Source organism: Plecotus auritus (genome assembly GCF_963455305.1).
Source record: "Plecotus auritus genome assembly, chromosome: 10".
Taxonomy (NCBI): Eukaryota; Metazoa; Chordata; class Mammalia; order Chiroptera; family Vespertilionidae; genus Plecotus; species Plecotus auritus.
Window position 1 is genome coordinate 11,382,830 of NC_137785.1, and position 274,573 is coordinate 11,657,402.

A 274,573-nucleotide genomic window follows, 5' to 3' on the forward strand; every position below is an offset into this window, starting at 1 on the left:
CTGATGGTGCTTGGTATGTAGATGCCCAGGGCCCTGTGACAATAGCCCCCAGGGCCCTGCTATGCTTCTCCTTGAAAATCATCACCCTGGGGTCCCTCATGTCCTACTTAGGATGCCCCAGAACAGCCCTGGCACCGAGTGGTCCGTGTAGTTTGATTCCCGATCAAGACACAGGCGTGCCTGGGTTGCAGGCTCCATCCTGCGTGCACGAGCCAGCCAATCAATACTTCTCCTCACCTGAGAACATTTTTTCCATCGATATTTAGAGAGAGTGGAAGGGTGGGGGAGAAGGAGGGAGAGAGAAACATCAATGTGAGGGATTCATTGATTGGTTGCCTCCCACATGCGCCCCCACTGGGGCCGGGAATCGAACCTGAGACACTCTAGCCACTGAGCTACATAAGCCAGAGTTCTCTTTCCCTCTTAATACCCCAGAACTCCCCTAAATGCCCCATGAGCCCTAATATAATGTTCCTGTCATCCCACGGTGAGACCCTGTGGCCTGTTAAGATGGTCTCAGGCCCTGGCTGCTAGCTCAGTTGGTTACAACGTTATCCCGATGGGCCAAGGTTGTGGGCTCGATCCCTGATCAGGACACATGCAAGTATCAACCAATGAATGCATAAATAAGTGGAACAATAAACGGATATTTCTCTCTCTCAAATCAATTAAAAAAGAAAAAAAAAATGGCCTGGTCTGTGTTCCTCAGTGGTTAGAGCATTGGCCCTGGTCTGTGTGATTCCCGGTCGAGGGCATGTACCTGGGTTGCAGGTTCGATCCCTGGCCCCGGCTGGAGTGTGTGCAGGAGGCAACCAATCGATGTGTCTCTCTCATATGGATGTTTGTCTCTTCCCCCCACCCCCTCTCTCTTTCTGCCTCTCTCTCTCTCTCCTCCTCCTCCTCCTCCCTTCCTCCCTTCCACTCTCTCTAAAACTCAGTATCCTCACGTGAGGATCAACAACAACAGCAAAAGGTGGTCTCAGGTCCCTTGGGCTGTGCCAGCACCTGCTACACGGCCTGGTCCCCCTGCGCCCCCACAGCTCTGCTGTCATAAGCTGCTTGAACTTCGCTGTCCCTGAGTCCTGCAGGGCCGTCACCAGAGGACCCCTGGGCGTCTGTCTATCTCTCTTTATTTTCCGCCCTGCCCTGGGTCGTTGGTAATCTCAGGCCCCACCCCAGGCTCCTTGGGTCCCTGATAGTATAGTATCCTGAGGCCCAGCAACAACGTCCTTAAAGGCTCCACTAATGTCCCCAGCGGAGTCGTCCCTCCATCCCTGGGGCCCTCCCAAATGAGTCCTGAGCCCTCAGAGAAGGAGCCACTGGGGCCTTCAGCCCCAGGCCCTCTCCCCGCCACCTTCAGTTTCTGTTGTAAAGCTGAGCCACGCCCCCTGCACCCACCCCTGGCTTCTCTCTATTATTGTCCCTCACCAGGTTTTGCCCTATCCGGAACCTCCCTACGAATGATGGATAGACACAGAGTGTCAGGTAGCTAAGCAGACAGACAGATAATACACAGATGCCCGGCTGGTGTGGCTCAGTGGTTGAACATCGACCTATGAACCAGGAGGGAGGTCACAGTTCGATTCCGGGTCAGGGCACATGCTCGGGTTGCGGGCTTGATCCCCAGTGTGGGGTGTGCAGGAGGTAGCCGATCAATGATTCTCTCTCATCATTGATGTTTCTATCTCTCTCGCCCTCTTCCTTCCTCTGTTATCATGTCCCAGTGGGCCAATCAAAAGTATATATTTAAAAAAATAAATACACAGATGGACAAGGAGTCAGATGGATGGATGGATGGATAGATAGATGGAAAATAAAGAGAGATAGACATACACACAAAACAGACAGTTACACAGATGGAGAAATAGACAGAGATAGCAAAATCGATAGAAAAATAGAAGCAATTAGACAGAACCCCCAGGACCTGCTATGGCCCCCCTAGCCAGCAGAAAACCATCACTTTCCCAGGATCCTACTCACCCCCCGCCCCCTCATCTAGCTAGATTGCTTTCCCTCATTCTGAGGTCCCCACCGTAGGGGACCTGAGACCCCAATAAAAAGGGCTCTGAGGTCCTTCTCCGTGGCTCTGTGCGCCCCCTTCAGGTGCTCTGGGTCCTTCTCTAATGGTTAAAACACCCCCTAGGACTCTGCTCTATTGCCTAGGACCCTGAACCAATCCCAGGACAGCCCTGGGGACAAGTCCTTGGGTCCCCCCCCCAAATACACACCCAGGGCCCTATGCACTGTCCCGGGCCTTCCCAGTGGCCCCCGGTCCTGCTATAACCCTCAACTGTCTTCAGGTCCTGCTTTACCCGTCTCTGGGTGTCCTAGGGCCTGCTGCCATGTCCCATCAGCCATCACTTCGACACCTCCCAGACCCTACTCTAACACCGTGTCCTCTGAAAATCCTTTGGTTCCTGATAAAATGTCCTCAGGACCCTGAGCACTCAGAAGACCCCCTGGGTCCTACCTAAATGGACGCATCCTTCCCTCATGTAGCCTTGCGGGTCACCAAATGGCCCTCTAAACTCTCTAAGCACTGCCTGGAACCTAGTAGACTGCTTCTTAGACCTACCATGAAGTCTTTTATTTAAAAAAAAAAAAAATACAGATTTGAGAGAGAAAGAGAGAAACATCGATTTGTTGTTCCACTCGTTCATTGGTTGCTTCTTATGTGTGCCCGGATCGGGGATCAAACCCGAAACCTTGGTGCATCAGGACGATGCTCTAACCAACTGAGCTACCCAGCCAGAACCCTACCATGAAGTCCTTTGGGTCCTGCTAAAACAGTCCAGGGGCCTGCTAGTGTGTCCCCACAACCATAAAAGTGCCCTATGGCTGCCACCCAGCGCCACAAAGTGGCTTAAAACAATACAGTTGGGTTGTCTCTCAGTTCTGGAGACCAGAAGTCCAACATGGCCCCCCGGGGCTAGTTCCTTCTGGCAGCTCCAGGGGAGAATCCTTTCCTTTGCCTTTCCCCGCTGCGTGAGGCCACCTGCATCCCTTGGCTAGTGGCACCATCCTCCATCTTCAGCACCAGCATCTTCTCTCCGCTCTGACCCCTGCATCCTTCCTTATGTCTCTCTCTGACTCTGATCCTTCCACTTCCTCTTATAAGGACCCTTGTGATGACATGGGTCTCACCTGGATGATCCAGAATTATTTTCCCAATTCAAGATCCTGAACTTAATCCCATCTGCCAAGTTCACTTTTATATATATATTGATTTCAGAGAGAAGAAGGGAGAGGGAGAGATTGAAACATCAATGATGAGAATCACTGATTGGCTGCCTCCTGCACAACCCCCACTGGGGATCGAGCCCGCAACCCAGAATCGAACCTGAGGCCCTTCAGTTCACAGACTGACGCTCTATCCATTGAGCCAAACCAGCTAGGGCTGCCAAGTCCCTTTTTTTTTTTTTTTTTTTTTTTTTAAATATTTTTATTGATTTCTTTTACAGAGAGGAAGGGAGAGGGACAGAGAGTTAGAAACATCGATGAGAGAGAAACATTGATCAGCTGCCTCCTGCACACCTCCTACTGGGGATGTGCCCGCAACCCAGGTACATGCCCTTGACCGGAATCGAACCCGGGACCCTTGAGTCCGCAGGCCGACGCTCTATCCACTGAGCCAAACTGGTCAGGGCTGCCAAGTCCCTTTTATCATATAAGCTCTAATGTGCATAGGTTTTGGGGGATTGGGGCAGAGACATCCATGGGGGACCCTTACCCAGCCTACCACAGGCACCAAGGACACCCTCCTTTGCCCCCGTGAGACTGTGCCCTTTCTGACCTCCTCTCCCTGCAGGTAGAAACATTCCCCCATAGCTTCCCTCCTTCCTGCTATAAAAGAGCCCTCAGGGTCCTGGTCCCTGAATGCCCACTGGGAGGCCCTTCCAGGTGCCTGGGCTCCTCTGTGTTCAGGGCCATTTACAGCATCCGCTGGCCGTGTCCTCCGGCATCCCCAGGGTCCTGCTCTAAGGATGTCTGTGCCCACCAGATCCCCTGGGGTCCTGTTATCATGTCCCAAGGGGCCAATCAAAAGCAATAGAAAGCCCATGGCAGGACCAGTTCCTAATCTGCCGGGCCCCAGGCCAAACGAAAATGTGGGGCCCCTTGTTCCGATCTCAAGACCGTTCAAGCAGAGTATTCAACCAAACTGAACAGCTGCTCAGCCGCCGTGGCCCCTGGGGTCTGTATAACATCCATTGAGCCAAACCGGCTGCAGCCGTGGGCAAACTACGGCCCGCGGGCCGGATCTGGCTATTCTATCCGGTTCTCTTGCTCTCCCCTCTGCTCCTTTACTTTGAATTTATATTAGTTCACACAAACACTCCATCCATGCTTTTGTTCCGGCCCTCCGGTCCAGTTTAAGAATCCATTGTGGCCCTCGAGTCAAAAAGTTTGCCCACCCCTGGGCTAGGGCAAGCCTGTAAAACGGGGATAACTGTGCCTAGCTCAGGAGAGGGGCTTCAGCAAGGCAAAGGCTTGGCACAGGGCACACTGCTCCCCTAATGCCCTCCCACACCCCAGCACAGTATGCATTTGTAGAATGAATGAAGGCAATTATGAGTGGCCCTGGCTGGTCTGATATGCCCCTAAAATTCTTCTAGAATGGCGTTGGTGTCCTGCTAGAACGTTCCAGCAGGAACTATTCCCCCTTCCCCTGAAACAATCTGTAGGTCTGTTATAACAAGTGATAAAGCTGGACCCACTATGATGTTAGTCCCCAGTTTCCCCATGGCGGGCTCAGGGCAGCACTAAAATACACACCACACACACACACACACAGAAGCCACTCCATTTGATTGCCTCACAGCCCTTGGGACCAGTTCAATGAACGCAGGTGCCTGCTCCACAAATAAAACCCACGGGCCATAAGGTAACCGGGTACTGCAACCAGCAGGTCCTGTTACAGGAACGGAGGTCCCAACACGATCCACACAGCTGGGTCCTGCTCTCATAACGTGGCCAGTGTGGGCGGGGCAGGGTTCTCCCGTGGCCTTGACAATAGCTGCAGGGCCACCATCCATCAGCACACACCCGATCTGCCCCGTTTTCACGTCATGGGCCTGACACCTGTTGTCCTCGTAAACCCATGGCCCTGCTATGAAACTGCCTAGAGCTAATTTCCCTGTTACGGGGCCTCCTATTAGAGGTATGCAACAGAACATTCCAGAAGTATGCGAAAATAAACTCAAGAACCCGTGACAGGCCCAGGATTCCACACCCTGTAATACCTCTGGGGCCACCTGCCCAAGACTCTTGTCCTGGGACCTGCCCAAAGGAACAAAGGGACCAGGGCCGGCTATACCGAGTACCCCCGGCCCCCCCTTCTCTAACAGACTCAGGGCTGGGGCATAGTTACTTCCCTAATATCACTTACCGAACTAGTTCCACCCCATTAACACACGTGACCACAGTTCACCCTCCCAATGGGGGCAGGGTGGCAAGAAACCATTGTACAGATCAGGCAACTGAGGCTCTGTGGTTGGGCGGGTCACCTGCCCAAGGTCACATAGCTGATGAGCAGCAGGGCTAGAATTCAGAGCAGAGCCTGTGGTCTTAATGTTTGTTTGGAGGTTTCTGCCCCAGTTCACTGCTTCCTGTTATTCTCTGTGTCTTGTCAAACCCACCCTATGAGAAGGTAAGGGTTCAAGTTCAAAATTCACTCATTCACGCACCTAAGCGTGTAAGGAGCAGTCACACCTTACTCCACGCCCTGGGGATGCAGGCATCCCTGCCTGCCCTCTTGGAGCTTGGATTCCAGTGCTCAGCAGATAAACAGGCAACATAGTACAGAGCTTGTACAATAAATCCACGAATAGATCAGAAATAGGACTTACCTGTCCACCAAAACAAAGCAGGGGAGGGTGAATGGGAGGGTCGGAGGTTTGGCCAAGTGGGGAGAGGTTAGTAAGCTTTAGAGACTACCGAGTGGGGGCGGGAGCCAGGTGGAACCTGGGGTAGTGCTCCGGGTACAGGACACAGCCAGGGCAAAGGATCAGAGGAGGGGCAGGTCTGGCGGGGACAGGCAGGCAGAGGGAGGGGAGGGCAGAAGCACCCAAGTTGTGATCCAAGGTAGGAACTGCATCTTCAGCCGCCCCACTCTTCACGCAAGAGAACTGTCGGGGCCCAGAGCTCTCTTCTCGGTCTTTGTGACCCACAGGCCCACCAGAGGTGTCCCCCAGTGCATACCAGGCATCAGCCCCACCCGTGACTGATGAGGTAGCCTGACATGATGGGGTGCCAGGAGACGCCCCAACGACTGCTGGGAGGAAACGGGAGCCGGGCTGTTGTTGTAAACATGGAGGCCCCACCCTGAACGGAAGCACCTGCAGGGGGAGGGGGCTCCCGGGCTGCCTCAGCCCCTCAGGGTCCCAGGCCCCTCCCTCAGGGTCCCCAGCCCTCCAGCAGGGGTGGGGCGGGCTTGCAGGCTGAAGTGCGGGCGGTACTCCCCTTGTGACCTGTCCCTGCCCCTTCCTGTCCTCTTTGATGTGGCCCCACTTCCTCTGGCAGGAATCCCCGCCCTCGCCGGGTAAAAGCCTGAGCTGCAGCTGATCCCGAGGCGGCTTCCCTGGACCAGCAGGCTCCTCTCCTCAAGGCCCTGTCTCCCAACCCTGTACCATGGTGTGCCAGTCCCTGGTACAGGCATGGGGGGCAGGGACCTGGGGACCCCAGCAGCACCCGGCCCGGAGGGACGAAGCCAATCTCCAGCCATCCCTTCTACTCCAGGCCTCCACGCCTGCTTGGGTGAGGGTCTCCCCCTCCTTGTCCTTTCTTCTCTTAACTGTCCCATTTCTGAAATCGGAGCCTGTCCCCACCCGTGGTCTGGCCCTGTTGTGTCCAGCTGAACCCTCTGTCCTATCTCATCTTGGGGTGTCCCTCTCCCTTTTCCCTTTTTTTTTGCTTCTAACAGCCAACTGCTCCCACCTCCCGTTCTCTGGCCGTCAGCAATCTTTCCGAGTTTGCATGACTGCCCATTTCTCCCCATCTGGTTCTCTCTTCACCCAAGGCCGCTGCCTGGTCCGTGCTCCCAGCCCCACCTCCAGGGGCTTCCTAACCAGTCTGAGCAGCCTGTGGCCCTGCACTGCTGAGTGCCCTCCAGCCTGGCCTTGGTATCCAACTTGCCCTCAAGACCAATGTCCTTACTTGGATTTTCAGGCAAAGGAAGTTTCCAGAATCTGAGACCTAGAGCTCAGGCACTGGGACACCAAGCAAAGAACCTGCCCCTCAGAGGAGCTTGCTTATCTGCAAAGGGGCATGGTGCCCACTTGGGGAGAGGGACTCACAGGGGGGACCCCTGCCTCACTCCCCCACTCAGCTGTCGGAAGAGAAAGGCCAGGTTGAGGTCAAGGCCCAGAGTGCGGCTGCTTCTTCATCCCTCTCTCTCCCCAAGGCCAGAAAGGGCCCAAGAACCCAGGAGCCTCCGCCCTCCCTCACTTCCTCCCCAGGGACAGGGGGGGGGGGGGGCGGGTAGGGGAAAGAGTGGGGTGAGGGGTGAGAGCAGTTCAATGACAGGTAGAAGGTGACAAGGACCAAAGGAGACGGGGAAGTGCAGCATCTTTAATACAGGCCGCCTGTACTCAGAGACAGGACAGGAGGCGGGATGTGGTCCCCATTCCCACCCTCACGCCCCAGAGGGTAAAAAAGAACCCCATCCTTCTCATCAACCTGCTCAATCCCCAGGGACATACCTCCCTCTGGTGAGGCCACAGACACCCGGAGCCTGGCTGTGACTGAGAAAATAACTTTATTTGGTTGGGGTGGGGGCAGGTAGCCAGCTCAGAACTTCTGGAACTGCTTCTTGGTGCCGGCGGCCTTGGTGACCTTGAGCACGTTGAAGCGCACAGTCTTGCTCAGGGGCCGGCACTCACCCACGGTGACAATGTCGCCGATCTGGACATCTCTGTGGAGGGGGGCAGCATGTATGTTACATGGGGGACAGGGGGCGGGGCTGCCCCTCGAGAGCCTCCTTCATGGTCACCAGGCCGAGGCCAAAGCCAAGCTCGTTTCCAGCTCCAGCCACCCCCTTGTCATTACTGACTGAGCACAAGCTCTGTGCGAGGCACCAGGCTCAACACTGCACAGAAGATGCTCCAAACACACCTCCGCTTTAGAGACCTGGGGGCTCACTTGCAGCAGCCTCCCCCTCCCCCGGCCCTCAGTGTACTGCCTCCACAGGCACCTAGGGTGTCCCATGTCACTCAGACCTGAGTGCAGCCCCCCCCCCCCCCCCCCCCCCGTGCCGGGCAGGGTGGCTGGCCTGGGTGGCTGCCCACAGTGCTCACCTGAAGCAGGGGGACAGGTGCACCGACATGTTCTTGTGGCGCTTCTCGAAGCGGTTGTACTTCCGGATGTAGTGGAGGTAGTCTCGGCGGATGACAATGGTCCTCTGCATCTTCATCTTGGTCACCACGCCTGGGGGAGGGGAGGTTGTGGGTCAGGCTTCTTGGGAAAGGGAGCCTCGGGCAGCCCAGGGCATGCTGGGAGCTGCTGAGCAGCGTTAAGAAACCTTGGTTCTGGCATCAGTTCTGCCAATTGGCTTTCTCAGCAGTGCCTGTCACAGGCATCTGAAGACCATCGTGAAAACAGACATCACCTGCCAGGGCCCCTCCTCCCTCAGACCCAGAAATCTGGACCCAAGCCCCCCGACTGCCGCACTCACCGGACAAGATGCGCCCGCGGATGGAGACATTACCGGTAAAGGGGCATTTCTTGTCAATGTAGGTGCCCTCAATGGCCTGGAGGGATAAGGAAAAGAAGTAAGGCTTGGGGCAGGGGGGGGAGGGAGGCGGGGTCTGTCTATAATACTCTTAACAATAAAGATTTTTTTTAAAAAAGTGAAGCTTGAGTAGGTAGTTCCTGGAATGAACAGCGGGGTGTGGCCTCAGAGACAAACTACAATTCCCAGCAGCCCTCGGGGAGACACGCGGATGTGGGCAGGGCAGCTGGGCCCGGCACACGTGCGGAGACGGGTCCCCTTCCTTCTTCCCAGGGTCCGTACCTCCTTGGGCGTCTTGAATCCCAGGCCGATGTTCTTATAGTATCGAGGTAGCTTCTCTTTGCCGGTTTCTCCAAGCAGGACCCTCTTCTTGTTTTGAAAGATGGTGGGCTGCTTTTGGTAGGCTCGCTCCGTCTGCAGGGACGAGGGAGCTGGTGAGCCCGGAGCGGGCCGCAGCCGGGCTGGAGACCTTCCCGGAACCCCCAGACCCCACCCTACAAGGTCTCCCGCCCCAGAATTGCCTCCGGGAACACTCTGACCCCAGATGTCCCTCTAATGCAGATCGAAATCTAACCCGGGGTTACTTCAGCATTTACGCTCTCAAGCACTTCCCACCGCCTGCAGAATTCACTCCTTAGAACCCGGAGACAGAATCGCACCTCGGACACCTTTCAGCAAGAGTTATTGTCCAAGACACAAAGACATCCACCCAGGATCCACTTCTTATCTAATGTACACGACTTCCAAGTGCGGAGCCCCCGGGACTGAGGAGGCGCTAATTCAGATAACGCAGACACGCGCCCTCTACCCGAATTAACCGCCGGGAAATCGAGGGCGCCCGGAATTAACTCCCCAACTGGGGCGCGGGGTCCCGCTCTCCCGGACACGCCCCTGAGGCCCGGGAAGGCCCCGCCACCGCGGCGTCGGCCGCGAGCTCGCACCTGAATGTCCGCCATCTTCGCGGCCGCTTGAAAAAAAGAAAGCCACTGCGGCGTCCGGGTTTCCTTATCGACTGCGCAGGGGCTGGAGAGGAAGTGACGAATAGGGGACCCGGTAGCACGATTTGGGGCGGTGCTTTGGGCGCATCTCTGATTGACCGACGACTCTAAGCAAGCAGGTGATTGGGAGACTGCACCGACGCCGCCATGATGGCGGAGGGCAGAGAGGCGGGTGGGCACTGTCTCGCGATAGTTCAGCCATCAATTGTCTGGACGCGCTAGTTCACATTAGGAAGGCGTGGCCAGCCTTGAGCCTTCCTATGTTATCGCGAGAGTTACAGGGAGGCGGCCAGGTTTCTGCGCGCCGTAAGATCACGTGGGCACTGGGGACCGCGTGGCTGTGCCGTACAGGGCTCGAGCGGGATAAGGCGGCTGCCATCTTTCTGTGGGGAGGGAGATCGTGAAGTATTAGGACCTGGCGCCGCGGCGCCGCCAACTTTGTGAGGGGCGGGGCTGCTCCTGTGCTTTTCCAGTGAAAGTTGTTTTCGTGTTTCATCCCCAGACCCTTCTACGGGTTTTCTGTGTGTAACGGCACGGTTCACTAGAACTTTCTGCGATAATGGAAATGTCTGCGCTTTCCAACACCATAGCCACTGAGGACCTGAACTTTTAACTTTACTTAATTTCATTAGATTTAAAAGTACACGGTGCCAACCTCCACCACGTTGGGCAGTACAGGATATATGAAATATTAATGCTATAAACTTACAATGTCATTTGAAAGTTTAGTTATTTAAATTTATTTTACACGTGATAGCTTTGTGAATTTTCAATGATACATTTTTATTTGTGGTGGTTGTCCTTTCGGGGATAGCGTTAACGGGGACTTTCTGTTCTAGAACTCCTGTATTATCTTTATAAATTTTCTTTGTGGGAAAAAGTAGTTCCTGGGATTTTTGAACGACTTGGGAAGTACTTAGGATACTAGTTGTTTTAAAAGGCAGGACCCACAATGCGTGTTAACCTGTGTGAACGTCTCTTAGAAAAAAGCTAAAAGAAAGCGCGTGCCCAGCGGTTTCCGTCTCCAGGTGGTGCGATTAGGTGTGATTTCCTCTCTGGTTTTTAAAATGCTCAGTATTTTGCAAATTGTTCAGCGTGGTTGGGGAGATCTTGCTGATAAGGGAAAAGCAAAGACGAGAAACACCGCTTCACTCTGGAAGGGCGGGGCCCCGTGGAGGTGTCGGGTCCTCGGCTCTTCAGCGCTTTGAGCACAACCCGCGGGGGAAACGGCCTTCGGTCCCTTCGAACGCTCCTCTCCCGCTGCTGTCGCTCCCTGCCTTCCTTTCCCGCTGACTTTCAACTCTTTCCTTCCTCCCTGCAGTACATTGATCCTCCCCCCCCTTTTCATTTGTATTTCATTTACCTATTTTATGGCTGGGTTGATTTTTTTCACCTGCGTTATAAGCAGCCTTGGTGTCCAATAATAAACTTCAGCCAACGCTGTCAGATTTCACCGACACTGTTTCCCAGCATTTTCATAACAAAAATGCGGCTACTACTAGATCTGGAGCCATCCCCACCGAGCCCAGAAATGCCTATTAAAACAAGACCCTCCTGCCCTAGCGTGGATAGAGCGCTGGCCTGTGGACTGAAGGGTCCCGGGTTCGATTCCGGTCAAGGGCACATGGCAGGGTTGTGGGCTCGATCCCTGGTGGAGGGCATGCAGGAGGCGTTGATGTTTCTCTCTCTCCCTCTCCCTCTCTGAAATCATTATTTAAAAAAACACAAAAAACAAGACCCCCCTTGCCGAAACCGGTTTGGCTCAGTGGATAGAGCGTTGGCCTGTGGACTGAAAGGTCCCGGGTTCGATTCCGGTCAAGGGCATGTACCTTGGTTGCGGGCACATCCCCAGTGGGGGGTGTGCAGGAGGCAGCTGATCGATGTTTCTCTCTCATCGATGTTTCTAACTCTCTATCCCTCTCCCTTCCTCTCTGTAAAATATCAATAAAATATATTAAAAAACAAAAACAAAAACAAAAAACAAGACCCTCCCTTATGGCACTCCGGTGGACTGGACAGGTATGCCCACATGCTTTGGTGGTGGGCAGCTGGGCAAGACGAACTGGAGCTTTGATTCCTTGCATTTGTGCTACATGAAGGATTGTCTGTCCACCCAGAGATTTTATTTTCATTCTCTAATGTTGAATGTTTAAGTATCTTCTCGGGTGCTTATTGGCCATTTGTATATGTATTTTCTTTGATGAAATGTCTATTCAAATCTTTGCCTAATTTTCATTTGGTTTGTCTCATTACTGCATTTTAAGAGGTTTTTAAATAGACATACTTGGCATGTATGTCCTTCAAAGATTTGCAAGTGTTTTCTGTCTGTGGCTTGTCATCATCTTATCGGTGTCTTCTGAAGTGGAAAGTGTTTTAAACGGATCGTGATTTCGGTGTGATTATGCTGCTTTAACACGAAGTTTTGTCAGATTTTAGAATGAAGCTTCATGTCTTCAGTTGCTTTTGGAGGCAGATCCCAGGAACCAAGGAGGGTGGCGTCACTACCCATGTTAGATCGGAAAAGCTAAGCCGTCCGTTATCTTGGACATTTTGGAAAGATGATGCAGGATAGAATGGCAGGTGTGCAAGTTGTGATTTGCCTGTGAACTATCCTCAGCTAGCTCCCTTTGTGCTGAGGTCAGGCATTTGAATGAACTGAATTAGGAAATTATTTCTAAATATCACACACTAATCCCAGGGGCTGCATGAATTCAGCTTCTTTTCCAGGACAGATTTTCCTTTGTCAAACCCAAGGACTTTGTGTGGAATTCTGGGTTTGGCACTGGATCAGGTGACTCCTAAACCTCATCAGTGAAAGGGGGACAGGCCTGATGGAGGTGATCTGAGGGCTCCCACCCGTTTATCTACGCTTTCAGGGACTCACCCAGGCAGAGCCAACATGCCCACTCCCACCTGAAACATCCCACTTTAATATCTAATTGCCACACGCAGTTTCTTGCCCATTTCTCCCCCCAAAACAAGTGTGGCCGATGACTGGAACCAAGCAGCCCTTGTCCCACAAAGGGGGTGGCTTTAAAACGGGGGCAATTCCACACCTTGCAGCTTAAGAGTGTGGACAGCTTTGTCAATTGGGGCACCATAGGCAACAATGGTTTGAATGAATTTGGGAGGCAAATCTCCAGAAAGGCTAATTCTCCCATGCATAACAGGTTATGAAATTATGCATTTATCTGTGGACAGCCCCCAAGGGCCTGGCCTCCGTTGCAGACACACACGGCAAAGACGCCAAATTTCTTTGAAAATAATTTATTCATTTTCTGATCACAAGGTACAGGAACGTGCAAGTGCGATGCCTGAGACTGTGGCTGCCGTCCTGTCTGTGCATCTGTAAATCCCTCTGTACAATACCAGGTCCATCCTGCCCCCAAGCATTTGCTACATCCTAACAGCTACAGTCTAGTATCACGTGGGAAGTTTAGAGTTTTCCAGCTTATACGCTGGAAGGGAACTAGCTGTTCCAGCTGCTCATTTCCTAAAACTCTGAGTAGGTCACAGGCAAGGTATGCCCAACTGACAGGGCCATGTAAAACTTTTAAAAGGCCTTTCTTTAAATAGCAGTGACTAAGGCCCCTTCTGTGTCCCCAGCCTTCTAAGGCCCAAGGTAAGGTGCCTGTGGCCCCGGAACAGCCCCTGGGGTTCCCCACATCCTAGGGCGGCGATGGAGGAAGGGCAGGCCAGGCCAAGCATGAGGAATAACAGTCAATTTTATTGGGCTCAGACCAGGAGTCCATGGGTCTTGAGGACCTCTGTGAATTTGTCAATTTTCTTCTCCACGTTCTTTTCAGCCTGTTTCCGTAGCCTCTGTGGGGTTAGAACAGGCTGTGGTCAGTGGCTGCTGCCTGTGGACCACCCCTTCCCAGGGGGGACTCAGGTCCCACTGCCCAGGCGTGTGGTGCCCCTGGCACTCACCATGAGCTGCTTTTTCTTGCGGTAATGGATCTTGGCCTTCTCCTTTCTCTTCTCCTCCAGAGTGGCTGTGACGGCCTGGTACTTCCAGCCAACCTCATGAGCCAGGCGCCCAAGGTAGGCAAACTGGGGTGGGGGAAATGAAGTTGTGAATAAATGGGAGCCTGGATTGGGGCTGAAGACCTCTCAAAGGATCCAAGTTTAAATCAGAAAACACACCCAACCCCTGTGTAAGGGGCTCCCTGCTCCTCCTGGCATCAGCTAAGCCATTGGCATTTTCGGCAGTGCCCAGTGGCATCCGCAGACCATCGTGAGAAAAAACCATCATCTGCCAGTCTCGGGACCCCAAGTTCAGCCCCCATGTCAGTCTGCTCCACGTAACCTGGAACTCACCTTCCGGGTAGGCTTCAGACGCACAACCTTGAGGGCGGCGGGAACCACCATTCGCTTTTTCTGTTAGAGAAGGAGAGGGGCTTAGGGACCTGGAGTGAGGGACAGACAGGGAAGAAGGCTGGCTGGGGCAGGCGTCTCAGCCAGTGCTGTTCTCATGAGGCTCAAACAATGTAGGTAATCGTGGATCATCACGGACACCGCCAGACACGTGGATGCTGGGACGGGCTTGGTCTCGCTTACCTTGTCATAGGGCGGTGGGATCCCGTCAAACACCTTGAGGCGGTCCAAGGCGGCCTGGCCTCGCTTGGTCTTGTGGGGCAGCATGCCTGTGGGCAGAGGGACAGCAACCCTGCTCAGAGGGGCTCACAAAGACCCCATCACCAGGCAGGCAGACCGGTGGCCTCAGATGGTAGTGCATGTGGAGTCATCTCATGGTTGGGAAACTCGAACTTGAGTGGGAGAGGTCCTCATCACGGGCCACCCACCCCGTCCCCACCTGCGGTCCTCAGGCCCAGCTCACCTCGCACCGTCCGCCAAAAGATGCGGCTGGGGGCTCGGAAGTGGTAAGGGCCGCGGGATGGGTTGGTGTTCATCCGTTTGCGGAGGAAGGCCAGGTACTTCACTGAGGAGAGGGGAGAGCATGAGGCTGTGTAATCCCCAGGGAAACACCAGCTTCTTCCCACACCCACTTCCAAGGGCCTATTCTGGGACTGAAGCTAGCACCTCCAACCACTGGTGGGGGGGGTCGCTTAACCCGCTCTAGTCCCTCTCCCCTGCCATAACTTACACTTGTTTCTGTAGAAATTTCCAGAAATGTTGATGCCCTCACAGCGCACAACCACCACCTTGCGGCCTAGAGAGAAGGAAAGTGAGGCACTCATGGGGCGGGGGGGTCCATGCCAAGAAGCCACCCCCTGCCCAGTTCCTGCCAAGGAACAAGAAAGGACGATCCTCCCAGGTTAGGACCACACCACCAGGGCAAGACACAGAGCTACATTCCTGCTTTAATGAATTTGCCCAGCAGAAAGAAATAACCAGAGCCCCCAACCCCAGGGGAGGGAGCGGCTGGCAGGTCTCAGAGCGGTGCATGGGGTTGATCTCATGGTCGTGAGACTCAAACGAAAGATGGTGATTGCTGCTCATCACGGACCGCCGGTCTGGGCTCGTGTCTGGGAGGGCTGTGGACACAGGGCAGACTTACCCAGCAGCACCTGCTTGGCCACGATGGCCGCCAGGCGGCCCAGGAGATGGCCTCGGCCATCTAGCACCAGGACCTGTTGAAGATAGATGAGGGCTTAGTCACCCAGAACTTTCCGATTCCCCACCCCAAGCATCCATTGTTAATTGCTTCTGTTACACCTTATCCCCCAGGGTGCCTCCTATCCAGGCACCAGACCTAGGAACTAGGACCCAAGGCTCACTTTACAGACGAGGCCAAAATAGCAAATGGTTGACTCGTGATTTCAATGAGCGGGATAAGAACTCCTCTCACATCTCGGCTGCTTGAAGGGCAGGAATTTTTATGCCCAGATTACAGCTTCTTCATCAAGGGTAAAAGTCCCCACTCTATCGAGTGCTGGTTATATACGTGCTGATTGTTGGAAGGCAGAAAGGTACAGAATCTAAAGCCAGACTTCCTGACAATGTGACTTTGGGCAAAGATCTGCAGCTCTCCATGCTTCCACTTCCTCACCTGGAAGATGAGGATAACAATATCTGCCTCAGAAACATTGTGATCTCAATTACAGAAAATACAATGCACACTGGGCCAGGCACACAGCAAATGCGGGGACGCACTCAGGGGGGACTCCACTGAAGGCCAAGTGCTTAAGGACAAAGGACGTCGCAGGGCTGTGGAGCATTTAATCACCGTTTTCTGCTTTAATAACAGCAGCACTTCAAAGCACCCATCAAACCCAAAAGCAAAGGGGAAAAAACACACAATTTGTTCCTGAAAGCCCCGTAAGCAAGAGCTCTTTTGGCCCACTGTTAAAGATTTCGTGCCAAAACACCCCGAGATGCAGGGGAAGCCTGACTGGCTCTCCCACAGGAGAGTAGAGCAAGGCCGTTTGGGTGGAATGAAAGGACCCTCCATTTTGGACAATCCTTGGCTTCTCAGCCGCCTCCCACGTGCTTCCCGGTCGCTACAAACACACGGGTCCAATTCACCCAAGTACCAGCCCAGATCAAGGTAAACAAAACGGTTTTAAAAATAGCTCTTCCTGGGCTGAAAGTCTCCACCGTCGCCCCTCGGAGAGGAACCATGCCGCCTTTACCCAGCCCTGGGCACAAAGACAGTCCCAGTATCTGCTATTTCCCCTTTCAGGACCTCCTCAACCCTTTTGCTCTTCGTTTTGCTCAGTTATCGAGCTAAAGTTTCACTACACACGTACGAAGGGAAAGAGGACCCGACCCCGTTCCAGCCTGGACCCCACCCGGCCCCTCGCCGCCCCGGCTCGCGCGGAGCCCGCACCTGCCCCTCCGCCATCTTCGGCAGCCGCCTGGGAAAGGAGGAAGCCTTGGCGCAGGGTTTCTTATCCCTTGCAACAGGGGCGGAGGAAATGACGCCACACGGGCTACGCGAGCAGCTTTCTGTCTTCTCATTGGCCACTGTCGTGCGCGTGCGTGTTGAGGTCCCATTAGAAGGCGGGTCGTCTTCTGATCGCCCAATCCGGGGATGGTTCCCAAAGGACCTCGGCGGCCATGATTGTGCGGGGCGAGAGATCACGTGGGAGGGGAGGTGGATCTGCTCGGGCGGGCTGTCCAGCCTCGGCAGCCATGTTTTTGAGGGACTGTTAATCTCCCTCGCTCAAACTGCCCGACGCAGTGGGGAAGCGCTGTTACCCCCTCAAGCCACAGTAGGCTGTAGGGCATGTGGTGGCCCGCCGGCTGCGTCAGGTGCCTCCTACGGGTTCCCACTGCTACTCCCATCAGAGCGCATTGCACCCTGTACTGAGGCTGCCTGTGTCCCACGTCTCCCCCACTGACCAGGAGCCCCTGAGGGCTGGGCTGGCTCTGACTCGGGGTGCGGGGGGGGAGGCCGGCAGCATAGCCTTGCATTGTCCCTGGGCCCCAGGAAGCCTCAGAAAACAGGCATTGGATGAACAATCGCATTATCTGAAAGCCCAAGACTCCAACCCAAATCGACCCACCAACAGACAGGCCTGAGCAGAGCTGGTAGAAAAGGAGGATTTATGTACAAGTTCCTGGGGACGAGGGCTTTGCACAGAGGGAGGCAGGCGGGGCGGGGGCCGGCGCTGGGAGCTAGCGTGGCCTCCGTCCCGCGGACACAGTGGCGGGGGCAGTGCCGCCGAGGCAGGGCCCAGTCTCTGGCTGACTTCCTCCGAGCGCCGGCTCTGTGTCCTCGGGCGGGTGACTCCTCGCTCTGGGCCTCAGTGTCCTCTGTAAAATGGGAGGGTAGACGTGTCTGCCTCTGGGCCGTGAGGATCCGTGGGGAGCAGAGGGCAGCGGCACGCTCGGCGCCCGCACAGCCTTCAGAGCTGCCGACTCCAGCCCGCAGCGCCCCGAGTTAGGGCCTCGCTGCCCGAGACCTCCGCGCCGCTGACTGCTCCGCGCCTGCGCCTCCGGCACCGCGCGTCCCCAATGGGGTCCGCGCACCTGAGTTTTACATTTTACCTAATGTGATCTTAACAGTGTGGTTCATGGGAGCGTGAAAACACGTGGACAGGGACAAACCAGACAGAAAACTTCTCAAAACTGTAAGGAAGAACTGTTCTGAAACAAATGCTGAAATGAAAACCATTAAACTTAGAAACTGATCCTCGATCCACTTGTTGGGAAACTATGTTTCCAACAGCGTGAGCAAGTGGATCTCCTTTGCCGCGGCACCTTTCGTGAAACCTAAGGCTGGATGAAGGGTTTCCGTGGGAACACGGGGTCTGCACTGAGATGGGCTGTGAAGGGCGCATACACACTGGAAGACTTGGTATGAAAAAAGGATGTAAAACATCCCATTAGTCACTTTTTAAAATATTGATTACATGTGGAAAGAACATTTTGGACACACAGGGTGGAATAAAATAAAGTAACCCGTTTCTTCTTCCTTTTTTTTTTTTTTTAATATGCCTTTTGGAAAATTTTAAACCCTGTGTGGCTTGTGATCTGTTTCTATTGGGCTCTGCATGTGTCACTCTTTACCTCTGGACAGCTCTAGGGTAGGGCTATTCTTAGTGTTTATTGTACAGATAAGGAAACTGAGGCAAAGGACTGAAAGGCACAGAAGCCAGAGTCAAATCTTGACTCTGCCACTCATGAGCTGTGTGACTTCTGGCCAGTGATGTACCTCTCTGTGCCTTCGTTTCAGCCTCTGTGAAACGGGGGTAATGCAGCAGCTTCTCAATTAAGGGAGTGAATTTGTGGAAAACCTCGGCACAAGGCCCATGTCACGGAGGCACTATATGTGCATGTGATTACAGGGACTTGGTTCTAGTTAGATCCCTCTGGGCCTGTCTGGAAGCCACGGGAGCCTCCCTCTTTCCTCGCTCCTGACCCGCCGACCTCTTGCCCCACACCCGTTCCCAGGTTCTTTCCTCCATCACACGCTTCCAGAGCTCGCTGCTGCCCTGGGCAGGAAGTCTCAGCTTCCTTGCCAGGCATGTGAGGCCTGGATTTTCCTGTGGCATTTTTCAAACCCCACCCACACCTGCCCAAAGTCCCTGGGACACCCCGAGCTTTTCACACCTGCAGGGCTTTGCCAAGGTGGCCCCCTCCCTACGCTCCAGGCAGCCACTCTCCAGGTAGACTCCTGCATCCCAATTTCTCCCACAGGTCCCGCCGAGCTCACTGTCTTTCCCTAATCTCCCACTTTCCCCAGGCTCTCGCTGCCCACCCAGTCACTGGGCCAGACCCTGGTCGCCTGTGCCACCCCCAAGCCTGGCAGTCTCCAGCCTGCTCCCTGACTCTGCCCCGGCCTTTTCTCCATCCCCCTGGTCCCAGCCTGGCTCAGCCCTTGTCCTCTCTCGCTGGACCCTCCCCAGCCTCCTCCTTGGCCTCCAGTCTCTCTCTTCCAGTCTGTTCCCTTATGGCCTTCCTGCATCCAACCTGACCCACCTCCACTGCTCCCGCCCTCCACACACACAAAGGCCAGGGTCCTCAGTTTGGTGAAGACTCACCCAGATGAGCCAGTGCTCCTGGGGACTGGAGGCGGGGCCACCTTGGCCCCCACAGAGTCAACCACAGCAGGGCAACTGGACCTCCAGACACCCCTCGGCCCTCCCCAGCCCCTCTGCCCACCCTGCTGGCTTACCTGCTCCCCAGGGCAAGGCCTCCTCCGCCTCCTCCTTCGCCAGCCCAGGCACCAGGCAGCGGCCAGCAACGCAAGGGCCGCAGGCAGCAGCAGCAGGAACAGCAAAGAAGCCTGTGGGGCTGGCGGGGCTGTGGCCGCCAAGGCCAGGGGACTCACTGAGGGCAGCAGAGTGGAGGAGTCTGAGGGGACAGAGGAGCCTGAGTGACCAAGGAGAAGGGCCAGGCCCGGAAAGGCCTTCCCGGTGCTGCTGTGTGACCTTGGGTGAGCTACTGGCCTCTCTGTGCCTGCCTCCTGATCTATAAAACGGATCATCATTATTCCTATGTCCTAAGGCTGTCACAAAAATTGAATGAGTGCACGAGAAAGGCTTGGGACAGCGTCTGGCACACAGGAAGGCCGCATGTTCTGGAACTGAGCAAATGCTTCTGGTGCTTCTGTGGGGATTTGCTTCTTCCCCCTCTTGCCCCGATCGTCCAGGAGCTGCATGTGGCTGCAAGGACTCTTATCTGTCTTATTTATTCCTAGAACCTACTACCTAGTGCTCACTAAATAACATTAGAAAAATATAATTTACAGCCCTGGCCGGTTTTGCTCAGTGGGTAGAGCATCGACCTGTGGACTGAAGGGTCCCGGGTTCGATTCCGGTCAAGGGCATGTACCTTGGTTGCAGGCTCCTCCCCAGCCCGGGCCCTAGTCGGGGCTTGTGCAGGAGGCAACCAGTCGATGTGTCTCTCTCACATGGGATGTTCTTTCTATCTTTCCCTCTCTCTTCCACTCTCTCTAAAAAATCAATGGAAATATATCTTCAGGTGAGGATTAAAAAATATATATATATATAATTTTTTTTAAAAAAAAATATATATTTTATTGATATTTTACAGAGAGGAAGGGAGAGGGATAGAGAGCTAGAAACATCGATGAGAGAGAAACATCGATCAGCTGCCTCCTGCACACCCCCCACCGGGGATGTGCCCGCAACCAAGGCACATGCCCTCGACCGGAATCGAACCCAGGACCCTTCAGTCCGCAGGCCGACGCTCTATCCACTGAGCCAAACCGGTTTCGGCAATATATATATATATATATATATATATATATATATATATATATATATAATTTACAGCCCGGCTGGTATGGCTCAGTGGTTGAGCATTGACCCATGCACCAAGAGGTCACCAGTTCGATTCCAGTCAGGGTGCATGCCCGGGTTGCAGGCTGATCCCCAGTAGGGGGTGTGCAGGAGGCAGCCCATCGATGTTGACGTTTCTCTCTCTTGATGTTTCTATCGCTCTCTTTCTTCCTCTCTCTCTAAAATCAATAAAAACATTTTAAAAAATGTTGTAAGCCATAGGTTGCATTCTATTAAGTAACAGTTTTTCCTTATAAAAAAAAATGAATTTGCACCCTAGCAGGTTTGACTCAGTGGAAAAAGCATTGGCTTGTGGACTGAAGGCTCATGGGTTGGATACCAGTCAAGGGCACGTACCTCAGTTGCAGGCTCAATCCCTGGCCCTGGTCAGGGCGCGAGTGGGGAGGCAACTGATTGATGTGTCTCTCTCACACACCGATGTTTCTATCTCTGTCTCTCCCCCTCCCTTCCACTCTTTAAAAATAAATGGAAAAGTATCCTCGGGTGAAAATGAACAACAACAAAAAGAATTTCCCTGGTCAGGGCACATGCCTGGACTGTGGGCTTGATCCCCAGTAGAGGGCGTGGGGGAGGCAGCCGATCTGTTTCTCTCCTTCCCCCTCCCTTCCACTCTCTCTAAAATCAATGGAAATATATCCTCGGGTGAGGACTACCAAAAACAAAGGGGGGAAAAAAAGAACCTGGTTGAGCAATTGAATAGTGATAAATGTAAATACAAATGACAAACAAAGCTCAATATGAGTGAGAAAGACTGGAAATTCAGGGAAGAATTGAGAAAAATCAACCTAGAGTGAGAATTTTAAAAAATATCCCTCTCAAAAAGAAAATAAAGAAACAAACAAAATATTCCTCTCAGAACTTGACAGATCTAGTAGACAAAGTTTACAAGGACGGAAAGACTGAATAAAACCATGATAAGGTTGACAGAATATAAATATCCTGAACAAGAGTGAATTTACCTTTTTTTAACTTAAAAATATTTTAAAAATTGATTTGAGGGAAAGAGAGAGAGAGAGAGAGAGAGAGAGAGAGAGAGAAACATCACTGTGGGAGAGAAACATTGATCGGCTGCTTCCTGCACACCCATTATGGGGGATCCAGCACCACAACCCGGGCATGTGCCCTGACCCCTGACCTGAAATCAAATCTATGACCTCTCAGTGCATGAGACAACGCCCAGCCTACTGAGTCACAGGGGCCAGGGCTTTGTTGTTGTTAATCCTCACCAGAGGGTATTTTTCCATTGATTTTTAGAGAGAGTGGAAGGGAGGAGGAGAGACGGAGAGAGAAACATCAATGTTAGGGAGACACATTGCTTGGTTGCCTCCTGAAGCCAAGGTACATGCCCTTGTCTGGAGTTGAACCCGGGACCCTTCAGTCTTCGGGCTGTCGCTCCATAGCTCCACCCACTGAGCCAAACCAGCCAGGGCCACGGCTTTTTTTTTTCCCCCTTAACTTTAAAAAAATGGCTATTAGAAAGTATACACTTAAACAAGCAGCTCTCCACACACTGTATTTCTATGGCATGGGGCTGCCTTAGAGAAACAGGCAGGGATTGCCGTCCCTTCTCAGAGATGGGTAAACTGAGGCCCCGAGAGGGGAATGAACTTCGGGGAACATGCCCAAGGTCATGCAGCCCATGGGAGCAGCTGGGGTGTGAGAGGCGGTGCAGAGGGAGGCAGGGCTCTGAGGGCGGGGGCGGAGGGGCTGGGAGGGCTGGGAGCCTTTACCCGGCTGACACTGCAGCTCCAGGCACCCAGAGAAATTCCAGCGGGTGATCCAGGGCTTCAAGGCCACCAGCTGCTCGGAGGTGTCCTGCAGGAGGTGGGAGATGTTGGTCTGGACGAAGCGAAGACAGCTAGGGAGGGGCTGGGGGCAGGGGAGGGAGACGTCACCACCGAATCACCCCCTGCAACTCCTCAGGCCCAGCGCCTTCCCTGCCCAGCAACACCCAGCAGCCCCAGCAACCTGGCCCAGCAACTGGGCCCAGCGAGGCCTGGGTCTCAGAGGGAGAGTTTGGGCCTCTGCTCTCCCTGGTTGCTAGGGGAAAGCATCCTTAGCAACGCCCAGCAACAGGGCCCAGGGAGGTCTAGTCCAGAGGGCATTTAGGTCCCCTCCTTCTCCTGGTTGCTAGGGGAGAGAACCCCTTAGCAACGTCCTGCAGCAGGGCCTGAGAAAGAAACCCAGCACGTGCACTGGGCCCAGCTCCCTCGCCATCCTCGGGGCTCAGAGGAGCGCAATTCCCACCACCGGACTCCACTCCCTTGAGTTGCTCCGGACAAAAGAAATCTCCAGTCAGGCCGAGCTGAGCTGCGTTTCCCATTCCCTAGGAAGGCAGCTCGCTCCCTCACTTGTACCCCAAGTTCAGGGCTGACCTGGAGGGCACATAAGGTGACAAAGTGGATCTCGGTGTTGACAGCCTCCAGCAGCTTTTTCATCTGGGACCCCGCCACAGTCTTGAGCTGTCCCATCCAGCGCTGGGCCAGCACCAGGCGCCAGAAGGCCCCGCAGAGCTTGTCCTGTGGAGACAGCCAAGCTCTGGGGCCCCGTGGGCAGAGGGGCAGCGGGGGAGGGAGGTGTCTGAGGGAGGAGGGGCTGGGCGCCTGGACTCCCGGGTCTGAGGGATGGCAAACCAGCCCTGTCCCCTGATGGTGCATCGAGTCGCTCTCCCACCTCCATCCCGGCCCCTCCCATCTGTGACTCACGTCCTGCAGATTGGAGGCGACTGTGACTGGGTAATCTTGAAGCAGGTAGTCAGACTGCGGGAGAAAATGGGTTCAGCTGGGCCAAAGACAGGAGGAGACAGAACTATGGAGAGGACCCTGGGAGAGGGGGACAGGGAGCCGCAAAGACCGAGGCCCAGCCAGGGGGACTCAGACTCAGCGACAGCAGCAGAGGCTGGCAAGGGCGCTCACCAGCTTGTGGATGGTGTCCGCGAAGGTGGAGGAGATGGGGCTGTGGCGGAAGGAGCAGTCTGGGGTCCCACAGAGGCCGGGGCTCAGCAGCAGCAGCAGCAGCAGGGAGGTCTGTGGGGAGGGGGCCCTGTTGGCTCCGCACCCCTCCCCTGGCTCTTCCCCTTCCTCCTTTCCCAGCTCAGTCCATTCGGTTCCGCCCCTCCTCAATCTGCCTCAGGTCTGCCCACCTCTGACCCTCTGTCCCTGGTTTTCTTTCTGCTTCTGTCCGATACCGTCCAGTGTTTAGTGTCCTTTGCCCCCACTTGGCCCAGTGATAGGTCTCTCTCGCTCTGCCCAGAATCCTCTTCTCTGTCCACCCCTCTGCCCTTATCTGCTCATCTCCCCCACTTCTCCTTTCTTCTGGGTTCCCTCGGCCACATTTTTACCCACCTCCCTCCGTTTCTTCCCTCCACCCCTGTCCATCGCCCTCCACCCCATCCATCTCCTTCCACCCCTGCCCATCTCCTTCCACCCCTGCCCATCACCCTCCACCCCTGTCCATCGCCCTCCACCCCTGTTCATCTCCCTCCACCCCTGCCCATCGCCCTCCACCCCTGCCCATCTCCTTCCACCCCTGCCCATCTTTCTCCACCCGTCCAACTCCCTCCCCCCCTGCCCATCTCCCTCCAGCTGTCCATCTCCCTCCAGCCCTGTCCATCTCCCTCCAGCCCTGTCCATCTCCCTCCACCCCTGTCCATCTCCCTCCAGCTGTCCATCTCCCTCCACCCCTGTCCATCTCCCTCCACCCCTGTCCATCGCCCTCCACCCCTGCCCATCTCCTTCCACCCCTGCCCATCTTTCTCCACCCGTCCAACTCCCTCCCCCCCTGCCCATCTCCCTCCAGCTGTCCATCTCCCTCCAGCCCTGTCCATCTCCCTCCACCCCTGTCCATCTCCCTCCACCCCTGTCCATCTCCCTTCACCCCTGTCCATCTCCCTCCACCCCTGTCCATCTCCCTCCAGCTGTCCATCTCCCTCCAGCCCTGTCCATCTCCCTCCACCCCTGTCCATCTCCCTCCAGCCCTGTCCATCTCCCTCCACCCCTGTCCATCTCCCTCCAGCCGTCCATCTCCCTCCACCCGTCTATCAACCTCCACCCCTGCCCATCTCCCTCCACCCCTATCAACCTCCACCCCTGCCCATCTCCCTCCACCCCTGTTCATTTCCCTCCACCCCTATCCATCTCCCTCCACTTCTCTGCATCTCCTCACCTATCTGCCCATTGTGACACTGACCTGTCCCCCACCTTGCCCAGGTATACGCACAGTTGGGCTCCAGGCTGGTGCCAACACTATCATCTCCGCCGGAGGCCCCTCATGCCTGTGGCCAGATCTTGGAAAGCACAGAAGAGCAGGTTTGGGGCTGACACACCCCAGCTCTTTCCTCACCCGCCCCTTCACCTCCCTGCCCTTTGATGTGGCCAAGTTTCCGCCTCCTTCTCCCACGGGTTTCCTGCATGTGCCCCAGTTACGGTGAAAACTCCGCATCTCCCCTTCTAAGAACCCTGTCAGTCGATCCTCAGAACCCTCCCCAGGCAGGGGCCCAGGAACCCGACCCCCACTCCTCCTCCCTCAGCCCCAGCAGGGCACCCCGCCCCGCCCCTCGGGAACCCAGAGCCCATTTCTCCTAGCACCAGTCATGCCCCAGCTGCATGTGGAAGGGGCCAGGCCGGGTGACAGCCAGAGATCGAAAGTGAAAGAAAATTTTGGAGGGGGACAGTGAGTTGGGGTGGATCTGTCTGAGGCCAGGGGCGCCACCTGGTGGCAGCCCCGGAGGGCGCCTGGCCCGGGAAGGCTGAGGTGGGTCAATTCTCACAGGTAGGGAAGAGTGAATGAGGAGCTGGGGCTGGAACCCGGTCCAAGCAGAAGCAATGCACACAGGACGAGGAGGTCACTCTGAGCTCTTCATTTTCTCCTTGGACTCTGCTCCCCCGCCCTCCCCCCCCCATGCTGAGGCTCAAAGCCTTGGCATGGACTTGTGATCTTGGCCTTTCACTGCCCACAGACCAGTCCCAGCAAATTTGTTGGCTGTCAAAATGTATCCGGGCCCTAGCTGGTTTGGCTCAGTGGAAAGAGCATTGACCTGCAGACTGAAGGGTCCCAGGTTCGAGTCCGGTCAAGGGCATGTACCTTGGCTGCAGGCACATCCCCAGTAGGGGGTGTGCAGGAGGCAGCTAATCGATGTTTCTCTCTCATGGACGTTTCTAACTCTCTCTCTCTCTCCCTTCCTCTCTGTAAAATATCAATAAAATATATTTTAAAAAAATGTATCCGGAGTCCCTGCAATCACTTCTCAGCACCCCAGCTGCCATCACCCGGGTCTGCTACCATCTCCCCCTGAATACCAGGGTGGCCTTCTCTCCTGGCCTTGGCCCTCACCGCACCTGCCCTGTCCTCTCTCCCCGTCCCGCCCTCTGTTCCCCATATGTACCAGAGTTGCTTCCTGCCACTCACATGAAGAGACCAGGTCCTCACTGTGGCCCACAAGACCTGCAAGATCGCCCTAACTGGTTTGGCTCCGTGGATAGAGCGTCGGCCTGCGGACTGAAAGGTCCCAGGTTCGATTCCGGTCAAGGGCATGTACCTTGGTTGCGGGCACATCCCCAGTGGGGGGTGTGTAGGAGGCAGCTGATCGATGTTTCTCTCTCATTGATGTTTCTAACTCTCTATCCCTCTCCCTTCCTCTCTGTAAAAAGTCAATAAAGTATATTAAAAAAAAAAAAAAAAAAAAGACCTGCAAGATCTAGCGGGATTGCCTCTCTGCCCACCCCTGCCCCAGGGCCTCTGCACTGGCAGATCCCTCAGCCTGAACACCCTCCCCCCAGACACCCACATGGCTCAGACCCCACACAGGCAGAGCCCTGCCCACCACATTCCCCACATGGTAACCCTGCTTTGCTCTTCCGGTCACTTATCACGGGGCACACCCTGCACTCCTCCTCTTTGCCAGGGGTCCCCATTGGGACGTCGCTCCAGGACCGCGGTGGGTAGGTCTGTTTGAACCGGAGCAGCTGCCCAATCGACATGTTAAATAAATGAACAAGAACCAATGGTCCTGTTAGGGGCAGAAATAGAACAGTGGGGACTAGCTATAGTTATAAGAAAAATCATGCTCTGTTAACTGTAATTGTTCTGTTCTGGTTAAAGAAAGCATCTTCTGACCTGGCTGGGAGTTGTAACACCCTCCCCTCCCCCACATACACCTGGTAGTTAACCTCGGAATGCGGTCCATTCTCCTCAGCCAAGAACTGCCCATCTTCATGGAAAGATTGACAACTGTGGTGCCGAAACAATGGAGTCCTGGATGGTAACCACTTGGAGGCACTCACCCTTTATAACCGCGCCCCCCCCCCCCCCCCCACATCGCCCGTAACCTGCAGCCATTATACCTTGCTTACTTCCCCATACCTGTAATTCCTACTTCCCCATGCGATCTTTATCCTTCTACCCAATATAAGCAGCTGGCTTAGGGGCGGTGGGGTGTATAGAGCAGATTTTCATGGATGACCTGCTAATCTCCACATGATTCAACCCTGTCTCTGCTTAATTGGCTCAAGTAGTGACGGGCAGCCCAGACCCACTCATTGTCCAGTTTCAGATCCTGGCCCTGGCCTGGTAGTTGGAGAGCATCGTCTCAATGTAACAAGGTTGCAGGTTCGATCCCCAGTCAGGGCATATACCAGAATCAACCAATGAATGCATAGGTAAGTGGAACAACAAATTGATGTTTCTCTCCTTCCCTCCCTGTCTCTCTAAAATAAAATAAAATAAAATAAATAAAGCCCTAGCTAGTTTGGCTCAGTGGATAGAGCATTGGCCTGCGGACTGAAGGGTCCAGGGTTTGATTCCGGTCAAGGGCACATGCTCGGGTTGCCGGCTCGGTCCCCAGTGTGGGGTGTGCAGGAAGCAGCTGATCAATGATTCTCTCTCATCACTGATGTTTCTACCTTCTCCTCTCTTTCCCTCTCTGACATCAATAAAAATATATTTTAAAAATAATAAAATAAAATAAAAAGGAAAGGCATCTGGTCTTTCTGTTTCCTGGGAGACATATAAGTCCTCAGGCATTTCCCTGATAAAGTGATAAGGGTCTTTGTTATTCATGAGCCCCACCCCCCCACCCATGCTAATAAGATGACTTATCAAAGACCAGTCACATGATGAGAAGGTTGGGGCTTTGAGACCAAATATCAGCCTAACTTGCCAACCTCCCACCTCCAACCTGGGAAGGGATGCAGATGTGGGGGAGAGGAGGGTGCCAGACACTGAGAACCACCTCTGCCCCTGTCCTGACGTGGCTTCGTCCTCTTCTGTCTCCTGCATGGACACTTGTCCTTAGATTCAGGGCCCACCTCGATAGCCCAGAATGATCTTATCTCAAGATGCTCAACTGCATTATATCTGCGAAGACTGTTTTTCCAAATAAGATCACATTCATAGGTTCCAGGGATGAGGATGTGGACATATCTTTTTGGGGATCACTATTCAACCCACGACAGTTCCCCCAAAGCTATTGCCCACCTGTGGGCCTTTGCACCTGCTGTTCCCTTGGCCTAGGATGCTCTCGGCCACATTCCTTTTTGAATTAAAAAAAGTTTTGCCCTGGCTGCTCACTGGATAGAGCGTCGGCCTGCGGACTGCAGGGTCCCGGGTTCGATTCCGGTCAAGGGCACATGCCCGGGTTGCGGGCTCCATCCCCAGTAGGGGGTGTGCAGGAGGCAGATGATCAATGATTCTCGTCATTGATGTTTCTATCTCTCTCCCTCTCTAAAATCAATAAAAAGATATATATTAAAACAATTTTTAATTAATTAATTTAAAAAATATTTTTATTGATTTCAGAAAGGGAGAGATAGAAACATCAAAGATGAAAGAGAATCATTGATTGACTAACTGCTTCCTGCTCGCCCCACACTGGGGATTGAGCCCGCAACCCGGGCATATGCCCTGACTGGGAAATGAACCTTGACCTCCTGGTTCATTAAGTGGACGCTCAACCACCGAGCCATGCTGGCCAGGCTTAATTTATTGATTTGAGAGAGAGAGAGAGAGAGAGAGAGAGAGAGAGAGAGAGAGAGGAGAAATTTCAAGGCAATCAGTAGGCATCAGGGAAGTGCAAGTCCAACCACAACCAGTCACCTCGCACCTGTCAGAATGGCCACTATCAAGAACAAGAGGTGGGTGTTGGCGAGGATGCGGAGAAAGGGAACCTCGTGCACTGCTGGTGGGAACGTAAGTTGGTGCAGCCACTATGGAAAACAATATGGCGGTTCCTCAAAAAATTAAAACTAGAACCACCACATGACCCATTGATTCCACTTTGGGGCACATGTCCAAAGGAAAGGAAATTACTATCTTAGGGATACCTGTACGCCCACGTTCATTGGCAGCATTAGTCACAACCTAAGTGTCCGTGGACAAATGAATGGATAAAGATGTAAAATATAAGCTTTCCATCGTGGCAGTATCGCAGCCAGAAGTTTATCTGAGGTGCGATGATTGCTAATTGAACAAAAAAAGATGTGAAATATATGTATAAAAATAAATAATGGAATACTAGCCCGGTAGGTGTGGTTCAGTGGTTGAGCGTTGACCTATGAACCAGGAGGTCAAGGCTCAATTCCTGGTCAGGGCACATGCCCAGGTTGTGGTCTCAATCACCAGTGGGGTGCATGCAGGAGGCAGCCGATCAATTATTCTCTCTCATCATTGATGTTTCTATCTCTCTCACTCTCCCTTCCTCTGTGAAATCAATAAAAAAATATATATATTTTAAAAAATGGAATACTATTCAGCCATGAAAAGAGAAGACTGCCATTTGCAATGACACGGATGAACCTGGAGGACACTAGGCTAGGTGAATGAACCGGAGAAAGACAAATATTGTTTGATCTCATATGCAGAATCTAAAAGTCAAACTCACAAAACCGAAGGGTAGAAAGATGGTTGCCAGGGGATGCAGGTGTGGGGGCAATGGGAGATGTTGGTCAAAGAATATATACTTCCGTTTCGAAGACGAGTAAGCTTTGGGATGTAACGCACAGCGTGGTGGCTACAGTTAATGATATTCTGAATTGCTGAAACACACTTGAACAGCTCACACACAAAGGTAGGTGTGCTAATAACCTGACTGTGGCAACCACTCCATAATCTATGTATAATAAATCATTTTGCATACCTTAAAAAAGCATGTTGTACAACTGAAATATATACTATTTTATCTGTCCATCATACCTCAATAAAGCTGGGAAAAAACACCTCAATGAATACGGCACTTCCTTGGGAAGTTCCTGGCCACCTTCTGCCCCCCTCTCCCCTCCCTCCCTCCCTCCCTCCCTCCCTCCCTCCCTCTCTCTCTCTCTCTTACACACACACACTTAAGCTGTGTAGGGTGCCTTCTCTGGGCCCCCAGAGTGTCCTGAGCTTCATACGTCATTATTATTAGTTTAGGAAGGGAGAGGGAGTGATAGACACACCAATGATGAGAATCATTGATTGGCTGCCTCCTGCACGCCCCACACTGGGGATCGAACTGGCAACATGAGCATGTGCCCTGGCCAGGAATCAAAATGTGACTTCCTGGTTCATAGGTCGACGCTCAACCACTGAGCAACACCAGCCATGCTTCATCTGTTATTAAAGTACATGACACCTTAGCTTATATCTGTGTGTCTTTCAACCAGAGCTGAGCCTGCCTCTCCTCTGCTTACAGACCCTCTATGGTTCAGCCCCCAGTCTGATATGATTGGCCCAGAAGTGAACACCTGACCCAGGCTGGCCAACCAGACTTTTTTTCCTCCTGGGGATGTGGTGCTGAGTATTGCTGGTGGTCTGGTGGTCTATATTGACCAGCTGCACCTGGCTTTGGCTGATTAAAGCATCAGAACTAACAGGAAGGACACTGAGGCAGCCCATGGAATCTGGGAGGGAGCTGTCAAGCCACAGATGGGAACTAGAGCCTTCCAGGGACTTTCCTCCAACGCTCGCATTCCTGTGTCTCTCCTGCCCAAACAGCCAGATCCTGGGACGGGTCATCTCCTTGGCGCAGCCCTAGCGACACACTGACAGGTGTCCTTTCTCATCTGCTCCAAGGCCAAGATCAACCCTTAACGAACAGCTGGCACTCATTACGCACATCCTGTGTGCTCGTCACAGACTCAACCCAACAGATTCTAACTACTGGCCCTTTTCACAGATAAGGAACCAGGCTTCCTAAAGCCGCATGGCTACCAAGATCTGAACGAAGCAGACGGGCAGATACAAGTCCTGAGAGATCAGGTGGCTCACAAAAGCACCTGCATTCAGGTTCCCAGGACCTGGGGCATCGGGTGTGTGTCTTGTCCTGTCTTCCCTAAGATGTCCTGTCGCCTTCCAGGAAATTCCCTCTCACCCTAAGCTAGTGTGAGTGGGTCCTTTGCATCAAAAAGAATTCCAAAACAGTGGTATGCTCAAGCTGCTCATGGGCGCTGGTAAAATTCAGGAGTCCTGTCAGCCGGTTGTTCAATCACCTGGAGGTTGGTGGGAGCATTTACACCAAGGAAATGGGCACAAGTTCTCACCGGGGCTCTTCATTCCCCATCTACTCTGCTTGATGGAGAAGACCAGGAGGAACAAGAGGCCCCGCGCTCCTGTCCTGGGCTTCTCAGAGCCCTTTATCTGTTTCACAAACACTATGTTGTACCGGAGCCAGATCACTAGGCTGCTGAGTCACAGAACTAAAGTAACCCCAATAGATCCAAAGTTACTGCTCGCTCTCTCCCTCAGAAGCACAGCCACGGTTGGTCAGAATTTATTTGAGGGCCTGGACATCAAAGTGGCAAGTTCCAGTTATCTGGAGCCTGTTGGTGGTCCAGCTCTTCTTCACCCCAGACGGAGTGGGCTGCACTCAGGTGTCAGTCGCCCATGGGCAGCCACAGGGCCTTGGTCCGTGCTGCCCGAAGCTCTAGCTCTGGGCCTGCTCCTTCGGCCTCCTGATCCCAGGCCTGGGGGCAGCCCCTCTTCACCCACACGGGCTTCAGGTTTCCTGCTGAGGCCCATTCCACGAACTGGGAGCCCTGGCACGGAGACAGGGGGATCAGCGTTTCCTCCGGCTTGTTTGATAAGCAGCTGCTTCCTTGGCAACATGGATACTACTGAGGAGGGGCATGCAGGCTTGACCTACGCACTGTTGCTATAAGCTCAGCTCCTGGCAAGCAAACCTTGCAGATGCTGGGGAAACGGGGTTAAGCTTTGTGGCTAGGCAACTTCCTCCCCGTCAGCAGCCCATGTTCAAATGCAGCCTGAGGTTTTTATTGACAAGGTTTAAAGAGCGTGGACTATGGCTTCTAACTCTGTTGCTAGGGTATGGTCTTTAGAAATGGGCTGTCCAGCAAGATTAGGTCTTTGGACGGGGCAAGATCTCAGGCCCTTGTTGCTAAGCACATCCTTTTCCTTAGCAACCAGGGCTCTAAAGGGGAAGGCCCTCAGAACCTGGTTGCCAAGGTGTTTCTCCCCCTTAGCAACCGAAGTTTTAAGGGGGCAGAGCCATGTTCCCAGAAGATGTAAAACAAAGGGTACCTGAGCAGATCCGAAGTACCACAGGGCCTGGACGTCCTGGTGCAAGGCCAGGCAGCGGGTCAGGTGGTCCCGATCGCCTGTCACCACGTTCACCAGGCCGGCTGGCAACAAGGTGGCCATATCCTAGAGGATGGAGAGAGTGGCCACCTGGGGTTGGGAGGGAAGGCTCTGAGACCCTGAAGGCAGTGGGGGCAGGGAGTGAGCATCTGGGGGAATGGCATGGGGCTCCCAGAAGCAATGGGCCAGGGCACGACTGGTGAAGGCTTGTGGTCTGAAGAACATGGTCCCTGGATCTAGCGGAGTGAAGGCTTGGATTCCTGGACAGGGGTTACCATGGTTACCAAGGGGTGAGGGTGGGAACCCAACTCCTGCAGGCCTTGGGGTGCCTTTCATCTGACTGGAGCCCCAGGGGCTGCTAGGAGCAGCAGCAGGCAGGCAACTGTACCTGGCAGACCTCCAAGGCGGGGATGGGACAGGTCTCGCTGGGCACCAAAACCACGGTGTTGCCATGGGCCAAGGCAGGGGCCAGCAGGGACACAAAGGCAAGCAGGGGCCACTTGTCCGGGCACACAATAGCCAGGACCCCCAGCGGCTCCCGAAGTCGGAGCACAGGGCCTCTCAGCTCAGCTACCTGCAGAGACAGGTGGGAGGTCAAAGGCGGGGCAGGGGTACATGACTATCTCCCACGCCACCTCCATCACCTGCCCCTTTCTTTCCTTTTCACATCCCCATCTTTGCTTCTTCATAACCACTCCAATAATAATAGAACCAAGTGACGGTTCAGAGCCAGATGGCCTGGGTTCAAGTCCCAGCTCCACCACTCATCAGCTGTGTGACCACAAGCGAGTTACTGTACCTCGCTGGGCCTTAGTTTCCCATCTTTCAAATGAGGATGATAACAGAACGACCTCAGAGATCTGATGTTACAATGAAATGGACTAATGTGTGTAGAGGGATCAGAACTTGGCCCATGGGTTTGTCTGTGTGTTTGTACATTAAAAAAAAACACCCTTCATAATTGATATTCACTAACCTGCACACATTTTAAAAGATACAATTTGATTTTGTTTTTAATCCACACCTGAAGATATGTTTTTATTGATTTTTATTTTTTTAAAAATATATTTTATTGATATTTTACAGAGAAGAAGGGAGAGGGATAGAGAGCTAGAAACATCGATGAGAGAGAAACATCGATCAGCTGCCTCCTGCACACCTCCCACTGGGTATGTGCCCGCAACCAATGTACGTGCCCTTGACCGGAATCGAACCCGGGACCCTTCAGTCCGCAGGCCAACGCTCTATCCACTGAGCCAAACCAGTTTGGGCTGTTTTTATTGATTTTTAGAGAGAAGAAGGGAGAGAGAAAGAGAGAAATATCAATCAGTTACTTCCCATGAGTGCCCTGACCGGGGATTGAACCCACAACCTTCTTGGTATAGGGGACAATGCTTAAATCAACTGAGTCACCTGGCCAGGGTTTTGATAAGTTTCAACAGGAGAGAGAAACACCCATGAAACCATCACCACAATCACGATCATGGGCTTCGCCCTGGCTGGGCGGCTAAGTTGGTTGTCCCCTACACCAAGAGGTTGCGGGTTTAATCCCCGCTTCGGGGCACATACCTAGGTTGCTGGTTCAATCCCTGGTCAGCGTGTAGGAGACAGCTGACTGATGTTTCTCTGTGTCTCTAAAATCAATAAACATATCTTCAGGTGAAGATTAGAAAAAAAGATCATGAACGTCACCCCCCCGCCAAATTTCCTTGTGTTTCTTCCCTCCAATCCCTACTCTCTGTCCTCAGACAACCACTGACCTGCTTACTCACTATAGATGAATTTGTATTTTCTAGAATTTTCTAGATAATCACAGTCTACACTCTTGTTTTTGTTTGTTAATCCTCACCCAAGGATATTTTTTCCATTGATTTTTAGAGAGCATGGAAGTTGGGGAGGGGGAGAGAAACATCGATGTAAGAGACACATTATTGGTTGCCTTCTACACACACCTTGACTGGACCAGGGGGTCAAACTTGCAACCCAAGTACATGCCCTTGACTGAGAATCGAACCCTCGACCCTTTGGTGTGTAGGCTGATGCTCTAACCACTTAGAAACACTGGCCAGCGCTCTGTACTTTTTTTTAAATATATACTTTGATTGATTTCAGAGAGAAAAGGAGACAGAAAGATCAATGATGAGAATCATTGATCAGCTGACTCCTGCACGCCCCACACTGGGGATCAAGCCCACAATCTGGCATGTGCCCTGACCTGAACAGAACCTTGATCTCCTGGTTCACAGGTCAATGCTCAACCACTGAGCCATACCGGCCAGGGCTCTTTTTCAATCCGACTTCTTCACTCAGCATAGTCAGTTGGAGGTTCATTCACGCTGTGGCATGTTCATTTCCTCTGATTGCCAAGTAGGAGTCCATTGAAAGGATGTATCATATTTTGTTTTTCACTTTCTCTAAACACCTAGAAATTAGCCCTCACTGGTTTCTCAGTGGTTAGAGCATCTTCCTTATAGGCCAAGGTTTTGGGTTCAATCTCCAGTCAGGGCACGTACAACCAATGAATGCATCAATAAGTGCAACAACAAAGTGATAGTCTCTCTCTCTAAAAAAACCAAAAAAAACACAAAAATTTGCCCTGACGGGTTTGGCTCAGTGGATAGAGCGTTGGCGTGCGGACTCAAGGGTCCCAGGTTCGATTCTGGTCAGGGGCATGTACCTTGGTTGCGGGCACATCCCCAGTAGGGGGCGTGCAGGAGGCAGCTGATCGATGTTTCTCTCTCATCGATGTTTCTAACTCTCTATCCCTCTCCCTTCCTCTCTGTAAAAAATCAATAAAATATATTTAAAACAAACAAAACAAAAAACAAAAATTTGCCCAGGCCTGTGTGTCTCAGTTGGTTGGGTGTCACCCCATCCGTGCACCGAAAGGTTGCTGGTTCGATTCCTGGTCAGGGCATATTTCTGGGTTGCCGGCTCCATCCCTGGGAGGGGGCGTGCAGGAGGCAACCAATCAATGTTTCGAACTCACATCAATGTTTCACTTCTCCCTCTCCCTCTAAAATATTTTTTAAAAACCTCGAAATTAAATTTATTGAGGTAAATACCTAGGAATCATGGCTGGATTATAGGTAAGAGAAAGAGATAGAGAAACACTGATTGGCTGCCTCCCAGACGTGGCCCAGCCGGGGACTGAACCTGCACCCTGACTGGAAATCAAACTGGAAATCTATCCCTCTCTAGTTTATGGGAGGACTCGCCAACCAACCGAGCCACGCTGGCCAGGGCTAAAATTTTCGCCAGTTTCACAGGAATGTAGTTATGCCCCACTGTGGCTCTGATTTGCATTTTTAAATTGATTTGAGAGAGAGAGAAAGGGAGAGAAAGGGAGAGAGACATCAATTCGCTGTTCTACTTACTGATGCATTCACTGTTGCTTCTTATCTGTGCCCTGATGGCGATAGAACCCGAAACCTTGGTGCATTGGGATGATGCTCTAACTACCCGAGCTACCGGTCAGGGCTTCAGGTAGCATTGCACCATGATTGATCTTCTTTTTTTTTAAAATATATGATTTTAAATATATTTTATTGATTTTTTACAGAGAGGAAGGGAGAGGGATAGAGAGTTAGAAACATCGATGAGAGAGAAACATCGATCAGCTGCCTCCTGCACGCCCCCTACTGGGGATGTGCCCGCAACCAAGGTACATGCCCTTGACCGGAATCGAACCTGGGACCCTTCAGTCCACAGGACGACGCTCTATCCACTGAGCCAAACCGGGTAAGGCAGTATCTCTTTGAAGTAACTGGTAACATCCTCAGCTTTTACAATTCGTTTTATTGTTTTTTGTTTGTTTTAAAGAAATTGTTTTTTCGGGGTCAGATTGCATGTGGGAGGTGACTGATCTATGTTTCTCTCTCACACTGATGTTTCTCTCTCTCCCTCTTCTTTCCTCGCTCTAAAAATTATGTTTTTATTGATTTTTCACAGAGAGTGGAAAGGAGAGGGATAGAGAGAACTATCGATGAGAGAAGCATCATTGATCAGCTGCCTCCTGCATGCCACCTATTGGGGACTGAGCCTGCAACCTGGGCATGTGCCCTGACTGGGAATCGAACCAGTCACCTCTTGGTTCACGGGTCGGTGCTCAACCACTGAGCTACACCGGCTGGGCTCAATAAAAGCATGTTTTTTTAAATGGCTAAATCTTTTTTTTTTTTTTAATATTTTATTGATTTTTTACAGAGAGGAAGAGAGGAAGGGAGAGGGATAGAGAGTTAGAAACATCGATGAGAGAGAAACATCGATCAGCTGCCTCCTGCACGCCCCCCACTGGGGATGTGCCCGCAACCAAGGTACATGCCCTTGACCGGAATCGAACCCGGGACCCTTCAGTCCACAGGACGACGCTCTATCCACTGAGCCAAACCGGTTTTGGCAAAATGGCTAAATCTTTTTTAAACATATATATATATATATATATATATATATATATATATATATTTTACTTCAGAGAGGAAGGGAGATGGAGAGAGAGAGAGAAACATCAATGATGAGCGAGAATCATCAATCAGCTGTCTCCTGCACATCCCCCACTGGAGACTGAGCCCACAACCTGGGCATGTGCCCTGACTAGGAATCAAACTGTGACCTCCTGGTTCATAGATCCATGTTCAGCCGCTGAGCCATGCTGGCCAGGTAAAATGGCTAAGTTTTTCAATAAAAGTTGATATCTAAAGTGTTGGCGAGGATGTAGAGAAACTGAAACACATACTGCTGGTGGGATAGCGAAATGGTAAACTTTGAAAACCTGTTTGGCAGTTTCTTGTGAAATTAAGTATGCACTTATCACGCCATCTAGCAATCTGATTTCTAGGTATTTACCCAAGAGCCATAAAAACATGTTGACATGAAGGCATGTATGCAAACTACTTACTCAACAGCTAAAGTCTAGAAATGCCCAGCTTTCTAGCCGCTGGTAAATGCAGGAACAAATATGGTATGCACGTAAGACACTACTTCTCAGCAACGAAAAGGAAAGTATTGACAGACGCAATAAGGATGATGCATCTTAAAAGCAATGAGAGAAACCAGACATAAAACACTACACCAAGCATGTCAAACTCGCGGCCCGCAACGAATATTTTTGCGGTCCAGCCAATGTAACGGTACTTAAGAAACGTTTTCATAAAAATTTCAAAACTTAATTTTTACAATATCCTGTTATACATAATTATTAATAACGAACCACAACGTTCGCTGACTGATTACTATAATCGTGTTGCATTCATTTCCCTTACGCGCCTTACACACAGGTGCACCATTTCTCTCCACTAATACCAGCAGCGAATATTTTAGCAGCCGATGGCCATGTCATTAGCTTTGTACGGACTTGTTTGGTGTGCGCAACAGAAAATATTTCGCTTTTGGAGAACAAGAAAAATAGGTTTATTTGCGTGACACTTAGTAATTTGTGCAGTTCTTCAAGGTCTGGTAAGTTAATGTTCAAGAAAAAATATTAATTGTTAATAAAATGTTCTATTATTTTATGTTAACGATGACCCATTTATTTCAGCCCTTTGTATTCAGCATGTCTATCGAAATAAACCTACGTTTCTATGAAAAGCGGAGCTTTTGTTTTTTTGTGGCCACATACACTTATACCTTGTTTATTTGGCCCGTGTTAGCCTTAGAGTTTGACAAGCTTGTGCTACACAGTATGACTGCATTGTGCTCTGCTGGAAGGAAACTTGAAGGACAGAGAGTTTAGTGGTTGCCAAGCACTTGGAGTGGGGGGAAGGGGAAGAGGAGGGAGAAGCCCTTTGGGGTGATGAAAATCTGTCCTGATCGTGAGGATGCAACTGTATATATTTGTCAAACTTCATCCAGAGGCAGGCCTGAGAAGGTACAGTTTACTATATGCATTCTATTCCTCAACTAAAGCCAAACTTTAAAAACCGTCAAAGACTGCAGAGCACAGACGGACCTGAGAGCATTATGCTGAGTGAAATAAGCCAGTCAGAGAAAGACAAATACCACATGACTTCACTCTAATGGAATCTAATGAACAAAATGAACACGCAAACTAGAGGCAGACTCATGGCTAGACAGCTGTCATGAGGCATACTCATGGCTAGAGCACAGGCTGACAGCTGTCCGGGTGGGGGAGCTGGGTGACAAGAAGGAGGGATTGAGAGAGAAAAAAAAAAGAAAGAACTCATGGACATGGAAAACAGCGTGGTGAATGCTGGGGGAGGGGCCGTGTACAGATGATGTGTAGTGGAACTGGGCATCTGAAACCTGTATCATTTTGTTAACCAATGCCACCCCAATAAATTCATTAAAAGTTCAAAAATAGCCCTAACCGGTTTGGCTCAGTGGATAGAGCATCGGCCTGCGGACTGAAAGGTCCCAGGTTCGATTCCGGTCAAGGGCATGTACCTTGGTTGCAGGCACATCCCCAGTGGGGGGTGTGCAGGAGGCAGCTGATTGATGTTTCTCTCCCATTGATGTTTCTAACTCTCCAGCCCTCTCCCTTCCTCTCTGTAAAAAATCAATAAAATATATTTTACAAAAAAAAAAAAAAAAAAAAAAAGCTCAAAAATAAAAATAAAAACTACCAAATAAAAAAGAAAATCATGGTTACAACCCACTAATTGATTTTATGGGTTACTAACAATTGGAAACACTAATCTGAGGGAGGCCCTATGCCCATTATATAGATGAGAAAATTGAGGTACAGAGGCCAAGTTACTTGCTGGTGATCACAACTTGGGCCCCAGGTGCAGCTCACTCCAGAGCCTTTGGTTCTGACCCCACTCCCCACTGCCCGCCCTGTCTGCCCTCCCACAGAGCCCGCTCACCTGCAGGCTGTGGCTCTGGGCCTGGGCGCGGGCCCCCCATGCCCGAAGCCGCCTCACGCTCAGCTCCACCTCTGCCTTGGCGGCCTTGAGCTCCACTCCGTGCCTCTCCAGCCTCAAGGCCAAGGTGGGCTCCCGGCGCTCCAGGGCGGCTGCCAGTGCCCACAGCAGGGCTGCCCGGGCCCCCGGGGACTGGCCCACCCACCTGTGGGCAGACAGTGAACATCGGGGCTGGCCCTGGCTCTTCCCAGGTGCCCCTCCTCTGTCCACAGCCCTTACCCTGGGGGTCCAGGCCCCATAGCTCAGCCGCCCCAGGAAGAGAGGGGCCAACCACACCCCTACTCCGTCAGCCGTGGGAGCTGCCTCCACAGGCCACCAGCCCTCGAGGTCCAGACCCCACAGCCCCTCAGCCCTTGGGGGTCCCTACTGCCCTCTCTGAGTGCTCACAAGGCCTGGGTGCTCCTGTGACCCCACTTACCCAGGGGCAGCCTGGTGAGCAGCCTCAACAGCGACTCGGATATCCTTGGCTCCGCCCTCGGCCACATAGCCATGGAGATTGCCCTGAGAGTCCCTGATGGGCCTGGAGCTGCGAGCCCCAGGCGCCTGGAAACGGCCCCCAACGAAGAGCCCATAGGGGGGTGCCGGGCTGCAGTAGGGTGAGGTGTGAGGGTGGATCTTGGGGGCCAAGGTGTGCTCAGAGCCCATGCGCCAGCCCCCTGGATGGACCACTCCAGCTCCCATGAGCTTCTGGGTAACCCCCAATTCTTGGCCCCACAAGACTCTGGGAGACCCCAGACCTTTGTTTAGCAGGACTGAGGCTCTCCTCAGGCCTGGACGGTGGGTGTGAGGCCATAAGACCTAGAATGCAGATCTCAGTGGGACATGGGACCCCTCCAGGGCTCTAACCCCCTTCAGTCCAAGGGGTGCCTGCCCCTCCTCACCCACAGGATTCTGGGAATTGTGGGCCCTGGAACAGCTCACCTGGGACCTGTTTCAGGCCCAGCCGGGAGGGGTGAGGGGACAGCAAGGCCAAAGGTGTCATAGTTCAGATTCTCAGAAAGGTAGGGCAGCCGGGCAGGGGTCCCCGTGGGTCGCAGGTACTCATACAGACCCTGTGAGAGGGACAGTGTTAGGAGGGTGCAGGGCGGGCACAAGGCTGAGAGAGGGTGCCGATGGTGGCGGGCGGAAGGGGACACTCACATCTAAGCCCCCATGCCAGGAAGACCCACTCTCCTTGCAGCCGCCCGTGGGCACCGCAGGGTCTCTGAGGCCGTGGGCGTTGATCCAGACTGTGCCCACCCGGAGCCTGTGGGGAGACGGGGCATCAGAGAGAAAAGCAGGGAGTTGCGGGGTGGAGAGTCAGAGTCGGAAGCATGAAGACTGAAGTGCAGGCCTTCCCCACAGGCCGCTGTCTGTGCCCCGGTGGGTGCCACTGACCCGTAGCCCAGCTCCAGGGCCTGCCCCAGCCTCTCACTCCACACACTGGCACTGCCTCCTCGGGGCGTCCCGTTGGCCACGGCCAGTGCCTCCTTGGCTGTGCGGAATGGGGAGGCCACGACCAGAGGCCATGGTACCTGGAAGGTGACAGTGAGTTCAAGCAGCCTGCCAACCCTTCCCTCCTATACCCACCCCCGCTAGGGGACCAGCATCCAGGAGTCAGCAGCCCCAGACCCAGGCCAAGGGGTCACCCAGGGCCTCTGCTGTGGCCCATGTCTGGGTGCAGATGGGTGGATGGAGGAGGATCTCTTGGACACGAAGGGGCTCACCTCTGCCTGGGCACACGGGGAGGAAGGGGGCAGGTCAGAGACCAAGGTTGGGGGGAAGAACGGGCTGTCTAGGGGCACATCGCCAGCCTGGAACACCTGGGAGGAAGAAACAGATCTACTAGAAGTCCATTCCCAGGTGCCTCCTCCCCAGGAACTCAGAAGCCCAGGCCCCCAGCACCTCCTCCCTCAGACCCAGGTGCCTCCTCCCCCGGCACCCTGCAGCCTGCACCCTGGCTCACCTGTGCACCCTGGCTCTGGGCCTCTCGCACATACCGCTGGGCCAGGTCACGTGCAGCAGCCCCTCGGGCCCCCATGTCCACGGACCCGTCTAACCCTCGGCCTCCCCGGAGCCGCGCCATCCGCACCTGGAGCCGCCTCATCGCCTCATCCCACACAGACTCCTGGATGAGGAGCCTGAGGCCCCCCTATTAGGAAAAGGCATGTCAGGGGCTATGTGTGGGGACAGGCTCCCACAGAGGGCTGAGACTTGGGACACGCATGCAGAGATCAAAGGAGGGTCCGGGGAAGTGACCAAGGACCCTGGAGACTCTCCGAGGGCCCAGACCCCAGGCAGAAGGTGGAGTTCCAGAAAGCTGGTCATTCAGAGTAAAGACAGAGGTTGGGAAACCAGGGGCAGGAACACCCAGAACAGTGAGGGGTCCTAGGGAGCAAGAGACAGGCCGGGCCCCAAAAGACCAGGGGAGCCGGGCAGGGAGACCCGGAAATGGGAGGTGATGAGTCCCGCACACCATGGTGTAAAGAGAGCTCTGGGACACCAAGGGCTGAAAACTGAACAGAGACACGGAGCCCCAAGGTCTGGAGACAGACGTGCACAGCCCTGAGGACATCAGGGGACACCGGCGCGAGGGTCTCACCGGGCTGCGGTCCGACCAGGCTGCATCCACGACGCCCTCCACGGCTGAGTCCACATCGGCTGCCTCCGTCAGCAGCAGCAGCGATTCAGTCCCCAGTGCCAGGCCCAGCTCGGGGCCCATGCCCGCCAGGGTCCGCCGAAGGACGCGTCCTTCCTAAGGGAACCCCACACCCCACGGGGTTCAGAGTGGGGAATACTTTCTGGACCCCAGCCCTGCCCTGTCGCCCTCTTAGCCCTGAAGATACCTCGATGGCTCCGCAGAAGACCACCTTCTGGACCCCGGGCTGGGAGGCCAGGACAGGCGCCAGGGAGGCAGGGCCAATGATCACGTTGAGGATTCCTGGGAATTGGCCCAGTTCCCCTGCCAGCTGGGCCAGGAGGAGGGGCGTTGGGGAGGCCGGGGGCACGAGGACCACCACAGTGCAGCCTGGGGAAGGCGGGCAACTCAAGGACTCAAGAGTCCAGGCCCCAGCCCCTCCTCCCTCAGACCTAGGGGTCCAGGCCCCAGCCCCTCCTCCCTCAGACCCAGGGGTCCAGGCCCCAGACCCTCCTCCCTCAAACCCAGGGGTCCAGGCCCCAGCCCCTCCTCCCTCAGACCCAGGAGTCCAGGCCCCAGCCCCTCCTCCTTCAGACCCAGGAGTCCAGGCCCCAGCCCCTCCTCCTTTAGACCCAGGGGTCCAGGCCCCAGCCCCTCCTCCCTCAGACCCAGGGGTCCAGGCCCCAGACCCTCCTCCCTCAGACCCAGGGGTCCAGGCCCCAGCCCCTCCTCCCTCAGACCCAGGGGTCCAGGCCCCAGCCCCTCCTCCCTCAGACCCAGGGGTCCAGGCCCCCAGCCCCTCCTCCCTCAGACCCAGGGGTCCAGGCCCCCGGCCCCTCCTCCCTCAGACCCAGGGGTCCAGGCCCCCGGCCCCTCCTCCCTCAGACCCAGGGGTCCAGGCCCCAGCCCCTCTTCCCTCAGACCCAGGAGTCCAGGCCCCCAACCCCTTCTCCCTCAGACCCAGGGGTCCAGGCCCCAGCCCCTCCTCCCTCAGACCCAGGGGTCCATGCCCCAGCCCCTCCTCCATCAGACCCAGGGGTCCAGGCCCCAACCCCTCCTCCCTCAGACCCAGGGGTCCAGGCCCCCAGCCCATCATTTACCCACAGCCAGGGCAGGGCAAATCCTCCACATCATCTCAAGGAAGGAAAATGTGGGTGGCAAGATGAGACCAATTACTCCTGCAAGAACAAATGAGGTGACTGGGACAGGCACTGGTGGGCCCTGATGGAAGAGGGGGCTGGAGGCCGGGACTCATGCTTCTCACCCATGGGCTCCCAGCCTGCCAGCGCCTCCTCCTGGATGTGTGCCTGAACTGCATGGTACTGGAGCAGCTGCTGGGCCAGCGGGACATCCCTGTCTCGAACCTCTCGAACAGCCCTCCCGGTAACCAGGGATTCCAGGGTCCACAGCAGCCGCTGGTGCTTCTGGATCATCTTGGCCAGCCTGTGGAGAAAGCAAGGGGGCCGGTCATTTCCCAGTACCCCTGAGCCTTAAAGGATCTTGAAACACACCCCATTTACCTGGACTACAATATTCCCCATGAACCCCTGGGACATCCCCATTTACCAGGGGTAGAGAACTCTAGAGATTTATGGGAAATGTAGTCCAGGAAACAAATCCTGAGGCTGCTGTGCAAAGATTTTGGCCACCTGTAACCCTGGAGTTGTTGGGGCTTACCTCTAACCTCATACATTTTGGGAAATGGAATCTTTGTCTCTAGCTGCCCCAGGAGGGTGCTGGGAAATGGACTTTGGGGCTCCACCAGTCCCAATGAGCTGCTGAGAAATGGAGTCCCAATGAGCTCCAAAGATATTCTTTCGAGGGAAATAGAGGTTTTGTTATTACTAGTCCCAGTAGATGGGACTAAAGGCCAAAAGGCATGCTGGGAACATGAACCTTAGTGGCCAATGAATCCAGTGGGATGTTGGGAACTAGAGTCTTTGTTCTCAGTCCTTCCCCACCTCCCTGGGTCCACACCTCAACTGCATCACCTGGTCAGGTACTTGGCCCGAGAGGCTCCGGGGAGTCCGCTCCAGTTCTCCAACGCAGCCCTGGCTGCCTCTGCGGCTGCCGCCACATCCTCAGCCTGTGCCTGGAGGCAACTGGCCAAGTTCTCTCCTGGGGAGACAGATGGGGGGAACCCAGATTGAAGAGGGGGGAAACTGTGTCAGAACCACGGAGGCTAAGATTTCTGGGGCCTGGGAGCGGGCAGTAAAGCTGGTCCCCAGCCCTGCTGAGGGTCTCAGGTTTGTCATCTGACAAATGGGGATAAATCCATTGGTCCTTGCTCCGATGGCCTCAGCAGGCAAGGAAGGGATTTTATTTTCTTTTTATTTTTTTTTAGCAGTAATCGCGCCTCAGATAAACCTCATTGGCTATGATACTGCCATTGCGCAAAGCTAAGGAAGGGATTTTAGTAGATGGTGACTTCCAAGTGTCCACAGGGACTTGGGCTCATCCTATATAATAAAAGCCTAATATGCAAATTGACTGAACGGCAGAATGGCCGGTGGAATGACCTGTTGCTATGATGCGCACTGACCACCAGGGGGCAGACGCTCAATGCAGAAGCTGCTGCCAGTCCACAGTCCCCAGGCCCCAGGCCAGCCAAGGCAGGTGCCAGCAGGGGCCCCCTGATCGCCCCGCTAATCGCCCCACAGATCAGCCCTCATCACTGGCCAGGGCTAGGGACCCTACCCATGCACGAATTTCGTGCACCGGGCCTCTAGTATTAGAATAATCAGTATCAGGAGGAGCCAAAACTCTCAGCCTCCTCCCCCATCAGCTGCTCCCTGCCCTCAGGGCCCTGAGCAAAGACATTAGGGTGTCTTTGGTGGATATGGCTAGGGGCACGGATGCCTCTCCCTCCCCTAATGAATAGGGGACACCTACCTGTGATGGGATCCTGGCAAGGCACTGATTTCCTGTTTTCTGGCTTTAACCACTTTCCAGTTACACAGTGACCCAAGCACCGATCCTGGGTGTCCAGCCAGGCCTGGGGAAGGGGGAGAGTTTGGAAAGGGGTCTGGGAGGCAGCTGATGGAGCTGGATCCCTACCCAGTGTCCTCTGGGAGGGGGGCACCTGCCCCTCTTTGCCCCACCAGCTAATTCTTTTCCTGTGTAAGTAGGAAATAGACATAAACATAACAGACACTTAACACACTCAACATTTTAACCATTTTAAAGTGTACAATTCAGGGGCATCTAGTAAATTCACAATATGGTGCAACTATTACCACTTTCTAACTCCAGAACATTTCATCGCCCCCGAAAGACAGCTCCACAGCCATTAAGCAGTCGCTCTTCCTTCCCCTGTGCCCAGCCCCTGGTAACTACTAATCTACCTTTGTCTCAGTGCTCTTCTGGGCAGTTCATGGAATCCTACACTAAACGGCGTTTTGCGGCTGGCTTCTTTCACTTGGCATGGTTTTCTTCTCTTTTCTTTTTTTAATGTTATGATTGGCATGACGTTTTCAAGGCCCATCCATGCCATATCCTGTATTAGCACCTCATTTCTTTTTACGGCTGTGTGGTCCTCATTATCTGGGTGGACATTTTGTTTAGCAGTCATCAGTGGAGGGCACGGGGGTCGTTTCCGCTCTCTGGCTATTGTGAATTGTGCTGGTAGAGACGTGCGTGTGCAGGTTTTTGTTTGTGCACCTGTGACCCTTGCCAGGGCCCTGGAAGCGATGCCCATGGGACCGTGTGGCTTCTAAGCCAGGTGGTTCCTGTGTTCCCTCCATCTCAGCTGTCAGCACTTGGGGAGTGAGTGTGGGACCCCCCACCCCGAAGATAGACTGGATGCTGCCCTGCCAGGCGTGGTTTATTTGGCCGTGGCACGTCTAACTGAGCCCAAGGCATAGCATATGGGCTTTGCAGAGGGGCAGCCCAGTGTGGGGTCCCTGGAGCGAGGGGCCACGGCCAGGGTTTGAATCCTGGCTCTGGTACTTACTCATTGTGCAGCCATGGCCGCCACTAAGCAAGCCATCTGGAAGGTGGCGGTAATGACAGCCCCCCACCTCACAAAGCTGAGTGAGGATGAATCATCCTTGTCAGATATTCAAAGCAGCACTACTTATAACTTCCTATTAATTTTATTGCAGCTCCACGTTTCTCTCTGTCCCTGGTCCCGTCTTCCCCAAATCCTTGCTAAATCCATGACACGCTTCCTACTTTTGCCATCTACACTCTTCTCTTAGCACCCCCAATGCCTCAGCCTCCTGACTTTTCTCTTCCCCTGCCAACTGGCCCTTCTCATTTTTCTTTGAAGTCAAATGGTCAACAGGAAGTTCCTAATTCAAATCCCTCCAGAGGCTGGGGGTGGGGGGGGGCAGGGTGGGGAGAAAGACACTTTTGACACAGTTGAGGGTACCTGAACACGAGCTGGGCATCCGATGATATTAAAGAATGACTGTTAATGTTGGGTGTGCCAATGGCAGGGTGGTTATGTTACAGGAGTCCTTACGTGTTAGAAACGAGGAATCAACTATTTATGGGAAAATAATATGACATCTGGGATTTAATTTTTTGTTGTTCATCTTCACTGGAAGTTATTTTTTTCCATTGATTCTTAGAGAGAGTGGAAGGAGCGAGGGGGGAGGATATAGGGGGGAGAGAGAGAGAAAGAGGAAGAGAGAGACATCCAGGCGAGAGAGACACATTGATTGTTGCCTCCTGCATGGGCTCAGGCGGGGGACGGGGACTGAACCTGAAACCCAGGTACATGCCCTTGACCGGGAATTGAACCTGAGACCCTCCTGGTGTGTGGGCTGACTCTCTAACCATAGAACCACACCGGCCAGGCCATGGGATTGCAATCACTCCGGAAAAAGAGAACACAGAGGGAGACAACAATTGGACCAAATGCTCATCATTGTTGAAGCTCACTGAGGGGTACATGGGAGTTCACAATATTAAGTACTCTGGAATTTTGCAACATTCCCCCCAAAAAACAAAACAAAACAAAATCCTATAAGAATGTCCATAGGGTCCTGGCAGGCCTCTTTAGTGTGAGAAGAGGGCCTGGGGGAGACTGGGAACTCACCACTTGTCTCATAAGACAAACTGTCGCTAATGGATCCAGATGGTTTTTGTCAGGGACCGTGAGCCAAAGGTTGCCAAACTGGGGGATTTTATTTTCAAGAGAAGCTGGAATCCCGGATGTTTACATGGAATTAGTTGTCAATTAATTCACATTTTTACAAATAAAGTTAGGCCAAAGCAAACATGTTTATTGGCTGAGCCTGGCCAACAGACCACACGGTTGAGACCCTTGGCTTGGGGAAAGGTGGGGGGCATCACAGGCGCTGGAATCTGAGGGCTCAGGTTCAAATCTCAGCTTCCCCTTTTTTCTTGTATTTAATTCAAATTCTTTATTGTTGAAAGTTCAGCTTCCCCTTTTAAGCCGTGTTGACCGTGGGCAAATGACTTCTCCAAGCCTCTGTGTGCTATCACTAACATAATGACAATAACCCCTCCCACGGTGGTCCTGGGAGAGCCAATGCAATTATGCTGAGCACCAATAAACAGAAGCTTTTAGCACATTGCCATTTCACAACATTCCACTTCTAACCTCCGTGTGGGGATTCTCTGTACACTGTCCCAGTTCCTTTTATCTGAGCCTACACTACATATCTAAGTCATCTTGTCACTCCCAGGTTCCATTATCTTTTTTTATATATACATTTGTGTGTGTGTTTTTTAAATATATTTTTATTGATTTCAGAGAGGAAGGAAGAGGGAGAGAGATAGAATCATCCATGATGAGAGAGAATCATGGATCCACTGCCTCCTGCAAGTCCCCCACTAGGGATTGAGCCCACAACCCGGGCATGTGCCCTTGACCGGAATGAAACCTGGGACCTTTCAGTTCGCAGGCCCATGCTCTATCCACTGAGTCAAGCCAGCTAGGGCTCAGTTATCTTTTGACATTGATGCCTCCCAGGTCCCTGTCTCCAGACCTGAGGCTCAAAGTGGTATTTTAAAAATATATACATATTTTTATTGATTTCAGAGAGGAGGGAGAGAGAGAAACATCAATGATGAGAGAGAATCACTGATCAGCTGCCTCCTGCACGCCCCCTACTGGGTATCAAGCCCGCAACCCGGGCATGTGCCCTGACTGGGAAACACTCAATCGTCACACCGGCTCAAAGTGGTATTTGACTCCTGCACACGTTCAACTCAGCTCAGCATCTTTCCTCAGAAGCTTGCTCCTCCAGGGTTCACCATGGGGTGGGGGACAGTCCACCTAGTCACAGGGCCAGACCCCAAGTGTTGCCCTTGCCTCTCAATTCCCGGAAGCCTGTTCCTCCTGCATCGCTGCCTCCTCCCCTCCTCTCCACCTCCACAGCCTGCGCAGGCTCTGCTCGCACCCTGGACCTGGGCTACTCTTCCAGCCTCCTCCTCTCTCCCTGGAGAAGCCCAAACTTCTCACGCGTGGGTGCTAGGGGACCCCTCGGGATGACCTGGCTCCATGGAGGAATTCTGAGGGGCCTGGGCAATTAACGGAAAATAAGAAGCACCTTACTTATCTGCAGGGACCTCCAAAACGTTGTGGGAGACTCTGAGGGATCACAGGAGTCCTAGGGAACTTCTGAACAGCGAGGGTCATGGAGCACCACCAGGATTTTAAGAGCCCCTGAGGACTCATGGTGGGCCCATGCGACATTCTGAGATGAGGGATCATGGGGGCCCACGAGGGCATGCTGAAGGGCTGTAGGTAATTAGGAGTTCTGATGTTTTCTGGGGTTCCGAGAGTTCCCGAGATCACAGAAGCCACACAAGTACAGAAAAGCCTGAGGAATCACGGGGACTCCACGGAGGGTCCGAGTGATTAAGGGAGCCCCATGGGAACTCTGGGGGTGCCCTGGAGGACCATGGGAGGCACAGGATCTTCTGAGGAATCCTGGGAAGTGTACGGGGGTTCAGAGGTTCCTTGGAAGATCATGGGAGCCCCACAGGAGGTTCTGATGTGGCTCCTAAGAACCACTGGCACCTCTCCGGGTGGGGCGGGTCTGAGGAACCGGGGAAACACCGCCGCGAGCTCGGGCCGTGGGGCACGAGAACCCGCTAAAGGGCTGAGAGGCACAACCGCAAAAGCTCCAGGGAACCTCTTCCAGAGGCGGCGGGAATCTCGGGAGCAAAGAAGGGCGGAGTCGCGGAGCTGCCGCGGTGGATCACGGGAGTCAGCGCGCAGAACCCGCCCGGGGGAGGGGGGGAGAAGAGGGAGGGACAGCGCCGGCCCGCAAGCACTCACCAGCGCGCATGCGTGGCTCTCCGGCGCGGGTCCGTACTCCAGCGTGGCGAATATCTCCCGGGCGCGGGACTCTGCGCGCGTGGCGGCCATCACCCGTCCAGACCGCTTTCCACCAACTGCCGGGCGCTCTACCCAAGGGAACCTCGAGGTCCGAAGGGCGGGACCGCCCCCTCCAGAGCAAAGGGCGGGCCGCAGGAGATAGAGCGTGACCCAACCTTAGGACCCGGTGACCCCGCCCACGTAGTTTGGAGCATGCGCAGTCCTCAAAGTGGGGCGGACGGAAAAGGAGAAATTGTGTGTGCCCTGCAAATAGGAGAGTTCCAGATTTAGAAGGGTGGCCGTATTGGTGTGTCTTTCCACCACCCTGTTCACAAAAGTGCATCTTTCAGTCCGAAATACATTTCCTAGAGAATCGAATCTGGCTCTGGGGCGAAGCGATAGTTCAGAGATCAGAGGGAATCCTAGGATGGACACTGAAATTAGGGTTTGACTGTCCCATAACCTGGCCTGAGGTGGTTGTCGGGAAGGAGGGGGATGTGTGCCTTTAATCGACAGCGGAAGTGTGGCATTAAGGGAATCGGCCTCAGAATCTAGTTTTGATTGGTTGAGGTGAGAGGCGTGGCCTCGTACTTAGACTATGATTGGTCAGTAGCGCGGTTGCCGGTTGAGGTAAGAGCATTGAGGGAGTCGGAAGTGTGGCGTACTCAAATTTCTGTTACACAGAGACCGGAAGAGTGGCTGTTGTTTAAACATTTGGCGTGTTGGACCTAGAGAGCACCTAGAGATATTGTCCCCCAACAGATTTGACGACGGTATCTGATCTGAGTGGAATTGTAGCCTCCGGCCAGATTCCTCGATTTTCATATACAACGGTGGGTGTCGGAGTCTGTTGAGGGCCTGGGAAGCAGGCCCCAGAGTTCAGATCCCAGCAAAGGCTCCCCCACGTCGCGGTTGCTGGGGACGCCTAGGTCTTTTCCCCAGGGCCATGGCGGACTTGAAGCTGCTGGTGCCGGAGCTGAACGAGGCGGAGGAAATGGGCGCTGAGACGGCACGTTTCCAGGAGCTGCTGCTGCAGGTGCGCACTGACTAGGACTCCAGTGTCCCTGGTTATTTGGGGGATTCTTTTTTTTTCCCCTGAGATGGGAGTGCAGTTCCCAGAATGCACTAGAGAGGCAACAGGGCTTATGGGAATTGTAGTTGGTTAACTCCCAAGTTTGCTAGGCTATGGAATAAATGGGAGTAAGACTGGACTTGTGCTTTGGGTTCCTCAAAGGAGGAAAGGGACATAATATGTCTTATTCCCTGCGTGGCTCATATCCTTATGGATTTGAGCAACAAATGCGGGTCTGAGTCATTTTCCTTCACCCAGGCCTCCAAGGAGCTCCAGCAGGCCCAGACAAGCAGACCAGAATCAACACAGATCCAACCCCAACCAGGTGAGGAAGGCAGAAACCCAAAGAGAGTGAGAGATTCCCAGGGAGAAAGTGGAGAGACACTGGGGTCAAAGGACACAGAGGAGGGAGGAAAGGGACATAATAAGAGGGTTTAGAAGCCTTGGTGGGGAAGTGAACAGAGACCCAGAGGGAGATCCTAAGAGAGGAGGGGGTGGATGGGAGTGACTAGGGGGACAGAGACTCCAAGATGGAAAGAGAGTCAGAGGTCCCAGGCATGGGGAGGGGGACAGAACCAGAAAGGGGAGGACTGAGACTCAAGGAAGGGGTCAGATTGAAAGAAGGACAGACTGGGGAGAGGACTGATGGAAATAAGGACCCACATAGAGACATGGTCAGGACCAACCCATTCCCACCAGGCTTCTGCGTAAAGACCAACTCATCGGAAGGGAAGGTTTTCATCAACATCTGTCACTCTCCCTCCATCCCTCCCCCGGCTGACATGACCGAGGATCAGCTGCTTCAAATGCTGGAGGAGGACCAAGCCGGGTTTCGCATCCCCATGAGTCTGGGAGAGCCTCATGCCGAACTCGATGCAAGTCAGTACCCTTGGGAGTACCCAGGATCCTGGCCTCATGTCCTTCCTTCCCCAGGACCCCAGAATCCAGGGCCCAGGACTCTCCTCCTGCAGGACCTAGAAACCCCCTGATCTGATCCCTTCTCCTGAGGCATACCCCTAGCCTCTTGGGCCTGCTGCAGCGGCTGCATGGGGCAGTCCTGGTTCTGCCCACCTGGCCAAGCTGGCACTTCTCTTTGCCTCCCTCCAGGGCGAGGGCAGGCGGGCAGGTGCTTTATTAGCCAATCTTCTGGATCTAGATTCTAGGCCTAGGCCAGCTCTCACCCTCATCCATGGCTCCCTCTCTCCTGTCTCCCGTGCTCTTTGCCTCCCCAACGGGCGGTGTCCTGGGGCTCTGGGAACCCCCAGAGGGGAGAAGTTTTCTCCTCCACCCTCTCCCCTGTCTCTGTCTCTCTGCCTGTCTCACCTCTGTCTCTGTGGCATTTCTGTCTCTATGTCCTTGCTTTTTCAATTCACATATGTCCCCTGAAGCCTCCTGGGGCCACGTTTTGGGTGGTGCCCCAGGGAATAGGGACTTATCAAACCCAGAACTTGGGGTTTCAATATTGTGTGATTCTTGCTGTGCCAGAGGGGGCGCTTGGCCACATTGAAGTGTCAGGGTCAGGGAGGGCTTCCTGGAGGAGGAAATGTTCAATTTAAGATGAGAAGGAACCGGAGTTCATCAGGTCAAGACAGAGAAGGTTCGGGGCAGAGGGTTCAGACAGGGGTCCTGAGGCCACCAGAAAGAATGATTGAACTGGATTGATCAGTAATTGAGAGGGATGAAAGGAATTCACAGGGAGGAGGTCGCTATAAAAGTGAGTTTTTTTTCTCTCCAGGTGGGAGGGGGCAGACACACAGGGCCCCCAGTGCCAGGCTGAAGTGCTCAGACCTCCTGTGTGCTAGGGAGCGTGGAGGGCTGTGAGCAGGGGGAGGCAGGTGGGGCTCTGGGACACAGTGGGGAAGGAGCAGAGGGACAGAGACTGGAGGTGGTATGAGTTCAGTGTGTGAGCCCTCCCTTCCTAATCGTCTCTGGGTCTCATTCTTTGGCTGCTATCCTTTAGTGCTTTCTCCTTGCCTGTCTGAGCGGCGGGGCTGCCCGGAGGGCTGGGGGCCTCACCCCTTTCTCTCTCCGCAGAAGGCCAGGGTTGTACCGCCTACGACGTGGCTGTCAACAGCGACTTCTACCGGAGGATGCAGGTTAGGGGCATGGCTGCGGGTGAGGCCTGGGCAGGGGCCGCTCCCTTTACCCTCGAGCCCTCCCGCAGCCCTGCTCCCCCCTCTGTCCTAGAACAGTGATTTCCTGCGAGAGCTGGTGATCACCATCGCCAGGGAGGGCCTGGAGGACAAATACAGCCTGCAGCTGAATCCAGGTAAGGGGGCCTGGGAGCGTGGGGGCAGCCCTTGGGAGAGGCGGGGAGAGTGTGGTTAATGTCTTAGCCTCTAGGCTGCAATCCTGGGGAAAGGGCGAGGCTCCCCAAGGTGTGCGGGGTGTGTGGGGTGTGGTTGTTGTTAGTGCTTGTGGAGCGGGACCTGGCCCGTAGTCTAGGTAAGGGGCGGGGTCTCGATAGCGTGGGAGCCGCGGAGTCAGGAGCATCTCCTAGGATCAGATTTTATTGGCTAATACTCCGGGAAGGGCGGGGACAAGGTGGGCGCGCTTCCTAAAGCCAAGCCTGGGAGTGTGGTCAGGTCCCTTGGCACCTCCACCCTTCTCCCCTCCCGGAAGCTCTCACATTGCTAGACGCCCCCCTGGCGCTTCATGGAGCGAAGGGAACCCTTACCATGTGACCTTGACCCTGCCCCCCCCCCTCCCCGCAGAGTGGCGCCTGTTGAGGAACCGGCCTTTTATGGGCTCCATCTCCCAGCAAAATATCCGCTCCCGCCAGCGTCCTCCGATCCAGGAGCTGGGGAATGTGTTTACCGCTGACTCCTTGAGACCGGAGGGAAGGTGGGCTTTCCATGGCTCCCTCTCTCCTGTCTCCCGTGCTCTTTGCCATCCCTCCCTCCCCAGCGGGCGGTGTCCTGGGGCTCTGGGAACCCCCAGAGAGGAGAAGCTGAACTCCGCCTGCAAAGGCCACCCCGGGGCCGCAGGGCTGGTGATGGCGAGAAAGGAAGGGAGCTACATGCCAGGCAGGGGCAGCAGCCCCGTGGGGACCTCGGGGCTCTCCTCAGTTCTGGCTCTTGTTCCTCCTCAGCCCTGAGAAGCCTCACCTGAACCTCTGGCTGGAAGCCCCTGACCTCCTTTTGGCGGAAATTGACCTCCCCAAACTGGTGGGTGTACCGTCGACCTGAGCTGGAGAATGAGGGTGGGGTGTTGGAGGGAACGTGACCTGGGCTTGCTGCCAGCCCGTTGGTGCTGCCCTCTGAGTTTAGGGCCCTCAGGCCCGCTTCTGGTGCTGTCCCAAGGATACCCAGGGCATTGTAAGTGATCCAACGTGGAGAACTGAAATTACCGAACCCCACCTTTTCCCTGGAAGGTTAGACCCCGTAAATATGGTCTCCCAGCCCGTGAGCGTGCTCTCTCTGGCCCATGTTTTCATCATCCTGTGTCCTGCTGCCGGAAGGGAAGGGTGGGCTGATTTCAGTCTGTCCCCAGGATGGAGCTCTAGGGCTGTCGCTGGAGATCGGGGAGAACCGCCTGGTGATGGGGGGCCCCCAGCGGCTGTACCACCTGGATGCCTACATCCCCCTGCGGATCAACTCTGAGGAGAGCAAGGCGGCTTTCCATCAGAAGAGAAGGGTACCTGGTGGGGGAGATGGTGGTGTGGGGAAGCGGAGGCATGGGGGCCTGGACTCCTGGGTCCTGAACCCTTTCCCTTTCCTCTCCTCAGCAGTTGATGGTGGCGATGCCCCTTCTGTCTGCGCCTTCTTGACCTGGCATCGCCCTGGGCTTCCAGGTGGGGAGAAGGTGATCGCTTCTCTAAAACCGAAATAAAAGAGTTTGCCTTTACTCTGTGTCTGGCTGGGAAAACATGGGGAGCGGGCTGGGAAGGGACATTGGGTTGTAGCCCTGGCGTCCCAAAGGGGTCACTGCTGCAGCTCAGGCCTCGTCCTGTCCCTGAATCCTCTCCCTCACTCCTGGCCTCCAGTTTCTCCCCTCAGTCTCCCATGGGGTCCCAGAGCTGACTCTGCCCCTCTCCTGTTCACAACCCCTCCCAGGCTCCCCATCGCCCCTGGGAGATGGTCCAAGCCCCCCAGCCTGGCACTCCGAGCTCTGTGTGGCCTGATGGGAGGATGTGCTTACTGATTTCAGAGAGCGGGGAAGGGACGGAGAGAGAGAGAGAAACATCGACGTGAGAGAACATGCATGGGTTGCCTTCCATACGTGCCCCGACCGGGAATGGAAACTGCAACCTAGGTATGTGCCCTGACCGGGAGTCAAACCTCACCCTTTGGTGTACAGGACAGTGCTCCAGCCACCTGAGCCACACCAGCCAGGGCACGGTCTGGCCATCAGGCCTCATTTGGACCTCTTCCTCCCTCTCACTGCCTAGTCACCCCGAAGAGTGTCTTGACCACACCATTTTTTGAAACTTTTTCTTAGTTTTTTTTTTTAATATATTTTATTGATATTTTACAGAGAGGGATAGAGAGTTAGAAACATCCATGAGAGAGAAACATCCATCAGCTGCCTCCTGCACACCTCCCACTGGGGATGTGCCTGCAACCAAGGCACATGCCCTTGACCGGAATTGAACCCGGGACCCTTCAGTCCGCAGGCCGACGCTCTATCCACTGAGCGAAACCGGTTTCAGCAACTTTTTCTTAGTTTTACTGTCCCTTCTACTTAGTACCTCCTCTCTAGTACACCTGGGAAGTTTCTAATTGTCTCCCCCTCACAGGGGCTGTTCCCAGAGCCCTTTGGTGATCTGATCCATCCCATCATCCATACCCTCTCCTACCCCTGTCCTGACAAGCTGTCCATTCCTGGAATTGTACTTCAAGTCAGTCACACCAAACTTTCTCCCTTCCCCACTCTGCAAGTGCTGATTCCCCTGCGGTGGCTACATTCCCTCCTGCCATCCTTATCCGCCTCCCCACCCAGTCATCCCTTTCTGAGCTTTCCCTGGAAAGCTTTTCAACCTTCAAGTTTTCTCCAATCTACCCTGGCAGGGTTAGAATCCCCCCCCCCCCCGCCCCCGGGAGTCCCCAATACCCAGTGCTACTCTTATAGCTGTGTCTCCTGTGGTGTGACAATGCCTAACACCTAGTCGGAACGCAAATATTTGTTGAATTAATTATGGCAACACCTTCTCCTTTTTCCATAGTCCTAGGTGCATAAGTAAATGGAGGAACCTCAGTGGTAAATTGGAAGAGCCGTCAAGAGTCCAGTGTGAGCCGAAACCGGTTTGGCTCAGTGGATAGAGCGTCAGCCTGCTGACTGAAGGGTCGCGGGTTCGATTCTGGTCAAGGGCATGTACCTTGGTTGCGGGCACATCCCCAGTGGGAGGTGTGCAGGAGGCAGCTGATTGATGTTTCTAGCTCTCTATCCCTCTCCCTTCCTCTCTGTAAAAAAATCAATAAAATATATTTAAAAAAAAAAAAAAAAAAGAGTCCAGTGTGACTGGAACGGAGTTGAATTGGGTGGGTAGAGGGAGACTTGGTGAGAAGGGGAAAAGGTGGGATGAGCATCTGAAGGAGCTAATGTAGGCGCTGTGTCCACTAGATGGCGCAACGCATCCTCAGAACTACAACTCCCGGCGACCCTCGAAGTAAGCGGCCCTTCGAAGCAAGCAGAGGTCCAGTGGCCGCTGGGACTTGTAGTTCTCATAGGGACTCTTCGTGGGACTGAAGAACACATTCTTAAGTCTTAAGAAGTGTGGGGCTGGGTCCCTTCTGCCGTCCTCTGTCTCCATGGTGATAATTCCGGCGAATGCACGGGATTTGGCAGCGGCTGGGCCCTCTTCCCACTCCCTCCTCCTCACCATCTGCTCCACCTTCGCACCTGGCCCGGAGCCCCGGCCACCGCCTCCGCGCCCGGGCCGAGGATTCTGCTGCCACAGGGTGGCGCGTGTGGACGGCTCCGCGGGCTACTCCTCCCTGGCCCAGGAGTCCAGCCCTCAGCCCCCTCCTCCCAGGGGACCCCGGGGGTTTTCAAACACAGGCAAAACTGTGAGACCCAGACACCCATGGAGAGGCCGCGGCGGGCCACTGGGTCCGTGGCGCCGTCCGCCACGCCGGCTGTTCTCCCACCCCCTGGCGGGCCTGTGCCACATCATGAAAATTTAATCCCGAATGCATTTGCGGCCCGAGGCAGAGAGGCGGTGGTGAAAGAAGCACCCTCCTGGGGCCTGGATCTGAGATGGACTCAGCGTCGGGGAGAGGGGCTGGTTTGGAGAAGGGGCCGGGCACACAGACGAAAAGTCAGGGTTCAACCCTAAGGGGCGGGGCTGGAATTCAGGGGTGGAGTAAGAATTTAGGGGGCGGGGCAGATCCCAGAGGGAAGGGCCTGAACTCAGGGGGTGGAGACAGAACTGAGAGAGTGGACAGATTCCAAAGTGTAGACTAAATTATTTGGGTCGAAACTGGCGACTGCTGGAGGGGGGCAGTGTAACAGTCGGGGATGAAACTCAGAGGGAAGGAAATTGGAGGTCAAGGACCTGGGAGCGAGGTGCGTGCAAAGGAAAAACAACAGAAGGGGAATGGAAAAAGAGGAATGATGGAAACAAGTGGATGGAAGTCAAAGGGGAAGAAACTGGATGGGGAAGAATAGAGGGGACAAGGGGTGAATGAAAATGGGGGTTGGAATTCAGGGGAGAGAATTCCCTGAATAAGAAGAGAACCTTTTGAATGAGGGTGTTGGAACTGGGGGTGATGATACAGGATGGGGATGGAATTCGGGGAGCGAGATGTGCAACTGGAGGGTGCAGAAACTAGGAGGGATAAGACTGAGGATGAAACGCGGAAGGACACTCAGCAAGATGGAACTGAAGGGGAGGACAATGCGGGGATGAGATGAAAGGAACTGAAGTGGGGCGGGGGACACATCTCAGGGAAGAGATAGAAGAAGCCAGGGCCGGGCATGGAATGAGGGAGAGTAACTCTGAGAAGCGACAGAACTGGGGCGATGCAACTCGAGTGAATTCAAACCCAGGGGTGTGGTCTAGAAGTGGAAGGGCGGGGCCGGGCCGGATTATAATGCCAAGGGCAGGGTCTAGCGGGGTGGGCGGGGCCTCCCTCGCCCCGCCCCCGATGCTGAGTTCAGTGACGGCCCCTCGGCAGCCGCACTCGCAGCCTCCTTCCCCCCCGAGCGGAGCTGCGGGGCCGGCCGGGCCGGGGCGGACCCCGGGAACCCGGACGCGGCCGCCCGGGCCCGCGGGCGGGGGGATCGGTGGGGAGTACCGGCCGCAGGGGCAGCCACCATGCAGTTCCACAAGGAGGAGTTTCGGAAGCTAGCGGGTCGCGCCCTCGGGCGGCTGCACCGGTGAGCTGGGCGGGGGTCCTGGGCGGGGAAGAGGGCAAGGGCCGAAGAGGACGCTCATTCCCACCCGGGCGCAGACCCATAGATGGACGGGCGATACGGGAATGAGGGGGGGGGCCCACCCAATCTGTCCAGTTTTCTCCCTCTGCCTCCGACGGCGCCGCTGTCCCAGGTTCTGTCTTGCTCATCATCTGGTTTATTTTTTTTGGCCCCACCCCACTCCAGTCTGGTCCCTCTTTTCTCTGGGACTGTGTGTTCCCCTCTCTCTGGGCTTCTGAACCCCTGTCCCACGTCTGGGGCTCTGTTCACCCCTCTTCTCTCCGCGTCCTTTCTCTGGACCTCTGGGCCCCTCTCTCTGGTCTCTCGTCCCCTTTATCTCTGAGTCTCTGTCCTCTCTCTGATTCTGGCTCTCACTAGACCTCTATCAACTCCCCTCTCGGGGTCTCTGCCCCCTCTCTGGGTCTCGGTCTCTCTTCTTTTGGGTCTCTGTCCTCTCCCTGGGTGTTCATCCGGCTGCCCTGGGTCTCTCCATCACTCCGTCTTTCTCCGTTTCTGTCACTCAGAGCGTTTAATCTGAAGTTAAAGCGGATTGGGGCCCATGGGTTCTCGTCCTTGGAGAGAGTTAAGCTGGGAGGGAGAAGCCAGGGTGTCCTGGGCCTCTGGGGGGAAGGTAGCTGCAGGCCCCACATGAGACCTCCCCAAGGATGTAGGCTGGAGCCAAGGGGGACTCCTACCGGCCAGGGAGATGACCCCAGTGACCTGGGTGTCCCCAGGGCAGGCCGAACACCTCCCTCCAGTCTCTCACCCCCAACCCCAGCCTTGGCTCCAAGTCAGGGAAATTACTCATCTGCGGTGAGACCTAAAAATACCTGGTCCCGGGCGGGAGGGGTGAGCCGGAGCCTCTCCGCTGCCCTTCCCTCGGGCCGGGCCGTGCCCACAGCCTGACCCCGACTTCAGCTGGCCCTTCGTCCATCTCACTAGACCCTGCAAGTCCTTCTCTAAGTTTAACACTAGTCCTGCTTGCTGTAGATCACCCCCTGGCTCCAAGGCCCCTCGCCCTCTAGCAACAGGGGAGATGGGAATGAGGCTGGACAGAAGGGAGGAGGCAGGGGGATGGCGTGCAGTGGGGAGGCGGTGGGAAGCTGACATAACCCCACCCCTGCTTTTCCCCATCTCCCAGCCCCTCCCCACCCTTTTTCTCGCCTCCTTTCACGAGTTTCTCAAAATACATCCGTGAGAAGTCAGGAGACAGAGGGAGAGACGTGCTGATGGAGGCTGGGCTGGGGGTGCTGCAGGGGAGAGCTGTGTCCCTCAGGCCCCCTCCCTCCGTCTCTGCTTCTCAGCCTCTCGCCTCTCATCTGGGTCTGGGTTCCTCTCGCTCGGTCCCTGCCTTACTCTCACCCCCGAGCTGCCTCCCAGGCCCCCGGAGACCCCCAAGCCCAGCGCTCCCGCCAGGACAGTCACCGAGGAGCCTGGGCGGAGATGAGCATGTGAATCCTGGGGTTCACTGCGGTGGTTGGAGACAAGGGAGATGCTCTGTGTTGGACAGAACCCCCGTTCAGTCCTCTAGACGAAGCTGGGGAAACTGAGGCTCAGCTGGAGAAGAGGGAGACATTGGTGGCTGAGCCATCATTCAACCCAGGCCAGCCCCTCCCCACCTGGGCTGGAGGCTGTGGGTTTTCCTGGAGATGCATGAGGTTCCAGCTCCAGCTGGTGGGGATGCTCCCCCAGACCAGGAAACAGACGTAAACTAGGCGACTAGGGACAAGGCGGGGGGGTGGGGGCGGGGGTGGGGGGAGATGCAGGCGAGACCAGGAGCCGAAGGGCCTCCTCTGTGTGCCAGGCCCTGGGCTGGTGATGCGGGGCCAGGACGTGAGCAGGCCCCATCGCTCTTCCTGTGGGTGACCTTGGACGTGCTGCTTTCACTCTCTGCGCCTCAGTTTCCTTAGCTGTACGTTGGGAAGGGGAGAGAGAAGCAAAGGGGAAAGGGGGACAGAGGTCTGGGGGAGTGGGCGGAGGGCCGAGAGGAGCAGACAGGCCCAGAGGCGGGACCGCCTTTATGTTGGTTTTAGCTGCAATCACTTCTTGAGTTTCAGGGTCAAATAGCATCTGATACCAACCCGGGTCAAAGTCTTCTCTCATTGGCTGACAGGTCCTGACGGAGTGGGCAGCCCCTACCACCCTGTACGAGTCATTCCGGGGGTTCCCGTCCCCCTCTCTCCAGCTCTCTCAAGGGTCTCATTCCTCACCCCCTGGCTTTGGTCCACTCCCCGACTCTTCCCCTCCCCATCCGTTTCTTACCGTTCCTCCCCCCTTCTCCTTAAGTTCTAGGATGGGGAGGGTGGCTGTGTTCTCGAATCTCTCCCACCGCCTCCCCCCAGGCCGTCTGGCTGTTCTTTCCTCCCCCGTCCCAGTCTCCCTCGCCTCCATCTGTTCCGGCCCCTTCCTGGGATCCAGCCGGATCCTCTGGCTGCTTCCCCGCCTCGGCGAGGAGCCGCACCTCACCGATCACAGCCCCAGCCCGTCTCCTCAGCATCAGAGTCTCTTTATTGTTCAACACTCGGGTTCTCTGTATCTATGTCATCTCTCCTGGGTTCCTGTCCCCTGCCTCTGGTCTCTGTCCCCTCCCTTCTGGGTCACTGTTCTGTCCCCCCTTCTCCTGCGGTGGGTCCCCCTATCTTATTCTCTCCCTGTCTCTCTGGGTCTCTGACCCCTTCTCTCTGGGTCTCTCGCTTCCTTCTGTGTCTCTGACCTTCTTTCTTAGCCTCCGCCCCCTCCCAAGCCACCCTCCCTTTGGGTCTGTCCACACCTCTGGACACCTCTTCCCACAGCCTCTCTGTGGATTTGAGGGGGCTCTCCAAGTATCCTATCTGTCTTCGTCATCACAGACCAATCCCTGATCCAGAACGGGCGGGGGCGACGGGCTCGCTGGGGACGGAGCCAAGTCCCCCACCAGGGCCATCTGTCCCTTGCCAGGACACCACCCACCACCCCCCTCCCCATCCCCTAGGCTGACAGCCTGAACTCAAGGCTCCCCAGGGGATGCCCGGCTGGACTGCTGGATTCCAGGGTCCTGGAAGTCTCCCCACCCCCCAGGCCCTAGGAATGGGCTGCTGGTGGCTGAACGGAGTCAGCTGGCTGTCAGCCCCACACCTGGGGTCTGGGGGCAGGAGGGCAGGCATAGAGGCAGGGGGAGGGGGTCGGCATATAAGCAGACGTGGCTGCGAAGCATCTGTTCTGCTGACACCTTTGCTGAAGCATCTCCTTAGCGCCTTTTGCTTCCTCAAATAGACTCGTATCTGGGGGAGGGGGCTAAAGAGACTCTGGGCCTTGGGGTGGGGGGCGGGGCACAGGCTGTTGGATCGCAAAGGGTAGTGAGGGTGTAAAACTGCTGAGTTGAGAGATGGCAGGGCTGGGAGAGAAGGGACCTGAGTCTGGGGGAGGAGGGGCTGGGGGCGTGGAATTTCTGGTTTGAGGGGACCGTCGGGGGGCGCTCCAGGATCCTGGGTCCTGGGGAGAGAAGCTGGGGTCCTGGGAAGGAAGGCGGGAACACGGGCTCAGTTAGCATCCTGGGTCTTTTTCAAGCAGGAGGTTTGGCCCTGAACTCCTGTGTCGCCGTGAGGAGGGGGCTGGGGCCCTGGGCCGAGTCTGACTCTTGCCGCCCCGCAGGCTTCTGGAGAAGCGGCAGGAAGGCGCGGAGACGCTGGAGCTGAGTGCCGACGGCCGCCCGGTCACGACGCAGACGCGGGACCCGCCGGTGGTGGACTGCACCTGCTTCGGCCTCCCCCGCCGCTACATTATCGCCATCATGAGCGGCCTGGGCTTCTGCATCAGCTTTGGCATCCGCTGCAACCTGGGCGTGGCCATCGTCTCCATGGTCAACAACAGTACGACCCATCGCAACGGCCACCTGGTGGTGCAGGTAGCGCAGGGCAGGAGCCGCGGTACCGCCTGCGCCTCTGATGACGTCATGTTCATCCAGCGCAACCCAGGCCACGCCCCCTTAAAAAACCATAGCCCGAATAGCCCCGCCCATCTGTGCTGCCCCCTTACTCTGACTTGTTTCCGGGATCTCCTTTCCTAAGCCCCGCCCTGATCTACATGAGGCTCCGCCCTTATTGAGTTCAGGTCCCTAATACCAAAATGTGGACTCTGCCCCAGCTTTAGGTTCCCTATATATTGCCCCTTCTTCATTTTGGGCCTCCTAGCAACTTTTGCTCCACCTGCATCCCACACCTGTTCCAGGGTCACATCATTCCAGTCCATAACAAGCTCCCCACTGAATTTAAAAAAAAATGTATTTTTATTGATTTCAGAGAGGGAGAGAGAGATAGAAACATCAATGATGAGAATCATCAATTGGCTGCCTCCTGCACGCCCCCTACTGGGGATCGAGCCCACAACCCAGGCATGTGCTCTGACCAGGAATCAAACCGTGACCTCCTGGTTCATGGGTTAACGCTCAATCACTGAGCCATATCATTTGGGCATGCCCACTGAGTTTTAACCCTGACTTTTTTGAAGCTCTACCCCTGCTAAATCCCGCTTCGTCTGCTCTGGCCATTACCTAAATCCCGCCTCACATCAGACTTTCTCCCTATGTTTTAAAAAAATATGTTGTTATTGATTTTTAGATAGAGAGGAAGGAAGAGAGAGAGAGAGATAGAAACATTGCAACCTGGGCATGTGCCCTGACAGGGAATCGAACCTGGGACCTCTTGGGTCCATGGGACGATGCTCAATCCACTGAGCCACACCCACTGGGCTTTCTCCCTATTTTAACTTCAGGGTAGGCCATGCCTCTGTCTCAGAAAACAAAGTTCTGATTATGGCTGTGGTTTACCCCGCCTCTAGCTCCCTTCCAATCGGGCCCACCCCTTTGGCTACTTCGTGTCCTTGACTAGAACTCGTCCAGGTTACTCGGCAAACAGTTCCTAAGTTGGTTAGAAGTAGAGAAAGCATCGCCACCCCGGATATGGGTCCCTAGACATTCAGAGAAGGGGCACTGAGGCAGAGCAACAGGCAGACTGAGGCGTCTAGGCAGCAACAGGCCCGGTTGCTAAGATAGCACAGGCCCTAACAATGTGGAGAAGCCTAATTCGGTGTGGACTGAGGGATGGCTTGAGCTCTGATGGGCGGGGTGAGAGAGGGATCCTTGTTGCGGATTGGCCAAGGGACCAAGTCTGTGGGTGCTGATTGGTGGAAGGGGGGCAAACTCCGGCGACTGGTTTGATGTGCTTTTTGGCCCACAGAAAGCTCAGTTCAACTGGGATCCAGAGACTGTTGGCCTCATACACGGCTCCTTTTTCTGGGGCTACATTGTTACCCAGATTCCCGGGGGATTTATCTGCCAAAAATTCGCAGCCAACAGGTACGGGTCAGGGTGGGGTTTCTCAAGTTGGGCGGAACTACAGTTGCGTGGGTGGAGTTAGAGAGTGTGACCTGGCATTTGGGGGCTGACTTTGGACAATGGGAGGAGCCTGGGGGCGGGGTCTTAGAGAAAGGCGGGGCTTGTGGTTGTGAAACGTGGGAGTCAGAGAGAAGGTGGGGCCTGGGGTTGTGGGGAACCGGGTTCTGCTGTGGGCAGAGAGAGCAGAATCCTATGCATGGGGGGATAGCTGAACCTTTTGTTCGGACCACGGACTCTTCCCATCAGGGTTTTCGGCTTTGCTATTGTTGCTACATCCACTCTAAACATGCTGATCCCCTCGGCTGCCCGCGTCCACTATGGCTGTGTCATCTTCGTGCGGATCCTGCAGGGGTTGGTGGAGGTAAAGTCCCGCTCTATGTGACCCGCCCCCTCTGACCCCACCTCTTCTCCTTTAAAAAGAAATTTTATATATATATTGATTTCAGAGAGGAAGGGAGAGGGAGAGAGAGATAGAAACATCAATGATGAGAGAATCATTGATCGGCTGCCTCTTGCACGCCCCCTACTGGGGATCGAACACGAAACCCGGGCATGTGCCTATGGCCGGAATCGAAACCGGGACCCTTCAGTCCCCAGGCTGAGCAAAACCAGCTAGGGCCAACCTCTTCTCCTTGACTTTGGCTTTCTTCTCCCCAGGGGGTCACTTACCCCGCGTGCCACGGGATCTGGAGCAAATGGGCCCCTCCCTTAGAGCGGAGTCGCCTGGCGACCACAGCCTTTTGCGGTGAGAGGAAGGTGCTGGGATTTAGATTTGTGGATCTGAAAGAGGAGGGGGTTGGGCACCGGCCCGATATCTGTGGAAGGAGGGGCTGTGGCTTTTACTCTTGTGTCCTGGAAAGACGGGGCTGGGGCTGGGGTCCGAACCCCTGGATCCGGGGGGTAGCTAGGTCTGCGCTCTCTCTCCCGCACACCTCCCCCGCCCCCACCAGGTTCCTACGCCGGGGCGGTGGTGGCCATGCCTCTCGCCGGGGTCCTGGTGCAGTACTCAGGCTGGAGCTCTGTGTTCTACGTCTACGGTGAGGGGCCCGGGCGCCGGGGTTCGGGGGGTGCTGGCCAGAGCGAGGCCGGTCGTCACCTCGCTTCCATCCCCCTCCTGACACCTTCCAGGCAGCTTCGGGATCTTCTGGTACCTGTTCTGGCTGCTCGTCTCTTATGAGTCCCCGGCGCTGCACCCCAGCATTTCAGAAGAGGAGCGCAAGTACATCGAAGAAGCCATCGGCGAGAGCGCCAAACTCATGAACCCCCTCATGGTCCGAGCCAAGCCTGCGGGGTGGGGGCGCGGTGGGGCGGGGAGAGAGACCCAGGCAGGGGGGCAGAAGAAAGAGGGCTTAGAACCCGCACAATGTGTAGGTCGTGGTGCGTTCCGGGACTCAGGAGACCTGATGGGAATGCCCAGTGGGCGGGGCTAGAACCTAGGAGGCGGGGTTAACGCCAGATTAGCAGGTGCTGAGGGCGGGGCTAGGTCGCCAGCTGGGCGGGACCACTGGTGGGCGTGGTTAAACCAGCAGAGGCGGGATTAGAATGTGGGGTTTTGCTTAGATACTGTGGTGGGTGAGGCTAGATTTAGGAATGGAAAGATTCCTGGGCCCACACTTATGGGTCCCTGAGGGCCATCGAGTCCGGACACATGCGAACCTGAGAGGCCACTGTAAACCAGGAGCCTGCATTCCTGAAGTGTCGCTAGAGGCTAGGATGCAGGGCCCCGCAGGGACATGGGCTGGCGCCCCTGGGCACCTGGAGGTTTCAATGAAGTGGGGAAACCTGGGTCTCTGTAGTGAGGCTCCTGAAGGGACACGGAGAGCCCCCGGTTCCTGTCTCAGCGGCCCCTCCTCTCGCCCCACACAGAAGTTTAAAGCACCCTGGCGGCGCTTCTTCACGTCCATGCCCGTCTACGCCATCATCGTGGCCAACTTCTGCCGCAGCTGGACGTTCTACCTGCTCCTCATCTCCCAGCCCGCCTATTTCGAAGAAGTGTTCGGCTTCGAGATCAGCAAGGTTGGACCCAGGGGGAGGGAGGGCAGGGGCGCGGCGGGATTGAGAGAGAAGGAGTGGAGCGTTGGTCCCAGGGGTTGGAATGAGGGACAAGAAGGAGCCGGTGGGCAGGAACCGGGTGGAGACGCCCGACGACGACCCTCAGCGCCGGCCCTGTTCTCCCACCGGCGCAGGTGGGCCTGGTGTCGGCGTTGCCCCACCTGGTCATGACCATCATCGTGCCCATCGGTGGCCAGATCGCTGACTTCCTGAGGACCCGCCGTATCATGTCCACCACCAACGTGCGCAAACTGATGAACTGTGGGGGTGAGTGGGGCCCGGTCTACACCGGTCTGGGACCGCCTGGGCCAGGCAGAGCGCAGTGGGGCCATCCGGGGGCGGGACCGCGAAGGGATAGGTGGGGTCAGAGGGCTGTCCAGGGGTGTGTCCAAAAGGCGGAGTCAAGATGAGGCCGGTACAGAATCTCGGCTGGCCTTCTCGGGCCTTGGGGGACAGCGTGGATGACTATGCAGGTGGAGCTGAGGCGAGACCTAGTTGGGCTGGAAGAGCGGGGTCTACACGGGACAGAGCGGAGTGTATGGAAAGTAGGTGATGAAGAGGGGCTGTGAATGGGGGGCCTGGAGAGATGGGGTCGAGGCGGCTACTGCCCTAGGGGTGGACAGAGAGGGAAGGTGTGAAGGTGCAGGGGTGAGGCTGGGACCCTGCATCTTTGGGGCGCGGCCTAGTCAGGGGGTGGGGCCACGGAGGGCCCAGCGGAGGCGCTGGAGCTTGTGCCCTCCGGTGGTCGGTGGTCGGGGCCAGGCTTGGAGCAGACAGAGGAGGGTGGGCGGGATTCGGTGTGGAGTGATGGCGCGGGCCAGCCGGCACTCAGAGGAGGGGCCCTCCGCAGGCTTCGGCATGGAAGCCACGCTGCTGCTGGTGGTCGGCTACTCGCACTCCAAGGGCGTGGCCATCTCCTTCCTGGTCCTCGCCGTGGGCTTCAGCGGCTTCGCCATCTCTGGTGAGAACCGCGGATCGGCAGCTTGGGGGAACCGGGACAGCGCTGTGGGGAGCTTTCTGGCTCAGGAAGGGGACCTCCCAGCCGCGCAAAAGGTGGACTAGGAGGAGCAGCGGGGAGGGGGGAAGGGACGGCTCAGAAGGAGTCACTGGAGGGGGACTCAGGTGCGCCGCCTCCTGCCTCATCTTGTCAGGGTTCAATGTGAACCACCTGGACATCGCCCCGCGCTATGCCAGCATCCTCATGGGCATCTCCAACGGCGTGGGCACCCTGTCGGGCATGGTGTGCCCCATCATCGTGGGCGCCATGACCAAGCACAAGGTGGGTGCATTCGCCCTGACCCATTGGCCCTCCACCTCTGTGCTCCCTGCCTCCCTGATGCGGGGAGCCTCCCTGGGCTCCACCCCTGCCCCCTGTAGGTGTCTTTCAGCCTCTCTCTGGGTCTGTCTCCCTTTCTCTGGGCCTCCCCTATCCCTCTAAAGCTCTCTGTCTCTCTCTTAAATGTATTTTTATTTATTAAAATATATTTTTATTGATTTCAGAGAGGAAGGGAGAGGGAGAGAGAGATAAAATCATCAATGATGAGAGAGAATCATTGATCAGCTGCCTTCTGCACGTCCCCCAACTGGGGATCAAGCCCACAACCCAGGCATGTGCCCTTGGCTAGAATCGTACCTGGGACCCTTCAGTCCGCAGGCTGACGCTCTATCCATTGAGCCAAACCTGATAGGGTTAAAACTCTCTCTTCACTTCCTGTTTCTCTGGCCTCCAACAGACTCGGGAGGAGTGGCAGTACGTGTTCCTAATCGCCTCGCTGGTGCACTATGGAGGGGTCATCTTCTATGGGGTCTTCGCTTCAGGAGAGAAGCAGCCGTGGGCGGAGCCCGAGGAGATGAGCGAGGAGAAGTGTGGCTTTGTTGGCCACGACCAGCTGGCCGGCAGTGATGAAAGCGAAATGGAGGATGAGGCTGAGCCCCCTGGGGCACCCCCTGCTCCCCCTCCCTCCTATGGGGCCATACACAGCACAGTTCAGCCCCCAAGACCCCCACCCCCTCTCCGGGACTACTGATCATGTGCCTCCCACTGGATGGCAGTTTCCAGAACCTCCATTCCACACATCTCTGGCCTGAGTGACAGTGTCAAGGAACCCAGTCCTCGCTGTCCTGCCTCAGGCCTAGGAAGCACTCCCCCTTGCTCCCAGTGCTGTCGAATCCTCTTCCTCCCCCAATTGCCTCTCAGGGTAGTGAAGCTGTGGATGGCAGTTTCAAGGATACCCAGATTCCCCTAAGGGTTCCCTTCTCCACTTGTTTTGCCTCAGTGGTTTCAAATCTCTCCTTTCAGGGTTTTATTTCAATGGACAGTTCAGTCTCGCACTCTCTCTTGTGGTTTTGAGGCAACTTCTCCCCTTCCTTTAACCCCAGGGGCCCTGAGTTACTCAGCCCCCCTCTTCTCTCAGAAAAATTCAAGGTCTTCCTAGAGGTTTCACATCTCTCCTAAATCTATTTTGCATTTTTTCAGGTTGGTTTAGCCAATCACCCACCCCCGCTATTTTAGAGGTTGATTCTCACCAGCGTTTCTGAGGGAAAATGGTGGTTTCAAGACCCCCTCCAACCTCCTCACCCCTCCCTCCACCAGCAGATTCTGCTGAAACACCAAATCCCCCAAGACCTTCTCCCTAGCTTAGCCCAATGTCTAGGGAAACAACCCAAACGGCAGGCTTATCAGTATGCCTCACGCCACCCCTATGCACTTTTTCTGACACAGTCTTCAGGGTTAAATAGTGGCTGCTCAAGTTCATCAATGGTTTGAAGCCACCACCATTGAACTTCCCCACGGTGGTTTCAACATGTCCCTCTTCCCTCCAGTTCCTTGCACTTTATTCTCCTGGGTGGTTTCAAACTACCCTCATTTTCTCAGTGGCCATTTGTCATGTCCCTCAGGGGCTACATGACTCAAAATCTGGGATGCTACCCTTTCAGACACCTTTCTTTTGGCTTAGAATTTGGGGAACATATATAAGAGAAGTCACAGAATCCCAGGGAAGGGAAGGGGGCTGGGGCGAGAGGTGTTTTTCCCGGGGCAGGGTGTGTCTGTGTGTGTCTGTCTCTGTGACTGTAAACCCTGCCCTGCCCCACTCCCAATAAAGTGCTTTGGTGTACACACCCATTCCTCGTCATTGGGTCGGTGGCCTTGGGAGTCCAGGAGTCCCAGCCCCCAGCCCTCTCCTCCTGCAGACCCGGTGTTCTAGGGCCCTCCTCCCCCAGGAATCAGGCCAGAGCAGGTGGCTACCAGGGAGGGAACACGTGCTTTATTGGGCCTCAGCGAAGGCATCTCTGCGGTGGGCTCTATCTGAGGGTACCACTCTGTAGCAAAGCATGCCGGGAGGGTAGGATCTCTGAGGATGGCGCACTTCTGGAGGGACCGAGAGGGGCTCACACGAAGTTGTTGGGGAGCGTGGCGGGGGAGAGCGGCTCCAGGCGCTGGGAGCGGTCCCCGCGGGGCGGCGGGGGCAGCTTGGGCGGCAGCGGAGGAGTGGGCGGCGGCTGCTTGGTGGAGATGTGTGAAGGGATCCAAGCATCTGGCGCGTAAAAGTAGAGATCATACGGCTCCTTGGGAGTGTCCAAATGCAGGACTGTGGGAGCAAAGGGGCGAGGTCACCCCAGGGCTGACCAGGAGCCTGCCCCCTCCGCTGGGCCGCTGGCCAAAGAGGAGGCGGGAGAGAGGATGCTGACCGTCCTTAGGAGCTGGGTTTTCAAATCAAAGGGCGAGGGGAGGGCCCTTGTGTAGACGAGGGGGCGTGGTGTCCGCGCAGTGGGGGCGGGGCTTGAAGTGAAGAGGGCGGGGCTTACAGGGCTGCTGGTGGGGAGGGGGCGGGGTTTGTAGGGACCTGTAGGTGCGATCCTGCAGCGGGTCCCAGCTGGTCTGGGGGAAGCACTGGGCTTGTGTGTGTGAAATTTCAGAGAACTGGGGGGCAGGACCTGACCATGGAGGGGTCAGGGCTTATGCTGACCTTGGATAGGGGACCTGTACTTCTTGGCGGGGCGCCCTAAAGTGCCAGGTGAAACCAGGGAAAGGAAACCGGCTGGCATTCAGGGCGGGCGCTGTAGGGGTCGCTCACCCGACTCATCTCCGTCGTTTGGAAGCCGGTGGTGTGCGAAGGGCCGGTGCCGAGCCGCCCGGCGGTAGAGACACCACAGCAGCAGGAAAATGCCGATCAGCAGCCCCGTCCCGGCGAAGAAGAGGCACAGGGCCCCTCCTGCCCCGCCCCGGGGGCGTCCCACCAGGGTCACACCTGAAGGAAGGAGCTCGGCAATAAGTAACCTAAACTCCCAGCCCCTCCTCCCTCAGACCCAGGAGTCCGGGTCCCAGCCCCTCCTCCCACAGACCCAGGAGTCCAGGCCCCCAGCCCCTCCTCCCTCAGACCCAGGAGTCCGGGTCGCAGCCCCTCCTCCCTCAGACCCAGGAGTCCAGGCCCCCAGGCCCTCCTCCCTCGGACCCAGGGGTCCAGGCCCCCAGCTCCTCCTCCCTCGGACCCAGGGGTCCAGGCCCCCAGCCCCTCCTCCCTCAGACCCAGGGGTCCAGGCCCCAGCCCTCCTCCCTCAGACCCAGGGGTCCAGGCCCCCAGCCCCTCCTCCCTCAGACCCAGGGGTCCGGCCCCCAGCTCCTCCTCCCTCAGACCTAGGAGCCCAGGCCCCAGCCCCTCCTCCCTCAGGCCCAGTTGTCCGGGTCCCAGCCCCTCACCGGTCTCCTTCACTCGTTCCACCAGGATGATAGTGTTGACTCTCTCACCTCGGCTGCGCCGTTGGGGGGCCCTCAGAGTGGCAGGGGCCGGCTGATTGGGGGGGCCTGGAGAAGCAGGGGGGTCCGCGATCCGGGAAGAGGAAAGAGTGGTATCTGGCCCTTTAGGGCTAGAGTTCTGGGAGGCCTGGGGCTCAACCGTCCCAGGAAACTCTGAGGTGGGCAGTTTAAGGGAGTTGGGCTGGATGGCCGCAGGAGTTTCTGGCTCGGGGTTCAGGGGCAGCCCATGCAGGGCAGTTGCTTGGTCCCTGGAGGGTGCGGGCGTGTCTGGGTGAAGAAGGGTGGAGGTTTCAGGGTCAGAGTCCCTGGTGATCTCTGTGGCATCTTGGTAGTGGGCTGTGGGGAGTTTTGATGGGGGAATGTCAGTGGGGCCGGGGTGGTGGGTTACATGGGATTCTGGGTAGGGGGTATCAGTAGGGTTGGGGTGAAGGGTCTGAAGGAATTCAGTGTTTGGGGTCTCAGCGGTGTTGGGTTCATGGATTTTTGGAGTTTCGGGGTGAAGGGTTTTGGTGGGGTCAGGATGAGGGGCCTCTGCCTGTGAGATTTCAGTGGAGTTAAGCTTGGGAATCCCTGGGAATTCCTGGTGTGGAGTTTGGGGAGGGTCAGGATTCAGGGTCCCAGGAAATTCTGGGTGTGAAGTTTTGGAGGAATTAGGTTTGGGGGCCTCAGGGGATTTGGGGTGTGGAATTTCAGGCAGGTCAGGCGTGGGGGTTTCAGAAGGTTCTGGATGTGTCATTTGGGAGGGGTTAATTTTGGGGGTCTCCGGGGCTTCTGATATTGAGGTGTTGAGTGAGTTAGGTTTGGAGGCCTCAGGAGACTCTGGGTGTGGGGGTTCTTGGAGGTCAGTGAAGTTATGGGGAGAGGACTCAGGGGAACCCCAATGAGGCGCCTTGGAGGGCTCCGGAGACGCTATCCCCGGGGATTCTGGGTGAGGCTGGTGGAGAGTGGCATTTTCCGAAGCAGGGAGAAAGGGTTCCGAGGGGAGGCCCATGCTTGGGAAGTCGGAGCCCGCAGTTGGTGAGGCCGAAGGCGCAGCCGTGGAACCCCGTCCGGCGAGGAGGAAGACGAGGAAGAGCATGGGGCTGAAGGCTGCCATGGCTCTGGAAGACGCCTGTCGCTGCCGGGGAGCGGGAAGGACGGGGCTCAGTCAGGAAGTTGCCCCGGAGTCCCTGCCCGCGCCCGGAGGCCACGCCCACCCATGGAGACCACGCCCACTTCCGGAGACCACGCCCGCTGGTCCCCATGCGGACCACTGGCCCTGCCCAGCGGGTCCCAGGGAAAGCAGAACCTTACTGCACGTCCCTGAAGGCTGGGGCGTTGGCCGCCGTAGCTAAGGGACACGGGCGCGGGGCTTCTTGGGAGTCGTAGTTAATTTCCTTATCTGTTTCCCCAAGGGGGTCCCAGAAAAATTGGGGGGAAATGATGCCTCTCCAAGTCCCCAGACCTCCTCAACTTCGACTTCGGAGGATGCAGATCTCTGAATGGACCGGGGATACCTTCCTCTCCGAGGGCCCCCGGGGCACCTGGACTCCACAGTTGTTTACATCAGGAGGCTTAGAAGGAAGGACTGGGGCTGGGGGCTGAACCCCTGGATCTGAGGGAGGAGGGAGACTCTTGGGTCCTGGGCAAGAAGGCTGCTGGGGGTTCAGACTCCCAATTCCCAGAGGGTGGAGGGCCCTGTGGATCTAAATTCCTGCTTCTTTAGAGAGAAGCCTGAAGATTCAGATGCTGAGGATTTTGAGGGAGCCAGGCTTGGGGGGGCTGGGTTATCGGGGAGAAGGACATGGGAGTCTTGAACTCCTGGATCCTGAGTGAGAAGGAGGTTAGGAACTCTGAGTCTCGGGTCTTCCAGAGATAGGGGTGTGGGGGTTTGAACTCCTCAGCCTGCAGGAGGAGAGAGTTGTGGGGGACTCAGGTCTCTGTTTACTGAGGATGGAGCTTAGATTTCAGGGTCTCAGGGGCTGGTCTGTGGTCAGGTGGAGGTAGGCTTGGAGGACACCTGGATGGGACAGGGTCACTTGGGGCCCTGGGCCTCCTACCTGTTCAGGGGGGTCCAAGATAACAGCAGGTGAGCAGAGCTGGGCGCAGAGACCAGTGAATGCTGCAGAATGGCTCTGGGTGGGGCAGCAGGAGGTAGGGTCCCAGGGCGCAGGTGATGCACCTGACCCCCTCCCTGGGGATCCTGGGAGCCTAGCGACAAGCTTGGGATCTTAAAGGGACAGAGCTAAAGTACATGGTTTCCAGTCCTGACCGGTTTGTTCAGTGGCTAGCATGTCGGCCTGCAGACCGAAGGGCTGTGGGTTAGATTCCTGGTCAAGGGCACGTACCTCGCTGCAGGTTCCCCAGCCCCAGGTCGGGGCACATGCAGGCAGCAACCAATAGATATGTCTTTCACATCTATGTTCCTCTCTCCCCCCTCCCTCCTTCCACTCTCTCTAGAAATCAATGGGAAAAAAGCACATTGTCTCTGGAGTGGGGAAGGGAGTTAGGGACTGGATGATCTGACCTAACTGAGTGGAAGTCCCTGGTGCCATCGTATGCCAAGAGCCAGGACCCAGGCCCCTCAGCCCCTTCTCCTCAGAGCCAGGAATAGACATCCCCAGGCCCCTCCTCCACCGGAATCCAGGAACTAAACCCAGGAGCCTGAGCCCAGGCCCTGTCCTCCTCCTTTCTGGGGAACTACGAGTCCAGCTTCCCACATCTTGCCAGATTGCTACTGCCTTTGGGAATTCCCAACCTTTACCCTCCTTCCCACTGTGTAGAGTGCACCCTCTTTTTTTTTTTTTTTAATATATTTTATTGATTTTTTACAGAGAGGAAGGGAGAGGGATAGAGAGTTAGAAACATCGATGAGAAAGAAACATCGATCAGCTGCCTCTTGCACACCTCCTACTGGGGATGTGCCCGCAATCAAGGTACATGCCCTCGACCGGAATCGAACCTGGGACCCTTCAGTCCTCAGGCCGAGGCTCTATCCACTGAGCCAAACCGGTTAGGGCAGAGTGCACCCTCTTAATGGAGTGGGTGTGGATTTGGGTTTATCTTCGTAACACCCCACACTCCTCCCCCTCCCGCTCCCCCGGAAGGGGGGCACATCCATGGCGCAGCTCTCGGCCCTGTCCCTTTCCCCACTCCCTGAGCTCTGTAAGACTGTCCTGTCATTTCACCTGCCTTCACACGCCACCACACAACCCCTTGCCTTCCCTTGCCTTTCCCCTTCCCTGTCTCACACTCTGATTCTCTCCCTGCCGGGGTTTATCTCCGGGCATTTCTGTCCTGCTGGCTGTCCTTCCATTTCCTCTGTCTTTCCCAGAGCCTTTCCCTCCTCTCTAGCTGGCCCTCTTTGTCAATTTCCTTTTTTCTCTTCCTTCCTTTCCCTTTCTTTCTTCCTCTTTTTTTTCTTCTTCTGTCACAGTCTCTGTCCTCCCTTCTCACAGTTACTTCACCTTTGTGTCTGCTTCTCCCCATCAGTTCCTCCGTGCGGCTTTTCCAGTCTCTCTCTCTCTCTCTCTCCTCTGGCTTCTGCTCTGATGGTCCCTCTGCCCGTCTCTATTTTTATCCCTCTGACACACCCCCTTGCGTCCACCTCTCTGTCTGTCCGTCTCTCCCCCTCCCGCTTCTGCTCAGGACCCAGCTCTTGGTCCCAATTAGTTGATCGCCGCCAAGGCAGCGGCGGGCCCCCCACCCCCGGCTCCTCATTACAGCCGGCGGCTCCTAATGAGCCTGAGGGGAGGCTGACCCCACGCCCCCGGCCCCTGGTCTGCGTCACTGCCCGCTGCGGGGGCTGTGGGAGGGATATAAGGGGGCTGCCTGCCTCGCTGCCCAAGTCCACTGCGCGGTAGGGGCCCTGGGATCTGGCTGCTGCGGGTGGGTAAACTCTGGGGCTCCGGGCCAGGCCACGGGCCTCACGGAGCCCTTCCCTGTCTCTCCACAGGTGATGGAGACTCGCCAGGTGCCCAGGAGCTCCCGGGCGCGGCTCCTGCTGCTGCTCCTGCTGCTTGTGCCCTGGGGCGTCCGCCCTGCCTCGGGCGTCGCCCTGCCCCCCGCGGGGGTCTTCAGGTACGTGCAACGCCCAGAATTCCTAGGGAGGGGGTGAGGGAAGAGAGCCACAGAGAAAGGAAACAGGCTCAGAGTGGGCGGCAGAGACCAAGAAAGAGGACAGAGACTAGGGGTGAGGAGAGATGCGGGTGGACAGGGAAGCAGCAAGAGATACAAAAGGATTCATGCTGGGAGAGGCCTTGAGAGACTTAAAAGGAGTCAAAGCAGAACCGGGTTCGTTCTTGGGATGTGCCCGGCCCTGCGCTGAGGCAGGCCAGGGCATCAGACTTGTCTCTGTACTCTGGGAGCTCCGAAGCTGGAGAACAGAGACAGAGACCCACACAGAGCAAAAGAGGCAGAGGACAGAGACCGAGCCACTCCACGGACGGTGCAGTAACAGGGCTTCGAGTTAGACCTCGAGGAGGACGGGGGTGGCGGGCGGAGGGCCTGGACACGCGGTAACCGCGTCTCTCCGCCTCCCCGCAGCCTCCGCACCTCCGGCGGAACCTTGGCGGCCCGGGCCAGCCCCCCGTCGCGGCGGAGCCTGGCCCTGGCAGACGACGCGGCCTTCCGGGAGCGCGCGCGGATGCTGGCCGCCCTGGAGCGCCGCCGCTGGCTGAACTCCTACATGCACAAGCTGCTGGTGCTGGACGCGCGCTGAGCGCCCGCGCGGGCATGCTAATAAAGACCCTGCTGTGCGTCAGGCTCCGCCTCCTTCCTGCGTGTGTGTGTGTGTGTGTGTGTGTGTGTGTGTGTGTGTGTGTGTGTGTGTGTGTGTGTAAGATAGTGGAGGGTTGTGAGGGGGGTGGGTGGGAGCGGGCCCAGCACGGGTTACACTGGCATTTCATCCCTCAGTCCCTTTTCCCGCCCTAAAAAAAGTCCCCTCCATTCATGTATAACCCCACCTCTCCATCTCTGCTCTACCCCTGCCCCGCCCGGTAATTTGCACCTCTTTCCGAGCCTCTGTTCCTCCCACCCCTGAGGCCCTGTTCTCTCTGGGTTTCTGTCCCCATCCCTCTGGTTCTCTCCCAGGTCACTGCCCCCTTCTCTGGGTCTCTGTCGCTCTCTAGGTATCTGTCCTCCCTTCTCCGAGTCTCCGTACTTCTCTTTCACCCTGGGAATCTATCTCCTCTCTCTTCTTGCTGCCCCTAAAACTCGTCCTTCCATTCTTCATCACTTTTTTCTCTCTGCCTGACTCCTTCGTGTCTTCCTACTTTTCTTCCTTTGGGTCTCCGTCTCACTTTCTTCCAGCTCTCACTAGTTTCTACATTTCCCCGTTCCCGACTTCTTTGGGCACAGTGGGACGATCAGGGACTCTGATGGGAGTTGCACCTGCCGTGGAAGACCAGGCTCCCCCAAACGTAGCTGTGTGGTATTGGAAAGGGCTTAACCTCTGCGTATCCTTTTCCTCATCTGAGGATTAATCAGATACACTATGAGAGGACTTCAGAACTGCGCCCCGCACGAAGCGAACGTTTTTATTAGAAAAGGGATTCCCCCTCTCTCGAAGCAGCCTCCAGCAGCTTCTTCAGGGTTTTCTGTGTCCTTCAGGGGAGACCATCAGAGCGACAGGTTGGGGCGGGAAAAGAGGAGAGAGCGTACCAGTAATCAGGCTCCCGGAGTCATGGGCGGGGGCGGGGAGACACCGGGCTGCCAGGGCGAGAAAGCAGCCGATCAGAATCTGCCTTTCTGGAGTCTCGGCCAGCCTTCAGCCCTGCCCCTCAAGGTGACTGACCACCTCCCACTTCTCAGACGCCGTGGGCTCTGAACTGCGTGCCCTGGGCGCAGCTCGCGCGGACCGCACTGGGATTGGTCTCGCGAAAAGGGTGAAGCTGGGTGTGGCCGCCAACGGGAAGGGGGCGAGGCGGACTCTTGGTGATTGGCAAGCTCTCCCATAATCTGCACCGCGCCGTAATTGCCCTTTGGGCCATGAGGTGTGTCTGTTCCTACGTAGTTGAAATACTGAATAACTGTAATCTTCAAAATCATCCAGAGTTGGCCCAATTTTACAAACAGGACTCTGAAAGCCAGGACTAATTTCCCAAGTTGCCAGCGCTAACAAAGCACAGGATAGCTGGAACCCAAACCTGTGCAACTTCAGAAACCTTTCCACTCTGTTGATGGAGAAATGGAGTTACAATCTTACAAGCAGTGACCCTATGCCGGGCCCTCTTCTGGACACTGAGTGGTCTCATTCTGCGAGCTGGAGGGCTGGGTCCTGGCCTGTACCCTTCCCATACTCTACTTCCTCCCTAATCACTACAGCGGGTAACACCCAGACCTTCATTTCCAGACTGAGAGCTCAGGGCTCCAGCACCTCTTGGAACCCTGACACCCAACCCCTCCTCTACGAGCTCCTTCTCATAGGTTCCCCATCTTGGGAATGGCTACATAGTCTATTAGCCACTGGGTGAGGTACTGTCCTTGTCCTTCCCTCTTCCTCTGCCTTCACAGCCTGTCAGTTCCACCCACACACCAGGTCCAGCTTAGACCTCGTCCTCTCCCACCTGGGCCCCAGCCCCAGCCTTCTCCCCACCTCCTGCCTCAGCCTCACTTCATTACTCATCCCCTATGCAGGCTCGGTCTCTGTCCCACTCCGAGTTGATTTTGTCCCTTCTCTGCTCGCAGCCTTTCTTGGGCACTCAGGAGTAAAGTTCATGCTGGTGTCCAAAACCCTGCATGGGCTCTTGCCCACCTCTCTATCTTAATTTCACCCCTCTGTAGCCTCCAATTCTTCCTGGCTCCAAATCATTTTGTCATTAAAATTTTTTAAAATATATTTTTATTGATTTCAAAGAGGGTGAGGGAGAGAAAAACATGAGTACTGAGAGAGCATCATTGATTGGCTGCCTCCTGCACGCCCCACTGGGGATCGAGCCCTCAACCCCGGCATGTGCCCAGACCAGGAATGGAACTGTGAACTCCTGGTTCATAGGCTGACAACTCAACCACTGAGCCACGCTGGCCGCACTCTCTTAGTTTTAATCCCAGCAGCACGGTGCTGCCTATGGCTCTCCACACAGAGGATCTTTCCCACCCCCTGGTCTTCACACATTTACTTCCTCTGCCTGCAGCCTCCTCCTCAGCCCCTGCTCATTGTAACCAACATTACCCACCTTTCAAGACTAAACAGATGTCCTGGATCTGGGAAGAAACCTCTAGCCTCCAGGCTGAGTTGGGTGCCTTTTCCCACCCTTGCTCAAAACTCTCCCATGGAAGCCTCTGTGGTGCTGAAACTGGTCTATATCTTGACCTGGGTTGGGTTTTAGTTTCAAATGTTTACATATGCAGAAATTCATCCAGCTGATACTTAAGATTTGTCCATTTATCTGTATGTAAGTTACACCTCAATTAAGACATAAATAACCAAAAACAAGCAAAACCTCCCAAACCTCCCATCATCCTTGGGAAAAATGAACGCTCCTCAGCCTGACACTGGAGGGCCTGTTTCTCTACAGCTTTATCTTTTAAGGTCTAGCTGTGGCAACTATGTGTTTGTGGAGTAAACAAATGGTGCACTGGTCCACTTCCTGCTGGCCCTTTGCACTGGTGGACAGACATCTGTGGTGTGTGCCTGGCCCACATCTCCTCCCTCTTTCTGCCAGGAGAGGCGCTTGGTCTCCTTGCAGCTAGGGGTGAAGATGTCGAACAGTCTGACCAACAAGATATAAACACAGGTCTGCTGCTGGCTCTGGGAAGGCTACTGCTTTTCTTTATAAAAAAGAAGGGCCACATCGCCTTCTCTCCGCAGAGATGATGTATGAAGCCACAATGTCCGCCATCCCCTGAGCATGAGGGAAGGGCCAGGAGGGTCACAGGCTCAGTGCACTAACAGCTGTGGGCCTCGTGCTGTTCTCCAGGCTGTTTTGTGAGGAAACTAAACCCCTAGCACTTACTCCATTATTGGGCGTGTTTCGCTATTATCAAGAAATGTAGTAAAAAACATCACAAAACCAAGAGACTTCACATAAGACCCCATTCCGGGGCGTGGATCCTGGAGTACTGAACTGCATCTGGGGTCTTGATAACAGTGGCACAACAATAGGAACAACAGTAAAAAGAGTCCGAGGAATTCACTGAACTAGGCATTGCTCTGAGGGGTGGGGAGCATGGCTCACACTGGGGGGGGGCCAAGGTAGCAGAGCTGGAGGTGGGGCCAGGTGGGGGGCGGGTGCTGGCCCAGCAGCAGGATGGAGAGCAGCAGCAGCAGCAGGAGACCCAGGACAGGTGCAGGAATCAGCGGATGCCGCGTGACCCTGGTGGGGTGGCATGACAGGGCTTAGGGCAGGGCCCAGGGGAGCCTATGCGCCCCGATGACTGACCACCATCTTCCTTTTGGTGATACCTTGGGGCTCACCTGAGCTGCTGGGGGTGGGGGTGCAGGGGGCACAGGCAGAAGTGGCTCCAGACTGGCCTCCTAACCGGAACCAGCTTCCTCTCCACAGGCACCAGTGCGTGCTGTAGGTCTGGCTGGGAGGGGCTGCTGGAGAGAGAGAAGGGCAGGGCAATCACACTGCACGTTGTCCCCAATTTCCCTCCCAGTCCCTGTGGGTCCTAGTACCTCTCAGGAGGGCTTCTTGGAATGTCTCCAGGGTGAGGGTCTCCCAGAAGGATGGAGAGGTCAGCCTGGAAGGACAAAGGAGATGACAAACTTGGGACAGGGGTCCTGGGGAGAAGTGACCTCACGGAAGGGGGTGGAACACAGTGAATGAACGGCTTCAGTGCGAGCTTCCCCAAAACACACTGCCGGGCTGGGGTCCAAGCTCTGCCAGCTTCTGGCCGTGTGTCCTTTGGCACATCACCCCACCTCTCCACGCCCCACTTTCCCCACCTGCTGGACAGGGATGATGACAGTGCCCACCTCACAGGCCTAAAGTGGAGACTGACTGAGTGAATTCAGGTTAAAAAAAAGTGGGCGTGGGGCTCAGAACAGTGCCTGGCACATAGTGAATGCTCGATAACTGTGTGAGCTACTCAAGCTGATTATTTCCACTTCCACTGGATTCTGAAGTATCCAATGGCAATAAAAAGACAGTAATAAATAACAAATAACAGAACACCAGTGCCAGCTACCACCTTCACCACTGCCACCTACTGTGTGCCTGCTCTGTGTCAGGCCTGGAGCCAGGCTCTTTCTGACATGATCCTTAACCCTCACCCCACTGAGAGCCGGGTGAGGATCCTCACCACGCCAGCTCGAGGAAACGGAGGTGGGACCAGGCTCCACAGAGGGTGTGGCAGGAGGGAGGTGGGCTTTGCATTCAGGCTGCTCAGAGAGACCATGTGGGATGGTTGGACCCTGCAGGGTCCAGGTGCCTGGAACAGAGCCTGGCACACACTTGGGTTCTCACACCCTCAGCCGAGGACTGCAGGCTCCTCACTCAGGTCACATTTCCTTCCCTCCCTTTCCTTGTCTGAGAATGGGGATTGTCACCTGCTGCTTTGAAAAGCCAAGGTGTGTGTGGTGCTGGGCAGGGGGGTGCTGAGGCCGGCTGCGGAGGGCCCGGCCCTTTCCTGTGTGTGGGCGCATGTGCGTGTGCATTTTCGCAATCCGGGGGTGTAGCCATGTCTGTGAGGCCGGTGGTGTGGCGGCTGCAGCCTTCTGTGTGCGTGGGAGGGGGGGTCCCCTGGGAACATTCTGGCCGCCCACTAGCCTGTAGGCCACCACCCACAGCACCATCCGCTCTCATTAGCTACAGCGAGGGCCTTGTTATCTCTTGGCCAAATGATTTTTCTGTCTGCTCAGGGGAAGTGAGGGTGCAGGCGGGAGCTGGGGAGGAGCTGTGATGACATCAGTCCCCTCCAAGGGCCCGGAGTGGATGGGGACTGGGGAGAGGTGCTGGGGACTGCCTACCGTGATGTGGATCTCTGCTTCCTCCTCTTCCTCTCTTCTGGGCAACCTGGGGCAACAACAATGTCACTGCAAGCTTCTTCCCTCTGCCTGGCTCCCATTTGCCCGTGAGGGGCTCAGGGGAACCTTTAAAGTTGGGGCCTGAAGGGGGATGGACCTGGATCTGTGACCTCAAAAAGGGTGTGAGGGTCTCTTCATCTCACCGGCTTTCTCAGGGGCTACTTTTCTAGGTGATGCCCCAGCGAGGAGCCGAGGCTTCCAGCTCTCACTCCCCAAAGCACCAGAGGCTCAGACCAGGGCCTTGAGGAGACCCTGCCCCGACTTCCTACCTGCTGGGTCGCACCATTTTCACTGAGCCTCAGTCTTACTGGTTCTTTTTTCATGACTTGAACTCCAGAATCCAACCATGTAAGGCCCACTCCCATTCTAGACCATTTCTCTCAGGGGGTATGAGCCCCAGCCTCGGCCCCACCAAGGATCGCAGATGCCTGAGTCCCTGCAATGCCTCTTTAGAGACTCGGGTCTCAAGCTGCTCAGCCTGGATATCCCTTGGAGACCCAGATGTCCACATTCCTAGCCATCACCTTCACTGGGAACAAGGGATTTGGCCCTCCAGTTTCAGGAAACCCTCAGGATACAGCTGTTTCCTCAACCAGCACACCAAAAGGCATCCAGCCCCTCAAGGTTCAGGCCCTTAACCATAGCCACTTCCAGGGCCACCGGATTTCACTACCTCCCTCACTCCCATCTTCCCGATCTGTGCATCACACTACCCCTGCCCCCCAATTAAGATGTCCAGCCCCTGCCCCTGCCCCTGCTTATCCCCTCCCCTTCTCCCTTCCATGTCCTGGTGACTGAGGGGAGGTCACATCTCTGGAGCCCCCATCCCTCCCAACCTCAGCTTTCCCAGACAGTCCAATTAGAGCCCATGGCAGGCAGCCTCATTAGTTGCTACAGCTAGGAGCTGAAAGAGGGGTGGGGGAGAGGGTGGCACCACAGGAAACCACAGGCCCCAAGGACAGGGCCCCAAGGAGGGTTCCTGCAGACATCTAGTGCTTTCTCTCTCCTCAAAGGCCTGCACACAAGCCTCACAACAATCACAGGTCCACAGCATCATGCCAACTGCACCGACCATCCTCTATCATAAAAGGACTGAGCTGGGGATTTGAACCCCAGGTGTCTGACTCCAGAGCCCTCATGATTTCCTGACTGCCTGAGTGCTCCCCAGGGGCCCAATCTGGGTCTCATTTATCCCAGGTTCCCTTTAGGCCTTGAAGAGGTGTGTTCAGTGAGAGTGACCTGGTGACTGAGCTGTCCCATCTTCCTGACAATTATCTTCTTTTATTAAGAGTCTCCTATACGAATACCACTCTTGCAAGACCCCATTCAGGCATCGCCTCCCCAGGAAGTCCTCCCTCTCTCCCAGGTGGGGTCAGGTGCTAGATGTCCTCTCGGGACTCTGTGGGTCAGGAGGACCGGGAGTCACTGAGGGCAGGGCTGGATCTGACTCATGCTGGTGCACAGGCCCAGGGTCGCCTCAGCATGTGTGAGTGAGTGAATGAATGAATGAGTAGGTGATGAGGCTCTAGCAGGGCTTTTAAAGTTCTTACATTCCCTCTGCCTGAGAATCAGGTGTCACCTGGAGGCAGAGGATGGGTTTGGGAGGAGCAGGCTTCTTACCACATTGACCGCTCCTTCCTTCCTTCATGCTGGTACGCTGGCTCTCCCTGGAAGTTCATCTGTGGGGGAAGAAAAAAGGTTAGATCTCCGGCTACAACACCTCAAGAATTCACCATCTTCTTAAAAAACCTGCCTTCCTCTTGGGCCCCCTCCTTGGGACAGCTCTATCCCCGTCACCGACGCCGGCCCGGAGCAGAAACCAGAAACTGGAGCATTGTTCTAGACCACATCAAGCCCCTTTCTTCTTCTTCAGGACCCAGGAGTCCAGGTCCCCCAAACTTCTCACCTGGGCTCAAAAGGGGCTCAGTGGTCCCCTTTCAAACCCCATTATCCTCCCAGGGTCCCAGTCTTGGATCATTTGTTCTCGCTCAGGACCAAGGTCCCTCTCTGTTTTCTCCAGAGACATCTCAATCAACTTGACACTGTTTTCTTTTTTTAAAAAAATATTTTATTGATTTTTTACAGAGAGGAAGGGAGAGGGATGAGTTAGAAACATCGATGAGAGAGAAACATCGATCAGCTGCCTCCTGCACACCTCCTACTGGGGATGTGCCCGCAACCAAGGTACATGCCCTTGACCGGAATTGAACCTGGGACCCTTGAGTCCGCAGGCCGACGCTCTATCCACCGAGCCAAAGCAGTCAGGGCTGACACTGTTTTCTAAATGCATCCCTGAGCCAGGCCGGTGTGACTCAGTTTGATTCCCAGTCAGAGCACATGCCTGGGTTGCAGGCTGAATCCCCAGTAGGGGGCCTGCAGGAGGCAGCCAATCAATCATTCTTTCTCATCATTGATGTTCCTATCTCTCTCTCTCTCTCTCTGAAATCAATAAAAATATATTAAAAAAATTATTTTAGCCCTACCTGGTTTGGCCCAGTGGATAGAGCATTGGCCTGCGGACTGAAGGGTCCCAGGTTCAATTCCAGTTGAGGGCACATACCTGGGTTGTGGGCTCGATCCCTACCCAGTAGGGAGCGTGCAAGAGGCGGCCGATCAATGATTCTCTCATCATTGATGTTTCTATCTCTCTCTCCCTCTTCTTTCCTCTCTGATATATTTTTATTGATTTCAGAGAGGAAGAGGGAGAGAGAGATAGAAACATCAATGATGAGAGAGAATCACTGATCGGCCGCCTCCTGCACGCCCCCTACTGGGGATTGAGCCTGCAACCCGAGCATGTGCCCTTGACCAGAATTGAACCTTAGACCTTCCAGTCCACAGTCCAACGCTCTATCCACTGAGCCAAACCAGCTAGGGCAATAAAAATATTTTAAAATAATTATTTAAAAAAATGCATCCCTGAGCTCTAGCTTTATGTACCCACTGCCCCTGGGCAGCCCGCCCCTCCCAAGTCCCTCACCTCAGAACATCACAAGGTAAGTTCAGCACCTCCCCTCCCATTACCTTGAACTCCAGCCTATCCATCTTCTGTGCCCCAATTCTCTCTGTCCATCCCTTTTTCTCCATCCAAAGGCCCTGGTGGGGTTCAGGCTTCATCCTACCCCCTGGAGCATTGCCTCAGCCTCCTCCCTGGCCTCACACCTCAGTCCCCATGTGGCTGGCCCCAGAGCAATCTTTCTACAACCAGAGCCACCCTGCCCTGCTCCTCTCTGCTCACAGGCCTCCTGTAGCTTGATGGAGAAAAGTACAATCTTGTAGCTTGATTGCCAGGGAATTCCTTTCATGATCCGGTCCAGCCTCATCTCTCACTAGTCACCCACCCACCCTCTACTCCCCAAGCATATTATGTGGTTTAATGCTTCCACATACACTGCTCCCACTGCCTGGAGGGCCGTTCTTTCCTTATACCACTTAACTTCTCTTTTTTCCTTCAAAATAAACTCAAATGTCAGTTTCCCTGTGGTCTCTTCCAATCTCCCACCTGACACAGGTACCCCCTTCTCTGGGTGCCCACAGGGCTCACCCACCACCTCCAACACCCATCATCCTGCATTGGGATGGCCCATTTGTGTGATCTCGCCACCAGGCCTTGAGTGCTAAGGGACCTAGGTCTTGAGTGACTCGGCTCTGTCCCCCCAGGACCAAGTGCAGGCAGCACCCTGAGATCTGGGTCAGTCCTCCCCTGGATGGGGTGTCTGAGAGCTCATGGCAGAAGCTCATTTCCTGGGAGAGATTCAGCTCTGCCCTCCCCAAGATGTGTGACAGTGGGCATGTGGTCTCTCTGTGAGCCTCAGTTTCCCATGAGTAGAAGAATGAGGAATGAGGAAGCCTACCGCACAGAGCATCTGGGAGAGGTAAATAAGAAATCAAAAGAGAGCATCATGTTAAAGAGAAACACAGAAGCTTCTCTCAACCCAGGAAAAAAGTGAGCAGAGAAGTGAGTTTCTCTTTAAGGATGGTGAGCAGCTTTGAAATGGTATAGATTTCAAGACAATACAGAGTTGTATACAGAGCTGTTAGCAATATTTTCTTTAAAAAATTTCTTCTGGCCTGGCCAGTGTGGCTCAGTTGGTTGAATACCATCCTATCCCATGCACCAAGAGAGAGCTCCCGGTCAGAACACATTGCCTGGGTTTCAGGCTTCATCCCCAGGAGGGGGCATACATGAGGTGGCTGATCAGTGTTTCTATCTCTCTAAAATATCAATAAAAACATATTTTAAAAAAATTTCTGCTCTAGCTGGTTTGGCTCAGTGGATAGAACATGTGGACTAAAGGGTCCCGGGTTCGATTCCGTTCAAGGGCACGTACCTTGGTTGTAGGCTCCTCCTTGGCCCAGGCCCTGTGCAGGAGGCAGCCAATTGATGTGTTTCTCTCACATCAATGTTTCTCTCTGTCTTTGCCTCTCTCTTCCACTCTCCCTAAAAAATCAATGGAAAAATATCCTCGGGTGAGGATTAACCAAAAAAAAAAAAATTTTTTTTTTCTGGTTGCCCTGGCCAGGTAGCTCAGTTGCTTAGAGTGTTGTCCTGATACACCAAGGTTCAATCCCTGGTCAGAGCATATATAAGAAGCAGCAACCGAACAATATAAACTGATGAACAAAAACAGACCCGGAGACAGGGAAGCATCGCTGAGACTGTCAAACCTCAGAGGGAAGGTAGGGGAGGGTGGGGGTAAGGGGGAAAGATCAACCAAAGGACTTGTATGCATGCATATAAGCCTAACCAGTGGTCACAGACAACAGGGGTTGGGGGCATGCGTGGGGAGGGGTTTGGGATGGGAATGGGGGGATGAGGACAAATATGTGATACCTTAATCAATAAAGAAATTAATAAAAAAAAAAGCAGCAACCAAGGAATGCATAAGTGGAACAACAAATCCATGTTTCTCTCTCTAAAACAAACAAACAAACAAATTCCTTCTGGCACTAATAGATTAAAATCTCACTTCTTAGTGTGGACATTAAAGACGAGTTGTGTCGCCCTAGCCAGTTTGGCTCAGTGGCTAGAGCACTGGCCTGCGGATTGAATGGTCCCAGGTTCGATTCTGGTTAGGGACATGTGTCGCAGTTGCAGGCCCTGGGTGGGGTGTGTGCAGGAGTCAGCCGGTCGATGTATCTCTCTTACATCGATGTTGCTCTCTCCCTGTTCCTTCCCCTCCCTTCTACTCTCTCTAAAAATCAATGGAAAAATATCCTTGGGTGAGGATTAAAAAAAAAAAAAAAAGGATGAGTTGCCTCAGTTATTTAAAATTATGTAATATTATTGTTCAGGTTATTACAAAATTCATAAAATGATCGCTACTTTTTTTATTTGTTAATCCTCACCTGAGGATATTTTTTCCATTGATTTTGAGAGAGAGAGGAAGGTAGGGAGGGGGAGGGACAGAGAAAGAGAGAGAGAAAGAAACATCCATGTGAGGGAGACACATCCTGTAGGCACCCCTAATGGGGCTGGGAATAAAGCCCGAAGGTATGCGCCCTTGATGGGGAATTGAACTCAGGACCCTCTGGTCTGTGGGGCAACGCTCTAACCACTGAACAACACCAGCCCGGGCAACAATGGCTATTGCTGAGTTCAAGATTTCATAGTGGGTTTGCTAAGGTCAATGCTTAATGTATCTTTACAGTGTCAGGAAGAACCGTTCACTTCCCACTGTAGTACCGTTCTATTTATTTTTTTTTAGGATTTAGTAACTTAATTAAAAATTTTTTTCAATTACAGTTTACTTTCAATTACAGTTTACTTTCAATATTATTTTGTATTAGTTTCAGGTGTACAGCAAAGTGGTTAGACCAGCAAACTACGGCCCGCAGGCCGGATCCGGCTGTTCTATCCGGTTCTCTTGCTCTCCCCTCCACTCCTTTACTTTGAATTTATATTAGTTCACACAAACACTCCATCCATGCTTTTGTTCCGGCCCTCCGGTCCAGTTTAAGAACCCATTGTGGCCCTCGAGTCAAAAAGTTTGCCCACCCCTGGGTTAGACACTCATATACTTTACAGAGTGTCCCCCCTATATTTCCAATACCCACCTGGCCCCACAGTTATTACAATATTATTGACTGTATTCCTTATGCTGTACTTTATATCCCCTTGACTGTTTTGTAAATGTATGTAGTACCATTTTTTTAATTTTTAAAAATTTTAAAGTTTTTGTTTTAATCCTTACTTGAGGATATGTTTTTTATTGATTTGAGAGAGAGGAAGGGAGAGGGAGGGAGGCAGAGGAGAGAGAGAGAGAGGAAACACTGATGTGAGAAACACTGATTGGTTGCCGCTCATATGCACGTGCAACCTGGGTATGTGCCCTGACCGGGAATTGAACCCAAGACCCTTCAGTGTATTGGATGACGTTCCTAACAACTGGGCCACACCGGCCAGGGTGTAGTACCATTTTAAATAAGGTGATTTCTGACAGTGTTTCCTAAACAACAACAATCACAATCACAAAGGAATTTGTGTTTGCTTTCTTCATTTTAGCCTGCACACTAGCAGGCCAGTCCCTAGGGGGCAGGAATGGTGTCCTGTCTGGCTTGGGTTCCGTGTCCCTCAGTGAACAACTGCCTATTGAGCGGGAACAGAACAGGTACATGGGGTCCCAGGCCCTCTTCCCAGTTCTGGACTCCACTGGTCTCATGGCCCCTCCTGTGCTCACCTGTCCCTCAGCTGGGGCTTTAGGCAGAAACTCAGCTTCCTCATCGCTCTCACTGGTGCCCTCCTTCCACTGCCACACGCCGCACAGAGGGCTGGAGAGACGGGTGGCTGCCTCTTCTTGTTTCTGGGAAAGTTGTTTCTGAGGTCAGGGAGGGCCAGGTAAAGGCACAATGCAGGTCAGAGATGGGGATGGAGATGGGCTGAGGTGTGGGGTGGGAGGTGGAAGGAGCTGATATGAGGCTGGGCTGGGGAGGGTGGAAGTAGGACCCAGGAAGAGTTTGGTGCCAGGATGAAGAATTGGATAAGGAGAGATTAGGACAGATGGTCCTGAGGAGAAACAGGTTAAGGTGAGTCAGGGCTGGGTCAGAGTTTCAGCTCAAGGTGGGTTGGGGCGTTCCCAGGGTGCCAGACCCACCTGCTGAATGGCCTGGATCTCCACGCCCAGTGATGGGGGCAGCAGCTTGGTCCAGTCCACTCTTCTCACCTGAGCCCCTTTGGGTAGCCTGGCCACACAGTCAGGAGGGGGACGGCCTCTGTGCCTGCCCACCACCTGTCCGTCGGCCTGTGCTGGGGTTGCCACCCTGCCCACCGTGGGGCTGGAGGCTGAGATCCCTGGCCTTGGGTTCTCCTCCTGCCTCCTCCACCCTTCATGTCCCACTCACTCATCTGGCCCCTTATGGATCTGACTCAGCTGCTCCTCCAGGTGTGAGATTTCCAACCTCAGTTCCTGCAAAGGAGGGAGTGAGGGACACCTGGTTTTCCATTCTTCCCCACCCCCACCCTTAGGCTCCTCTTCCAAGGTCAATTCTACTCCCCTGACCTCTTTGGGTTCCTCAAGACACATATTGCCAAGGGACACAGGGAAGAAAGCAGTGACAAACTTAGGAGGCTAAGGAGAGACAGAGAGCAGCAGGAACCCGGAAGGTAACCTGCCAGCCAGGAAATCCAAGCAGAGGAAGGCGGAGATGGAGACACGTGGAACAATAAAGCACAGACCGAAACAGATTCGAAGAGAGGCAAGAGACACAGGAAGTGTATGAGACTCATAAAGACCAGGGACAGAGACAGGAGTCTCCATGAGAGACAGACTATCAGGGGTCCTCAAACTGCGGCCCGCGGGCCACATGCGGCCCGCCGAGGACATTTATCCGGCCCGCCGGGTGCTGCTGCCTGTCCTGCTTAGCAGCCGACTCGTCCCGGGCCCGCAGTGCACATAGGAATTTGTTTATAGTTGTTTTTTAAACTACAGTCCGGCCCTCCAACGGTCTGAGGGACAGTGAACTGGGCCCCTGTTTAAAAAGTCTGAGGGCCCTAGATCCAGAGAGGGGCTGAGACAAGGACCTAAATACGCAAGGCAGATACACAGAGAGATAAGGAGGGGAGATGTGGTGAGAAGACACCCACAGAGAATAAAAGTGAATGGAAAACAGAGATACACAGAGGGAGAGAAATGAAAGAGAAAAAACGAAAAGGCAGAGAGAGGGAAAGAGAGAGGGACATACATCACACAGTGGAGATGGAAGTGAGAGACTTGGGACAGAGTGTCAGAAACAGAAAGAGGCAGTAAATCTTGGAGATGGCAAGAGAAGTGGGGAGAGCCATGCCAAGCAGGGGGCTGCCGAGGGCGGGCAAGGGAGCCTGCGTTACCTGGGTGGTTGTTCTGTACTCTTCCAAGGTCTTGGCCAGACTCTCTGCATGGCACGTGCGCTGGGAAAGCCCAAAGCCAATGAGACTGGGCCCAACCTCATAAAGACACTGAGGCTAGGAGTGGAGGTGTGTGAGTGTGGGGGGAGGGCAGGGTGAGCTTGGGGGGAAGGGCTAGGGCCCCGAGGGACAGCACTGCGTTTGGAAAACAATAGAAAAATTTAGATTTAAATGTGAAAGCCATATGCAGATGTAGGATAAAGATTTGGGGGGCTCATGGGGAGATCCTTAGGGCTGGGGGAGGGTGAAGGAGAGTAACAGAGAGAACCTAGGCCCTGGGCAGGCAAGAATGGATGCACATGGACCACAGAACCCCTGGGACATCTGGGAACCTGAGAGCTCAGCTGCAGAGCCACAAGGCGTGATCCTGCAGGGTTGTGCTTGTGACCTCAGTGGAACCCTGTGACCTCTCTGGGTCGTGTGCTTATCCCAGGATTAGAGCCAGGCAGGCCTCCCTTTTCTGACTCGGGGCAGGAGATGGGCAGGTGCACATGGAAGCAAATGTCACCCAGCCCCCTTACCTCAGAGAGGTCGGAGTCTCGCTGGCAAATGACACGTTCACACTCATAGAGCTGCCGCTGCCAAGGAAGGAGTCTGTCCATCTGTCCTGCCCACGCCCGAACCCCTCTCCTCGACCTCCCTCCAGGGCTCTGGACGTTAGCTACATGGACAGGGATTTCAGCCAAGTTGCCTGGTAGCCCTGGGAACCTGACGGCTTGATGAAGTTCCCAGCTGTCACCAGGCCTCAATGGCTGAGACTGGAGATGGCAAATGTGGCCCTGGGGATGGTGCTAGGGAGGGGCAGCACCTTCAAAGCATCCTTCTCCATGGCCAGCTCCTCAGTCCTCCTCTTCAATCCATCCCGCGCAGCCAGTAGCTTTCCATTCTGGAAGGAGGAATGGCTGGTTATGTTCACATCAGCAAATGGCAATGCTAATACCCACAGTAGACATTTGCTGACACGTGATGTGCATCAGGCTTCATGCTAAGCACTTTATATGTTTTAGCCCATGAAACCCTTCCGACCATCATACGGATTTCAGCTTTGATTTCTCTGTGCATCAGTCCATCCCCCATCCATAAAAAGGAAGATAAGATAGAGCCTACTTCATGGGGCTTCTGTGAGGACTAAAGATACTTGGTAACATTTACTGAGCACCTTGCAGTAAATGAGTAAAAAAAACCTCATTTCTTATCACCTATGTTAAAGATAAAAGCAACTCAGCTCTGGCTGGGTAGCTTAATTGGTTAGAGCAGGGGTCCTCAAACTTTTTAAACAGGGGGCCAGTTCACTGTCCCTCAGACCATTGGAGGGCCGGACTACAGTTTAAAAAAAAAAACTATGAACAAATTCTTATGCGTACTGCGGGCCTGGGACGAGTCGGATAAATGTCCTCAGCGGGCTGCATGTGGCCCACGGGCTGTAGTTTGAGGACCCCTGGGTTAGAGTGTCATCCCCATATGCTGAGGTTGTGGGTTCCATCCCTGGTCAGGGCACATACAAGAAGTAACCAATGAAATGAATGCATAAGTAAGTGGAACAACAAACTGATGTTTCTCTCTCTCTAAAAATCAATTAAAAAAAAAAAAAAGCAACTCAGACACATAATGGTTGATTGACTTCCCCAGGTCTACAGATGGTAATTAATGCAAATACATGTTAATAGCACAAAGCATTTAGAACAGTGCCTGACATATATCAAGTGTTTGTTAAGTGTTATATTCAACATAGTTTTATGTGGAATCTAAATTAAACAATGTAAGTTAACAAACAAAACAGAAACAGATTTATAGATACAGGGAACAGACCGATGGTTGCCAGAAGGGAAGGGGGTTTAGGGAACTGGGTGAAAAAGGTGAAGGGATTAGGTACAGATCGGTAGTTACAAAACAGTTATGGGGATGTAAGGTACACAGCACAGGAAATATAGTCAATAATACTGTGATAATTATAAATGGTGCCAAGTGGGTACTGGAAATATCAGGGGACCACTTTTTAAAGTATGATTGTCTAACCACTATGTATACACCTGAAATACAAAATAATATTGAACGTAAACTGTAATTGAAAACATTTTTACAAATATTTTTTAAACTTTGGATTAGGAATTTTTAACACATACAAAAGTAAAAATAAAAGTGTAATGAAACCCTTTACCCATCACCCAGCTTCAATAATTATACACAGTTTCCCAGTTTGTTTCTTCTCTATCATGCAGGTTGCTTGTTTTGTTTGGGGTTTAACCAGATTATTTTAAAGCAAATCCCAGGCATCATATTATTTCACGTTTAACTACTCCTGCATTTTAATCTCCTACTTAAGGACCCTACCTTTAGCAAAACCATAATACCTACCATTATCACCCTTAACAAAATTAATAATTCCCTAGTACCATCTCACATCAAAGTTGTGCTTTTTTTTTTTTCTCTCAAATGTTTCACATTTATTTTGTTTGAATGAGGATCCACAGGTTTTTGGTTGAAATGTCTCAATTCTTTTTATCTGAGTGATCCTCCACTTTCCAATCCTGGCATTTTTGGGGGTCTTTCTTTTGTGGAAGAAACCAGGCTATTTGTCTTGTAGAAATTGTGCACTTGGTTTATTGTGTTCTCCTTCTCCATGGTGACACTCACCATGTCCCTGCATCTTCATTATTTCCTGGAAACTGGTGGGTAGGTCCAGGGCCTGGTCCAGACTTTGTTCAACTTTTTGGCAGGCAGATTTCATGGGTGTTGTGATGCATGTCATGTGCCATTCAGGAAGAATGTAATGTCTGGCTGTCCTAACATAGTTTTAACTGCCATCATCCCCAATTTTAGAGAGGAAATTGAGGATCAGAGAGGTTAAAAAACTTGGCCAAGGTCACATGGTAAGTGGACTCAAACTCAAATCTGACTCCAAATCCTGTGCTTATAACTCAACTCTCCTCTGAGCCATGAAGCTTTGGGTGACAATGGGGAACCAGCTGCATCTCTTTTTTTTTTTTTTAATATTTTATTGATATTTTACAGAGAGGAAGGGAGAGGGATAGAGAGCTAGAAACATCGATGAGAGAGAAACATCGATCAGCTGCCTCCTGCACACCTCCCACTGGAGATGTGCCCGCAACCAAGGTACATGCCCTTGACCGGAATCGAACCCGGGACCCTTCAGTCCGCAGGCCGACGCTCTTTCCACTGAGCCAAACCGGTTTCGGCCAGCTGCATCTCTTGTCCCAAGTTCATTACTAGAGGTGGAGACCAGCGCAGAAGCTGATGATAACGTGTGAGGTGGACTCTGATGAGGACTAGGGCCTGGGCCTGCGGGGAGCCCTGATGAGGAGCTTCCTGAGGAGGCAGTGCTGGGGCAGAATCCTCAAGGGTGAGGAGAATTATGGGGGGGGGGGGATGGGGTGAGGAGACAAGCAGGCCAGGAGAGGGAAGTGGGCAGAGCTAGCTATGAAATAGCATTGAGAATAAAATGCCCCAAATTCCATTCTAGTGTTTCTGGACCACCAAAAACCTAGCAAGTTGCACTGAGTTTTGATGAGGCATCATGGGGAAAACATTTCTGGGCATTGAGGTAGTTGATTTCCCTTGCCACATCCCTCATCCTGGTGCCCCTGGGGATACCAAGGCTAGTTCCTCCTCCTCTCCAGCCCGGCTTCCCTGCAAGTCCTCCATCAGCTGCCCTCCCTCCCTCTCAGTCCCAGCTAGCCTGGATGCCAGGTGAAGGGCGGAGGAAGGACGGGCCAGGAATGCTGTGTCAACATCTGTTCACCTGGTTGGGATTTGCAGGCTGGATCCTGGGCTACTCGGCAGGGAACCTGGTTACTCAGCCACTCCTGCCTTCTTCTGCAGTAACCTGAGCCCTGCTCTATGCATAGGTCCTCCTAGGGAAAGCTGAGTGTCTGAGTGTCCCTTACTCCAGCATTATTCTACTGTAACTTGAGAACTCGATCTATAGATGCTCTGTAGGCAGCAGCCAGTGGGGAGAAAGGTGGAGGGGAGGGATCCAAGAATAGCTCCAGTTATCGAGCGCCTAGGATGTCCCAGGCGCAGCTCAAGGCACTTGACCTGGCAACAGGCCTTCTGGGCTGGGAAGAGCAGACTGCTGGCTGCCATTCACCCTGCTTATTCCTTTTGCTTTCATTGGGGTCCTCTCTCCATGTGGGCAGATGGGTCCCCAGCCTTAGCCCTGGAGGTGAATCAAGATGGAAATCTTGGAAGATTCAGGAGTTGGGGCAAGTTAGCTAACCCAGCAGCCATTCTCCCCCTCCAGAAGCTGAAGATATTCTCTCGGCCTCCCTGGCAGCTGGTGATGGTGGTGGTGGGGTTACTCCTGGAAAAGCTTTCCCTTCTGATAAAAAGAGAGAGCCAGGAGAGGGGCATTTGCTGAGCCCCCTTGCCCCTCCTTGTCTTGCTTTGAATGAGAACATGAAGTTGGGAGCTGTTACAGCCCCGTGATCACAAGGCCACACCAGAAAAACAAGCCAAAGAACTGCCAAAGCAACCCAGACACCTTCCAAACCGCTTGTTAATCAGGATTCCCGACTCATCAGGGGCTGTGTTATACTAGGGAGTGGCTTGGCTATTACTACTTGCCACTTTGGTCAAAGATATATAAGAGGGAGGTTCTGCCAGAGGCTTTAGGGAAAGCCCCTGGTTCTTAAAAAGAGAAGTTCTAGAACAGTGGTCGGCAAACCGCGGCTCGCAAGCCACATGCGGCTCGCGAGCCGCGGTTTGCCGCTTTGTTGACTAATGAGTTTGCCGACCACTGTTCTAGAAGAAACAGTTACATCCTATCTGTATCCCATGCCTCACACTGTGGAGGCCTCAAGGGAGGGAATTTTCATGGAAGAGCCAGAAAACAATAGTAGAAATATTTTTAGATTTAAATGCAACAGCCATATGCAGACATAGGACAAAGATTTGGGGGGAAGGGGTCAGGTAGAGTAGGGCTGGGGGAGGGGTGAAGGAGAGTTGAAGAGAGCAACAGAGAGAAAAGAGGCCCTGAGACATCCCAAGCTCAGGGTTAGATGTGAGGGGGGCAAGAATGGATGCACTTGCCCTACCCTGTTTGGCTCAGTGGATAGAGCGTCGGCCTGCGGGCTGAAGGGTCCCCGGTTCGATTCCAGCCAAGGGCACATGCCCAGGTTGTGGGCTCCATCCCCAGTGTGGGGTGTGCAGGAGGAAGCCAATCAGTGATTCTCTCTAATCACTGATGTTTCTCTCTTTCTCTCTCTCTCTCCCCCTCTCCCTTCCTCTCTGAAATCAATAAAATATATTAAAAAGAAAGGAATGGATACACTTGAACCACAGAACCCCTGGGACATGTGGGAATCTGAGAGAGGCGTTTCTCAGCTTAGTCACAGAAGCAACAAGGCATGTGAATAATGGAATAGAAACAGCTGAGTGAGTTGTTGAGGCAGAGGGGGACCAGGGAGGCCACAATGGCCACAGAGTCACAGGAAAATAGCTACACCTTCGCTGTGCCCCTAAATGGGTACATAAGTGGCTGAGTGAGAGCCCCAGTGGCCTTTATGGGGGCCACCACTGGCAGACGCAGCGAGGACTGTATGTCCAGAGATGAGAAGGCAATGCCAGCTTCCCAGTGGATACCAGCATGCAGTGGTGACTAAGGCCAAGGACCAGATGGGACTATGAACATCAATCCTGTCCAGCAGAGAGAACAGATGTTGAGTGAGGACCGCTGCCTCCGGGAGCACAAAGGTTCTGCCTGAGTCTCCAGCAACTTAGATGCCACCTTGTGGGGGGGGACAGTGATGAGATTCATCATCAAGGGATGAGTCTCAGTTTCCACCGAAAAAGGACTAGGTAGACTCAAAATGAACTCAGATGATGTTTTCTGTCTCAGATGGAATGTGGCTTGAACTAGACATGAGGTTGAACTGGGACTGTTTATATTATGTGCTGGGCCCTGGGCTAAAAACAGTCATTTAATTACCATAATAACCCTGTTGAACAGATACCCTTCTCCTCCATTCTTAGAAAATACTGCAAAACTAAGGACCTGGCTGGGTGGCTCAGTTGGTTGGAATGTTGTCCAATACACCAAAAGGTCGCAGCTTTTGATCCCCGGTTGGGCGTGTGTGGGAGGCAACTGATTGATGTTTCTCTCTCCCTCTCCTCACCCCCTTCCTCTCTCTCACAAATCAATAAAAACATATCCTCAAGTGAGGATTAAACATATATGTAAGAAAAGGAAACTAAGCTTAGGAAGGGGTAGTCACATGCCTAAAGGTTGCCTGTCATGTAAGTGGCAGAGATGTGATTTGAACTTGGCTGACTTCAAGGCCTGTGTTCTTTCCACCATAAAAAACAACAACAACTAATATGTGCACAACACTAGCTAACTTTTACTGAGCACTTTCCATGCTGTGTCCAAGGCTTTACAAGCATCCCTTGTTTAAATCTTACACAACTCAATGAGGGAGATTCCATTCTTTTGCCCATTGTTACAGGTGAGGACACTGAGGCACAGAGAGGGGACCCATGCTTACTAGTATGTAGGCGGCCTCAGCTGAACTCAGGCAGTCCACCACATACCCTACACTCCGACCAACTGTGCCAGTTCTCACATGCAGTGATGCAACCTTCAGAGACATTCACATATTGGAATCCTGGGTCTCCCTCACCAGACTGAAGGGTGTTTGGTCTGCAGGCTGCTGGGGGTGTCTAAGGCACCAGGGGTAGGATTGGGAAGAGGCGGGGGTGGGTGCTGGGCTGTGTCTCACCTCCTCCTGCAGAATCTCCATTTCAGCCACCAGATGCTGCTGTTCCTTTTCCTGAGGACAAAGGCTCTATTGGGGCTTCCTTGCCCCCATATTGCCCTTCCCCCTCCCCTGGGATCCCACTCAGGCCTGGGTCACTGAGGAGCAGGGCTGGGGAGCCCTGATGGCTCCTGTTGCCCGCTGTGTCTTTAGAGGAATGGCAAAGCCTGAAGCAGAACCCGGAGGGACGGAGGAAGCCTGGGTGACCTCTGCCTCTTCCCCTCTATAGTCAGGCTCTGTTGCTCAGACTCCAAGAAAGGGGGAAGGGAGAGGACACCTCTGTGCCCCTTGCCCAGAACCTACTGTCTGCCGGGCCTGGGCCAGAAGACTGCGATTCTGTTCCTCCAGGCTCTTGGCCAGACTCTTCAGGTCCTCCAGCTCCTCATCCACAGCCTTGGCAAAATGCAGGGCCTGCTGGGTACTGTGTGGGGGCAGGGACATGTGAGCCATGAGAGAGGAAGACAGACCACAGGAGAGATCCACTCAGAGAGACACAGCAACAGAGAAATCCCAGACAGAGAAAGAGGGGGATGGAGACCCAGGGAGAAGGGGACAGAGACTCAGAGAAAAAAAAAGGGGGGGGGAGGACTAAGCCTGGAGAACAGGACAGTTTTTACCTAAAAAACTAAGGGGGTAGGTCCTCGAGAGTGGCAGACTAAAATAGGGGGACAGGACAGACATGAGGAAGGCAGAACACAGGGAGAGAAATAGGCTGCTAAGATGGAAAATCAGAGAGGGAAGAATAAAGAGAGAATCTGAACTCGAGATGCTGAGAGACAAGAACCAGGGAGACAAGAGAGAAAGATAAAAGAAGAACGGGACGTGTGCGGGGTCACAGACACGGAGAGAGGGAGTGGAGAGCGAGGCTGGGGCTTTGGTCAGAAGGGACACGGGGACAGGATGGTGGACGTGGGCCTGGCCCACCTGCGGAGCTGCTTGCGCAGGGCCAAGATCTCCTCCCCAAGGCGCGCGGACCCTTCCTCAGCGGTCTCCACGCTGCGCTGCAATTTGGCGTTCTCCCCGGCAAGCCTGCGGTTACTGAGCTCCAGGTCCTCCAGGCTGCTCAGCAAGTCAGCTGTGCCCAGCCTGGGGGCAGGAAGAGCCAGGGTCACCACCCACAGCCCCGGCCTCCTTTCCCAGGTGACAGTAGGTGGTGAGGGTGGTGGGGAGACAAGCTCTTCTGGAGAAAGAGCAGGAGGGAGACTGCCCTGCTCTCCCTGAGCTGTTAGCACAGCCCCTATCCCTCACCCACTCCCAAAGGACCCTAAGCCCTAGCCCGGCCCTGGGCAGGCTGGAGGTCATGGGCAGGGGGAGGGAGAAGGGGGTCTGAGGATAGGTACAGCTCAGGTCTGGGGTCTTCGCCTCCGAAGCTCTCCAGGTTGGCTGGCTCCTCTGTGTTGGGGCCTCCTGGAGACAGACAGAGAGAGGGTGGTGGGCTCCCCAGTGACTTTAAATATTGGGGTGATCCAGGACTCTGGGCTTATTCCTAGTCTGGCTTCCACCCTCAGAGCATTTGCTCTGGGTGATTCCATCTGCTCCCAGGGCTGTAACTACACCCAACATCAGAAAAGCCTCTTGTTCATCCGTGAGCTCAGGCTGGATCTCCCAGATAGCCCTGTAATTTCCATGCCCAACACTGGCCCCAAACCTGTTCCTCCTCCCACTCCCCCGCCCCACACTCACCACCTGGATCCCTTGCTCCTGCTCACCCCCGCAGTCCACTAGGACCTAGGCCCTGCCCCCCTCCTCCCCGACTCTGTGTGCCACCCTCCTCTCTATCCCCACACCCCATCCTGGCTCAGGCTCTCACCACAACCTCCTCCTCAGCCTCCTCACCTCCAGCTTCCCCCTTCTGCCCTTCCCCCACTAGAGCTGACCCACCCCTCCCCTGCTCACAGCCCTCCCTTGGCCCCTAAACCCAAAGGGAGGAGGTTCAAGGAATGCCAAGTAAGTTCTATTTCATTTGCTTTTGTTTTTGTAAGGCTGGGGAATATAACACAAACACATGTTTATGGAGCACCTCCTGTGTGTGAGGTCCTAGGGATACTATGGTAAGCAAATTGATTCCAATAATTACAGGCTGTTGTTGTTCCTTGTGATTAAGCCCCTATCCCAGTGGTCGGCAAACTCATTAGTCAACAGAGCGGCAAACCGCGGCTCGCCCAAGCCGCAGTTTGCCAACCACTGAACTAACCGAACAGCAGGGCAAGTAACTAATCAGATTATCAGATTTCTGCAGGAAAGGAATGCAGGTCTGTGAGTGTGTGAGTGCGGAGAGCAAGGGACTTTAGCCTGGGGCATCCCGGCTGGGTGAGACTGAGAGGTGGGCAGGGTCTCTCTGGCTGAATTTCTGGGGTCTTTGATTTGTGGGGCTCTATAATAGAGCTGGTGTTAGAAGCTTTGGAAACAACTCGGGAGGAATAAAACCCCCAAAGCTCAACGAAGGTGGGGAGGCAGTCATGGAGGCTCCTGGAAGGCCAAACTCACAGCTCCAGGCTAGAGCAAAGGTCCCTGGGGTCCCACTCTTATCTCCTGCTCTGTTGCCAAGTGGAAAGTCCCCTCACTGTCTGACCCTCGCCAACCTGCTTCATTCTATATAAAGCATTCTCACCAGATGGCAGCTGCTGGGAGGTCAGGGCCCCCTCGAAGGTAGTCTCCTCTTCCAGCTCTAATCCTCTATATCAAAGGGATGAGCCTTAGAGCCCCCTGCAGCCATCCTCAAACCCAGCAGGGGTTTTTGGGTGGCTGGAGGAGGGGCCAGGTTAGGTGAGAGTAAGCTCCATGGGGAGGAAGGTGGGGCCAGATGGCTAGCGCCTGGGGCCAGATGGCAAAGCAGGAGGGCAAGGACTGGGATTGGAGAAGGGATGGTGAGGGGCATCTGTTAACCCATCACCCCCGTTTTCCTCCTTCCAGCCCCTTTTATGTCTGTTTCCCAGGCCCCCTTCACACCCCCTTCCCAGGCACTTTGTCCTTAGACCCTCTGCTGTTCCCCTACCCCATCTCTTTACTTTTTCTCTCCTCAGCCTCCTTCCAACCACAGGAGGTCCCTGTGCCCAAAGGGTGCTGGCTGCAGTAAGTAGGTATGAGGTTAGATCTTAGGAAGGACTTCCCAGGTGAGGGTGGAGGTACAGGGACCCACCCATCCAGCTGACAGGCAGTGATCCAGTCTCGCATGATGACCAGGAAGGTATCCAAGTCCACGGTGGCCTGAGGGCCCTCCCCATTGGGGTCCAGGCTGCAGGCCAGTGTTTGGAGGCGTGCATCCTGGGGGCCCTGTCCTGTCACAGCCTCCAGGTAGGCTAGTACTCGGGTCACAGCCACAGAGCCTGGAGACAGAGCATGTCATGAGGGAACTGGGGCAGGTGGGGAGGCATGGGAGTTGGAGACATTAGGCCATCACTGGCTCGGCTGTTGGCACCCCTGCACCACAGCCTGGCTGGGACAACTTGGGCAAGTCCTTTTCCCTCCTCTAAGTCCACTTTTCACCTGGACTTTTTCACAAGTCATCAGACCCACCTCAGAGGGTGGACCGAAGAGAATCAGCTATGCCCCCAGGCCCACAGTGGCTAGCCTCTCTCCCTCCCTCCCCCAGGCAATGAAGCCCCACCCTCTTCTCTTAATATCCCCCAAGTTTTCTTCCCCTCACTGTCCTTGCCTGAAAGGCCTTCATGCCCTTGTCCACTCATTCCTGAAGCTTCCCATAATCACTGTCCTACAAGACCCTCATCCCTCTAAGGCTCCCCAGTTCCAAGCCCCCCATCTCTGCCCCTTATTATTTCGTATCTCCCCCACACCCAGTGCTCCCAGGCCCCATCCTGCCCCTCCCACCTGTCCTCTGGGGGTCACAAGCTTCGAACATAGAGTTGAGTATTTGGTCCTCTAAGCTGAGCGGTGTCTCCAGGCGCCCCTCCTCCGGCTGTTCCCAGAGGTACACTGAGGAGACAAGAGGGCCAGTCCACCCGTGAGGAGAGGAGTGACCTGGCTCCTGCAGAGGGGAGAAGTTCATTCCTAGCGGCCTGGAGTTTCCGCTGGTGGGAAACAGCAGGAAGCTTCAGATGGGGGCAGCAATGTGAGGGTCTTTGAGTCACCTCCTCACGCCCCCACGCTGGGGATGTGGGCCCCATCTTTCAGGCCAGGAAGTCCCCCCTGCTGTCTGATCCTTTGTGTCCAACCCACTCAGAAGCCAGATAAGAATGAGTAAGCACCCTTTCCTTCTCTCTTCCCCTGCCTCCCAGGCTGTACTGAGAGGGGCTACAGGAAGGGGAGGGCAAAGAAGAGAGGATTCTGGGAGGAGCTGAGGGTGAAGGAGGGCCCAGAAGCCAGGAACAATCCGATAACATTCTGGCAGCCTGGATCGATTCTGCCTGCTGCATCTCCGGTCCCCTAGCCTGCCTGGTGGGCCGGGTCTCTCTCCCCTCACCATGCCCAGTTGAAGCTGGCCGCAGGGGAGCCCAGGGCCAGGAGCTCAGAGCCCAGCTGCACTATTGTAGGCAAGTTGCTTCTCTTTTTGGAGCTGCAGTTTCCCAACCAGTAAAATGGCAGGGAGGAGGGGTAGAGTGATCCTGCTCCCCAGGACTGGGAAGGTTAGGGGTGTGGTGTGTGTGTGTGTGTGTGTGTGTGTGTGTGTGTGTGTGTAAAGAGCATGTACGTGCGCACGCACATACATGCAATATGCACATCCCAGGGTCTGTTTGCCCACTGCTGTATCAGCAGTGTTTGCATAGTAGGCACTCAATAAATACAAGATATGGAAGGAGATCCTTTACCTCAGGGACAGCCCAGCATCTTTCTGAGGGCTGGAAGTGACCTTCAAGACTCCCTGAATTGCTGGGTACAGCACTGGGCTGAGCACAGGCTACAGGGTCTGGCAGACCCACGGGACAACCCAGGCAAGGGGCTCAGCCTCTCTGAGCCTCATTTCTTTGTCTGGAACATGGGGGTGTTGTTCCTTCCCTCTTAGAAAATGAATGAGATAAAATCTGGAAAAGCCCTGGCAGGGGGCCTGGCATGTCGTGGAAGCTTAGTATAGAAGGTTTTGCATGGGCCCCACTTTATAGGTGAGGAGACTTAGGCATACAAAATTTCAACATGAGTGCCCCTTTCTCATTCCACTCTTCACAGGTTCTTTGTAATGAGCTCAAATTCAGCCCCCTCGGGGTTGAGCCCATGCTCCTTGGGAAGGGGAGTAGGAACCCAGTTAGGGGAGATGCAGGGCCCGTGCCCCGGGCTTTCCCTGCACTCTTGTTTCTTCCTCTTGCAGTGAACCCATGTTATGGAGGAGGACCCTGAGGCCCAGCAAAGTCACTTGCCCAGGGCCACTTAGCCAGGGAGAGCAACCCGGAGTCAACTCAGGACTGTCTGGTTACAAATCACATGGGGTCCGAGGATCTGCGTGTCTCCAGTCTCTTCCCAGGGCCCCACAGGAAGATGCTATTGTGCCTCTCTCCTGTTCTTTTTTTCATCTCCTTCCTCAGTGTCTCTGCCTCTCTCTGTGTCTGCCCTTCTCTAGTTTTCTCTCTTGCTCTTTCTCTCCATCTTCCTTCCCATCTCTCTCCCCATTGTGTCCTGTCTCCATGTCCCTTGCCTATTTTCTTCTGTCTCTGTGCTTCTCTTCCCATATCTCTGAGACTCTCCGTTCATTCCCCAGCCTTCTCTCACCTTCCTCTGCTGTCTCTCAGTGCCTTTTTCCCCAGAGTCTTCCTCTATCTCCATCTCCCCTGGGTGTTCCCTCCCTTTCCTCAGGAGCCTCTCAAAGCTGGCTCAGCCCTGGCCCACGGGTTCCACAGTGGCTGCACGCCCTCTGCTGGTGCCAGAGAAGGTTAGATGCCAGTCATTTTGTCAGTGGGCACACGGTATCACCACCCAGGGTGCCTGCTTCCTACCTTCCTACCCGGAAAACCTCCTGAGGCCGCAGTTCAAGCCTGGGGCCCTGAGAAAACACTCAGGTACTGCTGCTGCTGGACGCTAGGAGCCTCTAAGAAAGGGGGCCTGCCTCTCCCTGAGGGTGAGAGCCTCATCCCCCATCACACTGGGCTCCCCACTTAGCCAATGAGTTTCAGAGAGGGCAACCACCGAGCCAGCGAGCGAGCGTCTTGCTCTAGAAGCAGCTTTCACATGCATGTGGTTTGCATCCAGCCAATTCTAGGACAGTAACCAAGTTCCTACTACGTGTCAGCATCGTTCTGGCGTAGCACCACCACACGTTGTAAGCACTCGAACTGTGGCCAGCATGAACTGAGATGCTCTATTAGTATAAAGCACACACCAGACCTTGAAGACAGCATGGGGAAAAAAAGCATCTCCAATCCATTTTATATTGATTATACGATACTACGAAACTATTGTGGATATATAAGGTTAAATAACATCTATTATTGCCATTCATTTGGCCTGTTTCTTTCTTTCTTTTGAATATGGCTACTAATAAAATTTAAAATTACATATATGCTGCTGGACAATGCTGCTCTAGGAACTGGAAATACCAGAGAGAATAAAACAGAGCCTGCCTGGCAGAACTCATGCTGTAGTAGAGGGGACAGAGCGTAAACAGACAGACAAACTGATGTCAGTGCTATGAAGAGAGGTAGAGCAGCAAAGAGGAGTGAGTGTGACAGGGCAGCTGCTTTACAGAAAGCAGAGATCTGAAAGAAGCGAGGGGTGAACCTGCAGTCCCTGGTAAAGGGTGCTCCAGGCAAGGGGCACCGCACACACAAAGGCTTCTGCTCTGGCCTCTAGGAGCAAAGGGGACGAGGGGTCCAGACAGGTGGGCACAGGGCAGCTTCCCTCCTCCTCTCCCAAGACCCCGAGTCACAGTCTGGTGCCCATTCATCCACTTCTCCCTCCTCATCCTCCCGCAGGGTAAAGAGGGACCCAGCCACCTACTTTGAGTAGCGGGGCCACCCGTTGGGCTCTCTGGTAGGTCCATGGGCCACCCTCGTTGCTCCACAGCTGCTGGCGAAGCTAACAGCCTCCCTCCCTCACTGGGAGGGACTGAAAAGGGACCGGCTGCTCCGAGAGCTCCTGGAAGGACAAGCAGGGGAATGGCCTCCTCAGACCAGCCACCTGAGGGTGGGGACCTGACCTGCCTCACCTGTGCTCCAGGCCTTTCTGGGTTCTCAGAACCTGTTTGCCCACCCCTGCCTCCATCACAGCAGCTCCCGCTCAGACCTGTTTTATGGATTGGAGGTGTGGGTTGGGCAAAGGGGGACCTGAAGAGTGGGTGGCAGAGATCAAAGTGGGGCTAGTGGGTGGGGGTCATTGCCTCTTCACCAACCCTCCTCCCACAGCTTGTCAAGTCCCCAGCCCTGTCTTCCTGCCCGATGATTCTACCCAGTCCCCTTCTCACCTTCCCTATGGCCCAGGCTTCTTCCCAGGGGCCCTCATTGCAGCCTCTCCCCTGGCCTCAGCCTCCGGTCGCCCACGCCAGTCCACACCCACAGGGCCCCCGAGCTGACCTGCCCCTCCCCTGCCCACTGTTCTTCCATGGCTCCCGAGCACCCCCTGGACAGAGCCTAGACCAGGGGTGGGCAAACTTTTTGACTCGAGGGCCACAATGGGTTCTTAAACTGGACCGGAGGGCCGGAACAAAAGCATGGATGGAGTGTTTGTGTGAACTAATATAAATTCAAAGTAAAGGAGCGGAGGGGAGAGCAAGAGAACCAGATAGAACAGCCGGATCCGGCCCGCGGGCCGTAGTTTGCCCACTACTGGCCTAGACCCTGGACTTGGCATTGAAGGCCCTCCATGGCCTGGCCCCATCCCAAATCACACTTGCTGCTCCAGCAACTCTGAACTGAGTGCTGTTCCCCAAACCAGGCTTGCTGTTCCCACTGGGACACCCTCCTTGCCAGCCCTTCCAGTCTCAGCTCACATGTCCCCTCCTGACCACCTTGGGCTACTGACATCCTTGCCAGATCAGCCTGTGTTTGGCACCGCACTCCTTTGACCCCATCTCTCCCCTGCTCTCAGTCCTCCCATGGCTCCCTGGTACCTTCAGGATTAAGTATGGCTGGTATGGCAGAGTGGTCCCTGTAACCCCTTGCCTTTTTGTTACTCTTCTCTCCACTGGCCCCCCTCCAGGCCCCTCACCCTCCTCACACCCATGGGAGCTCAGCACCTTCCCAGGCTCCTCCCAGCCGAGGCCACACTGCAGCCCCATTCCCACCTGTGGCCCCTGCCCTGGCCCACAGCTCCTGGGGGAGCCTTCTTGACTCCCTAGAGCAGCTAGGGACCCCCTCTTCTGTCCTGCCTACATTAATTATAACCATCTGACTTCTCATCCCAACTCCAGGACACTTTCAAGAGTGAAAGGGGCCCGGCCAGTGTGGCTCAGGGGTTGAGTGTCGACCTCTGAACCAGGAGGTCACGGTTCGATTCCCGGTCAGGGCACGTGCCCGGGTTGTGGGCTCGATCCCCGGTGTGGGGCGTGCGGGAGGCAGCCGGTCCGTGATTCTCTCTCATCAATGATGTTTCCATCTCCCCCTCTCCTTCTCCCTTCTTCTCTGAAATCAATAAAAACAGAGATATTTTTAAAAGCCAAAGGGGTGCTATTAATGAATGATTACACTGGACGCCCTGGCTGGCGGTGCTCAGTGGTTAGAGCACTGGCCCACTGAAGGGTCACTGGTTGGATTCCTGGTCAAGGGAATCTCTTCTCCTTCCGCCCTCCCTCCCGCTCTGAAATGACGGAAAAATATCCTCGGGTGAGAATTAACAACAGCAAATTACCCTGGACAACGGTGCCCATCACACTGAACTGGCACACTGGGGCACATAAATGGTCAAAGCAGGGTCGCCCGGGCCTGCCTGTCCTCACCCCCACTGCATAGCTCCCGTCCTCACCACGTGCTCCCCACACCCCGCTTTCCCTGGCCCCAGGTGGGGCCGCAGCCGTGCCGGGCACACTTCCTGGCGGCTTTTAGAATTCCTAGAAAAAGCGGCTGAGACCCTTCTAGGGTTTGGGGGACGCCGGAGGGCCCAGCAGGGGGGCAATGGCCCTGGAACCTGTGTGGGGAAGGGGTGCAAGGGTGCTGGCCGGCGCTGGGAGCCTCTGACAGGGTTGGGGGGACAAGCTCCGGGTGAGGGACTGAGGGGGGCTCTGTTCTATCTCGGGGTCTTTGGAGGGAGGCTAGCAGGAGGGTCAGGCAGGATTTCTGGGAAATTTAAGGTCTGGGTTTCAGGGGGTCTCTGACTGGAACTCTGGGGGCGTCTCTGGATTTGTGGGGTCTGTCTGGATTTCTGGGGTCCGACTGGACTCCTGGGGTTTCTCTGACTGAATTTCTGGGGTTTCTCTAAATTTCTGGGGTCTCTCTGACTGAATTTCTGGAGTCTCTCTGACTGAATTTCTGGGGTCTCTCTGACTGAATTTCTGGAGTTTCTCTAAATTTCTGGGGTCTCTCTGACTGAATTTCTGGGGTCTCTCTGACTGGACTCCTGGGGTCTCTCTGACTGAATTTCTGGGGTCTCTCTGACTGAATTTCTGGGGTTTCTCTGACTGGACTCCTGGGGTCTCTCTGACTGAATTTCTGGGGTTTCTCTGACTGGATTCCTGGGGTCTCTCTGACTGAATTTCTGGGGTTTCTCTGCCTGGACTCCTGGGGTCTCTCTGACTGAATTTCTGGGGTTTCTCTGACTGGATTCCTGGGGTCTCTCTGACTGAATTTCTGGGGTTTCTCTGACTGGACTCCTGGGGTCTCTCTGAATTTCTGGGGTTTCTCTGACTGGATTCCTGGGGTCTCTCTGACTGAATTTCTGGGTCTCTCTGAATTTCTGGGGTATCTTTGACTGGACTCCTGGGGTCTCTCTGACTGAATTTCTGGGGTCTCTCTGAATTTCTGGGGTTTCTCTGACTGGACTCCTGGGGTCTGACTGAATTTTTGGGGTATCTTTGACTGGACTCCTGGGGTCTCTCTGACTGGATTCCTGGGGTCTCTCTGAATTTCTGGGGTATCTTTGACTGGACTCCTGGGGTCTCTCTGAATTTCTGGGGTTTCTCTGACTGGATTCCTGGGGTCTCTCTGACTGAATTTCTGGGGTCTCTCTGACTGAATTTCTGGAGTTTCTCTAAATTTCTGGGGTCTCTCTGACTGAATTTCTGGGGTCTCTCTGACTGAATTTCTGGGGTCTCTCTGACTGAATTTCTGGGGTTTCTCTGACTGGACTCCTGGGGTCTCTCTGACTGAATTTCTGGGGTTTCTCTGACTGGATTCCTGGGGTCTCTCTGACTGAATTTCTGGGGTTTCTCTGCCTGGACTCCTGGGGTCTCTCTGACTGAATTTCTGGGGTTTCTCTGACTGGATTCCTGGGGTCTCTCTGACTGAATTTCTGGGGTTTCTCTGACTGGACTCCTGGGGTCTCTCTGAATTTCTGGGGTTTCTCTGACTGGATTCCTGGGGTCTCTCTGACTGAATTTCTGGGTCTCTCTGACTGGATTCCTGGGGTCTCTCTGAATTTCTGGGGTATCTTTGACTGGACTCCTGGGGTCTCTCTGACTGAATTTCTGGGGTCTCTCTGAATTTCTGGGGTTTCTCTGACTGGACTCCTGGGGTCTGACTGAATTTTTGGGGTATCTTTGACTGGACTCCTGGGGTCTCTCTGACTGGATTCCTGGGGTCTCTCTGAATTTCTGGGGTATCTTTGACTGAACTCCTGGGGTCTCTCTGAATTTCTGGGGTTTCTCTGACTGGATTCCTGGGGTCTCTCTGACTGAATTTCTGGGGTATCTTTGACTGGATTTCTGGGGTATCTTTGACTGGACTCCTGGGGTCTCTCTGACTCAATTTCTGGGTTTTTTCTGACTGAATTTCTGGGGTTTCTCTGACTGGATTCCTGGGGTCTCTCTGAATTTCTGGGGTTTCTCTGACTGGATTCCTGGGGTCTCTCTGACTGAATTTCTGGGGTCTCTCTGACTGAATTTCTGGAGTTTCTCTGAATTTCTGGGGTCTCTCTGACTGAATTTCTGGGGTCTCTCTGACTGAATTTCTGGGGTCTCTCTGACTGAATTTCTGGGGTCTCTCTGACTGGACTCCTGGGGTCTCTCTGACTGAATTTCTGGGGTTTCTCTGACTGGATTCCTGGGGTCTCTCTGACTGAATTTCTGGGGTTTCTCTGCCTGGACTCCTGGGGTCTCTCTGACTGAATTTCTGGGGTTTCTCTGACTGGATTCCTGGGGTCTCTCTGACTGAATTTCTGGGGTTTCTCTGACTGGACTCCTGGGGTCTCTCTGAATTTCTGGGGTTTCTCTGACTGGATTCCTGGGGTCTCTCTGACTGAATTTCTGGGTCTCTCTGACTGGATTCCTGGGGTCTCTCTGAATTTCTGGGGTATCTTTGACTGGACTCCTGGGGTCTCTCTGACTGAATTTCTGGGGTCTCTCTGAATTTCTGGGGTTTCTCTGACTGGACTCCTGGGGTCTGACTGAATTTTTGGGGTATCTTTGACTGGACTCCTGGGGTCTCTCTGACTGGATTCCTGGGGTCTCTCTGAATTTCTGGGGTATCTTTGACTGAACTCCTGGGGTCTCTCTGAATTTCTGGGGTTTCTCTGACTGGATTCCTGGGGTCTCTCTGACTGAATTTCTGGGGTATCTTTGACTGGATTTCTGGGGTATCTTTGACTGGACTCCTGGGGTCTCTCTGACTCAATTTCTGGGTTTTTTCTGACTGAATTTCTGGGGTTTCTCTGACTGGATTCCTGGGGTCTCTCTGAATTTCTGGGGTTTCTCTGACTGGATTCCTGGGGTCTCTCTGACTGAATTTCTGGGGTTTCTCTGACTGGATTCCTGGGGCCTCTCTGACTGAATTTCTGGGATATCTTTGACTGAATTTCTGGGGTTTCTCTGACTGGATTTCTAAGGTATCTTTGACTGGATTTCTTTCTACAGGGTCTCTGGATTTCTCTGACTAGATTTCTGGGGTTTCTTTGACTGGGTTTCTGTGGTCTCTGGATTTCTACAGGGTCTGGATTTCTGGGTTATCTTACTGGGTTTCTGTGGGGTCTCTGACAAGATTTCTGGGGGGCATCTCTGACTGGATTTCAGAGCTATCTTATATTTGGGAAGGGAATCTGACAGTATTTTGACAAGATTTCTGGGGTATCTGACAAGATTTGGAGAGTCTGTGGTAGGATTTGGGGAGGCAGTGGAACGGGATTTCAGGGGTCTCTGGCAGGGTCTGAAGAAGTCTGACAGAATTTCTAAAAAATTCTGACAAGATTTCAGGGTCATCCATAAGGTTTCCTGGTGGGTTCCTTTCAGTATTTCTGAGGGGATTTGGTCAGGATTTCAGGAAGGCCTTTAACAAGATATGGAAGAGGCCCTGATATTGGGGGCATTCCCCCAGGATTTGTGGGTTTTGCAAGGATTTTGAGAGGGGCTCTAACAGGGCTACCTCGCACAGCCAGGGCGCACCTGGGGCCACGTCCCACTCCCGGGACGCAGGCGAGGGGCACGAACGACGAACGACGAACGACGAACGACGGACGACGACCAGCAGTTGCTCGCGTGGAGGTGCAAGTACGCAACTCCCGCCGGAAAAGCAAAAGATAGCGGAGGGCGGGGCGGGGCGGGGCGCGCACGCGCGGCGTCTATCCCCCGCCACGCTGCGCTCCTCCCCTGACGCAGGCGCACATCAAGGGAAGGTGCACGCTTGTCGGTTACCTGCTACCGCGAGACTGCGCATGCGTAGGGCTGCTCGGGCGCGTGCCCAGCCCAGCGGAGCGGGCGCACGCGCACTGCGGAGTGGGTGAAGGCTGGAGGGATTATCGCCCTTAAGGGAAAGGGGCAGGAGGCGCCGTCCACTGCGCTGGGGTCTTCTCAGCGTCCCCAGGCTTCGGTGAAATAGATTCAAGCAAGGGGGAGTTGGGCTGAGAGTCTCCTTGTTTATCCCCTCTTATTAGCTACCAAGCCGTGGCCTTTCTGCCCTCCCTTTCCCGACAGGCTGCCCGTCGCCGTCACAATAATGTCTCTCTACTCCTGCGCCCACGCCCTTTTGTGACTCCAGTCCCAACGTATTAGACCCCCGAGGGTCTTTCCCAAACTGTGTTCCATTCACTCCTTTTAGGAGAAAATGCGGACAAAATAGTCTCAGCTTTTCCGGCTGGAGAGATTCAATCCAAAATTGACTCCCAAGAAGGGGGATGTGGGACAAAAGATGTCCCAGCCACTCAAACTTTCTGCTAGCTCTTAGTATCCACTTTTTAAAAATATATATATTTTATTGATTTTTTTACAGAGAGGAAGGGAGAGGGATAGAGAGAAACATGGATGAGAGAGAAACATCGATCAGCTGCCTCCTGCACACCCCCCACTGGGGATGTGCCTGCAACCAAGGTACATGCCCTTGACCGGAATCGAACCCGGGACCCTTCAGTCTGCAGGCCGATGCTCTACCCACTGAGCCAAACCTGTCAGGGCAGTATCCACTTTTTAGTGGTCCTCACAGCACATCTTAAAACGGGACACATTCTATATTTGCGTTCTGTCATCCACAGGGGAATATGAGCTATATGCAGTAGGAGACTGCTTGGGGGCTAGAGCATGCCTGCCCAGTGTGGGCACTTAAAAAAAAAGTTGAGTGAATGGATGGAATTCATGGCTAAGTGCTGGGCAGTGTAGAATAACGAGGAGGTTGTGGGCCTGGAGTGAGACATGCTTGGTTTTCAATTTGGTTCGGTCACTTCCTAGCTGTGACCTTGGCACAATGGCTGCTCTGAGTCTCAGTTTTCCTCCCAGAAATAAAGATAATTGCTTCCTAGGTTACCTCAAGGACGTAAGGTGGTAATCCTTAATAGTTATTTTTTTGGCTGTTAGTCGGTGGCTTGTTACAAGGCCAGGGAAAGAACCTGCTTGGCAGGTGGTGGGGTGAGTGGTTAAGAGAGATATGGAATCGGACAAACCTAGTGCCATCGCTGTGAGACTGGTGACGTCATCCCCCTAAAGGCAGCCTTTTCCCTGAAATGGGGACAAATAATATCTACATGGGGTCTTATAAGAGTTCAATAGAATGTTTGCCATGTGCTTTGTTAGCACAGGCTGGCAAATGGTAGACCCCATTAGCTTTATTAGTATAATTTCATTCTTTCAGTTTATATTCAGTATTTGTGTGTGTGTGTGTGTGTGTGTGTGTGTGTGTGTGTGCCCATACCGGAGTCCAACTGGCAACCTTTCAGTGCACGGGATGACACTCAACCCACTGAGCCACACAGGCCAGGGCCCTGTAGTATTTTTTTTTCTTTTTTTTTTTAATATATTTTATTGATTTTTTTTACAGAGAGGAAGAGAGAGGGATAGAGAGTTAGAAACATCGATGAGAGAGAAACATCGATCAGCTGCCTCCTGCACACCCCACACTGGGGATGTGCCCGCAACCAAGGTACATGCCCTTGACCGGAATCGAACCTGGGACCTTCAGTCCACAGGTCGACGCTCTATCCACCGAGCCAAACCGGTTTCGGCTGTAGTATTTCTTGTTCCTTTCTTTTTTGAGGTCTGGGTAATTTTGTACCACCTGGAAATTTATTTTATAGTGATAGCATACATATAGAGTGCTAAATCTTAAGTTACAGCTCAATTACATTTTTATAGTTTTTTGAGATGAGTGCTTAGTGATAGTTTTCCTTTAGCCTCTTTTCTAATATATGCACTTAAGGCCATAATTTGCTTTGAGAACTTTTTTTTAAAAGAAGTTTTTATTTAGAGAGAGAGGAAGGGAGAGGGAGAGATAGAAATATCAATGAGGTGCCCTGCCGGCATGGCTCAGTGGTTGAGCACTGACCTATGAACCAGAAGGTCCCGGTTCGACTCCTGGTCAGTGAATATGCCTGGGTTGCAGGCTCAATCCCCAGTGTGGAGCATGCAGGAGGCAGCAAATCAATGGTTTCTTCTCATCATTGATGGGTCTCTCCCTCTCCCTTCCTCTCTGAAATAAAAATATATTTAAAAAATGACAAAACTTCGATGAGCAACATCAACCTTGATCATCAGCTGTCTCCTTCATGCCCCCTCCCCCCAGCCAGGAATGGAGTCCCCAGCCTGAGCATGTGCCCTGAACAGGTATTGAACCAGTGACCTTTTGGTGCATGGGTTGACTCCACAGCCACCGGCTGGACTTGAGAACCTCTTGAGCTACACTCCACAAGCTTATGTCACATTTCCATTATCATTGTTTAAAATATTTACTAATTTGCTCTAGCTGGTTTGGCTCAGTGGGTAGAGCATCAGCCTGCGGACTGAAGGGTCCCAGGTTTGATTCCCTTCAAGGGCACATCCCTAGGTTGCAGTCTCGATCCCCAGTAGGGGGCGTGCAGGAGGCAGCCAATCAATGATTCTCTCTCATCATTGATGTTTCTGTCTCTCTCTCCCTCTTCCTTCCTCTCTGTAAAAAATCAATAAAATATATTAAAAAAAACCCACACAGCCAAAACCGGTTTGACTCAGTGGATAGAGCGTCGGCCTGCGGACTGAAGGGTCCCGGGTTCGATTCCGGTCAAGGGCATGTACCTTGGTTGTGGGCACATCCCCAGTAGGGGGTGTGCAGGAGGCGGCTGATCGATGTCTCTCTCTCATCGATGTTTCTAACTCTCTATCCCTCTCCCTTCCTCTCTGTAAAAAATCAATAAAATATATTTAAAAAAATATTTACTAATTTGACCTGTGCATTATTTTAGTGGTATAATGCTTCATTTTCAAATATTTTATGACTGCCTAGTTATCTTATTGTTGGGACTTGCCATGGCCTGATTAGCTGAGGCTTGGGGACATATCCTTAAAAGGAGATAGTGCTTTTAGATGTAAGAACTTTATTTCCACATGGAGCTTGGGGTGGGGTCTGGTTGTGGGTACATGCAGGTGTTCCCATCCCCACACCTATAGCTGCTGAGACGGCCTGAGAATGTACAGGAAGTGCGTCTTGCGGGCAGGCGGCTTGAAGTGGGGGGAGCCCTGGGTCCCTTTTTGCAGGGCTTCCTCTCGGGTCCCCTCGAGGAGCCCGTCCCGGATGGCCTGCAGGCGGTGTTCCTTCTCGCTGAGATAGCGGTTGCCCTCCGGGGCACTCTGGTGAGACCTTCGCCGTGGTAGCTTCATAATCCAGAAGGCCACTCGGGGGTGGGGTTCTGGGTGGAAGCTGTCCATGGCCTTTGAGAGGGGCACCAGGGCCTCCTTCTCCTCTATCTTGGGTACCTGGGGAGGAGGGACAAGGAGATCGTCTCAAACCGAATGACAACCCCAGGACTCTCAGACCCACTGGCATATTTAACTCAGTTTGCCACCTACAGGCCGCTTTGGGAGTTAAAAACTCGCCTAGCGGTTTACAAAGCACTTGGGTTTACAAGCACTTTTGGATTCAAAATACTTGGGAGGTTTATAAACTACTTTGGGGTTGAAAACACACTTTGGAGGTTTCAAAAGCACTTTGGGGTTTAAAATGTCTGTTGGGATTACAGAACACTTTAGGATTAAACGTACTGAGAGGTCTGGAAGCAGTGTGAAATGTGCAAAGCACTTTGGTATTAAAAGCTCTTGGCATTACTAAAGAATCATGACCATAATTGCAATGCCTATGGGTGTTGTTTTTTGATGTTATTGGCCAGGACTTTGAACGGAATATCAGGATTGAGAGGAACATATCTAGACTCTGGTTGTTATCAGAAAAGCTTTAAGGAATTAGGATTGACTTTGGAAGCTGATAAAGGCCCCATAAAAAAACGGCCTGGTACCTTGCTCATTTTATTTCTGTGGCTCGTGCCCTGTCTTTCCAGATAAGGAATGAAGGTTGCTTTCCTGGGAGATGGCAAATAGAGAACCTCAAGACATTTTGGGGACCTCAGGTATTGAGGAATTCACACAAACGTGCAGGCAAAGACTGATCGGGATTGTGTGGCTTGTCTTCTTCACCGGGAGAGGCTAATGAAAGCTCACTCGGGAGATTCCTTATGAAATTCCAGCAAGGCAGATTTTTAAAAGCTATGTGATCAATTACTATGCTTGTTGTGTTTATGCAAATGATCAGGCCAAATTGAAACTGGACTTAATACAGTAAATTAATTGGTCTTAATATGGTTCTTTGATAAAAATGAGGGTAATTTTAGGAAGAGAACTTGTGTTTTCATAAAATCCATAATATACTGTTGTAGATATTAGACTTTAATTCAGTTACTTGTCTTCAAAGTTTTATTTTTCCGCCTGTAAACCTAACTGGATCCTGACTTTTTCTAGTTTTTTTAAATATCTGGCTACAAGCCTCCAAAACAATGTTTCATTTTTCTCCCATCCTTTGACAAGGCAAACATCTGAAATCTAGGCCAGCCAGCCAGGTGTCCTTGCCTGGATGCTCCCTTTCATCAGACGATTTGTTGTGATTCATGTCATTTTAGCTTTTGCCTAATAATATTAAGATTTATAATGCGGCCCTAACCGGTTTGGCTCAGTGGATAGAGCGTCGGCCTGCGGACTGAAGGGTCCTAGGTTCGATTCTGGTCAAGGGCATGTACCTTGGTTGCAGGCATCCCAGTAGGGAGTGTGCAGGAGGCAGCTGAATTGATGTTTCTCTCTCACCGATGTTTCTCTCTATCCCTCTCCCTTCCTCTCTATAAAAAAAAATCAATAAAATATATTAAAAAAAGATTTATAATACAATTTATCTCCACCAGGTTACAAGTCCTACTGGCACTGTGGGACTCTTGTCCCTTGCTGACTCTAGACACCATCAAAACCTCCTTCTGTGCCCAGGCTTCATCGCTCCTCTGAACAAGGGCCACTTGGTTCTGAAGGAAAACTCTGCCCCTCTTCAGCATGAAGCAGCTGCAGAAGAGACCCTATTCCCCTTTCCCTTAAAGAATTCAGAGTCAAGAATCATCGAGGGGGAATGTGGCAGGCAGTTAGGTAGGTGTGTGCAAGTAGGAATGATAAGCCCCGGTGTGCCTAGCAATGGACTAAACTGGGGAAACGAATATTGTAGAATGGGACCTCGCCCCCAAGGTGATGTCCCCTCCCCTTGCATATTGCTGGTCATGTAGTTTGGACCCTCCCCTCCCCTGACCTTTATTTCCCTGGCAGGACACTAGTCATGTGGTGGACTCCCTTAGGGGAGGAACAAGGGGCCTGAGAATAGCCTCATATGACTGCCATACAAGCCCTTGCATGACCACTCCCTTAAGCATTAAGCCCTCAGGACAATAAGGTTCTGGCCAGCATCAAATAATCTTCAGAACAAAGCCTCGGGTCTGTTGACCACAGAGATAGAGTTTGGGTCAAACTAGAGATAACATCTAGGCCTCAGATGCGTTTCAGCGCCAGGCCCAGAGAAATAGCTGCAATGTGTGGTTCTTGATTGAATCCTGGTCCAAAGTCAAATCAGCTCTTATAGACAGCTTTGGGTCCACTGGAGACATTTGAATATAGACTGATATAGTCTGTTTGGTCAAAGTGTGGGTTGTGGACCAGTGTTGTCAGCATCTTCTGGGAGCTCGTTAGACATGCAAATTAGTGGGATCCAACCCACCCACTTATACCTACTGAATCAGTCTGCATTTTAGTAAGTTGAGGTCTGAGCCTGGCCAGCATGGTTAGTGGTTGAGCACCGACCTATGAACCAGGAGATCATGGTTTGATTCCTGTTCAGGGCACATGCCTGGGTTGCAGGCTTAATACCCATCAGCAAGAGGCAGCTAGCTGATGGACAATTCTCTCTCATCATTGATGTTTCTCTCTCTTCCTTCCTCTCTGAAATCAATAAAAGTGTGTTAAAAAAATAACTTAGAGGTCTGAGAAGGCATGTAGGAGATCGTTATGGGTTGAATTGTGCCCCTCCCAATTTATATGTTGAAGTCCATACCCCCAGGACCTCAGAATGTGATCTTGTTGGAAAATAGAGTTATTGCAGGTTTAGTCAGTTAGGATGAGGTCATCATGGTGGACCCTAATCCAATATGGCTGGTGTTCTTATGCAAAGGGGAAATTTATACATAGAAATGCAAACAGGGAGAATGTCATATGGAAATGAAGCAGAGATAGGGGTGATGCATCTACACACTAAGGATTGCCAAAGACTGTCATCAAGCCCCCAGAAGGCAGGAGAGGGGCATGGAAGGGACTCGCCCTCACAAGGAACCAACCTTGATCTTGGACCCTTGAGACAACCAGTTTTGTTATTTAAGCCACCCAATCTGTGGTACTTTGTGACGGCAGCCCTCGCAAATTAATATGGAGACAACAATTTGACATCAACATTAAGTATCTTGGGTGTGAAAATGGTACTGTGGTCATGTGGAAGAATGCATTATTCTTCAGTCTGCTGAAGGACTTAGGGGTGAAGTGCCATGATGTCAATAATCTATTGTCTTGGTCCTAGTAGCCGGTTTGGCCCAGTGGATAGAGCGTCGGCCTGCAGACTGAAGGGTGCCAGGTTCGATTCCCGTCAAGGGCACATGCCCGGGTTGAGGGCTCAAGCCGCAGTAGGGGGCGTGCAGGAGGCAGCCGATCAAAGATTCTCTCTCATCATTTATGTTTCTATCTCTCTCTCCCTCTCCCTTCCTTTTTGAGATCAATAAAAATATATTTAAAAGTAATAATCCATTGTCTTATGGTTCCCAAATACAAAAGTGAAAATAGAGTAAAAGTGGTAACAGGTTAACAAGTGGTGAATATAGGCCATCGGTTCTCAACCAAAGTCTGGAGACATTTTGGTTGTCACAACTGGTGGGGTGGGGGTGGTGCTTTGGTCTAGTTTGTAAAGGCCAGGTCGCTGTTAAACATTTGACAGTGCACAGGATGGCCTCTGCATGGATATCTCCAGCCCCCAATGATGATGGTGCTAAGGCTGAGAAACCCTGCTCTGTGCTAAAAGGAATGCAGATAGAATCATTGCACTCTTTCCCCCTAACTTTTCTGTAGACTTGAAACACTTCAAAATAAAAACCTGTGTGTGTGTGAGAGAGAGAACTGCATGCCTTTTCCAAGCAATTGGAGGTTCTTAAAACATTTTAGGATACAAAAAGTCCTTTGAGATTAGAATCACTCTAAAGTTTGCAAAGGTGATATACACAAAGCATTTCAGGTTCATAAACACCGTTGGAATTAAAAAATATCACATTTTGGCGTTTATAAGGGAGAGACTTACCACTTTGGGATAGAGTTTAAAAATACTGAAAAGGTTTGCCGAGTACTTTGAGGTAAAAACACACTCTGATGTTTGTGAGGGTGAAGTTTACCAGGCATCTGGAGTTAAAAACACTTCTTGGTTTACAAAACCCTCTGGAGTTCACTAAGTGAGTGGGGATGTACTCTGAGGGTGTATACCTCATTACTGAGAGCTGGTTAGCCCCTTTCAGCCGATGACAAAACTTTTCGGGGTTGCGGGTGGGCTGGGGTGGGGGCCTCTCCTAACCTTCCAGTCACTCTCCACGCTCCCATCTCCTGCCTCAATGGATGCCACCACCTTCTCGGAGATCAGCACCTCTCCTGTCTTGTTGTCGGTCACCTGTGAGAGTGGGAGGAGAGAGAGAGAGAGAGAGCAAAACTGCTTTCCTTCCCTGCTCTCCACCCAGCAGACACTACAGCATGAGAGATCCAAGGTAGACTCCAGGAGGGACTTCCCAGCATAGGCACCTTGTCAATCTGGTGGTGGCTGGAGAGAGTGCTGTTCCCCAGCTGGCGCTCCTGGTTCTCTTCTTGGTGGTAGTTCGTAGGGAGGCCCCGCAAGTCCATGGGGGCAGAGAAGAAGCTGTCCATGCCCCGCAGCAGGTCATCCTGGGACCAGAGGAGGGACAGGTGAGCTGTTGGATCTCAGGACGCCCCAGTACATCTGCAGCCCTGCCAGGGTGCCCTCCAGGCCTTGCCATGTCCCTTTCACCCCCTTCCCTCTCCGTTTTGTGACCCTTAGGGGCTAACTAGTCACCTCCTGCCCACATCCTTATTCTCTGCCCCATTACCTTCCTATCTTTGCCCCTCATGCCCTACTGTCTCTGTTCTATCTCACTCTTCAGTCTCTTTTCTGTCTCCCTTTGCCTGTCTCCCTCCCTCTAGTTCTCGGTCTTCCTGTTACTCTCTGTCCCTTTGACTCCCTCTCTTCCTTCTGCCTGGCCCTGACCTGTCTCCCATTGTTTCCTCGAACCCCTTCCAACTCTCAGTCATCTATCCCTGTCCCTCTCCTCTGGAACCTTTTCTCCCCAACCCCTGCCATCACTCACTTTCAGGAAAAGCCGGGTGAAGCCTTGTAGTAGTCTCTGGAGGCCTAGGAAACCCGAGAAGCTTTCCTGGGCGTCAGCATCACGGATCGGGGCTGCAGTAGAGGGGGACACCAAGGCAGAGGGGAGCAGCAGCAGCAGGACCAGCGTGTGCCACATGGCGGGGCGGGAGGCTGTGGCATCGGTAGGGTCAGAGCCCCCACCCAAGACAATCATGCCTTTCCTATCCCTTGCCCAGGTTTTACCCCTTGTCCAAGCAACTCCTCCCCCGCCCCCAAACCCATTCCCCCTCTCCCTTTTTCTTCTACTCCCACCCCCTCCATCGTGTTAGGTCCCGTGCATCCTCCCAGGCCCGACTCTTCTGGGCTTTGCTTCATACCCGGATCGCATCCCTCTCCTTCCCCCACATTCATACCCAGATCTCATTTCTCACCTTCTTCTCACCCTCTGGGCCTCGCTTTTATACTAGATCACAGTCCGGTCACTGGACTCTCAGACTCGGGCCGTCCACGGACTGTTAAATCCAAACAGTTCTGGTCTCGAGCCAAGCGGGACACCTGGAGCGTTGAATGAGCTCCGCGAGTCCTAGCCACGCCTCTACGGCCTGGTCACGCCCCCACATGTGACCTCACCCACTAGCCGGCCCCCCTATTGGTTAGCCACGCCTTTAGTCGTTGGTAGCCACGCCCCTCGAGCCAGCCGGCCGTTCGTTTCACGGTCACGCTCCGTCAGACCACGCCCCTTTCGGTTGACCTCGCCGTTGGAGACCGAGTCTTGCCAGTCCCGCTCCAACCGCAGGTGGCCACGCCCCTTGCCTTGGAGCCACGCCCCCGCGCCTGGGCCACGCCTCTGTGCTGGATCCAGCTCTTGCTCCCAGCGCCCTCTGTCACGGGCAGTCCTCCTGGTTAGCCGCCTCCTATTTTTGCACCTATCCTGAGAATTTCTCCGTGTCGCTTCTCGTCTTCTCCAGTATTTGAAACGATTAATGCACTCCGAGACGCTGAACCCGGAACCCTCTTCGGTCCCACTAAACCCTCTCCAGAAACCCGAAATCCAGTCTTCTGTTCCAGTTTCCAAGAAACTCGGACTTTTTTTCAAGAAACACATTTACGTTGCTGCTTAGATTTTGAAATTTACTAAAATTGTCAGTTTAAAGAAAAGGAGGAGGAGAAGAAGAAGAAGAAGAAGAAAAGAAAAAAAAGAAAAAAAAAAAGAACTCGGAATCTGAGCTCCCTTCTCGCTCAGGTCCCCGGAGTCCGGACACCAGCCTTTTCTGGTCCCATGAGTTTGAACACTCAGGTACCGAGTGTCTCTCTCGGTCCTGGGACACAGCGCCACCTCTAGTCCATTAGAGCGTATGGGTGCGGGAGTCTCGACCTCCATGGATCTCGCTTTGCCCACGACTCTTAACTCTGGTGAGGTCACAAGGAAACCGTGTTATTATAGAAATCAATCAAAACACACCCCATACACGTCAATCCTCAAAAAGATATACTTGAGGCTGAACAGGAAAGAACCTTTTGTGCTCGTATCACTTCCACATCCCCAATACACAAACACTGGAGGGACAGAGTCCAGGCCCCAGACCCCTCCTCCCGCAGACCCAGGAGCCCCAACCCTCAACACCCCTCCTCTTTCAGGAATCTAAGCATACGAATCCTGAAGATGCTACGAGACCCCAGATAGGCTTCACCTTTCCTTTTGCCAAAGCAAAAAATCCTCCCTCAAACTGTCACCATCGGATCCCCCTTCCCGCTGTCCGGTGTCCGGGCCCGCCCCCCCTCCGGTCCCTCCCACTTTTCCCAAACAAAGCTCCCGGGCAACTTTCTCCTGCGCAGCGCCCCGCCCGCCCGCGGCTCCCCAGCCCCAGGCCGGGAGGTAGGAAGGCGCCGGCGGGAGTCGGGGATCCTGCTTTGGGGTGTGTGAGTTGGGGTGGAAAGTTACGTGGTAGGAGTTTTAGGTGTGTGTGGGACCGCCTCTGAATTGCATGCCGCCTTCTTGTTATCGGGGGGCTCGAGATTTCGCTTCTGACCGAGTCTATGTGCGAGGTTGGAACTTTTGCCCAAGTTGGGGTGTCTGCGGAGGCGCCTAAGTTTGGGAGTGTGGGCCTGGGAGTGGGGAGGGCAGGGAACCTCGGCGGGGTGTGTGCGTGTCTGCGGCCGTGTTGGTTGGGAGCCAGAAAGGACCCTGTGCGTGTTTCTGACCGAACTGGTTCGGTTGTGTCATTTGTGGGCGCCTGGCCCTCCTCATGGAGAAAGGGGCCTCCCGGGTGGCAGAGGGCGGGCTACGGAGCCTTCTAGAGCTTCAGTCTTGTCTCTTCGGAAGTTTGGGGCCTGGGGCGGGAAATTAGGGGGACCTTTCTTAGCCGGCTCCTCCGTCCCTTTGTCTGGCCACATGGGGGAGAGCTGGGCTGGGATTCTGGCCTATGGGGGTCCTGACCGCCGCAGCGCCATTGGGCTCGACCTGGGGTCTTTGTCTGCCTGGGCCGGGACTCGGGGTCCTAGGGAGGAGGGGGATGGGAGCCTGGACTCTGGGGTCCTGGGAAAGCTGTGGAAGACGTGGAGCCGCCAGGGAGGCGGGATCTGACTGTATTGGAAAAAGTTTTCCCCTGTTCCCGGCCTCCGGAAAGTCACTGCGAACTAGCAGAGCTGGATCCGAGCCCACGGCGCAGGGGCTGGGGAGGGCAGAGGCGGGGCCGGGGGCTGGAGGGGAGGGGCCCTGGCTGGCCAGCCCCTCCCCTTATGGGGGTTGTGGGAAACTGGGGGAGGGGATGCCTGGGCCCTTTGTTCTGGCTCTCCTGATGGCAGTGCGCCCCTGACCCCCCGAGTCTGTGGTTCTGCGGGTCTTTCCTGGTCTCCACTTGAGTTTCTGCCCTGAATCTCTGTCCCTCTTTCCTCTGGTTCTCTGTCCCCCTCTCTCTCTGAGCCTCTGTGCACCACCCTCTGCGTCTCTGGGCCCCTCTTTCTGGCTCTCTGTGCCCCTCCCTCTGGGTCTCTGTCCCCCTCTCTCTGGATCTCCCTTTAGCCTTACTAGGGCCTGTGCCCCTTCTTTTCCAGCAGCTGCTGCTCACGTCCTAGCACCTGTTCTCGGGGTGGGACTAAGATCTCCCTCACAACCCCCTTCCCGCAACTAGGCCCTGACTCCTGTCTTCTTTCAACTAGTAATCCATACCCACATGACTGGCCCTCATGGGCCCTGTGCATGACTATGGGGTCTTCAAGACTTCATCACAACCCAGGCTCCCCTGGAAATCCAGAGAACACTTCTCACCCTAAGCTTCCCCAGAAATCCAGCCCCCTTCTCCAGGACCTAGGAGTCCCAGCCCCAGCCTCCTCCCCCAGACCCAGGAGTCTGGACTCCCAGCTCTCCAAGCCCTGAGAGAGGGTGGGTCCGGGGAACCTTGCTGAGCTCTGTGTTCTTCCAGGCCCAGATGGGGGAACCCCGGGCTGGGGCCCCCCTGGACGATGGCAGCGCCTGGACAGGAAGTGAGGAAGGAAGTGAGGAGGGCACCGGAGGCAGCGAGGGGGCTGGGGGAGACGGGGGTCCGGATGCAGAGGGTGTCTGGAGTCCAGACATCGAGCAGAGTTTCCAGGAGGCTCTGGCCATCTACCCACCCTGCGGCCGGCGGAAAATCATCCTGTCCGATGAAGGCAAGATGTACGGTGAGTCACCCCCTCTTTTGCCCGGGACCCCATTGATTAATAAAAGATAAGCAACATTTATGGCTTCCACTTCCCCTCCCCCTGGCTGGCCTGGCCCAATTCGGCCGATTGGCCTGGGCCGGCCATGCCCCACTTATGCACAAATTCGTGCACCGGGCCTCTAGTTGATTAATAAAAGACAACAAGCAACATTTATGGCACTTTAAACACTGTTCCCATAAAAGCACTTCATATCCTCACTAGGACTCAGGTAGGAGCTAGCATCCCATTTGCACAGATGAGGAAACTGAGGCCCAGAAAGGCTACGTGATTTGCCTAAGGCCACAAAGCTAGCGTGTGGCGGAGCTGGGATTTGAACCCAGGCAGTCTGGCTCCAAAACCTGCAGTTATAACTCGTCTTCCATGTAGCAACCAGCTTGCTGTGGGCCTCTGGGGACTACTGCTTCTCTTCCCTTCCCTGGAGACCTCTCTGTTGGGAAGTTCTGCTGAGGGGCTAACTCTGTTCCATCTTTGACTCCTCAGGTCGGAATGAACTGATTGCCCGTTACATCAAGCTGAGAACAGGGAAGACCCGAACTCGCAAACAGGTCTCAGGACTGACTCTTGGGGCTTCTGTATGGGGTGGGCTCAGGACCGTACTGGTATGGGCAGGTTCAGGTTCGAGGACGATGTGGTTCACGTGCTTTTTTGTCTGACTTCTCAGCTCAGGATACTCTGTGCCTGTTTGGTACAGTTCTCTTAGCGGTTGTGTTGGAACCAGAGTAAGAGAGACTACAGGAGCCAAAGAGAAGGACAAGGAAGGGGAAGGGAGAGCTGGATTTGCTGGGTGTGGGGAAGAAGTCTTAGAGAGAAGAGTGGCCTTTCTGGTCGCGCCTGTGTTTGCATGCTCCTGAGACAGCCGGCATGTTCTGTGTGTCATCTCCCCGGTTCCAGCAGCTCGTGGGACACCTGGAGGGAGGCAAGGGGCAAGTGACTCTCGCCTGAATCTACTTCTTTGTCACTCCCTCCAGGTCTCTAGTCACATCCAGGTCTTGGCCCGAAGGAAATCGAGGGAAATCCAGTCCAAGCTCAAGGTAGGGACCAAAGCAGATATCCTGAGAGGGGGATGGGCCCAGAGAGAGGGGGACAGGGACCCAGAAAGAGGGGACAGGAACTCAGAGAGGGTAACAGATCTAGAGAAGGAGGGACAGAGATGCAGGGTGGGGGACAGAGACCAAGAAATGGGAATAGCTTCACCCAGAAAGGTGAACAGAATGGGGGAGCAGAAACCCAAGGTGGGGGTTAGTGGCGCAGCAGGAGGGGGTGGATGGAGACCATGGGTAGGGAAAGATCCACAGAGAGAGGGGCACAGAGATCTCGCGTGGGACAGGCAAGAAGAATGGGATGTCGGGCCTCTCCTCCGGCTACTGCTGCCTCCCGCCTCCCTCCTCTCCCCTCGTGTCCTTCCTTTGCTCTTCCTGGCACCCTCGTCGCTCTTCCCTCTTGTGCTGTGAAGGTCTCCTTCTGATCCATCTCCCCATTTCCGGTCCCCGTGTGGCCTGCCCGTTCTTCCTGTGCCCAGATAACTTCATATCCTTCTGGAGCTTTTCACATCCCTTTCCTTTTCTCCATCCTCTGGATTTCCGATTCCCTCTTGGCCACAGGCCCTCATTTTCTACTCCTCCGAGTACGGCATCTTTTCTGCCTCCGTCTTTGGATTTGGGGACCGTTCACTTGCTATTCCTTTTTTGTACCCAGAAGCCTCCCTTTCCTTTCTCTCTAGGTCTAAACACCTTCCCTTCTGTCTTTTCTTTCTTTCTTAAATAGGTGTTTGTTTTTGTTTTTGTTATTTTGCTGATTCGAGAGAGAGAAAACATCCATCAATTGCCTCCCAGGGCTTGTGTCCTGACTGAGAATCCAACCGGCGACCTTTTGGTGCACGGGACGACACTCAGCCAACTGAGCCACACTGGCCCAGGGCTCTTCTGGTCTTTTCTGGAGTTCATTGCTCCCCTCTGTCCTGTCCCAGCGAGGAAATGCTCACTGCCTATTCCCTCTGGGTTCGAAATTCTCATTTCCTGTTGCCTGCATATCCGGAAACCTTCACTTCCAGCTCTTTATTGACCTAGAAATCCTCATGACTGTCTTTTATTCTGGGCATTGGGAACTTCTTTCCCCCTCTAGGCCTGCCCTCCCCTCCCCGCCTCCCCCCCCGCCGGACAGCGCCTGGACATAGTTCCATAGTCATCCTTCATTTTGCTTTCCTCTCATTGCTCTGCTCAGAGTGGTGGGCTACAGGGGTTGGCAGGGAGGCAAAGTGGGGTGCCCAGGCCTCACTTCCTAAATCCTGTTTTCTTTCCTTCTTTGGCTCCGTCCCCCATGGGCAGGCTCTGAATGTGGTAAGTCCTTCTGCCCATCCTCCCACCCACTCCCTTACCCCAGACATTCTTGAGGAGGGCAGGAGGGATAAGGGGCTGTAGTGAGAGGGATCTGGACCCTTCCCAACCCTTTACCATGACCTCCCATCTCTGAGTGCCCCCATGCTTATCCTGCCCACCCTGTCCCTGTCCCTACTTCCTGTGTCCACTGGAACCCCCATTAACATGGACCCTCAACTCTTCCTCCAGGACCAGGTTTCCAAGGATAAGGCTTTCCAGACAATGGCCACCATGTCCTCGGCCCAGCTCATCTCAGCACCTTCCCTGCAGGCCAAACTGGGCCCCGCTGGTCCTCAGGTGGCCTGGCTTGGGGACTGTGGGGTTCAAGGCTGGAGGGTGGGGGTGTGGTTTCAACCGGGGACTAACTGGTTGTCCCCCTTTGTCTCATCTCCAGGCCTCTGAACTTTTCCAGTTTTGGTCAGGGGGCTCTGGGACCCCTTGGAATGTTCCAGAGTGAGTACCTTCGGTCCTGCCTCAGCACCTGTTCCCCTCCTCCACTCTCTCCCACAGGCCTTCCTCACCCCCCACCTGGCTCCCAGCTCCCTTTGTGCACATCCATTCTGGAGCCGGGCTGTCTGGGTTTGAGTCCCAGGCAGGAGGGTGAGGTGATGGTCTGAGAGGAAGACTAGGTCTGTGATGGGATAGTGAGGAGGGGATGGGGCAGGAGAGTCAGGAGGAGGAGGGGTGGCTCTGGGGCCTGACTAGCTGAGAAGGAGGGAGGAGGCAGGGACAGCGCCTGGGCTCCGGCTGGTGACTGGGGTTGGTGGGACTGTCCACAGATGTGCAAACTGTAGGAGGAATGGGTTTGGGAAAAAAGAGCTCAGCATGAGACTTGATGAGTGTGAGAGGCCTGGAAGATGTCCATGGAGCCTGGCCGGCATGGCTCAGTGGTTGAGCATCAACCTATGAACCAGGAAATCACGGTTCGATTCCTGGTCAGGGCATATGCCTGCCTGTGCTGGATCCCCAGTGTGGGGCATGCAGGAGGCAGCCAATCATTGATTCTCTCTCATCATTGATGTTTCTATCTTTTTTCACTTCCCCTCTGAAATCAATAAAAAATATTTTTAAAACAGTTTTTAAAAATGTCCATGGGAATAATGGCCTTCTGGTCAGATTGGCTGGGCCCCAGAGGCTCATGGGAAAGGCAGTTATAGGTAAGAAACTCCAGGGAGGGGTGAGTGGAGCCCCAGAGGCTCATGGGAAGGCTGGTTCTCATCCCACAGAGGTAGTTCTTGGGCCTGAACAGGGGTCCATCTCTCAGAATCAGAAGGAAGAAAATGGCCTCAGAGGTAAATTGGAGTGTCCTTTTTAGCTATGAGAGAGCCACGAGGGTGACAGGATATGTTTCTAGCCTAGAAAAACAGAAATGGGCCCAGAGGTTCAAAGGAAGTGTAGTTTTCAGCCCAGAAAGGAGCCAATGGTTCTAGGCTGGGTGTTGGCCGGGCAATGTGGCCTCAGGATGGTGAGGCGGGAGTGTTGAGAGTGTTGCCAAAGAGAACCAAGTGACAGGCTGTGGGATCCAGGCTGGGAGAGAAGAGTTCGCCGGGAGGTGCTGCTGGATGGGGACATAGGAAGGGTCGGAACCAGCCCCCAGAGACGAAGGGGAGGAGGCTGATCTGGAAAGGGGGTGTTCTGCACTGGTCGCGAGGGTTCCTCTTTTTATGGAGTTGACAGTCAAATTGAGGAGACAAATGTTAATTAAATCATGTGCTTAAACACACACTTGAAGAGTGTGAAGAACTGCAACAGGGCCCGGCCGGCGTGGCTCAGTGGTTTAGCGACGATCCATAAACCGAGAGGTCACAGTTCGATTCCCTGTCAGGGCATATGCCTAGTTGTGGGCTTAGTCCCCAGTCGTGGGCGTGCAGGAGGCAGCGATCAGTGATTCTCTCTCATCATTGATATTTTTATCTCTTCCTCTCCTTTCCTCTCTGAAATCAATAAAATTATTAAGAAAAGATAGAACTGCAACAGGCTCTGGGGTGAGGGAGAGAGTTCCAGGGAGTTTCTCTGAGGAGGTAATGTGGAAAGCCGAGAAGGACTTTGTCAGGTGAAGAATGAGGGTGGGAATATTTTAGGCAGAGAAAACAGTATGTGCCAAGGCGCTGTGGTAGGAAAGCGGTGAGTTTCAAGAACTGAGAGAAGGCCATGGGCCAGTCAGTCAAATGTTTACTGAGCAGTTATTAAGTGCCTGTTACTCTGCTTCAATTGGGGACACAGCATTGAACAAATTAGAATTCCTGCCTTCATGGGCTCATATACTTGGAGAGGGGAGGAGACAGACAATAAGCATGTAAACAACTAAATAAGCATTAATAAGAAAGGAATAAATGTGGGAAATAAAAAAGCAGGGTGTCCATGCTCTATTTATTTTTATTTTTTGTATGTGCTCTATTTAGACAGAAGTCAGGAAGGCCTCTGAGGAGGTGATATTTGGGCAGTGGCCTGATGACAAGAAATTAAGTCAGTGGGTTGGGTACTGGAGTTTAGATTTCAGAATTGGGATGGCAAGTAGAGGCCTTAGGGAGCCAAAATCGGAAAGTCCCTGGAGTTTGTGTCTTTCTAATTTTTGTTGTTGTTGGTGAATCCTCACCCGAGGATATTTTTCCATTGATTTCTAGAGAGAGTGGAAGAGAGAGGGAAAGACGTGAGAGAAACACATCCTTGGGTTGCCTCCTGCGCGAGCCCTGACCAGGTCCCGGGCCGGGGAGGAGCCTGCAACCAAGGTACATGCTCTTGATCGGAATCGAACCCGGGACCCTTTGGTCCACAGGCCGTTGCTCTATCCACTGAGCCAAACCGGCTAGGGATTTAAAAAAAAATAATAAATTTTATTGATTTCAGAGAGGAAGGAAAAGGGAGAGAGAGATAGAAACACCAATGATGAGAGAGAATCATTGATGGGCTGCCTCCTGCACACCCCACCCTGGGGATTGAACCCACAACCCGGGCATGTGCCCTGACTGGGAATCAAACCGTGACCTCCTAGTTCATAGGTTGATGCTCAACCACTGAGCCACACCAGTTGGGTTGTGTCTTTCTGATCTTGATCTTTGGAACCTTGACCTTTGACCTCATCATGTCTCCTTGACCTCTGACCTCTCAGTCTCACCACCATCTCCTGGGATACCCATATCTCATTGGTCTCTATGCTATCAAATAACTACCATCACTGGCCACGTGTGATGATTGAAACTGAAGTTAACGCAAATGAAATAAAATTAAAAATTCAATCCCTCAGACACCTGAGCCACATTCCTGCTCAGTAGTCATAAGTCGTGAGGTCAGGAGCCACGGTGTTGGACGGCACAGATATAGAACACTTTCATTATCGCAGAAGGTTCTGTCGGACGCACTGCTTTGGATTTTGTGCTGCCTCCTCACCCCAAAGTTTGGCCTGATGTCCCATTTCCGGGCTGCTGGTCATTTTCTCCCCACCCTCCTGACCCTTTCCTCCTCTCTCTTCAGATTTCCTATTCTCCTCCTCACCTAAGAGACCCCATTTCTGTTCTCTTTCTGCCATTTTGTGAGAGGTACCAAACTATCATGAAGACCCCAAGCTTCATGGTTGGGACTGACCTGGTTTGAGCCCAGGCTTCATAGATGTGTGACTGGGTGGGTCGGCTGACCTCTGTGCAAATGAGAAGAGCAGTAATCACGCCTACCTCATAGGCTGTGAAGCTTCGATTAAAATGTGCACACAGCCCGGCCGGCGTGGCTCAGTGGTTGAGCATCGACCTATGAACCAGGAGGTCATAGTTCGATTCCTGGTCAGGGCACATGCCTGGGTTGTGGGCTGGATCCCCAGTGTGGGGCCTCCAGGAGGCAGCCGATGAATGATTCTCTCATCATTGATGCTTCTATCTCTCCCTTCCTCTCTGAAATCAATAAAAATACATTAAAAAATAAAATGTGCACATAATGTGCTGAGCTGGTGTGGGTCATTGGTTGAGTCACCGGTTCGATGCAGGCTTGATCCCCAATAGGGGGTATTCAAGAGGCAGCCGATCCCTAACCCAAACCTAACCCCTGTGTTCTGCCACTTGCTAACCTAACCTTTCCCCACTCTAAAAAGTAAAACACTTTTTTAAGAATATATTTTATTGATTTTTTACAGAGAGGAAGGGAGAGGGAGAGAGAGTCAGAAACATCGATGAGAAAGAAACATCAATCAGCTGCCTCCTGCACACCCCCTACTGGGGATGTGCCTGCAACCAAGGTACAAGCCCTTGACCGGAATCAGACCTGGGACCCTTCAGTCCGCAGGCTGACACTCTATCCACTGAGCCAAACCGGTTAGGGCAAGTAAAACATTTTTTAAAAAGCGCTCATCATGTGCTGGCACAGGGTAAGCTTGTCTTGGTCCCTCAATAAAGGTAGCTGGTGCGATTGGAATCCTTCCACCTGCTCACCCTCAGCTTCCTTTCTCCCTCAGCGTGAAGCCCTTCTCGCAGACACCGTTCTCCTTGTCACTGACTCCCCCATCTACTGACCTCCCAGGTAAGAGTCTGCTCTCCCCCCTACCCCCTCTCCTGTCTCTCTTGTCAACCCTCACTGCCTTTCCTTCAACCTTCCATCCATCAGGGTCACATTCCTACTGAGGTCCAGCTCTGAGGCAGGGTGTGTGGAGGTGTGGAAGGATGTGACAGCATTTGCAGTGGTTAAGAGCATGGCATCTGTAGCCACACAAGCTGCGTTTATGTTCTGCCACTTGCTAGCCTAAAGGTCATAGGGAGATGTATTAGTCAAGATTCTTTCAGCTGCAAGTGACAGAAACCCAAGTGAAGCTAGATGACAAAAACAACAAGGGCAACAACAAAATGGAATTTATTGGGTCAGGTAACTGATATTTCAGGGGTTATGGCTGCAGGTACAGCTGGATCCAGTGGCTCAAATGGTAGCATCAGGACCTGCTTGGTTCTGCCTTCTTCTGGTGGCTTCATTCCCAGGCAGGCTCTGTCCCATCCGTCTGGCAGCAAAGATGGCTTCCAGAAGTCCATGCTGATGTGGTACTCACATTGATGAAAAATTACACTTAGGTTCCACAGATTCATCAATTTGGAATGCTCTTGGCTGCAAGTAACAATACCCAGATTAATAGTGCCATAAATAAAAAGGCTTTAATGATTCCACATAACACAAAGTCTGAAGGTGGGCTGCTTATGTGCTGGCTCAGCACCTCAGCAATATCAGGACTAGCATCTCTCTAGGTCCCTTGGCCTCTCTCTTACTGTCCCAAGATGACTGTTGTGACTCCAGGCATCATGTCCCAAGCAGGACTTGACCAGAACCAAAAGCTTTCTCCTCCCAAAGTTCTGTCTTTTTCATTCAGGAAGAAACTCCTTCCCAGAAGCCCCCGAGCAGATTTCCCCTAACGTCTCATTGGCCAGGACTGTGTCACATGGCCACCTCTAGCTGCAAGGGAGGCTGGGAAAGTGAGTATTTAGCTTTTTCAGCTTCTAAGTGGAGGCAGGCAAGAGAGAACAGTGCTTCATGTATTCCATAAATGTTAGCAATTTTTATTATTTGTTCTTCTCTCTCTAGGGTACGAGCCCCCCCAAGCCCTCTCACCCCCTGCCCTGCCCCCACCTGCCCCGTCACCCCCAGCCTGGCAGGCTCGGGCCCTGGGCACTGCCCGGTTACAGCTGGTGGAATTCTCGGCCTTTGTTGAACCCCCGGATGCAGTTGACTCTGTAAGTCCAATTTTGGGATAGTTGCTGTGGGTGTTTTGGAATGCAGAGGGTTATAGGAAGGGCAAGCATAAAGCAGTGGTTCTCAAACTAGCATGTATCAGAATGACCTGGAGGGCTTGTTAAAACACAGATTGCTGAGTCCCACCCTCAGAATATCTGATTCAGTAGGTTTAGTGTTGGGCCTGAGATTTTGAATTTTTTTAAAAAAAATATATATATTTTTAGTGATTTCAGAGAGGAAAGGAGAAGGGGAGAGAGATGGAAATGTCAATGATGAGAGAGAATCATTGATTGGCTGCCTCCTGCACACCCACGCTGGGGATCCAGACCGCAACCCGGGCATGTGCCCTGACCGGGAATCGAACTGTGACTTCCTGGTTCATAGGTCGACTCCCAACCACTGAGCCATGCCAGCCGGGTGAGGATTTGAGTTTTTAACAAGCTCCCAGGTGATGTTGATGCTGCTGGGACCACATTTTGACAACTCTTAGCATAAAGGAATAGGAAGGTCATGAGGTTGTGGGTTGGGAAGGTCAGAGAAACTCTCTAGGACAGTGGTCGGCAAACTCATTAGTCAACAGAGCCAAATATCAACAGTACAACGATTGAAATTTCTTTTGAGAGCCAAATTTTTTAAACTTAAACTTCTTCTAACGCCACTTCTTCAAAATAGAGACTCGCCCAGGCCGTGGCATTCTGTGGAAGAGCCACACTCAAGGGGCCAAAGAGCCGCATGTGGCTCGCAAGCCGCAGTTTGCCGACTACGGCTCTTAGGACATCATTTATTCATTCACTGAATGCTTTTGAGTGTCTAGTGTGCACCAGGCTTTGTGGTGGATTCTGGGAACTTGGGAAAGCAGATCTTGTTTCTGGGCTGGAGCTTTTCCTGGGCTAGGATGGAGACAGATGCCCTATTAGTCTGGGCAACACCCAGAAACATCATAGAAGTTTCTCACTCATGTAACATTTCAGTGTGGGTGTTCAACAGCAGCCTTCCACTGAGTGATTCAGGGAATCCAGGTTTTTCCCATTTTTATGGCTCTGCCATTTTCTAGGGCTTCAGAATTTGCTGCTGGATTCTCTGCACCTGGCTGGCAGATGGTGGAAGGGAAAGGGTGAGGAGGCTGTATGGGTCTGGCTTGGAAGTGGCAACTACCAGGTCTGCTCACATCCCATTGGCCAGCACTTAGTCATGTGATCACATGTAACTGCAGAGGAGTCTGGGAAATGTAGTTTAGCGGTGTGAAAAGGGACTAGTGTTTGTGAACACATTGTCTCTGTCACAGCCACATAAACACCAATTACTGTACATAGTGGTTTTGGTAAAACCCAAGTCAAATCGGGTTAAAACCCTCCTTTCTCCCTTGGAGCAAAAGCTGGAGTCCTTTTAGTTGCCCACAAAGTTATGAACCATCTGACCCGCAGTCCACTCTGCCCTTACCTCCTGCACTCTCACCCTTCTTTGCTCAGCTCTGCCCACGCTGGCCTCCATGCCCTTTCTCAAACACACCAGCCCACTCCTGCTTCAGGGCCTTTGCATCTGCTGTTCCTGCCACCTGGAATGTGCTTTCCCCAGGTATCCCCATCCGTCCCTCCGTTCATTCAGGTTCCTGCTTGATTATCTTCGCAAAAGAGCCCTATGGAATATACTAGCTGCCGTCACTCTCCACTCCCTCACTGTGCTTTATTAGGACTTTTTTCATAGTGTGCATGACTCTCTAAAATTTATATTATCCATAAAATGATTTGAAATTTGTTCTGTCTCTGCCAGTAGACTGTGAGCTCCTTGAGGTCAGGGGCTTTACAAGCCCTGGGACCCAGAGTAGTACCTCTATATAACAGATTCTCAGTAGATGTCTGAGTCTGTGCTAGGGTGGGGGAAGCTCAAGTTTTTGTGGGTGTACAGAGGAGTAATGCTGCCTGGAGAGTCAGTGAAGGCTTCCCTGAGATGACAACTTTTGAGTTGGGCTTTGAAGGTTACATAGGAGTTTGCCATGTGCAGAACTGGGTGCTTCAGGTACAGAGGTGGACACAACATTGAGGCTTTCAGGGACACAAAATAATGAATATGGTGGGAAGCTGGTGAGGCTGTGGATATTTGGGCAGGTGCTGGTTCCGGAGGAGCTGGCATTGCCAAGCTCAGGGACCCAGATTTTCTCCTGGTGATGGGGAACCTGGAGGTGGTAGAGAGATCCCACCTGTTTGTGATCAGTGGAGTCTTCCAGAAAGAGGCAGATTTGGATGACCTGGAAAGATAAAGGAGGATTTGTGTCAGAAGAAAAAAATGGGGAAGATTTCAGGATATGGACAAGAAGTGATAAGAATGGGAACAGAGCCATCCACCCATCCATCCGTTGATGGAACATTTATGAGCAACTATTCAAAACATGGCCAGGTTGAGGGGTGTGGTCTTTGTCCCGGGGGTGCTGGGCAGCCATGGGAAAATTATGAGCAGGGGAGGTCAAGGGTCAGCTCTGGAGCCATATGACTGATGAACTGGGGAGGAGAGATTGGAAGGCCAGGCAGGAGACTGGGGTGAAAGTGGGAGAGGACAGGGCTATGAGGATGGAGAGTAGGGGACAGGGCGGAGGGTCGGGCAGCAGGGACAGGGCTTGGGGACTAAGGTCTACGGGAATGAAGGGGCAGAAGAGAGTGGAGACATGCCTGGGAGTTGGGCCCAGTGTCTGGGTGGATAGGGTGGAACCGCTAGCAGGAGCCCTGGGGGTGGCAACAGGGGTGTGAGATTGGCTTCGGCAGTGCGGGCCGGGGATCCAGCCCATCTCCCACTCCTCCTGATGGCTGTTTCTCCCCAGTACCAGAGGCACCTGTTCGTACACATCAGCCAGCACTGCCCGAGCCCTGGAGCGCCGCCGCTCGAGAGCGTGGATGTTCGGCAGATCTATGACAAATTCCCTGAGAAAAAGGGGGGTCTGCGGGAGCTGTACGATCGTGGGCCCCCTCACGCCTTCTTCCTGGTCAAGTTCTGGGTGAGTTCTGCGTCCAAAAACAAAAGTGCTCATAAATCCCATGGCCGCCCAGCCCAGGCCTCTGGCTCTACCAGGTCAGCCTGGGCCTTGCCACTCCTCATGCTGAGTACCAGCCCCCTTTGCAACAGGAGCACCAGGGAGTTTGGCCCTCAGGGCGGGATGCATGGGACCCGTGCAGGCGTAGGAATAGGACTTGGACCCCCCCAAGACCCCACTAGACGTTGCCACACCAAGTCGTGTGACTGATACAGCCCTTGGGATTGGGTTGTGTCGTTTCAGACTTCCCTACATCCCACCTGCCCACGCTAAGCCTTGTTGCTTAGCACATGAAGTCTTGGCGAATTTTGGTCTCTTAAAGGGGATGCTACGTTCCACCAGACCCTGTTGTTAGAGAATGTCAGGCCTTGAGGGTGCCATTGAAGGAGCTGGGCGCGGGGAAGGAGTGGCTTTGTAAAGTCCTGTATTTACTGAACAATCATTTATTGAGCACTTACTATATACAAAGCCCTATGCCAGGTCCTATATAAATAATTGTGGGTCTTTCTTAGGCCTATTTGGTTTGGTGTCCAGTACAGTGTCTGATGCTATAGGGGTTCAATATATGTGAATGTTTGGGGCGGGGGGGTGTTAACTCTCATGGTAACCAGGGCAGTGGAGGGATCTAGTCTAGTCTCTGAGAAGGAAGCCTGCGGAGGGCTTGAAGTTTGCAGGCCTTGTTGGACCCATAGCTTCTGCGGTTACCAAGGGTTCTAATCTAGCATGTGGCTCTAGCTGGTTGGCTCAGTGGATAGAGCATCGGCCTGCGAACTGAAGGGTCCCGGGTTCGATTCCAGCCAAGGGCACATGCCTGGGTTGCAGGCTCAATTCCCAGTAGGGGGCATGCAGGAGGCAGCTGATCAATAATTCTCTCTCATCATTGATGTTTCTATCTCTCTCTCCCTCTCCTTTCCCCTCTGAAATCAATAAATATATTAAAAAAATAATAATCTAGCATGTGAAGTGGAGGCCCGAGGCGGCTCTGGGGATGTGCTGCTGAGGTCTGTAGGCATTGCTAAGGCTTAAGACGGGCCGCACCAGGTGCTAGGTGTGGAGAGCGACCCTTAGGAGCCCAGCATCTGAAGGGACGCAGGGAGTGATGGAGAGGCCTTCAGTATTTGTCTGGCTTCACAAGGCCCTGGTGCTAGGGGGATGGATGGAGTCAGGCCTTGGAGGACAGGTCTAACTCACTTGGAGAGTGACCTGGTCAAGCTGGTAACTCAAGTTAGGCAGAGGAAGAGGCATACCTCCCAGGGAGGTAAGGCGACCAAGGGGCTGAGGCCAAAGGTGAAATGAGGCCTCAGACCCCCACCTGGCATAACAATTGTCCGCTCACTTGGCCACTGGGATGTGAGGGGTCTGACCTCTGAGAATCAGCTGAAAGGGCCCGGGAGGGTGTTCTGAAGAGGAGCCAGGCCCCGTTGCTAGGAAGTAGTCCCTTGTCTTAGCAACCAGGGTTGCCAAGGGCTCTGAGGAAGAGCCTCTGGTTGCTAGGCAATAACTCCCTCCTTAGTAACCAGCCCCTTGGAAGAGGCTGAACTCTTGAGTTGGGGGCTTCAAGAGCAAAACTGTTGAATAGCAGGGCTCCTTGGGAGGGGGGCTCTCTGGGGAGAGAGGGTCAGGATCATTTTGGGGACTCAGACTTCTGAAGCACTGGTGGAAGGGTGGGTCTTCTTCAGAAGCCGGCACTTGGAGAGGTGGGGACTTGGAACACTGAGGAAGTGAGGTGGGCAGCTACGGGGCAAATGGGAGAAACCAGGCCATGGGTTCCTTCTAACAGAGTTCCTATGTTACAAGAGTCTCCACCATTTATTCATTTATTTAAAAAATATTTTTTTATTGATTTCATAAAGGGAGAGGGAGATAAAAACATCAGTGATGAGCCCTAGCTGGTTTGGCTCAGTGAATAGAGCATCAGCCTGCGGACTAAAGGGTCCCAGGTTTGATTCTGGTCAAGAGCACATGCCTGGGTTGTTGGCTCGGTCCCCAGTGGGGGGCGTGCAGAAGGCAGCCAATCAATGATCATTGATGTTTCTATCTCTCTCTCCCTCTCCCTTCCTCTCTGAAATCAATAAAAAGAAAAAGAGAAAAAAACAAAAGAAACATCAATGATGAGAGAGAATCATTGATCGGCTGCCTCCTGCCTGCCCCTCAATGGGGATCGAGCCCACAACCCGGACATGTGCCCTGACCAGGAATCGAACTCCTGGTTCATAAGTCGATACTCAACCACTGAGCCCCACCGTCTGGGCCGAGTCTCCATCATTTACTAGTATAAGGGACATCTATAAGGGCTGTCTCCTCCAACTTAACCTGTGTCTCCCCATCCCCCAGGCGGACCTGAACTGGGGCCCAAGTGGTGAGGAGGTGGGGGCCGCCGGCAGCAGTGGTGGCTTCTATGGTGTGAGCAGCCAGTACGAGAGCCTGGAGCACATGACCCTCACCTGCTCCTCCAAGGTCTGCTCCTTTGGCAAGCAGGTGGTGGAGAAAGTGGAGGTGAGGCCGGAGGGCTGGAGCGCTGGGCGGGTGAGCACCCAGGCACCTGGCACTCTGGGGGTGCAGCGTAAATAAATGGACCAGGAGCCACGACAGCTCAGGCTTTGGGGTTGTCTTCATGGTGGGGTGGGGCTGGCCCAGCCTCTTTGGGGGGTTTAATGCATAGGCTTAGAGCTAATGTGAAGTTTAAAGTCACATGTAAGGGTCACTTTGAGGGTTCAAAGGTAACGTGTGGGACAGAGATGCACAGTCACTAAGATGCAAAAGATTCCTGGGAATCTGGAAGAGTTCACAGGGCAAGGAGGCTCAGTGGTCACAGTGGGTTGCTGAGGACTTGCTGGGTCTCAATTTCAAAGGTTATAGAGTTTGGGGATCTCATTGAGGGGTCTGGAGGGCTTGAGGGTACCAGAGATTAGAGGAGTTCAGAGGTCATGGAGGGTTCAGAGCATGGCTTTGAGGGGCCGGGGGTGTGTCTGGTTTGCAGGCTCAGTGGTCCTGAGTTGGATACCTGAGGGTTCAGGCCTGTCTCCGGTCATTGCAGATGGGGCAGTGGGAGGGGGAAGATGGCAGTGGGGGTGGGGGTGGCATCAAGAAGCACAGACTGGGGCTGGACTCCTGGGGTGACCCCTGTGTGTCTCAGTCACCGTCCTCCCCACTCCCCACCACCTGGTTCAGACGGAGCGCGCCCAGCTGGAGGACGGGAGGTTCGTGTACCGCCTGCTGCGCTCGCCCATGTGCGAGTACCTGGTGAATTTCTTGCACAAGCTGCGGCAGCTGCCCGAGCGCTACATGATGAACAGCGTCCTGGAGAACTTCACCATCCTCCAGGTGATGCGCGGGGGCTGGGCCGCGGGGGCCCAGGTGTGGAGGGCAGGCGCATCACAGCCCCTCAGCCCCAGACCCTTTCACCTGGGGGACTTACACAGTGGGGACCCTGCAGTTGACCCGTGGCTTAGGGGATCCCATTACCCAGGGAACTGATATGGTGGAGACTCCACAGCATTCTCCTGAGGGACCCCCCTTCACTGGGGAACTGACCTGGAGGATTCATGGTGGGTCCTTAGCTAAGGGAACCTAACCTTAGTCCAGGAAACATGACTTGGTGGGATCCCTTTGACTGAGGAATGTGCTGAGCGGGGGACCTTTCACCTGGGGAAGGTGACGTGGGGACTTCCTTGACCCGGTAACACGTGATATACCATCTGATGCGAGGCCCTTCGCGGGCATGTTGAGCATCCCCTCGGCCTGGGACCTGTGACATGGTGGGAACCTTCTCCTGGGGGCCCCAGGATGACTGAGGGAGGGCACAGGGGTCCCTTCTAAGCACAAACCCCTTCTCTGGCCCCCTGGGCAGGTGGTGACAAACCGAGACACCCAGGAGCTGCTGCTCTGCACTGCCTACGTCTTTGAAGTCTCCACCAGTGAGCGGGGCGCCCAGCACCACATCTATCGCCTGGTCAGGGACTGAAGGGGGACCCCGAAAGTGGCTCACCCCCGGAATAGCTCCCAGGAAGGACCTCCACCTTGCCTCAGGCCTCTTATTTGGAGAGGGGGCTGCTCCTGTCGGAGGGGGCCTTGCAAGCCGGGTGGCGACGGGCTGCGACTGAGAGGAAGGGATGGATCCTGATGTTGGGACCTCACGTGTGTGGAAGGGCAGGTCACTCCAGAGCACCAGGGACTGGCCTCTGTCTCTGCCAGGGGCCCTCACCCGCTGTGTCTGGCTGTCTGGGAGAGCCCTACTTACATATTGGCTTGTCCTCTCTGTTTTTCAACCCCCCTTTTCCCAATCTGCCTCCCCTTACCACCTCCACCCTGTGACCCCGATATCAAATATTGAAGGTTAACCCTTTCTGTGCAGGGCCAGGTGGGCCCTGGAAATTTTTTTTTAATATAACAGATATTTATAAGTGGGTGTTAGGGTCGTGACTTTTTTCTCAGCTGGGCAAGTAGTGGGGTGGTGGGGGGGCGCTTTTTAATGTCTCCCCTCTTCTTCCTGAGCCAGGGCTAGCCTGTATTGTTCACCACCACCCCCTCCCACCCCAAATTGTGTTGGTTTGTGTTTTGACAGAGGATAAAGCTATTTTACCAAAACGTAGGGGATTTATTTGAAGTTTGAGTGAGAAATAATCTTGTGGGCGATGGTAGATTGACAAATGAGTCACCGAAATGAGGTATCTTTGGGGACAGGAAGTTGGTGGTGGGAAGCCCCAAGTCCCACGAGAGAGGTGACAGCAGTGGGGCAGGCTGACACCTGGGTCCCTGGGGGAAGGAGGAGGCAGAGGGCTCGGTGCCTGGGGAGAACTGGGATTTAAACAAATATTTACAGGCCACAGGGAGGTAAATGCCCAGGGCACTTGAAGGAGCGGGGGCGGGACTCTGGGGAGGGCGGGGCCTATCGGTACCGGGCGAGCCTGTCGTAGACTTGGTCCAGGTTTCTGCACAGGAATATGGAGAGCGTCATGAAGCTGAGCTATAGAGAAAGGAGACGCTATCAGAGAGGTCAAGGGGGTGGCGATGAGAGGAAAATGGGGTGGTGGGGGTTCTAAGGGGAGGAAGGTCAGGGGGTGGGGCCAGAAAAGGAAATGAGACATAGAATTGGGTAGGGCGGGGCTAGAGGGAGAACTGGGCCTGGTTGTGAAAGATGGGATCCAGGAAGGGAGTTTGGGGGAAGATAAGAAAAGTGGGGGATGGTGGAGTTAAGGGTAAAAGGGCAGGGGGTCACGGGATAGGTCACCAAAGATGCGGACCGGCCGGGAGGTAGGAATAGTTTGGGGTAGGAGGAAGCCGCTGCGTCTAACGCAGGTCTAGAGTCGGGAAAGTAGTGAGATCTGGAGCAAGCCCAGGGTCCTTTATTCTGGAGGCTCATCTGTCTTCCCCTCTGCCTCCGCCTCTAGTTCCACCTTGGCCTCCACCTCTGCGCCCGCACTCCCGGTCTCAGGCTGTTCCTCGTCTTGATCCCAAAGCGGCCAGGGCCCCAGGGCCATGGGCAGCTTGCCCTGCGGGGCCTTGTCCCCCCAGTTAGGGCAAGCATCCGCCATGCCCCAGCCACCCCACAGACTGCCGCTACGCCCGCTGCTGCTCAGCACACCACCTCGCCCGTTGCCGCCATCAGCGCTCAGGCCCGGCCCTGGGCACGAACCCTCGGCGCCCGGCACCTGCGGCTGGGGTTTCCTGCGGATTGCTCTGCGTGGCAGTAGCAGGCTCAGCCCCGCCACACTCACCTGCCGGGAAAGGGGAGGGGTATTGCGGCCAGTATCAAGAGGCTGGTTTGCCAAAGGGAGGCTCGCGATGGAGAGCGGGAATACCTCCCAGTGTGCAAGCAATCAGCTCACAGAGGCTAGGTCTCGTCCCAGGCGGAGCGGCAGAAAAGCCTGAATGGGCTGCGCGCAATTTGGGGCGGGGCTACCTGAGGATTGTTCAGCCAATCGCGAGTGAGGCTGGGACCAGATTACCTCGAGTAGACCGACGCCCAGGCAGATGCCCACTATGGAGATGAGGTTGTTGTGCAACCACTTCTGGAGGCTCCGCGCGCAGCCCTGGGGGTGTGGAGAAAGGTTAAAGGCAGGGCTTTTTCTGGGATTCGCTCTCACGCCCCTGTTCCCTAGTTACCAGGCTTCTCTAATCTCTTCGCTCAAAACAAACCTACCCCTCCCCAGGCATCAGCGCTCCAGGTCCTCCCCTTCTCTTTAGGCCCCACCTTCCCAAGAACCCGCCCCTTATTGGGGCTTCGACCCTCAGGTTGTACCATTATTTCTCGTAGTCCCACCCTACATTCAGACACCGCCCGCATGGTGAGGTCCTGCCTCCGGGGGACCATTCCCCCTCCCCTCCCCGCCAGCCGTCCTACCCCTGCTTTAGGCCGCGCCGCTTCCCACCTCGCGATAGGTGTAGCTGTTTGCAGGGACGGCGCACAGGTCTGCGCTGTGTCTGGGCCGCGCCAGTGGTCCGCCCCGGCTGAACTGGGAGAGGGAAATCATATCGAAGATCGCGGAGTCGTTGGTCCCCGATGAGTTATAGCAGGAGCAGGGCACGCGGAACACCGACTCGTTGTTGCTCAAGCTGGGGACACGGAACCAGTCCTGAGGAGAGTTCCAGCCGCAGCAGCGCAGCTGGGAGAGGGACAGGGTCAGAGGGACCGGGACGGGAGGGATGCAAGATGATTTGGGGGATCAGGGGACCAGGTAATGGTATGAGGTCAAGTTGGGAGCAGAGGGACGAGTAATGGGTGCAGGGTGGGGGCGGTGGGCTGGGCTGGGGTCAACACAGGGTCAGGGGACACTAGGGGAACATGGGGTTGGGAGAGACGAATCACGGGGGGCTAGGGGAGAAGCTGCAAAATCACGCTGTGGACCGAAAATTCGGTGGGCAGTGCGATCAACCTTAGCTAGGGAGCAGGTGGATGGGAAGGCGGGGCCACAAGAGTGACCAGAGAACCGAGTCTCACGTGGGCCGGGTCCCGTGGGACCCAGAGTCACTAGGGGCAGGGATTGGGGTCACGCTAGGGCCTTGGGGGTGAGGGCGGGTCCTGTCCAGGCAGAGGGCGGAGCTTTTCCAGGATCTGGATGGAGCTGGGGAACTGGGCCATAATGGGGCCAGTTATGTTATCATCTGAGGGCGGGGCCACAGCGGGCGTGGCGGGACTGGGGTGCGCAGGTTGGGGTACATTCGGGCCTGGAGCTGCGTTCGGCTACTGCTTCAGGGCAGAGTCTTCCCCAGGTAGCGGGCGGAGCTAGAGGGGGGCTGCTCCTCCGGGCGGGCGGGGGCATCACGCACCTGGAACTGCACGTAGTCCCAGCTCTCCTCCGCCGCGGACTTCTCCGGGTCCGAGCGGTAGTTTTGGATCGTCTCCTGCACGATGTCCTTCACCTTCCGCTCCAGCTGAGAGGCCGAGAGTGAGGCGGGACCCCCACCTGCCTCCCCACCCCATCTGCGCCGACCCAAGGGGTCCCTGAGCATCGGTTCTTCACCGAATGGCTACCTGTGTCTCTTCCTCAAAATCTTTCTCTGCCCGTTTCTACCGTCTTTCTGCTTCTCTCATCATTTCCCACGATTTCTCATTAGGTCTCTATCTCCTCCTCAGAGCCTCTGTTTCTCTGCGTGTTTCTCTCTCCTGCTTCCCTCTGGATCTCTCTTGCAATGTCTCTCTTCTTCGTCCGTGCGGGTCTCTGCCTCTCCCCGTCTCTACCTCTCTGTGTCTCTCTCTCGGTTTCTGTATTTGTTCTGTCTTCCTGGCTGTTTCTCTCTTCTACTTCTCTTATTTGTCTGTCAGTCCCTGTCTGCCTCCAAGTTCACCCACTAGCTGCGAAAGGGGGTGCGGGGGGGGGGGGGGAGCAGGCAAGCTTACCCGGGTCTTCTGAGTGGAGATGAGGATCCCCAGGGTGATCTGGGTGACAAACAGGAGCAGCAGCATCCCAAAATACTGGGGGGCAGAGTGGAGAGGTCAGGCTGAGCCCCTGCCCAGGGGAGGAGAGAGTGTCCTAGGGATGGAGAGGGGCCAGGCACTCACCAGGCCCAGGAGGCAGCGGAGCTCCTTCAGGGCCCCCACGCAGCCCAGGAGGGCCAGGGCCATGGTGAGGACCCCTGAGAAGGCCAGCGCCTTGGACCAGATCTGCAGCGGCATGAAGGACAAGCCTAGGGGAGGAGACGCAGTGACGCTGAGTCTTATGGGCACAGGGCCAGGCAGCCCCCAGCCTGTTCCCCACCCACAGTATCCTGGGGGCTTCTTTCTGGGCTCCTGGGCACCCCTTTCTCTGGGCCTCTGACCCTGCCCACCCTGAGCCTCTGTCCCCCCTCCTCTGGGATTCTCTTCTCTCTCTGAGTCTCTGTCCCTCTTCCTCCCTTCAGCTCTCAGTCTCTTTCCTCCTCCAGCTCCTTCTCACTCCCCGTGGTTTCAGCCCCATCACTTGTTCTGCCAACATCGGATGAGTCACTTTAACCTCCCTGAGGCCTAGGGGTAATGATATCTATTTCCTGGGATTGCTTTGAGGGACCTGGGAGGTATGTGTTCAATCCAGTCCGCAACGCAGGGCAAACACATGACATAGGAACCATTAGGAGTTTGGCTATTACCCCATTATTATTTTCCTATTATTATTATTAGTGTTATATCTGGGTTACTTCCTTGCTGTGTGACATCCAGTATGTGACTCCCCCTCTCTGAACCTCAGGAAAGGTTTATGGGGAGGATCTGATGGGCATTTGCACAAGGTCTGACACATAGGAAGTGCCCAAGCAATGACTATTATTGTTCTTAGTCGTACGCAACACTCATTTATCAGAGGAAGACATTGAGGTTTGGAGAGGCGTGGCAGTGGCAAGCTTTGCAGAGCCTGGGACTTGCCTGCGGAATTGGGCACTGTGGGGCTCCCTGGGGCAAGGGAGACCCCAGGAGGCTACTTGCTGGGAGGTTGGGTCCATGCTGTTCCAGGAAGGCCCTCCCCGACTGCCCTGGCCCCCTCACCCACAAATGACACGAAGCTGGTCTTGTCCACGAGTATCCAGATACCGAAGCAGAAAATCAGGCTGCCTAGGACCTTCAGAGAGGAGAGGAGAATATGGTGGTGGGCAAGTAGGGATACGAGGCGGGGGGGGGCGGCGACGGCAGGGCCTGGGGCCCAGGCTGGATAGCCATGAGACAACTTACGAAAAAGAAGAGGTTGAAAACGAAGAGGAGGTACTTGATGAGGCTGAGGCAGCTGTCCTGGGCCGACATCGTCGCCTGGAGGGGTGAGTGACCAGAAGAAGAGTTGGCAGTGGGGAGACGGGGAGACGGGGAGACAGAAGCCGTGAACGAGGAGGAGAGGCTGAGACAGACAGAAAGGAAGAACACAGAGAAAGAGGAAGTGCCAGGGGTGGAGCCTCACCCCCTGCCTCTACACACAAGGTGGTTTTATTCTGTCTCCGTCCCTGGCTCCCTCACCCGCCCCACTGGGACACACACACCAGTACCTGAGGGGCCTTGGAATTTGTGGACATCAAGGACACGCTGGGCTCTTCCTCCCAGGTGTCCATGGCTCAGGCTGGGGGACCCACAGGGACTCCTGATCCACTTGTACCCACTTACCCTGGGCACCAGGACCCCAGGCTGGCCCCGGACAGCAGCCGACCTCACAGACACTCTGACCTCACTGCCTGCTGAGCTCTGCCATCTCTGCATCCATCTCTGTCCCCACTTCCCAGCCTTAGGTCCCTTGTCCTTCCCTCTCTGGGTCTGTTTCCTTCTCTCTGAGTCTTTTTATTTGTATGTCCCCTCCCCCCCTTTGTGTGTGTGTGTGTGTGTGTGTGTGTGTGTGTGTTTCTCTCAGGGTTTTAAAAAATATATTTTTATTGATTTCAGAGAGGGAGAGATAGAAACATCAATGATGAGAGAGAACCACTCTTTGGCCCCATCGGCTCCCACTGGGGATGGAGCCCTGACAAGGAATCAAACTGTGACGTCCTGGTATATAGGTAGACGCTCAACCACTGAACCACACCGGCGAGGTTCTCTCTGAGACTTGGTCTTTCTCTGAATGTCTATTCCCCTCAATCTGGGTTTCGGTCTCCCCCAACCTCGGGAGTCTCTATCCTCTCCCTCTCTGGATTTCTGGCCCCTTCTCTCTGCACGGCTGTCCTTTCTCTATTGAGCACTCTCCCCGCTTCTGTCACTGCCCCTTTCTCAGAGCCTGCATCCTGTTTTTGGCAACAAGTGTAGACCAGGTGCACCCCTGTGCTGGGGCAGAGGCTGGGCACCTGGGGGAAGTGAAAGTGTTGCAGGCCCCAACTGGGAAGGTCCCTGGGAGTGAGAGGGGTGGCTGGGCAGTGCCAAACACCCAGAGCGGAAGCTGAGCCTCAGGCAGTACTTCCTGCCTCTGCAGTGGGGCCCCTAGGGGAGAAGGCCTCAGAGGAGCCAGGGTTGAGCCTGGGACCTTGGCAGTTGGATTCAAGTTTGCAGCACCTGAGATCTCTCGGCCTGAGCTGCATGCTTAGCAGCCTCTGAAGTCTCCCCTGATACCCCACGGGCTCCCCACTCTTGTCAAATCCTAAATCTCACAGATTTCCAACGTAAACCAGGGATGTTCCTACCACCCTGGCATCCACCCAAGCCCTGGGAAACCAGTCCATCTTAGAATACTGCACCCTTTCTCTCTTCTGAGAGATCTAACCTGCTCTCTCTTTTTTTTTTTTTTTAAATATATTTTATTGATTTTTTACAGAGAGGAAGAGAGAGAGGAATAGAGAGTTAGAAACATCGATGAGAGAGAGACATCGATCAGCTGCCTCCTGCACGCCCCCTACTGGGGATGTGCCCGCAACCCAGGTACATGCCCTTGACCGGAATCGAACCCGGGACCCTTCAGTCCGCAGGCGGACGCTCTATCCACTGAGCCAAACCAGTCAGGGCGCTATCTTTTTTTTTTTTAAGGCTTGAAATGCAATTTATTTTCTATTGTCATCAAAAATCAATTCATATTGGTAGTATTCCGATTTTTAACTCTGGGCTTCCCCTCCTCAAGGGGAATAACTGACAAATGTAATTGTATATATTTAAAGTGTACAACATGATGATTTGATAAACATATGCATCGTGGAATGATTACCAAACTTAAAATAATTAACAGGTTCACCATCTCATGTGGTTTGTGTGTCTGGTGAGAACACCGACGATCTACTTTTAGCAACTTTCCAGTATATAATACTGTACTATCTATACTAATCTATAATAATGAAAGCATAATATGCAAATTAGACCGGAGAGCTGAATGACCTTCCGGATGTCCTTCCGGACGTCCTTCCGGATGAAGCCAGGGCTTCGAGGGCTGAGGCAAGCCGCTGTGGCTGCGAGGGCCAATCCCCTTGCAAAAATTTCGTGCATCAGGCCTCTAGTTAAGTATAAGCACCATGCTATAAATTAGATCCTTAGAATTTATTCTTCTTAACTGAAAGTGTATATCCTTTGACCTACATCTCCCCATTTCCAGCCCCTGGCAACCACCATTCTACTCTTGTTACTATTATTATTATTATTATTAAAAATTTAAAACAGCCCTGACCGGTTTGGCTCAGTGGATAGAGCGTCGGCCTGCGGATTGAAGGGTCCTAGGTTTGATTCCAGTCAAGGGCATGTACCTTGGTTGCGGGCACATCCCCAGTGGGGGGTGTGCAAGAGGCAGCTGATCGATGTTTCTCTCTCATCGATGTTTCTGACTCTCTATCCCTCTCCCTTCCTCTCTGTAAAAAAACAATAAAATATATTTTAAAAAAAGTTTATTCGATAAAAAAAAATTTAAAACATTTTTCACATATAAATGACTTTTTTCCTCTTCTGTTTGTTTATTAATCCTCACCTGAGGATATTTTTCCCACTGTTTTTCAGAGGGAGTCAAGGGAGGGAGAGAGGGAGAGACAGACACACACACACACAACACAGACCGGTTGCCTACCTCACAGAACCCACAACCCAGGCACCTGCCCTTAACAGGGAATTGAACCTGTGACCCTTGGGGCGCGGCTGACGTTCTAACCACTGGCTAGTCTTTTTCTGTCTAATTTCACCTAGTTTAATGCCTTCTAGTTCCATCCATGTCACAAATGGTAGGAGTGTGTGTGCGTGTGTGTGTGTGTGTGTGTGTGTGTGTGTGTGTGTGTGTGTCGCCATGGCCCATAAGCAAGAGAAGCCCAAGTGCATGCGTGGACAGCGTGGACGTAGGGCCCGTGCGTGAGTGCGTGCATGGAGGGAGTTGAAAAGGACAGGGGGCAGCATTGGCTGCTAGTCACGTGGGAGTCTTGGGAGGCGAGGAGAGCGTGGCGCATGCGCAGAGGAACTGAGTTGCGTGGAGCGAGCCTGCCTCGAGGCTTGAAGGGGCCTGAGAGCGTCACTAGACTTCTCAGTTGAGACTTCTTGACCCTCGTTGTCGCCTAACTGACGGGACCGAAGTGGCCAAGCCGCAAGGCCAGGGTGAGGACGACTTGGTCCTCGGGGGCCCGGAAACGCTCATAGATTTTGGGGGGTGGGGCCGGGCGCCACCCCCGGGGTGTAACAGGCCGCGTCCAGGGAACTGAGGGATCAGAGAGGCCTCAGCGGTCCCTCTTTTTTCCTCCCTCAGAGCCCAGAAGGCTGGCTTTAGCCCCTTTGCTCATCGAATCTGACTTGGAGCGATGCCGAGGCCTGGCCTTCACAGGCCTTGGCCACCAGGCTGTGCCCATTGGTGAAACCCAGGGGTTCAAGTTCCCAGACAGCAGACACTGGGTCCAACCCCATCACAGGCCTGTTAGGGACCAACAGTTAGATCCTTGAGGAACCTGGACAGCAGCTCCTTCCTTTCCTCTTGGGAGGTTGTGGTCCCAAGGATGGAGGCAAACAGGCATTTCTGGGCGACCGTGCGCCCAGGAGGGCAATGGCTGGGAAAGGCAATGTGGAGGCTCGCAGGTTGGGCCATCACCCGGACCTCTCCAGCTTCCGAGAAGGGTCTGCCAGGAAACCAAGGGGTTTATGGGTGTCACAGGTGGCCTGTTCGCAGAATCTCAGTTTGCCAAAACTCAGTTCTGTCCCTGAAAGGCCAGATTACCAATTTACCAACCCCCACCCCAAACCGTCTTAAGGAATACGATTTTTGAATGTGTTCAAGAAAGGCGGATATATTTTTCATGAGCATAAGTTTCCTTTTTTCTTTCTTTTTTGGTGGAACACTAGTCATTACCGGCTCTCTCCCTCTCCACCCCGCCAAGGGAAGCAAAACCCAAATGAAAGAAGTCACTATAGAACACGTAGAGTTACCTTATTTGATTTTGTGTTGATAATCTGAGGCTCTTACTTTTTCTATTTTTAGCTGTCGTGACAGCATTTTCTTTGGGCATTTCTCCTAATTAATTCCCTGGCCATTTTTTTTTTTCTTTTAAAATGTGTTTTTATTGATTTCAGAGAGGAAGGGAGAGGGAGAGAAGAGAGAGAGATAGAAACATCAATGATGAGAGAGAATCATTGATCAGCTGCCTCCTGCACGATCCACACTGGGGATGGAGCCCCCAACCTGGGCGTGTGCCCTGACTGGGAATGGAACTGTGACTTCCTGGTTCATAGGTTGATGCTCAACCACTGAGCCATGCCGGGCCGGCTGGCCATTTTTCTTTGTATATTTTTTTAAACATTCTAAATCACGAAATAGAATATACATCCACAAAGGTGCATGGAACATGTAAGCAGAGTTTCAAATGATTAATTATAGAGTTTATATATGTGTAACTGACAGCCAGATAAGAAATAGTACACGCCCGAACCGGTTTGGCTCAGTGGATAGAGCGTCGGCCTGCGGACTGAAAGGTCCCAGGTTCAATTCCGGTCAAAGGCATGTATTTTGGTCGCAGGCACATCCCCAGTAGGGAGTGTGCAGGAGGCAGCTGATCAATGTTTCTTTCTCATTGATGTTTCTAACTCTCTATCCCTCTCCCCTCCTCTCTGTAAAAAATAAAAAAATATATATTTAAAAAAAAGAAATAGTACATTTCCATGACTAAAAGATCTCCCATAGCCCTAACTGGTTTGGCTCAGTGGATAGAGCGTCGGCCTGCGGACTGAAAGGTCCCAGGTTCGATTCTGGTCAAGGGCATGTACCTTGGTTGGGGGCACATCCCCAGTGGCGAGTGTGTAGGATGCAGCTGATTGATGTTTCTCTCTCATCGATGTTTCTAACTCTCTATCCCTCTCGCTTCCTCTCTGTAAAAAAAATCAATAAAATATATTTTAAAAAAAAGATCTCCCATTATCAGCTCTCAATGAGTACCCCATCTTCCCCTGCAGTACTCTTCCTTTCCTTTTAAAGGTAACTTTTAATCTGACTTTTGTGATAATCATTCACTTTATACATTTATCACGTATATATACATCCCTAAACTATATAATTTAACTTTGCTTCTTTTTGAACTTGGAAATATGAACTCATTCTGTTGAATACTTTATGTTGTGCTTCTTTTTCCTTTTTAAGATTTCTAATTGATTTTTAGAGAGTGGAAGGGAGAGAGAGAGAAACATTGATGTGAGAGCGAACTTTGATTGGCCGCCTGCCGACTGGGAATTGAACCACCAACCTTTTGGTGCATGGCATGACTCCCAACCAACCAAGCCAAACTGGCAGGGCTGTGTCATGCTTCTTTTTCTCAACATTGTGAGATTAATCTATGATGTTGAATGTAGTTGTAGTGCCTTTGTTTTCTTCACATATGCACGGTCTTCTTTTGTTTGGATATTCTACAGTTCATTAATTTGATTATATATACATATATATATTTAAAATGTTTATTTAATGGAACTCTGAGGTATTTTTTATTGATTTGTTTTTTTAGAGAGAGAGAGGAAGGGAAAGGGAGAGGTAGAAACATCGATGAGAGAGAAACATCATTGATCGGCTGACTCCCACACGCCCCACACTGAGAATTGAGCCCGCAGTCTGGGCATGTGCCCTGACCAAGCATTGAACTGTGACCTCCTGGTTCATAGGTTGACACTCAACTACTGAGGCACACTGGCTGGGCTGATTTTTCTTTTTTAGCTTGTTGATATGATGGATTACATTAATGGATTTTTGAATGTTGAACCAATCTTTTTTTTTAAATATTTTTTAAAAATATATTTTAGTGATTTTTTACAGAGAGGAAAGGAGAGGGATAGAGAGTCAGAAACATCGATGAGAGAGAAACATCGATCAGCTGCCTCCTGCACACCTCCTACTGGGGATGTGCCCGCAACTAAGGTACGTGCCCTTGACCGGAATCGAACCCGGGACCTTTCAGTCCGCAGGCCGACACTCCATCCACTGAGCCAAACCGGTTTCGGCATGTTGAACCAATCTTGCATACTTGGGATAAATCCCACTTGCTAATGGTATATCATTCTTTATATACATTGTTGATTAGGTTTGCTAATATTTTGTTTAGGATTTTTATATCTCTGTTAATGAGAGATATTGGTCAGCAGTTTTCTGTGATGTTTTTGCTGTTGGGGTAATGCTGGTCTTATTGAACGAATTAGGAAGTACTCCCTCTGCTCCTGTCCTCTGAAAGAGATTGTAGAGAATTTGTATAATTTCTTCTTTAAGTATTTATTAGACTTGATCAGTGAACCCATTGCATCCTGTTCTTTTTTCTTTTTCAGCACGCTCCCTGCCCATTCTCTCGTAGAGTATTTGAGGAGCCAAGGAAAGGTCAGAGTGGTGGAAGCACAGAGAGCAGAGAGGAGATTGACCCCAAATATGAGGTAGAGCACCATCCTCTTGCTGGGATTAGAGCAGTTGGGGAGGAAAGGGGAGATGGACAATAACTACACTGAGTGGCCAGATTATGATGATCTCTGAACGCATAATAATCTGGCCACTCAGTGTATATCCTCCTATATAATAAAAGGCTAATATGCAAATTGTCCCCTCGACCAAGAGTTCGACCAGCAGGCAGGCCGGCCAACTGCCCATGTCCCCTCCCCCTGGCCAGGCTGGCCGGACCCCACCCATGCACGAATTCATGCACTGGGCTCCTAATATATATATATATATATATATATACACACACACACACACACACACACACACACACACACACACACACACTGAGTGGCCAGATTATTATGCATTCAGAGATCATAATAATCTGGCCACTCAATGTAGACTAACAATCAATAGTTAATCACATCAGGAGGTGAGAAATGCTATGAAGAAAAATAAAAGTGGGTAGGACGAAGAGAGTAGTGGATAGGTAGGCTACCATTTTATTTTATTTATTTTTTTTAAATAAATCTTTATTCAGATTATTACAATTATTTCTCCTTTTTCCCCCCATAGCTCCCGTCCACCCAGTTCCCACCCCAACTTCTGCCCTTACCTCCCCCCCACTGTCCTCATCCATAGGTGTATGATTTTTGTCCAGTAACTTCATGAACCCCCCCATACCCCTTTCCCCCTGAGAATTATTAGTCCACTCCCTTTCTATGCCCCTGATTCTATTATATTCACTAGATTATTCTGTTCCTCAGGTTTTTAATTCACTTGATTTTTAGGTTCACTTGTTGATAGATATGTATTTGTTGTTCATAATTTTTCTCTTTACTTTTTTCTTCGGTAGGCTACCATTTTAGATAGGTGGGCAGGGAAGGCACCTCTGGTGAGGTGATATTTGAACAGAAACCTGACTGTTTTACCGATGAGAAAGCTCAGAGAGGGAAAACAATTTTCCTCTGGTTACAGACAGAGTTAGTGTTAAATTAGTTTCTTTGATTCAAAAGCCCACCAAAAATGGTACCTCCCTCTGTAGAGAGCACACTTCAGTGTTTTTAGAAACTTCTTGAATGGGATTCCTGACTATTGTTAGCTTTCCTATCTCTACTCTTAACTCTTGCACCAAAGCATTTCTAAGAAGTAAAACTTATGTAAGAGAAGTACTTATTTGTGCTTTGAATTTCAGTGGTGGTAGGGACAGAAATAAAAGGTTTGCTTTAAGGAGGTGTTGAGGATTACTTTGAAACTCAAAATCTAAAATCTAGTTTTTGGTGTCCTTAAGGTCTTCTCAGGAAGGCAGACGCTCCCTTGAAAATGTGGAAGCTGCTCCGGAGAGTCTGCCTGAAGTGAAGACAGAGGCCCAGTCTTTACAGGCGAAAGTCTTATCTACTGATCCAGCCATTGTAGAGGGTCCCCCAAGAACCCAAACTCGGGAAAACAAGGGCACAGAGAACTGGCTTCTGTTGCCCTACGAGAAACAGGGTTTGGAGGCCCGAATTGCAGAGGCTGAGGCCTGGGAGGTTCAGGCTTATGAAGCTGAGAAAAGGAGGAGCAGCCAATTTAGGAGATCCTCTCTATTGGATGTGTACGATGCCCAGGTGATACAGAAACCCTCACTTAAGAAGGTGGAGGTATCAGAGAAGGAAGAGAATGAGGTCGTCTCCACCCGTCCACTCTGGTCCAACAAGGCTGAGTACATCCTCACCCTGGTGGGCTTCTCCTTGAGAGCACTCACTCTTTGGCGTTTTCCCCACCTGTGGCTTCACAATGGAGGTTGTAAGTCTGGGGACCAGGAATCATGGGACCACAAAGGGTTAGCAAGACAGAGACTTATCCAGGCCTCACACTTCAAGGTCTCTGGGATCTGTAGAGGCTGGATACTTGGTACTCTGAGCAGGATAGGAGCCAGCTGTCTGAACACTGAGGGTGGTGAGAGGGGTAGAGGTGCAGGATATCTGAACATGATGGTGGGGTAGAAGCCTGTATCAGGGTTGGGGTGGAAACTGTATATCTGGGTCTTCCAGGAATTGGGGGGCAAGGGGCTAGACATCTGGGTCTTTAAGGGATGTGGAAATAGTTACATCTTGATGCCTGTGGCCCTGAGGGAGATCACTGGAAGGGAATGTCTTTTTCTGGATTCCCAAAGAAATCCAAATGCTGAAAAGCCAGATGGTTCTCAGAGGCCTTCCTTAAATCCCCTGCACAGGGAGTTTTTTCATCATCTACGTCTTCTTGCTGTTCTTGATTGGGATTCCTCTCCTCTTCTTGGAGATGGCAGTTGGTCAGAGGATGCGCCAGTGCAGCATTTGTGCATGGACTGTCATTGGCCCCTGGTTTGGTAGTGTGGGGTATAGCAGCTTAATGGTGAGGAGCCCTGGCTGCCCAGGCCTACACTTTACATCCCACCCCCATCCCTGCCCTTGTCCTGGAATGAGTCCCCTGATTTCACTTCCATGGGTCAAGTCCCTTTGTTTCCTCAGTCCTCTGTCAAATCCCCTCCTTTTCCCGTCCCCACTTTTCCTCTCCAGCCACCTCCTTCCTGGCCCCACAGGTGTGCTTCATCACTGCCTTGTACTTGAATGTGGTCAATGCCTGGGCCCTCTTCTACTTGGGTCAGTCCTTCCAGTTTTCCGTTCCATGGGAGCAGTGTCCTTTACTGAAGAACTCCAGTGGCTTTGGTGAGGAGGAAGTGAAAGAAAGAGAAAGGGGAAGCAGAGAGGTGGAAGGGAGTTTGGAAGAGGAGAAAGGAGTGAGGAGGGATAAAGAAGAGGCAGGTAGTAGAAGGAAGAAGAAATCAGAGGAAGGGGGATGGGGGAAGGGTTAATGAAGAGGGGAATGGTCACCCTGTCTAGCAAGGGAGTCCAAAGCCAGATACCCTCAGATCCTGAATGTGCACGGACAACGCCCTCCATGTACTTCTGGTACCGGCTGACCTTAAAAGCCTCAGACAGAATTGAGGATAGTGGGCCACCAGTCATCACTCTGTTCCTGCCCCTTCTGATTGCTTGGTGTCTTGTTGGCATTTTCATGATTAATGGGATCAAGGCCATTGGGAAGGTGAGTCTCCATTTTTGGATTCCTTAACAGTCTCAAATACTTTAGCCCTCACCTACATTACTACTCATTGATCTGATTTCTCACTCCCTCTGGCCTCTCACTCCCACTAGCCCCTGAACCCTGCTGAAAGCTATCTTCTATTCCTCCTCATTTCTGGCTCAGAATGTTTTATCCCTGCTGACTGTTGATTGACCCTCCCCCCGCACTGGTACATGGTTGCTGATATGCCCTCCCCTGAATTCAGGTAATGTGTGTCTTGGTACCATTGACTGGTATCATCGTAATCTCTTTCCTCATCCGGAGTGTACTGCTGACCGGAGCACTATACGGGCTTCAACGTTTGACGGTTATGAAGGTATATCTTCTTCACTCCCCTCTCAGACCTTAGAGGACACCTGTTGTCTGTTCTTAGAGTCCTTTCCCCACTACCTCCCTTTGTATCCCCTCTATTTTGTTAAGGTTCTCCTCCTCTTTGACATCTCTCCTTATTCTTCTCTTCTCCCTTATAGGTATCAGCTATGTACAGTATAAGTGCGTGGGGCCAAGCAGGGGTCCAAGTCTTGTTTGCCTTAGGTCTCGGCTTTGGCCCCGTGGTCATTTACTCCTCGTACATGGACCAGTCCAACAACTGTCTCAATGATGCGTTTCTTGTGGCTTTGATCAACCTGGGCTTCACGATACTTGGCACACCTTTTATCTTCAGCGTGCTGGGCTTCTGGGCCACCGTCCTCACGCACAACTGCACTGAGAAGTAAGGCCAGCCCCTTAGTTGAGAGTTTCAGCCTCAGGGAACTACAAAACCCAGAGACCCTCATCTTACAGGTGATGCTGCAAAGACCCACCTTCACACAGGTGCACTTGCAAGCCTCTGCTCTCTCCTAGAATGAAAAACAGAGACAAGAGAATCCCTGTCACAGGTTATCCTTCTCAGAGCCCTTTTCTAGCCCTGGAAATCTTCCATGTCAGAGATTGCCAATTGCTCACCTCAGCGCATCTCAACAGAGAAATTCGAAAAGTGGCAAACAGTCAAGGTTACTCTAGTCTCAGACAGCCTCTAAGACCACACCCTTCGGAACACCCTTCTGCTCCCGAATGCCGTCATTCTTTACTGGCAACTCCTGCATTTAGGGGTGTCCGTCAATCTGTCATACTTAAGCCCCACCAGGACGCTCAGGACTAGAGCCTATATTGTCTTCCCAGCCTGTTTTATTCTGCAGGCATGAATCAGAACTATCCCTCGGGCAATTGGGAAGTACTCCGTGCGCTGCACATCCGTGGGCGGGGGGATCAGACCACAGTCCTTGCCTTCCTTGTGTTTTCAGTTTCGGAGGGAGGAAGGGAAGGGATTTAGATACTTAATCACAATCATAAAGTCGTGATAACCGGTAGCAGGAGTGATGGGAAGACAGAAGACAAAGCCATTGAGTATGCTTAGGCTGGTCAGGGAAGGACTGCTAGAGGAGGCAAACCTAAGCTGAATTTGTCCCTAGGGACCCTACCCTGTGCAAATAGCCACCAGAAGAACATACAGTATTTTAGTTTAGAAAATTTGATCAAACTATACTTATTTTCCTGCAGCTTGCATTTTGCTCTTCTCAGTAAGCCTTGGCAAGCCTTCCACTGCAGTTCTTATGGAGCAATGAGCTGATTTTTAAGGATTTGTAGAATTAACCAAGTGAAGAATGGTGGCGGGGGTGGGGTTAGTCTTGGGCATGAGAGGCTATGGCAGGCCCTGAAACTGTAAGTAGTTAAATCTGACCACAGCATAAAATGTGCAGAGGGCCGCGGGCGGGAAATAAAGGTGAGAGAGGCCAGCAGAGCTCAGATTAAAAAGACCAAGAAGGCCCTAGCCGGTTTGGCTCAGTGGATAGAGCGTCAGCCTGCGAACTGAAAGGTCCCAGGTTCGATTCCGGTCAAGGGCACATGCCCGGGTTGTGGGCTCGATCCCCAGTGAGGGACTTGCAGGAGGCAGCCGATCCATGATTCTCTCTCATCATGGATGTTTCTATCTCTCCCTCTTCCTTCCTCTCTGAATCAATAAAAATATATTTTTTTAAAAAAAGACCCAAGAAGTTTCTCATAGCTCAACTCCATGGGAGGGTTCTGCACTGTCATCTAAGTACATGGTACTTCCTCACACTTGGTATGCAAAGCTTAGAAGGTTGACGTTAGCCTACAACGGGAGGAAGGGCAGAGGTGAGGATGAATAAGAGACTTCATCACTAGAGCAGGGACCCCAGAGTCCCCAGAAGACTATAGGAAAGACTTCTCCTGGTTCACACAAATTCATGACCCTGAAGGTGGGTGCCTTTTCAGTTTCCTCCCAGGCTCTACCTTATTCAGATCAGTAATGCTAAGCTAGAGATGTCCTTTCTTCTCTGGAAGATAAGGAGCCAGATGGTTCTATGTGATTCAACTTTTTATCCCCAGGAATGCTGAAGTGCTCTTGAAGCTGGTAATCCAGGGGAAACTGCCTCCTGAGGCCCTGCCCCCTCTAAACCTGCCAGATGATCCAACCTTCATCTTCACCTCCTGGTTGAACAAACTTTCCCAGCCCATCAAGAAAATGGTCCTCAAACACATCACTGAGTGCAACTTAGAGAAGCAGTTTTTGAAGGTCAGTAAAAAATAGGTGCTCTGGGCTGAGAGTTCCTTAATGCCTTCTGTAAAATAGAAATCTCATCTTTTATTAGCACCCGAAAAAAAAAAAAAATCCCAGAGACACCAGGATAACCTGCAGCCCTGGTAATGCAAAGAAGTATAGCTTGCAGAATGCCCTCCCCTGGAAATGCTAGGTGGATTGGTTTTCCTTGTCAGAGGGTCAGCTTGGAGATCTGATTTTCTCAGTGACCCGAGGCTTTTGGGAAGTTTTCCAGGGAAGATAGAATATCTTTATCTGTATTGTTGTTAAGTTCAAGAACACTTTAACTCCTGACTTTTCTCCCCTTAACAGGTTAAAGCGGGCCCAAACTTTGCATTCCTGGCCTTCATTGAAGCCATGTCATTCATTCCTGGGTCTGTCTTCTGGTCCATCCTCTTCTTCCTGCTGTTGCTGATCCTGGAGATGAATGTCGTGATAGGGCTCCTGCATGGCATCCTGATTCCATTCCAGGACACCTTTCCTTTTTGCAGGAAACATGCAAAGCCATTTACAGGTACTCTGACCTATGTATGGCCCTACTCCCACCAATGACCCTGGTTTCACTGAGACTCTAATCCAGCCCTGGTAATAACCTCTGCTTAGGCCCCTCCTCCCCCAGCCAGACCTCTGACCTTGATCCAGGTTCAATCTTTCCTCCAGTGGTTGTCTTTGGGCTCATGTTCCTGTGCGGCATCTTCTTCATTAAACCTGCAGGCGTCTACTACATCAGACTGCTGAGTGATTACTGGATGATCCTCCCCATCATCATCATTATCATATTTGAAAACGTGGCTGTGAGCTGGGCCTATGGGTCCAGGAGGTGATCACTTGGGGCTAAGGGAAGGGTGACCTCTTTCTTTATTTCTTTTTAAAAATATATTTTTATTGATTTCAGAGAGGAAAGGAGAGGGAGAGAATCATTAATGATGAGAGAGAATCATTGATCGGCTGCCTCCTGAATGCCCCCGACTGGGGATCGAGCCCACAACCCAGGCATGTGCCCTGATCAGGAATCGAACTGTGACCTCCTGGTTCATGGGTTGATGCTCAACCACTAAGCCACACTGGCGGGGCTGACTCCTTTCTTTTTGCCTCCATTCTCACTCAACTAGAGCGACATTAGGGACCCTCAACTTCAGGGCCTTCTGTGAAACCTTTTAATTCACTCATTTATTGAACATATTTATTAAATACTTAATATGTGCCAGGCACTTTTTTAGTCACCAGATACAGTATCAAATAAAACAATCATACATGTCCTCACAGAGTTTACATTCTAGTGGTGGAGATAGTCACCAAATGAACAACAACAAAAAAATGTTAGTTGGTAATAATTGACAGGAGAAAAATCATAGAGTAAGGTAAAATGATCAAGAGTGTGAGTTTGTATGGGTGTTAATTGAGGTAGGATTGCAAGGAAGGCCTCTCTGATAAGGAGACATTTGAACAGACTCCTGAATGAAGGAGTCAGACAGAATTCTGAGAAAGTGTGTTCCAAGTAGAGGGAGCAGTAGGTACCATGGTAAGAGAAGCATTATGCCTGGAGGCTTTAAGGGACAAGGAGATCAGAGAGGTTGGAATAGAATTCTATATAATAAAAGCCTAATATGCTAAGAGTCTGAGCATTGTTTGATAATTCGACCAGTTGCTGTGATGCACACTGACCACCAGGGGGCAGACATTTCGACCAGTAGGTTAGCTTGCTGCTGGGGTCTGGCCAATTGGGATTGGGCGAGACGGCCCCGGACACGCCCTGGAGCCCTCCCATGGTCCCTCCCAGACCCCAGTCATGTACTGGTAGGGTCCCTTGGCCTGGCCTGTGCCCTCTCACAATCTGGGATCCCTTGGGGGATGTCAGAGAGCTGGTTTCAGCCCGATCCTCACAGGCCAGGCCGAGGGACCCTGGGGATTGGGCCTAACCCAGCAGTCAGAAATCCCTCTCACAGTCCGGGGCTCTCACAATCTGGGACCCCTCGTTCCTTACCGCCTACCTACAGTGGAGGTGGGAGAGGCTCCTGCCACCGCTGCTGTGCCTGCCAGCCGTGAGCCGGCTTCTGGCTGAGCGGTGCTCCCCCTGTGGGAGCGCACTGACCAGGGGGCAGCTCCTGCGTTGAGTGTCTGCCCCCTGGTGGTCAGTGTGCGTCATAGTGACCAGTCGTTCCACTGTTCAGTCGATTTGCATATTACACTTTTATTATATAGGATGATAGAGGAGGCACTAGAGGGTTTTGAGTAGGGGAATGACATAATCAGATTAAAAAATTTTAAATCCTCACCCGAGGATACTTTTTCCATTGATTTCCAGAGAGAGTGGAAGGGAGGGAGGAGGGGGTGGAGAGAGAGAGAGAGAGAGAGAAACATTGATTGGCCGTCTCCCGTAAGCACTCCCACAAGGACCGGGGAACCTGCAACCAAGGTACATGCCTTGATTGGGAATGGAACCTGTGATCCTGTGGCCAGGGCCAGATTTATTAAAAAAAAAAAAAAGATACCTATATCCCAGCTGGTGTGGTTCAGTGGTTGAGCATTGACCTATGAACCAGGAGGTCACTGGTCAGGGCATATGCCTGGGTTGCAGGCTTGAACCCCATTGGGGGACATTACAGAAGGCAGATAATCAATGATTCTCTCTCATCATTGATGTTTCCTGTCTCTCTCTCCCTCTCCCTTCCTCTCTGAAATCAATACAAATATATTAAAAAGGAAGATACCTATAATTGCTGTGTGGAGAAGAGACTATGAGGAGTCAAAAGGAAAGCAAGGAGAACAGTAGTGAGTTATTGTAATATTTTAAATGGGAGCTAACAGTGGCTTAGGCTAGGGTGTTAGAGGGGTAGATTGAGAGATGTGGTCTAATTCTTCAAGGAAGAACGACCAGGGGAGAGAGAACAAAATAATCAGGGACTGGAAATTAGTAGCTATAACTGGAATGGGAGAGTGGGAGAATCCAAGTCACACACGGATTCCTGAGCCCAGCTTTTTACCAGGCTGGTATGTGGACATCCAAGTGGTATAATTCAAGGGCAGAAGGCTCAGATGGCAGTATTTTCAGGTGACAGTAGTTCTTGGAGTCAGTTCACTCACATTTACTTACTCCACAAATATTTCTTGAGACTTTCTCTGTGTCGAGAAAGCCTTATAATACTTGGATACAAATGACTTAAAATCAGCGCCTCCTCTCCAAGAGCACAGAGTCCAAAGAGGAAGACAGATGCAAGCAGACAATCGCGGTACAAGGTGTTAAGTCTAGAGGAGAGGTGCTGGCAGCACTGTAGGGGCACCTGGAAGGTCAGAGAAGGTATCTTAGAGGAGAGGACAATTGAGCAGAGTCTGGACAGATGAATAGTCTAGGCCAGTGGTCGGCAAACCGCGGCTCGCGAGCCACATGCGGCTCTTTGGCCCCTTGAATATGGCTATTCCACAAAATACCACGGCCTGGGCGAGTCTATTTTGAAGAAGTGGCGTTAGAAGAAGTTTAAGTTTAAAAAATTTGGCTCTCAGAAGAAATGTCAATCGTTGTACTGTTGATATTTGGCTCTGTTGACTAATGAGTTTGCCGACCACTGGTCTAGGCCAAAGGACCCCACTTGTATATTTATTAAGTTTGAGAACATGCACTGAAGGAGGCTGGATATATGGGCTGGAAGAAACTAAGAAAAGTTCCCTGAGGGTCGCATGTTAACTTTATTGAGGGCCTGTGTTTGTTCACCTAGAACAGTCCCTGGCACATCATAAATACTCTCATGTTTATGGAATCAATGAAAGAGACTTGGCCTTCATCCTGAGGGCCTTGGGTACCCATGAAAGGTTTTAGAGCAGTAGATGAATGGTTAACATTTTTTCTTGGGTTGGGAGAAGAGAAGAGAAGAGGAGGCCTGAGCTGAGGCAGGAGTTTGGAAGTGAGGTAGAATATTTGAAAGATGCTAAATAAGGTCAGGCTGGCCTTGCCCCCCGAGAAAGGGTAAGGCTCGGCTGGGCCTGCCACAGTCTCGTGGCCCTTTCCTCCAGGTTTCTTGCAGAATTGGTGACTCTGTGGAACCGCCCCATCCACCCCATCTGTCACTGGCTATGGTACTATGTGTCTCCAGTTGTGCTGCTGGTCCTGTTTACTGCAACTCTGTCTTTTCTGTTTCTGAAGACCTTCACCTATGTGGCCTGGGACTCAAGCACTGTGAGCCTCCCTCTCCACACCCCCGGCCTTCCTAGAGAGTGGGGGCCAGATCTTTCAATCCACTCTTGAGGGACCTTACCTTCTCATTCTCTGCTCCCTGAACAGTCAGTCCTCTGCCCGGGTTAGCCTCCCACTCTTCCCTTCCACAATCTTCCCTCTTCTAGGAGCTCCAGTTTTCTGAACCCCTTTCCCATCTCTCCACAGTCAAAAGAGGTGTCTCGACCCTACCCATCATGGGCGCTGCTTGTGATGATTTCCATTTTCCTCGTTGTCACCCTCCCCATCGCCTTATACTGTGTATACAGCTACATCCATGGCATTCCCTTCAAACCCAGAAGCTTGGATGGTCCTCTCAGATGCTCCAGATCCCTAATGCCCAATAATGAGGCCAAAAAGAAGGAAATCCCACAAGGTGGCAGTGGAACTGCTGGTCCATCAGTTGTGTGACATCCTAACGTACTTGATGTGGCCTGACATCTCACATCCTTCAAAACAGATCTAACAGGCAACTCTCAATATCAACTACCAATTGTTATGTCCTTGGACCCAGAGCTCCTTTTATTCCCAAGAATATAGCATTATTTTGGGGCTCTTGGGACCTGGCTTTGCAGCCCCCCTCCTAGACCCCTCTGGTTGCCACTGTCATTTTCCCCACGCCCTTTCTCTGTGTGCACACACACACACACTGTCGGTGATGCAAACCGAACCTGACTGATACGGAGCTGGAGGAGTAATGTTGTTGATCAATAAATCAATCCAAGCACTGTGTGTGAGCACATCTGTTTGTATTTTCTATAAATGTCTCAGGTATTCAGTCTTACTCTCAGGAGACTGCCACCCTTTTGAGAGCTAAATATTCAGTTCCTGCCCTCTCCTTGATGTGGCAAATTCAGATGCGAGATTACTAGACTTGCTTTATCCAGGGACTGGCCTTTAGCCAAGAAAAACCCAGGATGTGGTGGTTTCAACAAAGATGGAAAGGATATTAATGTGCTTGCTAATGGGACATGGTACTCCTGTCATAGGTCTAAAATTTTAATTAGAGTTTCCAAGACTGCCCTGGTCAGTGTGGCTCAGTTGGTGGAGCGTTGTCCATGCACAGAAAGGTCGAGGGTTTGATTCCTGGTCAGGGTGCGTAGGGGAGGCAACAGATACATGTTTCTCACATCGATATTTCTCTCCCCCTCTCCCTCCCTCTTTCTCTAAAATCAATAAAAACATCTTTGAACGAGTGGCGGGGGGGGGGCGGGTGGGGAGGGAATAGAGTCTCCAAGACTGTTGTGGACTAAGTCATTCTCACAGACTAAGTGGTTTGGGAACTACCAGATTGTATTCTGAGCCCACCAGGGTCCCATATCTACTTGGTAAGAGTTGCCTTTTCCCACAGCGCTAAATGAAATGAATTAACTCAGTGGATGAACACTGAGTGGGTCTCAGGGAACTTGTAGGAGCGGTTGAGTCCACAACTGAGCTGAGGTATTCGCCAAAAGGAAGAGGAGTCAGTCAGTGTCTGGGAGTGGGGGCTTGTGGGGAGAGGTGGTTGGGATTCCCGCAGAGCCAAGGTTTCCTTTAAAATTTAATGCTCAAGAAATTCCAGGATTTCGGATTGCTTAGCTCCCACAGGGAGACTATCTCTGCCTACGTTTCTGTGACAAAGGAAGAAAAAAACATTCCTAACCATTCGTTGGGCGGGCGGAACGCTAGGGGTGGGTCTGGTGAATGGAAAGAGCAGAGATTCCCAACGTCTCTGGACCCCAGCAGTTTCACCACGTTCCTCCAGCTCGAGGCTGGGAGGGTGGAGGCGCTGTGCTCCTCCTCGTCATCACCCATTGGCTCCTGTGCCTTGTAGCCCCGCCCCGCCCCCGCCCCCGCCCCCATCCAAACGATCTGTCTCCTGAAGACTCGTGCTATTGAGTCAGGTAAGGTAGGAATGGGAGAGAGGACACAGTCACCTCCTCATGATCAAATAGCCTGAGTTTTCAAGCTCCTTCCTTTTGGGAACCCAGGCGTTCATCCTGCTTCCTGCCCCCCAACCTCCAGTCCCAGTTTTGGGAGTAGAACCTGTGGGAGAGGTATTGAAAAGCAGGGGCTTACCGGAGGAACCGATGGGAGCCCCCCTCCTCCTCTAGATTTCTCTTTCGCAGGCCACTTGTTGAAGGTCCCTCGGACGAACGGCAGGGTTGTTTAAATCGGGAATATCCCACTTTGCTCTAGGCCGTACTGATGACTGTGGAAGGAAGACTGGTTTCTATCATGGGTACTTCTCTACACAGGTCTGGGGGTCCTGATTGTATAAAGTGCGGTTTCTGGCACCCTTGTGTATGAGCAGGTTGTCTTCCGGACCGCTGTTAGAAGTTTCTGGCCTTGTTAGACAGCAGGAAGCCCCGTCCCTTGGTAGGGTACCTTGCACATATCTTCACTTTTATTCCTCACAAAAATGGTATGACATACAGGTATTGTGATCTTCCGTTTTCATCAGGAGACCCTGCAGAAAGAGGGGTCACACCATGAGTGAGGGGGAGATCCTGACAAAGATTGTGGCTTCTGGACCTTTTATTTGGAAATTTTCGAACACGTACAAAAGAATAACAATGACTTACTTTTGTACTCATCACCCATCTTCAACAGACCTACTTGTGACCAATCCGGTTTCATCTCTCCTAACCCCACAGCATGCCTCTCACTTCTTTGAAGCAAATCTCTGAAATATACGAACACTTTAAAAGAACACCTAACAAAATGTATCACACCTAAAATAAATAAGAGTAACCCTAATATCAAATATCCAGTCAATATTCAGATTTTCTTGTTAGTCTCGATTTTTTTCTGGTAGCTTTATTTTTTTTTAACAGCTTTATTGAGATATAATTCACATCCCACACAATTCACCCATTTAAAGTGTACAATTCAATGGGTTTTGGTCTATCACAGCATTGTGCACCCATCACCACAGTCAATTTTAATACATTTTCATTGTCCCATAAAGAAACCCCACACCTCTTAGCCATCACCCCAACTGCCCCAGCCCCTAACCCAGCCTTAGACAACCACTGATCTACTGTTTGTTCTATAGATTTGCCTCTACTGGATATTTCATAGAAATGGAATCATATACTGTGCAGTCCTTTTGTGTCTGTCTTCTTTCACATAGCATAATGTTTTCAAGACTCATCCATGCATAACATAAATCAGCACTTCATTTCTTTTTATTGCCAAATAAATATAACACATTTATTTCACTATTTCAGGGACTGTCTCATCAGTTTTTAAAAGTTTGAGTCCTCCTCCAAATATAATTAATGTGTTACAATTTGTTGCTATATCTCTTAAGAATCTTTTAATCTATAGTTCTCCCTCTTTTTCCCTCTTTCAATGTATTTGTTGGTAAAACTGGGTTTTTCGTCTTATAGAGTTATCAACTATTTGGAATTTGCTGATTGTCTCCCTGTGGTGTAATTTAATATATTCTTCTGTCCCCTGTACTTCTTATAAATTGGTAGTTAGAGCAGGAAGTTGGTTAGTTTTAGGTTCGGTATTCTGGCAAAAATATTTCATGAATGGTTTTATATATCTATATCAGGAGACAAAAAAAAAGGATATCTGTTTTTGTGATGTTAGCAACCACTGATGATCATTGTCTAGATATATTTATTCATTAGAGATTATTAAATGGTGGTATTCTGAGTTTATCATTCCTCCTTTTAAAAAATTATTTTGTATTGATTTCTTTTAAGAGAGAGAGAAGCATCGATGAGAGAGAGAAATGTCGATTGTGTGCCTCCCCCATGTGTCCTGACCAGGGGTCAAACCTGCAGCCTGGGTATGTGCCCTGACCTGGAATTGAACCAGTGACCTTTGGTGTAAGGGACAACGCCCAACCAACTGAGCCACACTGGCCAGGGTTCACCCCTCCTTTTTATTATTATTATTATTATTATTATTATTATTATTATTATTAGCTGGTATACTTCCAGAAAGAGCCATGGGAGATTTGACTCCAACATAACCTCTTCTGAGCCCCCTCATATTTCACTCTAGAAGCCAGCCTTTAAGCTGTCTCCCATGGTGCCTCCTTGGCCCATAAGAAATTCAGGTATTCTCATCCTCACCACCCTGGACAAGAATTAGAACATCAGCAGCATCCCATTAGGTCCCATGGGTCCACTCCCACCGCCACTACTTCCCTCCCCTCTAGAGGTAATCACTATCCTGAATGTAAGGTAATTACTTCATTGCTTCTTTATAGTTTTAAAATCTATGTATGTATCCTTCTATAGTTGTGATTTAATTGTTTTGTAGATTGTATATGTATTATCTATCTATCTACCTACCTACCTACCTAACCGAGATAGTGGGGTAAATGGGCAAGGATGTACAAAATGGCCAATGAAACAGACTAAAGAGCCCAAAACATACCTAGACATATATGAACTTTAGTAAGTGCCAGATATAATTAAATATCCGTACTTTAAAAATTAATTTGAATTCACACCTCCTATCTGAAATGAAACAACTCAGGATAGATCCCACTTGAATTTGGGGATATATTTTTCTGTTTCTATAAAAAACACATTGCTGTCTCTGGGATTTTGGTAGGGTTTGCACTGAATCTGTAGATCGCTCTGGATAGTATTGATGTGTTAACAATATTAATTCTTCCAATTCATGAACATAGGGTGTGTTTCCACTTATGTCTTCTTCAATTTCAGCAATATTTTATAGTTTTCATTGTACAAACCTTTCACTCCTTGGTTAAATCCTAAGTATTTTGTTCTTTTTGATGCTATTATAAGATTTTTAATCGATTTTGAGAGAGAGAGGAAGGGATAGGAAGAGGGAGAGAGAAACATTAATGTGAGAGCAGAATATTGATTGGCTGCCTTCTGCACACCCCTTACATGGATCAAGCCTGCAACCCGAGCATGTGCCCTGACTGGGATCTAAATGGCAATCTTTCAGTGCATGGGACGATGACCAACCAACTGAACCACACTGGCTATTGATGCTATTATAAAGGGAATTTTTCAGATCATTTGTTGCTAGTATATAGAAATGCAGTTTATTTTTGTGTGTCAACTTTGCATCTTGCTACTTTGCTGAATTCATTTAATAGTTATAACAGGTGTTTTTTTTTGGGGGGGGGGGATAGAGTCTTTAGGGTTTTCTACATATAGAATCTTATAATCTAAGAACAGAGATAATTTTACTTTCTTCTTTACAATTTGGATGCCATTTATTTCTTCTTTTTGCTTAATTGCTCTGACCAGAATTTCCAGTTCTATAATGAAATGCAGTGGTGAACGCAGGCCTCCTTGCCTTGTTCCTGTTCGTAGAAGGAAAAGCCTCCAGTATTTCACCATTGACTAAAATGTTTGCTGTGGGTTTTCTTTTCTTTCTTTAAAAACTGCTGTGAGTTTCCCAGCCAGTGTGGCTCAGTGGTTGAGCATCGACCTATGAACCAGAATGTCATGGTTCGATTCCCGGTCAGTGCACATACCCAGGTTGCGGGCTTGATCCCCAGCGTTGGACTTGCAGGAGGCAACCGATCAGTGATTCTCTCTTATCATTGATGTTTCTATCCCTCTCTCTCTCTCTCTCCCCCTTCTTCTCTGAAATCAATAAAAATATATTTTTAAAAAATAAAACTGCTGTGGGTTTTCATATATGGCTTTTATTATGTTGAGGTAGTTTCCTTTGATTCATACTTTTTGAATGTGTTTATCATGAGAGCATGTTGGATTTTGTCAAATCCTCTTTATGTATCTATTTAGATGATTTTAATCCTTCATTCTGTTAACACTAAAGGACCGGTGCACAGATTCGTGCACATTGAAAGGAAATTAATTAGGAGGTGGCTGGTGGGGTGGGACTGGGTGAGAAGGGCTGGACACGCCCTGGAGCCAAGCTCCCATAGTCCTTCCCCAGCTGGCTGCACCTGGGGTGGTGCCAAGGCTGGAAGGGCGTCTGCGGAGTGAGCAGGGTCCCTCCGGCAGGTGGGGTCCCTCAGCCTGACCTGCGGGGATTGGGCTGAAACCAAAGTGTGTGTGTGTGTGTGTGTGTGTGTGTGTGTGTGTGTGTGTGTGTGTGTATGAGGCCCGGTGCATGAATTCATGCATGGGTGGGGTCCATCCAGCCTGGCCAGGGGGAGGGGACATGGGCGGTTGGCCGGCCTGCCTGCTGGTTGAACTCCTGGTCGAGGGAACAATTTGCATATTAGCCTTTTATTATATAGAATATACACTGAGTGTCCAGATTATTATGTGTTCAGAGATCATAATAATCTGGCCACTCAGTGTATATAGATAGTATATTACATTGATAAATTTTCATGTGTTGAATCATCCTGTGTTTCAGGAATAAATCCCATGTTGTCATGGTGTATTATCCTTTTAATATGCTGCTGAATTTAGTTTGCCAGTATTTTGTTTAGGGTTTTTGCATCTATATTTATCAGGGAGATTGGTCTGTAGTTTTCTTACAGTGTCTTTGGCTTTTCTATCAGGGTAATGCTGGCCTTATAAAATGAGTTAGAAAGTGTTTCCTCCTCCTTAATTTTTGATAAAAGTTTGAGGAAGATGGATATTAGTCTTTAACTGTTTGGTATTCAGTGAAGCCATTAGGTCCAGGGCTTTTCTTTGTTGGGAGATTTTTTTTGGGGGGGCACAGAGATTTTTTAAATTACTGATTTAGTCTCCTGCCTAGTATGTTGAGTCAGATTTGCTATTTCTTTGTGATTTAGTCTTGGTAAATTTTCTGTTTCTATGAGTTTTCCATTTTATTTAGATTGTCCATGTTTTATGGTGTATAATTGTTCATAGTCCTCTTTTGTAATCCCTTCTTAAAAATATATATATTTTTTATTGACTTCAGAGAGGGACAGAAACATCAGTGATGAGAGAGAATCATTGATCGGCTGCCTCCTGCACACCCCACACTGGGGATCAAGCCCGCAACCCGAGCATATGTCCTGACCGGGAATTGAACCATGACCTCTTGGTTCATAGGTCGACGCTCAACCACTAAGCCACGCCAGCCAGGCAAGCCTCGGGGTTTTTGTAAGATTAGTCTTGTCTTTCCTTTACTCATACAGCAAAATTTTAAAGTTCTTGATGTCCTTAAGGTCAAGAAGGAAGGAGGCCCCATCCTTGCAGAAGCAGGAACTAGAGCCTACTCAGAATGACGAGTGTTATCAAAAACACGGAGCCCCAGGATGAGACATCCCAGATGTCTATATCTCCCGATTTCAAACCCGTGATTGCCAGATCTTCCAGTTCCAAGGCTGAGATTGCTACTACCTCAGCTCCCCCAATCGAAAACGCCACGGTGTTGCCTACTGAGGAAATGAATGGGGAGGAACCGAGTGTGGATTGGTTTGATGAAGATATTGAGAAAACACTGGAGGCCATAGACAAAGATGAGCCAAAGGATGAACCCCTCCTTGACCGACCATCCTGGGCCAATAAGGTTGAGTACCTCATGGCCCAGGTGGGCTACTCTGTGGGGCTGAGCACCATCTGGCGCTTCCCTTATCTGTGTCTTCACAACGGAGGTGGTAAGCCTGGGGAGGAGGAATCTTGAACCCATGAAGGGTCAAGGAGCCAGAGGCTTGTTCTGGCTTCTCTGGGGTCTCTGAGATACGGAGGGGATGAGGATTTGGGGTCCTGAATGGGGCAAGAGCCAAGTATGTGAATACACAGAACCTTGGGAGGTTGAGAACAGGATATCTGAATACTTGGGTTCATAAGGTGGGGGTGGAGGTCTGGGTCAGGAGTCGGAGTAGAAACTAGGTATCTGGGTCTTCTTGGAACTGGGGGATAAGGGACTGGGCACCTGGGACTGTAAGGGATGTGGAAATAGTTGAAGCCTGATGCCCTTGGCCCTGAGGGAGGTCACTGATATGGAATGTGTTTTCCTGGACTCTCAAAAAAGTCCAGGGGCTAAAAAACCAGATGGTCCTCAGAGGCCCTCCTGAATCCCCTGCACAGGGAGTTTTATCATCATCTACATCTTTATGCTGGTTTTGGTCGGAGTTCCTCTCCTCGTGATGGAGATAGCAGTTGGTCAGAGGATGCATCAGGGCAGCATTGGTGTGTGGAAGAACATGAGCCCCTGGTTTGGTGGTGTGGGGTATAGCAGCTTCATGGTGAGGAGCCCTGGGCTGCCCAGGCTTACCCTTTACACCGAACCCTATCCCAACCCTTGTCCTGGAATGGGTCCCATGATTTCATTTCAATGGGTCAAGTCCCTTCAGTTCCCCAATCCTCTGTCAAATTCCCTCCCTTCTGCTGGCCTACCTTTCTTCCCCTGCCTCCAGAATTCTTCATGGTCCCTAGGTGTGCTTCATCGTGGGCTTGTACTATAGTGTGCTCATGGCTTGGAGTCTCTACTATTTGGTTCAGTCTTTCCAGTCTCCACTGCCGTGGGCATTGTGCCCGTTACTGAGGAACTCCAGTACTTTTGGTGAGAAGGGAGGGGAGGAAAGGGCAAGTGGGAGGGCTGAGAAAAGGAAAGGGGGATGAAGGAAGAAGAAGATCACTGAGATAGATGGACAAGCAGATGGATGATGGAATGGGATGGGAAGGAGGGGGTGGAGGAAAAGAAGGGGAGGTACCTGGGTTTGCAGTTTCCTCCATGGCCAGTTCACCTCAGATCCTGAGTGTTCACGGACAACATCCACCACATACTTCTGGTACCGGCATGTGCTGAAGACCACAGATGAAATTGAGTTGGGTGGGCTCCCAGTCATGCATCTCTGTGTCTCTCTACTTGTGACCTGGTTAATTATCTGCATCTCTATGATCAAAGGGCTCAAGTCCACTGGGAAGGTGAGTTACCTTCTAACTTACTCATCTGATGGACTCCTTTCTACCTGAGACCCCTATTATTCTCCAAACCTGATGCCTGAAGGTCCCCAACTTCTTTTTAAAAAATATATTCTTATTGATTTCAGAGGGGAAGAGAGAGGATGAGAGAGAGAGAGAAACATCAATGATGAGAGAGAATCACTGATCGGCTGCCTTCTGCATACCCCCCACTGGGGATCAAGCCCGCAACACAGGCATGTGCCCTTGGCCAGAATCGAACCTGGGACCCTTCAGTCCACAGGCTGACACTCTATCCATTGAGCCAAACCAGCTAGGGCTCAGCTGGGCTTTTTAAAAAATTCTCTCCCGAGGAGTGAGGATATATTTTTTAACCTGAATTTTTATTTAAAATGTTCTTGCCTAGAGATGTCTATACTAATAAAAGGCTAATATGCTAATTAGACCGGACATCTTCCAGACATCCATCTGGACGTCCTTCCGGACAAAGCCACGGTGGCGGGGGCCAAGGCAGAGGTGGTTAGGGGTGACCAGGCCAGCAGGCAGAGGCAGTTAGGGGCGATCAGGCAGGCAGGCAGAGTGGTTATGGCAATCAGGCAGGCAGGCAGGTGAGCAGTTAGGAGCCAGTGGTCTTGGATTGCTAGAAGGATGTCCAACGCAGGGATCGGGTCTAAACTAGCAGTTGAACATCCCCCAAGGGGTCCCGGATTGGAGAGGGTACAGGCCGGGCTGAGGGGACCGCCCCCCCCTCCGTGCATGAATTTTGTGCACTGAGCCTCTAGTATATTAATAAAAGAACATCATTTTTTAAATACATATTTTTTATTGTTGATAGTATTACAGATGTCTCCCATTTCCCTACCACTACCCCCCTTTGCCCAGCCTCTACCTCCCCCCAGGTCTTCACTACCCTATTTATTGCCTGTGTCCATGGGCTATGCATATAAGTATATAAGTTATTTGGTTTATCTTTTTTGTCCTCCCACCCCCACATTGAGGTATGTCAGTCTGTCCCATCCTCCATGATTTGGGTGTTATTTTGTTCTTTGATTCTATAAATAAGTGAGATCATGTGATATTGTCTTCCTCAGATTGGCTTATTTCTCTTAGCATAATAGTCTCTAGGTCCATCCATGCTGTCTCAAAGGGTAAGAGATCCCTCTTTTTTACAGCTGCATAGTATTCCATTGTGTAAATGTCCCACAGCTTTTTTTATAGGGTATTTTTTCCAATGACTTTTAAGAGAGTGGAAGGGGAGGGAGAGAGAGGAGAGACAGAAAGAGAGAAACATCAATGTGAGAGAGACACATTGATTAGTTGCCTCCCGCTCCTGCCCCGACCAGGGCCAGGATTGAACCTGTAATCAAGGTACGTGCCCTTGACTGGGAATCTAGCCTATGACCCTTCGGTCTGCGGGCTGATGTTCTAGCCACTGACCAGCCACTCCAACTTCTCATTTCTCCTCATCTGACCTCTGATTCCCAATAGTTTTGATCCTACTCTCCCAACTTTTGCCTTGGCTGAACTTTCTTTGAAGAATCATACTTCCTACCCAGATGCTGTATGTCTCCGTACTCCTTCCCTACATCATCTTTATCTGTGTCCTTATCCGGAGTCTCATGCTGAAAGGAGCAGACTTTGGGATCAAGAGTTTGTTGGCTGCCCAGGTGAGGTGTCCCCCACCCGTTAATCCTCTTCTCCCAGGGCGGGTATCAGGGACTGTGTAGTCTGGTGGAGGCCCTCCTAGATCCCCTTTCAAGGCACTTCTCCTCCTCAGGTGCCAGCCCTGTACTCGGTGGATGTGTGGCGCCGGACAGGGAACCATCTCTTTCTGTCCATGGGCTCTGGCTTTGGGAGCTTCACTGCAATCAGTTCATACATCCCTCGGTCCAACAACTGCATCATGGATGCCTCTGCTGTGGCTCTTCTCAACCTGGTTATCTCAGTGACGGCCACGCTGTTTGTATTTGCCACAATGGGCTACTTGGCCACAGAGAACAGTGAAAAATGTTACCTGAAGTGAGCCCACTATTTCATATGGACAGCATTACAAAGACCCAAGTCTTAGAACGCTAGTCTAGGCCCCCATCCCTCAGGGATGTTGGCTCGGTCAACATGGGTCCCTCAAATTTGAGCATCCTAAACTTTAGAAACATTTGAGTCTATCTCTTTACGAGCTGCCTTTCTAAACGAAGAAAACCCCAAACTTGGATGTTTTCAAAGGTGTGTTTGCCCCATTCTTAACTGGAGACCGCCATGGAAAACTTAGGGGATACCTTCATCTGAGCCAGCAGACAAAACAAAAACAAAAAACCCACAGCACAACCCCCATAGCCTATTTCCTATTTTCTTTTTTTTTTTTAATATATTTTATTGGTTTCAGAGAGGAAGGGAGAGGGAGAGAGAGAGAGAAACATCAAAGATGAGAGGGAATCATTGATCAGCTGCCTCCTGCACACCCCCTACTGGGGATCAAGCCCACAACTCAGGCGTGTGCCCTTGGCTGGAATCGAACCTGGGACCCTTCAGTCCGCAGGCCGACGCTCTATCCACTGAGCCAAACCAGCTAGGGCCCTATTTTCTTTTCTTTTCTTTTCTTTTCTTTTTTTAAATATATCTTTATTGATTTCAGAGAGAAAGGGAGAGGGAAAGAGAGATAGAAACATCAATGATGAGAAAGAATCATTGATTGGCTGCCTCCTGCACGTCCCCTAATGGGGATCAAGCCTGCAACTCAGGTACATGCCCCTGACCGGAATCGAACCTGGGACCCTTCAGTCCGCAGGCCGACGCTCTATCCACTGAGCCAAACCAGCTAGGGCCCTATTTTCTTTTTTAAAAAATAATTCTTTATTGTGGAAAGTATTACATAACGTTCCCTGCCTATTCCCTATTTTCATCTCCTGTGGCATTCATTTCAAAAATGCGTATCAGACATTTCTTTACGAAGCATCTCCCATCTACCAACCCCTGTGTTGAGTTCTGGAAACATAGCCAGTGCTGAATCAGACTATCATCCCTGCCGTCAGGAAAACCGCAGATCAGAGACCAAGCTAGTGACTTCCCTTCTCCTCTAGAACATAAGAGAGACGTTATCCTAAGGCCCAGATGATTTCATATGATTCCACTCCTGCCCCCAGGAATGCGGAGAGAGTGATGAATCTGGTCACTGCCGGGGTGCTGCCTCCTGAGCTCCGGCTCCCAGAGAGTCTGTATCAGCATATGAGCTACACCTACCCCAGGTGGTTTGGCAACCTCCCTGAACGAGCCAAAATCGTGGCCCTGCCCTACTTGTCCAACTGTGACTTATCTGAGCAATTAAAGGAGGTAGGTAAGGTGCGGGGTGGGGGGGTTTCCTAGAGTTCCCCTCACATCCCCCAGCGCACTGGAAACTCCAGCTCTCCTTGGGTGTCTGTAGAATCCAGGGAGGCAATTCTGAGCGGCATCCTGGACAACCAAGCAAGGCTGTGATATGGAAACGGTAGGCTCCGTAGCACCGAGCACCAGAGCTCATATAAGCCTGTTGAGCGCAACGCCAGAGAGATGCTAGCCAGGGGTGGGCAATCTTTTTGACTCGAGGGCCACAATGGGTTCTTAAACTGGACCGGAGGGCCGGATGGAGTGTTTGTGTGAACTAATACAAATTCAAAGTAAAGGAGCAGAGGGGAGAGCAAGAGAACTGGATAGAACAGCCGGATCCGGCCCGCGGGCCATAGTTTGCCCAAGGCTGTCTAGACCAACAGCTGTTGTAGGAGGAAGTCCTCATTATAATGTCACTAACAGTGCTACAGATGACTTCCTGGTGGAGGGGACAGGAGCGACGTTAGAACTCTACAGGCCCTCTGATCCACCCCCACTTCCTTTCACAGGTTATGGAGGGGCCAGGCGTGGCCTTTGTGGCATTTACTGAAATCGTCGCTGTGTTTTCTGGATCCACCTTCTGGGCCATCATCATCTTCGTGTTTCTGGTGACCACGGGGCTGAGCACCATGCAAGGGATCCTGCAGGGCATCATCACCCCTCTCCAGGACACCTTCTCTTTCCTTAGGAGACACACAACGCTGCTCACAGGTGCTCTGACCGCTGACCCCACTCTCCCCGATGGCCACCGTTTAGCTTAACCCCACCAGGACTCACACAGCCCAGCTTGAATTCTGACCTTGATCCGAGTCTGGTTTTCTTCCCCCAGTGGGTGTCTGCATGTCCATGTTCCTGGGCAGCTTCTTCTTCGTGCAGCCCTCGGGCAGCTACTACGTGAACCTGCTGGATGACTACTGGGCGTCCCTGCCCCTCTTCTTCATTCTCATCTTGGAGAACGTGTCCATGGCCTGGATCTACGGGGCCCGGAGGTGATGTCCCACGCCCAGGCCCTGCTTCCATGCACCCTCAGGGAGCATGCGCGCCTCCGCTCTGATCCCAGGGCTATGGACAGCTCCCAGGAGGGTGGGAAGGAGACAGACGTGGGCTGGTTTGGGGAGAAAACAGATGTAAAATGGCAAAGTGGTGAAAAGTCTGTAGCAAGTCCTAGGGGACCCCGAGCCCTACTTTCTTTTTTTTTTAAAATATATTTTATTGATTTTTTACAGAGAGGAAGGGAGAGGGATAGAGAGTTAGAAACATCGATGAGAGAGAAACATCGATCAGCTGCCTCCTGCACCCTCCCCACTGGGGATGTGCCCGCAACCAAGGTACATGCCCTTGACCAGAATCGAACCTGGGACCTTTCAGTCCGCAGGCTGACGCTCTATCACTGAGCCAAACCGGTTAGGGCCCGAGCCCTACTTTCAACCAGGGTAGTCTGAACATCTGAAACCCTTGCTTCTCCAAGTGTGCTCTAAGGAGCAGCAGCCTTGGCCTCGCCTGGAAGCTCCTTAGAAATGCAGGCCCTCAGGCTCCACTTCAGACCTGTAGCTGCATAGGAACAGAAACCCTAAGGCCGTGGTCGGCAAACTGCGGCTCGCGAGCCACATGGGGCTCTTTGGCCCCTTGAGTGTGGCTCTTCCACAAAATACCACGGCCTGGGCGAGTCTATTTTGAAGAAGTGGCGTTAGACGAAGTTTAAGTTTAAAAAATTAGGCTCTCCAAAGAAATTTCAATCGTCATACTGTTGATATTTGGCTCTGTGGACTAATGAGTTTGCCGACCACTGCGCTAAGGGATTCCGATGCACACTGACCTTGGAGAAGCACCGTGCCATCCAAAGGTGGCAGCATTTCCAGGGGACAGCGGCTCTCGGCATCACACCCACTCGCCCACACACTCACTCCTGCTCGAATATTTCTTAGGGCCTCCCACGTTCCAAGCAGGTCTCGTAGGGAGTCCTGCGGATACTGGGATAAATTACAGTTAGCTTCTGCTCTCAGAGTCCAAAGAGGAAGGCATAGAAGCAGATCCTTGGGCAGGTGGTAAGGCTCTGGCAGAGGCAGCGAAGGGCGCTGGAGAAACACAGGGAGGAGGTTAGCAATCAAGGACGGAAGAGTCAGGCAATGAGGGGACGCCTAAACGGAATCCGGAGAGGTGGAGGGGAGTTTATCAAGGGAAAGAGATGAGCATTCTAGACAGAAGGACCCTGACTTGCATATGTAATGCGCTTAAGAAGGTGTACTAAAGATAGCGGGGTACATGGGCTTAAAAAAACTGCATTTAGGGCCCTAGCTGGTTTGGTTCAGTGGATAGAGCATCAGCCTGCAGACGGAAAGGTCCTGGGTTCGATTCTGGTCAAGGGCACATGCCTGGGTTGCCAGCTCAAACCCCAGTGGGGGCGTGCAGGAGGCAGTCGATCCATGATTCTCCCTTATCATTGATGTTTCTATCTCTCTCTCCCTCTCTCTTCCTCTCTCTGACATTAATAAAAATATATTAATTTTATAAAAAGAAACTACATTTAGGAATTTGGCTTCATCCTGAAGGTGAATTTATTGTTTTAAATTCTGGGGCTGGGACAGAAATGAGCCTGAAAAGGGGTGGATTAGAGGTAAGAAGACTGGTTTGGAGATGAACAGAAAGGTCTAAGAAATGTGAAGGGGTCTTTCTGAGGCTGGGTTTGGACTGACGCCGCCCCCAAAGCTGGGTGAGGCCTGAAGGGCCCTTCTAAAGCCTATGACGCTTCCTCCCAGGTTCCTTGCAGACCTGATTATCATACTGGGCCGCCCCATCTCCCCCATGTATCGCTGGCTATGGTGCTTTGTGTCTCCCTTCGTGCTGCTGGTCCTGTTTGTGATCATCCTGATTCATCTATACATGAGGCCGATCACTTACATGGCCTGGAACTCAAGCATTGTGAGCCTCCCTCCGCAGACCCCAGACCCCAGACCCCCCCCCCCCTAGGGAGTGGGGACAGACTTTCCAACCCACTCTTGCCTCTGGGACCCAGTCATCTTATTCCCTGGGGATTCAGTTATCCGGGCTCTTGCCTTGGTTCACCTCCTACCCCCATCTTTTGCCTCTGACTTCAGATAACCCGGGCATTCTCCACCTTCCTCCCTTTTCTCCGCAGTCAAACGAAGTGCTCCAAAATTACCCACCATGGGGGAAGGTCTTGCTCGCACTGCTCACTGTCTTCGCCATCTTTCCCATCCCCGCCTACTTCTTGTACATCCTCCTGAACAGGATTTCACCAGCCTCCACGATGCGCCACAGGGACACCAATTTCTTTAAACATGACATTAAGGAGGAGAAACAGAACACCCGTCCTCGGCTTCACGTGGGGCCAAGCCTCAAGAAGATGAATAAAAATAGATAACCAGGGAGACAAACTTTCCGCCATGTGAGTAATTCCTCCTGGAAATAAAGACTTGGCTCATTTGGCATAATGTCACTGTTTGCTGTTGTTTTTTTCCATCCTCACCCGAGGATTCCCCCCCCCGCCCCGCCCCCATTGATTTCCAGAGAGAGTGGCAGGGAGAGGGGGAGGGGGAGAGGGAGGGAGAGAAACAGCTACATGAGGCATTTCAATTGGTTGCCTCACACAGACACACACGCCCCTACCAGGGCCGGGGAACCTGCAATTGAGGGACGTGCCCTTGACCAGAAATCGAACCCGAGACCCTTTGGTCCCCAGGCTGACGCTCTAACCACTGACCAGCCAGGACGCATCACAGGTTTTTCAAAGTGGAACTCCCTGGCCGGCAAATTGACATTAAAAGAGGTAAATGTAGCCCTGGCTGGTTTGGCTCAGTGGATAGAGCGTTGGCATTCCAGCCAAGGGCACATGCCTGGGTTGCGGGCTCAGTCCCCAGTAGGGGACGCGCTGGAGGCAGCTGATCAATGATTCTCATCATTGATGTTTCTCTCTCTCTCCCTTTCTCTCTGAAATCAATAAAGAAATATATATATATATATATTTTTAAAAAAGAGGTAAATGTAGGAATTGCTAATGTAACTGGATCCAAAGTCTCTTGTTTTTCTGGCTGATGGAGATGAACATAGTCATTCCTTGAATCTCCCACACTTTCGCTCATCAGACTGGTGCTCTTTGACTTCCAGTATTTGGCTGTTGACTGCTGGCACTGCCTCTCCTAGGCTACCTCCTCCTGAGGTTGGTCTGTGTAAGCCCTGGTCCCTATGAAACTGGGGCAGAAGTGGTGGTGGCAAAGTCAGTTCCGTGACAATGTACTTTTGTCATAAAAAAATAAAGTGTCCAACTCCCAGTCTTGCCTTCCCTGGACTCTGTTCAATTCGAATGCTAGAACCCCAGATCCCCTCTGCCCGGTGCTTCCTGTGAGAAAACTGGGACAGTTTGCTTAAAAAATGGAGAATTCCCTGATCATGGCAAAGCATGCTACTTGGTGACCTCCTCACATATCGCTTAAATACTTGGGATAGTTGATTACTTTGCCAAGTCTACCGAAGGCTTAAAACTTCACACAACATTCTGTATTTTTTTTAAATATGTTTTATTGATTTTTTACAGAGAGGAAGGGAGAGGGATAGAGAGTTAGAAACATCGATGAGAGAGAAACATCAATCAGCTGCCTCCTGCCCACCCCCCACTGGGGATGTGCCCGCAACCAAGGTACATGCCCTTGACCGGAATCGAACCCGGGACCCTTCAGTCCGCAGGCCGACGCTCTATCCACTGAGCCAACCCGGGTAGGGCAACATCCTGTATGTTCATTCAGGTGGCCCGGGGCCTGCAGGTACCAGGCAGGAATGGTGGGCAGGGCAGAGGCCACTGGAAAAAGCCCGCAGGAGGGCAATGTGACAATAAAACAAGGCAAACAAACGCACCCCGATGTAGGACTCTGAAAATACAAATAAAATACATTTTAACAATCCTCTCTAAGTGCAGAGAAGAGCTTAAAAGAAATTAAGAGAAAGCTTTAAGAGGCCAAAAAGGAAGCCTAAGCTTGAATTCAGATAGGCCAGCAAATGTTAAAGCTAGTAACTGCTTTGTGGCAATTGCCACTCTCTGGTAACTTAGGGAGTTTGGGGAAAAGAAGAGAAAAGAAAAGAAAAGAAGAGAAAAGAAAAGAAAAAGCCAGGTGAAGACAGAGCCTCGCGCCCTAGCCGACTGGGCTCAGTGGATAGAACATCGACTTGACTGAAGGCTTGCAGTCTCGATCCCCGACCCTGGTGTTTCTCTCTCTGTGTCTCTCCCTCTCCTCCTCCTCCTCTGTCTAAAAATCAATGGAGCCCTAACCGGTTTGGCTCAGTGGATAGAGCGTCGGCCTGCGGACTGAGGGGTCCCAGGTTTGATTCCAGTCAAGGGCATGTACCTTGGTTTCGGGCACATCCCCAGTGGGGGGTGTGCAGGAGGCAGCTGATCGATGTTTCTCTCTCATCGATGTTTCTAGCTCTCTATCCCTCTCCCTTCCTCTCTGTAAAAAATCAATAAAATATATTTTAAAAAAATAAATAAAAATCAATGGAAAAATATCCTCCGGTGAGGATTAACAACAACAACAGATAGAGCCTTGGGTCCTTGAAAGAAAAGGAAACCCCCACACATAGGAAGTTGGAGGGATGCCAAAACCATTTGGCTCAGTGGATAGAGCGTTGGCCTGCGGACTGAGAGGTCCCAGGTTCGATTCCGGTCGGGGGCATGTGACTTGGTTGCGGGCACATCCCCAGTGGGGGGTGTGCAGGAGGCAGCTGATCGATGTTTCTCTCTCATCGATGTTTCTGACTATCCCTCTTCTTTCCTCTCTGTAAAAAATCAATAAAAATATATTTTTTTAAAAAAAAGAAAGTTGGAGGGCTATGTCCTCTGAAATTGAGTTAAATAGGTCCTGAAAGGAGGGAAGTGCTGTCTATTTTTGAGAATTTGTAACCCCAAACCATCTCTCACATGGGATTTGGTTTAAATTTACATGGGCTGTGTAGTCTGAAAAACACAAATTGAGACTAATATATGAGGTGTTTGGTTAATAATAGCACCTTGCCCCCAGAAACTATCAAAAATAAACATATAAGCCCTAGCTGGTTTGGCTCGGTGGATGGGGTGTCAGTCTGCGGACCGAAGGGTCCCGGGTTCGATTCCGGTCAAGGGCACATGCCAGGGTTGTGGGCTTGGTCCCCAGTGGGGGGCGTGCAGGAGGCAGCCGATTGGTGATTCTCTCTCATCATTGATGTTTCTATCTCCCTCTCCCTTCCTCTCTGAAATCAATAAAAATATTTTTTTAAAAATAAATATATAAAAACAAAACTTAAATAAATAAATAAACATTAAATTTAAAAGAAAATATGAGATTAAGAGATGTGGAGGCCCGACCAGAGAGGCTCAGTGGTTGAGCGTCAACCTATGAACCAGGTGGTCGCTGTTGGATTCCTGGTTTGATTCCCTGCCTAAGGTTGCGGGCTCGATCTCCATGTGGGGAGTGCAGGAGGCAGCCAAGCAGTGATTCTCTCTCATCACTGCTGTTTCTAGCTCTCCCTTCCTCTCTGAAATCAATAAAAATATATTTTTTTAAATTAAAAAAAAAATTTGCCTGGCTGGTGTGGCTCAATGGTTGAGCACAGACCCATGGACCAGGAGGTCACCAATTTGATTCCGGGTCAGGGTACATGCCTGAGTTATGGGTTCAATCCCCAGTAAGGGGAGTGCAGAAGGCAGTGGATTGATGTTTCTATCTCTCTCCCTTCCCTTCTCTCTCTAAAATCAATAAGAATATATTTAAAAAATAAAATCAACAAAAACATATTTTTAAAAAACCTGCCTGGAACCAACCCAATGAAGCCTTTAAATTTGAAAAAAAGGGGGGGGGTTCTTTTATGGGGGACAGTATCTTCTATTACTTGTTTACTTATTGCCTCTCTTCCATCCATTCCCTTTACACTTGGGACCACTATTATTTTTATGTCAGTTCTTTTATTTTTCCAGCTTTATTGAACCTACAACACCATGTAGGTTTAAGGTGTACATGTGGTAGTTGGAAACACATATCTACTACAAAATGATGACCCCAAGAGCATAGGTTAACACCTCACAGCATCGCCTTTGTGTGTGTGTGTGTGCGCAGAGAATATTTAAAATCTACTCTCTTTGTGACTTTCAAGTATATAACACAGTACTGTGAGATCTAGTCACCATCTTCCGTTAGGTCCCCTGAACTTATTCCTCTTATAATTGGACGCGTGTACCCCTTGACCAACATCTCCCCATTCCCCCAATTCCCAGCCCCTGGCAACTACCATTCTATTCTGTTTCTAAGAGTTTGGCTTTCTTAAGTTCTACGTAAGTGAAGGTCATATATTTATCTTTCTCTGACATGTTTCACTTAGGTTCATCCGTGATGTCACAAATGGCAGGATTTTCTTCGTTCTTGTGGCTGAATAATATGTCATTGTTTTACACAGGACAATATTTTCTTTATTCATTCACCCGTAGATGGGCACTTAGGTTGTTTCCATATCTTGGCTGTGGTGAAGAATGCTTCAGTGAACACGGGGTGCAGGTAGCTCTTTGAGACCGTGATTTCATTCCCAGATACATGCCCAGAAGTGGGACTGCCAGGCCAGAAGGCCGTTTGTGCTGTATTTATTTATTTATTTATTATATTTTATTGATATTTTACAGAGAGGAAGGGAGAGGGATAGAGAGCTAGCAACATCGATGAGAGAGAAACATCGATCAGCTGCCTCCTGCACACCCCCCACTGGGGATGTGCCCGCAACCAAGGTACATGCCCTTGCGGGAATCGAACCTGGGACCTTTCAGTCCGAAGGCCAACGCTCTATCCACTGAGCCAAACCGGTTTCGGCTGTATTTATTTTTGAACTGTCCGTTTATTTTGTGTGCTCATTTGTCTATTGGGTTGTTGGTCCTTTTATGTAATTTTTAAAGGTCTTGGTATGTTAGGGAAAGTAAGCCTTTTGTTACAAAGGTTGAAATTTTTTACAAGTTTGATATCTTTTAACTTGGTTAATTTTCTTCTTATTTTATCCTATAGAGATTTTGTTTTCATGTAGTTATTTATCCATTTTTAATATTGATTTTAGAGAAAGAGGAAGGGAGAGAGAGAGGGAGAGAGGGAGAGAGGGAGGGAGAGGGAGAGGGGGAGGGGGAGGGGAGGGGAGGGGGAGGGGGAGAGGGAGAGGGAGAGATTTGTTGTTCCACTTATTCATGCATTCATTGATTGCTCCTTGTATATGTCCTGACTGGATATAGAACCCGAAACCTTGGGGTATTGGGACGATGCTCTCACCAACTGAGCTACCCAGTCAGGGCCCAGAGATTTTGTTCTTATATAGTTGAACTTACCTAACTTTTCTTTTATGGATTCTTGCTTTCACGTTATTCTTAGGAAGCCCTTCCGGGTGCCAAGATTGCAGAAATGTTCACCCATATTTACTTTTTAAAATATATTTTTATTGATTTCAGAGAGGAAAGGAGAGGGAGAGAGAGAGAAAAAAAAAACATCCATGATGAGAGAGAATCATTAATCAGCTGCCCCCTACACCCCCCCCCCACACTGGGGATGGAGCCTACAACCCCTGCATTTGCCCTGACCTCCTGGTTCATAGGTTGAGGCTCAACCACTGAGCCACCGGCTGGGCCACCCATATTTTTTTTTTTTTAAACTTTTTTTTTAAAATATTTTCTTGATATTTTACAGAGAGGAAGGGAGAGGGATAGAGAGCTAGAAACATCGATGAGAGAGAAACATCGATCAGCTGCCTCCTGCACACCTCCCACTGGAGATGTGCCCGCAACCAAGGTACATGCCCTTGACCGGAATCGAACCCGGGACCCTTCAGTCCGCAGGCCGACGCTCTTTCCACTGAGCCAAACCGGTTTCGGCTGGGCCACCCATATTTATTTCTAGTGAGTTATGTTTTCAGTTTTTACATTGTGACCCTTGACCCATCTGAAATGTATTTTGATACAAGGAGCATGATTTCCCCCTCAGCTGTCTTGCCAGTTGTTCCACCCCATTCACTGAAATAATTCATGTTTGTCCACCGGTTTGAAACGCACTTGGTCACATGCTGATTTCCACGGTACCCCCCCCCCCCGCCCCCCTCATTTCCTAGTGTCTGTATCCTGTGCCATCAAGCGCCTTATGTGAATCTGCTCCAGAACCACCGGGCTTGGGATGGTTTACGCCATGTTGAACCTTCAGCACAGTGGTTAGCGCCTCAGCTCTGAAAAAGGCCACCTGGTTCCCATCGTGGGCCTCCCCTCAGCTCAGTCCACAGCCACTAAGCCTGCAGCTGGCTCCTCTCTCCCCTCCCCAGGGCCGAACCTGCCCAGTAACACGCGACCCCAGGGATCCTCCCCAAAGCGTAAGCTTGGAGACAAGATGCTCGGAGGAGTCAGGGATGACGGGGTGGGAAGGGTTGGGAAGAGGTGACCCGTGCTTCTCCCCTAAGCACACAGCTCAACCGGCTTCAGATTCCGGAAACCGTGGGGGAGGCGGGACCCTTCAGAGAGACGGGCCAAGAGCCCAGGCGAGTGAATGAGCGGGGGTGGGGGTGGGGTGGGGGGCAGGGGCGGGGTCTGGGCAGGGTCTGGAGGGGGCACCTCAGAGTCCAGCATCCTCAGGTGAATTGCATAGACCGCCTTCCTGCTGCAGCGAGAGATCCAAACTGCGTCTGGCCCCAAAGCCCTGGCTTCCGTGGAGCCTGGTCTCGCGCACGCACCCTCCCGCCCCCCGCGCCGCGAGTGCCCGCAGGAGCAACCGGTCTTCTCTAGACTCGCGCGTCGGCGGCAGGTAAAGGGGGGTGCAGTCGTCTTGGCCCCCAACTCCTGACCTCTCAGCGACCCAGGCGGCTGTTCCCCGCCGTCAGCAACCTTCACCCCTGGACCTAGATTTCTGAGCCCCCCCCGCCCATCTCCGTTTCCACGAATTTAGGGACCCAGACGCCTGAGTCGGGGCGGGGCGGGGCGGGTGGTGAACGCCAGCGGGGGAGCAGAAGTCTGGTGGCGCGTCCCGACCTCTCGTCCTCTGTCCTCCCTCCTCTCTCTCCCTCCTCTCTCTCCCTCCTCTCTCTCCCTCCTCTCTCTCCCTCCTCTCTCTCCCTCCTCTCTCTCTCTCCCTCCTCTCTCTCTCTCCCTCCTCTCTCTCCCTCCTCTCTCTCCCTCCTCTCGCAAGTCGCGGATGGAGCGGCCCTGGAGCCCTCGCCTTCCCAGCAGGTGAGCGGGCCGAGGCCGGTGGGGGTGTCCCTCACTCACCGGCTCCGAGGTGGATCCCCAGACGCCCCGTCGGAATCAGTGTCTTAGTTCGCCCCCAACAGGTTGTCGCTTGTTTGATTCTCGGAGAGCCTGGCGGAGAGGCAGCCGAGCAGGCGACGAGGAGCCCGAGTGCGCCCAGCAAGCGGTCGGCCCGACGGGACAGAGGCTTTATCCCAGGCGAGTGCCAGGGGCTGCCGCCCCCCGGGGGCAGCGGAGTGAATTGCAGGTACGAGGTCTTGAAAGGGTGACAAGGGGGTGGTCAGGTTTATAGAATGACTCTGGAACAGTCAGTAGCCATTAAAAATATTTTTAACCCTAGCCGGTTTGGCTCAGTGGATAGAGCGTCGGCCTGCGGACTGAAGGGTCCCGGGGTCCATTCCGGTCAAGGGCATGTACCTTGGTTGCGGGCACATCCCCAGTGGGGAGGGTGCAGGATGCAGCTGATCGATGTTTCTCTCTCATCGATGTTTCTAACTCTCTATCCCTCTCCCTTCCCCTCTGTAAAAAAATCAATAAAATATATATATTTTTAAATTTAAAAGTATTTTTAACCCTAGCCGGTTTGGCTCAGTGGATAGAGCGTCGGCCTGCGGACCGAAGGGTCCCGGGGTCCATTCTGGTCAAGGGCAGGTACCTCGGTTGCAGGCTCCTTCCCAGCCCAGGCCCTGGCCGGGCCTCGTGCAGGAGGCAATCAATCGATATGTTTCTCTCACATCGGTATTTCTGTCTTTCCCTTTGTCTTCCACTCTCCCTAAAAATCAATGGAAAAATATCCTTGGATGAGGATTAAAAAATAATAACAATAAATATATTTTTAAACAATACTTTTCACATAGGAAAATACTCATGATATAGCAGAAGTGTATCTATAATAATAAAAGGATAATATGCTAATTAGACTGGACGTCTTCCGGAATCATTCCGGAAGTCCTTCCTGATGAAGCTGGGGCGGAGGGAAGCCAGCCTGGGTCCCAGGTGCCTGCAGGCGTCAGGAGGAGGGAAGCCGGTGCCAGCAGCCGGGGAAGGAAGGCCTACTCTTGCACAAATTTTCGTGCATCAGGCCTCTAGTATATCTGGCCACTCAGTGTACTTCTCTTGAGTACCTCATTTATTTGATATCAAAGATACTATAAATCATGCACTTGATCAGTTTTCCCCTTTGCATTGGCTGATAGAAAGCTCAGGGCAAATAGATGGTTGATCTCCAGCAAAAGTCTAGAATACTTTTGGTACCCATTTGAGATACAAATACACTGAGTGGCCAGATTATTATGCATTCAGAGATCATAATAATCTGGCCACTCAGTGTATATATAAATCTCCAATTTGTAAGAAATACACACATGTTCATAAGTATGTATTTATATACTATATGTTATATTTAACAATATTGTCCATATATAATATATTCAGTAATAATATTCAATGTGTAAGAAATATACATATATTATATCCTATATATAATAAATAACAATATCCAATGCATAATCTATAAATAATTATATCCAATTTGAAAGAAATACAAATATATGAAATACTATATATACACATAAAATGACAATATCCAATTTATAAAATTGGTTGTGCCTCCTTTCAAAACCAAAAGGAAACAAACATTTAAAATCATAGTCTCTTTTAAGATTTTGTAGTTTGTAGGTTCTTTTTACATATATAATCTCCACACATCTACTCATATCGCTTTCAAATAAGGAAAGACTTATTTATTTATGGTCTTTAGAGGTTGGTTTTTTTTTCTTTTCTTGCTTTATTGCAATGGACAGGATCTCCAGTACGATGCTGAATAGAAGATTCATTCAACATTCTTGTCTTGTTCCCCACTGCAGGAGAAAAGCATTCCCAGTTCACCACTGAGGGTCATGTTAGCTATAGGGTTAAGGGAGCTGTGGATTAAGGAAGTAGCTCCTATTCCTAGTTTCCCCAGCATTTTTGGCCTTTTGTAAATTAAAATATTTTCCTTCTACACATTGTAAACCCCAAGCAATATTGCTCTTTGTGTTGCTTTAAGCAGTCATTAGTCGCTTATATTTGTCTGCATATTCACCCTTTTAGATGTTCTTTATTCCTTCTTGTATATCTCCACTTCCATCTGAAATAAGTTTCTTTCAGCCAAAAGACTTCCCTTATTATATTCTGTTGAAGAGATAGCCTTGTTATTTCACCTTTGCTTTTTATAATTGTATTAAGGTGAAATTCACATAACATTAAATTAGCCATTTTAAAGTGAAAATTTTGGTGATATTTAGTACATTCGTAATGTTCTGCCACCACCACCTCTATGTAGTTTCAAAACACTTTTATCACCCCAAACAGAAACTCTGTAAGCAATAATTACAACCTCAAATCTACTTTTTTTTAAAAAATATATATTTTATTGATTTTCTGCAGAGAGGAAGGGAGAGGGATAGAGAGTTAGAAACATCGATGAGAGAGAAACATCGATCAGCTGCCTCTTGCACACCTCCTACTGGGGATGTGCCCGCAACCAAGGTACATGCCCTTGACCGGAATCGAACCCGGGACCCTTCAGTCCGCAGGCCGACGCTCTATCCACTGAGCCAAACCGGTTTTGGCTCAAATCTACTTTTTTGTCTCCGTGAATTTACCTGTTATAGATATTTCATGTAAGTGAAATCGTACAATATTTGCGCTTTTGTCTCTGGCTTATTTCATTTACTACAATGTTTTCAAAATTCACTCATGTTATAGAAAGTATCAGAATTTAATTCCTTTTATGGGTGAATAATAACCCATTATGTGGATATACCAGTTTGTTTATTCTTTCATCTGTTGATGGACACTTGGGTTATTTCAACCTTTTGGCTATTGTGAATAGAGCTGCTATGAACATTGGTGTGCAAGTATCAGTCTGAGTCCCTGCTCTCAATTATTTTCTGTATAAACCCCAAAGTGGAATTGCTCAATCATATGGTACTTCTATGTTTAACTTTCGGAGGAACTGCCATTTTTCCACAGTGGCTGCACCATTTTACATCCCCATCAGCACATCCTCAGTTTTGTTTCTTAAAAAATATGTTTTCATTGATTTCAGAGAGGAAGGGAAAGGGAGAGAGAAACGTCAATGATGAAAATCATCTACCAGTTGCCTCCTGCACACCCGCTATTGGGGACTGAGCCCGCAACCCTGACATATGTCCTGACTGGGAATTGAACTGAGACCTCCTTGGTTCATAGGTTGGTACTCAACCACTGAGCCACACCAGCCAGGCATCATTTCCTATCATTATTATTATTATTATTATTATTATTATTATTGCCATCCTAGTGGGTGTGAAATGGCATCTCATTTCCTCAATGATTAGACATGCTGAGCCTCTTCTCATGTGTGTGTCGGCCATTTGTATATCTTTTTGGAAGAAATGTCTCCTCAAGTCCTTTGCCCATTTTTTTTAAAAAATATATTTTATTGATATTTCACAGAGAGGAAGGGAGAGGGATAGAGAGCTAGAAACATCGATGAGAGAGAAACATCGATCAGCTGCCTCCTGCACACCTCCCACTGGGGATGTGCTCGCAACCAAGGTACATGCCCTTGACCGGAATCGAACCCGGGACCCTTCAGTCCGCAGGCCAACGCTCTATCCACTGAGCCAAACCAGTTTTGGCATCCTTTGTCCATTTTTAATTGTATTGCTTGGTTTTTCAGTTGTTCAGTTGTAAGGCTTTTTTTATAAATCAGGGGTCCTCACACTTTTTTTTTTTTTTTAAATATATTTTATTGATTTTTTACAGAGAGGAAGGAAGAGGGATAGATAGTCAGAAACATCGATGAGAGAGAAACATCGATCAGCTGCCTCCTGCACACCTCCCACTGGGGATGTGCCCGCAACCAAGGTACATGCCCTTGACCGGAATCGAACCCGGGACCCTTCAGTCCGCAGGCCAACGCTCTATCCACTGAGCCAAACCAGCCAGAGCTATACATATTTCTTTATTCCAGTATTACACTGCTTTGATTACTATAGCATTGTAGTAAGTTTTCAAATTGGTACGTATGAGTGTTCAACATTATTTTTCATGATTATTTTAACTGTACTAAGCCCCTCAAATTTTCATATGAATTTTATCACCAGCTTGTCATTTTTGTTGTGGTTGTTAATATTCACCTGAGTATCTTTTTTTAAAAATATATTTTATTGATTTTTTTACAGAGAGGAATAGAGAGTTAGAAACATCGATGAGAGGGAAACACTGATCAGCTGCCTCCTGCACACCTCCTACTGGGGATGTGACCGCAACCAAGGTACATGCCCTTGATCGGAATCGAACCTGGGACCTTTCATTCCGCAGGCCGATGCTCTATCCACTGAGCCAAACCGGTCAGGGCACCTGAGTATCTTTTTACATTGATTTTTTTCCACATTGATTTTTAGAGAGAGTGGAAGGGAGAGGGAGAGACAGAAACATCAATGTGAGCCCTAGCTGGTTTGACTCAGTGGATAGAGCGTCCGCCTGTGGACCTAAGGGTCCCAGGTTTGATTCCGGTCAAGGGCACATGCCGGAGTTGTGGGCTCAATCCCCAGTAGGGGGCATGCAGGAGGCAGTTGATCAATGATTCTCTCTCATCATGGATGTTTCTCTCTCTTTCTCCCCTCTCCCTTCCTCTCTGAAATCAATAAAAATATATTTTTTTAAAAAAGAAACATCAATGTGAGAGAGACACATTGATTGGTTGCTTCCTGCATGCACCCCAACCAGGGCCGGGGATCAAGCCTGCAACTGAGGTACATGCCCTTGACTTGACTTGAACCCAGTCCACGGGTGGATGTGCTATCCACTAAGTCAAACTGGCTAGGGCCAGCCTATCATTTTCTTCCAAAAATATGATGATAGCTTTTGTCCCGTATTCCATTTATATGATGTATAACATTAACTGATTTTCAGATGTTGAACCAACCTAACCAACCTTGCATTCCTGGGATAAATCATCCTCTAATATGCTAAGTGTCTGGTCGTCTGGTTGGTCATTCAATCAATCAAGGCATAATATGCTAATGGTATGCTAAGGCCACTCAACTGCTCGCTATGATGTGCACTGACCACCAGGGGGCAGACACTCCAACAGATAGGTTAGCTTGCTGTTGGGGTCCGACTGATCCCCAGCTGGCCAACCTCTTGCATCCCTCCCTGCCCCAATCATGCACCAGTGTGTCCCTCGGCCTGGCCTGCACCCTCTCACAATCTGGGCTGAGGGACTCCCACCCCAGTGCATGAATTTCATGCACCAGGCCTCTAGTATAATCTAGTATAATCCTCAAAGGACACAGCCTCAGGCATACACCATACCTTTGGGATGACAGTGGTTTTAGGAAGCCTCTCTTTTTCTCTTCCCCTCATCACACCCAGATTTTAGGATCCACTAAATTCCAGATGATTTCTCCTTCTTTCTTTTTTCTTCTCTTCCCCCTGCCCCCAAAGCTCTAAAGAATAACTTGTTCCACAATCTGATTGGTCAGGGCTCATGCTATAATGGTCATTAAATATTTTTAAATTCTTTTATGCTTGTAAGATGAGAAAATTGAGTCTCAAAGAGATGAAAATATTTGCCTTAAGTCAATGACTCCTGGAAAGGGCCAAGATTTAAACTCTAGCCCTCATTGTTCTACATTAGTCTTTCTTGTGGAGTTTTCCAGTTTGGTATCTGAGACATGACCCTCAAAGTCTTCTATTTTTGGTGACCCCAAGATTCCCTCAGGCGTTAGTGGAACTGTCCGAAGAAAGCCATGGAGTCCTTTGAAGACAAAGAGCCAGAGGCCCACAAACAATCCCGAACTCTATCAAACCCACCCTTGAGACTCTCAGGCAAGATTCTGGCTGCCAAGACCCAGAACTTCATTGTTCAGACTAAAAGAACTGAGAATATCCTACTCCAGATCGCCTTCTCCATTGGGCTTGGCAGCATGTGGCGTTTCCCGTACCTCTGTCATCGGAATGGAGGAGGTAAGGCCAGGGACCTGGATCCTGAGTTTAAGGGAGAAATTTCAAGGATAGAAGTCTAGACTCCTGGGTTCCGGGGGAGGAAGGAACCAAGGGAGGGCACCCAGAACTGAGGGAGGGCACACCATCCCCCACCCCCGTATAGTAAATCAATGAATGTTATACATCATATGAACAGGATACAGGACAAAAGCTATATCCTAAAGGGGATGGGGGCCAGGGCGCCTGGCTGCCTATAGCACAGCTCCTGGCTCCCTTCTTCAGGTGACTTTATCCTGATATACTTCTTCCTGCTCTTCTTGCTCGGGATTCCCCTCTTGTACATGGAGATGGTCATGGGACAATGGCTGCGCATAGACAGCATCCGGATCTGGAAACATCTCGTCCCTTTGCTGGGAGGCATAGGCTACGCTAGCATGCTGGTGAATGAGGGGCTTGGCCAGGAGGCATCCTAGCTCCCCCCTGTGGTCTCCAAGTCCCCGGTCTCCACCCTGTTCACCCCTCAGGCCCACTGTGTCCACCCGCAGGTGTGCGTCATGGTAAGCGTGTATAATAGCATCATCATCAGCTGGAGCTTCTACTACCTGAGCAACTCCTTTTACCACCCTTTGCCCTGGACCCATTGCCCATTGTTCCGTAACAACGCCACCGGTGAGGAGCGGGAGAGGGAGGGCCGGCAGGGCCAAGGGCGGCAAGGGTACCAAGAAGCAAGAGATAGGGAGGGAGAGCCAGAGGAGTAAGGGAGGCGCAGGGCAGCTCCAGCTGAGGCGACGCCTAAGCTCCTGGCTTCCACAGGCCTCTCCTGCCTTCGGACTGTGTCCCACCAGTACTTCTGGTACGAAGCCACCCTCAATGCCACCGTCAACATTGAGCAAGGGGGCCAGCACCTCGTCCTGAATCTCACCTTGGGGACCTTAGCAACGTGGTGCCTCCTCTTCATTATCATCATCACAGGGCTAAAGCTCTCCATGCCGGTAAGCGGTCCCCCGACCCCTTCACCTTTACCGATCTTGAGAGCCTCCGGATCCCAGTCTAGACACTACCCAGCTCCTTCCTGATGACCTCTCTTCTCCAACCTCCATGGCCCTTTTACTCACCCAGACAACAACCTCAGATGTGGCCACCCAGCCTCTCCCGCGGGGGCCCTGGGAAAGAGGGTGGATTCCCCCCAGGCAGCTGTGTCAACCACTCCTCTCCCAAGAGCCGCCCTTCTCCCACCCACGGCAGGAAGGAGTGCCTCCTGTTGACCCAGCTCCCTCTCCACCGCACCATCCCCCATCCCCGTATCACTGCAGTGGAGACAGGTGGGAAGACAGCTTACCCCTGAGCCTCGAGCCTCCAGCCTCGCAGCTTCCACCTTCCTGCATTTTGACGGGGCCTGTTCACCCCCACAGGAGCCCGCCCACTGGCACTGATTCCTTTCTGAATTTCCCATTTACAGTATTTTATTCCAGTCCACACTTCCAGCCCATCCCTGTGGCACCTGGAGAATTTATTTCAGTGTGATCATTAGATCACTTCGGTTAACTTCACCAGCATCTTCCGGCCCCGGCATTTACGCAGGCAATCCGCGTTCAACTCACCGTCTCTCACAGCCTCCGACATAAACCACTCACACCAAAGCAGATTTTCCTAAAGGCTTAGTAGGGGCACATGGGGGTGGGGGTGGAGCCTTCCTCACCTGTCCCAAAGCAAAAAACAAAAAACAAAAACAAAACACAAACGAACACAAAACTCTCTTCCCAGTTTCTTCTCCTCCCCTTTCACCTATGAAGTGGTTTCCCTCAGCCTTCGGCCCCACCGGCTCCTCCCCGCCTTACTGTTCATAGGCCATAAAACCAAGGTCCATGATGAATGACGTCCAACTGCCCCCCCATTTAAAAGCCATCTATGTTTATGATCTCTCGCACCCCTTGTTAGCGGATTTCCCCCCTAAACGACATTGTTGTCTCCATAGAAGAATCCTCCCAGAGGTCCCTCGTGTCTTATCTGGGCCACCTTAACACTGCTCACCTCCACTTCTCTACTCCTGCCGACTTGTGGTCCCCTGCTGATGCTTGCCTCTGTCTTCCCCTCCTCCCCACTGCTCCTGACGTCTGGCTTCTGTCCTGACCCACCTGGACAGCTCCTGATTATCACGATATTCCTCCCCTACATCTTCTTCCTCGTCCTCCTGATCCGATGTCTCTTCCTGGAAGGCGCGGCCTCCAGCCTCAAACGTATGGTGACGTCAGAGGTGAGGCCGGGGACTCCACACCTTCTCCCTCCCTCAGGACTTCTCTGAATCTCCTCCCCCTCCATCTTCTTTCCTTCTGCCCCAGCCTGCCCCTCTTCCCGCTCACTGGGGGTCCCACCCTCTGGGCCCACACCCAAACTGCTGGAACCCACCTCCATCCACAGCACTCTTCCTGGGCCTCGCTGGAACTGTGGCATCAGGCGGGGAGCCATGTGCTCTATTCATTGGGCCTGGGCATGGGCACCACCATCAACATCTCCTCCTATAAGGCTGGAAGCAACCACTATGTCCTGGCGGTCTTGTTCGTGGCTATGGTCAACCTGGTGACCTCACTGGTGGCCACGTCTATCATCTTTACGGTGCTGGGGTTCTGGATCAGCACCAGTGGCCATGGCTGTGTTGAGAAGTGAGTAATCACAGCCTTGGAGGTCCAAGAAGAGGTCCCCCTCCCTCTCTCTACCTTAGCAATTCCCCAGGCTTACAGGCTGTCCAGCTCAAACCTCACCAATAGTTAATAATAATCATCATCATCATCTCTAGCCCTAACTGGTTTTGCTCAGTGGATAGCGCTTCGGCCTGTGGACTGAAGGGTCCCAGGTTCGATTCCGGTCAAGGGCACGTACTTTGGTTGCAGGCACATCTCCAGTGGAGGGTGTGCATGAGGCAGCTGATCGATGTTTCTCTCTCATCGATGTTTCTAACTCTTTTTCCCTCTCCCTTCCTCTCTGTAAAAAAAAAAAAATCAATAAAATATATTTTAAAAAAATAATCTCTCTATATAAAAGCCCAGCGACCAGAATGGTGGCATGACCAGAACTACCAGAATGACCAGAACGACCGGTGGCTATGACACACACTGTGGCAGCCAACCAGCCTGATCCGGGCCCCTGATCGCCCTCCCCGCCCCCCCCCCCACCGGCTTGGCCCTGATTGGCCCCCAACACCCTGATTGGGAGTGGGGCCAACCGGCCAACCACCCATGGCCCCTCCCTCTCAACCACACACCCCCCCCCCCCACTGGCCTGGCCTGATGGGCCCCCATTGGGGTGGGCCGGCTGGACCCCACCCATGTACAAATTGGTGCACCGGGCCTCTAGTAATAATAATAAATGTATACTAATAAGTCAGAGAAAACAGCCAAAAAGGCAATATTTTAATAGCCACCACTTTATAGATAAGAAAATGGTCTCAAAGACATGACTTCTAAAGGTTTCCATAAGTTACAAATGGTGTAAAGATTTCAAAATCAATTTTTTAACTCACACAGGAGGCAGTTACAGCATTCTGAGCCCCAATCCGTGATTATTGGCGTAGGCTGCATATTGAAATCATTATGCCTGAGAAAACACTTCTGTCTGAGTCAGCCCAAGAGATTGGATTTGCTGGGCCTGGGGTGCACTCAGGCACTGGGATTTTTAAAGCTCCACGGTGGGATTTTCCTGCCAGTTCGGATGTTGAAGGATGCAAAAGTGCATGCTTCCATGGCAGCAGCAATTTTAAAAAAATTTTCTTTATTGATTTCAGAGAGGAAGAGAGAGGGAGAGAGAGAGAGAGCGAGAGAGAGAGAGAGAGAGAGAGAAACATCAATGATGAGAGAGAATTATTGATCGGCTGCCTCTTGCACACTCTGCACTGGGGAGTGAGCCCACAACCCAGGCATGTGCCCTGGACCAGAACTGAACCCGTGACTCTTCAGTTCGCAGGCCGATGCTCTATCCACTGAGCCAAACCAGCTAGGGCGGTAGCAGCAATTTTAAAGATGGATTAAAATCATATTTTCCTATAAGCTATTGAAGAGCAAGGGCACAAAGAAGCCTTCGTGAAATAAATCCTAGAGAGTAATGAGCCCATTTGCTCATTATTTTAAAAATAATGTTCTGGTCGCTGGGCTTTTATAGAGAGAGATTTTTTATTTATTTATTTATTTATTTTAATTTGCTCATTGGTGAGCAAAGAGCCATGAGTGTCTTTCTATCTGGGAGGAGCCTATTCTGGGGCCATGTGAGTGTCATAGACGGAGTGACTTTGCACAGCTAGGAAGAAACCATCCACACATTTAACGTCAGTATAGGCTACCAATAGGTCTTAGACATTCAGAGAGCCCCCACACAGAGATAAATTGCCTGACCCAACAATTTCCCTTACTCTAGTCACGACCCACAGGTTGAGAACCGCTGCTGTAGAGCCTAAGACCATCGGAAAACACAGATATTTACATGACGATTCATTAACAGTAGCAAAATGACAGTTATGAAGTAGCAACGAAAATAATTTTTTGGTTGGGGGTCACCCCAACATGAGGAACCGTATTAAAGGGTCACGGCATTAGGAAGGTTGAGAACCACTGCTCTAGTCCCGGGAATTTTGTTAAGGAAGAAGCAGACGGAGACAAGGATAGCAAGCAGAAGAAGTGTGCATAGTCTTATGGTGCTCAGATGTATGGCCCCACGGGAGATGAATACGAAGATAAACCCAAAACGGCTAAACAACCCACTCTTAACTCAAATAATGACAACACACAAAAGAATTAGTCCCTGCTGGGACTGCAGAAAGTTGGGGGCATGGCTCTCCTCAGTTCCGTTTGAAGGGACAGAAAAAAACCCAATGAATTAAAACTCAGCCAGCCCCAGCTCTTAGAGAAATATAAGTAGTTAGCACTCATCCAAGCTGCCTGGAGAAATAAAAGGCTTAAACTTATGGAGACTAAACAAAATAAAACAATTAACATGCTTTTCTGAGGCATGTTCTTCTATATAAATGTCCAGCATAAAATCTAAAGTCTCAAGACTCTCTAAAACCCACAAAAACGTATTCCCCAGCCAAGAGGAAAATGATCCAAAGATTGGAATTAGCAGATGAGAACTTTAAAACAACTTTCTAAATATGTTAAGAAATGAAATAGAAAAGATGAAACCAATGTGTGAAGACAATGAGGATATTTTAGAAAAGATATGAAAATTCTAGAACTTAAAATGTGTATGAAAATCAAGTTTTGCTGGATGGGTTTTTTTTTGTTTGTTGTTGTTGTTGTTCTTTAAATGTTTTTATCGATTTTTACAGAGAGAGGAATGTAGAGGGAGGGAGAGAGCAGAGAAACACTGATGTGAGAGAGAAACATCTATCGGTTGCCTCCCACACACACCCCAACCAGGATGGAGCCTGGCACATGCCTCGACAGGAATCAAACCAGCGACCCTCTGGTGCAAGGACAAACGCTCAACCAACTGAGGCACATCGGCCATGGCTGGGTGTGTTTAATATGGGTCGGAACCAACAAAATGAAGGATCAGTTAACTGAAAGACAGCTAAATAGAAGCTAAAGTGAAGCACAGAGAGAGAAAAAAAGAACGAGAAAATCTTAACCAGAGCATCAGTGACCCTAAGACTAGTATATGTATAATTGCAGTTGCAGAGGAAAGGAGAGAGAATTGGGGCAGAATTTTTTTTTTTAATACAGGCAAATTTCTTCCAGATTTTATTAAAAGCATCATCCTACAGATCCCAGAAGCTCAGAAAATCAAATACAAAGGATAAATACAAAAAAAAACAAACAAAAAAACCACACCTGGGCACATTGTGTTCAAATTTCCAGAAACCAAATATAAATAGAAAAATAGTTAAAAAAATAAATTTTAAAATGCCCATCATCCCATACACCGAAGGTGGTGGGTTCCATTCCCGGTCAGGGCGCATACGATCGATGTTTCTCTCTCTCCCCCTCCCTCTCTCTCTCCCTTCCTCTCTCTGAAATCAATGGAAAAAAAAATTTTTTTTAAGTACGTTGCATATAGTGGAACAATGATAACAATTATGGCTCACTTCTCATCAGAAGCAATGGAAGTCAGAAGACAATGAAATGAAATATTTTAGAATCCTAGAAGAAGGATCTGTCAACCAAGTTCTATAGTCGGCAAGCAGATCCTTAAACAACGAATGTGAAATGAAGACAGTTTCAGATTTAGATGAGAAAACTCATCACCAACAAATCTCTACCAAGATAATACTAAATGAAATCTGTTTTTCTTTTTTTTGTTAATCCTCTGCCAAGGATATTTTCCCATTGACTTTTAGGGAGAGTAGAAGAGAGAGGGAAAGACAGAGAGAAACATCGATGTGAGAGAAACACATTGATTGGTTGCCTCCCGCATGAGCCCCGACCAGGACCTTGACCAGGGAGGTACGTGCCCTTGACTGGAATCGAACCCAGGACCCTTCAGCCCACAGACCAACACTATCCACCAAGCCAAACTGGCTAGGGCCTAAATGAAATTCTTTTTCTTTTTTTAAAAAATATATTTTATTGATTTTTTACAGAGAGGAAGGGAGAGGGATAGAGAGCTAGAAACATCGATGAGAGAGAGACATCGATCAGCTGCCTCCTGCACACCCCCTACTGGGGATGTGCCCGCAACCAAGGTACATGCCCTTGACCGGAATCGAACTTGGGACCCTTCAGTCCTCAGGCCGACACTCTATCCACTGAGCCAAACCAACCGGCCAGGGCTAAATGAAATTCTTGAGGCTGAATAGGAATGATTCAATTTAGGTTTCTATTAGATTTTGTAAAAGAATACAGTTGAAAAAGCAGTTTCACATACCCAAGTTGTTCTGAATATACTTAAAGCTTCTCAATAACGAATAACCTATCTTGTAAATTTTAAATTAAAATTTAATTTAAAATGTATTTCCTTCGTCATATTAGCCATATTTCAAGTGCTCATAGCCACACCTTTTTTCCCCAGCCACATTTTGTTAGTGGCCACTGTTTTAGCACAGCTCTAGAGTAATCGCAAAAAAAAAAAAAAAAAAAGCCACAAAATAATAAAAGATACATCTAAAAAGGCAATAGAAAAGATAAAATAAAAACAAAATTATTTGGCCCTAACTGGTTTGGCTCAGTGGATAGAGCATTGGCCTGTGGACTCAAGGGTCCCAGGTTCGATTCCGGTCAAGGGCATGTACCTTGGTTGCGGGCACATCCCCAGTGGGGGGTGTGCAGGAGGCAGCTGATCGATGTTTCTAACTCTCTATCCCTCTCCCTTCCTCTCTGTAAAAAATCAATAAAATATATTTAAAAAAAATATTTGGTAAATACTCCCCCCACCCAAAAAAAAAAAAAACACAAAATAGGCTGAAAAGAAGGAAAAAAAGAGAAGAGACCAAAAAAAAAAAAATAGTGAGAAGGTAGGCATAAACCAAATCATATCAATAATTACGTTTTTTTTTTGTTTTTTTTTTTTTAAATATATTTTATTGATATTTCACAGAGAGGAAGGGAGAGGGATAGAGAGCTAGAAACATCGATGAGAGAGAAACATCGATCAGCTGCCTCCTGCACACCTCCCACTGGGGATGTGCCCGCAACCAAGGTACATGCCCTTGACCGGAATCGAACCCGGGACCTTTCAGTCCACAGGCCGACGCTCTATCCACTGAGCCAAACCGGTTTCGGCTCAATAATTACGTTAAATAATCACCTTATGGCCCTAGCCGGTTTGGCTCAGTGGATAGAGCGTCGGCCTGCGAACTGAAAGGTCCCAGGTTCAATTCCGGTCAAGGGCACATGCCGGGGTTGTGGGCTCGATCCCCAGTAGGGGACTTGCAGGAGGCAGCCGATCCATGATTCTCTCTCATCATGGATGTTTCTATCTATTTCTCCTTCTTCCTTCCTCTCTGAAATCAATAAAAATACAGGCAGCGGTTACCAGACTGGCTAAGGCCACAAACATATCCTGTTTACAGGAGAGGTTCTGTGTAAAGACAGAGGTTTCAAGTTCAGAGAATGGCCTGGCTGGTGTGCTCAATGGTTAGAGCATTGGCCCACTCATCTAGGGGTCTTGGGTTTGATTCCCAGTCAAGGGCACGTACTTGGGTTGTAGATTCGACACCCAGCCCTGGTTGAAGTGCGTGCCGGAGGCAACCAATCCATGTGTATCCCTTACATCAATGTTTCTCTCTCTCTCCTTCCTTCTTTCCCTCCCTTTTACTCTCTCTAAAAAATCAGTAGAGACAATATCCTCGGGTGAGGATTAACAAAAACAAAACAAAAAAAAGCGATGTTATAAAAGAAAAGTAAATGTTAAAAAAATAAAGTTAAGAGAATGGAAAAATATACCAAGCACAAATAATCATAAGAAAGATATTAATATCAAAGTCAGAACAAGTAATACCAGAGATTAAGAAGAGGATGTCATGATGATAAAACGGTCCATTCAGCAGGAAGACTGAATTATCTAAATGTTTATATACCAAAAAGTAATAACAATAATAAACATTTATATACCTCAAAACAGACATTCAAAATAAAACATTTTCCAAACTAAAGCAAGAAAGCGATAAATCATGATCATAGCTGGAAATGTCAACAATTTCCTTTCAGGAGCTGATAGAAAAGAAAGGAAATGCATGCCGTGACTGGTTTGGCTCAGTGGATAGAGAGTCGGCCTGTGGACTCAAGGGTCCCAGGTTCGATTCTGGTCAAGGGCATGTACCTTGGTTGCGGGAATATCCCCAGTAGGGGGTGTGCAAGATGCAGCTGATTGATATTTCTCTCTCATCGATGTTTCTAACTCTCTCTCCCTCTCCCTTCCTCTCTGTAAAAAAAATCAATAAAATATATTTTTTAAAAAAAGAAAGGAAATGCAGACTGAAAATATCAGGAAATTTCCTAGCCGGTTTGGCTCAGTCGATAGAGCATCGACCTGCGGACTAAAGGGTCCCGGGTTCGATTCCGGTCAAGGGCACGTACCTTAGTTGCAGGCTCCTCCCCAGCCTGCGGCCCTGCTCAGGGCTGCTGCAGGAGGCAACCAATTGATGTGTTACTCTCACATCGATGTTTCTCCCTGTCTCTCCCCCTCTCCCTAAAAATCAATGGAAAAATATCCTCAGGTGAGGATTAACAAAAACAAACAAACAAAAAATAAATAAAGACATAAAGGTGATTAAATGTTTGTTTGTTTGTTTGTTTTTCAAATATATTTTATTGATTTTTCACAGAGAGGAAGGGAGAGGGATAGAGAGCTAGAAACATCGATGAGAGAGAAACATCGATCAGCTGCCTCCTGCACACCCCCCACTGGGGATGTGCCCGCAACCAAGGTACATGCCCTTGACCGGAATTGAACCTGGGACCCTTCAGTCCGCAGGCCGACGCTCTATCCACCGAGCCAAACCGGTCAGGGCTAGACAAACTTCTTGAGAGGCACAAATTATCTGCCCCTTCGGTGGACCTCCCAGGGTGACTCACCCCCAGTCTATGTGCTTTGTGTCCGGTCCCTAGCCAGTTGCCCCGGTGACTTAGCTGCACTCATCTTGGGCAACCTTTCCAGTCCTCAGTTTCCCTGGTTTGTCAACAGCAGAGAGGCCAGCTGGTCTCCACCACCTTTCCTCTCCTCTCCTTCCCTTTCAGGAGTGTCCTCATGGTGATGGATATGATAAAAAAGGGGGTGCTGCCTCAGAATGTCAGCCCTCCCCCAGGCATCCAGCTCCTGCCCCTGCTGGACTACCTAAAGTGGATGGACAGCCTCCCTGAACACCTCAAGTACCAGGTCATACACGTCTCCCCATCCTGCAGCATCGAGGCACTGAGCAAAGAGGTGTGTTTGCCGGGCCGGCAGGGTGCACCCCAAAGGCCCCAGAGGACACTGGGAAATGTACTTCTCAGGAGCCTGAGGGGCCACCCAAACATCTTCTGAGGCAGGAGACGGTTGTAAGCATATTCCCATCACCATTTTGTGTGGACCAGGGCCTGGGCTAGGATGTCACTCTACTCGAATTCTCACACGGATCCTAGCACCCCCTCTTTGTTAGAGGAGGAAACGGAGGCCCCAAGAGGCGAAACTCACACAACTTAGGAAACCAAGGAGGGCAAACACTCGGCCATTCACTCCCCACTGCGTGTCTCCCGCCTCTGCCCAGGACAGACATTGCTAATCGACCCCCGCACCATCTCCCCGGCCTCCAGACCCGCCACTGCCTCAGAGCCCTTCTCCCCCACAGTTCATGCAGGGCCCTGGCCTGGCATTCACCACCTTCTCCCAAGCCGTCTCGTTGCTGCCCGGTGCCCCATTCTGGGCCTTTGTCTTCTTCCTGACCCTGCTCATGATGCAGCTGACCACCTTGGTGAAAATCGTGGAAAGCATCGTCTTTCCCCTCAGTAACGCCATCTCGTTCACCAGGAAGCAACCCACGCTGCTCCCAGGTACTGTGGAGCCTCCCTCCAGCGAAAACCCTGTCCTGCTGCCTTCCCCTCCCCAAGCCACCCCGATCTCCAGGGCTCGCTTTGACCCCCGGACCCAGCCCTACCCATTGACCTCAATGTGGCCAAACCTGCCTCTGCCTTAGTGGTCGTCTGCCTGGGAGGTTTTCTGGGCAGCCTCGTCTTCACCAGTCGGGCCGGCAGCTACATAATGTCTTTGTTTGATGAAACGCTGGTCCCGCTGACCCTTTTCGTCATTGTGGTCTTCCAGAACGGGACCCTGGCCTGGGTCTATGGAGCTAACAGGTAATGTCCAAACCCCAGGGTCTTCCCAGCCAGGGGCCCCATCCCGGGTCTCTGAGCAGAGTTGGGGCACAATCTGAGAGCAGGGGACTGCAGGAGGCAGTGACCTGGGCACAGCCGGTGGGTTCGGAGGGACCCAGCAGTCAGGACCTAGGGGGGCTCAGGTTCCCCTGCCATTGCCCACATGAGCCTGTCTGAAGGCAGAGGGCCGGGTGGTGCATGCCCCCTGGATTGGGGGATGCCTCTGGGAGGACGAGATGCAGGGTTCAGGCTTGGGAAGGGCCTGGCAGGACTCAGCATCCCCAAGGAGTTGAGAACTTGTGAGAGAACCAGAGAGCCGGCGGGCCTGTCTTGCTAAGGGCTCCGGGCCCCGGTGGCCAGAGGAGGGCTCCATCCCAGATGTCCGTGCCCATCGCCCCCACCACAGGTTCCGGGAGGAGATGTACAGTGAGCTGGGCCGCTTGCTGTGGTCCTCCTGCCCCTTCCTGTGGTGCTATGTGACCATGCCCGGGCTGCTGGTCCTCCTCACCATCTGCCTCATACATCTCTACAAGAAGGTGCCCCCCTACTACATCGCCTGGAACAGCAGCACAGTGAGACCCCGACCCTGGCCTCCCGCTCCCACTCTGGGGACCCTTTGCCAGATCTCCTCCCCAGATCTGAGCCCTTACCATCCCCAGGGACCATCTAACCAACGTCCCAGCCCCTGGGGACTCTGGTCCTCCACATCACATGGACCAAAACGCCATCACTACCTCTTCCTCCCACCCCGGCCCCATCTCTGCCTCTAGGGTCAGGAAATAGAACAACCCTACCTGCAAAGCACCCTGGGCTGGATCACCTTCCTCAGCATCATCGTCCTGCTGCCGATCCTAATCTACCCACTTCAGCACTGGTGGTACCTCCAGGACCACATCGTCAGCGATCCCTTTGAAAAGTTCCTGTCCAAAAAGACAACCGTGGTGCCCACCAAGCCCTCAGACTGGCCCAAGTACCACATGGCAAAGCCCAACTTCCAGGAGAGAAAGAGCGAGAACTCGATGATGAGGTCCAGCGGGCCCTTGTTCAGGGAGCCGAACGAGGACCCCGAGTGGGAGCAAGAGGTGCCCTGGAGTCGGCAAACGGAGAGCTACTCGGACTTCAGCCTGCCTTTTGTTTCCTCCCTGCCATCGGCCGTCTCCATGAGCCTCCCCGCGTCCAGGCAGGCGAGCGCGCTCTCCACAGCCGCCAACGGCGAGAGACGCAGGACCAAGGAAGAAAGTGTGCACAAGAGGTCCGTCCCCTAGCTGCTCACTCCGCCCGTCCCCCCGGAGCAAGTCTGTCCGACGGCGGGCGGCCTCGGGGCCGGTGTGGGGGCGGGAATCATTGGCTCTGCCAGAAAGGAAGGGGAGGGGCGTGTGAAAAACTTACCTAGCAACCGGTGACGTCACTCAGCTGGGCCTTGGAAGGAACCGGGCCACCCCAGGCTCCCTCCTCTCCCGGAACAGTAGCGATTCTACGTAAGTGGGACACTCTGCTCCGAGACTGGATAACCCAGAAGAAGAATCAACTGACCTGCTCACAGGGCTGGACCTAAGGCCCCCTTCCTCCCTGTGAAGTGGGGGCACCATTTTGGCCTGATGGGGAGGGGCATCCCAGTACTTTCCAGGACCTGACTTCCCAGTTATGGAGACAGACACCCCCCCCTCCACCACCCAGCTGGATCAGTGGGGTGGCAAACTTCTGGGGGCCGCCCTCTCAGAACGGGGCTGGCACAGCAATGCTGAGAGTCAATAAAGCAGTCCGTTGGGACTAGTGTTCTTTCTGTGAGCGACCCCCCCCACCACCACCACCTCCTCCACCCCCACCCCACCCCCTGCCACACACGCACCCTCCAAATCGCCAACCCCTGGTGAACTGAGTGTCCAATTGGTGCCTCCAATCTCCCTTCAAGGCACAGATACTGAGTTTCTAGACCCTCTCCTTGTCCTGGGGTTGAGCCAAACTGTGGGGCAACTTTTTGGCAACCATCAGTATCACTCAAACCAGAACATGTGTGAACCCCTAAATCTGCGTTGGCAACTGGGGACCCTACTGCATCTGTCCCAAACTGTCATCTCACTGCTACTACCGAGACGGTAGCCTGCCTAGACTCAGGTGTTACGCTTTGTTCTTCCTTGGGGTACAGTGTCACCCACTTGGGCCCGGGAGGTGGATCGCCTGGGTTCCGTGGGCTCAGGACCACGGTGTGTTGGAGAACTTGGAGCTTATTAGAGTTGTCTGTGCGAGTAGGTAGCACCGCTCCCCTCCCCGCCCCCCTTCAAATGTCAAATGGAGTTAAAGCAGCTCAGGGGGCGGAGCCACTTCTAGAAACCCTACCCCCTCATGGCTTCCTGGGCAAAAAGCCTTCTCCCCCACTCCCCACCCCCACAGGTCAGGACCTGGAGAGCCAGTGCCAGCTCCCATCACCACCCACTGTAGTTCTCAATGGCTTCCCAGATCTTCACCTGCTTCCTCACACCTTTCATTTACCTCCTGGTCTCTACGCATTCTTTATCACCCTCCCCGTCAGGGACATTCTGAGACACTATCCCGAACATCTGTAGGAAATGTGTGTGTGAACTACTGCCATCCTAATACCAGTAGGAGTGACGCTTCTTGGGGTTAAAAAAAAATAGACATTTTTAAAAATATATATTGTTATTGATTTCAGAGAGAATGATGAGAGAGAATAATTGATCGGCTGCCCCCTCATTGGAACCAAGCCTACAACCCAGGCATGTGTCCTGACCGGGAATCGAACCGTGACCTCCTGGTTCATAGGGCGATGCTCAACCACTGAGCCATGCTGGCCAGGCTAAAGTAGAAACGTTTGAAGTAGAAACTCTAATTTCTTTCTTGCGTCCCCAATGTAATGGCTTCTACAGCCCAATTCGGAGAGCCCTGCCAAGGTCAGAGGCAGAAGCCCCCAGGCCCTTCCTGCCCCTGAGACACCCCTCCTCCCCACCCCCCACTTCCTGCCTTGCTCTCCTGGGACCTGGGTCTGGGATGACCCAGGCTGGGAAACGAGCTGGGTGGAGTGAGCCCAGTCCCCTGACACCATCACCCTCACCTCTGCCTCTCTTCCCCTGTCAGAACTGGGACAGGCCCTGTGAACCAGCATTGCCAAGTGTCTGGTGGGGCTAAGAGAAAAGCCGGTGTAGGTGGTTTTTCCTCAGTCACGTAGAGCTCTAGCTCTAAGCTCGCTTTGTGTGAGGTTGGGGTGAGAAGACCTGGCCTGAAGGACCCTGTCCCAGGTGCATGACAAGCCCTTCTCCCCCCCCCCCCCCCCCCGCAAACCGTACCCATTCCGTTAATCCTCAAAGCAATGGACAGACCTTTTGCTGGGCCCCTCCCACTTCTCCTTTCCTGGATACGGGACGTTGTGAGAGGGAAGACAAAGGGCAGTCCTGAGGCCCAACAAGCAGTCAACGACTAAGGTGGGAAAAGAATGATGTCTTGTCTCCCAACCAGGGATCCTTTGATTTCTCACCTCCCACCAGGTTAAATGCTCCTTGGCCCTGGAGGCTAGGGCGCTGGCATGTAACCTACACCCCCCAATCTGAGGTGCTCCCACAGCTTGGAGGGGGAAATGAGGACATGGGAGGTGACCTCGGTGTACAGGGAGTTTGGTGGTCTCGGGGGATGTGGGCCCCCCTGAGTGGGCTGCGGTGGAAGCATCAACTCTGCTAGGACAGTCTTGGAACATGGGTGGCTGAGTTTGCTGTTGACCTTGACCTGGATGACCCCTTCATTGACTTGGCTGAGCCACATGGGTAGCATTAGCAAGTAGTTGCAGCCAAGATGAGAGTCAGCAATCTTTTCTTATAAAGAATCAGATTAAAAATGTTTGCAGGACATGTGATTGCTACTGCATCTTCTTTGCTTCTTACAACAACTCTTTGCATATGCAAAATCCATTCTTAGCTGGCCAGCCAGATTTATCCTACAGGCCACGGTTTGCCACCCCTGATCTAGGGCCATGTCAGACCAACAAGAGAATGCTGGTGGCTAACCCAGAATCTAGTTTGAATGCCCTTGTTGGTTGGACCTAGTTGGGCCAGGCTGCCACCCAGAGGCTGTAACCACCAAGTCGTCCAGCAGGAAGAATGGTGACTCAAGAATGGTCAGAGACAGCCGAAACCGGTTTGGCTCAGTGGATAGAGCATCAGCCTGTGGACTGAAGGGTCCCGGGTTTGATTCCGGTCAAGGGCATGTACCTTGGTTGCGGGCACATCCCCAGTAGGAGGTGTGCAGGAGGCAGCTGATCGATGTTTCTCTCTCATTGATGTTTCTAGCTCTCTATCCCTCTCCCTTCCTCTCTGTAAAATATCAATAAAATGTATTTAAAAAAAAAAAAAAAAGAATGGTCAGAGACAGAATCATGAATTTTTAAAACGGGTCTGTATAACTCCCACCCCTTCGCTCTCAGTCACTCTCTAGGAGGCAGCCAAGTTGAACCACTCTAGACACACCCACATTTAGTAACCAAACTCTCTGACTACGGTGTGTGGACCAGGAGGTAGAGTCAGAAACATATTTTTGAACTGATTTTTAGGAAACTGTTGCAACAATAATACCAGATGCCTGCAGATGGTGGGAAAAGTAGGAAGACCCGTCCAATACCTTAATTAACAACTGCCTGCAATATGTCTGATGGGTTGGCTGGCTGCTGCACCCTAATGGACGCCATCAGCATTTTTATTTTTAAAAAACATATTTTTAATTGATTCAGAGAGGAAGGGAGAGGATGAAAGAGATAGAAACATCAATGATGAGAGAGAACCACTGATCAGCTGCCTCCTGCATGCCCCCCACTACGGATTGAGCCAGCAACCGGGGCATGTGCCCTGACTTGGAATCGAACCATGACCTCCTGGTTCAAAGGTTGACATTCAACCACTGAACCATGCCAGCCATGCAGCCATCAGCATTTTTTAAAAATTGATTTTTAGAGAGGAAGGGAGAGGGAGAGAGAGAGATATCAGTGCGAGAGAGAAACATCCATTGGTTGCCTCCCTCACACACCCCGATGGGCGATTGAATCTGCAGCCTGGGTTATGTGCCCTGACTGGGACTCCAACTGGCGACCATTCGGTGCACAGAACGACACTCAACCAACTGAGTCACACAGGCCAGAACCATCAGCTTTTAACTTAGCTTAACGAGTAGCAAACCAGGCCCCGTGGATTGTGGGAACCTCTGGAAATGGGGGGACGGGGAGGGGGGGGGGTAGGGGGGGAGGGGACCCTGAGCCAGTGGCTTTGCTTCAGGCAGTAGAGTGGGGGACAGGCTTCCCTCCAAAGGGGTAACTGCTACTTTTCCATTGCAAAACAGATATATGGGGACCAGGCCGGCTGCATTCCCGAGTATACCGTTTACACTTCACCATTTCAGACCTTACATTACTAGCTGTCAGGTTCGAGCTGGCCTACTCCAAAATGGAAACGTAAGGCTAGGGGAGTCACAAAGCCTCCCGAGGGTCAGGCCGCTGGTTGCTTTCCAGGAGAGCTTAATAGCTGCCTTTTCTTAAAAGGGGTGTACATGGCCCTTGCTGGGGTGGCTTGGATAGAGCGTCAGCCTGTGGACTGAAGAGTCCCAGGTTCGATTCCCAGTCGGGGCACATGCCCGGGTTGCTGGCTCCATCGCCAGTGGGGGGCATGCAGGAGGCAGCCAATCAATGATTTTTTTTTTCTCTCATCATTGATTTTTCTCTCTCTCCCTCTCCCTCTCTGAAATCAATAAAAAAATAATTTTTAAAGGGGGGTGTAATGGTGGCTACCTCAGGCAGGTGGCGCTGTTGTACTGGGAAATGGCCTCCGTACTCAGCCATTAGATCATTACAGTTGAGATTTCCCTTTCTCCTTCTGGATTCTGCATTGCTCCTGTAGACTCCCACCGAGAGGACCGCACATACTGCAGTTGCTGGATGGCAGACCCCGACGCTTATAGGATATCCACAGTGTGAGCATGTGAGACATCAGGAGCAATGATCCCTTCAATAGTGGAAGCCGCTGCCTGGGTGGTGTGGCTCAGTGGTTGGTTGAGCATCAACCTGTGAACCAGGAGGTCACAGTTCTATTCCGTGCCTGTGTTGCGGGCTCAATCCCCAGTGTGGGGCGCGCAGGAGGCAGCCAATCAATGATTCTCTCTCATCATGGATGTTCCTATCTCTCCCTTCCCCTCTGAAATCAATAAAAAATATTTTTTAGCCCTGACCGGTTTGGCTCAGTGGATAGAGCGTCAGCCTGTGGACTGAAGGGTCCCAGGTTCGATTCTGGTCAGGGGCATGTACCTTGGTTGCAGGCACATCCCCAGTAGGGGGTGTGCAGGAGGCAGCTGATCGATGTTTCTAACTCTTTGACCCTCTCCCTTACTCTCAGTAAAAAATCAATAAAATATATTTTTAAAAACGTATTTTTTAAAAAAATAGTGGAAGCCACAAACTGCACACTGAATGGGCCCAAAGGTCCCTACCTCACAAGGTCACTTTAGCTTTCTTCCCCCCACTCTGAGCCTTCTCCAGTGAATTCAGATGCATTTTCCTCCTTGGGGAACGCGGACCAAGGAGTCTAACATGCACGAGTCAGGGTCTGCAGCATCAGTCTGAGAGATGTCCCACCTGTGGGGTACACTGTGTCCAAGTTCCATAAGGCTGGTCCTTGTTGGACCTCCTGGGTAGAGGCTGCAGGACCAACAGTTCACCCTTTTACTTTTTTTGTTAATCCTCACCTGAGGATATTTTTTCCATTGGTTGTTTTTGTTTTAGAGAGAGTGGAAGGGGGGTGAAAGGGGAGAAACATCAATGTGAGAGAGACACATCGATTGGTTGCTTTCTGCAAGCGCCCCAACCAGGGCCGGGAATTGAACCTGCAACCGAGGTACAGGCCGTTGACTAGGAATCGAATCTGAGACGCTTCGGTGTGCGGGCCGACACTCTAACCCAGGGGTGGGCAAACTTTTTGACTCGAGGGCCACAATGGGTTCTTAAACTGGACCGGAGGGCCAGAACAAAAGCATGGATGGAGTGTTTGTGTGAACTAATATAAATTCAAAGTAAAGGAGCGGAGGGGAGAGCAAGAGAACTGGATGGAACAGCCGGATCCGGCCCGCGGGCCGTAGTTTGCCCACGGCTGCTCTAACTACTGAGCTACACCAGCCAGGGCAGTTTATCCTAAGCTATGAAATGTCTGTTTGAGCCCAGATAGTCCTCAAGATGGTGACTTGGATGGCAGGACCTTCACTTTCGTCTTCATTCAAGGCCCATCCAGTATTATTTTACTGTGATTGTGTGGCAGGCAAGGCAACATAAGCGGTGGAGGTCATTACTAAAAAGTCATGCCTTCCAAAGATGTACAAAGGCCAGCAAGCGCATGGAAAGGAGTTCAACATCATCCGTCATCAGGGGAGTGTGAATCAAACCCACACCTAGATGCCACTTCACACCTACCAGGATATCGATAACCAAAAAAAGCGGGGGAGGGGAGTAACCAGTGCTGGTGTGGAGCCGGAACCTCGTACATTGCTGGTGGGAATGTGAAATGGTGTAGTCGCTGTGAAAAGCATTTTGGCAGTTCCTCAAAAGTTAAACAAAAAATATCAGCAATCCCACTTCTAGGTATACATTATACCCCAAAGAACTGAAAACAGGCCTTTAAAAAGACATGTACATGAACATTCACAGCAGCATTATTCATAACTGACCAAAAGGGGAAACCACTTAAATGTCTGTCAACAGATGAATGGGTAAAATAAAAGTGACATACCCATACTATGGACAGTATTCAGCCACAGAAAGGAAGTTCTGATATGACATGAGTGAACCTTGAAAAGACTGGGCTAAGTGAAAGAAGTCAGGCACAAAATATTACATATTATGATTCCACTTATTTTTAAAAATATATTTTTATTTATTTCAGAGAGGAAGAGATAGAAACATCAATGATGAAAGGGAATCATTGATTGGTTGCTTCCTGCACGTTGGACCGAGCTTGCCACCCAGGCATGGGCCCTTGACTGGAATCGAACCTGGGACCCTTCAGTCCACAGGCTGATGCTCTATCCACTGAGCCAAACCAGCAAGGGCATGATTCCACTTATATAAAACTAGAGGCCCGATGCACGAAGATTCATGCAAGAATGGGCCTTCCTTCCCCTGGCTACCGGCACTGCTTTCGCTCTGGCCAGAGCCGCCTTTCCGCCTTCCCACACTGCTCAGAGGCCTGGAGGGGCTGGGGCGATGTGGAACGCTCCCAGCTGCTTGGTCCCTGTGTATGCAAATTAACCTTCCATATTTGTTGGGTTAATTTACATACTCACTCCTGATTGGGTAGTGGGCGTCACAAAGGTATGGTCAATTTGCATCTTACTCTTTTATTAGTGTAAATATCCAGACTAGGGACGGCAGCATCAGCTTGAGTGGAAGTCCCCTCTGTGGGACACACTGTGTCCAAGATCCATAGAGGCTGTTCCTTGCTGGACCTCCTTGGTAGAGGCCGCAAAACCAACAGTTCGTTCTTTCCTTTTTTTATTTTATTTTCTTTTGTTTGTTAATCCTTACCCGAGGATATTTTTTCCATTGAAATCTGGTTGCCACACAACACTTGGCAATGTTTCAAAGCCACTCTGCCCCCAAAGAAGCAGATAGTTGGAATTCCTCCAATTGGGGTGTTTTGGTTGTGATTTTGGATGTTGCTTGTTGCTGGCTTTCCTGCTATTTAACTAATAATTGCTGTCAGTGCAGCCTTGTCATTACCAGTTTAGTTTGTTATGGGTTGTTTAGTTAAACTGCATGGATAATGATGCATATTTGCTTCAATTCCATGTGCGCGTGGCCTGTAATTTCCCACTAATTAGACTTTTTAAAGACACATAGGCAGTTATCTACTCAGATTTGCATCATCTGTTCCCCTGTTGCCAAAGCAGATGTACACAGCGCCCACCCTCCCCGCTCCAAGAAATAATTTGCTTCCATCACCGAGTTCTGGAAAGTAGGAAGCAGGGGGGTGCGGATAGTTCTTGTCCCACTGAAGTGAGAGCCATCAAAATAGTGCAGACCAGAGGGGCTGGGCTGGAGTCAGATAGGAACAGTGGGGCTGAGAGGAGGGAACAGACCCCGAGATATCTGAAGTACAGCAAACTGACCAAGGATCACAAACCCACCCCCAGCTGTAACCCCCATGCCCAAAGGATCTGGACACCACCAGTTTCCCAAGAATCAAGCATCCAGACTCTCAAGTGGCTTTATTTCCCCAGTGTGGGGAGCTGAGTGCGGTCTGTGGTCCCTGTGCCCCCAGGACCCTGTAGCCTTCTCCCGCCCGGCGGGCTGTGGCAGGGCCTTCAGAGGGGCCCTGCCTGGGCTCCAGAGGCTGATCCTCCCACAGTGGGGCTGGTTCTGGGAGGGGCCGGGCCTGCTGTGGTTCGAATGGGGAGTCTCCTGCAGTGGTCCCCACAGCGATCCAGTCCATGGCATGGGGCCCACCTCAAGACAGGGCCACCACGTACTGGGGTCCAGGACCAGCTAGGCCTTCCTCTGGGGGCAAAAACTCCCCCATGGTGCTACTCCTTGAAGTCTGCCATCAGGGCTCAGTCTGGGGGAAAGAGAGGAGAGAGAACAGGTGGTGCACAGAGAGGAGGACAGAAACAATGGGAGACTGGCGAAAAGGAGAAAAGACCCATGAAAAGTCCAAAGGAAGCCACGAGAGTGGAGGAGGGACAAAGAAAGGATCGCGAATGAGAGATGGGAACAGGGGCCTGGAAAGCAGGCACACGGGAGGTAGTGACAGAGACTGGAGAGATACTTGCAGGTCGGCCCTACATACTGACCTTTGGGCCCAGGCGGGGTCGGGGGTGGAGGCCCCCCTGGGGGAAGCAACGCGGAGCGGCTCAGGGCCTCGGCCACCCAGCCCAGGACGCGGCTACAGTGCTGGACCTGGGGAGCAGATGGGATATCGGGGCACCCTATGGAAACCCACTGCCTCCCACCCCGCCCACACTCCCTGGCCTGGCCCGGACTCCTCACCTCCTGTTCCAGCCCTTTCAGGCGCTGCTCGTACTCGCGGATCTGTCTCAGCTGCTTCAACGCCGTGTCCACCCTGGGCACGCAGGACGTCAGGCCCGAGCAGGGGCCAGCCCACCCGCCCCGCCCCCTGGAGCCCCGCCCCCTGTGGCTCCGCCTCTCCTCGCTTTCCAGGACCCCGCCCACTCAGGCTCCGCCTCTAGCCTGGAACTTTGCAAACCCGGCCCATTCTCCCAACCAATCCATGTCACGGGATACAGCCAGAGGCCAGAAGCCCCGCCCCCGGCCAGGCCCCGCTCTCACTTCTGCGACGTGCGCTTCAGACGCTCGGAGTCACTCTCCCGCTTGTCCCTCGCACGCGCCAATAGGAAATTCTCCTTCCGCACCGATTCCCACGTCAACAGCTTCCTCTCAGCTTCCTTAGGGAGGTGGACCCCTGGAGGTCAGGGTCAGGACAGAGTCAAGGGCCTGTCCCTCCTGGGGCCATAACCCGTCCCGGCCCGCACCCCCACTCAAAACCCTGAGTGAGCTCTCTCAGACCACGCCCCTGACGGCCTAGGCCACGCCCACCGGTGCTTCCGGCCATCCTCCCCAGCTTATCCATGTTCTCTCAGGGTCCCATCCCTTGTGTTTCTCTGTTTTGGGCCAAGACCCGCTCTCACGAAAATGCTGGAGGTTGGGGGAGGTCGGCAAGCTGGCCCTGTGCCTGCGCAATCGACGAAAGAGGAGGCGCACGTGCGAGATGATGATGAAGGGTGGGGCCAGCGCAGGCCGAGAGTGAAATTCCCGGATGAGGCTATAGCGCTGCGCCTTCCAATAGAGGTCGCTGTTGCCCTGTACTTTGCCAAAGGTGTAGCTGTGGGGACCAGAGGTCAAGGTCACCAGAGGTCAATGCCCAGTCAAGAGTGGTGGATCAAGGTTAGATGTCAGGCAATATGTTCAAAGTAGAAGGCAGCAGGCAGATGTCAGAATCAAGAATGTCAGAGGTTATTACAAGATGGTAGTATCAATAATGTCAGAGGTTATTCCGAAATGCAATTAGTAGTTAGGATAGGAGGGCCAAGGGTCAGAGATTAGAGGTCAAGTTGGGGATGGTGGCATGGATTAGGGTAGAGGTTCTAGTCAGGTTCAAAAGCCAGTCTGAACACAAATAATTAAAATCAGAAATAAAATGTGGACATTACTACCAAACTTACAGAAATAAAAAGGATTATAAGAGAATAGTATCAACAATTGTATGCCAACAAAAAAGATAACCTAGGCCCTGGTGGCCGGGTATCTCAGCTGGTTACAGCCTCATCCCGGAACGCCACGGTTGTGGGCTCCATCATCGGTCAGGGCACATACAAGAATCAACCAATGGCCTGGCCGGCGTGGCTCAGTGGCTGAGCGTCGACCTATGAACCAGGAGGTCACGGTTCGCTTACCGGTCAGGACACATGCCCGGGTTGCAGACTCGGTCCTCAGTGGGGGGCGTGCAGGAAGCAGCCGATCCATGATTCTCTCTCATCATGGATGTTTTTATCTCTCCCTCTCCCTTCCTCTCTGAAGTCAATAAAAATATATTTTAAAAAAACTGAAAAAAAAAAAAGAATCAACCAATGAATGCTGAAATAAGTGGAAAAACAAATCAATTTTCTTCTCCACCCTCCTCTAAAATCAAGTTTTTAAAAAAGATAACCTAGATAAAATGGAAAAGTTCCTAGAAACACACAAATTACCTAAACTGACACAAGAAGAAATAGAAAATCTCAAAAGACCTATAACAAGTAAACAAGTAAAGAGATTAACTAATCACACACACACACACACACACACACACACACACACACACAGCCCAGGACCAGGCTTCACTGGTGAATTCTATCAAACATTTAAAAAACAACACCAATCCTTTTACAAACGCTTCCAAAAAGCTGAAGCTGAATAGGAGAGAACATTTCCTGAATCATTCTATGATGCCAGCATTTCCCAATATATCATATAAAAAGAAAAGAAAATTACAGATCAATATTCTTGATTTGTTTGTTAATCCTCACTCGAGGATATTTTTTCCATTGAATTTTAGAGAGAGTGGAAGGGAGGGGGAGAGACAGAGACAAACATTAATGTAAGACACACTGGTTGGCTGCCTCCCACACGTGGCCCGGTTGGAGATGGAGCCTGCAACCAAGGTACATGTTCTGGACCGGAATCAAACACACAACCCTTCAGTCCTCAGGCTGATGCTGAGCAACTGGCAGGGGCAAGCATGTCAAACTCGTGGCTGCCGAGCCAAGAGTTTGACATGATTGGGCTAGGGCAGTGGTCGGCAAATTCATTATTCAACAGAGCGGCAAACAGCGGCTCACGAGCCGCAGTTTGCTGACCACTGGGCTAGGGCATAGATCAATATTCTTTATGGATATACATGCAAAATTTTTCAGCAAACCTAATTCAGAAGAATATTAAAAGGATTATATACCATGACCAAGTAGGATTTATCCCAGGAATACAAAGGTGGTTCAACATATATAAATCATCCAATGTAATATACACTACCTTAATAGAACAAAGCGGGGGGGGGGGGGAGGGGGGCGGGGGAATCACATAATCATCTCAACCGACCCAGAGACACGGAAAAGGCATTTGACAAAATTCAACACCTTTTCATGATTTGAAAAAAAAAGCCTCATTAAAGTCAGAATAAAAGGAAACTTCCTCAACATGGTAAAGAGTACTTATGAAAAAACCCACAGCTACTATCATATTTAATGAAGAAAGACTGAACGGCTCTAGCCGGTTTGGCTCAGTGGATAGAGCATCAGCCTGTGGACTGAAGCGTCCTGGGTTCAATTCTGGTCAAGGGCACATACCTTGGTTGCAGGCTCCTCCCCGGAACGCCACTGGCACGTGCAGGAGGCAACCCATCGATGTGTTTCTCTCACATCCATATTTTTCTCTGTCTTTCCCTCTCTCTTCCACTCTCCCTAAAAATCAGTGGAAAATATCCCCAGGTGAGAATTTAAAAAAAAAAAAAAAAAAGATAAGAAAGACTGGATGCCTTTCCTTAAGATCAGAAACAAGACAAGGATGCCCACTTTCACCACAGCTATTCATCATTGTACTGTAAGCTCTAGCCAGAGCAATTAGACAAGAAAAATCAAAGCCATCCCAAGTAAAAAGGAAGACGTAAAACTGTCTCTATGCACAGGTGACATGATTCTATTATAGAAAATCCCAGAGAATCCCCAGAAAGCTGCGAGAGCTAATAAATTAATTCAGCAAAGTTGCAGGGTACAAGATCAACAAACAAAAATCAATTGTGTTTCTATACATCTGCCATGAATAATCCAAAACGGAAATGAAGAAAGCAATTCCACTTACAATAGAATCTTAAAAAAATAAGCACCTAGGAATAAATTTAACCAAAAAGGTGAAAGATTTGTACATTGAAAATTACAAAACAATGATGAAGGAAATGTAAAAGAGCTCCTAAATAATGGAGAGACATCCTGTGTTCATGGGGGCAAAGATGTCATATTGTTAAGAGTCGATTATAGCCCTAACCGGTTTGGCTCAGTGGATAGAGCGTCGGCCTGCGGACTGAAAGGTCCCAGGTTCGATTCCGGTCAAGGGCATGTACCTTGGTTGTGGGCACATCCCCAGTAGGGGGTGTGCAGAAGGCAGCTGATCGATGTTTCTCTCTCATCGATGTTTCTAACTCTCTATCCCTCTCCCTTCCTCTCTATAAAAAATCAATAAAATATATTTTAAAAAAAAGAGTCAATTATACACAAAGAAATCTCCAGAATCAATTACAATCTCTATCTAAATTCCAACCGCCTTTTATGTAGACATGGAAAAGCCAGTCCTCTAATTTATATGGAATTGCAAAGGTCCTGAATAGCCAAAACAATCTTGAAAAAGCACAAAGTCGAAGGACTCACACTTCTCAGTTTCAAAAATTTGCTACAAAATCAAAACAGTATGGTTCTGGCATAAGGAGAGACGTATCAACCAATGGAAGAGAATTGAAAGTTCAGAAATAAACCCATACATCAATGAGTGTTATGGCTCAAATTGTGCCCGCCCCCAAAGATGTATTGAAATCCTAACCCCCAGTACCTCAGAATGTGACCTTATTTGGAAATATGATCTTTATAAAGATAATCAAGCGAAAAGGAGGTCATTATGGTTGGTCCCTAATCCAATATGACTGGTGTCTTTATAAAAAGGGAAAATTGGGACACAGACACGTACACGGGAAGAACACCTTGTAAAAGTGAAGGGAGAGATTGGAATGGTGCATCTTACAAGCCAAAGGTTGCCAGAAATCCACCAGAAACTAAAAGAAAGGCATGAAACAGATTCCCCTCACAGCCCTCAGGAGAAACGAGCCCTGTCCATATCTTGATTGTGGACTTCTAGTTCCGAGAATTGTCAAACAATAAGCTTCTGTAATTTAAAGCCACCCACTTTTTGGTATTTTTGTTAGGGACGCCCTAGAAAACTAACATAACGGGCAATTGATTCAGAGTGCCAAGTCCATTCCGCGTGTGTGTGAGGGGTGGGATACTCTCTTCAACTAATGGGCCTGAAACAAGTGGATCTTTACAGCAAAAAGAATGAAGTTGGGTCCCTACCTCACACCATATACAAAAATTAAGTCGAAATGGACCAACAACCTAAATATTAGAGCTAAAACCATAAAACATAGGACTAAATCTTCATGACCTTGAATTTGGCGATGCATGCTTAGATACGACACCAAGAGTACAAGTAACAACAACAAAAAAAGATAAATTGGACTTCATCAAAACTTAAAACTTGCCCTAACCGGTTTGGCTCAGTGGATAGAGCGGCGGCCTGTGGACAGAAAGGTCCCCGGTTCAATTCTGGTCAAGGGCATGTACCTTGGTTGCGGGCACATCCCCAGTAGGAGGTGTGCAGGAGGCAGCTGATCGATGTTTCTCTCTCATCGATATTTCTAACTCTCTATCCCTCTCCCTTCCTCTCCGTAAAAAGTCAATAAAATATGTTTAAAAAAAAAAACTTAAAACTTTTGCACATCAAAGGATATTATCAAGAAAAGGAAAAGATAGCCAACAGAATGGGAAAGATATTTGTAAGTCATATATCTGATAGGAGTTTAATATCCAGAATATACAGAGAAGTGCAACAACAAAAAGACAAACAACCCAATTATAAACAGGCAAAGGACTCGGCCACAGCCGGTTTTCTCCGTGGTCAGAGCATCGGCCCTTGGACTGAAAGGTCTCAGGTTTGGTTCCAGTCAAGGGCATGTGCCTTGGTTGCAGTCTGGATCCCCGGCCTTGGGTCAGGGCGCAGGCAGGAGGCAATCAATTGATGTGTCTCTCTCACATTAATGTTTCTCTCTCTCTTTTCTCTCTCTCTCTCTCCCCTCCCTTCCACTCTCTCCAAAACAAAACAAAAAATCAATGGGGGAAAAAAAGAGTCTTGAATGGTGCAGCTGCTGTAGAAAACAACTTGGTGGTTCCTCAAAAAGCAAAACATAGAATTGCCATATGGCCCAGCATTCCATTCTAGAAACATACCCAAAAGATATCAAGACAAAGACTTAAACAGATATGTGAATACCAATGTTCATAGCAACATTATTCACAATAGCTAAAGATGGAAACAACCCAAGGTTCCATCGACAGGTGAATAAACCAAATGGCATAGAGCAACACAATGGAATATTATTCAGCCCTAAAAAGGAATGGAGTGCCGACACATGCCACAGTATAAACACTGAAATCTTTATGCTCAATGAAATAAGCCAGACACAAAAGGACAAATACTGTATGATTCTACTTATAAGAAACATCTAAACACACACACACACACACACACACACACACACACACACACACACAAAGAAACACCTAGAATAGGCAAAGTCATAGAGACATAAAGTAGATTAGAGGTTATCAGGGTGGTGGGAGGGAGAAATGGGAGTCATTGCTTGCCTAATGGGTAGATACTTCCTATTCGGAGAGATATAAATGTTTTGGAAATAGTGGTGATGGTTATAGAACAGTAGAGGCCTGGTGCACGACATTCATGCACTGGGCAGGGGAGGGGTCCCTCAGCCCGGCCTGCACCCTCTTGCAGTCCAAGACCCCTTGGGGGATGTCCAACTGCAGGGTTAGGCCTGCTCCCCAGCAGTCGGACATCCCCCGAGGCGGAGGTGGGAGAGGCTCCGGCCACATCGCTCACCAGCCGTGAGCCCAGCTTCTGACTGAGCAGCGCTCCCGCTGTGGGAGCGCACTGACCACCAGGGGGCAGCTCCTGCATTGAGCGTCTGCCCCTTGGTGGTCAGTGCGTATCATAGTGACCGCTCGTTCCGCCATTCCATCGATTTGCATATTAGGGTTTTATTATATAGGATAATAAATGTAATCAATGCCACTGGACTGCATACTTAAAATGGCAAAAATGGTGACTTTTATGTTATATGTATATATTTTGCCACAATAAAAAAATTTTTTAAACCTTCAGCCTGGGCTCAGGGAGAGGATGAGAGTCCACAGTCCAGGTCAGAAGCAGAGTCTGCCTGGGTCTGGGGACAGGGCAGCATTAGATGTGAGTTAGAATTTAGGGACTAAAGGTAAGTTGATTAGGCTGGGATCAAGAATCAATCATGCTGGGGTCAAAGGTCATGCTAGGGTCAATGTCATGGTGGGGGACCTCAGATCAGAGAGGGCGGGGCTCCTCACCTGAACATGGCGATGAGGAGGTTGACCAGCAGGATGTTGGCCACGAGCAGAAAGACGACGAGGAGGAGTACCACCAGCCAGTTGGCATAAAGGGAGACGCAGGAGCCCGCCTGGGCCCCCACCGGGCGCGCCCAGAAGCCCACCTCCGAGGAGCAGTTGACATGCTCCATGAGGGCCACTGCGAAGGGAGACACTCAGATGGGGGCAGACAGACAGAGACCTAACGAAGACAGAAATCCAGAGGGGCACCTGGCCGGCATGGCTCAGTGGTTGAGCATCAACCTATCAACTGGAGGTCACAGTTCGATTCCCGGTCAGGGCCCGTGCCCGAGTTTTAGGCTTGATCCCCAGTGGGGGGCATGCAGGGGACAGCCAATCAATGATTCTCTCTCATCATTGATGTTTCTATCTCTCTCCCTCTCCCATCCTGTTTGTTTGTTTGTTTGTTTGTTTGTTTGTTTATTTATTTATTTTTCTCCCTTCCTCTCTGAAATCAATTTTTAAAAATATATATATTTTATTGATTTTTTACAGAGAGGGAGGGAGAGGGCGAGAGAGTTAGAAACATGGATGAGAGAGAAACATCGGTCAGCTGCCTCTTGCACACCTCCTACTGGGGATGTGCCTGTAACCAAGGTACATGCCCTTGACCGGAATCGAACCTGGGACCCTTGAGTCCGCAGGCCGATGCTCTATCCACTGAGCCAAACCGGTTAGGGCTGAAATCAATTTTTTAAAACAAATCTAGAGGGCTTTGGGGGAGACAGAATCCCAGAAAGCCAGAGGGATAAGACCCAAAGAGACACAGCAAGGGTCCGAGACCTAGAGACAGAGAGCAGAGATGCAGAGAGAGGAGGACAGAGTCCCCTAGGAATGCGGGGGGGGGGGGGGGGGCGGGGGGCTGCTTAGAGACGCAGAGAGAGAGATGGGGAATAGAGAGAAGGGACTCAGAGGGTGCCAGGCCCCCAGCCCTCTTTACCGTCCATCTCCTCCTGCGGGATCTGCCCGAAGATCTGCAGGTAGGGCCGGTAGAAGACCCGGCGCAGGATTTGCGGGAGGTCCTGGTCCTTGGGCCTGAGGAGACCCTCTGTGGCCACCCCGTAGGCCACCAGCCACACTCCGAGGAAGAAGAGGAAGAAGAACACGTCCTTCATCTGCAGGAAGGGAGATGAGACTAAGCCTGGCCCCGCCCTCCCCGGCTCTGACCCCGCCCCCCGCCTCTGGCCCCGCCCGCCTGGCCCCACCCAGGCCCCACCCCTCACCATCTTGTTCACGATGACGATCTTGGGCCCCAGCTGTTTATTGACCGTGAAGATGTGCAGCAGGCGCAGCGTGAAGACCATGAAGTCCAGGCAGAGGACTGTGCGGCCCAGGTCATACAGGCCCGGGGTCAGCCTGGGAGACGAGACAGGGGTCACTCAAGGGTCACAGGGTGCATAGGAAAACCTGCATCTTCCCCACACCAGGCTTCAGATGAGGTTGTGGCCTCGCCCAGGCTGGGGAAGGGGGGTATCCCGACCGTCCCATTCACCCGAGGTGCACTCAGATTTCACAGTGCCAGCTGGGCTGGGCCAGCACTGGCATCCATTAAATACCAGCTGCACGAACCACAGCCTTAACAAAAAAATCAGGAGGTCCCTGTAACATCAAGTTCAAGACATGACAACCAAGGGCAATATGGGGTCGTGGATGGGCTCCTGGACCAGAAAAAGAACATCAGTGGGACGGTTGGTGTAATTTGAATAAAATTTCTGACGATCTGGGTGAAAGGTGAATGGGCATTCTCTGTACTGTGTTTGCAATATTTTTTGTTAGTCTTGGGTTATTTCAAATGAAAAGTTACAGACTAAAAGAATGCTTAGGATAGAAAAGTAAAACGACAAGCTTCAGAGTTTGAGAAGATGTATAGAACAAAACCACCAAGGATTAGGATCCAGAGTTTAAGGAGAGCACCTACCAAATATATATATGCAAGAGATCAATGAACATAAAATTTTTTAAGTGGAGGCAAAGGATATGAAAAGATAATTGAGTCCTGGCCTGTTTTGCTCAATGGAGCGTCGATCCTTGGACCGAAGGGCCACAAGTTTGATTCCTGGTCAAGGGCACATACCTTGGTTGCAGGTTCCCCAGACCCGGTAGCAACCAATCAATGTGTCTCTCAAATCGATGTTCTCTCTCTCTCTCTCTCTCTCTCTCTCTCTCTCTCTCTCTCTCTCTCTTTCTCTCCTTCTCCTTCCCTTTCATCTCTCTATAAATCAATGGAAAAAATATCCTCGGGTGAGGATTAAAAAAAAAAGAAAAAGATAATTGACAGAAGTCCATGTGACCATTAGTTATAAAAAGATGCCCAACTTAACCAGTAGTCAGGGATGCATAAATATAAAAAGGAGAGGTCATTTTTGGCAAAAAGGAGAAGAAGAAGGAGAAGAAGAAGAAGAAGAAGAAGAAGAAGAAGAAGAAGAAGAAGAAGAAGAAGAAGAAGAAGAAGAAGAAGAAGGGAAAGAAAGAAAGAAAGAAAGAAAGAAAGAAAGAAAGAAAGAAAGTTAAGCTAAATTGAGAGCTACAAAATTTTAAAGACTGAAAATACTAGATTTTGCCAAGCATGTCCTTAAGAGGGCACTTTCTTACCCTGACGGTGGGTGAAATCTATTCACATCAAGAATATGTACACTTCCACCTACAAAATTTAAATCTTGCATGGAAACTTTTATTACTTGGGAATAATAAAAATTTAGAAACCAAAATGTCCATCTGGAAGGGATTGGTAAAACAAAATGATTCATCCATGCAATTCTGGAGTTCACTGGAAATTTCTCCATGGTAAGCCGAGATCCTGGGATTTTATTCTCTCCACGCAATACTTCTCCTCTCCCCTAGAAAACGCTAAGCTTGACAAAATGTCTAAAGTACGCTGGTACTTCCAGAGCTTGGGAGAACAAGGCCTCACCCCTTCCTTTTTTTTTTTTTTTTTTTTTTAATATATTTTACAAAGAGGAAGGGAAAGGGATAGAGAGCTAGAAACATTGATGAGAGAGAGACATCGATCAGCTGCCTCCTGCACACCTCCCACTGGGGATGTGCCCGCAACCAAGGTACATACCCTTGACCAGCATCGAACCCGGGACCCTTCAGTCCGCAGGCCGACGCTCTATCCACTGAGCCAAACCGGTTTCGGCGGCCTCGCCCCTTTCATCTCAGAAGATACTTTATACAAAATACGAGAGATAAACGAAGCACAGGGTCCTGCCAAACTCTCTGGCATTGCTGTTGGGATAAAGTGATCATGTCGGCTTACTTGGTAGCATTTCTAATACAGCATGGAAGAAGCATTCCTCTCAGGGAATCGCTGAGAAAAGTCTAGGGTGTATCCCCTGCAAATAGTCACCAGGCTATGTCCACAAAGCTCTTTGTCTGTTCGCCTCAAAAGCAGCAGTGTCCTCACAGCTAGGACTTTATAGAAAAAGAAACATGATAAGCTGGACCCAGAGCAGCTAATATGTGATTACTATCTGGAGTAGAAAATGAAAGAGACTTTGTGGAGACACTTTTGGCCTGATTTCTATCTCTTAAAGTGCGGAACTTTTGTCTCAGTGCCTTAGGAAAAGAACGCATTCGCGCATTACATTCTGGCCAGGAGAAGTCTGTCTTGTCTGATCGTTAGCCACTGATTCCCTTCTTCTGGAATCTGATGCAGCATTTTCAAAGAATACCGTCTATTTGCAAATACTGACAGGGGGAAAATGTCAGGATATGTTGTAGATGGAAAGGAAAAGTTGCAAAAGAATACATAAAATAGAGTGTCATTTGTGTATAAAAGTATCGGGGGCCTGGCTGGGTAGTTCAGTTTTTTAGAGCATCATTCCGATACACCAAGGTTGCAGGTTAAATCCCCAGTCATGGCACATATGAGAAGTAACCAATGAATGCATAAATAAATGGAAAAACAAATCAATGCTTTCTCTCCCTCTCTCTCTCTCTCTCTCTCTCTCTCAAAATCAATAAATAAATTTTAAAAAGAAGCCCCTAACCGGTTTGGCTCAGTGGATAGAGCGTCGGCCTGCGGACTGAAGGGTCCCAGGTTCGATTCTGGTCAAGGGCATGTACCTTGGTTGTGGGCACATCCCCAGTAGGGGGTGTGCAGGAGGTGGCTGATCGATGTTTCTGACTCTCTATCCCACTCCCTTCCTCTCTGTAAAAAATCAATAAAGTATATAGTTTTTTTAAAAATTTAAAAAAGAAGAAGTATTGGCATCTCTCCATGTAAATGGATAGAAAAAGAACAGGCAGGATGTGCACCAAACTGTCGATGGAAGTAACTGCTGAGAAAGTGAGGGCACTTGAAAAGACTGAGGAAATCGTTGGTTTCTATTCTATTCCTTCACTGGTTAATCTTGTTCCGTGAGGACATATTTTTGCCTTTCTTTGGTCATAGACTATGTTTCAAAGATCTTTTACATTGAGATAGAGTGACGCAAGGGGAGAGAGAGAGCACAAGCCATACTTTAAATACCATTTGGGGTGATCTCAGGACATTAGGGGAACACAAAGGAGAGACCCAGGGTCTGCGTAGGATGAAGGAAGGCTTTAAAGACAGAGACGGCAAGTCTGAGGCCTACAGGAAACGGAGGAGTTGCTTGGCCAAGGAGAGGAGGGGAAAGTGTTTCCGGAAGGGGGACCAGCACGTGCCAAGACCCAAGACGCGACAATTTGTTCCCACAGACTTTCAGATGAGCCCTTTGGGCCTCTCTCTGGGCACCACACAGTGCCATCTGGGAGCTATGGCAGAAAGGAACCAACGTTGTAACAGAAAGTAACTGAGGGGAATGTCTCAAAACCTGTGTTTTATAAATCAGCTAAGAAATGGTAGAAACGGTCAACATTTCTGTGGACTTAATCACTGACACCACAGTCAAGCCTCCCTGGTGAAATCTGAATCGATGACATTTCACCCGATTGGACATGAAAGAAGTGAAAGCCACCAAGCACAATTCACAAACACAGACTCGAAACTTGGCAAAATCCAATATAGACAAAAACGCCAACGATGAACCAACATTTGTGTAAAACTCAAATACGAGGTAACCATGTCGAAATCATGTCAGAAACTGAGAATAATTGAAGCTAGTTTAATTGCCCTGCATATGGAATTGATCAAGGCAGTTTCAAAATACTTCCTTGGTAAGAATTGGTCAGCTCTGGTGAAATTCTGATTACAAATTTATAATTATGCAGACTCAAAATATCAGGATCAAGGTCAAAGCCCCTGTACCTGGGATGCAGGAACTGAAAGGTTTCAGAGAGGCTGGGGAAATCGTTGGTTTCTATTCTATTCCTTCACTGTTTAAGCTTGTTCCGTGATGACATATTTTTGCATTTCTTTGTGCAGATGAAGAGAAGCAAAGAAATCCGGAGACAGCGCTGCAGAGAGGGGCGGCCTAGACAGGCGGGGCCCCAGTGCCCGGTCCAGGGTGTGGGGGGAGGGGGAGGAGAAAGCGCTGGGTCAGCTCTGGATGTGGAAGGACCCTTGTGGGGATGGGCTGGAGGGAAGAGCCTGGAGTCCAGGAGGCTAGGGTGAGGGTCCAGGCAAGATAGGCAGCCATGGAGATGGAGAGGAAGGACAGAGAGGCGGGGGCCAGGAGGCCAGGAGGCCAGGAGGCCAGGAGGCCAGGGCCTGGGCTGCGGGGCCGTGGAGGAAGAGGAAAGAGGTGAGGGTGGAGCCCAGCGTCCAGTGAAGAGAGGGAATTGCCAGATCTAGCATAAACAGCGGGGTTCTCACTTTAATCATATCATCCCTGAAGCAGCTATCCCTGTGGGATCAAACTGTTTCTAGACCATCTTTACGCGGTACTTTCCATCAAGAATGGATTTCTGTTTGTTTTTTAAGAATAATTGGAGCCCTAACCGGTTTGGCTCAGTGGATAGAGCGTCGGCCTGCGGACTCAAGGGTCCCAGGTTCGATTCCAGTCAAGGGCATGTGCCTTGGTTGCGGGCACATCCCCAGTGGGGAGTGTGCAGGAGGCAGCTGAATCGATGTTTCTCTCTCATCGATGCTTCTAACTCTCTCTCCCTCTCCCTTCCTCTCTGTAAAAAATCAATAAGATATATTTTTAAAAAAAGAAGAATCGGAGATAGGTCCTGGCCAGGTAGCTCAGTTGGTTAGAGCATCGTCCCGATACACCAAGGTTTTGGGTTCTATCCCTGGCCAGGGCATTAGAAGAAGTAACCAATGAATGCATAAATAATTGGAACAACAGCCCTAGCTGGTTTGGCTTAGTGGATAGAGCGTTGGCCTGTGGACTGAAGGGTCCCAGGTTCGATTCTGATCAAGGGCACATGCCCGGGTTGTGGGCTCGATCCCCAGTGGGGGGCGTGCAGGAGGCAGCTGATCAGTGATTCTCTCTCACCATTGATGTTTCTATCTCTCTTTCCTCTCTGAAATCAATAAAAATATATTTTAAAAATAATAATAATAAAATAATTGCAACAACAAATCTCTCTCTCTCCCCCTCCCTCCCGCCCTCCCTCCCTCTCAGGGATGAGGGGTTGAAGGCCACGGGGCACTCACCGGCAGCCCACGCCCAGGAGGAAGCAGGTGAGGGCCACCAGGTCACACTGGTTCCACGTGTCCATGAGGTAGAGGTGCAGCCGGCGGCGCAGCGGGGCCTGGCAGTGGCCTGGCCCGGGCCCCCCGGTGGCCAGGCTGCCCCAGCCGCCCCCCAGGCTCTGGCGGAACTCCTCGCAGAGCAGGGTGAAGACCCAGAAGTAGAGCAGCAGCTCCAGGGCGCCGGGCGCCGAGGGCTGGAAGTCGACGAGCAGCACCCGGGCGAAGAGCATTAGGAAGAGCAGGTAGCTGACCACGTTGCCCAGGAAGGCCGTCACCGGCGCCCCCCAGAACTGGGGCCAGCGCCGCAGGCGTGGGGAGCACTCCCTCCGGCTGGGCTGACTCAACACCCCCAAGGGCATCTTCTCAGGGGGAGCTGCTGGCCTGAGGGGGGGAGAGAGAAGGGAGGGCTCAGCCTGACCTCTGAACCCGACCTTCACCATTGTCAAGACCACTAACCTTTCACGTGACCTCCGGCACCTTCATGACTGATGACCCTGCCGAACTGAAACTAAGTCTGCGCTCCGTCTGCCATCTCCTTGACTTGTGACCTCTGACCTCTGAAAGCTCCTACCATTAAGATTGCTGACCTTTCACCTCTTACCGCCACCCTCTGGCCTCTGGCCCCTGGGATGACTCCTGACTGTTGTCTAAAGTCCAAATCCCCCTTCTTTCACCATCACGATCTCTGACTTTCTCTGTCTGACCTTGGACCCTCAAATATGACCTCTGACCCTCTCATGTTTATGACCTCGGCTCCCCAACTTTGAAAACTCAGTCCCTGACTATTAACCTCTGACCCACAGATTCTGAGATTAGACTATGGAGTCGGGTTTTTCTCATGTAAGTCTTCCTCCCCCATATCTGATATCCGGCCACACAGCCCTATTTGGCTTCTGAATTCCAATTTTCTCGGTCCACTCATATCGCTGACCCTTCTCTCCTGAGTTCTGATCCTCGGTCTCACTTTCATCCTGACTCTTAATTCTGAGCCCAAAGACAAATGCCAAAGTGAGTAATACTAATAATATGTTCGGCCTGGCTGGTGTGGCTTAGTGGTTGAACATCAACCTATGAACCAAGAGGTCACGGTTCAATTCCTGGTCAGGGCACATGTCCTGGTTGTGGGCTTGATCCCCAGTAGGGGGCGTGCAGGAGGCAGCCGATCAATGATTCTCTCTCATCATTGATGTTTCTATCTCTCTCTCTCTCCCTCTCCTTTCTTCTCTCTGAAATCAATAAAAACATCTATAATAATAAAAGCATAATACTAGTATGCTAATTACACCAGACGTCCTTCCGGATGACCTTCCAGACGAACCTGCGGTGGCAGGGGGGCGGGGGAGCTGAGCCCCTTGCACAAATTTCATGCATCAGGCCTCTAGTATAAAAATAATATATTCAAAAAGCTTGCAGGGAAAACAAACCGGTTTGGTGAGGCACTTTCTCTTTATAAACCAAGCAGAAAATAATAATCCAGAAGGAGAAACACCCAACTGTTCATCAACTGATGAATGGATAAATAAATGTGGTCTATCCATTGAATTGTATAACATTACAATGGTATTACAGGGATGAACTGAATGGTGTGTGAATTATGTCTCAATAAAGCTGTTCCAAAGAGATTAAGTGGAAAGAACAGTACAAGCTAAAGAGAGTGAGAGGCAGAGAAGAGCACGGGCTCCCCGATGACAGGGAAACGGCCCTGGTGTTTCCCATGTCACCCTCTGCAGGGTCCTGGTACGGAGACCGCGTGGCGCGTCAGCATGCTTCCCAAAGACTGCCATCTCTAACCACCCAGAGCCAGGCCCCACACAGCTTCCTGGGCCCATCCCAAGGCCCTTGGGAGAGGAGCCAGGGAGTGTCCTTTTACAGAGCTCTCCAGGAAGGTGGCTCCCCACAGTGGCTAAGAGCACAGATTCAGGCACAAGGAGATCTGGGTTCAAATCCCAGCTCTACCACTTACCAGCCACGTGACCTGGGTCACATAAATTAAGACCTCAGTGACTTCACCTGTAACTGAGATCAATCAGAGACCCGGCTGCATCGGGCTGTTGAGAAAATTAAATGAGGACTTGGCACAATGGCTGCCCCTTGTACGTGTTCTCGAACATCAGCTCTTGTCATTGCCATCATCACCATCATAAAGTACAGAAGTTGGGGCATCACTTCTGACCCTGACGAGGCAAGGACCCACTCCTGACCTTGACACTGGGGCCTCCTCCTGCCTTTTGGAGTCATCCAACATTTTCTCTTAGTTTCCTATCTTGATGAAGAGTTTGTATTTTTTGTGCATTGTCTGGGGGAAAAAACCCACACACATATATGTACATTTGACTTGTTTTACAAGGGATGTAGTGAGTTTCGTAGACTTCTGGCAGTCTGATTATGTTCCTAACAGCCCCAAGAAACATTTTTACTTCTGGGAGATTGGGGGGCAAGGCCCTCCTTTTCCCCATTTATGTGGCTAAAGTACAAATAAAAGCTGCAAAGATGGGTATAAATGGGTATAAATGTGAGCTTCTTCCTCTGTTTCCCTGTTACCATAGATTTAGTCTCTTATATCCCCCCCCCACACACCATTCATTAGCAGTAGTAATAATAATCCCCATTAACTGAGCACGTACTATGTGCCAGGCACTGTGATATGCATTTCATTTACATTTTCTCCATGAATCCTCTCAATGGCTCCATCAGGTATTATGGTACATTGTATTTATTGTTCACCGAATACCTTGATTCCTACCCAGTGGGAAAATTAGGAGCTAAGGAGTCACCATATGACTTGCTTTTGCCAATAAAATGTACGCAAAAGTCACACCTATCACATCCATGTGGAGGCTTTAAGAGCCAGTACCTGGTTCGTCATGTCTCTCTTCCCTCTGCCATGAGACTAGGAACAGCTCAGCCAGCAGGTGCTTGCTCATCCCGCAGTGAAGACGACATGGAACAGAGCCATGGCCAACGCACAAACGAGTATGAGTGAGAATGAAACTTCGTTGTTGCCAGTCATGAGTTTTGGGTGTTTTGTTATTGCAGCATCACCCAACCTAACCTGACTGACAGAGGAACAACCTTCTATGTACCATCTCTTTACAAAAAAGAAAGCTGGGGCTCAAAGGTGAAGTCACCTCCAAAGTCAAAGTCACGATTTGAGCCCAGGTCTGCTTGACTCAGAGTCAAGTCCTTCCGCACCTCCACTCTGCAGATTTATCAGAAGACTGATAAATATTTCATTTCATTTGCTTAGGCCCGATTTTGAAAAGACCTTTCGTGGGTACCATGGCCTAGAGATTAAGAGCAAAGGCCCTGGCCCTGGCCAGTGTGGCTCAGTTGATTGAGTGTTGTCCCAGGCACTGGAAGATCACCGGTTTGATTCCCAGTCAGGGCACATGACCAGGTTGCAGTTCGGTCCCTGGGTGGGGTGCATACAGGAAGCAACCGATCAATGTTTCTCTCTCACATTGATGTTTCTTTCTCCCCCTCTCCCTTCCTCTCTCTCTAAAATCAATATAAACTTTCTTTTTTAAAGCAAAGGCCCTGAAGTCAGGAAAAAAACACACAAAAAAACAGACAAAGTATCCCTAAATTAACCAAATCCACGCAATTCTACTTGCTTATCTGCCTGAAACCAATTCCAACAGATCATAATTACAAGAGTTTTATCAAAAGGTTGATGAAGCTTGGGGGGCTCAACAAGGGCTGAGTTACATATGTAGTTTACCTGTTGGAACAGCTAAAAAGCATCTCCCCCAAACCCGAATAGGATTGTCTGCTGCCAGACAGCTCAGAGCTTCTTAATCTACATGTTATTGCCTCCTGCTGGCCAAACACCTGAACAGCTGTAGGCTATTTGCGAATCTGACAATGCTTCTGTAAACCCTACCCTTTGAAACCATACCCTTTGAAGTGTATTATCTCCACCTTGCCTTAGGACAAATTGTGTTAATAAAAAGCACTGGATCCTGAGTCAAGGGGAAGTCTTTAGCTCCTTTAGCTGAAGCTCCTCTGACCCCCAACGCCTTTCAAAATTATCTTTCATCCGTGGACTCCTTATTGAGTCTACGCATCAGCTCCTTTCTCCAGATTGCTGAGAACCCTTCGTAATCGAGATAGAAGTACATGTAGCATGAAGCAAATTTATTTCCAATGACGAACTCCTGGGTGGCAGAACCAAACCTTGACCATGCCTTGAGCTCGGCATTTGGGAAACTTCCTCAGTATCTTCAGTGGCAGAGTGAAACCTGCGGAAGCCCCACTTCTCTGCTCTGGCCTTACTCCCAGTACCCGGAGCTCCTGCAGCTGCCCAGGCCGCCACCTCGTGTGGTGCTGGTGCTTTGCTCACCTGACAGGCCCTTCCCCGTTGAGGCTCCCGTCCACATCAAACCCCAGGTCCTTCTGTGTGGACTCCTCCACTGACTTCCTGGTGTGGAGAGAAGCACAGAGTGAGAATGGGGAGGGGGGAGAGGAGTGGGAGAGCAATTCTCTGGAGATACCCAGCTTCTTTACCCAGAGATATGGCACGGAGACAGGGAGGTTCCCCGCTAGAGTCACCCTAAAGGGAACCATCCCAGAGCCAAGCCAGCAGGCAGAAGAATTGCCCATAGAGATACAGAGAGCCCCCCAAAAGTTCACATCTCAGAACGTGCCCCAGTCCTGGGGAGGGAAAGAGAGAAACAAGGCAGGAAGCACTGGGAGGAATGAAGGTGGACAGAGCTGAGCAGGAAGAGCAATGAGCAGCGCCCTCCTACCAACCTAACCCCGGGACTGACCTGAAGGTGATGAGGTTGGTGTAGATGAGTGGGGGGCAAAAGAAGGCGAGAACCAGGGCCCAGATGGGCGTGGAGCTGTCCATCTCCCCCCACCACTTCTGTGTCAGCAGAGACTGTGGGGGTGGGGAAGGTTAGAGCCTGAATCTCCCCCAGCCCTTCCCGAAGACCCCAGGCAAGAATTGGCCCACAGCTCCAGAGCCCAAAGCAAGTGCTCAATGTGGGGACCGTGACTATCGGGGTCTGGCCTTTGACTACCTTCCCTCAGGTTGTAGCTAGTAGGTTAAACAGCTGACAGTTATTAACACAACTAGAGGCCTGGTGCATGAAAATTGTGAACTGGGAGGGGTCCCTCAGCGTGGTCTGCACCCTCTCTCAGTCCAGGACCCCTTGGGGGATGTCCGCCTGCCGGCTTAGGTCCCCCCTCCCCCCCCCCCCCACCTGCCAGAATCAGGCCTAAGCTGGCAATCAGAAATCCCTCTCCGAGTCTGGGGCTCTTGCAGTTCAGGACCCCTCACTCCTTACCACCCGCCTGCAGCGGAGGTGGGAGAGGTTCCCGCCACCGCCGCTGCGCTCACCAGCCGTGAACCCGGCTTCTTGCTGAGTGGCACTTCCCATGTGGGAGCACACTGAACACCAGAGGGCAGCTCACATCATAGCGATGGTCAGTGCACATCATAGTGACTGGTCGTTCGGCCATTCGTTCGATTTGCATATTACGGTTTTATTAAAAAGGACATGCCAGGTACTGGGCTAAGCACTTTACATAGATTAGCTCACATAACCCTCGCCACACCCCAGGAAGACAGGCACTAATATTTTCTCCCTGTTCACAGATAGAGCACAGAGGGGTTAAGATAAGGGCATAAAATAGACCCCATGAGCCAGCCCGGCATGGCTCAGTGGTTGAGCCTGGACCTATGAACCAGGAGGTCACGGTTCAATTCTGGGTCAGGGCACATGCCCCAGTTGTGCGTGCAGGAGGCAGCCAATAGATGTTTTGCTCTCATCACTGGTGTTTCTGTCTCCCTACCCCTCTCCATTTCTCTCTCTCTAAAAATCAATGAAAACATATTTAAAAAAATAGACTCCATGAGTTTAACCATTATTTGAAGCAAAGAACTCTGGGTAATTATTTGAAATGCCAATCAAATCATTCCCGCAGCTGGGGGCAGGACTTCCTGTTGGGATAAGCTGGACTTCCTGTCTGCAGGCAGAACCCCGGGTCTTGAGGGTGGGACTCTCAGTGCCCCTGGCCGACTTGGGTTAAAGACACGGAGAAAGTTCAACTCTTGGGACAAGCAGGGCTTCCGGAAAGAGGGGAATTCCTTCCGGAAAGGCAGGCTTTCCTAACCCAGATTTTATCTGTGTCCAAACACTAGGTAATCGGCAAGGTCATTCTCATTGCTGAGTCCAGAGCTGGGAAGGACCTGCTGCGGGTTCACAGGAACTCCTGTGTCGAGGGGAACTTTTTGGGAGGGTGGGAGGCTGTGCCTGGGGAGGGTGGCTCTCCCGTGGCAGGTGGTGGGGTTCCTGTGGGACGAGCAGCCTTCCTGGGAGAGGGTGGGGCTCTCAGGAGGAGGGGTGGTTTCCAGGGGGAGACACTGGGCAAGACCATGGTCTGCCCACAATGGCAGGGCTGATCCTGCGTGGCTCCCAGGGTGTCGCCGGGGACCGTTGGGGATGTCGGCCTCCGATGCTCACCTGTACTCCATCCTGGGCAAAGAAGGCACGGGCGTCAGCCTGCATGGCGAGCTGCAGGCAGGTGGCGCCCCCCCAGAACGGGCAGCGTCGGAGGAGCAGGTGGGCAGCCCGTTCCTCGCTGCTGCGGTGGCATTCGCCAAAGAGGTCTGGGAGCGGGAGGTTTACGTGAGAGGCAGAAAAATGAGTAAGGAGACTATGTGAGGGGAGAGAGGAAGGGATTGGCAGGGAGGGGGCAGGGTTGTGAGAGGAGTGGGGAGACGCACATACCCCCTTAACGGCAGCCCTGTAGCCCTACCCCCAGGTACCCTTGCCCCACGCACCAACACCTAGCCCCTCAAATTTGGCTGCCAGCTCCTTCCTCCGTGCTGCCTCCTCAGCCTCAGACTCCAGGCGCGCCAGCACTCGGAGCAGCAAACAGGCCCCCAGAGCCGAGGCCACTGCGTTGGAGCCCTGAGGAGACAGAGAGAGAGGTCGTGGATAGGGTCAGAGGGTGAGGAAGGGGGCAGCAAGCCTGTGATCAAGGGAAGGGACAAAGCCAGAGTTCAGAAATTAACCAGGGTCAACAGAGGCCAAGGATAAAGAGATGTTTGTAGATGGATCTGGAAGAAACTGGACACCAGGTGAAAAGGTCAGAAGTCAGAGAGTTCAGAGGCCAGGGGCTGGGCTGGTTAGAATGACCTCAGAGATTAAGGACAGGCCAAGGAGCAGTTGGAGATGTCACCCAAAATGCCAGGGAGACTCCATCCCTCCACAAAAGCAACAAATAAGCTGGCAAAAACTGTCAGAATCAACTTTTTTTTAAATTCTGGAATCTAATATAAAACGTACAACAAATAGGAAAATGCTTAATGAAGAAAGAAACTGTTAAATTTCAGTAAGCCTGTGGCTCAGTGGTTGAGTGGTTGAGCTTCGACCTGTAAACCGGGAGATCACAGTTCGATTCCAGGTCAGGGCACATGCCCGGGTTGCAGGCTCGATCCCCAGTGTGGGGCGTGCAGGAGGCAGCCGATAAATGATTCTCTCTCATCATTGATGTTTCTATCTCTCTCCCTCTCCCTTCCTCTCTGAAATATATGCTATATAATAAAAGGCTAATATGCAAATTGTCCCCTCAACCAGGAGTTCGACCAGGGGGCGGGGCAGGCCGGCCAACAGCCCGTGGCCCCTCCCCCGGCCAGCCCCGCCCCCGATTGGCCCTCCCCACCCTGATTGGGGCAGGCCAGCTGGACCCTACCCGTGCATGAATTCGTGCACCAGGCCTCTAGTATGTATGTGTGTGTGTGTGTGTGTGTGTGTGTGTGTGTGTGTGTGTATATATATATTTAAAAAGAACACTGTGACATTTTAACTAACCCAGTTACCATGGCCACTCCCCAGCTCAGTGGCAGCCTGAAGGTGTGGGTTTGGGGTACCAGAAGGAGCAATTCAGATCTTACTCTTACGTAATTGTGGTTGTGTGTGTAGACCTAGCCGCTGGCTCCCTGAAGAAACCGCTCCAGAGTCTGCCTTTGTTCCACTGTCCTTGGAACTTCCCCAGGACAGAAGTGGCTTCCCAGGTGGTGTGTGAAAGCATTTAAAAATAAAGAGCTGCCCTCTTACAACTTAAGAACAAAGAAGACAAAGAATAGCAGCCCAGGTAGTAATAGACATACTGAACAGCTCGGGAGGGAAGTGGCTGGGGAAGGAGCTACTCGGGGGGACTAAGGGTTTATAAAGCTCCTGTGTGTACCAAGGGATTTAGAAGGCTACGTGCATTAACAAGACTGGATGCTGGCTCAGAAATGACTAGAGAAAGCCCTAAGCTTTCACTTCAGGCTGACCTTTAGGCCACAAAAGCAGGAAGCGGCAGATAAAGTAGAGTTGTAAACAGTCTGCCTACATGTTGAAAGACAGCTCCAACACAGAGTGAATCTGCAGGCTGGGAGAGTTTGGGCCCCTCCCCCCCAAGCATTTAAGGAAATCCCTACCAAGTCACTAGTTGACCACTGAGCTAACAGAACAGGGACTTCAGTGGCCACACATGACAAAGAATACAGACTTTACAAAAATAGCTTAGAAAGGTCACTAAATGAACAATCCAGAAGAAGAAGCAACAAGAAACCCTGGAGGGAGGAGGTAAGCTGATATCCAGAATTGCCACTTTATAATAATAAAAATTCCAGTTTCCAACAAAAAATTAGGGGGCATGCAAAGAAACAAGAAAGTATGGCCCACTCACAAGAAAAGAGAAATTAATAAAAACTGTCCCTAAGGAAACTCAGACTAGACAGACACTTTAAATCAACTGTCTTAAATATGCTTAAAGAGCCAAAGGAAAGTATGAAAAAGGAACTAAAATAACCCAGGTAAATGATGGCTTATCAAATAGAGAATGTGAATAAGGAGAGAGAGATGATAAAAAGTAAGCAAACAGAAATTCTGGAGCTGAAAAGTGCAGTAACTGACATGAAAAATGTACTAGAAAGGCTCAACAGCAGCTTTGAGGAGGCAGAAGAGAATTTGTGAACTTGAAGAAAAATCAATGGAGATTACACAGTTGGAGGTACATAAGGAAAAAAGAACAAAAAATTAACACGCCCTCAGCGGCCTGTAGGACACCATAAAACATACCGATATATGCATAGTGGGATTCCCAAAAGGAGAGGATAGGCAGAAAGAAACAAAATAATATTTGAAGATAATATGGCCTAACAATTCCCAAATTTGATGAAATACATGAATTTACGCATCCAAGAATATCAAGGCATTCCAAATAGGAAAATTCAAAGAAATCCACACTGAGAAATAAATCAAATTGCTGAAAGTCAAAAACAAAGAATCGTGAAGACAGCAAGAGAGAGAGAAGTGACTCACACAAGGAACCTCAGGAGAATTTAACATGTAGGATTAAACACTTATATATAATAACTAGAGGCTCAGTGCATGGATTCGTGCACCGTTGGGGTCCCTCAGCCTGGCCTGTGCCCTCTCGCAATCCCAGACCCCACCCGGTGCACGATTGGGGCTGGGGAGGGGCTCGTGCAGGAGGCAACCAATCAATGTGTTTTTCTCTGTCTTTCCCTCTCTCTTCCACTCTCCCTAAAAATCAATGGGAAAATATCCTCAGGTGAGGATTAAAATAAATAAATAAAGTCTGTATTTAACCCCTGGCCTGACTGGCTGAAGAGTCCTGTCAAGATATTTCTATAGCATATAGGCATAAAAATAAGCTCTATCTTAGATCCAATTTGATTCCCACAACTTTTTTATTTATTTATTTTTTACCCTTGCAACTTCTCAAATGTGTCCGACACCTCTATCCCACCTGCTGTAGTCACCTCGGCTCCCTGGAGAGCCCCAGCGTAGCTTCTTACCTGGCTTCCTCGTCTCTATCTAGTCTTGTCCCTTCTGCATTGCAGCTACAACAAGGTATCTAAATTGCAAGTGTACTGCCAGGCTGCCATGGCTCAGTGGTTGAGTGCTGACCTATGAACCAGGAGGTATTGGTTCGAGTCCCAGTCAGGGCACGTGCCCGGGTTGTGGGCTCAATCCCCAGTGTGGGATGTACAGGAGGCAGCCGATCAATGATTCTCTCTCATCATTGATGTTTCTATCTCTCTCCCTCTCCCTTCATCTCTGAAATCAATAAAAAATATATTTTAAAAAATGAAAATGAATTGCAAGTGTACCAATGTTTAAATGACGCCCCTTGGCTACAGAATAACGTCTAACTTCTTTGTACAGACATTTTGAAAGAAAGAGATTAATTCACATGTATGAACAAGAGAAAGGCCCACTATATATTGTTAACAGAAAAGACCAGTTACAAGAAATGCATGACATGAGGGCGGGGGAGGAGGAAGCAGCAGCAGCTGGAGTCAAATGCCAGGAATAGAGGACTGGGTGGTGGGGGTCAGGGAGACATCAGAGGTCACAGGGGACACTGGAGTCTGGTAGAACAGGGATGCGGGAGAGCAGAATCAGCGACCAAGTCAGCACTCACTATCTCCCAGAAGTACAAGGCCATCTGCGCCCTGTTCAGGAGCAGCGCCCAGAGAAACAGGTCGCTCCAGGGGGTCTGGCCGAGCACCGCGTCCAGCATGAGCTCCGAGGGGGCCCTGACGCAGAGCAGCTGGGACTGCAGAAAGGGGGCGTGGTTAGGAATGGCCCCGCCCCCAACGCCGGCCTGGTCCCGCCCCCATCAGCCTCAAGCCAGTACCATCACACACCGTCGTCTGGCCACACCCCCTCCCAGTGTAGCCCCACCCCCAGGTCCTTCTGGGTCTCCCCCCGCCAGCATCCCCCGGTCCTTACGCTCTCCAGGCAGCCAAGGTCGAGGTCGCCGTCCCTGCAGCCATGGTCGCGGTGGGGATCCCCCGCGGCCCAGGCGCGGTACCTCGGCGCGCACATCTCACCCAGCAGCATCCGAAGCACCCGTCCCACGTCAGGGAGTCGGGGCTCCGCAGAGGGCTTAAGGGCTGGGGTTTTGGCGCCCGCAGCGTGGGATGCCTGGTCCAGGAGGCTGCGGATGAGCGAGCTGGGAGGCGCTGCGCTGTAGAGCTGGGCCAGGCGCGTCGGGGTCAGGAAGTGACCCAGGCTGAGGCCATGCGAGATGAGCAGGCGCACGAACTCCGGCCGGTCATTCAGGAGGGCGTCCATGAGGGAGGCCTCCAGGTGGACGGACTGACAGGGGTGGGATGAATGGGGGAAGAGATGAGCAGGGACAGACAGAAGGCCAGGTGTGGTCAGAGGTTAAGGACAAGAGATGGGCGGACAGAATTGAGTGGTGGACAGATGGATGGAGAGGGAACAAGATGCAGACACTGGACAATAAGAAATGGATGGACAGGCCAAATGTCAAGGAGAGAGTAGAGTGCATCCCCTTGTCAAGATCCCCAGCCCGGGTTCCAACCCCTCACCCGCCACTGGATGTCACCCCGGAAGAGTTCGCTCTGGGCAATGTCCACGCGGTTCCAAGCCACAGCCAAACGCAACTCGTCCAGGTAAGCTGAGGCCTCAGAGCTCCCGCAGGCTGCAAGGGAGAGAGGGGGAGGGAAAAGTCAGGGGGAGGGTGGGAACATCGCATGAGTGTCTGTTTTGCTTTGGGGATGCCAACATTTAAATTCCATATAAAGCCCAGCTGGCGTGGCTCATGAACCACGAGGTCATTGGTTCAATTCCCCGTTAGGGTACATGCCCAGGTGTCCGGCTCGATCCCCAGTAGGGAGCATGCAGGCGACAGCCAATTGATGTTTCTCTCACATTGATGTTTCTATCTGTATCCCTCTCCCTTCCTCTCTCTCTCTAAAAAAAAAAAAAAAAAATCAATAAAAAATATTTTTTAAAAATTCCATATAAGGCGGTGTTGTTGGCAGATTCTGGGGTCTTCAAGAAGTCAAGCAGGAGGTCATTCAACTCAGGGGCAGAGAGCAGCCCAGTGTTGTAGGGGCCCCAGGAAGAAGGAAGGGGGATCATTCACTCAGTGAACATTATTGAGGTAGGTTATGGACCAGGCAATGGGAGGGACAGAGAAATTGGATACAGTCCCTGCCCGGAAGGAGCTTATTCCAGGGAAATAGGCCCCGGAACCACATAACTACCCTCAGGGTGATGGGCACCGTCGGAGGCGGGCATAGCATGTGATTAGGGCCCAGGGAGGCTGCAGTCACCGGGGTCTGAGTGCGACAGGGTGGGCACTGAGGCGGGGCTTTGGGGAGGCCGGTAGGATTTGAGGGTGTGCATCTAAGGTGGAAAGAGCCTTCAGCAGCAGGAGCAGCTTGGGCAAAGGCCTGGTGCAGGAAAACACAGGATCTGATCGCAAACGCCTCTCACTTCCTGAAACGTGGAGTATGTGTAAGAGGAAAGAGGGGGCAGTAGCAGAAAATGAGGTTCGGAAAAAATGTGAATATTCTAGGGACCCTGGGAAACCCTGGAGGTCCTTAGGAAGAGCAAGGAAGATCAAGAGGCCTTTAAAGCTTGGATCCAACCACTGAATGGGTGCAAAGTGTGTGCACGCAACGGAACCGTCGGAAGCCTGCAATGCGTACAAGAAGTGAAGCCGCGTCTAGACACTGCTGGGCCTCTGGGCACTTGGCCATGGAGTAACTTTTCCCTTCTCTGTCCATCTGCTCCGCATCTATCGCCAAAGCAAAGCAAGGACCTTTGTGTCGTCTTGGTTGTTCCAACAATTGGTACGGCAGGGCTAGGTGGTCTGGTGGAGAGGGGATGGGCTCTGAGGCTGTTCCGATCCCAACTCCACCAACACCCGCTGAAGGACTTCAGGCCAGCCCCTGGACCCGGGAGCCTCAGTTTCCTCGTCTATAAAATGGGAGCACTATGGTATAATAATAACCACAGGAAGAAGTTCCAAACTGGGAGGACGCTGCAGCTTGAGAGCTGAGAAAACACAACTTTGTTTCTTTTCAAATCCCAGAAGCAAATCCAGAGCAGGATTTTGTAAATCTGAACTCCCCTACTTTCCTCACAGTTTCAAGAGGAGAAAAAATAGATTGATAATATCTTGCATAATATTCTGCCTTAACTTGTAGCAGCTGGCCCTACCCCAGGCCCTGCCTGCTCACCATGTCCCATACTGAGTTCAGGCTGTTTCCTCAAAACAGATGTTCCTCTGGGTCCCCTGTCTCAGGGACAGTGCCTTTGTCCATCCAGTCAACGAGGCAGACCCCCAGGTGCTGTCCTGGTCCCTCCCTTTCCTTCATATTACAAAACTCATCAGTCCCCAAGCCCTCTCTCTCCCCGCCCCCTGACTGCCCCACGGCCCCAGCTCCATCCTGTCCCATCACCACCGCTGCAGTCTCTTCCTTTCCTCACAGTCTCTCCTCTCCTCTTTAGTCTGCCCCACCTGATCCCCAAGGGTCAGGACTGACCCTGTCCCTCCCATGCCCCTCAGGACTAAGCCTCAGCTGAGGTCCGGGGTGGTCTGGCCCTGCCTCCTCACTGGCTGTCTCATGTCACGTGCTTCATGCCATCCACGTGGCCCTCTCTCCTCTCCCCCAAACACAGCCCATGCAGTGGGCTGGAGAGTCACACAGGCCCGAACTGAAGCCTGGCACCTGTTACCTTGTGTGACCTTGGGCAAGTCACTTCCGCCCTCTGTGTCTCAGTTTCTTCATCTGCAAAGTGGGGAGAAAAGCCTTGCAGGTGGGGATGGAGAGTCAGGGGCAAAAATGCATGCCGACTGCTCAGCACAGTGCTTGGCTCCTGCTAGACTAGACTCTTACGGAGCCTCCGTCCCTTCCCCCTTCCTTCCTTCCTCATCTGCTGAAACCCCATCCACTCCACTCGGCTATCACCCAGCCCGCCCGCCAGCTCCGATTTCCCCGGCGGAGTGTGATCTGGTCGCTCCCACTTCTGCAGGCAGTGGGCTTGCCACCACCCGCAAACCACATCTCGCAGCGCTGCTGTTTTCTCCCAAGAAGCTCGTACCTTAACTTCCGTAAAGTGAAGCCGATCTGCCCGCTGTCATCCTCTGTGTGAGCACGAGTCCCCGTGAGAAAGAGGGTCACACTAAGAAGACCTCTCACTTATTGGGTCCCCCCACCCCCACCCAGGCACCAGGCACTGCTCATAAGCTGCCTCTCAGCTCACAACACTCCCGCAAGGTATTATCTCCATTTTTTCAGAGAGAGAAACTAAGACTTGGCGAGGAAAGTCTCTTTCTCAAGGCCACACAGCCAGGAAGGGGCCAAGCTGGGATGCACACAGCTTTATCTGACTCCAAATCACAAGTAACTGTTCTTTCTGCCGCCACAGAACATGGTGGATACAATTGGGGTGGGGCCTGGGGCTGAGAACACCTTGTGAATTGATACTATGCCTCTTAGGAGTTTTTATCTAAGGTGTTTTCCCTGCAAAACTCTTCTAACACCAAAAATAACCTCCCCCACCCACATCCCCACGCATCCCTGGGAAATCCCTGTTACCACTTATTCATCCCATCTCCTCATCTTACTAAGTCCAAATTCCACTGGGTCTTCAAGGCCCAATCTAAATACCATTCCCCTTTGAATTTTCTCCCCTTACTACAGCGGTTCCTCCCCCAAGCTTTTGTCTTAAACTTTATTTAAGGTTGCATCCAAACATCCCTGGTAGGATCAGGGGTTCTTGAGAACAGGATACGGATTGCTATAACCTCTGAAGCCTAGGATGATGCTTGTCGAATGAACACACTAGCCCTGTTCTCAGCTTCCACCAGGTGCCATTATGCTCCTGACCTTGGTTTTCATCCTTCATTCCTCCAGTGAAATGTCAGGAGTTCCTCACTGGGAGGCAGTGCTCTGGTTCATCTCTGATTCCCCACCCTGCAGTGCTTGAAGCATACTGGAGGCACGTAGAAGAGGAAGAAAGGGTGAGTGGATGGATGGATGGATGGAGAATGAATTGAATAAGTGGTAGATGGAAAATTTAATGTCTGGATGGATGGATGGATAAATGAGTGGATGGATAGATGGATGAGTGGATGAATGAGTGGATGGATGGATGGATGTGTGGGTGAATGGATGGTGGATGGATGGATGAATGAGTAGATGGATGGATGGATGGATGGATGGATGGATGGATGAAAGGATGGATGGATGAAAGGATGGATGAATGGATGGATGTGTGGGTGGATGGATGGATGGATGTATGGATGAGTGGGTGGATGGATGGATGGATGAATGGATGAATGAGTGGATGGATGGATGAATGGATGAATGAGTGGATGGATGGATGAATGGATGAATGAGTGGATGGATGGATGAGTGGATGGATGGATGGATGTGTGGGTGAATGGATGGTGGATGGATAGATGGATGAATGGATGGATGTGTGGGTGGATGGATGGATGGATGGATGAGTAGATGGATGGATGGATGGATGGATGAATGGATGGATGTGTGGGTGGATGGATGGATGTATGGATGAGTGGGTGGATGGATGGATGGATGAATGAGTGGATGGATGGATGGATGGATAGATGGATGGATAAATGAATGAGTGGATGGATGGATGGATGGATGGATGGATGGATGGATGGATGGATGGATGGATAGAGGATGAAAGAATGGATAAATGGATCCAATAGAAAGAAAGCGGTGTTGGAATATAAAGAAAGTATCTTGGGAAATGGTTCAAAAGCATCATGCAAAGCCTCAAGAAACAGTGCAAAGGGGAATGATGAAAAGAAAGAGGTGAAGGGGGCACAGCCATAGATGAGAGAGAATGAATAAATAGCCAGGCCAGGAAAATCGTCCGAAGTTGAGCAGAGAGGGTGGGACAATTTAAGGGTCCAAGTCTTACCCTTGACAAGAGCCCTCAAAACAATGGTCTCGAATTCCTCAGGGCCATCCTCTGATGAATAGACTGTCAGCAGCTCCTTCCGGGTCATGATCCGCTCCACCTGCAGAACACCAAATTCCGCATCGCCAGCCCACTCCACCGGGGCCCTGGCCACAGAGACACAAAAGGCCTTCAGGACCTGGTATTCTAGGTGCCCAGCACCCTCTACTGCCAGAACCCAGGAGTCCAGGCCCCCAGGCCTCTCCTCCCTCAAATCCACCAGTCTGGGTTCCTATTACCCTCTTCCCTTGGATCCAAGACTCCAAGCCCTCAGCAAGCACCCTCTTCTCTCCAGTCTCAGGAGCTCAGGTCCCCAGCTCCCATCCACCTCAGGAGCCAGAGTTGGGCCCTCAATATCATACCTGGGCCTGCAGGACTTCGGGGTCCCCTTTGGGGAAGAAACGCTTAATCCGATCTCGGGCATCCCCTCGCCTGCCCCCTCCACTCCCTGGAGCCAGAGTGTCTTCCAGGATCTCCGCCAGGCAGTCCGCAGCTCCCCCAGACCCGGCCACCAGGAGGCAGGGGAGCTGAGCCTGGGTGGCGTTCTCTATCCGCTACAAGATAAAGGGGGGAGTTAGGTCAGGGAAGGAAGGGATTCACCCCACCTGAAGTACAGGTCCCCCGCTCCCTCCTCCTCTGAAACCCAAGGCCCGCACCCCCAGCCCCTTAGACCCAGGTGTCTGGGCCCTTGACGGTACCTTCAACATCTTCTCATTCCCATCAATCAGGAGGAGGAGGACTGGGATGTCAATGCCAGTGCCTGGGGAGAGCAGAGAGCCAGGGCTGTGGTCACCTCCATCAGCCTTTGCCAGGGATGGTGGAGAACCACATTTGCCAGGAGTCCCTGGGGCAAAGGTTGGCTTCTGCCTAATCCTCTGTCCTGAGGCTCATGGGAATTGTCCTGTCTTTGAGCACGTTGGGAGGGGCCAGGTTTGGAAGACAGTAATGCTCAGCTTCCCAAGAAAGGAGGGGCTGGGGGCCTAGACTCCTGGCTTCCTGAGCGAGGCAGGTGTTTGTTAGCAGCAATTCTGTGGTTGCTGAACCCCCAGGAGCCCGGAGAAGTTGAAGGTTCAAACAGAAAATGAAGGAAATAAGGAAAAGAACGGACTATCCAAACATAATAAAGATATATACCAAAGCCACATATTAAAGTCATACAGGATAAATTTCCGCTGAGTTTGTTTCTATTAAAATAAGAAACGAGACCGAATTATTATTATTCACACTCATCCAGGCATAATAGTGTCAAAAAATAAAATAATGAAAATGGTATTTTTTTAAGCTGGAAGAGACAAGGAATTTATTTGGAGAAAATATGATTTATAGTCTCAGACAGTTATAGAGACTCCCCTCAAAATAAGTAAATATTAATAAGAGAATTTGGTAAGAGAATTCATATGAGAAATAAATAAAAATCAAAAACTTTTCTCAAAACATGTATCTTATTCACGTTTTGATTTTTTTTTTTAAAGTATAGAATACCTGGGAATTAATCCATCCAGAAAGATACTAGACCTTTATGAAGAAATTGACAAACATTTAAGGACAAGGCCTGAATAAATGGAAAAACTAATGCCATGTTAACCTGTCACAAAGTAACAAATGAATTAAACGCAGTTTGGGGAAGAGGAGGGTAGGAGGAATTTGGAAGTGTTTTCCTTTGTTTTATTCTTTAATATATTTTTTATTGATTTTTAGAGAGAGGAAGTGAGAGGGATAGAGAGATAGAAACATCAATGAGAGAGAAAGCTCTCATTGGCAGCCTCCTGCATAGTCCCCACCGGGGATCAAGCCCAAAACCTGGGCAGGTGCCCTGACCTAGAACTGAACTGGTGACCTCTTGGTTCCTGGGTCGATGTTCAACTGCTGAGCCACACCAGCCAGGCTCCTTTTTGTGTGTGTGTTGTTTTTTGTTTTGTTTTTTTAATGAAACACGATAATTTTAAAATTCACATGGAAGAATAAATGTCAGAGTTAAGAAATTTTTGAGCCCTGTGAACCAGGAGGTCATGGTTCAATTCCTGGTCACTGCACTTGCCCGGGTTGCAGGCTGGATCCCCAGTAGGGGGCGTGCAGGAGGCAGTCAATCAATGATTCTTTCTCATCACTGATGTTTCTATCTCTCTCCCTCTCCTTTCCTCTCTGAAATCAATAAAAAAAGTATTTTTTAAAAAGTTTACAATACCTCTAATAGTCAGAGTTACTATTGACAAGATACAAAGAATGCCTATAAAAAGACAAGAAAGAGCCCTAGCCAGTTTGGCTCAGTGTATAGAGCGTTGGCCTTCGGACTAAAGGGTCCCAGGTTCAATTCCGGTCAAGGGCACATGCCCAGGTTGTGGGCAATTCTCTCTCATCATTGATATTTCTATCTCTCTCTCCCTCTTCCTTCCTCTCTGAAATTAATAAAAAAATATATTTTTTAAAAAGACAAGAAAGAAAAAACACAATTTTAAAATATACTGGCTGGTATTGCTCACTGGTTAGAGCATCAGCCTGCGCACCAAGGGGTCACAGTTCGATTCCTGGTCAAGGGCACGTACCTGGGTTGCAGGTTCAGTCAGGTAGGAGCGCATGCAGGAGGCAACCAATAGATGTGTCTCTATCACATTGATGTTTCTCTCTCTCCTCCCACTCCCTCCCTTCCACTCTCTCTGAAAATTAATGGGAGCCCTGACCAGTTTGGCTCAGTGGATAGAGCGTCGGACTGCGAACTGAAGGGTCCCGGGTTCGATTCCGGTCAAGGGCATGTACCTTGGTTTGCAGGCACATCCCCAGTAGGGGGTGTGCAGGAGGCAGCTGATCAATGTTTCTAACTCTCTATCCCTCTCCCTTCCTCTCTGTAAAAAATCAACAAAATACATTTAAAATAAATAAATTAATTAAATAAATAAATAAAAATTAATGGGAAAAAATATCCTTGGATGAGGATTGGCAACAACAACAAAAAATGTACACAGAATATGAATAGGCAATTCATAACTGAGGAAATCTGGCCAACAAAATATATTTATATCTCTTAATATTATTAGATTAACTAAACAATCAAATTAAAAGTGAGATGTTACTTTTTAGCCATCAAATTGGAAAAAAAAAAAATTAAGCAAGAGTATCCAGAGCTGGTTGAGACTGAATGGAAAAGGACATTCTCACACATTCTTGATGGGAGTGAAAATTGCTACAAGTTTTTAGAAAAATTATCTAGTCTACCTATTAATATACTCCCTTAGCAATATCGCTTGGGGAATCTACTGTACAGAATTTAAAACACCTGTATGTAATTCTGCATGTCTACACAAAGATACTTATTCAGCATTGCTTGTAGGGCCAAGCACTGGTAAAACATTAAGTATCTATCAACTCAGAAACATAAACAACAGATGATACACCCTTAATTAAGGAATATCGTACAACTATTTATTAGAAGGGGAAGCAAGGGAAAGAAGTTGTGGACCTAAAGGGATGGCCATAAGGAAGTGTAATATGTATATGTAGAGTATAAGAAAGAAAGAAACACCATATAGGTGGAAATATAATTGTATAGAATTTTATAAGCAGAGATAAAGGTATAAAAGGATAAAGTCTAAATTGTGTAAGACTAATTACCCCAATAGAGGGGTTGGAGCTAGGTAGGGAAGATAATTAACTGTTTCTTTATATACCTTGGGATGATCTGATTTGTTCCAAAGGGCACATGTTAAAACTGCCATAACATATTAGGTTGTGTGAAAAGCCAGTTTCAAAAGGTTATGTATTTTATTATCCCATTTATATGGCCTTCTGGAAAAAAGAAAATGAGAGTGATGGTGAAGAGATCAATGGTTGCTAGGGGCTGGGGTACAAAAGAAATGGATGCCTTCAAGGTAAGAGAACCATTCTGTGTCCTGATTGTGGAAATGGTCACATCTACACTAATAAAAGAGTAAGATGCACATTGACCATACCTTCGCGACGCCCACCAGCCAATCAGGAATGGGTATGCAAATTAACCCAACAAAGATGGAGGGTTAATTTGCATACACCGGCACCCATTGGCCGGGGGCTGGACGCTTGCATCATCACCATGGCAACGACGCAGGTGTTCCACACTGCCCCAGGCCGCTCTGGGCCTCTGGGCAGCATGGGAAGGCATAAAGGCGGCTCAGGGCCAGAGAGAAGGCGGTGCCTGCAGCCAGGGGAAGGAAGGCCCATTCTTGCACGAATCTTCATGCATCGGGCCTCTAGTGAATCTATAATCATAGAACTGCACACCCCAAAAAATAACTTTTACTGTATGATCATTTAAAAAAATAAGATTTGCCCTAACTGATTTGACTCAGTGGCTAGAACGTCAGCCTAAGGACTGAAGGGTCCCGGGTTCGATTCCGGTCAGGGCACATGCCAGGATTGCGGGCTCGATCCCCAGTGTGGGATGTGCAGGAGGCAGCCAATCAATGATTCTCTCTCATCACTGATGTTTCTATCTCTCTCCCTCTCTCTTCCTTTCTGAAATCAATAAAAATATATATTAAACAATAAGATTAATGTATCCAGAAAGCTAAGTTTAATAATTAAGCAGAAAAATTTCCCAAAAAAACCCACTTTTGTTTTACTTGATGTTCTTCACTTACATGTATCTAGTTCATCAATTTCTGCCCTTCTCTGTTTTATTTTCTTGCTTCTACTTTCCCTAGATTTGATTTGTTGTTTTGTTTCTAGGGTTCCTTTTATATTTTTATTGATTTTTAAAGAGAGAGGAAGGGAGACGGGAGAGAGAGAAACACTGATGTGAAAGCAGAGCACCGATCGGCTGCCTCCTGCACACCCCCTACCAGAGGTGGAGCCTGAAACCCGGACAAGTGCCCTGACTGGGAATCAAATCTTTTGGTGCCCGGGAGGGTGCCTAACCTACTGAGCCACATCAGCCAGGGCTCTAAAATTTTTTAAATTGGAGGCTTAAATCAACCATTTTCAGCCTTAATTCTTCTTTTGGATATTATGCATTTAAATCTATACATTTTCGCCGGAACCGGTTTGGCTCAGTGGATAGAGCGTCGGCCTGCGGACTGAAGGATCCCGGGTTCGATTCCGGTCAAGGGCATGTACCTTGGTTGCGGGCACATCCCCAGTGGGAGGTGTGCAGGAGGCAGCTGATCAATGTTTCTCTCTCATCGATGTTTCTGGCTTTCTATCCCTCTCCTTTCCTCTCTGTAAAATATCAATAAAATATATTTTTGAAAAAAAAAAAAAATAAATCTATACATTTTCCTCTAAGTATTGCATTAGCTGCATCTCAAAAGCAATGGTATGTCATATATTCAAAACATGTGTTGTTGTTGTTTTTTCTTTTACTCATGGGTTATTTACAAACCACAACTCAGGCAATGATAAGGTTGAAGAAATGATGTCAGATATAAGAGGCCAGGCTCTGAGAGGTACAGATGTAGGGAAGCACAAACACAGGCCAGAACTGCTCTGTGACGTGAGGAGCGGGATAAGATGGCCCGTGGTGCGGGCGGGAGAAGGCTTCTGGGGCCAATAATATTGCTTCTTGAGCTAGGTGCTGGCGGCGTAAGAAAAGTTAGTTTATTTAAAAAAAAAATTCAGTGAGCTGTCCACTGCTGTGCATTTCCGATTTCAGATAATAAAGATTTTTTTTTAAATACAGCAAATGACGGCAAGGCCTTGACCACAGAAAACTCCTCCTCGCCCCAAACCCCACATTTTGACCAGATCAGACGGCTGGGGTCCTGAGCCTGGGACCCTGGGTCACCGAGGGAAGCTGCCACTCACCTCCCACGCCCGTCTTCTGCTGGGCGATGTAGGACTCGAAGCGCAGGCGGAAGCGGTTCTCGCCGCCCAGGCGGCCGTGGGTGCCATCGTCCACCAGGAGGAAGGCCGAGTAGTTGTAGTCCAGAGGGAACTGCACCCCGTCCTGGGGGTCACCGCGCCACCGGTAACTCGCAGGGAACGAGCCCTGGGGGATGAGGGACCAGACCAGGGAGTCTTTCCATCAGGGCCAGGAGTCCAGGTCCAGCCCCTCCTCCCTCAGACCCCAGCCTCTCCTCCCTCAGACCCCCAGCCCCGCCTCCTTCAGACCCTCCTCCCTCAGACCCCAGCCCCTCCTCCCTCAGACCCCCCAGCCCTGCCTCCTTCAGACCCTCCTCCCTCAGACCCCAGCCCCTCCTCCCTCAGACCCCCCAGCCCCGCCTCCTTCAGCCCCTCCTCCCTCAGACCCAGGAGTCCAGGCGCCAGCCCCTCCTCCCTCAGACCCAGGAGTCCAGGCCCCCAGCCCCTCCTCCCTCAGACCCAGGAGTCCAGGCCCCAGACCCTCCTCCCTCAGACCCAGGAGTCCAGGCCCCAGCCACTCCTCCCTCAGACCCCAGCCCCTCCTCCCTCAGACCCAGGAGTCCAGGCCCCAGACCCTCCTCCCTCAGACCCCAGTCCCTCCTCCCTCAGACCCAGGGGTCCAGGCCCCAGCCCCTCTTTTTCCAAGACCCGGGGTCCTACCTTGGGGTTGGTGAGGGCCTCTCTATTGCGAACCACTCCCCAGGGGGCCACGCCCATGGCCACCACCTTGTTGCCACCGGTGCTGGCTGTCTGGTGGTCCCGCACAGCGACACCGACATGCCGGCCAATGCCCGTGTGCAGCCCCCCGGTGACAATCCAGGCCCCTACACAGACACAAAGAGGGTGATGATGGTGAGGTCCAGCAACACACAAGTGCATAGAGACAGAGAGGGAGAATAGAGTGTGAGACAAAACCCACACTCAGAGAGGGAGGGCAGGCACATCCCAGAGAAGTGGGGGAGACGAGCAGCCAGCCCCGGCCCAGGAGGCAGAGCCCCCCACCCGCCCAGTCACCTGTGCTCTGCGCGGCCCGCACCAGCCCGCTGCGCAGCAGGTCCTGCAGCCAGGTCTGGAGGATGGGGCCCCCCGACCCCCCCAACACTGACACCACCAGGTTCGGGGCCCGGAAGCCCCATGTGCGCGTGACCAGATTATAAACTGTAGCCGGATCCGTGCGGTCAGAGAGTCGGAGGAACTGTGGACACATGGGAGGGGGGACACGGGAGGGCACAGAGACCAAGAAGCAAACAGAGACCCAGAGAGAGGATGACAGAGACCCGGACAGCGGACAGAGCCGCAGAGGGAGGACAGACACCCAGAGAGGGGGACACAGACCCAGAGAGGGGGGGACGCAGACCCAGAGAGGGGGGGACACAGACCCAGAGGGGGGGACACAGACCCAGAGGGGGGAACACAGACCCAGAGAGGGGGGGACACAGACCCAGAGAGGGGGGGACGCAGACCCAGAGAGGGGGGGACACAGACCCAGAGGGGGGGACACAGACCCAGAGGGGGGGACACAGACCCAGAGGGGGGGACACAGACCCAGAGAGGGGGGACGCAGACCCAGAGCGGGGGGGACGCAGACCCAGAGAGGGGGGGATGCAGACCCAGAGGGGGGGGATGCAGACCCAGAGAGGGGGGGACACAGACCCAGAGAGGGGGCACGCAGACCCAGAGAGGGGGGACACAGACCCAGAGAGGGGGGACGCAGTCCCAGAGAGCAGTGAAGACAGGGGTGGGCAAATGGGGAGACACCGAGTTCAGCTGGGCGCCCCAGGCCCCAGCTCTGAGAGCCCCGAGCGTGCCTCCCCGCTGGCCGCCCCGGCCCTGCCCAGCATGCAGGCCTCACATTGCTGGCCTTGCGGCCGGCGCCCAGGAAGTCCAGGTCCCCGTAGGCATCGGTGGGCTTCTCCGTGGTGTGTAAGTCACGGTCCCACACAGTCACCACGGCCGCCCCGAACGCATCCTCCACCGCCACGGACAGGTGGGCACTCCGGGGTCGCCCACACTGGCACAAGGTCCCTCTGAAGAGGAGGGATAAGGAGGAGTCTGAACCCCAGAGGTGTCCCCAGCCCCGAGCATCTTGGAGAAGCGTCCATACTCCTGCCCGAGCCCCAGAGGCCGTCACCGTCCCGCTGACCCTGGCCCTGCGCCTTCCTGGCGCCGCAGCCTGAGGAGGAAGCTGGGCGGGAGAGAGACAGCCGCCTTGCCCACCAGGAGGAGCGGTGGGTCCTCGCTGCCCCCATCCACAGGGACCGTGTTCGCCATGGAAAGGAACCATCCAGAGAGAGATTCAGGGAGCACGCCCGCACTGGAGGCTGAGGCAGCTGTGTGACCTTGGGCAAGTGGCTTCACTTCTCTGAGCTAAATTTCCCCCTCAGGACCTAGCTGGTTTGGCTCAGTGGATAGAGCCTTGGCCTTTGGACTGAAGGGTCCCGGGTTCGATTCCGGACAAGGGCACATGCCCCGGTTGCAGGCTTGATCCCCAGTAGAGGGCGTGCAGGAGGCAGCCGATCCATGATTCTCTCTCATCATGGATGTTTCTATCTCTCCCTCTCCCTTCCTCTCTGAAATCAATAAAAATAAATACATACATACATACATACATACATACATTCCCCCCTCAAAGGAAAAGACAATAGTAACAGCCCGGTTCGTAGAACTAAGAGGCAGCAGCGGCATAATGCACTGGTCCCTGGAATGAGGGCGACATACCGGGCACTGCAGGAACTCCACGCAGAGCTTTAAATAACCTCGAGTGACAAACACAGGGAGGACGTCATTCCTTTTCCAGTCCTGATGACCGATGACCGCGGAGGAGAGAGGCTGGGCCGGTGCTAGAGTGTCAGGCCCAGCCCTTTGCACCGCTTTCTCTTTAACACAGAAAAGCCGGCTCTGCAACGTGGGCTGGCAACAGCTCCCGGCGAGAAGGCCAGCGCCTTTATTTGGTTTTCACTGGAGTGGGCTTTTGTGGCTGGTTTCTCTTTGTGGCAAGTTCCTCACATACGACACTTTTCCCCCTAAACAGACATGCAAGTAGCCCTGGCTATCTTTCTTTTTTTTATTAAAAAAATATATTTTATTGATTTCAGAGAAGAAGGAAGAGGGAGAGATAGAAACATCAGTGATGAGAGAGAATCATCGATTGGCTGCCTCCTGCACGCCCCCCACCGGGGACCGAGCCGAAACCCAGGCATGTGCCTCGGTCCAGAATCGAACCCGGGACCCTTCAGTCCACAGGCTGATGCTCTATCCACTGAGCCAAACCGGCTAGGGCCAGCCCTTGCTTTCTAAATGCGATTGGCCAGAGGTGTGTGTTTTTTATGTTTTTATTGATTTCTCTTAGAGAGAGAAGAAGGGAGAGGGATAGAGAGAGAGAAACATCGGTGAGAGAGAAACACCAACCACTGGGATCCACAGCCCAGGCACATGCCCTGCCTGGGAATCCAACCGTGACCTCTTGGCTCATGGATCGATGCCCAACCACTGAGCCACACCGGCCAGGCTTAAAAAGTTTTTAATTTGATTTTTAGAGAGAGTGGAAGGGAGAGGGAGAGAGAGAGAAACATCAATGTGAGAACAAAACATCAGCTGTCTCCTGCATGCCCCTCTCAGGGATCGAGCCCGCAACCGGGCATGTGCCCTGATCAGGAATCGAACCCGCATCCTTTCAGTGCCTGGGATGACACTCCACCAACTGAACCACACCGGCCGGAGCTGGCACCAGAGTTTTAGAAAGCAGGGAACCCGGGTTTGGGGAGTGAGGGGGTTGGCTGCAAATGTATCTAAATCTCTTTGGTCCTCGATTCCAGAACCCGAGACCCGCATTTACACAAAGGCAGTGAGCTGTGGCCCCAGGACCAACTTTATGGAAAGGGCGGCACCGGCGGTACGTGGATCTGAGAAGAGTTGTGAAGACAAAACTTTGGTCAACAGAAGAAGGGCCCCCCGATCCGCGAACAGAATACGCTCAGCCCAGCACCTGCCACAGAGAGAACCTCGGGGGAGACACACCCTTCCTCCTTCCTGAGTCTACCACCAGGCTCCTGGCATGCCTCAGTTTACCCCCCTGATCCTTTCACCCATCTCAGCCTCATCCCTGGACTCCCTTGTTCCCTTCCATCTACTTCCTACCCGCCCTTCCCTGCAAAACTTATCCAAGGAATATTCCAGAACCTGAGCTGTCCATGCAGAAGCCCCTAGCCACATGGGGCTCTTTATCTATAATAATAAAAGCGTAATATGCTAATCAGACTGGACCTCCTTCCGGATGAAGCCGGTGCCGGCAGCTGGGGGAAGGAAGGCCTACTCTTGCACAAATTTCGTGCATCAGGCCTCTAGTATTCAAAGAAATCAAAATGAAATACAATTAAAAATTCAGCCCAGCCTGAGTGGCTCAGTGGTTGAGCATCAACCTATGAACCAGGAGGTCACAGTTTGATTCCTGGTCATGGCCCACGCCCGGGTTGGGGGCTCGATCCACAGTGTGGGGCATGTGCAGGAGGCAGCTGATCAATGATTCTCACTCATCATTGATGTTTCTATCTCCCTCTTCTTTCCTCTCTGAAATCAATAAAAATATATTTTTAATAATAAAAGCATAATATGCTAATTAGACCAGATGCCCTTCCCTCCTTCCGGACGAAGCCGGGGCTGGGAGGGAAGCCCGGATCCCAGGTGCCTGCCAGCGGCCGGAGGGAAGGAAGCCGGGTCCCGGGTGCCAGAGGAAGCAGGTGCTGGCAGCCAGGGGATGGAAGGCCTACTTCTGCATAAATATCATGCATCGGGCCTCTAGTTTTAAACGTAAATAAATAAAAATTAAAAATCCATTTCCTCGGAGTGGTCAGGAGCCACGTGTGGCCAGTGTGCGTACTGGCTGTGGCTGTAGGACAGTTCCCCCTCTGCAGAAAGTTCGCTGGACAGGGCTGGCCGGCTCCCCTCTGCACTCGCACCTCCTACCCTCCCTCCCTCCCTCTCAGTGTGGCCACGGGAACTGAAATTGTTCCCGATAAGATCAGCAATTACCGCATGTCCCCAAATACAATGGCCTCTATTCAGGTCTCATCTGAGGAGCGCAAAGTGGCGCTGGCCACAGCTGAAAGGCTCTGGTCCCAGGAAACCTTGCCCCTGGCAGAGCACATCTGCCCCCCTAGTGGCTCGTCCTCCCTCGTCTGTGGCTTTCTCCCCCATTGCGTGTTGGGCGGTCCCCAGATCCGGGACCACGCGGCTTCCCCACACTGGTCTCAAACTTGAAGCCCAGGGGCCCGGCAAGTCGCTTAAGGGCAGGAAGCCTCAGGTGGAAAAGGAGTGGCTGTACCAGGCCTGGGGACCTGAGGCTGCGTGCTCATTATGCGGCATTCACTAGCAGAGACAGGTGTTTGCAAATGCACTTCCATGGGGGGAAAAAGGTCACAGAATTGCCAGTTGGCCACCTCCCTGGCTTTACACTTTCTCCCATAGCACCTCCCCCACGTCCAGTTTCCCTTACCACCCACAGCTAGGACTTCTCAAACCCTGGATGGAAGTCCCAGACCTTCCCCTGAGTCCCCCACCCAGGTCTGCAAGGCCCTGAGTCCCCCTGGGCCCCAGCTCACTAGATCTCTCACTGAGCCCCGAAATGTTCCCCAAACCTGCTCATCCTCCTGGGTCCCTCATTGTGGGGACAACCCCGCTGTCTCCTAGTCCCCAGGCCAAATGTCCAGGAGCCACTCTCCTTACTCCCCAAATCCATCAGTCCCCGAGCTCCGACCCGCGTCCCCTCCTGTGTCCCCACAGACCTGGCCTGGCTCAGGCCTCTTCCCTTCCCGCCTGGACCCTTGACCAACCCTGGCTTCCCGAACTCCTATTCATCCTGACACGGCCCCCTCGGGGTCTTCCCGCACCCAGAGCTGACCCTGCCCCTCCCGTGGTTCCCAGCAACCTAGGACAAGGTCCCTGACCCTCGAGGTGGCATTCGAGGCCCCGTGAGGTCTGGCCCAGCCAACCTCTTTGGCCTCCACTCTCCCGACGGTACTCTTGCACCCTGAACTCTGCTCCATTTTCAAGCCTCATCACGTGGTCCACAGAGGGCAATTTGCACATGCTGTTCCCACTCCTGGAATCACTTTCCGCCTTCCTCTCTCCAGCCCGCCTTCACCTGTCGAACCCCAGCTCATCCTTCAGATGTCACCGCACGGGCCCCTCCTCCCGAAGACAGGAGTGATGCCCGTCTCCTCCCCAGCTCCCGCGGGACCCAGTGGCACGCCCTTTGCGCCTGGATCTCCTTGCCTTACCGCTACCTTCCTCCCGCTAGACCAGAGGTTCCTAAACTTTCTTGACCACACCCTAGCGTCCACCAGGAAGTTTTAGAACACTCACCCCATAAATGCACAGCTGTTTGTTGATGCATCGTGGCAAGCCAGACTGCGCCAATATAACAGGCGCACGACAAAACACACACTCAGTGAGGAAGGTGGACCTTTCCCACGCCCCGAAAATTGTCTTGACAGTAACTAGACAGCCCAAACCCACTTGAGAGACGGTGGCTGAAGGCCAGGAGCTGCTCAGGGGTGGCAAACCGTCTGGCTGCCCCGGTGTGCGCCACCCAGGCAAGCTGCAGGCCTGCACGGGCAGTACCTGCTCCCTGCCCCTGGGAGTTGCGGGCATTTCTCAGTGCTTACCAGGGGCCGGGCACTGCTCCAGAAATAGCACAAGCGTTTCTCACCATAGCCCTAGGGGGCAGGTTCTGCTTTTGTGCTCAGAGGACAGGTAAGGCCCAGAGAGGTGCAATAATTTGCCCAAAGCCACACAGCACACGTCCCCAGCTGAAATTTGAACCCTGGCAGGGCCTGTGCTCCTGAAAAGTATGCCATCTTGGGAGCGCTGAGGGAAGCTTTCTTGGATGGATGGATGGATGGATGGATGAGTGGATGGATGGAAGGAAGGAAGGAAGGAAGGAAGGAAGGAAGGAAGGAAGGATGAGTGGATGGATGAGTGGATAGATGGATGGATGGATGAGTGGGTGGATGGATGGATGGATGGATGGATGGAACGGAGACAGCCAAAAAAGTAACAGAAAGTGACACAGAAGACAGAGACGAGGGGAAGGAAAGAGACAGAACCGAGTGCTGGCGCTTTAACACTGCCCCTAGGCAGGAGCGTGAGAAACTGGACGTGTCTGCAGAGACCCAAACCCTCCCCGAGGGACAGCGCCACCGGGAACGCCCTTGGAAGTGTCCCAAGTGTCAGGAGTAGGGGAAGAGGGGGGGCACAGGGTGGGATCCGCGGTGGGCGGGATCCGCGGTCAGGAACCGCCCCAGGCGGGTCCCAGGGCGAACTCCTCACCCCGGGTCTGCGGGGTCGACGATGAACGCCGTGCACGTCTTCTTCTTGAAGATCTTGGGGATCCAACTCTGGGGACAGGGACAAGGGGAGGGGTGGGGGGCTCCAGCTCACTCCCATGGGACACGGAGTCCCCTCACCCCGGGCCCTGCCCCAGGACCAGGAGTCAGGGACCCCAGCGCCCTCCTCCCCTAGACTTAGGAGTCCCAACCCGCACACACAGCCCTCTCCTAGCCGCTCCCAAGGACCCACGAGTCCGGGCCCCTCCAAACCCCTTCTTCGTCTGACCCACGAATCTGGGTCTCCAGCACCCGCCTCTCCGGGAACCAGGAGACCAGGCGCCCAGCTCCCTGCGCCCTCAGACCCGGGGGTCCGGCCACGGTACCTGTTCCTTCTCCGGACCCACCATGCTGCCGCCGCCGCCGCAACCTATCCGGCTCCCCACATTCCCTCCACCAACCCCGATTTCAGATCCGCCCTGAACAAACCGGATCTGCCACTTCCCGGCCCGTCCGGAGGCCCAGCCAGCCCGGGAGGCGGGGCGTCTCCGAGACACGCAGAGCGCGAGGCGGGGCAGAGGCGGGACAGGGCTGCCAGACGGAGGCGCAGACAGAGCCACAGACACCCCCAGAGAGAGAGGGGGACAGAGACCCAGAGAGAGACAAGACCCCGAGAGAGAGGGACAGAGACCCAGAGCGGGGGTGGGGGGAGGGGGTTAGGGTTAGGGTTGGGGGAGGTGGAGACAGAGACCCAGAGAAAGAGGGACAGAGACCAGGGAGGGGGCACAGTGATCCTGAGAGGGTGACAAAGACTGGGGTGGAGGGCAGACACTCAGAGTGAGAGGGAAAGGCAAGCCGAAGAGTGAGGGGGGACGGGGTCCTGGGGAGCGAGGACAGGGACCCTGAGAGGGTGAGGGAGAGAGGAAGACCCATGAAGAGGGATGGGGACCCAAAGCGCTGTCGTGAGGGGGTGCAGAGTGGGAAATACTGACACACATGTCCCTCGCCAGCTCTCTGACAGGGACAGCTGCGGCCTGGCCTCCGGTAACCCGAGCCCCCTGTGTATTTATAGCCCTGGCCTGGCCCAGTCCCCTGCCCCCAGGTCTCAGTTCCAGGGACAGGAGGTCATGGGCACGGGTGCTGGGAGCAGGTTCCTTTGGCCCCTCGCTAAAGCCTCCGCGTTGGCATCCACTCGCTCAGCACAGTATCCTATTCTGGCCAGAAACCCCCATAGTCTAACCCCAATCCTCCCACCCAGCGGCCTCACCCCTCAAATACATCTCTCCTGGCCCCCAGCTGCCCCAGGCTCCTCCCCCAAGTTGGCCCATTACAAGGCTAGCTGCTGTCTTTGCAGCTGCCAAACATGAGCTTGTTGGTAGTCCAAAGTCAAGTCCCTTGAACCCCCTCTCCTGACCAAAGAGAGACCCCTTCACCCACCCCTTCGCAGCTGGGAGGAGGAGGAGCAGGAGGGGAAGGACAGGCGGACTGACCCAGAATAACTCAGGGCTGAGAGTAAATTTAGCCACAGACAGGGGAGGGGAGAGACCCTATTGGCTGGGAGGTGGGAGGGAGGGCCTGAGAGGAGGGTCAGGGGGCTCCTGAGACTGCCTCACAGGGGTGTCCAGTGCCGGCAGCAAGGGCCAAAGGAAGGCAGACAGGCAAAGGTGGGAGAGACACAGCAAAGGAACGACAGAGAGAAAGAGAGAGACTCCAGAGAGACAAGAACCCCCAACGTTCATCCACATCGCCGCAAGTGGCAAGCAGAGCCAGCCTGGGAGAAGGTCTGCTGCCTGTCCGTCCCCATGGGCCACCGTGGGCCATGGCTGCACACTTCTCTGCTCTGGGCTGCCGTGGCCAGCCTGCTCCTCCCTCCGGCTCTGACCCAGCAGCTGAGAGGGGCTGGGCCCGGCCCCAGCAACTGGAACAACAATGCAGGAGTCTCCTCGGAGGACCTGTCAGGTGAGTTTGGCCACCCCATCCACAGCCACAGAGGCCACGGAGATGAGAGCGAGGATGTTTTCACGGACCGTGGGCCTCCGTTCTGGAGCCACCAAGACCACGGAGAAGAGGACGAGGATGTCTCCAGGGAATACGGTCACCGGCTCCAAGGCCACAGGCACCAAGGCCATGAGGCTGGAGAGGAGAATGTCTCCGATGAGGAGGCCTTGACAGAGCGTGGCCATGGGAATGAAGACGGGGATGATTCGGCAGAGCATGGACACCACTTCCCCAGCCACAGGAGCCACGGCCATCAAGACGAGGATGAGAACGAAGTTGTGTCCAGTGAGTATCCACATCACATCATGAGGCATGTACACCGAGGTCACGGAGAAGAGGAGGAAGATGAAGATGAGGAGGAGGGTGTTTCTATTGAGTATGGACACCACGCCCACAAGCACCGAGGCCACAGAGAAGGAGAAGAAGAAGATGATGACGATGATGATGATGACGATGATGATGATATCTCTAATGAGTATGGACTCCAGGCCCACAGGTCCCAAGGCCACAGGAAGGAAAAAGATGAAGATGACTCAGATGAGCACCACCACCACCATGTCCCAGGCCATGGACACCAAGGTGACAAAGAAGAAGAAGATGATGATGATGACGACGATGATGACGACGATGATGATGATGATGCCTCCACTGAGTATGGACACTGGACGTACAGGCACCAAGACCATAGCAAACAAGAGGATGAAGATGACTCAGATGAGCACCACCACCATGTCCCTGGCCATGGACACCAAGGCCACAAAGAAGAAGAAGATGACGATGAGGAGGAGGATGTCTCCACCGAGTATGGACACCTGGCCCACAGGCGCCAAGGCCACGTGAAGGAAGACGATGCTGTCTCAGACGGACACCACCATCATGCCCCCAGCCGTGGACATCAAAGCCAGGGAGACAAGGAGGATGAGGATGAGGATGTGTCCACTGAACATTGGCACCAGCTTCCCAGACATACTCCCCACAGCCTTGGAGATGAGGAGGAGGAGGTGACAGTCAAGTTCAGTCACCACGTTGCCAGCTACCAACCACAAGGCTCCAAGAGCACCGAGGAGGAGTACTTCGCAGATGAGTATAAAACAGAAGTCCCGGGCCATCACCCCCACGGAGCCCCCAAGGAGGAAGATGAGGACAGCTCTGCCAAGCTTGGCCACCAAGCTCCCAGCCTTAGTCAACAAGGCCACAGCGATGAAGAGACCAGCCAGAAAGTGTCCATCAAAGAAATTAGCCCCCAGGCCCCAGGACACACTGGGGTCAAGGACAGAAGCCATTTGGGGGAAAGAGATTCTGAGGAGGAAGAGGAAGAGGGGAAAGAAGAGCGCAGTTCGCAGGAGGAGGAGGAAGGTTCAGAGCAGGGAGAAGGCACCCACCAAGGCAGCCTGGCCCAGGAGGACGAGGAAGAGGAGGAGGAAGGCCATGGCCTCAGCCTGAGCCAGGAGCAGGAGGAGGAGGAGGAAGAAGAAGAGGAAGAGAGGAGAGGAGAGAGGACTGAGGTTCAGGCCCCACTGAGCCAAGACTACCAGGGGGAGGAAGACGAGGAGGAGGGGCTGGAGGAAAACCAGCTCCCGTTCACCATCATCCCCAACCCACTGGCCAGGAGGGAGGTGGCTGGAGGTGGCTCCAGTGAGGAAGAGAGTGGTGAAGCCGGTAAGCCATCTGGCCTGGTGGGAGCGGGAGGAGCCGCGTCAGTGTGGGTCACTGCTGCCCTCCTGTCCCCACAGGTCCGCAGGATACCCAAGAGTACGGGAACTACCAGCCAGGGTCCCTGTGTGGCTACTGCTCCTTCTGCAATGTATGTCCCCAGCCCAGGTCCATCCACCGAGCAGTCCCTGGAATTGGTCCGGGGCTGCCTTGGGAGGGCCCTGAGCAAAGAAAGGGCAGGGGCAGTTCCAGGTGAAGAAAGACACTGCTGGGGCCATATAAGGGACAGACTGGAGGCGAGGAGCCGATGGAGGAGGCTGGGGCCATGGTCCAGGAAGGGGAGGGTGAGGCCTGAGCGGCACCGGAGGGTGTAAGGAAAGAGGAAGGTCCTTGACAAGGAGCCGGGAGAGGAGGGTGACCCTGGGGCTGGGGCGTGCCAGGCTGTGGGGAAGTAAAAAAGGGGGAGAAGAGAGCATCCTCAGGTCCCGCCCACAGTGATGGGGGGATGTGGTGTCCCCCTGCTAGGAAACCAAGCAGAGAGGAGTGGCTTTGGGGGATGATACTGAGCTCAGGGTTGGGGTAATGAGGGTGAGGAGTTGGGGGAAGGGTGGGAGACTGGCAGGTGGCTCCCAAAAGGGGTTAAGGTTTCAGTCTAACCAGCCCCCTCTGGTCCCCAGCGATGCACTGAGTGTGAGAACTGTCACTGTGACGAGGAGAACATGGGGGAGCACTGTGACCAGTGCCAGGTGAGACATCCCTCCCCCCCCCCCAGGACTCAAGGCTCCACCCCCTCCTCAGGTTGGCCCAGGACCATCTGAGCACCCCCAGCCCCAAATCCTGGCCTCTGCCCTCAAACTGGCCAAACCCTTTGTCGCCGATGCAGCCTTGACTCCACACTCGAATCCTGCCTCTGACCTTGACCTCCACCTAGCAAGCCTCCATCCCACGCCCCCATCCTGACTCTGCCTTTGACCACGTCCTGCCACTCACTCTCTTTCCCCCTCCCCCTCCCAGCATTGCCAGTTCTGCTACCTCTGCCCGTTGGTCTGCGAAACTGTCTGCACCCCAGGTAAGAGTGGTGGGGGTCTCAGGGGAAACCTGAGGAAGGGGCGGGGCCCAGGGAGGCGAATCCTGGTGGGGACTGGGAGGTTGTGGGGCGAGGCTAGGTGTGGCCGCTAGGTCAAGGCTGAATCTGTGGGTGGAGCCGGGCGAGAACGGAGGGGCGGGGCCTGCGCAAACAGAAGGTTGGGGATAGATGATGCTGAAGCCCTGGAGGCAAGATTGGGTGCCGGGTTGAGGGGCGGGCCTAGAACTGAATGGGCGGGGCCAAAGCTAGAAGAATTGAAGGAAGGAGGACCGAGTAGGACCTTCAAAGGCATCCCAGTGGAAGGAACTCGGTTTGGGGAAGGAATTAGGAAAAGAGGGCGGAGCTAGCTTGATCCCGGACGCGGTGAAAAGTGACCCCTAATTTCGCCCGTGGAGTACCCCTCAAACCTGTTCTCTCTTCTCTCCTACAGGAAGCTACGTAGACTATTTCTCCTCGTCCCTGTACCAGTAAGTGTGTGGAGGGGACGTGTAAGGGCCCTGGTTAGAGAAGCGCTGTCCGGCCGAGTTACTGGACGACCCTGGGCTGCATGTCCCCTGGGACAAATGAATGGGAAGGTTAACAATCTCTCCGCGCCCTTGGGTGAGCTTTGGACACGTCGGTGGTCTAACCTCTGCGTCCTCCTCTCCAGGGCCCTGGCGGACATGCTGGAAACTCCCGAACCCTAACCCGGCCGCGCGGCTGCGGCTGCGGCTGCGGCTGCGGCGCAGACGTCCCTCCCTGGCCCTCCAACACCTTCCCACGAGCCATATTTATTTCTCTGAATAAACGTGACCCCCGAAACCTCATTGTCAGGCGTAGGTTCTGGCTTTCCGGGGCACCGAGGGATTCGGGTGGCGACTGGGGACTTAGGACTCGTGGGTTAGAGGAAGCAGAGCCTGTGCTCCGGGACCTCGGGGTGGTTGGTTGGTTTAAGGTCCTGATAGATAAATAAATCAGTCAACACGGGCGCTTTTTGAAACAGTTCTCTTTACCCGTGATCACTGAGTGACGCCTGAGGCAGGGAGGCCGACCAAGAGTCTGGGGCGAGGGCTTCCCACCGTCCTCCCTCCCCCACGCCACATCGCCCAGTGGCATCGTGGAAAGAGGATTCTCCCATGCAAACCCCGGAGCCGGAGGGGAACGGGGAGCGCACTCTGCGCCCCCCACCCCTGGGGCACGGACACGGCCACAGCACGGGGGGCGGAGGGCCCCGGGGACACGAGACACTGGGGAGAGGGACCCCGCCCACAGCTGACCTCAGGCCACCGGGCACCGGAGGCTGCAGGCGGGACTGAGTGGCACTGGGGGCGAGGCTTGTAGCAGCGAGTCCCCCCTCCCCTCCTTTCGGACGGAGAAGGAAGACTTGGGCCCCGCGACCGGGGAGAAAGGAGAGGGGGCAGCCTTTCCTCGCATGCGGCCCGGGAGGACAGCCCCGCCCCCTTCCCGTGGGGAATGGGCCCCCGTCTCCCGTCGGAAACTGATCAATAAATTACAAAGTAGAGACAAGGGAGATGGAAGTTTGGGGCGGGATTTCTTCCTGCCCTCTCCTTTCCCCCTCTCGGTCCAGTTCATGTGGTTTGGTCCAGGCCCAGTCCATTTGTGAGGCGGGGACGCGCGCTCCCCTCCATTCTGTGCAGATGGTCCAGTCGGCGGCGCGAGCTCCCAGCCGCGCTCCGCGGCGAGACCACACTGGGCAGGAGGGGAGGCAGCCCGGCCTCTGGGAGATTCTTCATCCGAGTGAGGTCACCTACATTGACGCCGGCAGTACGTGGAGCAGTGAAGATCCATTGTGCTGCCCCAACCCCCAGGATCGCCCAGTACAGTCCTCACCTGGAGGCCTGCACTAGCAGGAATAGGTCCGGACCGAAACGCCGTCTGCCCGGGAATTCCCAGAGGTCTGGCCTGGAGGGAAAGCGAGCAGCGGTTCAGCGGGCGCGCGCACCCACACCCACACGCGCGCGCACGCCCTGTCCTCCCCTGGGTTTCTCCGATCCTCAACCCCAAGCTTCCTTCCTTGGAATTCCCCTTCGGAAATGACAGACAGCCTGAATCTTCGCCGGTTTCCCTCCCTTTCCCGCAGATTCGTCCAAGGTGCCCCAGATGACACTAGGCGAGTTCATTTCCCACCCTGGAAAGAGGGTGCGAGATTAATCCATTCCACACCCGGAGGAGAGAGTTGGCATATTGGAGCGGCCCATGTGCCATGAGCGGGGGAGAACGGGCCAGGCCATTTCAGAACCTGGAGGAGGAGGCCGCTGGAATGTAGAGTTGGTCCTTTTCCCACCCCGACGAAGGGGAGCCGCCCACCTTCCGACTGCAGCTTGCGAAGAGGGAGCCCCGGCGAGCCCAGGGCCCCTGCTGCGGCCGAACGAAAGTTAGGAGGCAACATCTCAGCTGAGTCGGGGCTTACACCTCGGAGGTCCTTCTCTCGGAACATCTTCCGCCAGGATGGGGAGCGGCTGAAGGACTTGGCGCTGTCCTAGGTACAGGAGCCGGGCATCCAGTGTGGGACCACGGTCCGGTTCTGACTCCGCCCCTTCCTTGGACTCCACCCCTTTCCGTATTTCGCCGCTTCTTCCACCCCGCCCCTATCCTGGCCCCTCCTCCAACCCCGACTCTGGGCAGTCAAGCCCCACCCCTTCAGCTCCCACCCTGAAGGTGCAAGGAGCCGAGCCTCCTGAGCTGCTGCGCGCACCTCGTCCAGCCGCCTGTCTGTGCCCAAGGAGATGAGGTTACTGAATTCCTTTTCCAGGAGCTGCCGGGCCTGGGGGGGAGAGGTGGGAAAGGGGTTGCAGCTTGCAGACTGCGAGGTGGGGATGCCCAGTATGATCCGGGCCAAGCGGCAGCTCACCTGTGCATTCTGCGTGGGGATCTGCAGGAGCAAGGCCAGGTCGGAGTAGTCAAAGGTCTCGTCCAGGGCCAGCAGCGCCCCGTGCACCCCGCTCTCCGTGAGGTTCGTGGCAAATTCCTTCAGTCCCAGTCCGGACACCCAACCCATGACCCGCTCATTGGACCACACCATCACATCTGGGGACCAAAGGAACCCTCAGCGGCAGGCACCTCCAGTTTAGCCCATACCTTCACCCTCTTTCCTGGCGGTGCCTCCTTTACTGGCTCCACCCCATGGTTTATGGTAGCGCTTTTCTTCTCCCGCCTCCCTCCTCTCCTCTAAATCACCTGCCCCAAACCTCGCCACCTGGCTCCCAGAGGGACTCTTACCCTCTCCTACTCACCTCGGATCTGGGTCTGACTCTCTTCTCGCCTCCGCTCCAAGTCTTTCCGGTCATAGTTGAGCCGTTTCAGGCACATGATCCCATAATGCAGACTCACCCTGAGCAGCAGGGGAAGTGGGGTCACAGAGGAGCCTTCACAACCCCAATGACTGCTGCTCCTGCTGGGCCCTCCCCACTGCCTGGTCTTCTGCGAGAGGTCAGAGTTAGTCCATTGGGTCAGTTCTACTGATTGCCGACCTCAAAGCTGGGGTGCTTTCAACAGGCAGTTCTTATTCACAAACCTGGAAGGGGTGTGGAGTCAACTAGCCAAGGTGTCTCAGAATTTGGACTTTTCCCTATTGACGGAAGGGGCACGGGGGTCGATTTCTGGAGAATCCCACCACCAGTCCCACGGGCCCAGACTCTGCAGGAGTGTGGGCCCCCTGGTCTGTCCCGCCGGCGGCAGCCCCACCTGTGGAAGCTGTCCACCATCTTCAGTTGGCCGCGGAGCTCCTTCTTGTTCAGGTGATCTAACATGCGGGCGTCCACCAGCGACTCCATGAAGTAGCTGCGGTACTGGGGCAGCCCCAGGCTGGGCAGCCAGTCGTTCCCCACCCACTCGTGGTTCATGTCGCCATATGCCAGGATCTGGGGCCAGGGGCAGGTAGGGGAGGGGTCAGGCCCTCGGACCCCTTCCCATGTATGTATGCAAGGGTACAGTCTAACCCCCAACCCAAGGTCGTGCTTTTTCCACCCCTGAGCCGGACAGTGGACCCATCCAAAGGTGTCTCCTGCTCCTTCAGAATGACAGAACAGAGCCTTGTCTACTCAAGTGTGCTCCTTGGACCCACAGCATCACTATCACCTGCGAATTTGCTGGAATTGCAGAATCTGAGCCCCAGGCTACTGAATCAGAACCTGCATTCTCACAAGATCCTCAGGTGATGTGAATTGTACATAAAAGGTTGAGAAGCACTGGTCTAACATGGTCCCAACTCAGAACAGATCAGTCCAACCACACTACTCTCCCCCGAGTCAACAAAATAGATTCTTCCAGCATAGCTGGAAGTGATTCATCCATCACTCTTGCACTGTCCCGAAATATTCACGATCAGCCCAAAGTCCTTCAGGGACTTGAGCATAAGGAAACAATCCATGCCCCGCCTGACCGGAAGCAGAGAGCCGGGCCCACACAGTTCTTTACACCAGGTGAGTTCATGCTCCCCCTTCTTGAGAGCACAGTGGAGCTCCTCCTCCCCAGCTTCTCAGCCAGACGTGCTGCCCCCTCCCCAAATGCTTTCCCCTTTGCCCGGTACACTGGAACAGTCCTTTCCCCTCAGCCAGCGGGAAAACGGGTGCACAGTCTCCCTCTAGTCATAGCAATAGGACAACCCCTGGAGTCCCCACAACCCACGGTAATGGGATGGCCCGTGCACCAAGCTAACAGCTAACCATGGAACCACCGGGCTTCTACACAGACCCCCACCAAGCCACCGTGAGACAGTCCAGAGCCGAGCTCCGCACAGCGCCCCCCCCCCCGCGGTGATGATGGAATGTTCCAGCGAGGATAGGGGCGGGGCTCGGAGAAGAAGGGGCGTCCATGCAGCGTGCACAGCCTGTTCATGCGCCCACTTCCCGCCCCGCGCCCCCTACCTGCTCCCAGCTGATCTCCTTGGTCTCCTGACCCGTTAGTGGGAAGAGGGGAAAGAAGGGATGGGTTAAGGGGCAGGCGAAGGAGGGCGGGAGGAACGAACAGACGGACAGACAGCCACAGACTCGCCCCGCCCCGCCCCTCCCGAGAGAGTTAGTGCCACCCCCAAAGCCGCCGGCAGGGGGCACTCACAGGCTTCGTCGTGGCTGTAAGGGACTCCATCTCCTCATGTGTCATCCACACGTTTCCTGTGGACTGAGGGGCCACGGGTGTTACGGAAGGCGAGAGGGGACTTCCAGACAGGGAGAGGGAGGGGGCCACGCTCCTGAAGGTCAGGTCATGCACGTTTATACACAGTCTACTTTCTGGCTCAGAAAGGCCAGTCACTGCTTGGACAGGCCAGTGACAGAGAAAAGGAATGACCGTTCATTGAGCACCTGCTGCGTATCAGAACTTGGGCTTCGGAGTTGAACAAATGCAGGTTTCCATTGGGGGCCTGCTGGGCATTTTGCCGTGTGGCCCTGTGCCAATGACATCCCCTCTCTTCACACAAACGTGCAGAAAGGATTCAGAGGGAGGTGGCAGATACAGCAAAGGGGCGAATGTTCCGGGGAAGGAGGACGTGTGTTCACATTTATTGAGCACCTGCTCCTAACAACCGCAGGAGTTAGGAATTCATACATGGATTCCATCATGTGCGCCCTGGCCGGTATGGCTCAGTTGGTTGGGCGTCTTCTTATGCACCAAAAGGTTGCCGGTTGGATTCCTGGTCAGGACACGTGCGGGGATTGCAGCCTTGACCCCCAGTAGGGGGCGTGCAGGAGTCAGCCAATCATGTCTGGGTCTCCCATGGATGTTTCTCTCCCCCTCTCACTCTCTGTCTCTCTCCCTCTCCCTTCCTCTCTCTAAAAATCAATAAAAGATCTTTTTTAAAAAAAGATATATGTAGCCGAAACCGATTTGGCTCAGTGAATAGAGTGTCGGCCTGCGGACTCAAGGTCCCGGGTTCGATTCCAGTCAAGGGCATGTACCTTGGTTGCGGGCACATCCCCAGTAGGGGGTGTGCAGGAGGCAGCTGATCGATGTTTCTCTCTCACCGATGTTTCTAGCTCTCTATCCCTCTCCCTTCCTCTCTGTGAAATATCAATAAAATATATTTTTTAAAAAAAGATATATGTAATGACTCCTAAGTGCCAGACACAGCTGTAGAGTCTGGGATGTACGAGGGGAACTTTGAGTATAGACTGAATAGTAGATGAAATTAACAACAACGGTCATGTTCTTCGGTGTAACAAGGGCATGGTGGCTATGTAGGGAAAAGTTCTTATTTTTAGGAGACGCCCGCTGAAGTAATGTGGGGGCTAACGTGTTATGATGTCCACACATTACATTCGAGTGCTTCAGATACCCACATACACGTGTGAACAGCAAGTGTGGCAAAGGGCTAACTGCTGAATTAGGCACCGTACACATAATTTTCTGTATGGAATGAAAGGATAAAACATTAGAAGGCAGTGAATGCTATGGAGGAAAATTAGGTCTTAATGTCCTGGGCAGGTGACTAGTTTAGCTGTTGAGTAGAGAGGCCTCTTGGAGGTGGTGACACTTGAGCTGAGACCTCAGGGATGACAAGGAGCCAGCCTTGGGGGAAACGGGGAGGGGTGCTGCAAGCAAAAGCTGGTGCCAAGGAGCAGAATGAGGGAAGGAGGGGGCAATGGCCTTTCATCAAAGGCCTTGCGGGGAACCATATGGGTTTGTCTTATTCTCCAGAATGGGTCCCTCTGGCTGCGGTTGAAGACAGACTGAAGTTTAGGGGTACAGGGGAGGCAGGGAGACCTGAGGGCAGACCTCTCGCCCCTCCCCCACCCCCAAAGTAATCCAGGTGGCGTAAAGGGAGAATAGGTCTATAGGAAGGAGCTGGAATAAGCAGGCCTGGATTGGCTAGTCTGAAGGCAAGAGGCGGGGCCTTGAGGCAGCAAGGGCTGGGATTGGCCACTGGACACTCACTGTGCGGGAGGAGGCGGGAGCGGAGGGTGAGGTGAGTGAGACCATCTCCTGGATGGCTAGGCGCAGCTTGAGCCGGTGCAGCGGGTTGCTGATGCCGATCTCTCGCTGGATCTCCGTGTCGGACAAGTTGGCCATGATGGCACCACTCTTGACATTGGCCCGGCAGGCGGCCACATACCACGCAGGCATGCCTACCCACAGCTGGACCAGCGAAGGGGGGAAGAGAGAGACAGAGGCAGCGGGGAGACAGACAATATAACATAAGAGGAGAAACGGGAGAGATGGGGGAGAGACAGAAAGAAAGGGAGAGACGGAGACAGAGATATGGGGAAAGGCAGGTGGGGGAAGAACAGAAAGACACAAAGTTCACAGTGGGAAGGAACCAAGAGCAAGTCAAAGGGATGTGAGTCAGAGGGAGACACAGGGAGACAAAGGAGGAGAGTCAGAAAGGCAATGCCGGCGTCAAAAGGGAAAGAGAGGGATGGAGAGAGACAGAGGTCAGGAGAGACACACAGAGATGAGAGACAGACATGGGGAGAGAAAGGAGCAAAAACATTGGGAGAGAGACATGGGGAGAAATATGGGCCACGACAGAAACACAGAGATGAGGAGAGAAGCCGAAAAATAGACAGGGAATCCGAAAGAGAGCGAGAGCGAGAGCGAGAGAGAGAGAGAGAGAGAGAGAGAGAGAGAGAGAGAGAAAGAGAAGCAACAGGAGACCAGCATCCCCAGAGGGGCGGGGGTGGGGGGAGAAGGAGAACAAACAAGAAGGAGATCACAGGAAGCCTGACTCCTTCCAGGGCCGCATCCCCCACCCTCACCCACCCCCACATCTGGGCTAGGAGGGTGGTGCTAGGTGGGCCCAACCAGCCCTAGTGGTGGGGCTGTCACAGGGGTTGAAGGTCAAGAATCAGGGCATTTCTGGGCCCCAGTACCTCCAGCCAGGAGACCACGGTGGGGCCATCCCAGGCGGCAAAGGGCAGGCCCTGGCGGCAGGCCTCTTCCAGAAGTTCGTGCCTGGGAAGAGGGGGCCAGGGCAGGAGCTCTCAGGGGCAGAGACACCCGGCCCTACGGGATGGCCCCCTTCACCACGACCCCCTCTCAAAACACTTGTTATGAATGTAGACATCCTGGCAGGAGGTTAAAATAAAATGCGTGTGAATCTTTGTAAGTCCTCCCCTCCCTCCCCACTCCCACACTCACTTCCTCTTGTTTCTCCGGTCCTTGTCTCCTGGACCTGTCAGCTTGGCTAGCCCCAGGGGGTCAGTGGCCAACGTCTCATCTGAGGGTGTTCCAGCTGGAGGCAGGAAGGGGTCAAAATTTGGAGAGTCTCAGGGGGAAGCAGAATATTTCATGCTGGGGTTGGTGAGAAGGAAGCCAGGAGAGTAGAGGCGCCAAGGGAATAGTAAATGAGGCCACAGAGAGGGAGTGATCAAGCCAGACAGGGACCAATGTCACCTCCCAGGCAATAAATTGGAGATAACCCCAAAATAGGGCATTCGTTGGTCTGGCCTTGTCAGGGTGGCAGTAGTGTGCTGGCACGTGTTTAGCTGACTCCATGAGGAAGAAGGAGATACTCCTTGATTTGTAGCATTTGCCAATTTCTGTGGTGTAAATAATCCCACTATGCCAATTTCAAGCTACCGATGTGATGTCAAGCAGCTCACAAAATGCCTGAAAATTTAACTACTGGCTCTCACAGCCAATACAAGAAGGCTCCAGCACACCAGGTGCTCTGCCTTTAGGATGCTTCTCTCTAAATGGTAAATGAAATAACTATGATTTAGCCCTCCCGTCACTCAAGCAGGCCACAGAGGGCTCTTTCCTCGACCCCCCCCCCCCGCCCAGCCCATCCTCAGCCAAGTCCTGTCCCTTCCACATTGTAAATGAATTACCAAATCAAGGAGGACATGAATGAATGTCAAGTGAATATGTAAAGAAGAAGGAAGAGTCCTGACTGGTTTGGCTCAGTGGATAGAGTGTCGGCCTGAGGACTCAAGGGTCCCAGGTTCGATTCCAGTCAAGGGCATGTAGCTTGGTTGTGGGCACATCCCCAGTGAGGGGTGTGCAGGAGGCAGCTGATTGATGTTTCTCTCTCATCAATGTTTCTAACTCTCTCTCCCTCTCCCTTCCTCTTTGTAAAAACATCAATAAAATATATTTAAAAAAAAAGAAGAAGAAGGAAGAAACAAAGGAGGGAGGGAGGGAGGGAGGAAGGGAGGGAGGGAGGGAGGGAGGAAGGAAGGGGTAGAATCAGGGTACTCACCCAGAGAGGAGCTGTCCCGTCCTGGTGGTCCCATTCGCCCCTTCTCCTTCTTGCCAAAGAGACGACCTATGGATGACTTGATGCTCTTCTTCTTGGGGGCTTTGTGCAGGGAATCTTGGGTGCCCTCACTGGATGAGCAGGACAGAGTGAGGGCAGACCCCATCTGGGAAGCATCCTTTCATCCCAAGTCTTGGTCCACTCCCATTTCATCCTCCCAAGCAAGCCCATCCCTGTCCCATCTCTTGTTCCTGCTGACCTTCCCCGTGAGGGCCCCCCATCTTCCAGAGATCCTGCCTGCAGTGCCAAGGCCTGGGTCATTCTCTCTAGGCGGGCAGAGCGGGGAGTGGGAGGTGGGGTGTCTCCTGGGATGGCTGGCCCCTCCCCTCGTGGAGCCCCAGCTTCATCCTTGGGGACATGATTCTGGGGACAGAGAAGTAGAGAGTCTGGATTAAGTTGGAGTCATATTGGGGGTTCCTCATAGTTGACATATCTACTGGGGGATGTATGAGACATCCCTGGTTTGGGGTACCATTTCTGAAGGCAGCCTAGGTCAAGTGGGATGAAAAGTAAAGCCAAAGATTGCAGTCCCACTGGAGCTAAACAAGCCCATGTTTATAGTTTCCAGCTTATGGTGTCAGTAGTGGGATCTATGTGGCCACTGGGTTACAGGTTCTGGATGCAGAAAAGCTTGGGTTTCAGGCAATAAAATTAATATCTATTATGTATCCCTCAAAGGTCAATTATGAGGATATAATGGTAGTTCTCAAATGTATGTTTAGTCACAGGAGCATTTTTAAAAATCACTTGCAGAAACTTAATGCATAAAACTGGTAAAGGCAGACCAGATCTAACTAGAATACAAGTTAGGGTTCGGGAGCCCAGTGGTTCAGTCCTCCCTTTGGCCTTTGAGTTGGAATGTTTAGGGAAGGGAAGGTTGCTTTTGAAAACCACTGGTGTGAGAAGTTACTGTTGCTCTCTGTTGGGGAACCCTGTTTCTGACCTCCTACCCACCCCACCAAGCTAAGGAGATTTCAGAACACTTACAGCTTTGTCGGTGCCCTCACGGGCAGGACTAGGGGGTGCCAGACGGGGTGTTGAGTGTCCGGAGCTGGGAGGGGAAGGACTGGCAAGGGTAGAGGTGGTGAGGGAGGGAGGCAGTGAGCAGCTACTGCGGTAGCGGCCCAGTGAGTCCAGGCAAGAGCCAGATACCCGGCTCTCCAGTTCTTCTGCCCTTTGTTCTGTTGTCTCCTTCTCCTCTTGGATTAGCCTGCGGAGGGAAAGGGAGAGACTGGTGAGCGGACTGAGGCGGACGATGGGAGAGGGAGTCTGAGGATCCCAATGAGCCAGAAAGCTTAGGGAGGCAAAAATAATTCTGAAGAAGGCATCATGAGGTTAGAGGGTCTTGGTGATTCATGATGTGAATCCACCAAGACTCAAGGGCAGCTGGGGGTCATGATGGGCTCAGGGGGTCATGGAAGCAGATTAGAGACGATGGTCAGGGTCTGCATCAGGATGACCCTGATGATAACCAAGTGGTTCTGGAAAATCATAAAGGGATTTTTATGGGAAAGAGATCAAGTTTCAAGGAGGACAACAAGAGCCAATGCATAATGAGATCAAGATGAGATCTGGGATTCAGAGGTCAACCTAGGGTCTGGGAAAGGCTTAGAATCATTTGTATGTGAGAGCTGATTACTCAAGTCAGAACAAGTCTGAATGGAAGATGGTAGTCATGTTGGCTTACTTGCTGGGCCCAGGAAGGGTGTGTTATTAAGGAATTGCTAAATAAGGCAGTTGCTGGGGAATTGGGGTTTACTTTATTTTTATTTTTTTTAAATATATTTTATTGATTTTAGAGAGGAAGGGAGAGGGAGAGAGAGAGAGAGCAACATCAATGATGAGAAAGAATCATTGATTGGCTGCCTCTTGCACGCCCCCTACTGGGATGGAGCCTGCAACCCAGGCATGTGCCCTTGGCCGGGATCAAACCTGGGACCCTTCAGTCCGCAGGCCTACGCTCTATCCGTTGAGCCAAACCAGCCAGGGCAAGGGTTTACTTTATATAATGGGTGAGTCTTAATAAATTGAGAATTCTTGTTATATATCATCTGTTGGGTAGACATTCTTGGTATGGAGAATTGCAGTTCTTGATGTGTTAAAGTGAGGTTCTTGGTGTTTTGGGATGGGGTGCTTGTGTTGAGAATCTTGGGGTACCAGGACTCTCTCGGTACTCTTTGTGTGAAGCCATTAAATCCATGGTGTCCTGGAGGATTGTTGATGTACTGGATTGAGAATTTTGGTATTTGGAGGTTTAGTCTTTGCTGTATTGGGAAATTGTGAGTACTTGCCTGAGGGATGGATATATATATATATATATATATATATATATATATATATATTCATATATCATATATCATATATCATATATCATATAACATATAGGAGACTTCTGGAGGGAGTGTCGGGCTGGGAAGGTTCCTTGAGGACAGTGGGAGAGGAGCTGGGCTCTGGCCTTCACATCAGACTGCACAGCGAGAGGGGCCGTGGGGTGCGCTCAGGCAGGGCAGTGCCGCAGGACTGGGCCAGTGCTCACTTGATCTCCTTGTTGATAGCTTCCAGCTGCTCCTGAAGCATGATGGCCAGCGTCTGCACGTCGGCCTGCCCACTGGGGGAGAGCAGCTCGGCCCCAAACATCCCCTCCGCCTCCTCCTCATCTGAGCCATCCAGTTCCCCAGGAAACGGGGGTGGCATGGACCCCGCAGGGGCAGATCGCTCCCACTCCTGTGTCTGTGTGGAGACAGAGGGGCCCCAGGCGGGCGGGGGAGGAGATTGGCCCTGGGTTGTCCTTCAGCTCTCCTGACCTTGCCCACCCTCTGTGACCCTGCCCACGTCCCAACACGGACTGCCCTCACCCTGTGATCGAGCCCTCACACTTTTTCCAGCCCTGCTATGTCTCTTGACAGGTCCCTTTTCTTGACCACTCCAACCCTCTGATGACACCACTCCCTCCCCTGATTTCACTGTTTTCTTTGACCCAACTCACTTTTTTCACTTAACCCCACCCATTCTAGGATTCTACACCCTGCCCACCATCCCCCGGAACCAATCCCCCTCACCACCCCATCATTCCTCTAAGGTTCTCACCAGGCAGCAGGATTTCCATGAAGAGACATCCAGGCAAGTGGGGAAAAGGGAGTTGTGGGAGAAGGACAGAAGATAGCATTGGGTCCAGGAGACCCTGCTTCTCCACCCAGCCCCCTCCAGAGCCCCGTGTGATAGACCCCAGTTCCCACTGTTGCCCTCCCAAGCCCTGCTCAGCCCAGGCCCCAGAAGTGGTTGCTGACCTTGGAGGGCTCATCCTTGACCCCTGACCAGCGGCTCCTCTTGCCTGCTCGGCCACTGCCAGCCCCATAGGGGTCCAGGTGGGCACCAGAAGGTAACGTAGGTGCCTGGGAATAACGAAGCTCCAGGGCACTGCCAGGGAGAGACCTGTGGGCATGGAGACAGTCAGAGCCCTGGCTGGCGTGGCTCAGTCGGTCCAGTGTTGTCCCGTGCCCCGAGAGGTCATCGGTTCCATTCCAGTCGGGGCACATGCCCAGGTTTCAGGTTCGATCCCCGGTGGGGGCCCTGCAGGAGGCAGCCGATTAATGTTTCTCTCTCTCTCACTTCCTCTCTCTTTAAAAAGCAATAAAAACAGCCCTAACCAGTTTGGCTCAGTGGATAGAGCGTCGGCCTGCAGACTGAGGGGTCCCAGGTTCGATTCTGGTCAAGGGCATGTACCTTGGTTGTGGGCACATCCCCAGTAGGGGGTGTGCTGGAGGCAGCTGATCGATGTTTCTCTCTCATCTATGTTTCTGACTCTCTGTCCCTCTCCCTTCCTCTCTGTAAAAAATTCAATAAAATATATTTTTTTAAAAAAGCAATAAAAACATATATTTTAAAAACATATTAATAAAGAGGAAGACAGAGACTAAGGGGTCCAGAAAAGAAAAGCTGAACCCTGGTCAGTGTGGCTCAGTTGGTTGGGCGTTGTCCTGTGGACTGAAAGGTCACAGGCCTGATTCCTGGTCAGGGCACATGCCTGGGTTGTGGGCTCGATCCCCCAGAGGGAGCATGCAGGTGGCAGCCCATTGATGCTTTGCTATCACATCACATTGATGTTTCTCTCTCCCACTCCCTTCCCCTCTCTCTAAAAATCTATTTTAAATTTTAAAAAAAAAAGAAAGCTGAGGTAGGAAAGGGCCTTCGGTCAGGAGACTAAGAGAGGGATCTGAGGTCAAAGGTCAGGGAAAAGGATCTGGTGTCGGTGGTCATGAAGTCAGGGGTCAAAAATAAAAGCTATCAGTGGAAGTCTCTGGAAGACAGTGAGTGGCGTCGGTATGGGGAAGATCTAGGGATCAGAAAGGATGAGCTTGGCCAAGGGGGTCCATGGGTGGGGGGTGGAGGGGCAGGAGCGCTGCTGTCACCTGGAGTAGGAGGACGGTGGCCTCCCCCGCAGCTGGTCAATCTCCATCTGCATTCGCTCCATCTCTGCCAAGAGCTGCTCCTGCGGGGAGGGGTCAGAGGTGTCCGGTCTGAATGTGCCCACGGCACAGCCCCGCCCACCTGGTTCTAACCCCAGCAGTGCCTGCCATTGCCCTGGCCCTCCCTCCGAGCCCCTCCCTACTTTGTTGAGCAGCAGCTCGTCCTGGAGTTTCTTCATGTTGGCAATCTCCTCACTCAGTGAGTTCTGTGGGGGACAGGGATGCAGTGAGGGGGGGGAGCCTGAAAGGGACATGCTCTGGGGGCCTGAGAGGAGCCCCATGAATGAGGTGTGCATGAATGGTGAGCTGGAGCACATGGGGGTTGTGGGTCCAAAGATGCAGTGGGGTAGGGGATCCTGTTCCTGGGAGCCCCAGAATTCCACGTCCTGTGTAATCAGAGGATTCAGTTTGAGGGTCCCTAGGATAAGAGGCTTGGGGAAAAGCCAAGAACTCAGGGTACAGGTGCCCCAGAATTCAGCTCTTGGGGGATTTAGGTGAAAGAGTGGTCCCTGCAATACAGCAGAGAAGTCTGTCAGATTCGGGAGGCCCAAGTTTAGGGAGATCTTGGATAATGGGTCCGGGGGAAAGATCTGGGGTCCAGGGATTTGGGCAAGAGGAGGCCCAGGATGCAGGGTTATCAGAGTGCTGGCTTGGGGTGCACCTTCTCCTCCAGCGCCCCCATCCGCTCCTTGAGGTGAAGCTGTAACCGTTCATTGGACTCGCTCAGCAGTTTGTCCACTGTCTCGGACAGCCGCTTATTGTGGTCATCGTTCATCTTCTCCCGCTGCCTGGCCTGCCCAAAGGAGAAGGGGACCGCGGGTGCTCAAGCCCACAGGGCCCTGAGCGCAGCCCCTGCCTGAGCTCCCCTTACCGCCTCCAGGCCCCGCCCCAGGCCCCGCCCCCGCTTCCAGGCCCCGCCCCTCGCCTTCGCTGCATTAGCCCGTTCTCTCACCCGCTGCAGTTCTTGGTTCTTCTCCTCCAACTGGGCCTCCAGCTGCCTGAGGCGTTCCTCGAAATTCCCATGGCGTTCCTCAGCCTAGAGGATGGAACCATGACATCTGACTTTGCCCCACTGGGACCCAGTCAGGCTCCAGTCCCACTTCCTCCAAGACAGGTACCAGGCCCGGCCCTCATCTATGTACGGGCCCTGTTCCTTTCCTCAGTTCATGTTCCAGGCCATCCATCCTTTCAGTCCAAACTAGAGAACTCCTCCCCCCACTCCCCCTGTCCCAGACCTCTACACCCTGCCCCCATTCCAAGTTTTATCCCTTCCCCAATCCCCAGGCCCTGCGTTTTCATCCAGAATCCAGGCTGCATGTCTACTACCCCTCCAGACGCCAGGTCCCGCCCCCTCCAGGCCCCGCCCCTCCTCCAGAATCCGGGCCCCGCCCCCTCCTCCAGAGACTCACGGCCCCGCCCCAGGCCGCCCCTCACTTTATTGAGGGCCGCCACGCGCTGGGCCAGCTGCGCTTCTATCTCAGGCAAGGTCTCGGCCTTCTGCAGCGTCTGCTGCAGCTTCTGCTTGGCGTCGTCCAGCCACTCGGCCAGCTGGCGGCTCTTCTCTTCACTCTAGGGCAGGACAGGGACAGGAGAGGAGCGGAGCTGGGTCTTACGGCCAGGACCTCGTCCCCAGCGCCCCTTCCCTGCCGCGGCGCCCCTACCTGCCGGTACAGCGATTCCTTGCTGGCCAGCTCGTTCTCCAGCTTGTCGTTGGCGTCGTGCAGCGACGTGGCCTCGCGCTGGGCACTCAGGTAGCGCTTCTCCAGCGTCGTGATCCGCTCCTCCATGTCCTCCCGCTGCGCCAACGCCTGCAGAGGTGGCAAAGGGCCACGTGGACTACAGCTCCCCAAAGGCCCTGCGGGGAGCCTAGGCCTAGAACCCCAAATCAGGCACCCCAGGGTACCCTGGGAAATGAAGTCCCCTGGCATCCGGGCGTCAGAATGGTGGAACCAAACCTGCCAAGAGCCCCCAGGAATAGACGTTAGGTCCCTGCTTCTTGAAAGTGAGAATGGTGGTACCACACGGTCCAGTCCGTGAGCAGCACTTAGACCCTCCCCATGTGAATGGTCCTGAGGCTCAGGGGATGGGAAGTCTCCTCCACGCTTCTTGGACCACTTGCCTCAAAAATCCAGGACTTAGCCCTAGCCCGTTTAGCTCAGTGGATAGAGCGTCCGCCTGGGGACTGAAGGGTCCCGGGTTCGATTCCGGTCAAGGGCACATGCCTAGGGTTGCTGGCTCGACCCCCAGTAGGGGGCGTGCAGGAGGCAGCCGATCCATGATTCTCTCATTGATGTTTCTATCATCAGCATTTGCCGATGATAACATCACTAGGAACGGTTCCTGAGAGCCCACTGTGTATGTGCCACACGCCAACCCTCTGACAAAGCTGTAAGTCCCATGTTACAGGCGAGGAAACTGAGGCTCAGAGAGAGGAAGAGAGTCTACACAGCTTGTGAACTGATTTCGGGTTCCACCATTCCTGAGCTCTGTGACTTTGGGTGAAGGGAGATGGGGAAGGGTTATTGGGGGTCAGGGGGGGCGGGAATAGAGGGCAACCCACCGGCGGCTCCGGCCTCACCTCCTTGAGGTCGCGCTGGAGCTTGACGTTAGCTTCCTCGGCCTTACCCAGCTCGCGGTGGGCGGTGCCCAGCTCCTCCTCCAGCTGGCTCATCTGGCGGCACAACACCGCCAGGCGCTCCCGCAGCTGGCACACCTCCGCACGCTGCCGCTCCAGGGCTTCCTCCAGCTCAGCCGTACGGCGGTTGGATTCGCCTCCAGGGCCCAGGCCATTGGCAAGGGTCTGAAGTGGGGACCGTGAGGAAGGAAGGGACAGAACCCAGAGTGGGGAAACAGATAGAAAGAAAATGCCAGGTGAAAACAAAGTTGGTGGGGGTGAGTGGACAGAGTGAATCAAAGATCAGTAAGGGTGCCCTGCCCGTGTAGCTCAGTGGTTGAGCATCGAACTATGAACCAGGAGGTCACGGTTTGACTCCCCATCAGGGCTCCAGTAGGGGGCGTGAGGAGGCAGCCAATCAATAATTCTCTCTCATCATTGATGATTCTCTCTCTCTCTCCCTCTCCCTTTCTCTCTGAAATCAATAAAATTTTTAAAAATGTATCAGTAAGGGTCATGGAGGTCACAGTAGCTAGCTAGGTGACCTGAATCAGGTCCTAGGAGCTCAGATGTCCCAGGGTCAGTGAGGATCATATCAAACATTAAAAGGACCATCACAGCCCAGCTGGCGTGACTCAGTGGGTGAGCACTGACCTATGGACCCAGGGGGTCAGGGTTCGATTCCCCGTGAGGGCACATGCCTGGGTTGTGGGCTTGATCCCCAGTGTGGGGTGTGCAGGAGGCAGCCAATCAATGATTCTCTCTCATCGTTGATGTTTCTACCTCTCTCTCCCTCTTCCTTCCTCTCTGAATTCAATAAAAAATATTTTTTTTAAAAAAAGGGCCCATCACAAAGTCAGAGGAGATTGGAGGTCAGAGGGATGAGGATCAATGAAGAGCAGAGGGAGCGAAAGACTTCCACCTCTTACCTGCCCGTCCCCATCCTTGCCGGGCTCCTCCAGCCCGGATCGGCGCCTAGACAGCTGCTCTCGAAGGTTCAGAGTCTGGGAACGGGAAAGGGAAATCAGTGCAAAAGGAAGATTAGTTCCTCCCCACTGGCCCCAGCCCTCTAAGGAGAGGCCATAGGAGCCTTGGGGCCTGCTGGAGCCTGAGACCCTGGGCTCTTGTTGTATCTCTCCTTAGCTTCCCAGCAGGGAGGGGGTTTGGCCTTCCTCTTGTCCTCTTTAGCCCTGACGTTTCCCATCCAAACATTTCCTCGGAGTGGGTTCTTCCTGTTGGCGCCAGCTGCTGGTTCTCAACTTGGTCTCACTTTCACTAGGCCGTTCTCCTTGTAGCGCTTAGGAACCCCACTGGTTCTCTCCAGAGTCCAGCCCCATTAGTCCTCTGCTCTAGTCTTGCCCCCAACAGGTTCTGGAACCCAGAATCAGCCCACCCCATTGGGAGGTCCTTAGTCCCTCCCTCCCCTTCTTGGCCTCACCTCCTGGTTGCTCATCTCCAGCTCCTCTTCTAGAACAGCCACCCGCTCCAGCGCCATCCGCAGCCGCTCCCGGACCTGGGGATGGGGCAGGACGGGAATGAGATGGAGATCAGATCCAATCTAGGACAGCTGGCCATGGTGAAGAACACCCTGGAACAGGCCTCATACGGAAGGTTAGAGTTCCTCTATCTATAATGGATGTGCAGCCCCAACCTGCCACCAAAGCAGCCCAGCCACGGGTAGCCCCGCCCTCGTTCACTTTTCCATTATCAACCAGTCAGGTCAGTCTGCAGAGCCAGTCGATCGGAGTCAACTTCCCCCCCACTTAGGACATCCCCAACCAACCACAGCCAGAATCTCTCCAGTTCAGGACAGCCCCAGCCACCTGCGGGTTTCCCTTCTACAGCCAGGCTCTTCCATTCTCACACCTTCTCATCCAGGGCCTTGTGGTGCTCGAAGAGGGACTTTAGAGCCTTGAGCACCTCCACCTCAGAAGAGACCCCGCCGGGGGACTGGGCCTGGCGCTTCACCACGGTCATGCGCAGTGACCGCTCGTGTCTGGACACCAGGCACTCCAGGTGTTCCAGCAGTAGCTGCAGGGACAGGACACCGGGTCAAAGAGGCAAGGAAAGAGAGGAAGGGTAGACAGGAAATGTGGGTCAGACAGGTGGGTTGGACACATGGGGAAAGAGGTGAAGCCAAGGAAAAGGTAAGGAATGAGAAAGGTCAGTAAGAGAGGGATATCCGAGGTAAGAGGCGGAGTCAGGAAGGAGTGGCACAGAAATAGAGACCGTTATGGAGAGGGGGAGAGACAGGAAGGAAGGAGGGGACCAGAGGACACCAGCCGAGAAGTGGGATCAGGGAGAGGACAGCACCCCAGGTGGTCAGACAGCAGCACCGCGAGGCCCCGCCTGCACCGCGTAGCAAGGCGCTCACCCGCGTATTGTTCCGTTCGGCCTTCAGCTCCGCAATCTCTTCTTCCCGCTCCAGCAGCTGCTCTCGACATAAGTTCAGCTCCTTCGTCAGAGCCGCAAACTCCTGTGCAGATGTGGGCAAGATCGGGACAATCAGATCAATCCTTCCCCACCTCCCACATTGAACGGAACTGTTGAAAAGCCCCGCCCTCCCTGATAAGCCCCGCCCCTTTCAGCGACTCAGGCCCCGCCCCTCGACGACAGAGCCCGCCCCTGACCCCTCCCTTCCACGCGCTATGCCCCGCCCCCTCCACGCCTTCACCGCTCGAGGCCCCGCCCCGGCCCCGCCCAGACCTGGGGCAGCGCGATGCTGAGCTGCCGCTGCAGGGAGTCCTTCTCGTGGCCCAGCTCGCGCAGCCGCAGCTGCGCCGTCGCCAGCCCGTCCTGCGCCTCGCGCAGCGTCTCCAGCAGTCGCTCGCGCTCCGTGAGCATCGTGACCATGAGGCGCTCCAGCTCGCCGCCCGCCTCGTCCGGGCCCAGCGCCGAGCCCCGCCGGCCATCCTCGCTGATGGTGGGCATCACCTCGCACATCATGGCGGCGGTGCTGGCCTGCATGGGCAGCGAAGGGGCAGGGAACAGAGACCGGCCTCGTCAAGGCGCAGGCAGAGAAACAGACATGGCCACTCTGCCAATACATTGAGGAAACTGAGGCAGAGCCACCCAGGCATTGCACCGGAAAAACTGAGGTCTGTTCATTCTGATCATGGCATAGGATAAACTGAAACCCATTGCTCTGGCTACCTGGGTGAGAGCATTTGGGGAAACTGAGGTCAGTCTCCATCAGGCACCGACAGCAAATCTAGGCCCAGCCTAGTCCTCCACAACGAAGCCAGGTGACCCAGGTACTGCCTGAGTGAATGTGGAAAGGCCAGCCTCTACCTTTGGGCCATGCTAAGAATCCCCCTCAACCCACTGCAGGAGTGACAAAACTGAGCCCCAGCCAGACCATGACTTCAGGAGGACACAGGACTGGGGTCACAGAATTAGGTCAGTGGTACCTGATTAGCTGCTATCCAGCTCGATGCCCCTCTTCTTCAGTTTCTCATCTGGACCTCAACTCCAGAAGAATCTAAAGACCCACTCCACATGGAGAGGGGGGAGCATGGGGGAGGGCGGGTGGGCTAGCCATCTCCCACAATCCAGGTGACCAAGATCCAGCTCCCTCCTTCATCAGGTCCTGGAGTTCCTGCCCCAAGACTCAGGAGTCTGAGCCTCCAGTCCCCTCCTTCCCAATCCCGGGAGTCCGAGACTACACCCTCTCCTCTGTCTGGGCTTTAGGCCTCCAACCTCAGACTCAGAAATCCCAGCCTTCAGCCCTGACCGGTTTGGCTCAGTGGATAGAGCATCAGCCTGCGGACTGAAGGGTCCCAGGTTCAGTTCCCGTCAAGGGCATGTACCTTGGTTGCGGGCACATCCCCAGTAGAGGGTGTGCAGGAGGCAGCTGATCGATGTTTCTCTCTCATCGATGTTTCTAACTCTCTATCCCTCTCCCTTCCTTTCTGTAAAAAATCAATAAAATATATTTTTAAAAAAAAAAAAAGAAAGAAAGAAATCCCAGCCTTCAGACCCCTGCTCGCCCAGAACCCAAGAGGCCAGGCCCCCAGGACCCAGGAGCTGGGGCGCACAAGCTGTGGGCGGAGATGAATGGAGTTCTCCTGAGCCACTCCCTCCCACACATCAGGTCGGACAGGTCCAGCTGGCCCAGCCGAAAGCAGGAGGGACTTTCATTTGCTTCCCCCCTTTCCCTCTCTCCCACCTGGCAGTGGCATAACTGGTTCTAAGAGTAGATAATTCCCAGCGCCACCCAATTTTCGGACTGTGTCTAAAGCCTGGGACTGGGCCTTGGACTCCTGAGAGGAGAGAAGGGAATGGAGAGCCCTGGGGCCTGGGAGAGCAGGCAACTGGGTCCCTTGGGTCTTTGGACAGGTACATCTGAGAATCTAGACACCTGAATCCTAGCACTCAGAGGCCAGATTCAGGAATATGTTCATAAGAAGGCAGGCCAGCCTTAGGCCCCAAACCAACATGGTATCTGAAACCCAGAACCTGGTCAGGGCATGCAACACAAGATGCTTTAAGGAAGCTGTTCTAGAACTTCAAATTCACTGAGAAGGAAACAAAACACAGCAGCGCTGGGCACAGATCTAGAAAGCCACCGGCATGTAGGTACAGCACAGAGTGCAAAAAGAACATATCCTTCCACGTTTATAATGTGAGCTGGGTAAGAGCTGCACTTCGGGCATATTCTAGGAGCCTGGTATGAAACGTTGAACCAGCCAAGAGCAATCAATAACTTAAAAAGCAACTGGGTGACCTCAGAATGATATCTAAGAATATACCTAATGCAATGCACAACAAACCTAGTCGGGAGACATAATCTAGAATGCAAAATCTACCAGAGATGAGGGTATAACAGGGTTTGCAATCTTGGTTTTATCCTGTGTCTAGATAATGCTAGAACTCAGAATGAAAAAGAGATGCTCTAGAATTCAGAACATGCCCTGGAGGTGAAGAAAAACCTAGACAGTAGCAAGGAGTTTTCTGGAACTTAGTCGTGCCTGGGGGAAGATGTAGAAGGATGCATGCCTGGAATTGAGAATTTACTGGCATAAGGCCTGAGCTGGCAAAGGAGAGATAGGGTGCTCTGGGAATGAGGACATTTCTAAGCTGAAGACTCCAGAAGAGGGGAGAGCCTAGAGCATGATTAGAATGCTGATGTGGCAGAAAGAGGAGGAAGCCCACAATCCACCAGGGGACAAGTTCTGAACCAACATCACACTAAGGAAAAGGTGGACGGAGAAGGTGGGAATGGAATGGATGGGCCTAGAACCTAGAACCCGAGAAGGAAGAGGTAAAGTAGAACACTTCAGTGGGAGTCTTCTAGATTGTAGACTGTAGAATTGGATGGAACCTGAAGCAGGAAATACATTCTAGAGTTGATAGCACAATTAAAAGACTAGAGCACATGCCCTGGCTGGTTTGGCTCAGTGGATAGAGCATCGGCCTGGGGACTGAAGGGTCCCAGGTTCGATTCCCAGTCAAGGTCACACGCCTCGGTTGCAGGCTTGGTCCCCAGTGGGGGGCGTGCGGGAGGCAGCCGATCAGTGATTCTCTCTCATCATTGATGTTTCTCTCTCTCTCTCTCCCCCTTCCTCTCTGAAATCAATAATAAATTAATAAATACTAGATCACATAATTGGAAGACACACATTCTTCTAGAACTTAGAATGTCCCTGGGAAGAGAATGGAATGTAGAACAATGCCAAGGATATGGCTGGAAATTTTAGCAGAGAATAAGCAAGGACTGGATCCTGTCCCAAGACATAGTGGGATCAGAATTTGGCTTGCGGGGGTTATTTCGGTATTTGAATTCATCTGGGAAAAGACATGCCTAGAATGTAGCATCAAGCCTGGAACTGAGAACATGCCTTGGGTGACGATGGAACAGAGATGTTGACTGGGAATGTTCCAGGATCTAGAAAGAGTCTAGAATGTGGAGTGTTGCAAGGGCAATGCTTAACTGGAAATGTGCAAGACAGTGAGTAGGTTCTAGATCATCGAATGAGCCTAGGCCACAGAAGACAT

General features: G+C 52.2%; 17 protein-coding genes across 38 annotated transcripts in view; 7 read left to right on the forward strand and 10 right to left on the reverse strand.

The window, feature by feature from the left end:
* Nucleotides 1-7,734: 7,734 nt before the first annotated feature.
* On the reverse strand, nt 7,735-9,898 carry RPS11 (ribosomal protein S11). Its single transcript, XM_080643778.1, has 5 exons — nt 9,667-9,898; nt 9,008-9,139; nt 8,669-8,744; nt 8,292-8,421; nt 7,735-7,909 (listed from the first exon to the last, which is right to left on the reverse strand). Exons 1-5 carry the CDS (start codon nt 9,679-9,681, stop codon nt 7,786-7,788), a joined length of 477 nt encoding a protein of 158 aa, XP_080499904.1. The 5' UTR covers nt 9,682-9,898; the 3' UTR covers nt 7,735-7,785.
* A 3,532-nt stretch (nt 9,899-13,430) lies between these two features.
* RPL13A (ribosomal protein L13a) lies at nt 13,431-16,591 on the reverse strand. Of its 2 annotated transcripts, none has more exons than XM_080643387.1 (8): nt 16,517-16,591; nt 15,245-15,317; nt 14,831-14,896; nt 14,564-14,665; nt 14,284-14,369; nt 14,044-14,103; nt 13,654-13,776; nt 13,431-13,545 (listed from the first exon to the last, which is right to left on the reverse strand). In XM_080643387.1, exons 1-8 carry the CDS (start codon nt 16,529-16,531, stop codon nt 13,459-13,461), a joined length of 612 nt encoding a protein of 203 aa, XP_080499513.1. In that variant the 5' UTR covers nt 16,532-16,591; the 3' UTR covers nt 13,431-13,458. The 2 variants fall into 2 exon arrangements, with proteins under 2 accessions (XP_080499513.1, XP_080499514.1); XM_080643388.1 differs by having other exon boundaries at nt 15,465-16,532.
* A 627-nt stretch (nt 16,592-17,218) lies between these two features.
* FLT3LG (fms related receptor tyrosine kinase 3 ligand) lies at nt 17,219-30,813 on the reverse strand. 7 transcript variants are annotated; one of them, XM_080644963.1, is made up of 8 exons: nt 30,707-30,813; nt 24,648-24,744; nt 23,375-23,485; nt 23,165-23,218; nt 22,835-22,978; nt 22,190-22,328; nt 19,310-19,488; nt 17,219-17,445 (listed from the first exon to the last, which is right to left on the reverse strand). In XM_080644963.1, exons 2-8 carry the CDS (start codon nt 24,708-24,710, stop codon nt 17,308-17,310), a joined length of 828 nt encoding a protein of 275 aa, XP_080501089.1. In that variant the 5' UTR covers nt 24,711-24,744; nt 30,707-30,813; the 3' UTR covers nt 17,219-17,307. The 7 variants fall into 7 exon arrangements, with proteins under 7 accessions (XP_080501089.1, XP_080501091.1, XP_080501094.1 ...); XM_080644965.1 differs by lacking the exon at nt 30,707-30,813 and adding an exon at nt 25,046-25,104 and having other exon boundaries at nt 24,678-24,744; XM_080644968.1 differs by lacking the exon at nt 30,707-30,813 and adding an exon at nt 25,046-25,093 and having other exon boundaries at nt 22,190-22,274; nt 24,678-24,744.
* Nucleotides 30,814-31,184: 371 nt separating this feature from the next.
* Nucleotides 31,185-48,919, reverse strand: ALDH16A1 (aldehyde dehydrogenase 16 family member A1). The gene is made up of 17 exons (XM_080644261.1): nt 48,781-48,919; nt 44,415-44,517; nt 43,514-43,640; nt 42,787-42,965; nt 42,623-42,700; nt 41,731-41,912; nt 41,487-41,639; nt 40,851-41,036; nt 40,612-40,707; nt 40,283-40,419; nt 40,046-40,151; nt 39,827-39,957; nt 39,324-39,491; nt 38,849-39,050; nt 32,413-32,598; nt 31,968-32,090; nt 31,185-31,465 (listed from the first exon to the last, which is right to left on the reverse strand). Exons 1-17 carry the CDS (start codon nt 48,868-48,870, stop codon nt 31,304-31,306), a joined length of 2,409 nt encoding a protein of 802 aa, XP_080500387.1. The 5' UTR covers nt 48,871-48,919; the 3' UTR covers nt 31,185-31,303.
* On the forward strand, nt 48,751-55,321 carry PIH1D1 (PIH1 domain containing 1). 7 transcript variants are annotated; one of them, XM_080644264.1, is made up of 11 exons: nt 48,775-48,928; nt 49,504-49,652; nt 49,762-49,855; nt 50,150-50,216; nt 50,591-50,770; nt 51,926-51,987; nt 52,079-52,160; nt 52,606-52,735; nt 52,983-53,058; nt 53,384-53,527; nt 53,619-53,737. In XM_080644264.1, the coding sequence occupies exons 3-11, from the start codon at nt 49,766-49,768 to the stop codon at nt 53,658-53,660; spliced, it is 873 nt and encodes a 290-aa protein (XP_080500390.1). In that variant the 5' UTR covers nt 48,775-48,928; nt 49,504-49,652; nt 49,762-49,765; the 3' UTR covers nt 53,661-53,737. The 7 variants fall into 7 exon arrangements, with proteins under 7 accessions (XP_080500393.1, XP_080500390.1, XP_080500388.1 ...); XM_080644267.1 differs by having other exon boundaries at nt 48,751-48,928; nt 49,504-49,855; nt 53,622-53,737; XM_080644262.1 differs by adding an exon at nt 55,056-55,321 and having other exon boundaries at nt 48,793-49,855; nt 53,619-53,684.
* A 1,705-nt stretch (nt 55,322-57,026) lies between these two features.
* On the forward strand, nt 57,027-67,793 carry SLC17A7 (solute carrier family 17 member 7). Its single transcript, XM_080644364.1, has 12 exons — nt 57,027-57,211; nt 60,878-61,130; nt 62,461-62,579; nt 62,865-62,979; nt 63,276-63,363; nt 63,569-63,655; nt 63,747-63,889; nt 64,485-64,634; nt 64,805-64,937; nt 65,521-65,631; nt 65,822-65,949; nt 66,404-67,793. The coding sequence occupies exons 1-12, from the start codon at nt 57,150-57,152 to the stop codon at nt 66,695-66,697; spliced, it is 1,683 nt and encodes a 560-aa protein (XP_080500490.1). The 5' UTR covers nt 57,027-57,149; the 3' UTR covers nt 66,698-67,793.
* Nucleotides 67,794-68,060: 267 nt separating this feature from the next.
* GFY (golgi associated olfactory signaling regulator) lies at nt 68,061-70,522 on the reverse strand (the record flags this gene model as incomplete). Its single annotated transcript, XM_080644002.1, has 3 exons — nt 68,061-68,260; nt 68,747-68,920; nt 69,370-70,522. 3 exons carry the CDS (start codon nt 70,520-70,522, stop codon nt 68,061-68,063), a joined length of 1,527 nt encoding a protein of 508 aa, XP_080500128.1.
* Nucleotides 70,523-73,363: 2,841 nt separating this feature from the next.
* Nucleotides 73,364-74,125, forward strand: PTH2 (parathyroid hormone 2; the record flags this gene model as incomplete). Its single annotated transcript, XM_080644003.1, has 2 exons — nt 73,364-73,485; nt 73,951-74,125. 2 exons carry the CDS (start codon nt 73,364-73,366, stop codon nt 74,123-74,125), a joined length of 297 nt encoding a protein of 98 aa, XP_080500129.1.
* A 2,111-nt stretch (nt 74,126-76,236) lies between these two features.
* On the reverse strand, nt 76,237-101,456 carry KASH5 (KASH domain containing 5; the record flags this gene model as incomplete). The annotated part of the gene is made up of 19 exons (XM_080643809.1): nt 76,237-77,720; nt 77,822-77,947; nt 78,026-78,090; nt 79,319-79,364; nt 80,996-81,054; nt 86,056-86,178; nt 86,470-86,557; nt 86,717-86,781; nt 87,702-87,761; nt 88,280-88,336; nt 88,567-88,644; nt 94,496-94,546; nt 94,835-94,952; nt 95,456-95,617; nt 95,872-95,938; nt 97,143-97,207; nt 97,671-97,857; nt 98,360-98,464; nt 101,414-101,456. The coding sequence occupies 19 exons, from the start codon at nt 101,454-101,456 to the stop codon at nt 77,579-77,581; spliced, it is 1,707 nt and encodes a 568-aa protein (XP_080499935.1). The 3' UTR covers nt 76,237-77,578.
* Nucleotides 101,457-110,313: 8,857 nt separating this feature from the next.
* DKKL1 (dickkopf like acrosomal protein 1) lies at nt 110,314-117,012 on the reverse strand. Its single transcript, XM_080644646.1, has 5 exons — nt 116,142-117,012; nt 115,712-115,881; nt 115,131-115,271; nt 114,910-115,002; nt 110,314-110,705 (listed from the first exon to the last, which is right to left on the reverse strand). Exons 2-5 carry the CDS (start codon nt 115,865-115,867, stop codon nt 110,394-110,396), a joined length of 702 nt encoding a protein of 233 aa, XP_080500772.1. The 5' UTR covers nt 115,868-115,881; nt 116,142-117,012; the 3' UTR covers nt 110,314-110,393.
* A 346-nt stretch (nt 117,013-117,358) lies between these two features.
* Nucleotides 117,359-135,105, forward strand: TEAD2 (TEA domain transcription factor 2). Of its 2 annotated transcripts, none has more exons than XM_080645359.1 (12): nt 117,359-117,586; nt 119,133-119,370; nt 119,893-119,957; nt 120,381-120,443; nt 121,977-122,084; nt 122,182-122,240; nt 126,226-126,290; nt 127,335-127,483; nt 130,297-130,470; nt 132,841-133,002; nt 133,678-133,830; nt 134,357-135,105. In XM_080645359.1, the coding sequence occupies exons 2-12, from the start codon at nt 119,139-119,141 to the stop codon at nt 134,468-134,470; spliced, it is 1,344 nt and encodes a 447-aa protein (XP_080501485.1). In that variant the 5' UTR covers nt 117,359-117,586; nt 119,133-119,138; the 3' UTR covers nt 134,471-135,105. The 2 variants fall into 2 exon arrangements, with proteins under 2 accessions (XP_080501485.1, XP_080501486.1); XM_080645360.1 differs by having other exon boundaries at nt 117,577-117,626.
* On the reverse strand, nt 135,087-139,840 carry CD37 (CD37 molecule). Its single transcript, XM_080645361.1, has 8 exons — nt 139,646-139,840; nt 139,463-139,535; nt 138,509-138,633; nt 138,347-138,421; nt 137,776-137,880; nt 136,878-137,111; nt 136,455-136,538; nt 135,087-135,472 (listed from the first exon to the last, which is right to left on the reverse strand). The coding sequence occupies exons 1-8, from the start codon at nt 139,712-139,714 to the stop codon at nt 135,395-135,397; spliced, it is 843 nt and encodes a 280-aa protein (XP_080501487.1). The 5' UTR covers nt 139,715-139,840; the 3' UTR covers nt 135,087-135,394.
* A 2,797-nt stretch (nt 139,841-142,637) lies between these two features.
* Nucleotides 142,638-171,673, forward strand: SLC6A16 (solute carrier family 6 member 16; the record flags this gene model as incomplete). The annotated part of the gene is made up of 19 exons (XM_080644109.1): nt 142,638-142,699; nt 146,155-146,230; nt 147,506-148,013; nt 148,447-148,604; nt 148,792-148,918; nt 149,122-149,297; nt 149,807-150,048; nt 151,728-151,914; nt 152,251-152,452; nt 152,581-152,758; nt 163,381-163,661; nt 164,095-164,252; nt 166,488-166,598; nt 166,709-166,950; nt 168,072-168,258; nt 168,801-169,002; nt 169,121-169,280; nt 171,048-171,210; nt 171,428-171,673. 19 exons carry the CDS (start codon nt 142,638-142,640, stop codon nt 171,671-171,673), a joined length of 3,666 nt encoding a protein of 1,221 aa, XP_080500235.1.
* Nucleotides 171,674-178,470: 6,797 nt separating this feature from the next.
* On the forward strand, nt 178,471-196,551 carry LOC308235363 (orphan sodium- and chloride-dependent neurotransmitter transporter NTT5-like). The gene is made up of 13 exons (XM_080644110.1): nt 178,471-178,507; nt 178,609-178,772; nt 184,271-184,525; nt 184,787-184,944; nt 185,050-185,173; nt 185,318-185,496; nt 186,648-186,758; nt 186,923-187,164; nt 194,167-194,353; nt 194,757-194,958; nt 195,102-195,261; nt 195,686-195,851; nt 196,050-196,551. Exons 3-13 carry the CDS (start codon nt 184,309-184,311, stop codon nt 196,542-196,544), a joined length of 2,241 nt encoding a protein of 746 aa, XP_080500236.1. The 5' UTR covers nt 178,471-178,507; nt 178,609-178,772; nt 184,271-184,308; the 3' UTR covers nt 196,545-196,551.
* A 6,714-nt stretch (nt 196,552-203,265) lies between these two features.
* On the reverse strand, nt 203,266-248,085 carry TRPM4 (transient receptor potential cation channel subfamily M member 4). Of its 6 annotated transcripts, XM_080644191.1 has the most exons (25): nt 247,952-248,085; nt 247,570-247,637; nt 242,096-242,270; nt 241,258-241,438; nt 240,904-241,067; nt 240,187-240,370; nt 235,113-235,174; nt 234,777-234,968; nt 234,376-234,475; nt 229,995-230,107; nt 229,390-229,758; nt 229,079-229,213; nt 225,417-225,546; nt 225,097-225,242; nt 223,396-223,508; nt 222,969-223,046; nt 218,588-219,007; nt 213,282-213,414; nt 212,999-213,173; nt 212,020-212,197; nt 205,957-206,150; nt 205,598-205,730; nt 205,298-205,370; nt 205,102-205,207; nt 203,266-204,866 (listed from the first exon to the last, which is right to left on the reverse strand). In XM_080644191.1, the coding sequence occupies exons 1-25, from the start codon at nt 247,973-247,975 to the stop codon at nt 204,862-204,864; spliced, it is 3,651 nt and encodes a 1,216-aa protein (XP_080500317.1). In that variant the 5' UTR covers nt 247,976-248,085; the 3' UTR covers nt 203,266-204,861. The 6 variants fall into 6 exon arrangements, 5 of the variants coding, with proteins under 5 accessions (XP_080500317.1, XP_080500318.1, XP_080500320.1 ...); XR_013959178.1 differs by lacking the exon at nt 205,957-206,150; XM_080644192.1 differs by lacking the exon at nt 247,570-247,637 and having other exon boundaries at nt 241,280-241,438; nt 247,952-248,064.
* A 1,010-nt stretch (nt 248,086-249,095) lies between these two features.
* HRC (histidine rich calcium binding protein) lies at nt 249,096-253,109 on the forward strand. The gene is made up of 6 exons (XM_080644199.1): nt 249,096-251,222; nt 251,297-251,367; nt 251,894-251,962; nt 252,231-252,285; nt 252,734-252,770; nt 252,953-253,109. The coding sequence occupies exons 1-6, from the start codon at nt 249,368-249,370 to the stop codon at nt 252,987-252,989; spliced, it is 2,124 nt and encodes a 707-aa protein (XP_080500325.1). The 5' UTR covers nt 249,096-249,367; the 3' UTR covers nt 252,990-253,109.
* A 171-nt stretch (nt 253,110-253,280) lies between these two features.
* The window catches only part of PPFIA3 (PTPRF interacting protein alpha 3), a 22,993-nt gene continuing 1,700 nt past the window's right edge, over nt 253,281-274,573 (reverse strand). For 2 of the 3 annotated variants that reach the window (XM_080644196.1, XM_080644197.1), the window contains exons 2-30: nt 271,283-271,537; nt 270,951-271,052; nt 270,443-270,607; nt 270,015-270,089; nt 269,506-269,580; nt 268,541-268,762; nt 267,624-267,770; nt 267,397-267,531; nt 266,915-266,998; nt 266,624-266,755; nt 266,106-266,168; nt 265,906-265,985; nt 264,784-264,928; nt 264,033-264,220; nt 262,484-262,706; nt 261,696-261,859; nt 261,440-261,567; nt 260,377-260,470; nt 260,109-260,190; nt 259,174-259,374; nt 257,359-257,421; nt 257,169-257,195; nt 255,988-256,163; nt 255,537-255,634; nt 255,155-255,330; nt 254,999-255,067; nt 254,611-254,782; nt 254,134-254,205; nt 253,281-254,050 (exon numbers count right to left, since the gene is read on the reverse strand). In XM_080644196.1, the coding sequence (XP_080500322.1) occupies nt 254,147-254,205; nt 254,611-254,782; nt 254,999-255,067; nt 255,155-255,330; nt 255,537-255,634; nt 255,988-256,163; nt 257,169-257,195; nt 257,359-257,421; nt 259,174-259,374; nt 260,109-260,190; nt 260,377-260,470; nt 261,440-261,567; nt 261,696-261,859; nt 262,484-262,706; nt 264,033-264,220; nt 264,784-264,928; nt 265,906-265,985; nt 266,106-266,168; nt 266,624-266,755; nt 266,915-266,998; nt 267,397-267,531; nt 267,624-267,770; nt 268,541-268,762; nt 269,506-269,580; nt 270,015-270,089; nt 270,443-270,607; nt 270,951-271,052; nt 271,283-271,522 (3,585 nt within the window). In that variant the 5' untranslated portion in view covers nt 271,523-271,537 and the 3' untranslated portion in view covers nt 253,281-254,050; nt 254,134-254,146. Of the gene's footprint in view, nt 254,051-254,133; nt 254,206-254,610; nt 254,783-254,998; nt 255,068-255,154; nt 255,331-255,536; nt 255,635-255,987; nt 256,164-257,168; nt 257,196-257,358; nt 257,422-259,173; nt 259,375-260,108; nt 260,191-260,376; nt 260,471-261,439; nt 261,568-261,695; nt 261,860-262,483; nt 262,707-264,032; nt 264,221-264,783; nt 264,929-265,905; nt 265,986-266,105; nt 266,169-266,623; nt 266,756-266,914; nt 266,999-267,396; nt 267,532-267,623; nt 267,771-268,540; nt 268,763-269,505; nt 269,581-270,014; nt 270,090-270,442; nt 270,608-270,950; nt 271,053-271,282; nt 271,538-271,986; nt 272,006-274,573 lie in introns of those variants that run through there. The other variant, XM_080644198.1, reaches the window with a different exon arrangement.

Excerpts from the sequence above, each read along its gene's own strand:
- FLT3LG (XM_080644962.1), bottom strand. The coding sequence starts at position 24,899 with ATGCGGAGTTTTCACCGTAACTGGGGCACATGCAGGAAACCCGTGGGA. Across the intron at positions 22,979-23,164 it reads TCGCCTCCAATCTGCAGGAC|GACAAGCTCTGCGGGGCCTT; the intron begins GTGAGTCACAGA and ends CTGTCTCCACAG. Across the intron at positions 19,489-22,189 it reads GGAGCTGCAGTGTCAGCCGG|ACTCCTCCACTCTGCTGCCC; the intron begins GTAAAGGCTCCC and ends CTGTCCCCTCAG.
- TEAD2 (XM_080645359.1), top strand. The coding sequence starts at position 119,139 with ATGGGGGAACCCCGGGCTGGGGCCCCCCTGGACGATGGCAGCGCCTGG. Across the intron at positions 119,958-120,380 it reads AGACCCGAACTCGCAAACAG|GTCTCTAGTCACATCCAGGT; the intron begins GTCTCAGGACTG and ends CACTCCCTCCAG. Across the intron at positions 133,831-134,356 it reads AGAACTTCACCATCCTCCAG|GTGGTGACAAACCGAGACAC; the intron begins GTGATGCGCGGG and ends CCCCCTGGGCAG.
- PIH1D1 (XM_080644264.1), top strand. The coding sequence starts at position 49,766 with ATGGCGGACTTGAAGCTGCTGGTGCCGGAGCTGAACGAGGCGGAGGAA. Across the intron at positions 51,988-52,078 it reads ACTTCTACCGGAGGATGCAG|AACAGTGATTTCCTGCGAGA; the intron begins GTTAGGGGCATG and ends CCTCTGTCCTAG. Across the intron at positions 52,736-52,982 it reads TCCTTGAGACCGGAGGGAAG|CCCTGAGAAGCCTCACCTGA; the intron begins GTGGGCTTTCCA and ends GTTCCTCCTCAG.
- ALDH16A1 (XM_080644261.1), bottom strand. The coding sequence starts at position 48,870 with ATGGCCGCCACGCGCGCAGAGTCCCGCGCCCGGGAGATATTCGCCACG. Across the intron at positions 43,641-44,414 it reads TTGCCAGGATCCCATCACAG|GAGAGAACTTGGCCAGTTGC; the intron begins GTAGGTGTCCCC and ends CTGTCTCCCCAG. Across the intron at positions 41,640-41,730 it reads TCTTCTGCGGAGCCATCGAG|GAAGGACGCGTCCTTCGGCG; the intron begins GTATCTTCAGGG and ends GGGTTCCCTTAG.
- LOC308235363 (XM_080644110.1), top strand. The coding sequence starts at position 184,309 with ATGGAGTCCTTTGAAGACAAAGAGCCAGAGGCCCACAAACAATCCCGA. Across the intron at positions 185,174-185,317 it reads GTTCCGTAACAACGCCACCG|GCCTCTCCTGCCTTCGGACT; the intron begins GTGAGGAGCGGG and ends TGGCTTCCACAG. Across the intron at positions 195,262-195,685 it reads TGGGTCTATGGAGCTAACAG|GTTCCGGGAGGAGATGTACA; the intron begins GTAATGTCCAAA and ends CCCCCACCACAG.
- TRPM4 (XM_080644191.1), bottom strand. The coding sequence starts at position 247,975 with ATGGTGGGTCCGGAGAAGGAACAG. Across the intron at positions 241,439-242,095 it reads CCGGCCGCAAGGCCAGCAAT|TTCCTCCGACTCTCTGACCG; the intron begins GTGAGGCCTGCA and ends ATGTGTCCACAG. Across the intron at positions 229,759-229,994 it reads GGGGTGACATCCAGTGGCGG|TCCGTCCACCTGGAGGCCTC; the intron begins GTGAGGGGTTGG and ends CACCCCTGTCAG.
- RPL13A (XM_080643387.1), bottom strand. Across the intron at positions 13,777-14,043 it reads GTCTGAAGCCTACCCGGAAG|TTTGCCTACCTTGGGCGCCT; the intron begins GTGAGTTCCAGG and ends CCCCCACCCCAG. Across the intron at positions 13,546-13,653 it reads GCAAGAAAAAGCAGCTCATG|AGGCTACGGAAACAGGCTGA; the intron begins GTGAGTGCCAGG and ends CTAACCCCACAG.
- HRC (XM_080644199.1), top strand. The coding sequence starts at position 249,368 with ATGGGCCACCGTGGGCCATGGCTGCACACTTCTCTGCTCTGGGCTGCC. Across the intron at positions 251,368-251,893 it reads GCTACTGCTCCTTCTGCAAT|CGATGCACTGAGTGTGAGAA; the intron begins GTATGTCCCCAG and ends TCTGGTCCCCAG. Across the intron at positions 251,963-252,230 it reads AGCACTGTGACCAGTGCCAG|CATTGCCAGTTCTGCTACCT; the intron begins GTGAGACATCCC and ends TCCCCCTCCCAG.
- SLC17A7 (XM_080644364.1), top strand. The coding sequence starts at position 57,150 with ATGCAGTTCCACAAGGAGGAGTTTCGGAAGCTAGCGGGTCGCGCCCTC. Across the intron at positions 61,131-62,460 it reads ACGGCCACCTGGTGGTGCAG|AAAGCTCAGTTCAACTGGGA; the intron begins GTAGCGCAGGGC and ends TTTGGCCCACAG. Across the intron at positions 63,364-63,568 it reads GGCGACCACAGCCTTTTGCG|GTTCCTACGCCGGGGCGGTG; the intron begins GTGAGAGGAAGG and ends CGCCCCCACCAG.
- CD37 (XM_080645361.1), bottom strand. The coding sequence starts at position 139,714 with ATGTCGGCCCAGGACAGCTGCCTCAGCCTCATCAAGTACCTCCTCTTC. Across the intron at positions 137,881-138,346 it reads TCTCCACTCAGAAGACCCGG|CTGGAGCGGAAGGTGAAGGA; the intron begins GTAAGCTTGCCT and ends TCGGCCTCTCAG. Across the intron at positions 137,112-137,775 it reads GGGACTACGTGCAGTTCCAG|CTGCGCTGCTGCGGCTGGAA; the intron begins GTGCGTGATGCC and ends TCCCTCTCCCAG.
- DKKL1 (XM_080644646.1), bottom strand. The coding sequence starts at position 115,867 with ATGTGGCACACGCTGGTCCTGCTGCTGCTGCTCCCCTCTGCCTTGGTG. Across the intron at positions 115,272-115,711 it reads TCACCCGGCTTTTCCTGAAA|GATGACCTGCTGCGGGGCAT; the intron begins GTGAGTGATGGC and ends CTCTGGTCCCAG. Across the intron at positions 110,706-114,909 it reads GCGTGGAGAGTGACTGGAAG|GTACCCAAGATAGAGGAGAA; the intron begins GTTAGGAGAGGC and ends CCTCCTCCCCAG.
- RPS11 (XM_080643778.1), bottom strand. Across the intron at positions 8,422-8,668 it reads CCGCGGGCGCATCTTGTCCG|GCGTGGTGACCAAGATGAAG; the intron begins GTGAGTGCGGCA and ends CCCCTCCCCCAG. Across the intron at positions 7,910-8,291 it reads CACCTGTCCCCCTGCTTCAG|AGATGTCCAGATCGGCGACA; the intron begins GTGAGCACTGTG and ends CCCCCTCCACAG.